The 242,863-nt window shown below is 40.1% G+C and overlaps 1 protein-coding gene and 4 long non-coding RNA genes across 7 annotated transcripts in view; 3 read left to right on the top strand and 2 right to left on the bottom strand.

The window, feature by feature from the left end:
• Positions 1–13,324: 13,324 nt before the first annotated feature.
• LOC147654904 (uncharacterized) lies at positions 13,325–17,358 on the top strand. Its single transcript, XR_015283379.1, has 2 exons — positions 13,325–13,448; positions 13,579–17,358. It is a non-coding gene; the product is annotated as an uncharacterized LOC147654904 (long non-coding RNA).
• A 2,186-nt stretch (positions 17,359–19,544) lies between these two features.
• Positions 19,545–209,792, top strand: DISC1 (DISC1 scaffold protein). 3 transcript variants are annotated; one of them, XM_086877818.1, is made up of 14 exons: positions 19,546–19,669; positions 38,435–39,420; positions 42,885–42,954; positions 75,531–75,681; positions 78,973–79,102; positions 83,404–83,639; positions 98,359–98,413; positions 102,899–103,001; positions 114,012–114,200; positions 166,076–166,136; positions 185,429–185,672; positions 190,942–190,986; positions 199,069–199,179; positions 207,098–209,792. In XM_086877818.1, exons 1-14 carry the CDS (start codon positions 19,597–19,599, stop codon positions 207,251–207,253), a joined length of 2,610 nt encoding a protein of 869 aa, XP_086733944.1. In that variant the 5' UTR covers positions 19,546–19,596; the 3' UTR covers positions 207,254–209,792. The 3 variants fall into 3 exon arrangements, with proteins under 3 accessions (XP_086733943.1, XP_086733944.1, XP_086733941.1); XM_086877815.1 differs by lacking the exons at positions 199,069–199,179; positions 207,098–209,792 and adding an exon at positions 189,038–189,113 and having other exon boundaries at positions 190,942–190,987; XM_086877817.1 differs by lacking the exons at positions 114,012–114,200; positions 207,098–209,792 and having other exon boundaries at positions 19,545–19,669; positions 199,069–199,258.
• On the bottom strand, positions 200,367–231,961 carry LOC111926880 (uncharacterized). Its single transcript, XR_002863245.2, has 4 exons — positions 231,801–231,961; positions 206,056–206,229; positions 205,803–205,927; positions 200,367–203,962 (listed from the first exon to the last, which is right to left on the bottom strand). It is a non-coding gene; the product is annotated as an uncharacterized LOC111926880 (long non-coding RNA).
• Positions 231,962–232,027: 66 nt separating this feature from the next.
• LOC147654903 (uncharacterized) lies at positions 232,028–234,086 on the top strand. Its single transcript, XR_015283378.1, has 2 exons — positions 232,028–232,108; positions 232,191–234,086. It is a non-coding gene; the product is annotated as an uncharacterized LOC147654903 (long non-coding RNA).
• Positions 234,087–242,052: 7,966 nt separating this feature from the next.
• Positions 242,053–242,863, bottom strand: part of LOC111927029 (uncharacterized) — a 4,392-nt gene continuing 3,581 nt past the window's right edge. Inside the window, exon 3 of the long non-coding RNA XR_002863350.2 lies at positions 242,053–242,863. This exon is cut by the window's right edge and continues 1,308 nt beyond it. This is a non-coding gene — a long non-coding RNA (uncharacterized LOC111927029).

Here is a 242,863-nt window from a genome sequence, read left to right as displayed (position 1 = left end):
GTGCTTCAAACCCCTCTGTGCTTCTTCCCTTTCTTTACTTATCCTTTCTCAGGCTGTACTGTTCTTTTGAGCCATTGCCCATGTCCTTCCCATGGTTCAGTCCTTTCCGTGTTTAGCTGTAATCCTGGGGTGAAATGTGTTCATGCAGGAGGAGGAATCAATCAGTTTCTTAGGTAAGGTTGTCTGCTTGCACCTCCAGATTTGGGAATAGTGCTCTGACTCTGAGGGGAGAGGTCTGGTGTTCCTGCATTCGGATAAGGCCTGGTGCGCATGTCCTGCGGCAGCCATGGTGCCACGTGTCAGGATGGGTGGGTGAGCGGGCAGATTTCATGCTGCTTTTGCAGGTGAGCAAACCTTGGTTGTTCTGAGGTTTGCAATCATCACGAGCCAAGGAAAATTGCCTACAAACATGAAAGAAGTTTCTTCTCCAGTTCTGAGGAAGGTTGTCTTAGAGGAACATGTTTTCCCACAAATTCTACCTCTTTTTACCTCACCCATCATTCCTTTGAAAGGCCTATTTGCAGAATGTAGCAGAAGAGACTTGCTGATGACTTCTTCTGGAGCCAGTCGGTGCCTCCCTGAATGCTGGCCAAAAGTGATGTGATGGTTCCTTTCTCAGCTCCTCCCACAGGCCAGGCAGGCTGGCTCTGGTGTCCCTTCAGCCACCCGGGGGGGCTGAACTCCGAGCCTCCGCTATTGGATTTTGCAAACCAGTGACATGTGGGTTCATCCTCTTTTTTCTTCCCCACTAGTGTTGTTGTTTTCATGTAATGCAGATGTTCATTCCTCCTAAAGAAAGACTCTGTTGTGTGTGCTCTACTCCTCCACTGCCACAATAGGTCAGATGACTTCTTGAGCCCACCATAAACTGTTTCTTGGCTACAGATGCAGTGCAGGTTTTGGGGTACATCTAGCTTTGGGCACTTCTCCCATAGCCCTGAGCTCTCCTGCAGGCTTGCAAGTCCCTTTTAATCCAGAAGGGTCCTAATAGTTCCATTAAATTCTTCCTTAGTGTCCTCTCCTCAGACGACCCCAACAAGAGAAGTTGAAAATACTGTTTTGTAAATTGCCCAGGTTTTTGTTAAAATGAGCCTTTTCATGCTCAGGGACAGGCCCAGGGTGGCAAAGGATGTGCTTGAATGGTCAGTTCTGGGAGTTTGGATGTCATGGGAACATTAAGTCCCAGGAGTCTCCTTTTAGGAGGGAGTGGGGGTTGTTTCTCTCCTTGCAGCAAGGGCAGTTGGTAGGTGGGCTTTGTTGCACTGTATTAGGAACAGCCAAGTGACGACACAGACTCTCTAGCTTGGTTGCAAAAGAGAGTAAGTTTTATTCTTCTAGATCTTCTTTCACAGACAGTTCTGAGCAGGTCCAAAAAGGTAAAGCTTTCACTGGTCATCAAACCAACACATCACCATCACTGGATGGTTATGAACAACACCTCCTGACCATTTCTTACAAGTAAACAACAAGGTGACCTGCAAGGGTTCTTTTCCTTCTCTAAAACATTTTTACACGGATTCCTCCTTATGATTTCTCAGGCCAGAGTGAGAAAGTTATGTGACTTGGTTTCCCACAGACTCAAACTAGTGCCTGGAGCCTAAAAATCTCTCATTTGACCACTCTCAGTCCCCACATGCTTCACTTTGCTCCTCATACCTGGAAGTAAAGGTGACAGGCAGCAGATGCCGGGGCTGCATGAGAAGGTGAGTGAGATGGAGCCTACAGTAAATCAGCCAGGAGCCTGAAATTTAACCTCCAGCCCTGCTTCCACCAATGCAAGCCTGAGCTCCTTCTGCTTCCGAGAGCCAGCCAAGGCCAGAAGCTGCACCACCAAAATGCCACTGTCACTTGCATGTGCATTGTCTGTAAATGCCACAGGCCTGCATTTACATGTGCCCAGTGAGCAGGGGATGAGCAGCAGGATGAGCAGCAAACACTGATACAGAACCTCCCACTCACCTTTGTAAAGTCCTGATGGCTGTTATTTTATATTTATTAATTTTTTTATTTATGGTTTATATGTCTTTGCTGGAGGGCATGAAGAGGAGGGCAGGGTGTGGGCAGGATGTGTGCTAACACCTGTTTCCTCTGCCTCCTTCCCAAGCCTTTTTCCCCAGCTTTTTCAGCATAGCCTCTGCATGGTTGATGGGCTGTTGGATAGAGAAATGTTGTTTTGCAGAAGCAAAAAAAAACCAACCTTAACAGGGACTGTTAAGGTGCTCGTTTGAACTGATCAGGAAAAGCAGGGCAGCTATAAACCTTCAATTTATTTGAGATACATGCTATAACTTCCCTGGGCCTGCCTTCTTACTACAAGGATGAGTATTTGTCAGTCACTGGAGAACATATAATTTTTCTGCCACCTAGTGTCCAGCCTTTGGAGTGCTGAAGCTTTTGGCTGTGACTTACAGGTTATTTATTGTTTTCTATTTAAGTGCTTATAAACGCCACTAGTAATGTGGTGTAAATTTAATTTTTAGACTGAAGTAGATCTCTGATAGTAATAATAATTTTTATTCTCCGCATACTCTGCTATTTGGAAATCTGGGGAATACCAGAGAAGAGCATATTTTTATTTTATATCTCATCATATGTGTGTATGGTGTTTTGAAGACAGATAAATAAAAGCCATGAGAAACGGATCAGGTGTGTTCTTGCAGATCTGTGAATTATAGAAATGTTATTATTTGAGCTAATACTTTGAAGGAATACCAGTGCTATAAGGATTTCTAGATCAGAGTCCTAAATTCCACACTACCTATACAAGAAAACTCAAGCCTTTTTTAGCTGTTGAACTCCTGGTATAAAATAAAATGCTTCTGCATGTTTGAAAGTGCCTGCATGCTTCCCTGCCCTCTCTGTTGTTGTCACAGAAACCCCTCAGGTAGAAACACGGGAGGCTCCAAACCCACTGTGTGTCTGCAGGAGAAAAGAAGTGGCTGTGCTGTGCTCCCTGAACAGAATGGGACTGGGCTTGGTGTTTAAGCCCTGGGACATTTCCCAGTTAATGCTAAAGGTGATTTGGTCCCTTGTGTTGTCCTGGGCCTTCATCTCTCCCTTGCTCTGTGCTGCGCAGGGGTGTCCAAGGCCAGGAGAGACCTGGCATGCACCACAGCAGAGGGATGATGAAACATTAGGCTTTTAAAAGGGATAACCCAGGCACAGTTGTCACTTGGATTGCCCCAGTGGAAAGGCATTGATAGCAATCACTTATAAAATTGCATCAATAGAAATGGTGGCACTGTCACCCTGGAGATTCTTCTTCTAAAGGTCGTTCAAGGGTAATTTTAGATCCTTTTACAGGATACCCACTCTGGGACTGAAAGACAGAGAACAGCACAGATCTCCTGTTCTTACACCCACAGTTCTTGCCTGTCCTGTACCCAGCTCCAGGGTGGAGGGCTGGCACGCTGGAAAAGATCAGGTGGGGCTGGTGTGTCTGGACCCATGGCTGTAGACATCTGTTGCTACCCAGGCATTCTGCAGTACAAAATTAGCCCTGTTTTATGTCATATTGTCACAGTCGTATCTGAGCATCTTCAGCTTTTTGTAGCTTAGCTGGGGGCCAGATACCTCATTAATGTAAACTGCTTTCTGGATTACAGCCATGGGAGGAAGGAGATGCTGGTTTGTTTTAGAGCAGTTCCTTTGCCTCTGGAAGATCACAGGTTTCAGAGGGATTTCCGTCTTTTTCTGCCACAGCTTAACAAAGACATATTTCATTTGTGAACCTCCGAATGCTCGGGACCCAACATACACATGTATAAAGGTCAGAGACAGTCTCAATCCTTATGATAAACTCCAGTGAGATTCCAGCTGGTGTCTTCAGTAAAAAGAGTTTGAAATCCCCAGCTTCAGCAAGGAAGTTAGTGGTATCCTTAAGCTGCCGAAACTCGGCAGCTACATCCTGCAGCTTCGCCTCAGGTCAAAGCTCAGCGCTCTCCCTGAGGTCATCAGGAGGTCTCAGAGCTGAGCTTGAGCTCCCTCTGGGCAGCAGCAGAACTCAGAGACAGGCAGCTATGAAGGTGTCTCTGAAACTCGGCAGCCCTCCCCTGGCCTGCCTGTGGCCCTGCTTTTCTGATTCAGTTCTCGTTTGCTTTTGGGAGGGAGTCACATTTTCCTGTAGGGTGTTACCATGGACATTCGCTGATGCAACACCTGAAAATGGGATAACTGATACATACTTGGATTTTTACCTCATCTCCTGTGTGCTTCCCTCCCGCTGCCCTGTGCACACATAGGGTGCATACACATAAAGACGTGGGAAAAAAGGTGAGCTGTGAGGTGAAAAAGTTTGCTGATGGTGAGACATCCATTGTAGTAAAGACAACAGGTGACTAAAAAATCTGCAGAGAGCAGTGTGGACCTGCAGAGCGACAGGATGGGGAAACAGACTGAGTGCAGATAGATGTGAAACAATACACAGGGAGAAATAATCCCCATGTACCCCCTTCAAAACACTGGGATTTTTTCCAAGAAAATATCAATTCAATGACTGCCAATAAGCAAAAAACCCACAACCAGTCTTATGTTAGCAATTCTGAGGAATAGGAATAAAAGCAAGGATATGCTATATAAATGTAACTCTATGAATCCCTGGCTCACGTGCTTTTGGGTTTGACTCTGACCCTTTATTTCAAAAAGGATATAGCAGAACTGGAAAAAGTCCAAAGAAAGGCAGAAAGGATGACTAAAGGTAGGGAATAGTTTCTCTGTGGAAGGAAACTCTGCAAGTCCAGGAGGCTGGATAGGGAGGGTTTAATAGAGGCCTACAGAATTACGTGCGCCATAAAGATGGACATGGAGCAACAACTCACTGGCTCTGCCAAAAGAAGAATTAGATTCCATCACCTGGATCTGGCCGCAGCCTAACTCAGAGCAAGTGCCAGGAACTGTGCTTTGAACAGTGGATGGAGACCTGGGGATCCCCTCACTTGTGGTTGCTGTGTGGGTCAAAAGCTGAAGCGGGCTCAAGGTGGGGCTGGGCAAGCCCTTGGAGAGCTTGAGAGCCACTGCAGGCTACTGGCTCAACACAGCAAACTGAGCTAAGGAACCCCCTGAGAGCCCTTAGGGCCCAGACTCCTTTTGGGTGAGTGCTGTGTTTGGCTGGAGGGTGGCCCTGCTGAGAGCTTTGCCCCCTCCCTCAGCATGGGCGAGCACTGGACAGCTCCTGCAGGGGCTGAGCACTGCAACCAGGACCTGCACAGCCCGGGGAACAGCCTGGGCCCTGGCCAGCTGCTGCTGCTGCTGCTGCTGCTGGTGTTTTCCTCCTTGTCCCCCAGCAGAAGGGTGCAGGAGGTCTCTGGACAGGAAACCTGGTCTCCTGCCCAGGCAGCTGCAAACACTGGGAAGGAGGATGTTGTCAAAGAGGGCTGTGTCCGTACTTACATTCCCATGTTTTTCAGCACTGGAGAATATAGAGTTTAAACAAGGTTTCCTGGGCCATTGTAGCTGAATGATTTCTACAGGAATAAGCAGTGTCTTAAACCTTTCCCCTCAAGCTCCCCCAGGAAACTGGTTGGGTTTGTCATGCAGGGCTGAGGGCAGGGTGAGGAAGGCCACAGCTCCTGAACACAGCAGGGCATGGCCTGGAGAAGTGGTGGGGATTCAGACCGTGCACATAACAGGAGAGACCACTTGGGCACCTCAACTCCAAGCTGCTGCTGGATGTGCTTCAGGAATTGCTCTGTGGTGCAAAGAGAACCATGGCAGCATCTCCCTGGCTTGACCTGAGCTCCTGCCTCGCCACAAAACTTGTACTGCCTGAGCTAATGCAGGTTTTGATGTCAATGTCCTTAAATTGTTTGTCTCTGCAACAGGCTTGTATTGATTTAGGTTAATTTGGTTACCCAAAAAAAGGGTTGTGCTGATTGCTCTAAATGGATTAAATAGTGATTTTAGTTAAACTGATGTCAGGCTTGTGTGTAGACAGGGCCTGGAGCTTTGTAAGCTAATGACTTGGCAGTAATGCAATGGGTTTTTTGGACAGCAGAGACCAAGCTGTTGTTTTAAATACAAGACCATAAGTGTTACTATTCTAGAAAACGGTCCCCAAACGTGATAGTTTTCTACTAACTTGGGCTCCTTCTGAATCCTGGCTGATCTCTTTGCTAACTCTCACTTTCCTGATAATAATTTGGCAAGTACCTTTATTCCAAATGGACTTTGCATTAAATCCAAGTGCAGAACATGGAAGATTTTCAATTTTTGGCAAAAGTTTCTGATTTCTGTTCACTTTCCCAGCCTACTAATTTTTCCATAGAGGAAAATAGAAATTTTGTCGATGTAAAAAAAGTTTGTCCTATTATTTTAATAAAAAAATCAGGTAGAAGAAAAATGCAAAGGAGCCTAGCTCCTACCAACAGCAGGGACCTTTCTTCACAAGACAGCCCTTAGTGGAAGACAGGTCCAGAAGCAGCCACTGTTCAATTTCTTCACTCAGAAAAATACTAGGGTGAGATCATAATAAAACCATGGAGGGGTTTGGGTTGGAAGGGACTTTAGCTCTTGGGCATTACATATTTTGTGTCCATATAACCTCAATGGGAAGAAATCACTCTGTCTGCATAAAGTCTTTCCTGCCTGCCTCTGAACACCCCAGCTGAGCTTCTGCCAAGTGAATCTGCCTTCACATGTCTTTTCTCTACCAAACTGCAAATCCCGTTTTGATTCATCTGTTTCCTTTGTTGATTTTTTTTATCTTCAGGTTGGGACTGAAATTAGTAAAGAACATGACTCCAGACAAATGAGCCACTGAGCTCTGATTTGTAAGGAAATACTGTAAAGAGTTCTGAGATACTGAATAAGTCTTACCTCAGGAAACACCAGACCAACAGAGATAGGCTGTGATCCTTTCCTGTCTTAAGCAGGTATGTGGAAGCAGAAAGTTGATGGCAAGAATGAGAGAAGACTTTGTGTCCCAAAGGACAGAGAGAGCAGCAGAAAGGAAAAGCTCAGGGTTACCAACTTGACAGCAGCTGGAGACCAAAAATCTGAATTATCTAGAGAAATGGGTACATTGAAACCCAGCATTCACTAAGACATTTTTGGCAGATGTTTCTATACCACTAGTGCACTTTGGATCCTGGACTGTCTTCTGCTTTCCTAGATTCTGAAAATTGTATCCCAATAACCTGGAGCACAACAGAGATGAAGCTGTGTGAGAGGGACATGACACAAACCAGGAAAATCAGGGGCAAGAGCATTTATGGAGGAGCTGAGTTACCTAGAAGGGGTAACAGATTTTTTTTTCCAAGACATAGGCCAAAGAGACCAAGGGAATCAGCACTGTAAAAGTGAGTGTGTCGTGTGTGTCTCGACTGCAGAATCTTGCTGGGGGTGGTGCTCAGGAAGGGGCAGGGAAGGGCCAAAGCACAGCCACGAGGCAGGCCCAAGCCATAAACTTGCAGTGTGCTTGTAACCCTGTGGTAATGAGCACTGTGGAAGCCATCCTCATCCTCAGTGACCACCTCACCAGAGCAATCTGCCAGGGGATGAATGTCCTTCGCACGTGGCTCTACAGCCCCACTGAGCAAGGCTCAGGGGATGATCATTGAGATATCTTATCCAAGTCTAGAGGCTTGGAGGTAGAGATATTTGTCAAATAAAAATTGCAGATCATCCTCCTTCCTTGAACACCTGAAATGTAGGTGAATCAAACTGACCAAAACTTCGGCACAGAGCGGATAGGGTAGCTAGGCCTGGGAACAAGTCCATTTATGCCCTCCTCCCATTTGCCATCTGGTGGTGTCTGAGAGCTCCAGAAGACAGCTCCAAAGCTGTTCCACAGCAGAAAAAGCTGCCTGTGAGGGATGGATACCCAGCCCTGGAATGAAGCCCTCCCTGGGCAATGAGTTGTAAAATAAACTCTAGATCAGAACAGCTGGCTTTGCTACAAAAGGCTACAAAGCTCACAATGAGTAAAAGAATATCCTACAAAATCCTTCTTCAGACTTCCCCGAGCCTCTTCCATGAAACAATTAGTGGATGCTCTTGTTCTGAACTCTGTGACTCACTCCTGTAATTCAGTTGTGGCCTGTGATCACTCAGTCACTTAATGCGTTGCAGGGAAACAGGCAATTGTGAGAATTTCCTCTGTGCCTCCCTCGGCCTCTCAGTGCAGCTCTGGGCACACTGTACCACAGTTTGCTTCCCAGATGTGCAGGTTCCCCCTCTGGAACGCTTCCTTACGGCACCAAGTGGTGATCAGGAGGGTTTCTCAAAGAGAAAATGCATCTCACTGTGTTTTGCAGTACTTAATCCAGTTGCAAGGGTGGTCCTACCATCAATGGTCTAAATAGCAAAGTTGTGGCTTGGCTCTACCAGAGTTTTGTTTGTAGTTTGGTGTCTTCACAGCGGGTACACATGTGTGCACAATTGTAAAAACTCCTTTATAGATAATTGGCTCTATCAAAGCAATTACACTGGCTAATGTCTCCCACATTCTTTTCTATTAACCATACTTAACTTTGCCTTTCAGCAGTATATTTACTGTTATGAACCAGCAAGTGACTTTTAATCACTGGATTTGTATAACACGCAGATTTGTGTAACTTTCCGAGTACATCATAAGTATGAAAGACATGTAACAATCAAGCCAAAAGTGTTTCCAGAGATTTCCAGTACCCACTGAATATATTTGAAGGCTTCTCTGTGCTTATGTTACCTTGGTTGTGCTGAGATAATTTGGGCAGCAGAGCAAGGAAAAAAGCACGGGATAATTTACCAACTATTTCATGTCTAAAAGAGAATTGAAAACGGAAAGCTGAAGAATTCCTCCTGCTGGTACCACACATCAGAGACCTTGCCCTGTGTCTGCTGAACAGCTCTGTGTGTTTGCCATGAGGAAAAGATAATTCTGTTCTCTGACTGCTGACTACCAAGTGCTAAATTTCTGCTGTTACCAGCAATGGCAGAAGGGGCCCTGAGAGAGCGACCCCGACAGAACAAACTGCAGTGTCCTTCATGCAGGGCTTCCTCCATGCCCTGGGGGTGGCTAAGCCAGGGACTCTGGTGGCCTTGGGCAGCTGCTGCTCCTCTGCCAAGGCACAGGGATGAGCTTCACCATGGGATGCTCAGACTTGTCAGTCATCTGCTTTTGACTTTCCTCTGCTTGATCTCTCAGACACTTTTAGCCCTGTGGTTCTTTGTTATTTCCCTTTGGCAGTTCCTTTCCATCTTACAGCTCACATTTATTCCTTACTATTTCTTCCCCTTTTTCTCTTTTGCCTTCCCTATTTCTCTTGCTTTTCCCTCTTGCTTTCTGCCAAACCATATGCATCACTTTCTCCTTTTCTGGTTTTTTTTTGCCAAGGGCTGAATCACATCAGTTCTGTTTGTGTGGCCATTTGTATAGCCCAGAGTCATCTCCCACAGTTTGGGGTGCTAAGCTGAGGAAGGTGACCTTCCTTGGTTCCCTCTGCAATCAGCTGGAAGAGATGGGAGCCTCCAGAAGGTGACTCAGGTTTTGAGGCTGTCAAAAGACCTTTTTAAGGTATTTCCTCCCATGAGCTGCCAGTAAGACAGACTAATATCCTAATTTACAGGCTTTGAATTGGGGTCCCAACTTTATTTAGTACAAATCCCACTTTTGCAGAGTTTTGGCACGTGTCAGGTGGGTGAGAAGCACAAATCAGGGGATCTTCCCTCGCACTGACATTGCACTCCCAGGTGCCAGAATCCTGCCCACAGCCTGGCAGTCAGGAGAAGTGACATCTGCAGCACAGATGCCACTGAGATAATGTCACAAGGCTGACAGAGCCTTGCAACAACCTTTCCCCACGCCAGAGTCACACTTCTGCTGTAGACAAAGCATTTGATCCAACCTCAAAAAGCCAAGCAAGCATTTTTGCTCCTGTTCCTTTTTTTGGCTCTAAAATAAGTATTGTGTAAGGAATAAGGAAATAAAAGTGAAAGGGGAAACAAAACTTTCATTCTCACGCAGCCATTTAAAAGCAGGCATCCTCACAGTTTCCATGACTTTCATTTCACCAGGAGAACATTTCCCAGGGGTAAAATGCAAGATTTTAAATGGAGCCACATTTAGCTTTTTCCACAGCAAGTCACACAGGAGTGCCATGAACTGCAAATGCAGCCTTATCTCTATCCACATATTTGTTCCCAAAGAGATTTTTCCAGTTTTCTGTGATCAGACCAAGGAAATACTAGTGAGTTTATAACAACCCTCCCAGAGCATGCTCTGTTGTATTCTGAAGCTGCTGACGAGCTGTTACATGGTAAGGATTGGTTTTCTCTGTAGAAGTCTCGTCCTATGATCTGCCTGTGAGATTTTGTCACTGGCTTCCCTAGGACTTCACCTCCAGTGCAATTGCAACTTGCAGACCCAAGAATGAAAAAGAAATTGTTGAAGTGGTTTTCTCCCTCCCCTTTCCTGTTCATCTCTGCCCTGCCTTCCCTTACGAATACTTGTGGGCACAGGAGGGATGCCTGGTTCCTTCATGAACATCCTTTCTCCCAGGGCAGGCCCAGCAGGACACTCTTTCCCACATTTTACCCTTCTCTGCAGATCACTGGGGCAGGGATAGGCCCAGATAGATGTTTGGAGCATTCTTTGTTAATTGTATTACTGACAAAATAAAATGAGGTAATGGACAATTCCTTGGCCTTGTGTCTGACCAAGATGTCTTCTACAGCTTGCTCTCTGCCCCCTGAGTGCCACTGTGTGTGCAGCTGACCTGGTGCCTTTGATAATCAAATTTTCATTAGTCTGCTAAGCCAAATGCTGGCGTTGAGCCACGGGCAAGTTGTAAAGCTGGTCAAATAATTGGAATAATAATTCACTCATATTGAATGTGGTCCACTTAAAGGTGGTGCTTATTTTCTGAATGAAAATTAATATCTTCTAAGGATTTGGTTTAGATTACTTCACTGCATGGTTTATTTCAGCCTTGTAATTTTGCCAGTGATACCTAAAGTGGGTTCATTAAATAGAGCGGCAGAGCCTTGGCAGTGCTCCGAGATAGCGCTGTGCTCTAATGTAAATTATAAATGTAGAGCTAGAAAATGTAACAAGCCCGGCTGGCAAACTTCCCTGTATTATCTCAGAATAATTGTTTCCAGCCAGTAGAGATTTTTTGTATAGCAGAAAACAGGTTATTTATATTATATATTTAGCCTAAAACTGTAATAACATCCTCTGGCAAAAGTATTATCTGATGGTGTCTGGAATGGAATCAGCTTTCCTCTTTCCAGGCATTAATAATTGAAAAATTTGTGTCACTTCATGGCATTTCCTGAATTGGAGAATAAAATGAAGATGACTTTTTAATTTGTACAGTTTACTTCTTAAAAAGAAAATCTATTTTTGACAGCCAGAATTTCCTAGAATTGTCACATGTGGTTTGTATCACCAACCAGAGAAATATTCCCTCTTACAAGTGTGATCAGGCAGAGACAACAATACCACCAGCAGGACTGGCTCCTGGCTTAGCAATCAGGAAAATACCTGTGAACAGGGAAGGCATGTGAAGGTCAGGGAAGAGAGAAGGTTTTTTCCTGTTTCCTCAGAAATTCCTGGATGCCTGCTGTATTGCTCATCTGCACATTCTCAGGCAAACCCTACAGAAGCGAGGATGTGGGCTTTCAATCCCCAGACGGCAACCCTGCTTCAGTACCCCTTGGATTTCTGGCATGCAAGGGAACACGTTTTACCTATGAGAACTTTCAATGCTGTGAATTTCTGTTGAATATATTATTTAAGCAATTCCTCACTTACAAGGTATGTTGGTAGGAAAATGGGAGAAAATGGCCTTCTCCTCAATGGGACCCACTCAGTCCACACATGAGAACAAATGTATATACAATGGCCATTCTAAGATGGCCATTAAAGAAGTAAGGTTTATTTAAATGAATGCTACATCCAAATACTGACAACTTCAAATCCAAATACACATGTGCTGTGAAAAAAACTCCTGCTGTAACAATGACAGCTCAATAGAAAGTAATTCCATATCCAGATGTAAAAAAAAAAAATTAATGCAGAAATATTTGTTTACTTAGTGGCTGTAGTGTAGTGTTTAAAGCCCAGTTTGTGACAAGCAGTAGACACTGAGCAGTGTGAGAAATAAATTTGAGGAAATTTGGGATTTGGAGTGATTAGTTCAGTAAAAAGGGCTGTTGATGAGAAAAATATGTTTATTCTGCTTTTTAAAACACCACTGTTCCTGCTTTTGTTTCTCACAGTTTTGTTCTTAGTTGATCTACTGACATATAATTACAGCTGGCTCACACTTTTATGAGTAAAATCCATTTTTAAAGCCTGCAGAACAGCAGTATGAATCCTCATCTTGTTTGCTAGTGATCAGGTATCTCTAGGGAAACTTAGTTCTTTTCTTTGACTAATTTAAATTTATGGGAAGTCATTCAGTCAAAAGAAACACTGAAAAGCTTAACTCTTTTGAATTGTATATCACTGCATTAGGACTCCAAACATTTTGAGTTATCCACAAAATGTGATTATTAATCCCATAAATATTTTGAATTGAGTAATAATGAGCTACCAGTTTTATTCTTGTTTTGAAGCCTATCCTGACACCAATTGAGTCACTGTCTTTGGAACAGGATAAGAAAATTATGCCAGTAAAGCCAAAGCACTGCTCTGTTACAGCTGTGGATGAATAATGGAACAGGTGATTCTGGAAAGTGAAATGTATTCACCTGTAACAACAATCACAATAAAGTCTCATTTTTCTTTCAGATTAACAGGAGTTTGTTTTAAAAAGCTGCTTAATTTTATTTATTTATTTAACAAAATCCTGGATTAGCCAAAATTTCTAGGAGTTCTGTAGTTTAATAACTGAGTCTGGGACTTCTACCTTTCATATTAGACACCTTGATTTATTTTATTTCTCTGTCTATTAGGAAGATTACCTTTATGCTAATCACATCACAAAGCATATTCTAGAGGTATTACAAGTACCCACAAAATTAACTAGAGCACAAATTTAGAACATCTCATTTTGGTTAGGGTGTGATGGTGTATCTAACCAAAGCACTGATTAAAGCCATGCAATAAAAGTTTAGCTTCAGTTCTGTGGGTGACTTAAAAATATATGTATTTTAAAGTTTTTTGCATATTAACCCAAAATACCCTGGCTTTCACTGGATTTTCATGAAAAAGAATCATTAGGTGATAAAATTCATCACTGAAAGTGAAATAAGTTCTTCTGGTTTTGGACTATTATGTTCTCCACCTCACTGTGCTCTGCCAGCCTGTGCTGCTGTTCCGCATTGGCCACTCCCTCCCATCCTCCCAACTCACTGCAGCTGGCCCACTCCATGCTGCAGCCATCCTTCAAAAGGTGCCATGCAAATGGTTCTTAAAGGAAAGGAGAGAGAATGAGAAGCATAGCTGGAAAAAAATCTGTATTAGAACGTGAGCATGATGTTTTTTACTCTTCTGATCTGTGATAGATGCCACAGTGCCACATGTGAGCATAGCTTAAAAAGATCAAGATGTCTTGATCCTAAAGAGATAAAAATAAATAAGTCTAACATGTCTGGGATTTCCTAATTTTTATGCCAGGCAAAACCTTTTTTTTTTTTTTTTTATTTGATTAGAATTTGCAAGTAGAGCTGGCTTCCCCTCAGCGGCATGTTTTGATGAATACGTTATTTACTACTGAAACAGAAAAGGTCTCTGGTGAAGCAATGATGGGGCAGAGAAGGAAAAACAAAGATGAATGCAAGAAGAAGAAAGGCAGAGTTTGCAGCTGAGCTGTGAGACGAACCAGAGGTCGCAAGGGACAGAGCTACAGGAAATCTGCTCTTTAAGGCAGCAGGTGCAGGGGGGAGCTCTCATACACTGATGTCAATTGGAAGCGAAGGTACCACACAAAGCAGCAGCTATGTGTGGATAATGAGAAGCTGAGAGACCAAGACAAGCAGTGGAAAACGGGTCAATTTGGAGCTTGCATGAGGGCTCAGGAAGTTGTCTGAGAAGGAAAGAGGCAGCAGCACTGCTTTCAGTACGGGGGGGAGTTGTTAAAATTTGGTGTGATTTTTGATGCAGCATTTAATGCTGTAGCTTCACAGTTGCTTTTAAGTGGAGAAAAGTTTTTAGTGGGGAAAAAAAAGTTCCTAGTTCATTGTAGAGCAAAGAAAACTCTCCTGGCAGCACAAAGCAGGCAGTAGCATGGGGAAAGGGAAGGCAGACACAACTGGAGAAGTAGTGGAGGGAGCAGGCAGGACAATTTCTTTTGGTGGCAGTGCCTGTATATGCCAGTACAATGAAAAATGGAAATTAAGAAACAGCAAAATTCTCCAGCTCCCTCCTGACTAACCTAAACTAGTAGACAGCATTATAGTATCCACTGTTAGGTATGCTTTTTGTGTCATTTCTTACACCATCCATCTTAATCTAAACACTCAGCTACTGCCCAAATTTTAACTACTTTGCATTAGGGCAAACTGGAGTGGAGTAGATTTCTCTACATCTCTGGATGTCTCCCTATGTCATTTGAACCTGACTTAGGGTTATGGTTATAATTAGGTTAGGGCACAATTAAAACAGAATTAAAACCTAAGGATACTATTCTCCCCTACTAGATTTTGCTTTGGAAGGGTATCTGCAACTTTTTCTCCAGTTCTGCTTAAAGTCTTCAGTAAAAGCTATCTGCCATCCCCCTCCAACTCCTTTCCAATGGTCTGGCAATTGATTGATCAGGCTTGTCAAAAGCTGTTCCTTTCTGGATAAAGGAACAGAATATCGTGTTCTGTGTACGCACTCCCACATATTCACACATATTCCTGATTATCGTCTGACGTAATGAATTACAGTCTGCTGAGTATTCTCTTGTGGGGGGACTTCTTTGTTAAATATACACACTGCTGTGAGTACACATAACGTAAGGCAAGCTCACCTGAAGCAGGAGCGATGAGGTTTGGGATAAACTTTAACTCTCCCAGTAGATTCAGAACAAATACAAAGAACTTACTAGCAGGGCTTTTCCTCCCAAGTACATCTCATGCCCTGCTTCCTTTAAATATTTGTTTCAAGACTATGTACCTTTTTGGTAGCTTCGTATTTGGTAGCTTGTATTGACTAGTGTCTCTTGAACCCTTCCTGCTCACCATATAAGCATCTGAAATAAGTCTGCTGCTGATGCTGAGTTATTTGAGGTAGCATGAACAAGATCTGGCTGCAGAGAACTGCAGAAAGACCTCGTGAGATTGAATAACTGGGAAATGAAACCACAGATGAAATTCACTGTGTGTAGATTGAATTGGCACCTACCAGGAAAAAAAAAAATCCTAGCCTCTCATATAAAATTAAAAGCTCTGAAATGATCACAGCCACTGAGAAGGAAAACCATGGTGTAAGTTACATATCAGAAAACATCAGTTAAATGTGTGGCTGGATTCAATCAAATGTTACAGACCATTTGCAAAGGAACACAGAACAGAACAGGAAACATGAAGATGCCACTGTAGCAATCCAGTGGAAACCTGTAGGAAACCTGAACATTTACTCAGTCCCCTCATCCCAGAAAGCAGAACAGAAAAAAATGAGAGAGGGGCTGTGTATAAGGTCAGTCTGATTAAGTTTGGCATTGCACAGTTTGGAAAAGGGACTACATTTTGTGTTAATACAGGAAATCATTAGAGGCACAGACACATTGGGAAAAATATGTTTTTTTCAAGCACAAAAATCCAGGAGCTTCCAAAGGCAGGGAGCCATAGCCAGGCTCAGAGCACGAGCTGGTGCCTTGTGAGACCTGGGCAGCCCCTCACCCCTGGATGCTGTGTGGGCCAAAAGCTGAAGTAGCCTCAATGTGGGGCTGGGAAAGCCCTTGGAGAGTTTGAGAACCACTGCAGGCTACTGGCTCAACAAACCACTGAGCTGAGCTGAGGAGCCCCTTGAGCACACACTGGTCAGAGGCTGGGTGGGACAGTCCAAAGGGGAAGTGTTGTGGGTGCTGCCTTGTTCCTGCTCCTGCTGAGACAACTGCCCTGGCTTTGAGCTGGAGGCAAGGCTGTGCTTGATGGGCCCTTTGTCTGCACCCATAGAGCTGCCCTTTTACAAGCAATTTCTTTCTGAATGATGGGACCCAGCACTGACATCACTTGAATCAGATGCATTGCAGCAAGGCTGAAGGAAGAAGGAGAAGGATGTGTGGCTATTTTTGGCATGTGAGGCACAGCTGCTTGCTGTCTTCTCTCACAAGTCAGGAAGGGCACAGACTGGAACAGGAGGTCAAAACTCTCTTAGCATGTCCTGTATTTCTTAGTAAATGGACTGAAACCAGAGAAAATCAGCAAGATGACAGTTGTTAGATAAACCTGGGCTTTTTTTAGCAACTTTTCTGAATGTTGTGAAAACTTTCTTGTGCACAGGATAGTGTATTTAACTTACAGTTGCATTTCCTGTATCTTGAGAAAGAGCATTCTTGAAGACTAGGATGGATGGAGGCCATCTGGAAAACACTGATTTCATGTACATGATTAATACAGTGGATATGATGATTTATGAGTGAAGCAGGTACCACTTCAGAGAAGTTAATAAAAGCTGTAGTCAGTGAGCACTCATAAGCTTATATAAAGCTCAAAATAATGAATAACAATAGAGGTAAAACTGTCACTAGAGAAATACGAAGGATAGCAAAAGATGATGTATGTGATAACTAGGGAGGAGAAGATACACTGGAAATGGTGTAGGACTAAAATTACCTAAAACACAGAACAGGAAAGGGGATTTTAGCAGAAATTCATGTTGTTCCAATGATATATAAGTTCAAGAGGACAGACTCAGGAAAGGTACAGTGATCTTAGGAAAAAGACTTGAAATGATTTTCTGTATATTAAGGGTTAACTATGGCAAGCAGCTAATCCCCATCCAGCCATTTGCTGGCTCACTTCCCGCACCGATAGGATGGGAGGGAGAATCAGAAGGGTAAAAGTCAGAAAACTCATGGGCTGAGGCACAGACAGTTCAAAAGGTAAAGCGAAAGCCACACACACAAGCAAAGCAAAACAAACAAACTTGTTCACCAGTTCCCATGGGCAGGCAGGCATTCAGTCATCCCCAGAAAAGCAGGGCTCCATCATGCGTAACAGTGAATCTGGAAGAAAAATGCAATAAATTTGAACGTCCTCTCTTCCTCCTGCTTCCCCCAACCGTTACTGTTTGGCATGACATCGTGTGGAGTTATGGTTTGGAATATCCCTTGGGTTGTTTAGGTCAGGCTGTCCCAGCTGTGTCCTTTCCCAGCCTCTTCTGTACCCCAGCCTGCTCACTGGCAGGGCAGTTCAAGAAGCAGTGTAAGCACTGCCAAGCTAAAACATCCCTGACTGTGGTCACAAACCCAAAACAGAGTCCAAAATAAGCTACCATGAAGAAAATTGCCTCTATACCAACAAAACCCCATACATATATATAAATGGTAGCACCTTTCAACAAAATGAAAAAGCTCTATGACACAAAGATATGTGGAGTCATACAAAAGCAAAAAAATACATACATAGAATTCACAGTATCACAGAATATTCTGAGTTGGAAGGGACCCACAAGGACTGTCAAGTCCAACTCCTGGTCCTGCACAAGACTGAGAATCACACCATGTGCCCAAGAGTGTTGTCCAAATGCTTCTTGAACTCTGTCAGGCTGTGCTGTGACCACTTCCCTGGGGAGCCTGCTCCAGTGCCCAACCACCCTCTGGGATAAGAACCTTTTCCTCGTGTATAACCTAAACCTCCCCTGACACAACTTTAGGCCATTCCCTCTGGTTCTGCCCCTGGTCACCACAGAGAAGAGATCAGTGCCTGCCCTTCCACTTCCCCTTAGGAGGAAGCTGTAACTGCACTGAGGTCTGCCCTCGGTCTCCTCCAGGCTGGACAGACCAAGTGACCTCAGCAGCTCCTCACATGGAGCTCCTCCTTCACCATCTTCATTGCCCTCCTTTGGACACTCTTGAACAGTTCAATGTCTTTCTTATATTGTGGTACCCAAAACTGTCCCCAGCACTCGAGGTGAGGCTGCCCCAGCTCAGAGCAGAACAGGACAATCCCTCCCTTGCCCAGCTGGCTGTGCTGTGCCTGATGCCCCCCAGGACAGGGTTGCTCCTCCTGGCTGCCAGGGCACTGCTGGCTCATGTTTAAGTAGCCCCAAACAGGATCCCCAGGTCCCTTTCCATGGAGCTGCTCTCCAGCCTCTCATTCCCCAGTCTGTCCATACATCCAGGGTTGCCCCATCCCAGGTGCAGAATCTGGCACTTTCTCTGGTTGAATTGGTTGAATCTCATATGGTTGGTGATTGCCCAGCCCCCTGATTTGTCAAGGTCTCTCTGCAGAGCCTGTCGGCCTTCAAGGGAGTCAACTGCTCCTCCCACCTTGGTATTGTTTGTGAACTTACTCAGTATCCCTTCCAGTCCTGCTTCCAAGATGTTTATGGCCACTTGAAACCAATGAATACCATTGTACACACAATGAATAACTGTACACACATCTTGCTAAATTCAGTGAGCATCTGACACGCAAAGCAGTGCCAGAGTAGGGCTCACAGTCACACGATGGCTCTAAGACCAAGCAATGCCCAGTACGGCTAAACCTGAAAACAAATTGTTTTCCAGGAGTATATTTGGTATCTATGTTTGGGATGTGTGAGATGGAGGCCATATATCTGTACGTGTATGGTTGTGTCCTTCACCTGGGGTGAATAACCCCAGCACTGGTATGGGTTAGGGGCTGACCTGACTTCTCTGTGGAGAAGGACCTGACGGCCCAGGTGGACAGCAAGCTGTGCGTGAGCCATGCCCACACCCATGTGGACAAGAAGACTGATGGAATCCTGGGATTGATTAGGAAGAGCAGTGCCAACAGGTCAAGGGAGGGTATCCTGCCCCTCCAATGAGCCCTGGTAAGGCACATCTGGAGTGCTGTGTTCAGTTCTGGGCTTCTCAGTACAAGAGGGACATGGAGCTCCTGGAGCAGGCCAGTGGAGGGATACAGAGATGATTAAGGGACTGGAACATCTCCCCTGTGAGGAAAGGCTGAGGAAGCTGGGCCTGTTCAGCCTCAAGAGAGACAACGGAGAAGGGGATATTATCCATGCTTTTAAATATCTGAAGGGACAGTGCCAAGAGGATGGAGCCAGGCTCTTCTCGGTGGTGCTGAGCAATAGGACCTGAGGCAACAGGCAGAAACCAATGCGCAGGAAATTCCACCTGCATATGAGGAAGAACTTCTTTACTCCGCGGCCAGGGGAACAGATTGTGCGAACACGTGGCGTCTCCCTCACTGGGGATACTCCAGAACCATCTGGACACAATCCTGTGCCATGAATGACCCTGCTTGAGCAGGGAGCTTGGACCGCTGTGGTCCCTTCCAATCCCACCGATTCCCTTCCCGCCTAACTTAGGGCTGCAGCCCTGAGGGAACCGAGCCCGCACAGCCCGACACCAGGGCGCGGGCGGAGCCCGAAGGGCCCGGCTTCCCTGGGGCCGCACCGCACCACCCACCCTCCAGAGCCGGTCCCGCCCGCCGCCCTCTCCTTCCCCAGGGCGGGGGAGCTGCCTGGGGCCCGCCCCCGGCGGGGAGTGGCCGGGCCAGGGCCGCTTTCCGCCCGCTGCGGCCGGGGCCGGGATGTGGCGGCCGCAGCCCCGGCCGGGCGGTACCGACAGGCGGCGCCGCGGCGGCGGGGACGCGGCGGGCCCGGGTGAGCGGGGGCCGGGGCAGCGAGGGAGGAGGCGGCGGGGTCCGGCCGAGAGCTCCGCAGGAGCTCCCTGAAGGCGCCGGGGGAGTGGGGCACCCCTCTCGGGGCTGGGGCTGGCAGCGCTGCTCCCCGCTGGAGGGGCCGGGCGGCTCGGCTGGATATTGCCCTCGGGCTGGGAGCGGCGGCAGCTCTAGGGAGTCGCGTTGAGTGTGGGGCGAATGTAATTCTGGTTATTTTTTTTTTTCTTTTTCTTCTTTTATTTATTTTTTTTATTTATTTTTTGTTAAAAAAACCCCAAAACCCCATGGATCTTTCATTTCAAAGTCCGAGAGTTTTAGGATTTGTTTTAGCTTTCTATTTTATTTATTTATCTATTTATTTATTTATATTTATATTTATTTATTTATAATTATTTTTTAATATTTGCTATTATATAAAATATATTTCTGTTATTATTTTTTAATATTTTTGAGCCCCTGGTGATGCTGGCATTTATTTCGCAGTCAATAATATTTCACAGCCTAAGAAAGGATCTTGCAACTTTGAGATAACTTCGCTATCATTTTGTTAACTCAGAAAATAAGATGCTTTGGTTTCGCTTCATCCCGTGTGAGTGCAATTTTAGTGATATGGGGGTATCAATGGTTTATTTGGTATCCTTTATGTGTTTCCTTAATAGCTAGCTGCAAAGAGGGAAGTAATGGTGCTCTTAGAAAAGTCACCTCCATTATGTCTCTAGTCCTGTCTTAAGGAAGAAAAAGAAAGCTGCCTTCTCAGTGGACACTCTGTGTATATGCTTTTATAAATAAATGAATTTTATAAGACTGTGACCTGTAATGTGGATGAACTGCTCTCCTTTTCTCTCAGAGCAGCAGCAATCAGCTGGTCTGAGCTAGGGCTGCCCTCCGTATCAACAGTGGTGCTGGCAAAAGGCTGGAGCTGAGATTTCTGGGGAAAAACACCTTTTCCTGGAGAACTGGGAAACATGTATTTCTCACTAGGTATGTCTGCTCTCTTTTGGATTGTTTAGGATTGGTGTTCTCCCAGCTCCATGAGTCCACCAAGGCTTTCTGCAAATGCTTCAGTCATCCTTGCCAACAGTTTAATAGAAAACAGCTCATTCCTGTTTTGGTAGTCCACATTAATTTTTTTGTAAAAAGTGCTTGAGTAACTTCTTGCTATACTTGTGAGCAGCAATTTAAGAGTTCTGCAGTGAAGTGCTTTTTATGCTAATAAAAATGAAGGCTTTCACAAAATATGCTGCAGAAGGTTTATCAACAAGTGCTGCTGCTAGTTCGAAGTAATGACTATTTTCAAAGAAATGAGTGAAGTTCCCTGGGATGAATTATCTTGTTTTGTCCTTTCTTGTTGGTTCATTTACTTGTTAATTTGCTATTGGCCTTACAGTAACTCCTGAAAATGGGAGAAATTCTACTTACTAAAACTTTCCTTGGTGTTTAAATATTGAAGTCCCTTTAATGATGCTGTAGGGTGTTCCCCTCTGTAATTGTTGAAGTTGAAACTGTTGCGGTTCATTCTGGGAAAGGCATTGACAGTAGTTTTCCAGTTGAAGCTACAGTATATTTTTCATTATTTGTAGGGCTTCTAGGCCCTTATGAAACTGCAAAGTAGGGGTGTTTAAAATAAAAACAAAAGGCTGAGTTTAGAGATTTGTGGTTACTGAAAATATTTGGATCGTGGCAAGTTGAAGGAATGTACGAGAACCACCAAATGCTTATGTGCAGTGTTTTATATACTTGAGATTAGGACCATATCTGATATGTCTTTTTTTATTCCCAGTGCTTGATCCTATCAGAGTTATCAATTTTCTTTATAGCTGTCTTTGAGACTGGGCACTGAAAATGGCACGTTCTCATACGCGTCACTAATGATTACAGCGCAGCATCACTCTAGAAAAACAGTCAGAGGCAAGTATTGTATTGCCACTGACTTCCTCCCTCTTTAAATTTAGATAAATCATTGTTTGTTCTCTTCAGTAAAGTGAAGTCAAAACTTTGGGCCTAAGCTGCTTCTGGTGGAATTGTAGTGGGTCCATGTAAGAAAAGGGGATTTATTAGCACCAGGATAAATTAATTGTGATGAACGGGAGGACAGAAAGCACTGCAAACAATGTTTTGTACTGACAAAAGCAAAAACCCTAAAGGTTAATTCTGACTTTGTTCACAAATTAGGCACACTTGGTTAGGCTTTTTTTGCTTGCCGTGGCTTGGGCCTTTGACAGCTGCTGAACCAGCTGACCTTTCAAGTGCGATTTGCTCGAGTGTGTGACGCCTCACGAGTGTTCCTTAGGAGTTATGATTTTTCCTTTTCCCATTTTAGCGTTGTGTTTCTTTGAGCGAGCCCCTCTTTCTAATTGAGCTCAGACAGGCTGTGACCTTTTATGGCTTTGGCCATATTGCATATTAATGATTTGTGTGGAAAGGAGATTTCTTACCTCCTTTGGAGTATCGGCCTCCAAGGTGAACGGGAAGGGACCTGTGGAGTTGCCATAGTGATTTCCAAGTTCATCCTTAGCATCTTGTGTCTTTTTCTAGAAAGCAGCCCTTTCATGCTGCGTCACTTAGATTAGGATTGAACCCAGGGTATGTTGTAATACTATTCAATATTCTTGAAGGAAAACTGCTGCAAAACCCTTATGTATTCGGAATGAATGCGCCCTTTGTAAACCAGCAGTCACACGAGGAAAAACTTGGCCCTCTGGCACTGAACAAAGGCTGCTGTTCCTATTTTAAACATGGTAGTATCCTTATTTGAAGGTGTCTCCTTAATTCTGTGTAGTGTTAACTAATACACCATGTAATTTTCTTTTTTCTTGTCCTTTAGCATATAGGTGTGGATTCCATTAAGAGCTCACCTGAAAAATGCTTTCAGGGAGAAATATTTCTTTATCAAGCCTGCAAGCTACTGATGCTGTGGGAGCTAAGATCCACTATGGACGTACTTTGTTTGCTAAACATGAGTCTTCTGTATGGAAATTGAATTAGCTATTGACATGGAGTTACTTCCCTATTTATTGATGCTGAGAATGTGAAGTGGCTTAATGAGTAATCTGAAGTCTGCAGGCAGAGGGGTGAGATCATGTGCTTGCTTCAAGTAGGGTTTCTTTGTTTGGTGTGATTCCTTTGGGACTCGTAGAATTTGGATTCTGCCTCCCTTTTGTATGTACTGTAAAATGCTGCTCACTGTGTTTCAGGCCCTCCTTCATCTCACAGCCAAGCTTCCTTCCAGAACACCTATTATCTCTGTGTGATATATTTCTAATTGGGACCCAGCTGTCTAATGAGTATGATCAATGGCACTTGCTGATTTTTCTCACCCCCTCCTCCCTGCCTCTCTTGCTGCCTTGCAAATAGGTGTCATAGTTGTGTCACCCTGGTGTCAGGGTAAATTGCCCTGTTACTCTGCTCTTTTTGCCCTCTGTCACTCTGTTTATTCAAAACACTGTCAAGTGTAAAAAACCCCAAATAAATTAGATTTTACCTTGAATAGTAAATATTTACATCATAAACAGCTGTGTACTCAGAATAAGGGATGGAAGATGTTTTCTTAGTACTGCTTTAGCTAGCTCCTTTAAAGTTGTGTGCCCTACCTGTGTTTATGGGTTGAATGAAAGAGCAACCAAGCCAGAACTACAACTGTATAGAAATTTGTTAAACACACTGTACATATACTTAGATTATAAAATCTCCTTGGGAAAGAGCTGTGTGGGAAAAGTGGCTCCTTGAAATTAAGAGCAGAATGGATGTGATGTGTGTGACCTTTCTCTGTTCTCTTCAATGGCTGAAGAGTTGGTTGTTTGGAGGGATGTAATGTGCTCTTGTTGAAAGTTTTCCTTTGCTGGGCTGAGAGGTCAGTGGGACAGGAAACCATTACAAAAGAAAATATCTTAGTAGGGAGACTTTGAGGCAACCTGTGGAGTGAAAAGTCAAGAGGTTGATAGTGAGTATTGTAAAACTAAATAAATTGAAAGGGTTAGTATCTGGGAGAGAGACAGGAACTGGGAGTTGATACCATTAGATTTTTCTGAATGGTTTTGAAAGTCTCCAGATCTGCGTAAGCTGAGTCATGTGGCATTGGTGTAGCTTTTCAAGACCTTGCTTGATGGTGAATAATAATAGTGATGGAATATTAGAATCAGATAATGGTGATGTTTTGAATGTGTCTGTAGATAACGAAGTTTGTCAATGGCTTCACTACTTTACTGATTAAGCTAAGGGTGAGCACTACAATCCCTAGCTCAGCTCACCTACCTGACAGCAATTTGAGTTTAAATCACCAGTCTGATGATGGTGAAAATCATTGGACTGGTCTGAAAAATATGCTTTAAGCAATAAAGGAAACCATTTTTAATGTCCTTTTGTTTTGTTTTTGGGAAGCCAACAACTCTCCAGAGAGCATGGGAAGGGGAAGAATGGGTTTTTTCCATGATAGTAAACTGCTTTCTTGCTGTTTTAGTGGGATACTTAAAGTGTTTTGTTTTTGTTACGGTGGTAAGCGTTCTTCCCACTGACAATCCAGCTTAGTCATATGGGCTATCATTACTGCAGATATGCAGGCACTTGGAATGGTGCTGGAGGAGGCTACTTGCAAGGCCAAATGCTTATAGCCACAAGCTTTTCCTTTATGTTATGGCTGTCTAATTCTTGTGGTTGTTTGTTCCCTTTCCTCCTCACGTAAATGTTCTACTTCAGGGAAACACCACAAGGTTCAGAGAAGGAACATCCCTGAGCCTGTTCAGGGTGGTAAATTGAGGTAGCCTCAGCTCCATAAAATAGCTGACTTCTTGTTGCAAGAGCTAGGCTGATCATTTAAACTTAATTTCCCCCTGTTGTTAGAGAGCATGGCTTTGGGGACAAGAGCTTTCCATTCTCTGTTAGGATTTTGGACAAAGATAGTTACTGAGGCAGGAATGAGATTGAATTTCCTTGTGCTGGTCTAGGTTTCAGGTGCTTCCTGTTGCTAATGGCCCGTGGAGATCCCGTGATGGAGGGAAATGGGCAGCACAGCTGCTTGCTGGGGCTTGGCTTTTCCCATTTAATGCGCAGTGCATTATCCCGTCGGTGTTTGCACTGATAGCTCAAGCTGAGCTGTGGCTGGGTGGCATTCCCAGCTCTGCTCCTGAAGAGCCATAGGCACACCAGTCTCAGGAGGGCGTGATACACAGCTGCTGAGTTTGGTGATATTTTACATTGCTGTAGTAAGATTTCCTTGCTGAGAACTTCTCTCTGGTTGCTGTGTCTCCAGTGGGAGCAATGTGGATAGGGTGGTGATATCTGTGCTTCAGCAGTGATGTGGGGTGTCAGGGGCATGAGGTGCTCTTGCACACCTTGGATGGTCCCAGGCTATGCTGCCACTGCAGTGGGACAGCACTGTTTTAGCAGGTCTGAAACTTTGCTCGTGTCCTGCCAGAACCCTTGCTTAGGAGAGCAGGACATTTTAATCTGTTCGGAGCAGGGAAAACCTTGAGGAGACCCTCACTGAAATTGTGTAAGAAGGATCTGATTACTGTTGCCTGGGGTGCAGGACCAGAACAGCTGATCCTCTGTGTGGTTTTGCTCCCAAAGTAGTTAATAATCAACAGGTGTTGTGTTTCCTTTTCCCCTGGGGAGCTTGCACATGGTCATGGTGAGAGAGCTGCTGTAGTGTTCCCACACTTGTGGTCTGCTGGGGACTTGTACAGACTTGGCTGTGAGAGAAGAGCTACTCCAGTTAATGGTTTCCTCTGAGCAGTCCCTCAGAACTGGATGTCTGCTTCCTATGGAATGAAGTTTAGTGGAAAATCCAGTTTTGTCAGGGGGTCTCAAGTTGCTGTAAGGTAAGAAAAGATCAGCTTCCGCTTCTTTTTTGTGTATGCACTGAGCATATGACATACTAGCAATATGTGTTCTTTTAAATGGTTGCAAATTTTCCTGCTATTGGCTTTTGCCAATGACAAAATTTTCCATGGGATCATCTGTTCCAGGATCAAGTTAGGATCCATTTCATGTTAGCCAAGGAGATGCTTTCTTCCCACCTTGAGTTATGATGTAGATTTTTCAGGAGTAGATTTGTAATTGTCTTTTCCTGTGTGAGGAAGGACTGTGGCAGGTAAAAACCAGCACTGCTGTTTTGGGAACAATAATGCATAACACTTCTGATTGCCATTTGTGAAACCGACTGGCTTGCCCTGTTGTACTTCAAGGCCTTGTGTTTATCTTTCAGAGTACAGTTAGTAAGGTTTTCCATCTTTGGGTTAAGCAGGCTAACGACTAACCATCTTGGGTTAGTAGTGTATATTCATATCATTCACTTTCTGAATTAATTTCATATTATTTTTAAATACTTTACCTTTGTTACAAGTAGAGAGCATGGTGTGTTGCAACTGGTTTGCTGTGTTTCTGGTGAGTTTGGTGTGGCACTGAATTTCTTGATTAGAGTCCAGACTTTTCTCCTTGATCTTGATGCACATGCACTTCTTGTGTTCCTGCTTCGTGTGCTGCCATGGCTTAGTGAAACTCCGTGTGCTTTGCTTAGGCATACAGTTGGAAGTGTGACCCTTGCAGGTTTAGATTGGCTGTGGTTTTAATGCTGAGAGGCCAGTGTGACTCCTCAGTGCAAGCCATGAGAAGTACATGGGGTTGCTGTCTTTCCTGCAGGTCTCTTTGGAGTAATTGTTCTAGATGTTAGTTGGCTAAAAGTGATATCTAATGGCTTGGAAATCATGATATAAAATATGAGAGGAGTTTTTTAAAAGAAGGATTACAAGGCAGGGGGCAAGTTGGGAATAATACCAGGAGTAATAATAATCAAAATCAATCTGGTGAAGACAGGGCAGAGGATATAAGGATTTCTGGGTAGCAGCCTGTGTACATATTTTGAGTGCCAGCATTGCTAAGTAGTGGAAGAAGAGAGACCAGCCTCAAAAATCCCTCAAATTTCTACCAAATCAAGAAAAAGAAGATATAGAAATAGCTGTGTTTGCTACTTAATTCAGTTAAGGTGTAGATCTCTGGCACAGTTTTGGCTGCCTGATACATCTGTGTTGCAGAGTATTCAGGTGTGACTTTTTACATGCCCAATAACAGCTATAATCAGACTTCATAGACTGGATAGCATAGAGGAAGTATTCCCTGGGCAGAAGTGGTCTCCCTCCTTCCTTTGCTGGGAAATTTGTGAGAGAGGCAGGTTTTGCTGCAGCTGTTCAGATGTGATGTTAGGTTTTTAGTGTGTAATGCCCTTAGCACCATTTAAGGGATTATGTTTTTGAAAGGGAAGTGTCTTCAGAGAGTTGTAGTCTCACAGATGGCTCCATCTTGTCTTCCAGTTGGCAAGCAGCCTAGGAACAGGTATCAAAATAATTTTTAATATAGCAAAGAGAAATGCTTGCCAATGTTTGTACATTGGCAATAAAAAGCCTCAGTAATAAAGATTTTGTGAAATAACTGCAATAGATCAAAGTGACATTTAGGTGATGCTCATGAGCATAATTTAATTGCCAGCTAACTACTAAAGGCCTGCTGCTGTGGAACAATTGGAGCTCCTGTGTTGTGCTTTGCTGTATCTGTCTTCCTTAAGGCCCTGACCATCACTGAAGCTTGTAATTTCTCTCTCTCCGTGAGAACAATGGATGCCTAAATGTTGTTTGAGAACTTACTTATTTCTAGTATTGAACTTTATTCTGGATTTTATTTATAGAAAGTGAGCTGTTTTCAGCTTCTGGAATGTGATGGAACTATTGTTTGCTGGTGTCTAGTGACTCCTTTGTGGAGTTATAAATTAGAGAAGTTGTTTTTTTGCAAGGTTGGATGCATCTCCACAGATGAAACTCTTGAACTTTTGTTGTGGGTATAGTTAACTACTGGAATAATGAAAATCTTGAAACATGTATTTAAACCTTAGAGGTATGTTAGGATAGTTTGGGTTCAAGGAAACCTTAGATGATCTCTGATCCAATTCCCTGCTCAAAGCAGACTGACTCTGGGGTTGTGTCAGGTTGCTCAGAGCTTTTATCTATTTTATATATTTTATATTGGGCCTTGAAAACCTCCAAGGATATTACAGCCTCTCTGAGTAGCCTACTTCACTTCTTGGCTGCCCTCAGGGTGAAAAAGTTTTTCTTTGTATCCAGTTGGAAGCTTTCCTGTTTTTAGTTGTGTCCATCTCTTTCTTGTTCTGCGCCTCTGCACTGCTGTGTGTGGATTGCTGTCATCCTCACTATTGTTGTGTGGCATCTTCAGAACATTGCTACTAGTGGAGGATAATTAGAGTAATTTCTGACATCTTTAGAAGTCTTGGAGTAGCATGCTTGCGTTTTTTGATTTACTTTCCTTCCTATAGCATAAAATAGCACTGCACTTAATGATATTTACTGTTGCTGCAAATATATCTTTATACCCAAAGAGGGCATTCTAACCTTAAGGATGTTCTTAGTTCTGCCTTCCTGGCTTTCTCTGGTACAGAGTCCTTGCTTATGACTCAGACTTTAGGTAATTTAAGACATTTCATATGTTTTTGCTCAGTGAATCATTGTGACACTTTTATTGTTCAGAAATGAAAATCTCAGTCTTCTCTGTATCTCTCAAGGTTTTGTTGTCGTCTCTTGGCTTTTGTAAGGCTAGTCATGGAAGGTGTTCCTGCTCACAGAGGGCTGGAGAGAGAGGATGCTTTCTAGGTTGAGCAACTATGGCAAGTACATTCAAAATACTGTGAGTTTTCCTTTCTGCCTAGTCAGGAGAAAATTTAAAAGGTTTCCAGCAGAAAGGTAGCACTGTTTCATTCAGTAGTTAAAGTGTCAATTAACTACTTAGGTGTATAAACTATCTTAGTGTATTTACTTGACACAGGTATTTTTTACATCTATTTTCCAGTCTCAGATCTCAGACTTGTTTAGATTTTGAGTACAAAAACACAGATGGGTGCAAGTCATTACAGATTGAGTCCTCTAAATATGATGTTTGTATTTGCTTCATGTTTCTGGTGAAAAATGTAAGTTAAACCTGAAGTTTCCAGTAAAAATTCGCCAGACAGAATAGCATTATTGCAGGGTCTGCCTCAAGGGGACCTGCGACTCTAAGGTTTGATAGCTTAGATAATAGAAAGATAAAATTCTATCTGAGTGCTGTTTTTAGATCTCCAACCTTTTCCATGAAGACAGGAGTTCTAAGGGTACAAAGCTTTAAGTGTACTCTGATAGTGAAAATACTTAGCTGTCTTTCAGGAGTCCTGTGTTAGTCCTTTGTTCTTCTGTCTTGGGCATGCTTTGTGACTGGGATAAGTTGTGTAGTTTCTGGTTCTGCTTCATGGTCTGCTTCAACCACAAAGCAAATGCATCAGATTACTGCTGTACCTCAGAACTCATGAGATCAAATGTCTCTGAAATTGCATTGCTTTCCTCGAAAGGAAGCTACAGCAGTTCTGCTGAGTTCTGCTGCTACTTCTTAATAACAATACTTTTCAGGAGTATTGTGTGTAAACCTGAAAGAAGCAGAAGAAATCCCTAATTAGACAGGGACCTATCCCAGATACCTGAAAGGGCTATGAGCTACCTTGCACAGGTCCCTGCTGATCTTGGATTATGAATTCAGGCTTTCTAAACCACATAATATAATAGAAAACCCCAGTATTGGAAGTAATGAGTTAACAATCTGCATTTATTCTGGAAAATTATCTGAATGGCACTCAAAGTTTTCCTCTGCCAAGCTTTTTGTTACTGAAGCAGATCTGTTCAGGTGTGTGTGTTTAACACCATATGGTACATTCTGCACCTTCTTTATCCACTTAAAATGCTAAGATGGATCTGGAATATGTTGACCTGAAAAACTGTTCACTGGCTTTTAATACAGAGAATATTTTTGAGAGGTCTGATTTCTGTGTTGACTTCTTTTTTTATTTTTAACTTGAAGTATTTTGCTGAAGACTTTGTTTCAGTGCAGTATCCTGCGGAGTCCCTGGCACTCAAGAAACAAGCTGTGTCATATAGGGGTACAATTTCTTTGAAGATTATTACTGTGCTTTCATTTGCTTTGATAATAAAAGCAGATGGGTAAGGTTCAACAAAAGGTGGCAGATACTATGGGTTTGTACTTAGGTAGTAGTACTTAGTGAATCACAAATAGTCTGTGACAGAAATATGTTAAAAAAAAAAAGCTTGGCAGAAGTCTGTGCTTTTGTTGAGCAGCACAGACATGTGTTAATAAGAGTAGCCTGTATTATTAGCTAATGTATGTTAGCCCAGGGAGAATGTCAGAGTAAATTGTGACAGGTAATTGTCTTGATTTCCTAGATATGAATAGAAGTGATTTACAATCATGGGAAAGAAGCTCTTACAAGAGTGTTTTCATTGAGATGATGTTTAAGGGGATGAATAGAGTCAGTGTGCCTTTGGAGTGAGGTTTGGTTTAGATTGTCATACAAACTCTGTGTGCTGTGAAAGATGTAAAAGAAACCCTGAGAATTGTCTGAAGTTCTCGTAGCCAAAAAGCTGAGCAACTGGAGAGAAGTGATGAGGTCAATGAACACAGCTGAAGTGGGGCTGGGCTTCTTTTAAATGCACTTGGGGAAGCCTAGAAAATTCTGAGCCCTGCTGACGGACTGTGTAAAGCAGGAAGGCTCTCCACCTAGGAAGGGATGGGGTGGGCTGAGGAGGTGGAGGGCCTGGAAGCTCATATGAGGAGGATTTCTGGGGGTAAGTTGAGACATGCTTGTTTGCTGTTGTGAGAGAAATGCTGTTAATGGGGCTGGAGGGAGGCTTGTGCATGTTGGTGACAAAAAGGAAAGATTGGAAAGGACCAGAGAAGCAGCATTGATGAAATTCGTGTTGGGAATTCATGTTGTTCCAAGCCAAAGTATCTCTCTTTGGCTTGGAACACTGCTCAGGAGCTTTGTGGGTGCTTATCATTGTAGACTGTGAAGTGTGACCTGTCCAGGGTTTTTGTCAAAGTTCCAGAGCAGCAATTGGAAAGATTCTGGATCAACTCTCTTTTTCACTTGAAGAGAAATGAGCCCTTGGTTTGGAAGAAGTAACTGGGGAGCAATGATTGAAATGCAGTGAAAGTCGGTGTGAAAGAAGGCAGGGTTTGATGGGAGCGGTGGAAAGCATGTGCAGTGTTGGTATTAGGAGTTAGGATGGGGACAAAAATGAGTGAATGACAGTCACAGTAGACTGTTGGTGTTTGGTGATGTCCTCTCAGTCTAGGGTCTGACTGGCTGCTGCTTGACTGTATTCCTTGATCCTTGTCTGCTTTTGGTGGCCATGGCTTTTGAAGGCATGTGAGCAGGCTTTGGTCCTGTTGAGTCTTCAGTCTCCAGTTCTGGTGTGAGGTGCACGGGGTTACTCTCAGCTCCTGCCTGAAGCTGAGCAAGCAGTTGCTCAGATCTCTGTGTTTCTGCCACAACCTGGTGAGGTGGGTTGGAAATAGCAGGTTTAGCCTCTAATGCCAGGGCTCCTACATGGGAAGGTATGGAGAAGTAGCTGTCTAATGATGGTGGTTGCCTCCTTTGAGTACTTTCAATAGCTTTTCCAGCTGTTTATTGAGGTTTTCTCAACCTTTGTATTGACAGCTGTTGTCCCTCTGTGCTGCCACATCTGCTAAATTCTGTTGTCCAGTGCAATTACCTTCTAGAGAGAACCCCTGTTCTTTCCTGGAATGTTAATTTTTTAAAACTTTTCTTAAAGGATATCTGGCTTTATCTAGGCAGAGTGTCTTCTGACCCACTGTATTTAGAAGGAACTGTGATTTCTGCCAGAAGTGTTCCTGCCTGTGGTTAGTACTCTGCTGCTGTTTCAGCAGTCTCTGCTATAGTATTTCTTCCATAGCGTATTCATAGATAATCTCAGAATTTCATCTGAACAACCTACTTTTCTCCTCTGTGCTAGAGGAAAAGGATATAGCTGACGTCTTCACTTTTGTGTTCTGGGGCCCAGTAAAACAAACTTCCAGCTTCTGTTTTGTCTGCCTACAGCCTTGGGTAAGGGTTGTAAAGGCTGAGCCATATTCTCAGTGAAGATCTCAAAAGGGATATCATGTGTGTCTTTCCCACTTGCCAGTGAAGGTCTCTGAGGGAGCTGTGCTCTGCTTGCTGGAACGCAGTTTCACCCCTCACAAGCTGTAACATCTGCAGACTGACGGTGCTGAGCAATCTGCTGGTGTTTGGCAAGGACTTGCATTAACTGAAGCTGCTTGTGCAGGCATTGAGGACAGAAAAGTGGTGCTGCAGGTTGTGCCTCGTGGGTTCACCGGAGAATCTTCGTCTCGCCACTCGGAACGGAAATTTGTTGTCAGCTGGCAAAAGTACAGCTCACACAATTGCTGCTGCAAACAGCAAAGAATACCCAAGGGCAGAAATTGTGTCAGAGCATAAAGAGCTGCAGGGCTTCACGTAAAGCCCAGAGACTTTGTTTTCAGGGGAGCAGGGTGAGGGAGCAGCACCACTTCTTTGCCTTTCTCCTAGCTACAGGTTGGCCTCATGTCCTGGGCATTGCTGTAACTGCAGTTTGTGCCTGTGCCTGACTTTCGCAGTGTCTTGTATTTAATCTGCATCCTGAGGTGCTGTGCTTTCTGTGGGAATTTAGTGTTCAGCTTTCCTGATGTCTGGAGCTCCATTCGATCTCTGTTCTTGCCTAGACAGCATGGACATTGCATCTGGCAGCCTGACTGGGGCTACAAGGTGAACTTCCTTTAGCAAGCGAAGGAGGAACATTTGTCCTGGGACTTTGATATTAAATTGTAAAGCTAAAAGCCTTCTCACTCCTCACCCTTGGCAATATAGGAGCTGCCACGTTGTTTTATTTTCATTATATGTGATCACTACTGAGCTGTTAAGAGAAAATTACTTTCTATTTCAGTAAACTCAATTCTGGTTTCAGACTGACTGTGCATCAGATGCTTAATTTGGAACCCACTCTCTTGGTGAAATTAAAAATTCAAATCTCCAAGCTGGAGCATTCAAACTGTGCTTGAATTAGAAATTGACTGCTGTCAATGTGCTCTCACACTTCACTTTTTTTTTTTTTTTAATTCCTCCCTCCCCTCCCCCCTGATGAGTTTTATATTAGAGTCTCGGTGTAGATGATCTGACTGAGCAGAAGTAGTGGGAATCCACACTGTCACTCTGTAGACAGAGTGATGAAAGAGAAGTGTGGTGTGTTAAATAGACCATTTTTGAAAAGGACTATTGTGTACTGATTCCATAGTTCCTTGAGTGTTTGGCAAAATCACTTTATGGGCTATGACTGCAAACTCATTAAGTGTAGTTTGCAAATTAATTTAGGACCTAAGAAAACTTCACAGTTTCTATGCAACATCCTTGCTCCCCTATTTCTGTGTCATATTTAAAACTGTTGTCAGATCTTGACTGAAAGGATCCGTTTCTCTCCACTTAAGGCATTTGCATGGGCTGCCTCTACAGATTTTTGTATTGGAACTGGGAACAAAAGAGTTTTTCCTCAGGAAGAACAACAAAACTTGCACACACCCACACCCCACCTCCTGAAATAAGCATTGGTTCTCTGTTGTGAATATTCTCTGTAGGCTTGCAACTTGTGTGTCCATCTGCCTCTTTGGAAAGCGGGTAAATTATTCTCAATAACTTCACTATAAGTTAAAAGGAAATTTACCCACAGGTTTGGAAAAAAATTGGGCTGGATATTTTTGGGGAAGTGTCTTCTGTTATTCACTGTGCTGAAGGCGGCCAGTGCTGGTACTGGTTTGTTTTTCCAGGCCTGCTTGTGTTCATCCTTGGGATGTTTTGTTGTTCATCAGACAGGATGGATCACTGAGCTGGTGATGACTGGGGAGCCTGGGAACTGTTCTCTTAGGCAGCTGATGATGTGAGTTTGGCAGTTCTAGCTGGCCAAGGCAGGTATCAGTGTGTTGGGTGGAATACATCAGTGAGTTGTGTAAGGAGGTTTGGAGAGTGATTGGGTTGAGGCTGATCAGCCAGAGATGAATTTGGAAGGTGAAGTGTAGTAACAAATATGCAATTAAGGAAAGGGTTATTTCTCTTACTCCCCTGACTAAATAGATGATTGTTACTGACATGGGAGGTGTTTGTTATTCACCAACTTACTTTTTGGTAGACTTTTTTTTTCTTTCTTAGTGTTAAGGCTAGACCAGGTTTAAACTGGTTTTTTTCCTTAATTTCCTGAGGTGTGAAAAATTTGATGGATGTGTTAATATTGGCTGATTGTATTCTAATTCTAGAGAGAGGTGCTGTAGTTTCATCAAATGGCTTAAAATGAGTTGTTGCATTAAGAAGGTAAGTGGCTTGATAGTAACAACTCAGTGATGTGCATTATGGGAGTGTGTCAATAAAAACAGAATTATTTAAACCCTGGCTAAAGAAGAGCATTCTGACTTTTACAATGCACAACTCTTTGAAGTGCCTTGTAATGAAGAATGGAAACTGACATGCATTTAATGATCTCAGAGAATATGTTATTTGTGACATTTTGGGAATTTAACAGTTGAGTAACTGTTGAACCCAGTCTGTGACATTAAACATCACAGAAAGCCTTGGTGAGGAAATAATGTGTGTCATTATACCCAATACAATGTAACTCAGCCCTGCTTCTCTCTGTAGATACACTTTATGGAACTTTAGATAAACCACAGTTATACTTAACAGTAGGTGAGATGAAAGAGCTGAGGGAGACCTTTTTCCTTTTAGGAGTTCGGAAACCTTTATTTGAAAGTGACTTTCAGGGAAAGCTTATTTGTGCAAAGAGGTGGTACTTGTTTGTTTCAATATGGGCTGTGTTGAGATCAGTGCCATCTTACTTTGGACATTTAGTGGTGCCTTTGAAATTCAGTGAATGAGTCAAACTATAACTGATTAGGAACTTTGCAACTTCCAAATATTTAGCATATTTCTGTGATGTGGGAACTGAACAGTAATGGTTACTGTCATGTCAGATTGATCTCCAAGAATGGTCCATTTTTATTTCTGATAGCTTAAACATCTATGTGTGTATGTTTGTAAATTATAAATATTTGAAGCTCCCTTACTTTGTTTGTATATGGTTTGATGCAGGTGTTTAGGGCTTCCTTAAGAGAAGCAACACTACAGAAATGGCTTGGAGCAGTGCTTTGATAGTTGGCTTTGAATATGACTGAATACCTTTTCTTCCACATCACAGTTACCACCCGCAAATGCTCTGAAGATGAATTTGTTATTCTAATAAAAACAAACTGGTATAGTGTAGGTGTATTCAGATAGTTGAGCTACCTTTAAAACTTCATCTATAATTTCTCACTTTCAGGGAGAACTTAAATGAACTCACAAGCATTCTGCATCACATGCTTAAAGCAGGAGTGAGGAGGTGATCACTTCAGAGTTTCTGTACTGATCTATAAAATTCTATTGGAATAGCAAACATACAATGTATTTGCACCTTTTCATCCACAGATGCTATTAGAACATTTGGTCAGAAAACCTGAACTGCCACTTTTGTGGCTGAAAACAAAGACTGATGATCTAAAATAAATTAGATGTCTGTTTTGCTGTCCTTTAGTGTCAGGCTGGGTACGAGAGAATGTGCTTTTTCCATCTGTGTGAAATGCTCTTAGACTTCACCTCTCCCTCTTTCATCTCACTGGTGCAACTAAGATGTGAACAGCATTGTTTTACAGCAATAGACTATTTTATTTTTCCCTCTGCTCTGGATCTGAGCTGACATTTTGCATGAAATGTTGATCATCAGGAGGGATTATGATGTTGAAAGAGCTGTTAAGAATATTTCTGAGCTTTCATAGTTAAATTTGAAGTAATTTGTACGTATTTGTCATTAAATATGTTACATCATCTTCTAAGATTGTAAAATATATATTTTAAAATTTTGATTTTTAATATTACAAGTTAAAGGCTCTTCCATTTGTGGCTTTTCAGTGTGTCATACAATGCATGACACACTGTAGTGTAGTGTCTTAAAATTGCCTTAGGTTGTTTCTATTCTGATAATTTTGTAGCTAATTGCCAGCAAGTTATTTGATGTTCTTCAAACTGAGGTAAGATGAGAAAAATTTAAGGCCTGTTTTTTTTTTTAAATTTTTTTTTATTAACAAGCGAGCTCAATCAGTTCAGTGTAATTTCTCTGACATGCAGACAAGGCAAGCTATGGTTGGAAGGCAGTGCAGAGAAGGTTTATGTAGCTGTATTTCAGATATGTAATAATAAACAACTGAAATTATTCTAATGTTGATAATGGGGATGAGGCACAAAGGTAAACAGTGCCCAAACAGTACACCCAAGGCAATAGTAACTTCCTGGCTGGGTTTTGTGATGGCTGAGGGCACTGTGAGTGCTCTCTAGCTGGACCTGCAGACCAGGCTTCCCCTCATCCTTTAGGGAAGGTGTGTCTGTGTTCATGTTGGTCCCAGCTCTGTCCACCCTGCCTTGCTCTCAGGGGCAGGCACATTGGGACAAAGGACCTGCACGTGTCTCCCCTCTGGATGGCTCGTGGCTTGTCCCAACTCTAATTCCCAGTATAACTTGGGCAGTGCTCTGTTCTGGTACCCAGGTAAGTGGTGTGTGCTGTTGGATGGGCTCACCAGGAGGTAGACCTGGAGTCTACAGAGGAACTGAATGCCAAACTTGTCTAGAGGGCTACCTGTGAACCTTGTGAGGAGTGCAGAGATGCATGGGCTCCTTCAGGACACTGGAATTGTACAGAGACACTGGAATTGTACAGAGCCCCTTTGGCTTCAATAATTTTTAGGATTGCATCCAGTTCACTTGGTATGAATATCAAATGCTTTGGCCAATTTAAACCTTATTTACACTAGCTTAGTTTAAATTTGGTGTTTAAAGAGCTGTAATTATCTGTCTACTTTAGAAATTCATAGTGATTTAGTGAGATCAATTTTAAACTGATTTTAATTAAACCAGAGAACCTTTAGTGTTTTAACAGATGAGCCCTGTGACAGGCCTTTTTAAAGGGCCATGGAGTATATGCAGCCTTAGAATGACTCTTTTATGCATGCCTGATTTCTTCTGCTGAAGTAAAATTTAGGCTATTTTTTTTTTTTTTATATAAGCAAAAAGAATTAAATTTTAAAGGGCGTTCAGTTCTTGTTTTCTTGCTCCGAGAGTGATTCCTGTTTGTTAAGACTTCTGTTAAATTACTCCCAGTACAGCATTTCACTGTCTTCTTATGGTAGACAGGCTGATGGACTCTGTGACCTTTTTTACTTCTGATTTCTGTGATGCTTTTTTTTCCTCAAACAAAAGAAAATGTAAGAGACTGCTGGGATATTCTAATTTATGGTGATAGGAAGCAGAATACAGAAACTTAACTGCAGTCCCGTGCTGAGATGTGCCACTATTCTAGTATATGGAAAATGTATAAATTGCTTTTGTTGAAGGTTATTTGGAGAGAATATAATGAATGTTGAGGAAATTCTCCTGGGAAGTTTCAGTTCTAATGCTTAAATTCTTGTATAGGATGTTGTCATAGTGAGGTGTGTATGAGGCCTGTGTAAGGAGCTGCTGAGGAGTTTAGATTATGTGCATATCAGTGTAAAAACTGACAAAAGGTTGAGAGTAGTGAGGAATATTAAATGTAAAGAAAAAACTCTGAAACTTGTGTTTTTGTAAGAGCTCTGTGTGGGTGATATGAATATTTCTAACATCCAATTGATTCTGTTTCTGTGAGTAGAGGGCAGCTAATAGAGGGCATAATTCAGCTAGGCATCAGATCCACTTGAAGGCTCATTCTGGCAAATAGGTCCAGTCAATATCTTTTTGTGTTATGAAATGGATGACAGTGCAGAGCTTGTATTCCCATTGATTCCCATTGTGCAGGACAGACAAATGGAATACCTTTTAACTAGCAGTAAATCCATGAGAGAATGAAAGTAGTCATCATGTAATCTTTTGCCAATAATGCATATATAAAAATATGCAGAAAACACATTACATACACAGAAGACACAAGACATTAAATTCTGATCTCCCACTTTTAATGTTTACTGTGGTATTTTTATCTTGTTTGTGTGGGGTTTTTTGTTTTCCTATTTTCTGCAAACAGCAAATTTATATTTTCATCCTTGTGAGGAAACCAAGTTACTGAGCAGAGGCTGCTTCTTAATGACATTAATACTTCAATAATTCTACGAATTAATAGTTTTCTAGGATTGGTGGTTCTTCATGCAGAGCTTTTCCTTTAGCTTGACATTTTGGACAATAGGTAGTATAAATCTAAGTGACAACGTGTACAATATCTCACTAGATCCACATCTGCAACCACAGGGTGTTACAGTTGCATCTGTTATGGCAGCAGAGTCTGAACCACTTGCTACTCATAGTGTTGAAACATGGATATGAACGCAAGAAACTGAACACTCAGCAACAGCAGGTTATGAACAAAATTGCTTTGTGATCACGGCTCTCACAATTTGGATGCAGATTCACTCCTATCTTAGATTTGGATCAGAGAAACTTAAACCAAGTTTCTGCTTCAGCATGCTGTTAAGCAAGTTGAGAATGGAAAAGCAGAGTGATCCTGTGAATAGGGAAGATGATGTGATACCCAGGTTTATGTCCTGATGGAGGAGCTTGTTAGTGAGTTCACTTAAAAACAGGTTCAAACTCTTTAGAAGGTGAATGAATACACGCTGTGTTCTCTGTCTGCAGTATGGTCAGTGTCTGTGTTTTGTTGAGATGGAAAAAGATATGCTGCTTGAAATTTCAGAAACAGCTATTTTCAGATGCTGCAGTATGTTAAGCCTGGAAAACTGCAGAAACACTTACCGACTTTTTCTCCCCTTCCAGATGATCACCAGCAATTAATGCCGGCGGGCTCGCTGCGAAAAAAGAAGCTGGCAAAAAGACCTGGATACATGAGGCCAGAAGCTCAGCGACAGATCGAGTTTCAGTCCCTGGGTGTCTGCACAGGGACCAGCCCAGCAGAGCTCCAGCATGGCAGGCAGCACTGTGGAGGCACTGAGAACTGTGCTCTGCACAGACAGTGCCAAAATGACTTGGAATTCCTGTGCTGTAATGCAGTGAGTAGTGCTGTAGTTCCTGCTAATGGGGTAACAACCTTGGCCGCTGCTGGAAGTATTCCAGAATGCTGTGAAAATCTTTCACGCTGCAATAGTCCACGCCCAGAGAACACAGGGATAGGGGTTTGCTCTGCTGCAACAACAAGCAAAGGAGATGCTTCTGCTGTGTGCTGTACATGGCAGAAAAGCTGCAGCACCAAAGTGAGCAAGCCCCCAAACATGTGTGCTTTGGATCAGACAGAAGTGAGTAACAACCGTGACTATCAAAACAGAGATGGTATTTCTCATTCTGCTGGTGCACATGATAGCTTTAGTTCAAGTTTCAGCTTCATACAGCTCTCCCTGAACTTGGCCTCTGGAGTAATTGATGTTGAAGGCAAATCTGTTGAAGAAGCTGAGATCATTCTGCAACCCAAAACCCCAGGCAGTCTGCAGAAGCCAGAAGAGATGGCACAAACTCATGAGCACTTGGGAGATTTGTGTTGCTTCTCCAGGTCCAGTGAAGATTTGCAGCATGAACGTGAGAGCCCAGTAAATGATAAATTACAGGACTGTGAGACTGTCTCTCTCTCAGATATAGATGCAACATTTTCATATTCTACAGATTCCTCAGATGCAGCATCTGCAGGTTCTTCTGTCACCTCAGGCTATGAAAGTAGCTTTACTGTCAGTGACCATAACTGGGATACTTTGATGAGAAAGTATGAACCAGTGCTACAGGATTGCTTGCTTAGCAACCGCAGTACGTTAAAGGTCAGTAATATCACTTTGTTTCTGATACCTTTTCCTCAAAACATTTTTATTTATAGTGCCAAAATCAAAGTTTTTGTAGGAGTTCAGATGCTCCTGGCTTTTGTGGCCTTTGTTCAGAGTTCTACAGTAGAGCCCTGCACGATAAAAATGAGGTAACAGGTTTTGTTTGGTTCTTTAAAAATAGGTGATATTGTTGTAGAACACTATTCTATATTCTACTGAAGCTTAATCCTCTCATTTCAAACATCACACATCTGTTTCTGACTTCCGTAAGTACCATTTCTTTTCACAGGTGGCTGTTTTGTCTGCAGTTTGGGTTATATGTAGTATAAAATTAGGGGGCGATAAGAACTCTTTTCTTGAAGTACCATGATTTAACAACACTAAACTTTTTAATTGGTAATGTTTAAGTTGAGCCAAAGGTTTCTAAGAATTAGACAACTTTGTGAAAGTAGTGTGCAATCTAATAGGTGCTCTCCCCACATGAAGAAAAATATGGGTCAAGTCCCTCTCTATCTCCAGCTGGGAACTGAACCTTTTTTTCTTCTCCCCTTCCACCCCAGAGAACCAGTGGGCTGGTGGGTCAGGAGTCTTTTTGCATATATGTATATTCCCACATTTATACCTACGATGTATACAGTGTCATTCACTGTGGTCTTTATAGGAGATGGGTGGGGAAACTTCAAGAAGGATCAGCTGCGTTATATTTTAATGATGGTAGGTTGGGCATTCTGAGCTTACCTGATCAAAGGAGCCAAGTATTGTCTTTATTGTGCACAGGAAACAGTAATCCAGAGAATAATATGGACACAATGGATTGCAATAACTTGTCTAAGGCCCACTGAGTGGGTAGTGAGTGTTTTATTGGGGTTTATTTTTGAGTGTTGTTTTTGTTTGTTTGGGTTTTTTGTGTGTGTGTTCGGTTTTTTTTGTTTGTTTAATTTTATTTTGATTGTCTCACTTGTGCTCAAGTTTCTTGGTTGCCTTTTGGAAACTCAGATCTTCGTAACTTCTCAGCTGAGACACATACCTGGTGAGATGTGCTGTATTGTCTTTAGGCCTAATGAAACAATCTGCTCTGGGGAGACTTTGCACAAACCTTCTGTCTGGATAAGACAGAAGGATGAGAAACATTTATTCTTTCTTTCCATGACATCTGACCTGGGCTTGCAGTGCTCCGTAGTACTTTCTCTTCATAGATAATGTGTGTAGAACTCCCAACTAGGTTCTCTTATCACACACATTGACATGGAGCAGTTTCTGTGGTTTCATGCCTGGAATTGCCATTTGCCTATAGTCTGAGATGGTTTGGGAAATTAATTTGCTGCGAATTTGGGAATATATAATGCAATCAAAATAGGAAATTATTTTTCTTTCTTTTCAGTATTGCTTATTTGATAGGCACGAAAGAAACATTGCTATCTTTAATTTCTGTATTCATTAATGCATTGAATGGAGAATTGGGGATTTGTGCCCTCAGATGTCTTTGCCCTTGGTTAGCCAGTTGTGTATGTTTAATTTGAAACACCTTCCTATTGTAATGATAATGAGCAAGTCCCAAAGTTTTCAGAAAGGAACAAAGGCAACAGTAGTCAAGAAAAGGAGACAATACCAAAGTTGTTAAAATTATGCTTTCTCTGTACATAAAAAGTGATCTTCCTCTGGTACACATCTAGGACATGCCATGCTGTAGCAGAAGCAGGTCTTTGATTAGTTGAGCTCTGAATGTCTCCCCAGCCTGTGAACAGAAAGCACTTTACAGTGGCAGCATCAGTCAGTTTGCCGTGGGCGTGCCTGGGCTGTGGTACCCAAGCAGACTTTAAATGACCTGCCACTGTAGTGCATGATGGAATAAACACTGCCAGCAGCAGCAAAGCTGTACTCTCAGTATAGATGGTTGTTGTACATCATGTATATGAAAAAAGTGTCACTGGAATCATTCCTATTGCAGGCTTCTTTAAAACACTAGAAAGTCAGGCATAAAACACAGAAAATAGTTTAAGGTGATGATTCAGAGCTCCTCCCTTCAGTACCATTCATATTCCTCACGAGCCTCAGAGAAAAAAGATTGGAGTTCCAGGAAGTGAAAACCAAAATAAAGTAAAACACAGAAGAAATGGGAATGTATGCAATGTTTTTTATTTGTTTTTCTTCTGGAGCATCCTGTAGCCTATTATTAATCAAACATTTTTGGATGCTTTCCTGGCTTTATTTTTACAGTTCTTTTCTTACTAGTCCATTTTCACATACCATATTCAGAGGGAAATCCTGAATTTAAAGGTCTGTGTGTTGATGTGTAGTCTTGATAACTGAGTGCTTCTATTAAGCTGTTGACTGGCTGTACCTATTTTTCTGCATGCAACTTAGAATTTACATGAGGATTAAATATGAAAGAGCTTCGGGGAGAAGGGAAATCTTTTTAAGTGCAGGATTTCTTAAGTGTGCATTTTAGTCCTCTCCCAAGCACTTTCAGGCTTTGGGCTTTGAGAATACACAGTGCTTCTTTCTCCAGGCTCACCTTTTTCAGGTCTGATAGTGGCTTATTTGGTACAGGTCATGCATAAATTTAATAAGAAATACATTTCAGTCTTGTATCTGCAGCCATATTAGGCTGTGGCTGTCACGGCAGTGAGGAGAGGACTAAACCTACCTTCTAACCAATTTCTTTTAACAGCAAAAACTTCTAATGGCCTTAGAAATTTGTAGTGAATTTAAAACTTTGGTCCAGACTCTTGATGTTAACAAAGAGAAGTGTTAACTTTTGAAATAAAACTTTATGATGGTAAGTTTCTTTTGAAATGTGAGAGAGTACTCCGTATGTGTTTGGGGTATTCTTGGTGTTCTGCTTTTTTTCCTCATCTAGTATTTGCATTGTGAAAATGCAAATATCAACATTATGTAGATAAGCCTAAATTGTATTTTAATGAAACTTTTTTGGTTGCATATGAGCACTTTTTTCTGACCCATAACATGAGTAAATATGTTCCAAAATAGTCATACTGCATTTTTTTTTACAGAATAAAATGTGGTTTGCATATGGAAATTTTATATTTGTTCTCTGCAAAACTCAGGTAAAAAATTGTCAGAATGAGCTTGGGAACATGCTGTTGAGTACAATGTGATCAGAAGTAGATGTCATGCTGACAGAATCCTCTAGTAATTGTACTTTCATTTATTCAAAGGGTGAAAAATACCCTGCAATCGCACGATCTCCTTTGCTTTTCAAGAAATACCGTTTGTTATTCTCTGTGTGTGTTTGGACTAAAGCCATGCTTGGCTCAGGTAGCTGCAGTTCATTTGACTTCCAAATAGGTCTGTCTACTTAACAAATACTGGGCTTAACTATCAAAATTTGACCACTGTAGTGATGTAGTAATCCATTAAATTTATATTGCCTAGAAGTTAATAGTCTATTTATTTTTAAATGCAGCTTCTTCATAACTAACTTTTTTTTCTTTACATAGTTAAAATCCTTGATCTTACGGCTTCAGAGGCTTCAGGAAAAAGCAATAGAGGAAGATGACTATGATAGAGGTGAGAATTGCTCCTCCCTACTCCCCACTGGATCATGCTGCCTTTTTTTTTTCTTTCTTTCCTTCTTCCTCTATTAGTTTTATGTCCCCTACACAGCAGTGAGTAGGTGTGGAAAACTAGTTCAATGAGCTATATTGTTTATTCTGTCATGTGGCAGGAAACAAATTAAAGTAGGTCAGCAGCAGGTAGCAACAGTTTTTGTTTTCTTGAGCCACATCACCGTGTGGGGAGGTTGAAATCCAAATACCCACCATCTGGATCAGCTGTTTTGAAGCAGCATGACTGTAAAAAAAAGGCAGAAATGAGTGGAATCCTCAAAAGGAGAAAGGACAGGCACTGGCTGCTGACAGAGAGAGATTTGCTGCTTGCCACGTTTAGTCATGACACTACAACAGGGCTCACAGAAATAAGGTCAGCAGCTATTACAGAAGTGAATGATACTGTCCTGTGGGATTGATTAAGTTGATGTCCACTGAGTTCAATCAAAATCAGCTAGAGAAGATGGTGGTGATACAGCTGCTGGCAAATATCTATCTTTCAATTATGCTTTTTCTTTCAAATGCCTTGACATTTCTGATAAACTTTGTATGTGTGCACATTAATAATTAGAGCATCTATTTATGCATGTTGGGTTTCTTATTGTTTCCTTTTGTGGTAGTCTGTGTTCAGGTACTCATATTTTGATAATCTTGAGGTTCTAAGGTAAATTCGTCCCACTAGGTCTATCTTCAGTTGGAAGGGTCTGCAAATACTTCACTGAAATCTATATGGTTACTTCAGAGAATAACTGTGGAAGAAGACAGCACCTTTCCTCTCACTCTTATACTCTTGGCTTTTACGAATTGGGCAGTGGTCAGGCTTGGGGTTTGCCCCTCCAAACTAATGCTTTGCAGTTGTACTATGACTGTTTTCCTGCCCCCAAACATGTCCCCAAGATGAAAGTATAGTGTCTAGGGGGGTAGGGTGTAGCACTTCTGCAAGAGTGATTCTGTTTGCCTCTTAAAAGCCTGCCTGTGTATAGGAGAAGAGTCTGCTGCTGTCACAAGTCATACTTTTAGTGTGTCATCTCCTGACAGGGTAAACCTTTAGGTGTGTTAAAATCTGAGGCTGTAGTAGATATTTATGGGTTTAATCTCTGTCAAATAGACATTATTAATGTGTGTGCTTTACATGTGTAACACTCATAACTCGTCTTTTTTAAGTGCCTGTGGGTTGAGCTCACAGTTGGAGACTTCCCAACAGCTGTGTACTCAGTGTGCATGGTTACCACAGATTCCCACTGGGATCCTCTAGGCAGTCAGCCAGTCTGACAGCAGTATTTCAGTGTATCAGGTGTGACATCTCCATGTGATGCCATATAGTTGTTGACCACAGGGAAAAGCCATGAGTTGTGCTGAATCTCGCACAGAAAGCTTTGTGTGGTTTTCCTGGGCACTTGTCTTGAATCCTTAAAACGGGACCGGTCGTCTCTTGACGATCACTTCCTCCTTTTACCCTTTTCAGTTCCACCCTAGTTATCAAGCAGGGGTTAGGACAGAGGGTGGTTTGCAGAATCTTGCATTAATTCCCCTCAGGTGAGTGGTCTGGCTGAAACATTATTTCTCCAGATGTTGTGGGCAGAGAGAGAAAAAGCGATAAGGAGAATTCACAGGTGGGATTGTTTTCTGTGCTAAGCCTGACATAAACAGGCAGAAAACATTGGTCCTGGTATGGGACTGGATGCCAAGGTACTTGAGAGACTGACTTGAGTTCTTCCATACCTTTTTAAAACTAGAAGTCTGCCTTGGCACTGTTGTTCTCAGAAAATTACATGCTTCATGCATGCATACAACCAGGCCTGAATTTTATAAATTCCTAGGTTTTGAGTCCTTGACCTGTTTCCTGTCATGCTGATCTTTGTTCCACTTCTGATACAACTATCAACTGTTTTTTTTTTTTTTTGTGACTGCTTTTTTATTATTTTCATGGCAGCTAAACTGGCTCCCTAAGTTTTCCTTTGGTGAAACACAGGCAGTGTATCTTCAAGATAAGACTTGCATGGAGAAGATGCAGAGCTGCAAGGAGAATCAGAACTGTGACCTTCCTTCTTCATCTTGCCGTGGCAAAGCTTTCCACCTTTGCCTTTAGAGCTATGTTGCTGCTCCTGGTGGAGAACAAAGTCTTCCCTGGCGTGAAGTTTGAGAGCTTGTTAAAGAGCTTGCAGATCGGCCCAGTAGCAATTTCTGTTAGAATGAAATCTGTAATTAGCCTTCTTTGAAGGGATCTTATTGCCAAATATTGCTAGCAGGGAATGGAATTGCTAAATGTGCCGTGATGTGGGGCGTAAATGGCCGTGTATTATCAGGGAGTGGGAGCAATGAACATGGTGCATGGGGAGGGCTGAGGGCATTTTAACTGTAATGCTACAGAGAAAATTACTGATCCTGTAATTTGGGGAATGAATCTGAGAATAGAGTGAGTCCTCTGTTAAGAGCAGAACTGTTTTGAATCAGAGATGATGGTAGAGCTGCGTGTGGTGACAACACGGGTCTTGCTCATTTGGAAGTGCTGCAGAGCAAGGATAGACCTAATGTGATGAGAATAGCTGTGAAATGCCCTGGACATGGAAGAGGTGAGTAAAGGGGAGGGAGAGAAGGTGGAGGAGGGGTATGTGTGGCTAAATTCCCAAGGGGAAAATTAACTTGCCAATAAATACATTATCATGTGTAGCTGCTGCTTTGGTGTTAGAGTCTCCTCTCCAGCTTCAACCATAGTCAGGAAAGAAAAAGAGATTTCCTGACTCCAACTCTTTAAGAATCACCTAGTCTTGAGCAAAGGCCTTTTGGTGGGAGGGAGAAGTGTTAGCACTTAAAACTCCTCTAAGTGCTCAGAACTGCTTTCTGCTGTCTGACACTGGAAACTTCACACTTTAAGGAAAGACAAGCAACACAAGTTTGACATTGTTTCTTTCCTGCTCTACAGAGCTTTTTGAAAGCTCCTGTAGTTTAAGAAAGTCACTGAAACTGAATTATAAGTAAAGTAGTGCCCCTACAGAGGGGGAAAAGGGGCGCACCGGTGGCAACAAGACTAGGAAATGATGCAGAAATAAAGGCAAGCTTGTCGCCCCTACAAAGCCATGGACAAATACCTTGCTGCAAACAGCTCAGAAACAAGGATATAATTGTTTTTCCACCTTGCAGAAACACAGGACAAATGCATGCTGCTTGAGCTGCTAGAGAACATGGTGTCTTCCAGGTTAATGTTAATGCATTAGCATTTATTGAATAAGGGAACATTTTTGTCAGGGCAACCATAACCCTCCATTGTTGTTAAAGAGACAAGGGAATGCCTGTTTAAGTCTTCAGCTTGTTTCTTCCTAGTTTTTCCTTTCTTTAGGTGAATCTGTTTGCTTTGTCTTCCTCCTCCCCTTGAGTGGTGAACAGCAGAAATGACTCTTGCTATTGCTTGGTTATTTGTGCTGTGCCTTCTGAAAGACCTGCCTTGGGGTCAACACCTTAGGGTGTTGGTGTAGAGGAGCTTCAGTCAGGCATTCAGATAACTACATTTTTTTCTACACTTTCTGGCAGTGCTGCGTGTGTGGGGTGGGGAATGTGTTCTGACAGCGTTGGGAGTTGCTCGGGGTGGAGGCCACCCCCATGTCCCTCATTGGTGCTCATTTTCTAGAGGTCGCAGTGCTGTGAAGCCTGCAGGGTGTTCTCTCTTCGTGCTGTCGCTGTCATGGGTTGTTTCAAATGCAGATGTTCCTTAGTTGTGAAATGGTTATGTGAAATGCATATTCAAATATCCCCAATCCCAGTATGATTTTAAAGAGGAACCCTTGGGATGTTATGTGTTTTATTGTTCTTGCTGTTTCTAGGTGCTAAAATATCAGGAAATAAATGTATTTTTTTTTTTTTGTGTGTGTGTATTTACTTGTGGTCTCCTCTTGATGGCCACATTACTGTATATTTTCAAAGCAGGTACTGTACCATGGGAATATAAGCATTTTGCCTTGCATAGCATATAGGAAAAATTGGTGTGTTCTCCAAGGATCACTTGGAGTGTTGTCATGGCTCATTATTCATGATGGAGCTTGACAGCTCCAAGGTTAAATACACTGCTGAATACAGGAGGAAAAAAAAAAAAAGACTGTGTATTTTGTGTCTGTGGGAGTTGTGCTTGCAGTGGGAGCAAGTGCATTTTGTTCAAATGCACTTTGAACAATCTATTGCCCAAACATTTGAAAACATTTTTCCTGTTCTTTGCTACTTGAGCTCCTCAACCTTGCCTGGTACAAGAGGCAAGTGGATTGGTAACTGTCATGACCAAGTCTTGCTGCTGAACTCCACTACTGGCTCACATGCCATCTTGTTACTGAGCAAAAAGTTGCTGCAGAACTACTGATTCTTTTAAATTATGATAATTATTTTTTAAAGAATTTTTTTTCTTTGCACATGCATTGCTTGCAACTGGTAGGGAATGCAAATTCCCCCATGCAATTCAGAGTTAGCTTTCTTCAGTGAAGATCATTGAGCAGATCAGAGCAACTCCTCATCGGTCCAACATGACAGAAAGAGCACAGAAATGTTTATGCCTGTGGTGGCAAAACCTGTCCTATCTCAGCAATAAGGATTCGTGCTGTAGGTACATTTAACGTCACATAAGCCGAAGTTATTTTAGGTGAGTTCTCAAAGGATGAGCTATGTGAATTGGTGAACTGCCATGGACTTGTGCACTGTGTGCTCTGCGGAAAAAGTGTTTGCATGTTTTCTCTTTATATTTTTCTCTTGTGTTCTTTAAGACATCTTAATACCAATTGTCCTTTTTTTATCTCAGGATTTGGAAGGCATCAAGGGCAGAACCCTATGGTGCTTGTAGGAGCTCGAGTCTCATTTTGCACATTTTCCATTAGTCAAAAGAATAGGAAGGGAAAGGAAAGACTTTGTAGCTGTTGGTCTCCTGTAGCTTTACGCTACCAGAGGTGCTGTTGGTCACTTGAACGAGCTATTTGTTTTAAGGCAACTGCAGAAGAGAGTAAATGAGGGAGAATCATGCTCAGTAATGCTTGGGTTGAAAATGTTAAGTGGCACTCAGATGAAGGCCTTTGCCACTTCTTACAGTGCTACTTGCAAATACTGAATTTTGCAAAAACTCTGAATACCTGGCCTGATGCACATGTTTGGTCTTTACAAGTTTCTTTTTGCAGTTTAAACTGGAGCAGTATTTTTCCCAATTTGAAGTACTATTTCCAGTCATAGCTCTTAAACATTTGCACTAATTTGATATTCAAGCAGGTGGGTGGTGTGTTGTTCTTTTTGTTGTCTTTTTGTTTGTTTGTTTTTTAATTTCTTTTCTCTTGGAAGAGCTGTTTGTAGATGAGGGTTGGATAGAATCCCTGCTTTACTGTGCTTCTATTATTTTGAACTAAACTGCTTGCTTGACAGATGGCTGCTATAACAGGACACAGAAACGAAGGCAACTTGGCTTCTTTCTGAGGAAGGACAGGGAATTTGAGAGAAGCTATATCTGGAAATAACTCTCGAAGAACACGTTACTTTGGGTTGGACTTGTTTCAGTGTGGCACGTATCCTTTCAAAGTTAAATCTTCAACCCAGCTGTATGTTTAGTGAATCACTCTAGCTGAGGCTGCTGACTAAATAAAAAGTGGTGAATGCTGGAGGAGCAGAGCTGCTGTGACACAGGAGACCTACTGCAAGCTTGTAATTTGCAGTCGTAGGCCACTGACTTGTCAAGGGGTTTGGGGTGGATGGAACAAATAGAGCCTTCTGTTGTGCCATGCTGTTAGGGCTTTGTTTCACCACAAGCTTGTAGAAGCTTCCTGAAATCTGTGTGGAAGTCTTCTGGTTTCATTTTTCATTTTTATAACTTTCCTCTAAGGCTATTAAGAAAATAGGGGGAAAAAGAGCTTGTATAAATTCACAAACCCTAATCGTTGTTACATGGATCTTGTTTATCTTGTCTTACTCTGATAAATTCGAATAATGTCTCCAAAAGAGTTTGGAAGGTTGAGGATAGTAAAGGCTTTTGTGAAGTAAACATTAGACTTAACTTACCTTGCAACAAAACAGAAGCAGAACAAGCCTTGTCCCTCTACCGTCTTGTGCATGTTCCTCTAAGGTAGCGGACTGAAATGAAAAACAGAAGTCTTTTTGCACATATCCATTTTTTGTTTGGTGCTAGTTGAAGCTGTGGACTGAAATGCTGTTGTTCAAATGCCTCATCTTGGCTTCTGTCCACAAGCAGCAGTAACAACATTACTGTTTATTTTTATGCAATCTGTGTTAGACTTATCCAGCTGCCTATCTAGTATTGTGTTGAGTTTGATTTTATTAAATTGCAAAACTGAGCAGGGGTCACAATTTAAAGGTATGAATTTTCTTATCTCGCTGCCAGGTAGACAACTGGAATAAACTTCTTTTAATACTAAAATAATAGTATTAATTGCTTGTGAGAGAGAGATCTAGTATGCATATCTGGGTACTTTGACTTCTTGTTTCATTACATGAGAAACACATGCATCTCCAGCAGGTTCTTGAAACGCTTTTGAAATCCTTAATTTAGACCAGTTCTGTTCCACATCAATGAACATCTTTGAGATAGAACCAGATCTTGCTGACCAACAGGTCTAGTTATGCTCCACGTTGAAAATGCACTTGTGTTTTCTGTATCTCTAGTTCCTTAGTCAATATTCTAGCAGAAACTGCCGTAGTCATGCAGTATCTTGCTTTTACTGTGCAGCCTAAATATTTTTAGGAAGTGGTAGTAATTTATGGGATTCTGCCATGCTCTTGTATTTTAATCTTGGCCAGAGTGAAGAGGTTCAGCTACATCTTGTGTTTCTGGAAGCTGCTTGACAAGAGGAAAATTGCTGAAGTTTTGGCATACAGAATGCTTGGAAGCTTTCTCTGCTCCTGGCCATCTGCTGTCTAAAACTGACACTGCCGGCCGCCCTCCTAGGGTTGCCGGGCTCTGTTTCTCAGTCCATGATGCAGCCAAGCTGTTCCCAGACAGCCTGGCTAGTCTTTTACAAACAAACAAGCAATGACAAAAATATGAACAAAATAAGCAATTATGGGTAATTTAAGATCTTACTTGCTGAATTGCTGTTTGAAGCACTGGGTTCTAATGGGTATAACTTGGGAGAAGTGTTGATGTGCTATCTGGACGGTACCCACTGAGTGAATGACATGGCTCTCCTGATACCCAGCCAGCCCATCTGCTTACTTTGCACTTGAAAACAAATTTTACATTCAGGACAGACTTATCTTTCCCTAGCTCTTTAAAATATTAGCTCCAGATAAGAAAACTGTGTTTCATTTGCAAGACGACCACTGGAGACAGCATGGCTATTAATTCAGCCAACAACCAGAAACTGATTTTGCTGCCCTTGTCTTACACTTAGGATATAAAAATTCTAAGGGAAGTGGGACATCTGCTCTTTTCAATTATTATCTGCTTAATAAATGACTGGACGTGGGCAGAAACTTCTAGATGCCATGATAATGCAATTTCTGTGTGAATTTGGATTAAAAAGATGCTGAATGAATGTGACTACCATTTGAAAGCAAACATGAAAATCTTTCAGTATAAATCTTCTGTGGGGAAACAATAATGCTCTTTGCTGCTTCTTGAATGGTGTCTGGTCAAAATCCTTAACAGGATTTTGGATATTGGAGATCTCTTCAACCCTTCCATTGCTTTCCAAACTCCCCTGCAAAGTGTGATTGCCTCAACTCAGTTAACTTCTGTTTTCTCTTCAGATTTCCCTCCTCTCCTCTGTGTCCACCTGTCCAGGCCAAACTGCCCATGCCTGGGTGTGTTCATAGTTCTGCAGATGTGTCTGTTCTCTCTGATGCTTCACTGCCCTGCATTTGGCATATGCAAACTTCTGTGTGTTGCTTTATCATTAGCCTGTGGAAGGTGAAAGCAGACAATGTGGTGTTCTGTGGAGCTCTTTAGTGCTCTTAGGACAGTGATACATTTGTGGCAGTAAGCATTAATGAAAACAGCCAAGTGGGGAGATGTCAGATTCCTAGCATTCTTATACAATAGCATGTGTTGGACAAAGAGTCAGTGAGTCCATAGGAAATGCTGACTGTGGGAGCTTCAAAACTGATGTCAGGTAATGTGAGTTTCAAACTTGCTTACCAGTTATTAAACTGTATATATACTGTATAAATACCAGTCAAGATTCCTGGTGGGTTTTGATTTGAAGTGTGGAAATGCTGGACTTGAGATTTATTTATTTTTTTTTAAATGGGAAAAAAGTAGATGAGATTAATAAGTTGAATTGGTTTGATGTTTGGCAAAGTTGGGAACAAAGCAAGGTGAGGTGCTGTGATTTGAAGGCATAATTCCAACATGATGATGGAACTACAGAAGGATGTACAGCCATTTTTGTTTAGGTCATGGCAGAATGTACTATTGATCTGATTTATTTGTGGGTGTTCATTTGTGTGTGCCTCTGGCACTGCCAAGTGCCCCTGTATGCCTCTCTGCTGATGATTCCATGGAAAAATAACATCTTGGAGAAAAGGCTTTAACCCTGGAGTTGCTAGAAGCTCTCCAGAAGTCATTCAGCTTCTTGAGAAACTCGGGGGAAGTAAAGAACAAAACCCATTTGGGTTTATATGTGCTGTGGCACCATACAGAGAATCTGTTGCCTTGCACCAGTGTCAGGGAGTGTGTTGTATATTGAAGCATTTGGGATAATGGTCTCAAGAATAAGACCTGTTTAGAAGTGAGTGGGTTTTTATCTGATTGATTTTTTTCATGACATACTGTACCTAAATGTTTCTATGCTGTCCTAATATCTAACTCTAAAATTGGAATAGGTTGTTCTAAGATCAGGAATTGCAATATATATAATAAAATTTCAGACATTTCAGTTTCTGCCTCTTGCCTGAAGAACCTTTCAAGGGGCATAGGGCAAAGAGGTACTAACTGATGTATTTTGAAAACCTGGTGTACTTGAGATATATTGAGTGAGAGCACACCAGAGACATCTCGAATTTGACAGGAGTAACAATATCACTCCAATACTTAAGAAGCATTCTTGAACAAATCTGTTTTGTAAGATTTTTGTCTAACTCTAGGATTTCAATTCTGGAAAATTTTCTTTTGTGTTGTGAGGCAAATGAGATTAGCCATTAACTATGAGTACAGGTGTTGACCTTCTGGACTTATATACACTCATCCTCAGTGTGGGATTTTTCAGGACCATGAATTCCAGACAAGGTTTGCCGCAGGGAAATATCTTGAGGAGTCTGACCACAATCAGATAAGCTTTTAGACACACAGGTGTGTAAGATTTTTCATGCCTGAAAGTTCGTATTACTGTTATAACTAAACTAGTTGCCCTGGCTGATAAGTTAGCAGGACAAGCCTTGTGCTGCCTGTGATAAAGGTATTATAGGCAATAGTGTGATGCTGTGATGTGTATGAGGGGAAAAGACAGTTCTAACTTTGCTTTACAAAATGGTAGACTCCATGCTTGCCTTTGAAACTTCACAGTGAGAATATGGTATTTGCTTCTCTAAAACTGTCAATTTGGTATTTTGTAGTAGCTGGTAATTGATAATGTCAGGCACCAGTTTTACGTGCTTCATTAAATCTGAATAACCAAGAGAACTTATAGATAACTAAAATCACTATCTAGGAAGGATTTATTTTTATGAAAAAGTAATACTGATCACTTATAAGAAAACTGAAAATTCAAAAGCAAGTAGTTAGGAATTTCTCATTATGCGTACCAATAGCAGTAAAACAAATGTTACTGGAATAGAAAGTATTTTTAGAGACTCTGGAGGATCTTTGCTAATAGAAGTTTTTCTGAAAGCACAGGTGGAAAAGCTGGTGTCACTAAATTGTGTGATTTTTTTTCTTTTTCATCTTCAGTTTTCCTTATAGAGGGGAAGAACAGCCATACAGTCACAGCAGTGATCTGTTGTTTCTAAACATGTGCATAATTTGAAATGAAAAATGGCATCAAAAAAACGGCATATGATTAGGGTTGTGAATATCAGTTGAATTCTAGAACCTAATTCTACTTTATCTGTTTTTGATTCAAATTATTTTTAGTCCTAAGAATTTTATAGTTTTAAAGTGAAATGTGTCTTTACAATTGCCCCAAGCAATACAACCTGTAAGTGAATTTTTCTTGTGTTATCAAATGAGTACGAAATGCCCTCATGTATTTTTAATTTTTTGTAAATAAAGCATGTGATGTAATGGGATAACTTTTGGCTGCACCTCTGCACTGGGCTGAAGCTGGGCTCTTTTCAATCTGAATCCTGAGTGACAGCAAGAACTTTCTCAATGGGAGTAATTTGAAATTAAATTGCTCTCATTTAATTATGAGCATGTAAGAATGCAGAGAGAAAAGGTTACTGCTGTACCCCATAACACAGTGCAAAGCCTACTAGTAGGGTTATTGCTGAAAAATCCTCATCTGTCAAATACCACTCAAGGGGAACTGATTTCTCAATCCTTAATCTGAGCAAGAGTCAAACTGGTGAACTGGAAGCAGAAAGCTCAATAGCCCATTAGTAGTTCTGCTGAGGTCTTGTGTTTTCAGGTTTGAGAAAGTAACTCTAGTGACTTAAGGAAGCTACACTGACTCTGACCTCCTTCAAATGTGTGCAAGCAATATCTGCTGCTCTGTATTCACAGGCCAAATGCCATGCTTTGTTGCCCATGTTCATAGAGAATCTGCTGTCCTGGTCTTTCTAAGTGAAAACAAAAAGCTCAGCTCTTTTAAGTGCACAGCTGTAATTAAAATCAAACTCAAATTCATATTGAAGTGCAGGGGTGTTGGTTTGAAGTATTTTAATTACTACCTTTATGTGGTGGAGAAAACACTTTTGAGTGAGAGCTGAAATAGCCCCATTCACAGGTAGGCACCTGGTTATTCTGGTGCTGTCTAATAATGAAAATGGTGAGGAGTTCTGAACAAAGAGGTGTTCAGGTCAGACTATGTCACTTCCCTTGAAGAACCTAGGGTAAGAAGACTCAACATGTATATGTAAAAACCCCAAAACATTTCATAATGTTGTGTAAAATGACAAGGTCCTCCAGGGAAAGAAATGCTGATGACACTGAGGAGGATAAGAACAAGAATTATTTGGGAGGAAAAAATAATCCAAAGTGAAATTACTTCAGAATTAAAATCTAATTCTATTTCAGAGCAATGTGCCTTCAGAAGCACTGCTACTACATTAATTTTCTGATACAATTATTCTACCATCACAAATCTGTTCATGTTTGTGTGTAGAGAAGTCTGAGTTTTGTGCAGTTTTTTATTTCCTGTCTCAGGTGCTTATTTCCCCATCTGTAACTCCCAGGACGTATTATGAGGCATACATAGGATGCTATTATTTAATTTAAATGGCCCTTCCTTCTTATTTTTTTTTTTTTTGAAACATTTTTGAAACCAATCATGAAATTCCAGGTAAGAAGGAGGAAAGAAATCTGTCAGAGAAACAAATCATCTTTACTCCCAATGTCATGCACTGTTGCCACTTTGCTTGTTGAGTGAACTTGCCCTTTGCTTTATCAAAGAGGTGTTTCTCTCTGCCCTGCTCCTGCTTTCAAAATATTTAGGCTCTTCCTACGTGTAGGTGTTGTACTGACTGACCCACTCAGGCTGAATATGTAGGAGCAGCCTTACATGCTAAAATTATTCCATTGTTATTGCCCCTCTCAGAGGGGAAAAAAAAAAGTCCTTTCCTTTTCAGTCAAGAAAGGAGAGGGCAAGGCTGCCTGCCTGCCTGTGTGTGAATGGCTAATGTCTCACCAGTGCAAACAGATGGGAGTTACTTGGGAACAGTGTGGGCAGCAAAACAGCTGAGCTGTAGTTGACTTATTTACTTGTGACACACTTGTTTGTTGAATGTAGGGAAAAAAATATTCATTATGTCAAAAGAAGTGAAATGAAGCTTTTTTGGGTTGGTAAAGTGTCCTGACAAATGTTGCTTTTGCTCAGGTCAGGAAAAACCAATGCATTTGGCTCCTGTTTAAGCCAGGGCTCAGTTCTGTGCTGACTGCAAGAGGTGTAGGTCATGTGAGGGCTGGAATCCTTCAGGGGGATAATGTAGTTGCTTCTGCTGGACAAGCATCTTCTAGGCTGTAGCTTGAAGGAAGCAAACTTGAAGTTTGACTTTAACAGGCCTGTTCTGAGAACTTTCCTGTACCTCCATGCATGCTTCTGTAGGGACTGTGACATCATTAGTGATGTTTGTCACATTTCCTGGCCTCCCTTGGCTGCAAGCAAACAGCATCGTTTCTCTTGTCTCTTTGAAGTCAGGGACCAAGTTTGCCTTGAATGCTGTGCCTGTTTTTAATTTGTCTAGAAGCCCTTTTCCCCCTGCTTTTATTTCATAATGTACAATTCCTTAGCATAAACCTCTTTGCCAATGTTTGCTGATAATTGGTCAGAGTGAATGCTGATAAGAGGCAACTAATAGTGTTCTGAGTGTTTGCTAATTTATGAAGTTAGAAGGGATGGAAAATTAGTTCTTCAGGAAAGGGTGCCCTCCTTGATTCTAAACACACTCCTGGTTCTCCCTTTCCTAAGAGGCAACCTTTCCTCTATTTCCATTAGAAAAGTGAGCTTCTCTGCTCCCACTTCTCTGCTCTGGAGTCCAGTGTGCTGCCTAGCCTTCTCTACGCTTCCCCAAACCCATTCTTTCTGTAATGGAAGTGGCCAGGTCCGTGGCTTGTGTGCCTTCCCCACTGCTGGAGCAGGATCCTAGAAGCTGTTATGCTCTTAGCCAAGATTTTTGAATTTCTTTCATGTAAGGCAGGTGCCTTCAGGGTTCACATTTCTTTGTCTGTAGGAAGATCTAAAGAGTTGTTTGGATGGTTGGTTGTTCAGGTATGTATAGTTGATGCCTATTAGACCTAAGGAGTGTCTTCTTTCTCATACTTTTTTTACAAAATCTCAATTTCTTTTGCCCTATCAATTCCAAAATTGCACTTCATATCTGCCTGGAATTACTGAAGTCCATTTTTAATATCTGAGATTTATCTGCCTTGTAATGCAACAGCACACAGTGTTCCTAATATCTCCAATGACTACCTAAAAGAAATATTGCTGAATGTTACCTGGGGTGCAGAACTTTTTAAGCACCCTTGGGAAAGCAAAGAAAGTATTTTTACAGCCCTGTTAGGCAACCAGAAAGGCTCCCTTTACAAAAGTAGACTGGATAACCTTTGGGAAAAAAAAACCCCAAAAAACAGTGTGAAATACTAGATTATTTTTTTTTTTCATAGTTTTCATCTGCAGGCCAATTGACTCTTGGCAGCTGAAGGTCTTTTTTGAAGTGATGTGTAGCACAGAAACCTACCATCTTGGCTTCCAAGCAAGTAGATGAATGATACTGGGGTCAGTTAAAAGTCACATAAAATACCAGTCATCCCCTCTATGCAAAGGGTTTAAAGTAACAACCCAAACCAACTTGCAATAGAGAGATAGAGAGACTTCCTTGATGTTAATATTCTGCTCAGCCAAGATTAACTAACCACTGCAGACTTCTTTTGAAGGTTAGGATGAAGCTGGTGCTATGCTTATTTCTAATCAAACAATGTTCTTGGGAGCTTGGGGTAAGGTCAAAAAGTGGAATGAATATTTCATCACTGCCAGCTCTTATGAAGTTCACGACTGTCTTGCTTTACAACTTTTTCCCATTTTACTCAGGACTTGTCAGGACACACCTGGAATACTGAGTTCAGTTTTGGTCCCTGCTACACAAAAAAAGATGTGGACAGGCTGGAGAGGGTCCAGAGAAGGGACATAAAGATGAAACATAAAGAAGGAACATAAAGATGGAAGCCTTCAGTGTGAGGAAAGGCTGAACTTGGTTTGTTGAACTGGGTTTGCCCAGCCTGTAGAAAAAAAGGCTTAGGGGGAGACCTTGTCAGCATGTTCCCATATTTAAAAGGTGGCTACAAAGATGGAGACTCCCTTTTTGCAAGGAATCAAGTGAAAAGACAAGGAGTAATGGGCACTAATTACTCCTAGAGAGATACCAGTTGGGCATAAGGAAAATTTTTCACAATGAGGCTAATCAGTCATTGGAATAATCTCTGTAGGGAAGTGGTGCATTTCCCAATGTTGGATACCTTTAAGCTTCAGCTGGGCAGGGCTGTCTTGTCTAGACTGTGCATCTCTAAGAGAGGTTGCATCAGGTGATCCCTGAGGTGCCTTCCAGCCTGGTATTCTATCACTGATTCTGCTTCCTTCTATCAGTGAGGAGCCTAATTTGGCCACAAATACCTGTCTGAGAAACACCCTGTATTTGGGGTATGTTTAGCAGTATTATGATGTGTTCAGTGCTGAACTGCCTGTGCACAGAGTTTGTGCAGGTGGTGCTCTTGCCATGCTTGGTTTTTGATCACTATTTAAATGGCCTCTTCTTTTATTGCTCAGCTGCTTCCAAGCATAAGCAGCTTCTTGTTACTGAAATCTGTGGGGATGACCATAGTGGACAAGCAAGTGCTAATTACCAGGGTGACACCAGTGGGAAATACGAATCTGTCAGAACTGCTGGCTGTGGGTGGATTTTGTCCTCTGGTGTTTTGTACTTGTTCATTCAGAAGTACTCTGCTTGGGGTCCCTTCCTGGCAAAAGGGCTGTCCAATAGCTATTTGCTTACTGCCTTAACCTTGGCCGTGAGGAGTTGCCAGGGATCCTACTGTGCAAATTCAGCCCCAGCAGATGCTCTTTAAGAAATAAAGCCAAACTAGGAAAGGAGAAGAAGCCACAGTGCTAGAGGATATCTAAGTATCTTAATCCTTTGTTTAGACAATAAGCAATTTAAAGAGTTACGTTAAGTGCAAGAACAAATAATGGTTTGTTTATCTTCCAAAGGATAATTTGTGAAACTGGATGGAGTGACCGGGGATGCCTGAACTGAACAAGAGATATTTTTGCTGCTTATAACAGAATTTATTTCTCGCTCTTTTTTACTTCTATGCTAATTATCTTGTTTAATAACAGTGGAGGAAGAAGGTGAATGTGATGACAGTGCAAATGATGTGGCATCAGGGAGAACTTCTGTAGAATTTTTTTTTTTTTTTAGAAACAAAGGCTTTTGATCATTGGTGAAGCTCAGTAACTGGGATATAGTGTGGGAAATAAGGCAGTTGTACAGAGGGAAGTATTCAATAGGAGATTTTTTTTTTTTGAAGCATAACATTAGAGTTTTAGTTTCTTTGAAAGTTTATGCAACTTTATGCAAATACTTTGTTGCATTTTTTATTATACTCTTTCAAGTATTTGACACATTGCCTATTGAACCTGATTTTACCTTCTGTCTAAGTGAGTTTTAAAAAGTTATTTCTGGAAAGTTTTTTTTTGAAAGTTGTCATGAAGAGATTTTGTCTGAGGTTTTATTTCTAAATGTTCATCTTAGCATAATTGCATTAAATATAAGACATAGCAGCCTGATAATTCCTGGAGCTTGCTGAAAGAGGTCTGTAGGATTTCCCAGCACCAGAGATGGTGCTGAAGCTGGCAGAGGCTGTCAGGCTTCCCTGTAGGCTTTTCTCTCAATCCTTTGAAGTGCTGAAACATCCATTTGTCGCTGCTGCAGGCAGGACCCTGCACTGGATGGACCCTAGTCTGATCTAGTCTGGCAATTTTGGTCACTTCCAGACTGTTTTGGTTTCTTCTTCTGGTGTAATATGCCCATGTTTTGTTGTATGTACTTGTGCTGGCAAAGGTATGAGGTAGCATAACAAAACTTTTCTTTTTAGCCCTTTATAAAGCGAAGTAATTTTTTTTCCCTGCAACTTAGGCTCATGTAACCACTCCAGCATCTGAGGGTGGTTCTCAGAGTGCACCTGAGAATCCCACTTCAGTGGGTATCAGATTCTTTTTATTTAGATTCTGGATCCACAAGCTTTCACCTCTTCAGATAGGAAACAGCTGGCCAAGGGCAAATTTTATTTACACAGTATGCATCTACTTGACGAATCTTCCAAGTAAACAAGTAACTTCTTTCAGAATGGGGGTGGTGGGTGATATTCTCCAGAATATTGTTTGGTGTCAGTGCAGTTACAAGTTAAGCATCTGCACATTGAGAGGCATTCATCAAACAGTGCTTCATTGGCCTAAAAAACTTAAAAATTATATTTTCTGTCTCTTACTGAGAAGCTGTTTTCTTTTGGGTTTTCTTTACTGCAGCTGCTTGCAGCCTAACATTCTGATGCTGCCATCATTCATTGTGCTTGTCACTGAAGAAACCATTGTGGCTTTCTAAGGTCTTGATAGTGTTGTTATTGAGTATATTTGAATAACTACTTGAATTTGACACAGTTAGGAAACCTGCCAGAGGGTAAAACAAACATCACTCCCATACTTGCGTGTGGCAGCTGAAGTGGCAGTGAAGAGGTCTGAAGAATGCCACTCTGTCCCTTTGCCAGCTTCCAGCCTTCTCTTCCCTGTGGAAGAGAAAACCTATGAAAGGAGATACATGTTACTCTGCTATACCAGATTTTTTCTTTTTAATGGAGAGATAATGCTTTGAACAAGGGGTATGTGGCTTCAGATACCTGTTACTGTATCCCTTGGAGCACTTACTGACGGATGGCCTGATTCTGTTCTTACTGGTGATATAATTTCCTTTAGTCTCATTCTGGAAACATTCAGGTATCTCTATTCTGTATCTTAGGGACAGAGTTGCAGCTGTCTCTGGTAAATTTTGTTTCTTTAACAGAATGTTGTTTCTTTTCATTTTTAATCCAAATCTTGTTTAGGATGCAGGCAAGTTTTAGTTCTAGTCAACTTTTCCAGTATCTGGAAAGTCTAATAAGACCTAACCTTCTTGGCAGTAAATCTGGGAACCCAGTGCTTACAATCAGGGCATTGATTGCATGATTATTTTATTTTTGCTTGTTTTAGAGTTGACTCTAAGATATTTCTACCACTCTTCCCAGTAACTCCCAAACTTCTTCCAAGCTTGCCTTGATGATACAGGATCCGAATCTTAAGCAATAGTGTTGAATTTTTAATCTTTTGTTAGTAATGGAAGCTGAGAATAAACTGAGTTGTGTATGAATTGAGTGGTGGAGGCATGTAGTGAGGAGCACCTTCCTTTCCCTTCTCTTCCATCATTGTACAACTCCAGGCCTCCCTGGGTGACAAGGGTCATGTGTCTCTGCAGGATGCGTTTTTGATCACTTAGCCTTAGGATTTCAGCTCCAGCATTAAAATGGCTTGATGCTAATTTCTGTATTTGTATATGTCAATTTTATATTTTACAGCATACTGTGGTGTTATAAATGATTAAGTGCTGCTTTTTGAAGAAGTTTTTGATACAATAGGAATAGGGAGCTAAAAGAAAGGAAAAAAAACAAACCCAAACCCACAACAGATTTCCTGTTTAGTTTTGTTTTGTTGTAGTCTACTCAGTCATATTTGCTTTTTGCTATTTTAACTTTAGGCAAGCTATTTCAGCCTGCTTCAGGTGAGCTGTCCATAAAATGGGTGTATCATCACTTGCCACACTACAGTCCTTTGAGTTCTAATTAAATACTCCAGAGCACACTGGACTTCAGTCATGAAATGACAGTAATGTTGGTTTGTCATGTCTTGGGAAAAAATGAAGTACTTGAACTCTTTATTTATTTTTTTCCCCCTATGATATAGATTGCAACAACATTGTTTTCTGTAGTAGCAATTATTGGATGGATTGACCTTTACCAATCTAGACACTGATGTAGTGGAAGGGACATTTTTCCACTTGACCTTTATGCAATGTGTCGGCTTGTCCTGTAGTGCCAAATGAGTTGCAATTGACAGATTTGATGGAACACTAATTTGACAGGAGCTTATTGTTTGGAAGCAGTTATGTGTGGAAATGTGGTGCCTCTAGTAAATGATGTGATAAGTTATTTGCATGTGTTTTATTACTAAGGAACAAGTTGCTTGGAAATGACCGCTGCCTAAATTGCAATTTGAATGCTGGTTAGCTGAGATTTCAGTAAACCTTACCACACAATGGTGTTTCAGAGTAAAATCTATTGGCTTATCTTTTTATTTCTGCATTGCTTTGTAACCAAATAAGAATGATTTTCTGTATTTTAATCTTGCTACTTGTTTTATAAAAACAAAAGAGGAATAAAAGATGAGCAATTTTCATGATGACAAGGAGGCTGTGTCTCTCAAGGATGGCCACACATGTGTCTGTGTATTGTGTATAATCGCTTTCTTGGTTGTTAATTAATATATTAGAGAAATAATAGCCAGATATTATTTGGGAAGAGAGAAGTTCTGTGTGTGGGGAGGAGCGGGGAGCTATAAGCACAATCTAGAGTGAGGTTAGGGGATAGCATAAAGAGAACCATAAAAGGAGAACCAAGCCAACCTGCCCCACTGCTCCAGCTAGGAAGTGGAGATGTCAGCTGCTCCTCACATCTGGTAAAACAGAGGGAGAGGATTGTACTTGTTGAGGAGAAACTTAAAAGCAAAGACCAAAAGTCAGTTATTTCAGGTGTCTTGGTCTAATCCAGTATCTCTTTCTGCTCTGGTGGAAGTCTCTGATACTTCCTGTAAATAAAATTTACCACCTCCACCTCCAAAATGGATGAGAAAAGGTTGTAGTGGAGCTCAGGATCTACCTGAGACTACCTTAGTAATGAATTATGTGGCTTTTTAAAACCATTGAGCAGCAGGACTGAGAAAAGAGCAGCAAATGCCATCTGTCTGATCTACATATTTTATCACAGTTCTTCTTAAGCTGTCCGTTGAGGTGAAGTAAAAAGGAACTGAATGGGTGTGGGAGGGGAAAGCAGCTCAGCTCTCTTCTCTTAGATTTGCAGGAGATATTTGGAAGGGGAAAAAAAAATTTGATGTTTATAGAGGTTGCTGTTAACAGCAGTCACATTAACATATTATTTGTTACTTCAAAGACAATCTGTTCAAACAATTTCAATAGCAGAGGATGTTGCTGGACAGAGTCAAGGTGGAAGGCTGGATAGAAATGTTTATTTTGCTGTGGCAAAGCAGGTTGTGTGGGCGTACTGGCATGGAGTGAAATTCATAGCAAGATGCACTGGTGTGGCAATGCTACTTGATTGTAACTCACAAAGAAAGTAGAGATTAGTTAATGTGAAGCTGTATGATAATGAAAGTTATTTTCTTGTGAAGTTTTTGTTTGTAGCTAATGCATGCCACAAAAGATAGCATTAAGAGGCTATACTAAGATAGGCTTTAATGCATTTACTTTATGTGCTCGCAGGAGATGTCCTGCAGGGGCTGGAAGCAGAACCTGCAGTTCTGGGGTCTACAACAGGATCACACTGGAAATATGTTCTGTCTTTTGTATGTGGGCTCCTATAAAAATGGCAGATATCTCATCTTTTCTGGAGCACCTGCTTTTCTGAACCCCTTCTGGAGAGCATGGCAATATCCAAATCCCTCTCCCCAGGCTATTTCTAGCTGTGCATCTATCAGAGTCCCACTTTGCTCCTCTTTTCTGGCTCTGTCAACAGACACTGGTCTGGCAGCTTTCATTTCCAGTCCCTGGAGGCTCTGCTGAGGAGGGGGAGATGCTGCTGGAGGCAGTGACACTTCATGGGCTCAGGCTGTATAAAGCAGTGAGCCTGTACGTAAAATTTTCAAGTCTTGTAGCTTGAAGTGTGAGGACCAGTGAAGGTGCCTTGGCACTGCTGCATTCCACTCAGGTTGGGCATTTGAGAGGCTCTTCTATGGATCTGCATGCTGAAGGAGGTTGAACTTCTTGCAGTGGCTATCATTGGGTGGTTGCTGCCTCTGAACTCAATCCAGCAAGGCCTCTGGTTGCATTTCATGGTTGATGGAGTCTTGTCTCATTCATAACTGCTTTGCTGAAGGGCACCAAAATAAAGAGCTGTGGAACTTCATAGAGAGCCTTTGTTCTTCTCCCTACTGACCTCTGCTGACTTCCTCCTGTGCAGCTCTACCTGCTGTCCAGCATGCTTGAGGAGTAGTTCTTACACCTAAAATACTTCCAGGAGCTCAGAGCCAGGATGAAAGGAATATTTTAAGTGTAAAAATTTAAAATGCATATGAGGAAGGAAGGTGGGGAATAATGATTAAAAAAAAAAAAAAAAGACTCCAGAATCCCATTTGTTAAAACAGGAAAGATGATGGGCTTCATTTGATTTTGAAATGAGAAGATTAAAAAGTGACTCCAGTGGGTGAGAGTCTTTTACATGGAGCAGTCTCCAAACTTCAAATTACGAAAGGGTTAATACGAGGTTTCGTATGCAAGGAGCAGTTCAGATTGTGTAATTACACCTATCCTTTTATCTGAAGATCTCACACAGGTATTAATTAAGCCTAACGAGGCCCCTATGGAGCAATTGTTGCTATCTGTGTTTTTACAGACGGAGGACCTAGAAGCTGAAAGAAATAAGGTTATTGACAATGAAGCACTGTAGAATTGGTGTTCATGGGGGAATACCCAGTGTGACTTAAAGCCACCTGGCACAGGCATGGCACAACCAACCCATTCCATGAAACCATGCCAATGGTATATCCCAAATGTTTTCTCTCTGCCTTAAAATGTAGGTGTGTGCATAAAAAGAAACTGTGGACTAAGAAAAATTACTATTTCTAGATGGGCCATCTTCATTATGCCTATAACTACTCCTGGGTTTTTTGGTTTTTTTTGTATGGTATGCTTGTGATTTTCAGTTTCCTGTGATATTTTGGTTAGTGTTTTCATCCAGTTTCCAGTGTTTTGTGAGGCTTATGGGAGCCAGCAATAAGGAAAATATATCTACGTTGCTGAGGTTTTGTGTGCTTATTCTTTTCATTGTGTTCATGTAAATCTTTTCAATGCAGAGCAGACACAGCTTCCCATAGGGAAATCAAACATCTCTCAATTGTTGTTTTGCTTCCTGTACTACTCCTGAGCTGTTGATAATTCCACAAAAGAATTCTGGAGAAGTGCTGGTGGATGGATGAAGATGGGTAAACAGAGAATTTTGAGGCATTCTTACCCTGCTTTGTTTGTAGAATGTTTGATTTCTTAAGCAAGTAATCTATGCCTTTCAACCTCTTCTGACCCCTACCTCACATAGTGTGGGATGGTTGCCTGCCTTGTATTGTTCTGTTGTGTAGTTGTTCTATTCTTTTTCCCTGGTGGTGGAATTTGGGCAGCTCCAAGACTAAGCTTGATGAAATTGCGACCTTTGTTATTTCTGGAAGCCTCCATAACAGGTTGAACATGGTGGTGGCATCAAGTGTCCCAATGCCGTGATGTGTTGGTAGAGATCTGTTTCAAGGAGGTCATGTCTCAGAGTCAGCTCAACAAAACACAAGTAATTTTTACAATAAGAACCTGCTTAAGCTATTAGGAAGCTGCCAACATGAAGTACAGCTTGATAGCAGAGGAAAAGCCTCCTCTGAGGTTATTGCAGTGAGATGTGGCTTTGATCCAGTTCAGCCTAAGACTGTTTCTTCAGGGCAGTTCACTTCCTGCAGTGTTCTGAGCCCCGCAAACTTTCTGGTTTTTTAGAGAGTTTGGTGACATTTTGGGAATGTCAGGAATGCAGGATGTTTTGAAATTCAGAATCAATAGGACAAAGTGTGCTTGAGATTAATTTTCAGAGGGAAAAAAATAGAAAAGGGTATGCAGCTTTTTACATTTGGTATTTTATATTTTTTTGGCCTTCCAAAGGAAGTTGTAGGATCCAACTTCAGTTCCACTGCCCAAAATTATTTTAATTGTTTTGTGCTTATGCTTTGGTACCAGAAACAGACTTGGGAAAGCAGTGGTGAAGATGGTAAATAGAAAATAGACAAGAGCTTAGTACTTGTATATGTAAGCTAAATAAACTGTAGGTTTAAGTCAGATAGCTAAAAAATTGTGCTTTTTCTCTTTTTGGAAAGAAAGAAGACTAGAGAAGCAGATGCTAGCTGAAAGATGTAGGATGGGAAAAGAGTCAAGGCGCAGAAACAATGAAGGGAGAAACTGGGGTGTAAGGGTACCCATGAATTGCTGAGATGAAATTGATTAATAAGGCCAAGTTCAAATGGAAGGGCAGGAAACCAGTCACCAAATATTAACAGCTGTTCTGTGTTCTGTGTTTGTCTTTGCCATTGAATTCTGATTCCTGGAGTAATAATTTCCTGGTGGAAAGTATTGGATCTGACTAGATACAAGGCAGAAATTTTTTACAGTGGCAGAATTACTTTACAATGAGTGTGCTTGAAACGCTGGAACAGTTTGTGCAGAGAGTGGAAGGATGGATGCATGCATACATGCCCCCTCTCTGGCAATACTGAAGGCCAGGATGGATGGGGCTCTGAGCAACCTGATCTAGTAGAAGATAACTCTGACTTGGGTTGGACTAGATGACTTTAAAGGTCCCTTCCAACTCAAACCATTGCATGATTCTGTGAAATTTTAACGTTTGTGAATCCATTTTTTGCTTTGACAGTCAGAGTACTCTGAGGACAAATGACCATTCTCTCATATTGCTTGATTTCTTAGGATATGGCCTTTACTGTAGAAAGCAGAGCAGTGATGTGTCTTCTGTGTGCTGGAGCAGTGATGGATGGTAGAAATTGGAAAAGTGGTTAGGCTGAACTAAGTTAGCATCTTTTATTTGCTATTTTTTAATTTGCCTTTTTTTAAAAATAGCTTTAAAATGTTTTTTGATTTTGCATCTACTGGTGCAGAGTGCTTGGGGAAGCCTATCAGCTTAATTTGATGGTAAAGTTTTACTTCTTGAAGAACACTGGGAATAAGGAAGAAACAATTAAATTAGATTTATGTATTTGAGATTATGTAGACTATTAAATGTGAGAGTGGGCACCTGGAATAATAGCAAACATGGAGTGGTATTGTGGGAACTCAAGAAGGAGAATGCAGGGAACAAGAGAGGCAGAAAAAAGATTGCTTTAACCTAAAGTAAAATTCTGGCATCCAGGTACTCATCCATAATGAATGAATGTACTGTTTTCAGCCCTGTTACCACAAAGGCTTACTGCATCTTCTCTCTCCCTTTTGTTTCTGGAAGCTTCAATTTTCCTTGTAGAGTTCCCCACTGCAGTTTTCAGAGCAATTGCTTTGGGGCTGCATGCACACATTTATATTCTCTTTATAGTTCTCTATGTGTAATATTCAATCAATAAGAAATAGTATTTTATACCTTTTCCTCAGCATGCCTTGCCACAGAAGGGGGATAATGTTGCCTAATTGCATTTTGTTTTGATGGTGTTGATCTGTAGCTGGTAGCTTAAGCAGACTGCAAGCTAATTTCTTCCCCTATTGTAGTCCTTGGGAAACATAGCACAATTTAATATACACCACACTTCAAAATGTCTGCTGTTTTCTTTCAAACTTCAACTTAAAGCAACTCTACATCTACTCATTGGTGTTTCTTAGCCTAGACTTTGTGCTGCTTTGTTCTGCACTTTTGCAACATGGCTTTTAAAAGTATGAAGATAAACCTTTGTGGATCACTGCTTGTATCATCTATACTACTTTGTGGCTTCTCACAAGAAAAATAAAATCTTTCAAACAGTATTCTTTACGATGGTGTTCTCAATATGTTCAGGTTAGGCAATAATAAAGGATCCTTTTCTTTGTCTGACAGCTGGAACAAAGCACTTTAGATTCACAATATGTGCTTAAACAGAGCCTGGTACAAAAAAGTCCCAACATAATCTGATTGTCTCTAATTACAAAATCCTTGATATAAAAGCCCAGATACAGACCATCCAATTTTAAAATTTCTTCCTGGAATATTCAGAACTTTATAAAAATGACAGGTACCTCACAATATAATGCAATTAGTTGTAGAGCACTGCATGGTTTGCTGTTAATCGACTCACGTGTTTTCTAATCAATCCATGGCATTTATTCAGAGGCAGTGAAAATAAATGGATGTTGGCTTAGAGATTCTTGGAGCAAGGAAAGGGACATGGTGAACTGGGATTGAATTGCCTGCAGTTGACATCAATATACAGCTGGCAGTACTTGTATATGAATTGCAGCGGTTGGAAACTTCCACCAAACCTTTTCTTCTACCATCTCCAGTAAAAGAAGGAGCTGTATTGCAAGCCAAAGAACTTTGCATTGATTTCTTTGAGCTTCCTTGTCTTGTGAGATCTGATTCAGAGTAGAATTTTATTCACAATATGTGTCTGTTGTCCTGCATAGCCTGATGTTTTCAAAGATACAGAATTGACCTGGAGTCAGCAGTATGTGTTTTTCTTTGTTTCTCCAGAATCTCATATGTAGTGACAGTACTGTCAGCACTGCTGGCAGAATAATGTTGCTATCAAATAAAGTGCACAAGCAATCAGCTTTTTTTTTTTTTTTTTTCCCTTTTAATATATCTTTACTGATGTTACTGTAAATTATTTTTATTGTAAAGTCATACTGGAAATGTAAAGATCTTGGTGGTTTCATTGGAAACTTTGTGAAAGACTGTAAAGAGCAAACAGTCAGTGGGGCACTGTTTAATTTGTGAACTGGCTAAAGGAGAAATGATGTCTCCAATGTTCAAATGCCTGTCTGTGAACTCTTGTGGTGTTTGAAGGAATTTACAAATGCAACAAATCTGAAGAGAAGGACTGTAGGGGGTAGAAACTGTATGGAATTGTATTTTTCATCCAGTTAGAAAGATGAATTGCAAAGGTTGTCACATACAGAAAACTGCCCACTATTTCACTAACTGTTATGCATGTCAGGCACATTAACAAATGTAATTACTCCTGTGTTTAGAAAATTATGGAAGCAGTTAGTTTATGCTCTAATGTGAAGTATTTATGAAGGTCCTAATATTAAAAATGTTGCTATTAAAGATACTGTAAAACCTCAATGTTCTTCAGCAATGTCAGATAGGAACAATGGAGATTAAGCTGTTTCTAATATGCTGAAATTATTGCCTCTAATTTTCACTTAGAGTGTGGGTCTGATGCACTCTTCTCTCCATTTGCCCCTTTGTCTGTCATTTATTTTGTGGATTGTAAATTTATTGGAGTAGAGTTTCTTTCCCCACTCCCTTTCCCCTTCCCCTCCGTTGGCTGAGCCTGGTATAATTGGAAACTCCATTGGAGGCTCCTCTGTGAGATGCTAATGGAAAATAATGACTTTCCTTTATGGATAGTCATGTTACAGGAAATTGTCAGTTTATCCAAATAGTCCTGATGTCCTTAAACTCAGCCCAGAAATAACAGCTGTGATGATAGTTCACCCTACATCATTGCCACGTGAGGAGAAAGTAACATGAGAAAGCCAGATTTTTCTAGCATTGGTTGAGTAACTACAGAGAGATTAATTGTCCAAGTCAGGACTCGGATATTTTCCTGCTAGGCTCTCAACCCCCATATTTCCCAGAGGTGTGCTGGACAAAGCCCTTCTGGCTTTGTGGCTTCTTGCTTATGTTCCTGCTGATGTTGAAAGTAACTGTACCTGCACCCTCACAAAACCCATGGAGTTCTATGGCTTGTGCCCATAAATCCTGTTAACTGTGATTATTGAGAGCCAGAGAACACATTACAGATCTGAGTGACAGCCTGTCAGTCACACTGCTGCTGTGAATGTTCTGTGAAGTAGGAGCACTGGTCAAAATTTATGATAAAAAGTCTGTCCCAAGCTTTGCACTAGTGAGTTTATGGGGAGAAGTTTCTTTCTGGGGAGATAGATTTTCCAGTGTTAACTGGAGATGTAAACTGTAGGTGGAAATCTTGGTGGTGTGCTTTGGAGGAAGCATCTGTTAAAACGTCTAAGAACGTAGCTTTTTGTTCAATGCTAAATGAATGCTCTTGAATTCAATATAAATTAGAGGAGGGAAATTAAATATCTGCCATTGTGTCAAGTTTCCTTTTGTAATAACAGCTAAAAGTGTCTGTTCTTGTATATTTTAAAGCTTTCAGATTTCCCAACTCTGCTGCTACACAGATGTTCAGTACACTAAATTCTGAAATGTTATATATTTTAAGGCAGCAGCAATTTCCTGGGTTGTAATTGGTATGAACTGATGGGTAGAAAATGCAAAGCTTGCAGGGATGCAGCATGCTTGAGCTGTCCTCCCTTTTAAGAAATCTTGTAAACAGTGCTCTCCATTGCTTCTCTTGAAGGAACTATTTGAGTACCAGGTTTCCTTCCCTTTCCTCCCCCCTCCCCGATTTACATGTAGTGGTATCTCATTGCTAGGAAAAGAGAAGGAATCTGAGGATAGGCAGCTGATGCTGACTGCAGGAGTGGGGAGCTTGTGGCATCAAATGCTGTATCAGGTCATTGCTGGGTATTTTGGTTACTCTGGTGCCTTGAGTGTGTCAGGGAATGCAGGAGACTTGTTCTCTTATACTCTTCTGTTTGCTAGTCTTTTAACCTTAAACAGCACCAGAATTGGAGGTACCATCAGTCGAGCATCTCAGCAGGAATTAGAACGGTTTGACGTCTGTACTAAGAGTGAGAAATAACTGAGGAATACGCACCAAGGAATTATGGGGTTGTAGCTCTTGCAGATTTTGGCCCTCCTGCTTTAGGGTGAATTTGTGACAGTAGCTTCTGACTCCAAAGGGTGTTCAGCAGCCAGGAGTTTGGTTTGTTCTTCAAGGAAGTCTTGACAGTTCAGTAGAAGAGCTGGAGTGTGCAATTGCACAAAGGTGCCTTTTTTGACTGGAATGGAAAAAGTTAAGTTCCAGGTAAGTGGGATAATTACATTTGTATTTTGCTCTGCCTTTTTACTGGCTGTGGGACCCAGGGGGTTATAGCCTTTTCTGGAAAGCTTTAGCCCCTGCTTACTGGCCTTCCCAGGAACTGCTTTTTCCACTGACTGCTGGATATATTTAATGGACCCGCTGCCAAATATAATTTTAATTTGGATTAGGTGTGTGAGCCTTCAGAAGGAATCTCCCAATTGTCCCATTTACTATGCTTTGTAGATATGTCTTTTATATTACTATGTTATTACATATTACATATTACTATGCAGTGTAGACCAGTCTTGTAGTACAATGGGTTGGTTTGCTTTCAGGTGAGACAAAGTTTGAAGAGCTGTAGAGCTACCAGAGGGGTTCAACTGTCTGTCCTTTGATTCATAGCATTGCAGTAAACCTAGTTTGAAGCAGAACCTTCTAAGATGCAGATGTTGGGGCCTCAATACTGAACTGTTTTGCTCTGCAGATGTTTTTCTTTTAATCCACACAGTCAGCAGGGTAGGCATAACTCTGCTCTCCTGTGGCTTCAGTGGTGTCTGTCCCCAGACCCATGACTTCTTGGAGGCAGCCTTGCCCAGATGTGCAGTTTGACTTTGCAGTGGCTTTATTTTGCTGTATTCCACATGCAGGGTTGAATGGAATATAGAAAAGGTTTGCTCTATACTGATGACCAGACAGCACATGCTAGGGGCTAGCTGTTCAACTATCCAAGAGTAATCTGAAGCTCTATTTTATATATATCAAGTGTCTTTCTTTTTGATTGTGTATATGTTTGGTACTGTTAGATGGTTAATTATTTTATCCTTAAGTTAAGAGTAGATAGGAATTCTAGGTGCTTGTAATGCCTTCAGTTCTTATTAAAGTATATGTCTTTGTGTCATATTTGGATATTAATTGATCTGCATTTTCTCCTGCAAGTTATTTTGCAGGAGGCCAATGCTGGTAATGGGGCTGTTATACACCTTGCTTACTTGCTCTCCAGCTGTGTTTCAGTCACACATTCAAGCTCCAGATTAGACTCCTCAGGTTACCAGACAGGGTATGTGTTTGAATAATTCATGGTTCAATTTTTGTATTCTCTGTTATAATGTATTTTGGAGACCAAAAGCATAGATAGCTTGAGAAGAGAGAAGTTTCTGGTGGATAGAGCAGAAGTCTTTTAGGTGACAGACATTAGGGATTCAGGAACAGAAAGGGGGCACTTTTCACCCTGGTTCTTAGTCTTCTCTCTAAAGTCCTGATATTGTGTGTGATTTTGGATACAGGCTGCTAGAGGGGTCTTTGGTTCTGGACCTGGGACTTCTTTGCTTCTTAGAAAATACATGACTGTCTTTGGTGCTGAGCATACCAAATTCAGTCATTTTGGGCCCCTAAAATTTTTGAGAAAATGAATGGTGGGGAGATTGTGTTTGCAGAAGCAGGCAAGAAAAATATTTTTGAGCTTCAGTGTGTAAGTTATGGTTATAAATCCTACACAAATCCTGTTTTAGGGCCTTCAGATTTTGGGGGGATGCAAGAGAAAAAGGGAAGATGTTGTTTGCTGAATTGTGGTGCAAGATCAAATGACATTCTCTAGTTGAACTAGCTGAAGAAACACTTTCTTAATACACAGCAATTTGTAGAATAGCATGATTGATTATCTTCGCATTTATTAGCACAGACATAAATAAACGTAAGTATAAGAAGTACATAGCAAATGCAGTTCTGTCCTTACTGAGATGATTTTCTTAGGTGTTTTTTAAATGATGATAAATAGTTCTGGTAAAGTGAACCTTTTCTTTGGAGGAATAAAACCGACGTAGAGTATGCAAAAAATAGAGAGATAGCCAGAAGTTCTCACATGGTCAGTTAGAAGCTATGGAAATTGCTTCCTTTACTCAAAGCTACTACAAAGCACGTTCTTTGGAGACACTACTGTTTTCTGACTGCTGCTTGTTTAATTGGGAGCAGCAGTTAGTCAGCATCTTCCAGGCCTTCTGTGGGTTTGCTTTAGAGTGGGATGTCTGAGGTACATTGGCAATGGTGGTTTGCACAGTAATGGATTGCAGTGCAGGGTAATTTAAGAGTTAACTTTTACTGTTTGGTCTGAAGTAGGAGCTTTGTCTAGGGTATCTGTAGGACTCTTCAAGGCACAAGCTGGTACACACATGTAGTGAAATAAAAGGCTGATAAAGAGAATTTAGGCCTCATTTTAAATGCTTCTGTAAAACAGTATGTATTGATTACCTGAAGGTTTGGTCATTTAAGAACTTCATCAAATGGGGGGGATTGCTTTTGGCATGTAAGCTGTGCATTAGGTAACTTATTTTGAAGTGAGGAATGGGATAGAGAAAGTATTAAGCCTTTCTTTGTGATGGAGATACCTGAGTGCATGTGGTTTCTTTTGGTGTCTCAGTCTATCAGCAAGTTCTTGGATTCTGTGAAGGTCTCTTCTCTGTTGGAATAACTTGTTAAAACACCTAAATGAAAGTAAAAGAAAGTTGTGTCTGTGAGTCTGATGACTTAGCAATAGCAAAGGCCTTCTGTGTCTGCTTCTTGGCTGAAAAATCCTAGAAAATACGGTGGAAGAGATCACTCAGAATATTCTGAGCTGGAATAAGGATCATCAAAGTCCAACTCCTGGCCCTGCCCAGGACAGCCCAAAGAATCACACAATGTGCCTGAGAGCATTGTCTGAACACTTCTTGAACTATGTCAGACTTGATGCAATGACAGCTTCCCTGGGGAGCCTGTTCCAGTGCCCAGTCACCCTCTGGATGAAGAATGTTTTCCTGATATTCAGCCTAAACCTCCCCTGACACAACTTCAGGCTGTTCCTTCAGGTCCTGCCCCTGGTCACCACAGAGCAGAGATCAGTTCCTGCCCTTCCACTTCCCCTCAGGAGGAAGCTGTAACTGCACTGAGGTCTCCCCTTGGTCTCCTCCAGGCTGGACAGACCAAGTGACCTCAGCAGCTCCTCACATGGAGCTCCTCCTTCACCATCTTCATTGCCCTCCTTTGGACACTCTCGAACCGTTCAATGTCTTTCTTATATTGTGGCACACAAAACTGCCCCCAGCACTCGAGGTGAGGCTGCCCCAGCTCAGAGCAGAGCAGGACAATCCCTCCCTTGCCCAGCTGGCTGTGCTGTGCCTGATGCCCCCCAGGACAGGGTTGGTCTTCCTGGCTGACAGGGCACTGCTGACTTCAGTTCAACTTGCCAGTGACCAGGACCCACCAGGCCCTGGCACTGCTCTCCAGCCTCTCATTCCCCAGTCTGTCCATACATCCAGGGTTGCCCTATCCTAGGTGCAGAATCCAGCACTTTCCCCTTGTTCAAACAAGAGGATGCATTTGGGTTTTTTGGCTTCAACCTTAAAACTCTGCCAGAACTATTCCTGAGAAATGTTTGTCTGACCTGAAAACCAACACTGGAGATTTCCTGACTAACCCTGGCAGTTAGATTTAGTGCTTCACTATATCTAATGTTTTTTTGGCATATCATTTACTGCAACTCAAGTTTGTTACTGAGGACTCAAATTCTAAGGGAACATTGTATTACTGCTTTCTTTGCAGCTTGCAGCTTTGTAGTAGTACTGGAAGTTACCTCAGTCTTTATCTCTGCCAGTCTGAGGAACCCTGCTTATGTCCCTCTTTGACATCCTGTTGGCTAGACTTGTGGTCATTTCCATTACTTATGCTTGATCCAGATTTCTCTTGAGCCACAGCACTAGAAGCTGGATTGAGATGAGCCTTATTTGTATGGTTCCCTGCTCTGCAGATGGCACTGAGGCTCTTGGGTCTCTCCGTGCACTGAAGATATCAGCCAGGTCAAATGGCAGGGATCTCCTTTCCAGAAGAGGATTCTAAAAGCTGGGTGCTGCAGTGTTCAGCTCACTGGTGCTGGAGTCTCTTAAGACATAATCCTTAAGTGTGATGCTGAAAAGATAAAAGGATAAAAAATCATTTAGTGCAGAGAGATAAGTAGATATGAGCAGCCATATTACTTAAAAGATGCCAGCAGAGCAAATTATTTAGAAACGTCTGCTAGTAGAAACTAATTGAATACTGTGTAGATTGGAATATATAAAGCAGGATGCAGCCAAGACTTAATGAGAGAGAGAGAAGGAGTTGGCATGTGGATCCTCTCATCTGTTTTCCTTCCCAAAATAGTGTGTTTCTAGGGCCAGGAGGGGTAGGAGTAGAACGATGGAACAACTGGACACACAAATACAGTTAAGCATAATTACGCTGAAGAACAATGACGGCGTTGTTAAATGGCTATAAAGGGTTGCCACAACTCCCAGGAAGCCCAGTGGCGAATGGTGTGAGTAAAAGGAAGTGTTTCCATGTGGTTTGGCATTCAGTGGTCATAGGACACTAGCCAACCCTTTCAGCCCTTACTATTCTGTTTGTAACTGGTATTTTCGATGGCTGAGTTTGAAATGCCAAGTGGTATATTAGCATGCAAGTGCTGATATGTTTTTCTGGTCAAAATACAGGGTTGGGAGTCTCATCTCAGCTCAAATTTCAGTTTCAGTGTGGTGATAGGGATAGGGTGAATCTACTTAGCTGTGGCCCCTGAGAAATGTGTCACAAGTGTGATTCACCTCCATTACTTTGCAGGAATAGTATGCACGTGGATACAAGTGGGATAGGGTGCTCATTTCAGCAAGGGCTTTCTGACATTTTGCATGCCAATGACAACACAAAAGTTCACCCTGGAACAGTTTGCTGGGACAGGGAAAAGATCTAGTCTTATTAGTAAGGTCTCTGTATTCTACCCTGTTGGCACAGAAACAGACTGGAGATCAATACTAATGACAGATTATTGTAAAAATGCATCATTTTGCTAAAGCAGCAAATATAAGCAGCTTCTAATGTAAAATCCCCTCAGAGGATAGAGAAAGAAAATAAGCAATAAAACGCATGCACAGATGGATGCTATTCTGATAGTAATATATTGTATTGAAAATGTTAAAAGGATTGCTAATTGCACAAAATTTTATGCAGTGAGGCCACGAGCAGAGTACTGAACTGTAAAGGTTTTCCATTTGAGGATTAGCTCAAAACTCTCTAATTTGACTAATGTATCATCAAAGGTGTTCTGTCTTGGATGGCAGGCTTGTTTTCTGTCATGCAGGTGATTTTGTGGGTATAGTGGCACAATAGAAGATACATGTACTGCATTAATAATTAGTAGTTAGAATGATAATCCTTTGTTTTCTACACAGGGACAGAAAAGTAACTTTCATAGGGAAGTGGTTACTCTAAGAAATGTATAGGGTTATGTTAGAATCAAAGCAGTGTCTTGGGGACTACTGTTATTTCTATTTAAAGTTGTAAGTAAATCTTTTTTGTTTTGAATGATAAACGGAGCATAATTCAGGAGAGCCGGGAATGTGATAATTGTTTAATTGCTATAATTGCATGTGCATTTTCTGCTGAAGTATACTGCTGTATCATGTGTGATTCTTCAGTTCTTGACCTAATAGCAGTACAAATTTTTTATAAGGTCAAAATTTAAATGAGTAACTGCTACCTAAGTTTTAAGAAAAACTGAAGCAGCGAAGAGTAGCACTTTTCCTAGAATTAATTCTCAGCTGTTACTCTAGGAAGAGCATAGATGATAACTTTGAGATAATTCTTTGGAGCTCTATGAAATTAAAAAAGTGCGGGGAAGCCTGCAGTTTTATCCTTGTAATAGAAAAAAGTAGCTTGGCATTGTGGTTATTTGATATTTTTCATTGTAGTCTTGTTAATTTCTCCTTAAGCAGAGCAGACCAATATATTTTATGAAAAGAGGAAGAAAAAGAACTATCAGAGAGGTGGATTTTACTTTTTAGTTGAGAGACTTGTGTTTTTACCCCCAGGTAAAACAGGACCCTTTTGTCACTGTTTAACTTTTTTTTGTTAATTTAATTTCTAGCTGATAAATTTAGACGGAAACTGGAAGAACTGGAGAAGGAGAAAAATTCTTTAAAATTTCAGCTTCCTTCAAGGCATCCCTCAGTTAGCAGTTTTTTGGATAGGTTCATGACCCAAGTTCAGGCAACTTTGCACTGGGCTGCTGATCACTGGTAAGTTTGTTGATTCATTATTGTGTAAAATGATGCTTCTCTTTTTCTCAAAATGCAGAATACGACTTGTGAATAATTATAATAAAGAATTTTAATGACCATCTAATGTATCCATATGAACCTTGCTTATGAAAATTCCACCCTTCACCCCTCCCCCGCCATTTTTTTTTTTTCTTTCTACAATTCTTTCAGAATTCCCCTGAAAAACATTGATCATGGTGAACTGGCAAATTAAATGGAACATTTCTCGTTGATGTTGAGTGGGAATGGGATTGAATCCTTGACACGGCAGCTTGAGCATACAACAGCAACGCAGCTTGAGCAAAGCTTCCCTGCAGAGTTAATTCTGATGCTCCCTTTCAGGCAATGAAAGGATATTTAAATATAAAGTAAAAACCAGATCTGATAGGAATAGATCTTTGGGAGCTTCCTTTTGTGTGCCACTTCTTAGACAGCAATATTGAGCTCAGCATTGTACAAAGTCACAAAAATAAATTCTAAACCTTGTCTTGAAGGGATAACTTCAAAGATGAGAGGAATGTGAGGTGTGTTGGATGGCCCAAGAGAGGGAGAGCTTAGGAAAAAAAAATAGTCTCTATTTCTTGGTCTGTCTTCATCTGTGCTCCTAGTTACTGTTGTTAGAAGAGGATACTTTATGGGTATTGAAAGCTATTCTCAGATGCAATAGCACAACTGATAGAAGAGAAGCCTTTTGTTTTCTGGCAGCTTGTTAATATAAAGGCTGCAGTGTGCTAGTCAGTACCTTTGTGTGTAATTTTTGATAGACATGAAAATTAGATAAAATCAGATAAAATTAGATAATACTTTTATTTTGTGAAGTTGGAGAATTTGTAGGTAATTTTAGCCTCTGTTTATAGCACCTAGTAAAAGGGGGGGTTTAAAAGAAGCTGAGCTCCTTTCAGAGCTGTTTCCTTCTACCTTCTGAGGCTCTAAGAGGCCTTAAAGATTAAGATACACCATCCTCTATTTTGCTGTTAAGATGTGTTTGGTCTATGCATTAATTTGTAATAATGATTTTGGCATTAGAGGTAGCGTCTTCTTTGTCATGGAAATTGAGTCACTAAAGCATTCCTCAGATACAGTTTGCTTATTTTTATCCTGTATAATGTATATATAATGCTTTTATATATAAAACAGATGTTATAACACATTTATGGAAGTGTTCCTGTTCTTTGGATGATTAGATCTGTAACTCTTCTCTTTGCACAGGTCTGAGCAGTGCCATTCTTCAGGGTCAGATGAATATTGTCTTCCCTTTTCTGTCTTGTGCATACTCCTTTCTTTGAGCTTAAGTTCAACTGCTATTGTGACACCCTTTTATTTGCTTGCTTGATTCTTGTAGCCTTTTACACTGCTTTGTCTGTGGTCTGACTCATTAATACAGCAAGTGTACCCTTTGTCTTCTGTACAGGGGTTTAAGTCCTTTCTGTTCCAGCAGTGTTTTTAGATAGTACAGTGGAATACCTAACTGCTTCCTCAAGGACATTTTTTTTTTTGTTGTTTTCATTTTGTATTGGAACAAAACCAGAATATGCAAGAAAACTCTTGTTTTTGTTTCACCTGGAAAATTAAAAAGGTGATCACACCATCATCAAAAGATGATGACTGGATTATTGCAATTTTACTGTAGTTAAGTCAATCTCATCTTTTTGCAAGAAAAGTGTGTTTCACAGCTTATTTAAGATATGAAGCTGAAATTTGTGCTCCAGTTTTGTTTTACTTGATTAAATTATGAGATACCTTTTTAAGTGAATGCATTTGATGTTGACACAGGATATTGGAGGCATGTGGGGGGAGCCAGATTTTGTGATTTTTAGCTTAGGAACAAGAAATGCTGTGGTTGTGCAATCATTCAGATTTGGTGAGATCAGAGAGATCTTGTTTGTCTTCCGGCAGTACCAAGTAAACAGATACACATGGAGTTTCCAAGAAGGTTCTGAAAATAAACTATGTTTGTAGTGGAATTATTTCTAAATTTTGATCAGCCACTTGGAAATTTATTACATATCTCTATAGGAATGATGCAGCTCTGGCTTGAAGAAGGTGGCTTCAGACCTGCTGGGAAGTATGGTTGGTCAGAGCCACAGGAACCTGTAATGATTGTAAGGCACAGTGATGGTCTAGCATCTCATAATAGGGGATGTCTCTTTGGTGCACGCTGTTAATACAGAAATGCAGTTATGCTGTCGTTACGTCTGTCATGCTTCATAGTACCTGTGTTAGTGCTGAGGCTTTATTTTGCCTTTTCAGCATATTCTGCAGCCCACAGGAGGGAGTAAAGCATGTGTCTTTTGATAGTCCTGCAGAATAGATGAAAACCTCTTGTTCTACACACTTGTTAAACACCTGTGCATGGAGATCATAATTGAGTGATTAATCATGCTTAAACCAGACTCACAATGCATGTTTTATATGTGGCATTGATGTATTTGCTTTGCGAGATGACAGTGGGAAATCATGCCTCAAAACACTTTGTTTGAGACACAGTATTTTTAAAAGAAGATACTCAAATGCATCTGCACTCTTTATGTGGAGATGCATGCACTTGTCTCCAGAGATGGACGCAGAACACAATTGCCCTTATCGAGTGCGCATGCCCTTCGCGAGGGAACATGGAAAGCAAAATGGATTTGCATTGTTTGCAGGTGCATTTTGAGAGGCTGATTATGGAATTGATATTTAACATAATGTGCTGGAGTCCAGTCATGCAAAGATTTACAACTGAGGGCTGTACAGATGACTGGGAGGAAGCCCGCTGATCGTGATTTTGAAAGAACTCGCTGTGCAAGAGAAAAGTAAAATTTGGCATTGTGGAGCAAACACACCAGATGATCTCTAATGTAGTCTCCAAAAGCTGACAGAAGCTGCAAAAATGGCTTTGGCAAGTTTCTAAACTTCTGTCTAAGACATTTTTCTCTGTATTGATAGAAACTACATGCCTTAGTTTTGTCTCTTTCAAGGCAGTGATGGATAAATTTCTGAAATATGATAAAGCTGGGGGAAGCCTGGAGCTTTACAAACTTTCCATTTTCTTTCTTCATCGTGTTGTAAAAACAGTGTAAATGTTTGAGATAATAAAGGAAGATATGCCAAGGAGAAAAAAAATCTCTTGTTCTCTAACTGTATCTGTTTGAAATGTATTCATTCTGGTGGTGGTGGAGTGTTATGACTCTAAAGGTAACATGTAGTATTCTGATCTGTTTAATCCTTGAGACACTGAAACTCATGAAAACCACTAATTTTCAGCTTTTGTCGTGTTTTTTTTCAAAGGGTTAGACATGAAGAAAATGGTCTTTGTCATGAAAAAGAGCACAGACTTTTGAGATCAACTTCCCAGGAGAGGACACAGGTTTCGGCCACAAAACGAAACCAGCTTTTTCAAGAAAAGAAGCGGTTACAGGTAACAGGACTGCAGAGTTGTGTATAAGAACCAGTGCTGTGTGGGGAAAACCTTGTAAGCTGTCACACAGAATTAAATAAATTTATTGTAATAGCGACTTTGCTTCTGTGTAGTAATTAGAGCCTTGGCTGGAGTCCAGTCGATAATCTAAGTGATGATTGGAGATGGCAGCCACAGGAGTTGTGTTAATCTCATTACAGAAACGCAGAGCTGGAAGGTTTGGTGGCTTGTGTGCATGCTTAAACTTTCCTCATTATCTTTTTAAGTGTGCTCTTTGTTATAATTTGACGTTTTAATATTACACTGATCTTCTGAAGTTTTTATTTGAAGACAAAAAGTTTTCATCCGTTTCTGGTTAGAATTTACTATAAATACATGATTTACCAGCTTTTATTCCTGAAAGATGATTGATGCTTTTCATAAGGATGAAGGAATCATCATGGAGCAGTCAGCATTTGCTAACAATAGCTTTACAATGACACATGATGTCACAACGTGATAGTTTGGCAAATGGAATGTTTCAGGATGGCATCAGTCCAATTTTAAGTCTGTAAGCCTTTTAAGCAAAATTCAGCTCTTTCTTTTCACCATCCTTCAAAAATCTCAATGTACATTGATGTTTAGTTATGTGTCTTTTAAACCTCGGTGATCACACTCAGCAATGTCGCACCTTAGAGAGCAAGTAGACCCACTTTTCCTTTTTTTCTGTGATCTTGTCTTGAATTCTTTTTTTTTTGTGATATTTTTCATTCCTTTGTTGGATCCAATAGTATAGTAATCTTTGTGTACACACATAAATTGATATATATAAAAAACCCACAGAGAAATAGAGAAAAACATCTTATGTGGTCATTGCACAATTGTACTTAGGTGAAGAAATATCTTTTTTATCCTACTCATCACCTTTGTATTTTTTAGGTTTATTTCATCATCAGTTAAGAGGAGACATAGCGTCAGCATTATCAGTATGCAGAATTTTTTTTTTAATCTAGACATCCAAGAGCCACCTCAAGATATTGAGCTGAAAACTGCTGTGCTGTACTTAAGACTCCACTACAGCTATTTTTTACACTTGCTCAAGATGAATCTTTATTTTTCTGTAGTTATACCAGAAAAAATTAACTGCACCATTATACAGGCATGCAATTTGTTAGCATTTTATCAAAATTACCAAGAATTTAGGGTTCTGAGGAAGGCTGATCTGTGGTGATTGTTTGCACCCAGGGATCCCTAAAGATTGTTCCTGCCCAAAATCTTGCATGATCAGAAGTAATTTTTTATTTTATTTTTAATTTTCTTTAAAAAAATCTCTTCAGCCCCATTTTTCTTTACTTTTTCTTCTGTCCTCTCTCCTGTTGGTTATGCCTTTGTCTTCAGGGGTTTGAAAACCTGTGGCAGTACCTGTAATTTATGTATTAACATTTCTACTGCAGTCTCTGTGTCATGGAGACATCAGTCCATGAGTGAAGCTGGAGATACACAATCAGTACTGAGTAGCTGTTGTTTTGGAAATCCCAGTTTAAACTTGAATCTGCAAAGTAAAACTCCAGCTTATGTTTAGTGAGATGAATATCATCTGCTGCTCTGTGCTGAGACATTAGGTCCTTTTTATCTGTCCCTGGAGGCTGACCAAGAGCATGCTAAAGGCTTCTTTGCATTTCTGGAAAAGAATGTGGGAGAATTCCAGTTTACTGCTTAAAATTTCCATGTTCCCAAGAATGCCTGTGAACTATTGCTGAACAGAGCAGCTTTCTTTCTGTGAATGCAGATTGTGTGCTTCTGGTATCTATTTATGTTGTACATTTCAGTACTAAAAGTGTAATTGTAAAACCAGATTCCGTTCATCCTCCTTGCTGTTCCCATGTAGGTTGCTTATTGCAGTGATTGCAATTACTACGTGTTCACAGAATATGGAGGTCTCTGTACTAAGTAGGGCCTATTAAGATTTTGGCAGTATTCCCAAGCCAGTAATACAGAGACAGAATTGTCCTTTGTGCACACTAAAAGCCTAATTTGAGACTGAAAGAAACAAAACTGTTGTTTTTGGTCTGCTGATCTTTCTGTTCTTGACAAATGCCTGTGGGTTGAAACATGGGCCACATCATTCTTTTCTTGCTGTATCTAAAACCAAAGAAAAACCAAAATAACTGATCAACCGAGTGTGCAGGACTACTATAAGTTGAAAATTTGGAGCTAGTCAACCTTTGAATATGCAAGGGCCATTTCTTCTTGCTCTAAGCGATATTTGAGAAGCTGGTTACAGTGCAGCAAACCTGAAAGTATGTTTTTTAACATAATCAGTGAACTAAACTTCATGCAAATTGCATTGAAAACATTATCATAATGTTAAGGTTATGAAGTGAAGCTCGAAAAAAGCAAAGAAATGCTGAAGTCTGTTATCTGTGCATAGTACATATGTTTTATAAGTCTGTAATACTGAAGTATGCCTTTTTTATCCCCCTAGATCCCTACCTACATAGCTGAAGTGTCTGCTTAGTTATTCAGAATACTATTTTATCTTCATTACTCAGTATTTGACCCCAGAACCCTTTTACTGTGCGCCACTCAAACCTTCTTTTAAATACAAATTGATTAATTTGTGAGTGGGCTCTTTTTACAGTATTAATCAACATGGCATCTTAGTGATTCAAACCCACTTAATTTTATCTCTGTAACACCATTTTGGGTGTTACTGCCATTTGCTCAGATGCAGAATGGAGAAGTGAATTGCCATATAAAGCCAGATGGTTGCTTCTAACGTCAGTTTTGTAGTGCCTAGTTATTTACTCATTAAAGATTTGGTTTTGGGTTTCTGGATTTTTGTTTTTAATTTTTATTTGGACTGAATGTGATCAGAGTTTGAAATTGAGCTTTGATTTCTGTTGAGAGCCTATAGATAGCATGTCAGAGATCTCTTGAAGGTTGTATAGAAAATGATGAACATACAGTCTGTGGTCATGTGTGGAGATAATAGTTTAAATGGCTTGCAGAATTTCACAGAGACAGTAAGAAATGTAGGAATAAAGTCAAATTCTCCAGTATGGCGTTCAGCTAGTTTGATGACAACTTTAACTCGGCAACCTAGATTCCTTCAAGAAGTGCTGTTTCCTTGGATGCGAGCTATCTTGGGTTTTCAAGGAAAAACCTGTGCATGGAATTTTTGGCCTCATCACTTCAGGAAGGACATAGAGGTGCTTGAGCATATCCAGAGAAGGGCAATGAAGCTGGTGAAGGGTCTGGAGCACAGGTCTGATGAGGAGCAGTTGAGGGAGCTGCAAGTGTCTAGTCTGGGGAAAAAGAGACTTAGCGGGGGGACCTCATCATGTTCTACTTGAAAGGAGGTTGTAGCCAGGTTGATCTCTTCTCCCAGGTAACAAGTGACAGGACAAGAGGAAACAGCCTCAAGCTGTACCAGGGGAGACTAAGATTGGACATGAGGAAGAATTTCTTCATTGAAAGGGTGTCCAGCTTTGGAGCAGGCTGCCCAGGGAGGTGTTAGAGTCACCATCCCTGGAAATGGTCAAGGAATGACTTGACGTAGCACTTAGTGCTGTGGCTTAGTTGACAAAGTTCTGTTCCAGTCAAAATTTGGACACAACAATCTTGGAGCACTTTTCCAGCATTAATGATTCTACAGTTCTATGATTCTAAAAATTGTATTTTTTTCTTTCAAGAAACATCAATATCTTAATGGACACAATTTGAACTTCTAGAGAAATGAGTGCAATTGAGGTTGAAGTTCTGTGCATTTTAAGTCAAGGAAAGGATTTTGTACTTTTAGTTAAAATGAAATGTTAATTATGAGAGGGGCTGGGTAGATAGTCAGTGATTCTCTGCTTGTATCCTGTGCTTCATTGTGGGATTGGAACCATTATGCCAGCCATTGCAGGGATAGTCTGCAAGATGGATGTTTGATTGGTTTAGCTGCCTGTCTGTAGAACAAGATTCTGTTGCCATGGGTGATGTGATAATTGTGCTTTTGGTGGAAGTTTTTAGCTTGTGAACTTGGGAAATACCTAGGTATTTTGAAAGTGAAAGAAGGCTGACAGTAGGTGTTGGAAGAGGAATGTGAAGCGTGGTGTTGAAATGGAGGTGAATTCAGACTGCTGGAAGCAATAGAGTTTCTGATTACAACCGACATAAGAATTTTTGTGTGTCAGCAAGAGGATGTCTCATTTAATGTTTGCTAAACTGGACAAATATAATGAATGCTATTTATGACACTTGTACTGTTTTTTCTTAGGGGAAAATGGGTTTCTTTTATAGGGCTCATGGTAAATTTTGGTTTCTGTTCTATGCAGAAAGAAATTGAAGATCTCCAAACAAGACTGAAAATATTAGAAGGAAAAGATCAACAGCTGAGAAGAGAAATTGAAGAACAAGACAGGCTTATTCAGTCGCAGGACTGTGAATTGGCTGCTTTACTTGGCTGCATTTCTTTAAGAGAGCTGCAGGAAATAAGCAAGGCTGTGGATGACACTTTAACATCCTCCTATCGAATTCCATTCAGTTTAGATCTTCCAGAAGCAATAAAGAGGTATTTAAATTTCAATTTAGATGTAGAGTCTTGTATCTTCCTGTATGTTCAGCTGAACTGGCTGTCAGTTGTTTTCTTCATCATTGTGCCAGCTAATTATCTAGATTTAGACACTTTAAAACTTTCTAAGAAGAGATGTTGGAGTTTTAATATTGATGTACTTCCTCAGAAGAGTTTGTAGCTATTTGATTGTCTTGCACCTAATGTTTTCTTATGGTGAACACCCTCCTACATAAGGCATATGTGTCCATCAACTCTTAGTTCCAATCAGCAGCTCATGCTATTTCTTGTTAACTGGTGGAATCTTTTCCCCAGTTTGGTAATGCAGTAAACATATTTCTCCTGTAAGTGCGTACTAGGCACCATACAAATAAATATTGGAGATGCATCTTGCTTCCATGAACTTGTAATGATAATAAAGTTCAATGTCATGAGGAGTGCTAGACTCAGACAGTGGACTTGAAGCAGTGGGGAAGAAGATGCAGCATGAATAATTTTGGGACACCTACAGTTAAATGAACAGTAGATGGATCCTTTAAATGGAAAAGTAGCTACTCTTGGCAGTATTTTGGAAATAACCTCATATTTATTTAAAAAAGCAATTGAAGTACTAAAACTGTACTGGACACTGGTGATGGGACTTTGAAAGTGGTACTGCTGCTGTGTTACCAAGAGAAAATAAAATTCCTATTTATCCTAATGTACTTTTCTGCCAGATAAGCAGTAACTATGTTGCTTGCAATTTTTTTTCTCCCATCATGTTTATTGGATTTAGTTTGTTTGTATTAACATTCATGAGAAATTGCTGCTCATGTGTGCTAATTTATACAGATGATTTTTTTTTTTAAAGTCAGCAGAACGTTTTATAGAGGGCATATTCTTCTCTTTTGACATGTGTTTAAAATTTTAAATTAGGTTATGGGAAATAGTTTCTTGCATTAAGTTTAGCTAGCTTTAATAATATTTTTTACCTCTTTTTCTGAGACCGAGAAATAAAAGATCTTAAACAGTCTGTCTGAGAAACTGATTTGAGTTCTCATAGTTTTGGATTTGCTTATGAAAGAATATTCAGATTATTTTTTTCTCTCATTGCTGCTGTAATATTTGGGTTGCACTTACCTCACTGGGAAATTATTTAAAAGTGAGTTAAATAGTATGGGTTCAGGAGGAATTTTCTCTGAGTTGTTTGCTTACTAGCACCATGAATAGCACAATCACTTGAGAGAAAATAGGCATTCATTATTCAAAGTGAGTTCATAACTGGAATGAAAATTTAGAAATATTTTTTTTCCTTTCTGTTCATTTTTAAGTGATGCAATGAATGAAACTTTTATGTTTGTTTTTTTTTGTTGTTGTTGTTGATTGACTTTGTTGTCACCAGTGGTCAGGTGCATCTGCTCTTATTCCCATAGCTGGAGTTTTGCTGTTGGGGCTCTGGTGGATTGACCTTGGCTACACACCATGTGCTCACCAACCACTCCATCACTTCCTCCTCTCAGCTGGCCTGAGGAGAGAAAGTAAGATGGAAAACAATCCATAGGTTGAGATAAAGCAGTTTACTAAAGCAAAAGTGAAATGTTGCATGCACGTGCACAAGGGTTTTATTCTCTACTTTCTACCATCAGGTGATGTCCAGACACTTCCCAAGAATCAGGGCTTCAGCACATTTAGTGGTTGCTCTGGAAGGCAAACACTGTGAATAATGAATCCCTCTGCTTCCTCCTCCTTTTGTTAGCTTTTATATCCGGAGACATCCCAAACATTCTGTAGTATGGAATATCCCTTTGGTCAGTGAGCATCAGATGTCCTGGCTATGTCCCTTCCAAGATTTTGCCTTCCTTCAGCCTTCTGCTGGTGTGGGAGGGCAGGATGTTGGAGAGAGGGTGCTGATGCTGTGCCAGTGCACATTGGTGGGTTATCAACAACGCCTTTCCAGCCAGCAGTGCAAAGCACAGCACTGTGGAGGCTCCTGTGGGGAAAGTTAACTCCACCTCAGCTAAACCAAATACAGGACACAAAAATGCAGTCATTTAACAGTGAGAGTTTATTCAGATTGACAGTGGACTTAACTGATGGGTGTCTTCCTTTTCAAGCTGTGCAGTCTATCATACCTCAGGTACAGATTTTATGTCTGAATCCAGGCTTGTTCTCCTGTAAGATGAAAAAGCATCATGCACATAGTAAGACATTTGGTGTGGGTACAATTCCTGTGTGCCTATGGGCATCCCCTAGATTGTCATACAGTTAAACAATAATTTAGGAGATTACCTTGTTTAAACTTCTGCTCAAAGTGAGGCTACAATTTCCAAGTGATATCAGGTTGCTCAGGGCCCCATCTGTGAGTTTTGTATATCTTCAAAGATGGAGATTTTGCAGCTTTGATAGACATCCTGCATTTTACCACCCTTGCTGTAAATTATTTTTCCTTTGTCTTGTCAGAATTTCCATGCTTGCAACTTGCATTAGCTTATTCTAAATCAGTACATCTTTTGGAAGGAGTATTGTTTATTAGGTAAAAGGCTTAAACACTTGGTTGATGCTACTTCAACATAATAGTTTTAAATTCGCAAATCTTGACATAATTAATCTGAAAGAGATTTTTCTGGAAATGTGAATTTTATTTATGAATAGTTGCAGAGGGAGAAAAAAAGTTTTCCAAATTTACACCTATGTGTGTGAGAAATAAAGCTATTACTCATGCACATGTACTAGAGATCAGTGATTATGTAGGTAGGTGAATATCGATGGGCAGTATATTACAAGCTCCTCAATGCTGGGCTGCAAGATACTCTGTATTTATTCTAGTATCATTGTGTGTGTCAGTAAAGTAGTGCTATAATGTGCTTTTGCATAATTATTTGTTGACTACATGAATTGCATTCAGCACTGGAGTAACACAGGCAGGGCTAGTGTGAATCATCTCTTAAGACAATCTGTGCTGTAATGAATTGTATTTGGTGGCTTGCAGGTCACTAAAAGATGAAACATTATTCAATATATTGAAGCAAACTTCCAGGAACTTGAGAGGACATACTAAACAAAGAATGTTTGCTCAAGTACTTGCCCTTCTCTGTGAAGGAAGAAAAGAGCAAGTCAGATAAAACGCTGGGATGAGCATTGCATCTAAGCTTATTTTTCTTGTTTAGTGTTGTTATTTTTTCAGGAGTGTTCTTTGTTTTATCTTGTTTATCTTTGGTGTGTGGTGAACTTCTTAAATATGAAGAGCCTTTGCCAATACCTAAAGCTAATACCTAATGCTTTGAGTTTGAAGAATTAAGAAACATTAGGGACTTACTTGAGGGCTGTTGGAAGACATGGTGAAAACCTGCTGGTTAATAGGCGAAGAAATATGTTTTGACAGGGAATTCTCACTGAGGTTGAGACTGCAGAATGTGGTAGTTTTGCTCATCCAGACAGGCTTAATTGCTGTTGGTAAGCTAAAGGGTTTAATCGTTATTTTAAAATGGGGAAATTGCAGGACAAAAGCCCAGTTCACTTGTATGTGGGGTTGCGTGGAGATGCATTTGAAAGGTGGAAGCAGCTGGTGTTGTGTACACTGTGACACATGCCAGTGTTTTAACTGAGGACAACACACTGAAATCAGAAGAAAATGGGTCTGGATGTTTCAGCGTGAAGTACTTTCTTCTGGAGATTGCAAAAGGTATCCAAATATATAATTTCCATATTTGCTACTGCACACCATTTCAGAAATACATGTTTTTAACTGGTGTAACTTGAGTTTTCTAATTATAAAATAAGACCATATTAATTATTTGACCTATTCACTTTGTTAGTTCCTTTATTTGTTTCTTTCCATTTCACAATAAAAACTGGGGAAATCTGTTATACATACTTCAGTTCATATTTAGTTTCATTTATCAGTTTCTTTGTTTTATCCATATCTGCAGATGCATGTGTCCTTACATCATGTCATTCTTAAAAGAAATTACACAGTTCCATCTGGAATATTGTCTGGGCACTGACTGCTGGCTGAAAGAAAGTCAGTTATATACCTTTCAAAAGTTTTGAATGCTCTGCCTCTTCCTCACATAGAACAATTTTTGATTAGTAGGAGTTTGTTCTGTGGTGGGTTTGTGGGATCATCTGAAAATAAGGAAATTCTCTGTTACATGTATTAGTTATTAGGGGGTGGCCAGTTGTGCAAGGAACTAGACTTGAATATTTATGCAGCCAGTTCACTCTGCTTTTGTGATGCCTGGAGTTCATTCGAGAAAGATCAATTTGAAATGAAATACAAATACTCAGGGGGGTGTAAATCTTATTTGCTGGAATATACTCAGAATATTCAGCAACTTCAGTTGAGGGCAAAGCCTGATAAAGGCAAAAGAGGTGGGGTTCTTTTAGAGACATTTTCAAATTAGATGTTAGCAAGTTATGTGAAATTGCTGAATAAGTCTGAATGTAGCCATGCTTATTTAAGTCAGCCTTTCAGCAAAAATATTTATTTTTAAATATTATTTTAAATATTATCTTTGAAGTGTAGCAAACCAAATTGCAATCTATCCTTTCAAAAGGATATCTGTTGCTTTTGGTTTGGTTTTTTTTGACTAGTCCTGTCACAGTGCCTTTGTCTCAAAAATTCCCTTTGGGAACAGGACAGTAGCTCAAATACAAAGAGCAGAGTGATGAAATGGCTCTGTAGCATCAAGAAATTTCTACTACAGTGCACAAGTTGCTAATGTTCCTGACTCTTTGAAGGGCCTGTGTGTGGGACAGTAGAGAACTGAATTGTTCTAATGCCAGATACTCTTGGAGTCTTTGATTCTGGATTTGCTACTTGATGTGTTTGAAGTTTTTTGTTGACTCCACTTTTTCCTGATACCACAATCTGTTACACAATCTTTATTACAAGTAGAAAGGGATGTTGGTAGGTAGGCTAGAAGCAAAAATGATTGCAACTTTTTTGGTTTCTAAAGATATTCCTGAATTTTTTCAGGAGACACTCTTATGCTGTGTTATGAGTTGGTCTGTGAAGATCCTGATGATTTGGTAGATGTCTATGAACATTGCATCATTGTCTAATTTCTTCTGGTCTCATTTGGTGCTGGGGAGGTTTGAGGTGCTCCTGGGACTGGCTATACATAGAGCCAATTTCAGCAAGTCAATATTGCTTTTACCTTCTTTTCTTTGCCTGAAATGTTATTTACTTTGGGGTCTTTAACTGTGTGGGTGATTTTCCTGTGCTACATCGTTAAGTCTCTACCCTGGGAGGATGTCAGCAATCCTGCAGTCCTCCCTTGGCAGAAAGGCCTTCTGTCCTTCTGACCAGACCTTCCTCCTTCTGCTGTCACTTGTCCCTACCCAATGGCCCCTTTGCCTTCCCAGGTGCTGTTATATTCCGTCCATGTTGGGGTGAGCATCTCTGTTTGTGTGCACATTTGTCTCATCTCTGTAAGATTCTTGCTTCTGTGCTGTATGAGAGGACAAAGCTTCTGGGCTCCTTCCTCTGCATTGTTCCCTGCTTTGCATGGTGACTTTTCTTCTTTTTTTCCCCCCTCCTTAAAAAATACCCCTCTCTGTCACACCTATACCACATTATCTGTCCTCATTCCTATAAAATACCGAAACTCCAGGGAGAGGATATTAAAAAGGAATGCAAGTCAACAGAATAGATAAATGAAAGATGAGAGCTTTTCCCTCATTTTTTTCCCTTTGATAGAGATGCATGATGAAATGAGTCTTGAGCTGCTAGATGTGCAGACAAAATGGTGACTTCTATGCAGCACTGAATACAGCCAGAGCTTCTTCACCAAGTAACAGGAATGAAGAAGAGAGAGCTCTCAGTCTGGTTTGGTCACTTGAGCTTTGGAATTGACAGTCTTTGCACAGGTTGAGGAAGTGCTGCACGGCCTCAGAAACTGCTCTTGCTGTTGTCCTCTTCTGTTTCAGTCATAAGCTCTGGGCATGAGAACCTTCTGACAGCTTTAGTTGCTCCCCAAGGCCTGTTTGGTTGACTTAATCTCAGTCAATGATAAATCATGTTCTACGATTTGAGGATGATGCACGAACCACTTTGTGTATTTGCCTTACTGCCTTGATTGAAAAAGGGCCCTTTCATGCTGCTCTGACTTTGTGGGGTTTTTTTACAGCTTAACACAGAATTTTGAAACTGTTCCATGTGGTAGGATTCATGTCTTTGACTATGCTACATGAGATGAACCAAAATATTTTTTCAGGGTTCTTAAAATACAGCTGATGTAACTGCTGCTATTATAGATAGATATCAGGAAGATGGTATGGTGCCTATTTTTTAAAATAAAATATTTCTCTTGTTTAATGATCCATTGATCCATTTTTTCCTGTGCACTACAGCTTCACAAAACCTGCAGCAGTGGGCTTGTGGCTAGGAGCAGAACCAGAGGGGATGTTCCCTGGCCTGTGAGGAGGACTCTGCCCTACAAAGAGTCCTCAGAGGGACTGTCCTCACAGCCAACTTCCTCTGCCGCAAGGGGATTTTAAAGGGAAACTCCCAATTTCTTAACAAATGTCATAATCCAACTTGAGCCTTGATAATGAGATTGTCTCATTTTCAGCTAGTCCCATAGCTGTGTTTGTCTTGGACAAGGCCATCATCTTGGCTTTCTCTAAGTATTTGCCTATAGTCTTTTGTGAGACAAGTCACAGGTGCAAGAAGAGATCTGCCTCTTCTTTTGTGAGCTGATTAGGAGGCTCATCTTTCTTGTGGATAGATAGGTGTTTTCCTCTCCATTTTGTCTAGGATTAGTTTCATTCCTTTGTTCTTTGCATAGGATAGAATGGTAGAGTTAATTGGCAAGTGGCTTTGTTTCCTTTCTTGTCGGAGCAACTCTAGGAGGAACTACGTATTGAAAGCCTGGCATGCCATAAAATGTCTGTGCTTTGGCACATGAAGTGAATTTCCCTTCTGTGAAGGTGCAAACGTGGCTCAGAAGTTCGTAATGACTCTGGTCCCACTGGCGGATGAGTGGGGACTCTCATTGGAGGGAGGAAAAAGGGCTTCAGCTTTTAAAATCTCCCACACTGTAGGCACTGACCTTCCTTGGGAACAACAGGGGGCATTAAAAAGAGCAGGGAAAGGAAGGAGCCAGTCTTACAACTTTGAGGACAGAGCCGTTGCTGGCAACCTGAATTCTTTTGGAGCAATCCTAAAGGCAATTTTTTGTCCTTCCAAGCAGTGTTGTAGAAGGAAAAAGTCGCAGCAGAAGGATAAGTAGCACTTGCTTGAGTACCCACGTGTATGGTGTAACGAGGAATCTGGTTTTCCCTTCTGAGCATCTGGTTCCCCCTGCTTGCTTGAGCAGCATCCAGTGGGACATAGCAGCCTATAAAGCCCAGGACACATATGTGCTGATTCCTCTGGGTATATGCACAATGAGATTTACTTCTCCATAGGGAAAAATGACCAGCTGTCTCAATCAGTGTGTGATACTGAATTAGTTTTTATATAATGAAGAGAAACAGCTAGCAACAATATCCAGGGACAGACCCTTTCAGTCAGAGAAATGAAATGGATGTTATTCTTAGGAGAATAATTGCAGCTGCTGTGGGCAAGCTCTAGTTTTTGTGCACTCCAGACAGATGTAGCAGAAGAATGGAGATCTATTGATATGTCAGAAAATCTGGGGAAAGTATTAGTTAGGATGTGATGGACTGCTCCTGCAGATAGCTCTTTGATTGTCCCTTTGTTCTCAGTCTGATGCTCCTGTTCCTGATAGCAGCTGAAGCAACAACTGCTTCAACCTCCCTGCAGCATCAGCTGGCAGAAGAGTGGTGGGAAATCCAGCACCATATGAATGGTTTGGTTGGTTGAAACAGCCAGCTGTCGGAATGGTGATTTATAGGACTAGAAGATTTCTCAATATGTGGCAATAAAAATGGAGCTTGTTGTGATGATTAAAGATGCCAGCAGCATCTTCAGGTGTCTGTGAACTGATTGTTTCTGTTAGAGTGATTTTATGTAAAAACCCCAAAACCATACTGAGATTCTGCCTCTGTCCAGGTATTGCTGGCATTTAAAAAAAACAATTTTTAATCATTCTTATAAAAAATCGTGAAGTGTTATCCAATGCCCTGGTTTTTCTTCAAGTCTCCTAACTGGGGCTAGTGTCTGGCAGCACTCAGCAAATGAGAGTTGACTCAGTTTAGAGTTTTTATGTATGCAAGAGCTGGGCAGGATAATGAGTTTTTAAAGTACACTTCCTACGGGTGTCAATCTTTGAGAGTTGACAAAGGCAAGTACAGTCACTGAGCAACCCGTGAGTCAGTGAGAAACCCTACTGGTAAGCTGAGGTTATACAAACGTTGGGAAAGTGTATTTCCAGTTCTGACTCTTGAAAAACCCTGAGTGGGAAAGCAGATGTATTTAAGCAATCCTTGATGTATAGCAACATCAAGAAGAAATACTGCTCTGCAAATGATAGCTTGAAGAAGAGCAAATTGCTGGAGAAAAAACAGCTCTCTGATCGCTCAGAGGTAAGTGCATAATTTCAGGTTCTCATTCATATTCCTTTGAGAACTTTGTAGATTGAAATGTGCATGAAAGTATGATACTCCTGTGCCTTAAAGTCCATCTCTTGATAGTAGTTCTCTCAGATCAGATTAATTTTTGAGGCTGGAAGTTTTCCAAGGTGAGACTTTGCATTTTACTTCTAATTCAGTTGTCTAGTCCTTGCGGCTGCCAGAGATTTCATTTTCACTATGAGTAAAACACAACTTTTCTCGTATTTAATGTCCAAGTCCTTGCCTCAAGAGCATTCTCAAGTTTAGATAAAGTGGATTTTCACCCCATCAGCTGAGCAGAAATTTTGTATTTTTATAATTTTTAACCTAGCTCTCTCATCATATAGGAGTTTTCTGTGGGCTGCATTATTGAAGAAAAAATCAGTTTATTTGGAAAATCCTGACTTAGGTTAAAAGGGTGATTTTCCTTCCCATTATAAAGGTATGCTGCTGTGAAAATATCATTGTTTTAAGTCCCATGGATCATTGCACAAAGATGAAAAAGAACTTACATCCTTGGCTGAAAAATCGCTTTCTCGGTATGGTGATACTCAGGGGTGTAGCCCAGACAGGCTCATGAAGCCATCACACAGAATGAAGTCTTGTTATCCCATAAATTTCTTGATTAGATAGAATCAAACTTTGTGGTAGAGCGTTTCAAAAGAAAATAAAAAGTGGTGGTTTACTTTAGTGCGTTTAATGCATTCTAGCCCTGAATGTCCTTAATTGAGAAGTGTAGGGCCAGCAACACCCTGTAGGTCTTGTCCTGGTAAAAATCTGCCCATGGTATCTGTAAATAATAATATGTTGGTTTTCCTCAAGAAAACTTTGGTAACAAGTATGTTTTCTCTTTTTGTTTCTTTCTTTAGTCCTAGTTGTACATGTCTAGCTTAAAGATGCCTCTTGTTAAATACAGTTTTGTTCAAAGCTTTTTTTTTTTAATTTGTTTTCAAAACTTGCTGATATATACCCAATGAGGGAACTATAAAAATACAGGGAAGTTATTGATGGATTTGATTTTGTATTGTGGATTTCTTCCCTAAAGGCACAGTGAAGTCCATACACTGAAGATTTTTGGTGGATTTTGATGTAGACTGTAGCAAATATCTACACCAAATGTTCCCCAAGCAGAACTTCTGATTTTTTTTAATTTTTTTTTTTGCAAGGGACTGGTCAAAAGCTTTTTTTTAAGGTCAGCTTCTGTTTGTTGTTAAAAGAAAGATTACAGCTGTAGGGCTTGGTTTATATATTTTCATCTTCTAAGAGAGTATAGCTTCTTGTGACTTAAGAATCAGAGGAAGAATCACGTTAGAAGATGTAAAGCTGTAAAAGCCATGCCCTCTGCAGGTTGTGATCATGAGAATGAGATTATTCTTTGCAGGCATTCCCATTACTCTGGGCCAAATTCAAACTGTAAACTGTTTAAATTTGCTGATTTTATCTAGGAAGGAGTACATATTTGTATGAATTGAGAGTTCAGCCCATCATGCTTTTTGCATATACTCTTAGTGTAGGCTTCTAGGCTGTTGTTCTTGAATTACAAATTCAAATACGCGTAATTTTAAATTGTTCTAACTTGTGCTTAGTTTTAAAGAAATTAAAGTGCTTTTTGCTTAAGCACTGTAATGTTGTGTGAAGATTGAGTGTAATGACAAGATCTGTAATAATTTTTTAGGTGACAGTAATGTAAAGAATACTTGCTATCAAAGGACATTTTACATATCTTTCAGTGTCTTCAGGCAGGGATCAACGATGACAGCTTAGTTTCTCTATGAAAAATAAGGATTTTTAGTACAGGATTTATTTGTTTTATACTGGTTCCCTGTGTGTGGTATGTTCTGTTGTGTGGATATAGAAACTAAATTCTGACTACGCTTTTTATTGCTGTATAGCAATTTTATTATTAATACAGGATATTAACACAGGAACAGTTTCCATTTAAGCAGTGTGTATATTTAAATATATTGAATGTGGGGAACAGCATGAATTGCCTTTTGCCCATTTGCATTCTTTGAACTTTTTCTTAGGAAGCAAAACATAAATACATAATAGCTTGGTATGCAAAGGGAAGTATTCTAGCATAGTGGAAGGAAAGACATTCAGAAACATGCCTTCCTTTCGGAGAAAGACATTTTTCCCAGTATTGTGCTAGTTAGCCTTTCTTTGAACAAAGTCACTTCCACAATATCTGTAATTCCTGCATGCAAATTGAAACTTCTCAGAAGATTCTTTAAAAGGCATTTTAAATTTTATCTGTTATACTGTGACACTTAATCTCCTCTGTGGTTATGTAGGAAGCTGTCATGGAGTGAGGGATGTGTGAACCAGACCACTTGATTCTTATTCTTCCCTCTGCCCCCTATTACATTGAATATGTTCCTTTATTTTGCCTGCACACCGTTCCCAATTATGAACATCATCATCTCAGCAGGTTCCAACTGTGTTATTACAATTAAATACACTTAGTAGCTATTCTTTAATATCAGTAAAATTAGGTACTTAAAGGATACTGCCTGAAGTGTTTGGCTCTTAAAATTTTTCCCATGGTCTGTTGTTCCATGCCAGATCAACCTCAGTTCCTGAACATGCAGCATTCCCACACCCTCCTGCAACTCTTCAGCCAAAGTCAGTCTTTTGCCAAGGTATTCCTTCATGTGTCATCCAGGAATTGCATCATTCCTCAGCTCCTGCTTTCCTGTTCTTGTCTAGCCTGCATACAGTGATATTCTGGGATGTAGCACATGTAAATTCCTTCTCTTCTTTCCTCCTAATGGATCCCAATGTCTGTAAGTCCATGGCAGGTCATTTAAATGAAAGGCCTGTGTGACCATCTGCATGAATGGAGATACTGCACATGATGTATAGATTGCTGTGGGTTCTGCAAGTGTTAAAACCCTTTATTTTCCTTTATATTTAGTCAGTTAAACTTGGTAAATTGAATTCCTGTCTTAATCTAGTCCTTTCACCAGCTGGGTCAAGAACTTTGCTTTCTCTGTGATGGAGTTAGCTTATATTGCATTTGACAAGTAAGATCTAAATGGTCCTCGTAATGGATTGCTAAGACTGTGAGGAGGAGCTGTCAAATTCTTGATTAGCTGTTCTGTCAGAGAAGAATAACAACGAGTCAAAACTATGGATGCCTTCCCAGGCAAGATTTTAGTGTTGTTTCAAAGACCTCTTTCTTAAGCCATTTACCCTTGTAGTAATACCTAAAGCAGCTTTTAAGCAGACAGAATACCCCTCTTAAAATGAAATATGATGCTCCAGGGTGGTTGTAAAAGAAAATGCTGTTTCTGGTTCAAGTCACACGTAACAGATCATGGCGGTTAAAGCTCTTTGTTGGTAGAATGAATCGGTATTGACTGCCTGGTTACTCTTGTGGGTCATTACCTTGTCAGTTAATTGGAAAGCTTGTGAGGGGCTTCTCTGTGACAGTGTTTTGCGGTAGAAGAAAACAACCTGGGAATAAATGTAGTTAAAAGCAGTTTGTAGTTGGTAACGATGGCTGGTTCGTACATGGTTTTGATTGCTGTGTGTGCATTGTACTCTGGGCTAATCTCTGTGAGGGGTAAGGGATTCCTGTGGTATCACTCTGAAGGCTAACAAGGATTGGAAACTGAATACTACCGTCAAATTCGTACCATAAATAAAACAAATACACTTGTAAGTGTCTATGCTGTATCTGTAACAAAAGGATCTTTAGATTTGAGTCTCTGGTTAATCCACCTATCACTTGGGTCAGATTTGACCAGCTTGGGTCAAATTAATTGCTTACTAATTATATCCTTTATTGATTTAGGTCAAATCAATATAAAATTCCGTTAAAACTATAGTTCCACAAAATTATCTTAAAACTGTAGTTCTACTGTCATTGAAGCGGCAGCATTTGTTTCCTTATTTATTTTTCAGTAACTTGTTAGAGACTCATAAAAAAGAAATCTGAGTAGAGAGAGAATGTTTTTTCTCACTTTGCACCTGGTCCTGAAAGTCTGCATGGATTTCTGCATCCTTGTTATCAATGCAGATTTGGCAACTCAGTCCTAGTTTGCAGTGCTGTTTTGGATGCATTGCTTCAAAAGAGGTTAAAAATTATCTCTCTTCCTGTTAGCTGTGTGAGTTGTGCAGAGCAATTAAATGTATGAACCTGGGGGGGAGCTTTCTGTGAGGAAAGTAAGCAGATAAGAGGAAGAGCTCATGGAAGATATTTGTTAGAATTGCCATCTATATGCTGTTGTTCTTCTGGCTATAACTGCACTTTACATTTTCTTATGGCCTGGGTTTTTAGAGTTGAATTTTATGAGGCAGTTTCAGTACAATTGGGTCAGTCACCCAGTATTCATTCAATTACACACTGCAGCCTTGCTGCTGCCCCTTGACATCTGTACACAAAGCCCATCTTTTTTTTACATAACCTGATCAGCTCAGATGCCAGTTGTGGGAGATGCTGAAAGTCATTGGGAACTCCAAAGCATAAGAAAAGAAGTGGCTAAATAGTTCATTCCCTCTGGCATGCCCAGAGGCAAGCAGGGACCTGATAATGGCATCATTACACCAGCAATACTTTGTGTTTTGCACATATATTGCTGTAGAAAGGGGAGAAATTTGAGACTCTGTGAGAAATGTCATTAAACACTTTTACATAGGTAGGCAGCTGCATTTCTGTTTGTTTCATTGCACAGGCGCTGGGGTGGTAATGAGGTGTCAGGCCTTGCTGGGCTGTAGATAGGAAAGGTGTGTGCTCCCTGAAGCAGGGTATTAGGGACAGCAATGCAAATAGATTGCCTCGTTAATGTGATTAAATGATACTCTGAATTCTGCCTCTGAGGCTATTTCACTCCCATGTGCAGCTGGGCAAGATGGTCCAACCAGCCTTTCTGTAGATCATCAGTAGCTGAGTGCAGCTCCAACTTCACTGCTTTGGGATTCATGCTCATGAAAATGCTGACTCTTGAAATAAGGCTCAGTAAGTGCTGTGCTTGGAAAATAAGGGCAGGTTCTCGAAAGAAAACTGAAATGCATGTAAAAGAGAAATGCCTAGGCAGCAGGAGCTGTGTGCATGTCAAAAGAGGCACTCAGTCATAGTGTGCTTTCTGAATAACAGTGGCTTGTGTTTCTTCCACCTGTAAGATGAATACATCAGTGCCTTGTCATGCAAGAGTATCACTGAAATAAATCCAGTGATGTCTCTGATATGTTTGGCTATTTCAATGCCAAACACTAGTGGAAAACTCAGAAATATATCATTAGTTCTTATTTGGGAAAAATAGTAATGGTAGGGCATGAAAGAAGCTGAGTTTTTATAACACAGGCACGAGGAAAAATTGAGATGCTGCTAATGAGAAGTGCTGACTGTCAGGTACACAGAACTGAGGTGTTTGACAGAAAAGAAAATAGCGTGTGATAAAATAATTGAACACTGTATAAAAAGTGTACACCTCCTAAGCTGGAGAGAGGGGAGTATTAAAGTTGCAAAAATAACCTCTCTCCTAACTCCTGATGTTTGCTTTTACTTGGATTTTTCAACTTCATTTTAAAAATGTAAAAGGTGGATTTATTTATGAGAACCAAAGGCAAAAGTTTACTTTAGATTTGGTAATATAAGAGTGGGAAACCTATATGCTTATATTATGTGGAAGAAAACCTTGAATTTTGTTCATAGAAGCGTAGATGATGCCTCAATTTCAGCCCACTGTTCCATCAGTTTGGTACAAATATTTGATAGGTTTTTATGGATCTAAAGAAACTGGGTGCTGGTAACATAAAATTACTGTGAGAAGAAGTGACTGTAGTTGGACTTTTTCTGGCAGAGTTGAAAGCTGGGTTGTCAGAGGATAGTAAACTGTCAGTTCTTTGTGAATTGAAATGCTTTTGTGTTAAGGTTTTGGATGATACTCTAGGAAAGCACCACTCCTGGACATTGCCAGGAACTTCTAAATTTGCTTTAGGTATTATGATCACACAAATAATCATAATTGTGTTTCAAATGGTAAGTAAAATCTGTATACTCATTAATAAAGAGCTGCAAAGGTGGTGTTGGTTAGTCACTAGCAACCCTGAAACTAAGCATAATTTTTGTCTTGATATTGACTCTGCTGTGTTTGCATGAGTCAGCTTAACACTTTATTTCCATATGAAAATATGTCTTGTGTAGCAGGCCATATTGAGCAGAGGTTAACCTAATTTATTTTTATTTTATTAATTTTACTTTAATTCCTTCTAGCCTTCAGGAGAAAGAACAACTGTTCAGCACATCCATTAAAGAAACTACTGCCAAAGTAAGTACATGTTTTCAGTTCTTCAGAATATTTATAGATGATATCACCCATCTTATTATATTGTCTTTGTTTTAGGAAGTTAGCTTTATGGTGTTCCTTCTAAGAAGATTTTGCACATAAATATTTTCAAGCATACACTGAAAAGCCCTCCCCAACTTTTTGTTTGAACAGGCCACAGGGATTATAATACTTAAGGAAGCAGATGGAGTCATCTCTTCTTTCTCATCTTTTTTACTAGTGATCAGTCCTCTTGTTCAGGTCTCTATTCAGGAACAGACTACTCAGTGTCATGAAATCATGGTCATAGCTGAATGTTTTAGCTCTTAATGCAGAATCTCTTACTTTCCTCTCTAACTGGTTTTGTTGGTATGAAGGGAAGAGCATAAATGAAGTACCTTTTTACTCCACCATTTCACTAATAATCTAACTAGCAATCTCATTTTCATACCCTTTAAAAATACAAAGAAAAGCGATACAGCATATTTAGCATAATTTTTGTTTCTAACTAGAAATATTAATATTTTTCCTTTATATTTCTTATTTCATAGGCTTCTTTCCAGAAGTGTAGAACTCTAGTTTTATTTCAGAATTGCCCACTTTGAGCAACTTATGGAGTGTTGCTCCATGAATACTCTAGAAAAAAGAAGATCCATTTACTCTAGCCAGTTCACATAGATCCATATGAAAGAGGAAATTAAAAAATATTTCTGGGTTTTGATTAATAATGAATTTATATTCTGAAATAAACTTACTTTTCACATTTTCTCTAATGTCAGTCATGTAAATCAGTAAAAAATTTATCCTTCGTAATCTGATCTTCCTAATCATCCTGACCAGCACTTTCACTGTGCACTGTTACAAAGATAATTTGAAGACTGCATCTCATTGCCAATTTCTTCCTTCTCTTCCACTTTATTTTGAGCTCATTTTCTCTATTCCTTGCTTATACCCACATCTTGCAAAAATTAATATAGACTATAACAGTGATTCCTCCTGTATTTTTTAAATGACTATGAATAAAGTATCAAGAAAATTATTTTAACTGACCTACACCTCATCCACTAAAATGAATGAGACATTCAATACCTCAACGTGATCTTTCAAGTGTTGTTTCAATCTATTTGCAAGCTAAAGCATAAGCTACAGAATTTGCCTTTTCCCCAGAAAATGTCTCATGAGGTGTTATTTTATCACCATGGTACCTAGAGACTTTTTCAGTAACAGCTGAAGCATTGGGTAACAGTAGAGAAGTCTGTGAGGTAGAATTTCACAGATTTATTTTTTTTTCCCCCTTTAAATTTTCATTAGACAAAATACTATTTTAATTTTATTCTATTCCTATGTGATGACTTTTATTTGTTATAGGAGATAAATAGGAAGCATGTAGTGACATTTCTCCAAATAATTTCCTATTTAGTTTATTCATATAATCTCATCCTATTATTTTCATCTCAAAATAAATAGAGCTGGTCTTTTAAACCCTTTTATTGTATGGGGAAAACATTCCTTTGTCAAAGGTCCTTCCTTTTCCCCAGTGCCACTGGCATTTCTATGGCCTTTTCTGCCTCCTCTCTCGTTTTCAGCTGTGGCTGCAAAAGCGAACTTCTGCCTGCTAATGAAGGGAGGGCTGTCCCTTATTCACCACTTTCCTTCAGAAATTAATATCTGCTTTCAGTAATGGCAAGATTGTGCTGTGTGGGAGAGCAGGTAGACTGTTCCCTCCTTTAGGCAATGTTAGCAGAATTTCTTTATCTTTTCCAAGGTGCTGTTCTAAAGAAATATGAAGGTTACTCAAAACTTCTTTTCTCTGGAGATGATTGGAGAGTCAATTTCAGTGCTTTACTTGCTGTCCTTGTCCCTGTTTTTGTCACTTTAGATTAACATCATATACTGGAAAGATGGAAGAGGATGACAATGGACAAACTTGCCTTTGATATTTTGCTGTTTTTCATCTTGATTCCACATATCTTTGCTAACCAGCTTCCCACTAGTTTCAGATAGACTGCTTTTTTGAATAACATTTCAGTCTGAATGCAGATTTATAAGGTATATTCCTAAACAAGAGCCTTTTAAAAAAAAATAAATTAAAAATCTGCTTTAAAAAAACCTCAGAAACCACTGAAGAGGATTTTATAATAAATACAGTAACACTTGGCTGCAAAAACATTTTCCTGAAACTGAGAGTTTTTTTTAGATTTTGAGCCTGTTGGTCTGTGGGTCACAGCAGAGCTGGTCTCTGAAAACAGGGAGAGGGCATTGTTGGGGCCACAGGCCCCCGCAGTCAGGCTGGTTACAGAAGGATGGTGTTCACTGGAAGCCCAGGACACTGGCTCTGTGAATGTTCACCACCTTTGTTAGCTAACAAATAACCTTTCCTTAGCAGCTGAATAAGCTACTGCAATGAATAATGGTATCTGTTATGAAGATACAATAATTACAAAAAGTGAAAAGAATTGGAGCTTGTAGAGTAGACCTGATGTGACGTAGAAGCAGTGCCATTATTTTAGGGGATATTACTTTGTCTTTCCCACTTGCTCATTTAATTTTGTTGAACTATGCCATATGATAGGTCTGAAGATTAATGTTGTTCATTTATCTGCAGAATACATGTGACATAGATACAAGCAGAGGCCCGGCAGCCTACTTATCTCATGTTCCAGAAGAATCATCTCCGAGTTGGAGGGACTGCCTTTCTGCCTCTGGTCCCTGCATTTGGTCCATTAATAAAGAGTGCCAGCGTGCTTTGTTCTGACAGTGGGGCTTACAAAGTGGACAGTGCTCACTAGAAACTGATTAAACATCCCAGCTTATTTTGCATAATTGCCAAACAGCTGTCTAGTGATAATGACTTTAACTTACTACCAGCATGGGATATATTCATGCAGTTTTCATGGAGCTGGAAGATTCCCCATCTAATTGCAATTCACTGAGCCATTCAATGCCCCTAAAGAGAGAGTACTGCTTGGAAAGAAGTCATTAAAAACTTTCAGATTTATTTTGGAGATGGGAGACAGAAATGGCCTTTGGGTTTTTTAGGCACGTTTATTCACCTCTGACAAGTTTGGGGTTTTAAAAACATTTTAACCGAATTAGCCAGTGAGTCACTTAGAAGGGGGTATTGGAACAAATTGAAATATCTGGGAATTTATAGTAGATGCAGAAGCCATATGTGTTTTTAAATTAATAAGATGACTCTGAAGTCTTTATTTCAGAGTAACAGTTACTGCTTGGAGGGTAGTTCTGTTGATTCAAAAAAAAATTTACCCATTTATAGTTAATAAATAGTCTCAGCAAAGGAAGAGGGTCTTACTAACTTAAAAGAATTTAAAGATTATTTTATATATGAATTATTATCATTTAATTGTATGAACAGATAACCATTAGAACTATAAAGTTTTGCTCTTTAAAAAATGAAGTTATACCTGTGCCTCTGTTAATATGCATAGAGCTTGTTTTTGAGGAAGGAAAAATAAAAGTGAAGGACGACAGGGAAACTTCTCTCTGGAGATTTCCTTTCACATGACATCATTTCAGAACTGGCCTGTGCCTGTCTTGGCTATTGCTTTAGTTTTGGTTCCAATGAATACAATGTTTTCTTAAGTGTCAGCTACTATTTCAAGAAAGTGTTTGGCGTCTGCCTTCAGAACAAGGGATTTGCCTTAGTTCAGTGAAGGGTCTTTGCTCATTTTGCTTTCCTTTGCAAATGATGCAATATGGAGTAACCCCAACATTTTTTAATATGTGGGACTTGTATAAATTTTGCATGCTGTATAAGCTCCTTCTGAGGTGGCAATGTACACTGAAATGTAAAGTACAGAAGCGCCTGAATTTGCTTTATTTTTTTTCTCTATTTTCTCTCTCCATGTTTTCAATACCAAACTGTATTGAAGGACCTCCAGTTAAAAAGATAAAAAAGAGAGCAAGGGGAAGTCAGAAACCTGAACCCTAGTCATCTGTCTGTCCTGACTGTGAAACAAAGTATGGTGTCAAGCTGATATAGCCTTATTTGTTGCCTGTGTGAAAAATAAGGCTGCTTTGCCTTTTTTCATTTAAAATGCAGAGCACGGTATATTTTGTATAAAAATCAGTGCACATTGTATGTCATGGAATTTTAATCTCCAAATACTGGCTTACTTATGCTCCACTTGAAGCACAATCATTAATACTGAAATTGTGCAGAATTTGCAAGATGGCCTTTCTTCTGTGTGCAGCCTGAGTGTGTAATAGTGAAACATGTCCTCTCTCATGCAGGTAGTTAATGCTAATACCATTCTCTGTTTTAACAATAGAATGTGCAGCACAGCCTGGAAATTTTGATTCAATGTTGGGTGTTTCTGTAAAGACATCACTTTTTATTAAGCTTTTTTACCTTGCTGCAGGATGTTATGTCATGTGTGTTAACCAAGAATGTTTGAAGCCCCATTTCAACTGCCTTATACTTTTACATGAATGAATTCTGTATCATGGCTGTCTGCCTCAATTTAGGTTTGCACGAGTCAGAAACTCTGCAGTACTTTGAGGAGGAAAGTGAGTGATATTGAGACTCAACTACCAGCTCTACTTGAAGCCAAAATGCTGGCTGTTTCAGGTAAGTTTTAAGTGATGAGAAGGATTAACAGTGTTAAGGAGTCTATTAGAGCAGTTACTGACCTCTTCATAACAGACTTGTTAGGGAAAGCTTTTCATGTGCTTGTGTAGATCCCTTGAAGTTGTGACCAGCCTGTCAGAACAGGGCTATGCTATGTCTTGTGTAAGGTACTTCAGGTCACTCTCCTCAGTTTGGAACTGCTGGCAAAGCTGATGCTGTGTGGTAGACAATTAATGTGCAAAACACATGGTATTTTTCCATAGGTGAAATTGATGTGTAGTCATCCATTGCTGTTCCAGGACTTCTCAAGTTACATTCTTAGAGCTCTCTAGCTAAGTTGTAAATGTACAGCTAAGGAATCATAAGTACAAGTCTGGCTTTAAATGACACTTTAAAATGGAATACAATAATTGGCAGCTTCTGCTGTTCAGATCATTAAACAACTAATGTTGGCAGCAAAAGAGCACTTTCATCCTTGGAGCACTCGTGCATGTTATTTACAAGCAGTAAAACACTGAAATGTGATTACAGAGTGTGATACATTACAGCCTTACGTGTCACTTGCTTGGGATTGCTGCACTTTTCAGCATGGAAAAAAGGCAAATCACAGTCCTTTCTTTTAAGTTGAAAGAAGTGGGTTTTCTAGTTCAGCAAATGGTTTGCAAATGTTTCAGGAGGTGTCTCTGCTAAACACCTGCCTCAGAGAGGAAGCTAAGTAGAAGGGAATATGGACTAGAGTGCAAGGAGTTACACCAAGTAAAGAAAGGCTAAAGGGTTTTTGATACATGTTGAGATGTAGCTCTCCATATGTGATTTATATATTAAGTTATATGTAAGAATCTATATTGCACACACAAATTATTTTAAAATGAAACCTTGTACAGCGTCACATGTTTTGTTTGCCAGGAGTGGATCATGTGGGCTTGAGCAAAGTCCTAAAGCAAATTAAAGCCCAGATTTTGTGTTGATGCTGAGCATGCTCAATTCCCGTATTTCTCATAAAACCTTTTTTAAAATGTAAGTCTTTTTTATTTCTCTCCACCTGTAAGAGGTAAACCAGGCAATGGTCCTTCTCTACCCTTAGACTGTTTAAATGTAGGTAATTTTATCACTTTCACAAAAGGGGTTTTATGGCTTAGGGACAAAACAGCCCATAAACTGGTCATGCAACTACATGTAGGAAGCAGTTGTCCAGAAAAGCTGTATCTCAGTCTGACACTTGGAGAGAGTGAATGACAGCTTGAGGATCATTTCCAAAACATTCATAACAGCATTTTATACTTGTTAGCTCTTAAAAGAGGCTGTTTGTTGCAGGAATGAATTCCAATTTAATGCTGCTCTTAATATAAACTGTTTTTTACAATTGTTTGACTGCCTTTCTATGTTTTTGAGAAGTATCAGTGCATTTTCTTTTCTTCTTTTACTTCAGGGAATTTTAATGACTGTGAATGGTACAATCCTAATTTTTTACTAAGGCAGAATTCTGCATGGCAGAATTAAAAATCAAGGACGAAAGGTAATTTGGTGACAGTGGATACTGTAATTTCTTTACCTCATTTTAAGATACATTTAGTCAATGTGGTGGCACTTGTTTATGTAAAATGCAGAGGTATATACAGAGAACACAGGGGAGAGACAAGAATAAAAAGAAAATTATTTCTTTGAAGGCCTGAAAGTAAAAAAGTGAAAAAAAAAGAATCTGAAAACACCAGAAATAGTCTTAGAGCACAAGGTGAATAAAATCAGAAAAGCCAAGATACAGTGAGTTGCAGCTAGCTAGCAGAGAAGCAAATCAGGAAGAAAAGATTTGATAAATGCAGAAGAGGAAAGAGGAAGTAAGATATAAAAATATGGGGGTTGTGTTGTTGGGTTTTTATAACTTAATAAGGCAAAACCAGTGAATAGTGGATAATGGAGAAGGCTAAATTACTTTAGTTTCTGTGTATTCCTGTGTTAGGATTAAATGAATGACACCTCTTGAGGAAGGCATAGTTATGAAGCAGGTTTTAACCTTCTAAATACTAGCTAAGATTAAGCAAGACACTTCATGTACATATTCCCTGGTCTCTCAGCCACCAGTGTTAATGAACAGCTTGTCCATACTCAGTTGTTAGAAGTTGGAAGAATGTTCAGTTGGGTAATATGCACTTGCTTAGGGACGGTCTTGGAACAGCCTGACGTTCAGAAGAAATTACAGCATGCATATGAAAATATGCTGTAAGAAAGTTTAGTAGTCATAGTAAGAGGTTTTCATGTAGTCTGGAAACATCAGGCAGGGTTAAATGTCTGTTACTTCTTCTTATGTAGCAGTTAGATAATTCATTCAGACAGTTTCTTCAAGAACACTATTAATGGATACTGAGAACAACTGTTTTGCTCTATGCAGATGTCACATAATTTTTGATAGAAGTAGCATTTTTCTTGAGGAAGCAGTAAGAGTTAAGAGACTGGAACAGTGTCAATGCAAAAACGGTGACTGTATCCCAAAAGTTAGATTAGATGAGCTAAAAAGTGAAAATTATGAAGTGAAAATTAGCTTTCAGAGCTTATATGTGGTGACTTAATGATGTGATGACTTGGAAAGCATGATATATACCTCAGCCTTTAATGGCTATCTTGACAGCTTCAGACAACATTCATTTGGTGCATGGACTGTACTTTCTAATACAAATACATCGATTTAAAATACTGATGTATTTGCACCAAAAAAAAAAGTAAGAATGTAGTTTGATATAATTTTTGGTGGAAAATGCTCTGATAAATGCAATGTGAGCATAAGTTCTGTTAGTCTCATCAAGGCCGTACCATGGAATTTAAGGCTGTATGATAAATGATACTGTAAAGATATGAGAGACAATACTATGTGTATAAATGTCTCTTCTTCCTATTATTTCATCCTGGGAAGAAGTACAAAATTAAATTTAGAAAAAAAGAAAGTTTGTGAATGTTTGGATTATTGAAGGCCATAAAAGAAATTGAATTAAGTTCCAGTGAGCTTTCTAATGGGAAAACGAAAAGAAGCCCATACTTACATGTTCAAGAGGCATTTTTATCAACAAGTGCAAATCAGAACCTTTCTATCAACACCTCAATTACATCTGATTGGCCTGTTGGGATGAATAACTAATAGTTAATACTCTGGAGATGCTAGTCCAGAATTTTCCTCCAGAGAGAATTAGAAGGATCCTATGTTATTCCAGTTATTATGTCAGTAGCTTTAGGTAATTAGAGCTAACAAGTTGTCCTGATGTTACTGTTGATATGTACATCTGTAAATTCTCATAGATGAGCTATTATAGTTTAGCATCTTAGTTGGTCTTTTTTTAATTATATAAAAACACTTTAATGCCAGTGCTTAGAAACCTGCATGTGATTTTTCTAACAGCTGCTTCTTACAGTGGCTCTGAACATGCTCATAAAATTTTGTAATCAGTTATAGGAAGAACATGACAGTATGTGATACTCTGTTCTTTCTTTTAGTATCATGTTACTATTTAGCATGAATTTTTTCTAGGGAATAAATTTCAGATGAAACAATTTGAAGCTTGTAAGAAAATTCAAGTAGGATGATGTTTAAGCAAGTGTGAACATAACTGTAGAAAATTATTGGAACTTATTTTCATACTTTGAGCTGTTTTACACGAGAGGAAATAATAAGAGATGGCGTGTTTCTGTTGTTTTCTTAGTGAGAAAATAATTTGGGAATAGGACTGAAGATGCAAACTAAAATGAATTTTTAGTCCTGTTTCATCTCTTTCCTATATTTGAATAAAAGAGGTTTATGAGGTACATTTTACAATGTTTTCATAGACTCTTTGAGAACTTTTTTTCCTCTTGAGAATGCATATTAGCATGGGACTAGATAGCCAGAAAGTGGCTTAATGAGAAGCTAAGCAGGCATGAATGAAATTCTGTTTATTATGTAGTTATCCATGAGAAGCATATCATTAACTTTCCTTCTGTTTTTGAAAACACAAATTAGATCCAAATATATAACTTAGAGTGAGGTGACTTGTAATTTGAAAATCTTGAAATTGTCTATACCATTTAGAGATCATGTGTCATGGTCCTATAAATATCATTATCTATATTTCATTAAGTACTGGCAAGTGGGAGCTGCTTGGAAATGATGTTGTGGGATGATTTCCAGCAATACAATAAGGTTTTTTCCCTTATTTCAATGCAAAAGCATAGTTTTATAAATAACATGACATAAATACGAGATAGCATATTTCACAAAGCCTAATGTTAGGGCTGTTGGCTCTCTGGCTGCCCTTTGATGCTCATTTAGGGCAAATTTTGCATAGATCCAACTGTAACAAATAGTGCCCCCCAGCTTTCCAGATTTGGTGCTAAGTATTCCTGTTGGGAATGAGTAGGTTAGGGGAGGGGGGACAGAGCCATCAGGCTGGAAGATGCCAGTGCAGGCAGACGGACATTTTCAGCCATCCATCTGTGGTTTATGTTAATGTGGATGCCTTGTTTTCATGCTTGTGCTGTAGTCTGTCATTTCAATCAGAAACATGAATGGACACATAGTTCTTGGTATGATGTCTAGTTCTTCCCCAGACATGCTGCTCCTAATTTGTCTTTCACTGGAAGGTAGTGATGTTCCTGGTTTCTTTTCTGTTTCTGAGAAATGTTGTTTGGTGATGGTTGCAGAACTTGCTTGATCTTAGAGACAAAACCAACAATGCTCCTTTGTGCCTTCTCACAAAGGCTCAGTTTTTTGATGAATTGGAGTCCAATAGAGGGCTGCATCTTGTCAGATGACATAGCTGGTTCCACACTTGCCTATTCCTGATTCCAGCAGTCGCCTGGGTTGATGGATCAGAGGTGTACTGAGATTAATTCTGCTTCATGACTGCAGTGTCTGGTTCCAGCATACAATTCTGTGTATGGTCATGTCTTCCACAATACTCACTTTATATATATATATATATATATATATATTATGAAATAAAATTTGCCACCATGTATTGATCAAGCAGTGTACTTTTTGTCATGCCTATTTGAAAAATAATGCTAGTGAGTCCCCCAAACCAACTCTCTAATGGTCCCTCAGACTTCAGACAGCTCTGTGTTGTGGTTTGTCCCCAGCCAGCAGTAAAGTCCTTTGTGGACATTCTCTCTGCTCACACTGGGGGAGGAAAGTAAAATTTCTGTGTTGAGATAAGAACAGTTTAATAGCTGAAGCAAAATAAAATAGAATAGTACTAATGTTAAAAGTAACAGCAATATTAATGGTAAGGAAAAGGAGAGTGAGAAGGGGCATAAAGCCCAAGACAAGCAAGTGATGCACAATACCAATAAAGTGATGCTTACCACCCACAGACCAGTGCCCAGCCCATTTCCAGGCAGCTATTGGACCTTCCCAACCAACTCCCCCCAGTTTATTTGCTGCATATGATGTTCTGTGGTATGGAATATCCCTTTGTCCAGTTTGGATCAGCTGTCCTGGCTGTGCTCCCTCCCAGCTTCTGGTGTACTTGCTTGCAGAGCATGGGAAACTGAGATGTCCTTGATTTTAGGCTAAGAACTGCTCAGCAACAGCTAAAAACATTAATGTCTTATCAACATTATTCTCTGCCTAAATTCAAAACACAGCACTGTACCAGCCACTAAGAAGAAAATTAACTCTATCTCAGCCAAAACCAAGACATTATACTGTTTGTCTTTTTCGTCTTGTTTTCAAGTCAGACTGGAAGATATTACTGGCTTTCAGTGTACTTCAAGGGTAACTCATTGTAGCTGAAGTTCCAGCATGATATGTGACCAGACAGCAGAAAATCTTTTCTTCTGTTGGAGAAGTCAGTCATGAAACAACTTACTCTCTTTCACTCCTCTTACCTAAGCAGCTATCCCTGGAGCAGGAGAGAAGGTCAATTTATCTCTTTGGCAGCTCTTTTTCTTTTTTTTTTTTTGGTTTTTTGCTCAAAGGAGACATATTAGGTAGAAGAGTTGTGAAGGGAAGGTGCTATCCCTCTGTAGAAAGGGGCTGTGTTGTGGTCTGGAGGGCATGAGAGAAAACACTTGTGGAAGGAGACAGATATCTCTTTCCATTGTTACTACTGATTTGAAATGTTATTACTTTGGGGTTTATTTATTTGTGCTCCCCACTGCCCTTTTGGGATTTTTTTGGTGTTTTGTTTTTTTTTTAATATGGGTGTATATATATTCCTGAGTTGTTCCTTGGTGCCTGATTGTGTCCAGGTATAAGAGGCTCTCTGTGTCTGAGAATTGCTCCTCCAAATGTATGTCTGTGGGGTCTCTCGCCTTCTTCTAGCTGGCAATTACCTGTCAGGATCACATCAATCACATAGTTGAGTTATGCTTCATAAACGCATTGACATGTGTTATTGCTTAAAAACAATAATTGCAATTCAAATGTGCTGGATTTCTGTAAAATGTTTCAGGAGATGGTAGACTGTCCTTCATTCACAGTTTATTTTCTCAGAGGTGCAAACACACTGGCAATCCTTCCAGAATCTTACATTTGTCATGTCTTTAGCTTTTTCCCTTTCTTTTGTGAGTAGGTGAATGGTATTTATTTTCTTCAATTTCTTTTGTGGTGTTGAAATTACTTTGTATCCTCATTAATCACAGGGTGGAAGATTTTCAACCTTGTATTCTGGTACCATTCATAAACACTATGGTGGCAAATGCCCTGAGCTAAAATGTAAATTTTCACTTATGAATTATTAAAAGTAGTGCTGTAAGTATATGAAGAATTAATTTATAGATAATGATGAAGAATGACCAGTCTATTCTTTGTTACATTTAAGCTAGTGTCCAATAGATAGGCTTTATTATTAATGAAAAATTTACTCCTTTGTACTACAATGAACATATTTTCAGTGGGGCTGAGACTTCTCTCTTTGCTTCACGTATAAATAATGGTAACTATGAATGTATGTAACTTCTGTCATGAATTTGAGAAAAAGTGTGAGTAAAAAATTCGTGGACCCGTAACTTTGTCCTATGTTTTGAAGGGGGAAATCTTTAATAAAGTTTAAATAATAACATATTTCTTGTTTTTTGGTAAAATTGAACAGATTTCAAACCGTATTTTTAAACAATTTGTTACTGCTAAATTGTATCAAAATAATGTTATTTTACTTCAAGACTACTAAATGGGCAACTATCTGCCCAATATAGTAAAATCTGACAATGAGGTATTATAGTGGGCATGAGTTTGTGGCATGTAACTATATCTATAGAAAATATATTTGATGGATACAATACTATTTAGCTGTAGCTATACAAGTAAAATTTTAGGAATAGAGAAAATAAGAGAAATATAGTAATGTTTACACTTTGTGAAAGCAATTATATGACTACTTTCTGCCTGGAGATTTTTTTTTTATTTTTACTGTTTTTCCTGTGTGGGTTGTTGTGCTTGATTTGGCTGGTATTTTTGGCATTCACATCAAGCTGCTGGAGCTTACCTGATGTCACTTTCTGTAGAGGATGAAGGATGCATGGGAGGAGAGAGCCCCAGAGGGCAAGATTATGGAGGAAGATTTAACTTTTTTTGTTGCTGTCTTTCAAGGTAGTGGTAATGTTCAGTCCTTCAAAGTGAAGAGTACATGCTCAGTTCCTTATGACAGTGCACTGCAAGCACCTCACCCTCCCAGGGCACTGGGAACTGCAAGTCTGCTGCCCCACTTTGCACTCAGTGTGTTTATGTGAATGTGGATGCAGTGGCTAAAATTGCACATCTCTAGCAAGCATCACTGTGAGGAAGGAGGAAAGATGGGAAAAATGGCATCTTGCTCTCCAGTCGCCTCCATATAATCTCTGTCCCAAGCCCTGGTTTCGACCAGAATCTCAGCCTTGGTCTTAAGACTATTAATTCCTTAGCTTTGTTTTCTCTGTACAGATTTTCTGAGCAAGCAGTTCTATTGGTTGCATGATTTTTGAGTTTCCTAGGAAGAGTATTGAATATTCTTTTATATTTTATATTTATCGATATAGATTATATATATATATATATATAATTTATATACAGTACTCTACTGACTTAACCAATATCAACCAACTAGAACTCTCTCATTGATATGGCTGTGTAAAACACAGCTCTGAGTGTTTGACAAAGTTATTGTGTTCACTTAGGCAAACTAATTATTAAATTATCAAAGGGAGAAATGTTAACATTTTGAGAGCATTAGCAGAATAAAGTTGACATATGTCTTCAGAATGTTTGTACGGCATCCAGTGTGACATCTCAACAAAAAAACAACAAAAATAAAAACACCAACAAAAAGCCCACAACAAAACAACAACAACAAAGAACAACCCAGGAGGGCAAGTTTTTCAATGCTGGCAGCTATGGATTATATATGAATTTTTTAATCAACCTTCTTCTGGCATTTAGAAAGCAGTTACTTTGGTTGCTGGGATTGAGGTCAGAGCTCACTGGTAATGGTACTTGTGATACCTGAGTTTTTGTATGCTCTTCTGAATTTTCACTGCAGACCTTCAGACTTTTTTGCTGTCATGGGAAGCTGCATCAGGTAGGGTGTCTTTTGCTTTTGAGTTTGTATCTGGTGCTATTTCCTTATAGCCTCAATTTCGATATAAACTTCTCCTCTGGGAATTCATATCCATTCAGTATATATAAAACTTTCATATGCAATATCATACCTTTTTCCTTGCTGTCCTCTGAAATGTAACAGCAGGCTTCAGATTCTAATGAAGATTTTCTCACCTTCATGTTTTATTAAGCCTCCTGTGCTTTGATGCTTGGATGAGTTCAGGTGGATAAATGTGGACTCAAGTCTTGTTACCTTAGAAGCATCTGATTATTTGCCATTTTCCCAGTGATTTTGTCTTGCTTATTTTGTTGCTTTGTTTTGCCCATTTGGAAACATGACAAATTAAGGTAATAAAATCTGTGCTGTTGTTTCCCAGTAAAACACTGGTAAGCATAAGATCCTACTATTTGTAAGAGCCTACATGTGCTATTTGTAAAGTATGTTTATATTTATTTATTTGTAATTGCAAGACAGAAGTGGCAAATAGGGTTTTAACTGGGAATTAGAAATGAAGGACTTTTGACCTGTTAAAAAGAAACAAGAAATTGTCAACTTTGAGGAATGTTGGAAAGGAGGAAGAGGTTGAATGAAACTATCATAGCCTTGAGACTAAAAAAAAAACCACCAAAAAAACAAATGTAAAACAGGACTACCACACTTAGCAATGTTCAGTCTTTAACTGATCTTTAACTTTCAATTTTGACTTATTTGATACAGTATTTTTCCAAAATTTTGATAAGCACAGCCTCCCTCTGGCACACCTGCCCTCATACAGCCACTTGAGTTTGCAACAGCATCTTTGGTCCAGGCTGTAGGTGTTTGGTGGAAGTGCTCCTGTTCACTCTGGCTTTCTGGAGGAATGGAGCCTCTCCTGGCAGCTGCTGGTGGTGGTTTGCCATCTTCTGACCACTGTAAATACTTGCATCCCATTCTTACTTCCTTGTCTTGAAGAAACTGAACAGCAGCCAAAGCTGTTCCCTTTTAAGACTTTGTGATCAACACTTTGAAGACTGCAGGTCGAAAAGACGTAATGCCATAATTTAGGATATTCTGATGTGGATTTGATTGTTTGGATTATATTTTAATATTTGAAAACAAACTTTTCAGTTGATCTGTTTTGTCTAAGCAACAGTGTAAACAAAAAATTTACTTTGTAAACAAAACCAAAAAGGAGCCCTTACATCTGAATAATGCTAGTGGTACTATAAAGTGATTTCAGAAGGCTAAAGTAATTTCAGAAGCTGATGAGACATTTTTGTGACTGAATTTGTTTTATGTTAATATTTGCTTCAAGGCTAAATCTTCTAAGTGCCTTTATTTACTAAGTACCTTTACTTATTAAATCGTACTACTAAATTTTTGCTAATTTAGGATGATATCAGAGCTTAAAACTTATGTTAAAGATCTTCTTTCTTTTGTTGAGCAATTCTGTATGGAAATTATTTTTTTCAAGAATTCTTTTGATTAAAATGTTGTGGTGGGGTTTAGGTTTGGTTTTTTTTGTGTATTTTAGTGTTTGTTTTTTTTTTTTCCCCAGCCAAGTATCTCAATCATTAAAATGATTCTGGTACAGTTACGTAAATGTAGCATTGTTACTCTACTGCTGTTTACTGTTGTTTACTGCTGTAAAGTAATTTAATGGCTGAGGATCTCCCTGTCATTTTCTATTTATTACAGAAGACTTCTTTGCAAAGTAAGAAAACATTCCTCTCCAGCTACTTATAAAAATGGTTTTCAGAGTAGTTTAGTGGATAAATATTACTAGGCTACACTCTAAACCACTTGGGAGTTGAACTTTTTACTCTGGATGCCTGTCCAAAGGAACCAGACATTTTTAAATACTCCAGAGCAGTGTGAGCTGGTGCTGCCAAGGCCTTCTGCCTGTGATGTTTCGTGCTTCAAGGAGAGGCAGAAGCGGAGGGTTGTGACTTCTGAATGCATTCTCTGAGAAAAACATCTCTCCATGGTCTTTGCTTGAGGTGCAGCCATTTAAGAAATGTAATGTGTCATTCATAAAGAACCTTCTGGTGCTTGTTACAAAAGCCAGCACAAGGCTGCTTTGTTCGGGGAGGAAATACTTCAGTGTCCAGCAGGTTGAAGGCCTCTGTTTCAAATATGCTGTTATTTGAGGGGGTCTTCTAAAAGAAGAAAATGATCTGATAGATCACACTGCAGTGATCAATGAATTGCAGTATGATGTTACTTGAACTGTGAACCCTTAGGAACAGGTTTCCTGAAAAAATGTAAATTATATAAATAATTCTGTGTGTGTAAGGTTAAATCAGCTACAATTATTATTTTTTTAATATTAATTAAATGGATGCTTGCAAAGCAGTTTTTCTCCCCCCTTTCAGTGCTGTTGGGAAGTATAATTGCCTAATTTCCCAGGATTGCTATGTAAACTACTGATGTTGCAAGTGTCTGCCTCATTGTCTTTTTCCTCTTTCTTCCCCTGCCCCCACAAAACATGCAGGAAGTAATTTTGGCACTGCAAAGGATCTTGCAGAAGAAATAAGATCATTAACATCTGAGAAAGAGGGACTGGAAGGACTTCTCAATGAACTGTTGGTTCTGAGTGCCAGAAACACGCGAAAATTAGAGAGAATTAAAGATGATTACACCAGGCTGAAACAAGAACTTGAGCAAGGAGAGACTGCCTTTGGTGAGTAGTTTACAGATTGCTACAGCTTTTTGCTCAGACCTGATCTCCTGGAGGTCTGCTGGGTTTGATGAATTGTTCTGCACTTCACAAAACATGCTGACTGTTCTGAGGGAAGTCTGGCAGTGACCTAGAGAAACAGTATGTTCAATATCCTCTCAGCTGTTTCCCCTGGAGTTGGAGGAGGCTGTGGAGAGCACAGGGTACCCCAGCAATATACCACTTTTTGAAATCTGTCTTAGCCCAGTTCTCAAAACCTTTCTTTTCTAAGCCCATTTTAATCACAGTGATGTATTCACATACAGAGGAACATGTAGTCTTTATGCAGAAGCAATAGATGTGTCTGGCTGTGACAACAGGAACACGTTTGGTATATTAAACTGAATGTTTGGTACGTACGTATCTAACACGTTTGGTGGTGGGTATGAGGTGCAAGGGATTCCCGGTTCTGAAAGCAGGAGTTCTCATAGTAAATTTGTGTTTGAGGGGGAGTTTAAATAACTTGCCAAGTGCTGCTCTCACACATCTATGGGCAGTGTGCTTGGGTTGTAGTGTCATGGTGGAATTGGGGAAGTTGTCTGTGATTACTGGGAGAGCTATTGACAAATTATCAAACAGCAAAGTCATTCCTAGACTTGACTTACTCTCTTGCCTGCTCTACTCACTCCTGAAGTTGAAGTAGATAAAATGGCCTTGCTGCTTGCTTAAACAAAAAGGCTCAGTAATTTTTATTGACTACAAATATACAGTTACTAAAATTATCTCTAAACTAAATACAATCCTGAGAGCTGCTTTAAAGCTTTAGAATTTGGAAATGTCTTTCCTTTTTCAGGATATATGAGGAGTAGGTTGGGTGAAGAGAGAAAGGTGCCTCTGTTTTAGAAGCATATGAAGTTTCTTCATAGGCAAGTGGATAAGCAGAGCTATTTTAAAACAAAAAAGACATCTGGATACATCTAAGACAATGTTTTAAAACATTTTTGTAGGCATCTGGATACATCTAATACTGTGTTTTAAAAATGCATAGAATAATGTATATACTCACACACTTCTAGGTAAGAATTTGCTTTTTTAAAATCTAGATAACATTTTAAAAAATGGTTCCTCAAATTTAGTGCACTGTGATGCAAACCCAGAAATGCACATCAGGCAATGCTGCTTCTTTCCTTACATTTTCAAAAGAGTTGAAAAGGATTCTGACCTTCTAATCAGCCCATTTTTTTTCTCTTTTATTTTAGGACAATTAAACTTCCTGTAATACACAAGTGTGTTTTCATTTGTGTTTAGTTTAGCAGGGTTTTAAATCAAGCCTGTACAAGACACTTGCAGATACCACAAATGGTATCTGTTTAGAGTCTTTTTTTCCCTTTTGGATTTATACAGCTGAGAGGAGATACCTTCTTTACCTGACCTCCACTGTCCCAAAATTTGTGACAATAAATTTCAAAATACAGGGTGTTTACTCTATAGATTTATTTTAATTTACTGTGATTCTGTAGGCATATAAGGAGAAATTTATCCTTGTGTTAAAATAAAATGCTGTCAAGCAGATACTAGTCAGAGATACATAAATTGAAACCTGGCATCTTCCCTTTTCATCATCCCTGCCCCCTTTACATATGATCTACCCTATTTTCTCCTTTACAAAATGGAAATATTTGAGAACACTGGCATGGGTTTGATACCAACACATTTAACTAAATGTAAGCCTTCAGATATACTCTGGAAAACAGTATGCAGATAGTGTCCTGAGGAAAAGAGGCCACTTTTATAGAACAGTGTAATTTTGCACAGCATTTTTATATTTATAGAATAAAGCATAAAGAATTGGAATACAATTTTGTTGCCTTTTTTTTTTCCCCTGCTGTTCAAAAGAACTGGAGATGGGTTGGCTTTGTCTGCACTGTGAAAGGTGTGATTTGAGTTGGGATAACTGGCCTGACTTACTTCACAGCCTTAGGCCAGGTGTTTCATTTATGGCAATAAAATCTGCCTTGCTGCAGAGAAAGGCAGTTCTTCCTTTTCTGTGTTCCTGCCCCATCCGGTACACTATAGGTGTACGGTCCTATACGTATCTATTTCTATGTCATCTGGCACTTGAATTGTTGCTTTGTGCCTGCGAGCTTCTTGAAAACTTTGATTTATTTTTTTTTACTGAACCTAATACTGCTTTGTATGGAAAATATTAGACAAAAAATTTAAATGCTAAAATATGTGTGTGTGTGTTTGTCTTGTGTATAAATTGGTCACCTATTTTTTACTTCATTAATAATTGTTGATTTCTCATAGTAATGCAGATATAAGGAAGCAGACGTCAAGGGAAGAGACTTAATCACACAATAATCAGAGCTGGAATTTTAAATAGGACACATCATTAGCATGTTAATGAATTTTCTCACTCTGTGCCAGCTGCCCAAGTATAAAAGATATTGCAGATGTAGTGCAAAAATCAGGCTTGGCTTACTGCACTGAGAGCTGTCAGTGCTCTCTATGAAGGAAATTTGACAAAAAATCCTTTCATATTTTTAGAGATGCTAAAAAATATGCTTTTCATGTTGGATAATAGAAGCATTGACAAGTAATGCTATGTATTAGCATTTTAGGATGAATAGTACTAACTTGCCCTTTAGACATTGACTTTCTTCTGAGGCCGTCAAAACGCTGCTATAAAAGTGATCAACTGTTATTTCCATTTTACAGATAGGAAAGCCTGGGACTTAGAGGTCATGTAATTTTACCTGAAATGGTGGTGAAGCAGTAGCCCAGCTGGTAGTCTAGCATCAATCCTGATAGAATTAATCTCTTGCAATAAACACGTGAAACCAAAGTGGTGCTGTGTTTCTGTGTGAGCTTTATATTCTTCTGGACTGCTGCCGAAGACGCAATGGTTCTGGGAAAATCGCTGAAGGTCTTGTGCTTGATCATTGAGCAGACCTGTCTTATAAAGTCAGAAGGTTCTGTTATGGCAAAGAAGAGAACTGCTTTACAGCCCAAAACAACCAAACTTGTGTTCCAGACAAGTGAAGCTTAATTACTTGCCTGTCTGCCAAACTGTTGAATTGTACTTATAAATCCTGGCTTGGGTTGATTGACATTTGTAACCCAGGGCTGGAAATGAAACCTACCCTCTTCTTGTGGTTTCCTCACCACCAGTACTGCTGGGCAAGTTTTCCTTCCTCGTATGCTGTATCTTTTTCCTGGCTGCTTTCAGCTTTTTTCTGCCCCTATTACACTTTTGGGAAAGCACCTCCCATAAGTAATGTATGTACACACACAACTAGGGGTGGGGACCGTGCTTCCCGATCTAATTGCTAGGTTGTGCTTGCCAAGTCATGTTAAGTAGAATTTCTGTACTGCATTAATTTCTAGAGGAAGTATAAAATAAGGGCTTTCATGCACATGAAAATAGCTTTTTAACCCTTTTAAAAAACACCAAAACCCAAACTACTGTTTGAAGGCAGATATTTCAGTCTCTCTGCTCAACTCTTGTTGCCATCCTTGACTTTTATTGTCTTAGAAATTGCTTGTGTAAGTCCTAAAGCTCTTACCAGCCTGCTTTTACAGTAAAGCTTCTGGAATTGAACAGATACATTTATTAAACAACAAACTAGATGTAGCAGAGGTGTTTCTTGGGAAGCTGGAAATTTCTGTCACACTCAGTTTATTTTGTTGAATACACACACTCTGCATGCTTGCATAGAATATCTCACGGTGTTTTGTCCTTTTAACAGAAGAAAAACCTATCGGAGTTGATTTTTTTAATCTATTGGGGTTTTTTTTTAAGTAAAAAAATCCCAATGTTTTGACTTTAGAATACTACTTGGGAATAAAATGTATTCAGAATGTACTTTGAAGACTAACAAAAATTCTGCTATTCTTTTTCTAGTCATTGTTCCAAAAGCTGCAAATATGACTATTGTGAAGGATGCAATTAGTCTAAGACTTAATATTGTCTGGACAGCAGAAACCACTAGTGGTGCTGCTTAATGTAATGCTCACTATTGCATACTGAAATATTTATGAAAAGAAGGTTCCATGCTTCATATACAATTGTATAAAATGTGATTTATCAAAGTGTTAATGACCATTTTATACAGAGCAATTTTATTCTATTTCAAGGACATTTTTATTCTGATGAGTACAACACATAAAGTCTTACAATAGAAACACAAGCCATGTACTTTGTACTGGGAAAGCTACCTTTTTTTGTTTGTTTAAATATTTATTTTAAATGATAGCTGTAATACAAAAGCTTCTCTCTTTTTCCTTGTAACTGGTCTTTGCAATACTGTTTGAAGATGTCTAAAGATCATTGACAATTTTACACCATTTTTAATTGTTGAAAAAAGAAGTATGACATAAACCCATGTGCCTATGACATAACCAGAATGATTCCATGTTTTGTTTACTGATTTTTCAGGTGATGGTTTTAATTTTCTTCCTCAATGATAGTTTTTCTTTACCAAATAGGCTTTCCATAATTGTTTCTGTAGTTCATTGTCTGTCTGAGCAATTATCTGATTCTAAACTGAAGAGCTGAACCTTTTGATTACCTCTGTTTAAATAAATCATTAAAGAAGAACCCTCATAGTGTGTAACAGATGGGCTTCTGTGAGGGAGAAGAAGCTGCTCTGTTGTGTCCACTTCTAATTTGGGTGAGATCATTAAGTTCTGCATGTCACACCTTTATGAAATGCTTGTTGTCATTAAAGTGAGTGGTGAAATTGAATGGCTTATTGCTTATGTCTACGTAAACTGTGATCCTGAAGGATTTAGCCAATGGTCCCTCTGTTTAGCTTTCCCAGAAGGTGTAAAACCCTCGGTGGTGATGCAGGGATGGGACTGGCAGTGCACCTGATATTATCCTTTACTCTGAGCTGACGTTCAGTTGACACTCCAAAGAAGCACTTGGCAGCCTTCTGTTGGGCAGCATGGAAAAGTCATACCCACATAAAAACCCAAAAGGATAAAACAGCAACAACAACAAAACCCTCAAGAAGCCCAGTCTTGCAGAGCTCCTTTTGTGTTGTCTTGGGCAAGTACAGCATGAGTAATTCCCTCTGCTCATTAGTATTCTCTCTGCTGTTTCATTAAAAAAATTGGTGTTCCTGCATTTGCGTGGACTTGCACACTTAGGCTTATTCTGTGTTTATTTCTGTTTCACTGATTGTGAGCATGGGTCTCATTTTCTTGACTCATTTTAAAGCACACAGGATCTTACAAGTTAAGTATAGACATAGACATCTTTTGGTCTTATAATTCTATAATGTTAGTAACTGTGTATCAAATTGTTACCAAGCTTTGAGGATCAAATTCAGACTAATGATTTTATTCCATTTGTGCTTTCACAATATCATCCACATCATCTTTGTTAAGTAATATTTAACCATAAGTAGTTAAAGGTTTTTTTTGTGTTTTAGAATTGCCTTTCTTGATAAATACTGTCAGTAGAATTTAGTAACAGAAAAAGAGTAAATTCTGCCAGGCATTTCCTATAACTAAAATCTCAAATATATTTTAATTTTAGACATCAATTTTTCCCATGATTGAAAAGATTGGAAACCAGTATGTTTAAGCATAATTAAATTTGCCATATATCTTGAGTCACTTGCAATTGTGTTTCTTACAATGGTGATTTTAAAGGTCATCTTGTCTGGTGTTGTTCGTTTAAATATGTAAAATACTTTGGTTTTCACTTGGAGCATAGAGGTTTAGTCTGTATAAATGCAATGGAGGTATTAAATTTACTCTGGCCTTTCTGTATAATTAGATGCAAATATGTGTAATGCAGAAAATATGAAATATTCAGGCAGCTTGAACTGAGAAAGCAGCTTGGTTCAAAGCCTGCCAATATCTGTAGAGATCTTTTGATCAGGGTGTTTTTGTGTTGATGCTCAAAGGTGAGCTTCTCTTCTATCTCTTCCAAGATGTGATGGCAGTAACTTTATTGAAATGTTTTGTGTACCTGTATAATACTTTTTGGACAGCAGTATGAGGTAATTACACACAGAATAGTAACTCTTGAAATGACCTGGCATGGATGCTGCAGTCATAGAGGTGGTTATCTACCTTGCTTCAAGGAACAAAGCTTGGTCTGACGTTTTATGCTGGGTCTCTTCAGGGAATATGATGTCACCTTTGACTAGGATGAGCATAAAGACATCAAGGTTTTGTAAGTTTAAGGCCACAGAAATGCGGAGTGGTTCTGTTGTAATCATGCAAGTGCAATCTAGTGGTGAATAGTGTCACTGAACAGCTTCCTATTGCGATGGGAGGTGGGCAACCTCCCCCCTGTAATGCAGTGTGGACACTTTATTGTGCTGGTGTGCAGGCGAACAAGCAAACAGAAAGTTCTGAGATTATTCCAGGCAACTTATTCCTTTACATCTGAAATGCTGTTGCCAGCTATATACATGGTGCATTAAACTTTTGGAGTGGGTGTCATATCAAATTATTCTGGTTTGCCGTCTCTGCTCCAGGTTTCTGCACTGCTCTGCTTTTTAGTTCAGCTTCTTCAGCTGACAGCGATGCAACAGAGTATGTAGGAAGAAGCAACACAGATGAGTTAAATTTGGAATAAATGTGGAAATTCATACCACCAATTTTAATCATTCTTCATTCGATTCTGTTTCTGCAGCTGCATCTTCTGAGGTACTGGGCTCAGATTGAAAATCCATGTGTTTTTTTTTTTTTTTCCTTAATGACTGTAGCTGGTTTGAAAAAGAATGAGATACTAAGATGCCAGAATGTTAGGATTAAAGAAGAGAGAAAAAATAGTATATTATGTTCATTGCCCAGATAGAGCAGGTTCCCCTATGTAATTCAAATTCTAGCCCTGGTTACAACCAACAAACATTCTTTATTTTGCCACTTCTAGAATTTGAATATATCATGGTAGGAAATTTGTAACTATTTTCCTGATAGTATATAGCTGCTGTTCCTACATGTTATATTAAGAGAATTCCAGTTTTGTCAGAAAGATGTGTCTGAGGAGCTGCTCAGAGGCAGACAGGAAGGTCTGTGGGGCTGCTGGTGGGGTGCTCAGAAGAGGACCTAGGAAAGTAGTGATATGGAGTGACACTTAGCAGATAGGATCAAATTAATTTTCAAATATTGCTTTCCTTGTCTCCCAGATGAGGTAATGGAGGCACTCAGGGAATTGATTTTGTGTTTCTGTTCATTTTGCCATTACATATGGGTACTGCCTGTACGTATTTGGCCTTTAGGATGGGATTACAGCATGTGTTTGACAACTTGATGCCAAAACATTAATAGGTTTGAAGTACAAAATCAGTGTTTGGTCTCTTAAAAACCTCAAGTTTTATTGAAAAAGTCAATGAACAGTTGGTCTACCATTTACGGGTTTCTTTAAGTTATGTTCATTTTGTTTTTTATTCTCAGTGTCATACGGCATGGTTTTTCTTTTTCTTTTTCTCTTTTTTTTTTTTTTTTTTAAATGTTGTTCAAGTTATATTAACATGGCATGAGATTTTCAGGTCCCAGAAGTGTGCAAAGGGCTCTTTAGAATACTTTGCCTCATTTAGTTTCTCTTGAAGATGAGTATAGAAATGGATAGAATATTTAAGAAATAGTGTTAATTTGCTTTCAAGTAGTACTTCAGTGAAACCAATCTTAGGCAGTTATCCTTTCAAATATTCAGACTTTCTGCAAATTGAAGATAAAAATAGTACAGCATTTTGAATTCAGTTAATGTTTTAGATTTTATTTATTTTTTTAGATGTAAGCAAGAAAATGTTGGTTTGGGTCATCTGGGATCACTGACAAAAAACTGATGTGCTAGAAGAAGACTATACTGCTACAGAAGCAGAGAGTGAAGATATTGTTTAACCTTTTAATTGCAGATATTTTTCAGATGTATGTATTTTGATTCAAAATTTTAGCACTTTAGTACATTTCCATACGAAAGTTTTCATTCAAGAGTTTTGACAGTGTTCTCGAGTTACAGTGTACAAAGCTAATTCTATGCTTGCATAAATACATGCAATTTGTAAAGAATTACATCTCCTTTCATTGGCAGTAAATTCACCTCACTGACTGAAGTCAGATATTTATTTTTCTCAGATATTGCCTTTCATCTTTGCTTTGCTATGACTGGCAATATTCAGATACAGCATCTAAAAAAAAGCAGAAGTATGTACATCTAAGCAAAAGAAACCCCTGGGATACCATCCCATTTGGAATACAAGGTGTCCCTCATGAAACACAGGGGTTTATTCTCCAGATTTTTTTCCTTTTGACTGTCAGATGTGGAGTAATTTCTGCCTCATTCTTTCTTGCTTTTTTGTTTTGTTTTGTTTAAGGTTTCCTTTGCAAATTTACATTTGCAATTGCAAATGCAGTAGTAAAGATACAAGTTAAATGAAAGTCTCTGTAAAGGATTTTGTAAAGCAGGGATGTTACCAGCCTTGACTGAGTTTTCTCAACTAAATATTTGAAGTGAATGAAATTACTGTCTGCTACAAACTACTGTATAGTTTGTTTCTTCAGTCACCACAGGGTTCCATGCATGCTGCAGGCTTTATACCCACAGGGATGCAGAAGTATAACCAAATCTGGAGTAATGGAAAATATTTATTGAAAAGTGGAGGAGGTATAATACCTGATGATAAATCCAGAATAAACCTACTGAAATTCTAATCCTTTCTAGAAGAGCTGGGTTTTGTCTCTAAAATTATTTAAATGCTACATGTATTATGGTAAAGAAGGCTTTACAATAGAAAACCTCTTCCAATTTATACCTCTTACCAAGACAGACAAGTAGAAATAGAGAATTAAAATGGAAGAAAGAGAGATTATTTGTTCTGACTTTGATTCCCCAAAGAAAATGTATTTACATCTGCTCTAAGCTTTTAGTCTTTTTCTGTACTTCCATTAAACCCTAACTGATTACTCTGAAGCAATGGAAATCTTATTATTTAGAGCAGAGTTAAGTACCTTCCATCTCCAGTTCAGGAACTGAAAGTTTTCACTCAAGAATTTTCTTTCTCCGTCCTTGGAGACATAAATTGGAACAAAAGGCAGAAAACCAAAGGATTGCTAATGCCTGGAGTTAGGAGCTGGAACTCCATGTCCTTCAGTTTGATTTCTGTTCGTACTTCAGCAGGAACAGAAGCAGTTTGCTGATGTTCCAGTTGATTTGGGCCAGTTTCCTTGTACGAGGCGTGGAGGTAACCACTGCTTCTGTTACAATCCTGTTGTCAGGTGTATGCTCCACAGACTCCATATTTAGGCATGGGAGACAATAGTAGCAGGTGATAGTATAAGGCCCAGGGATTTTGTCATCTGTAATTGCAAAGAATCTGTGGCCCATGTGCAACAGGTGCTTGTGATCATTATTCCTGGTGGCCTGCCAGATTTCATCTGATAGGCTGAGACCATGTAAGAAAAATAAAAATTCACAGAACTGGGTATTTGAAACGCTGGGTTTTTTTGTTGTTGTTGTGTTTGAACCTGGTTTCTTTCTTTATGCAAAAATATTGTAGTAGAATATAATTAAAAATTTGATGCTAACTGAAAAGAAGACTCACTCATATTTGTGGATGATATCTTTGGTTTGATGTGCATGTTGAAGGCTTGGGTAAAGATAAACAGGCATGTTTGCCAAGCTGCATAAGATTAAACAGTTCATTACCTGTTGGAATTATCAGCTGCAAGACACCTTGCATAATTTGGACTACAACCTTTATATGCTTTTGGCTGGATTATACCTCTTATCTAGTGAGGTGCATTGAAATATAATTAACAACGTGTGCTGGAAATGACAGGCTGAAACTATGTGTATTTTTGTGCAGATAAACAATCCTATATCTGGATCAGAAGTCATAGAAACATTTTATCTACTAATTTTTTTCCCAGTTCCTGTGTTCTAAAAAAAATTGTACAGAGAAAAATAATCTGTGCTCTGTGTCAGAGAAGAGCAAATAGGCACCAGCCTTGTCTCCCTGTAGGCTTGACTTTAAGAACCTTTGGAAAATGTTAAATCCTGCAGAAAACAGTAGTTATGTTAGATTTTTCATAATCTGCATTTTGAATGTTTTCTTGGAAAGAGAATTTTGAAAATACGTGGAGGCAGGAATTCTGATCCATTGATACCGGTATGAGTTTTGCCTCCAGTTACAGCGGAGTTCAGGATTTCCCCTGTGACTCCCCTCACTGAAGCTGCAGCATCTGTTTCTGAGCTGAGCTGCTTGGTTCAAGTCGTCTTACCTTGATGAAAGTGCAGTCCACATAAGAAAATGCAGGACTTGGTCAGAAATTCTTTTAACTAGGAAATCCTCAGGCTTTATGACAAAATGATAAATTTTGAAGTTGGTAGTCCTCTACCAACAGAAGAATCAGGTGTTTTATTTTGAATGTTTAAGCTGAAAGCTATTTGCTGTTGATTTTAGTTCAATGAACATAACAGCCCTTTGACTTTTACTGTGCAATTATTATTTTAGGATACTGTTCCTCTGTAGTTAGGAGAAAAATATTTTTTTACAAGTTGAGAGCATATAAAATGTTGAATTTTCAACAGAATCATCTGCATTTGTTCTTGTTACTGCAGTAAAAAAAATTATCTGAATGAAATTAATTGCTCTTGTATTTTCAGGTTTCCAGTGTGCAGTCTTCTGGGTGTATATATATGTTCTTGATCTAGTTCTTAATCTATTTAAATGTTCCTTGATCTAGTGATTAAAATAAAAATTTTCCTGTGCCAGCACAAAAATGTTAGAATTGTGACATTTATTCACTTCTATTCAGTACCTGTGAAAAAAACAGTGTGAGTACTGGTGTAACATATCATTGTTGATTAGCTCATGAAGTGGTCATCCACATCCTTAGGTGGAAGAATATAATTCCAGTGGGAGAGATGCCCTCTAAATAAGCTGTAGACAGTGGCTGAAGCATCAAAAATGGTGTTGTCCTTTTTAGTACCTTAGATTGCAATCTAAAAACATAGATCTGGGTATTTATTAGATTAGCTCTTTTTTCTCTGTATCTTTTCTGCTTATGTGGTAAGTAATGACAATCTGGGGAATACTTGAAAATAACAAAATTCTAGACAGGGACACAACAATTCCTGCAGCTTTGTAGTGCTGAACAGAGCTTTTGACAGTTTTTGGCAAGTACTTGGCTTAGTCTTTTGCCAGCCCAAAAAAACATGGATGGTATGTCAGTATTGTAGTCCAAGGATGCTTCAAGATCAAATTGGCCAATACTCAAAAAGATTTTGCCTGCAACCTGTCTCCAGTATGGATTATAGACCAGAGGAAAATGATAAATAAAGCCCATGTGTCCTAAAAGTTTTTGCCAATGAGTCTGGTTAAAACCAGTTGTAGATATGAGCCATCTTTGTTCAGTTTAAAGAACAGAAGTCTAAAATCCTTTGGTTATAGCCTGCAACTACCTGCTCAGAGACCAGAACTTGATAGTGGAAACATATTTATAGAGACAAAAGAAGAATAGATCATTTCTAATGGCTGGTAATTGAAGCTGACAACCTTAGATTTAAAAAAAAAAAAAAAAAAAGCCTTTTAACTGACAGGACAATTGTCTTTTGCCAGAGTTCAGCAGAGATTTTATTGTAAATGCTCAGTAACTGGCGTTTTTTATATGTCATTTTTGTAGTTGCAGCTGGAATCAGTTCAGAGAGATCTTACTGTGTTTTGCAGATGACCAGGATCATTAAAAGCAATAACTTCTGTTAGACTTGTGTTCTGGTACTGCTGTTTTATATAAAGAATAATAACTAGAGAAGCAATCCCTGTTTTGGTATTTTTTTAGATAAATAAAGCCCAATGCAGAATGGCAGCATTTTCTATTAGTGTTAAAATGAATTGGGTTGTGCAGTAATACCTGGTTCTCTTCCTTCCCACTCCTTTTCTATAATTTTTAATTTACTAGCTCACGATACTTTTCAGTCACTTCGTGGTTTATTTGTTTCTATCTCATGCTGTATGAAGTTTTCTTACAATCCAATAATTAATTGAAGTCCTGCTTGTCTGAGCTCCTAATCATATGGAGCACAATTTCACACCTTTTCCAGGACAATGTACAGTTCACTGAGGCCACACTCTCTACCTGATTTATTTATTCTTAAAAGAAGATGGCATACAGAAGCCTTCTCTGACTCAATTCCTCAAAGGCCTGGTATGTAGGTGTTTCCTCATTCTTATGCTGCTTGCATTTTGCCTCTCGTGGTGACCCCTGCTGAGGTTACTTATGTGGTGTAAGAGTGGATTGATTGGGGAAATGGAGACCAAGGGAAAACACAGAACTCTAAAAGCACAGAGCATTTTACAAGCTGTCTGCCTGACCTTGAAAACCAATATGCACTGGTCTAAGTGGAAGACATATTCACAATTTTGCAGGATAAAGTACGAGGGCAGCAGGATCTTTTCGTGTGTTAGAATACTTTGTCACAGTGGTGAAATGCTGAGCTGCAGCTGAGAGCCATCAGGGTATACATTTATTAATTTAGTTCTGCTTCTGTAGCATCACTCTAGTGTACCAGCATCCTCTTATGCCTTTCAAAGAAATAGGAAGAAGTAAGAAAATCTCTATTTTCTAAAATTCTCTGGGGTTTTGGGAGTTGTTTTAAAAGTTCTGAATGCTCAGAGTCCGTCATCTTCATCATTCTCTATGTTTAGGTTTATTTTATACCCTTTTTCTCCCACTAGGTATTCTGGAAAGCTTGTATTTTAATAATTCTCCATATCTGATAGGTGCCACGCATCTCTGCAGTAAAAGAAATAAATAAAAAAATATAAAAAATTAACCTCTAAATTCTGAGCATTAATTGGTTTGCAGCATTTCAGTTTCTTTCCCCTCTTTTCAGTCTTGTTATATGTTCACTTTCATTGTAAACCTTCAAGTCCCATTGACGTGTTTTCCTTTATTTCTCTTCTGTCTTTCCTCATCTCTGTTCAAACCTTTTGAATTTCTTGTATTTTTATTTGTATCTGTGTACGTGTAAAATAATTTCATCTAGTTTATTATGCTGTTCTCGTATTTCTGATAGCTTTTCTAATCCAAAAGGTTCCTGAACTAACTTGCATGGGCCCACTTCACTGTTAATTCAATTTTCTGTTCTCTAGGTTATTTTTATTACCTTTGTTGTTTCCCAGGTTTTTTTTTCCAAATTCTATGCTTAATGTTACTTCTTTTTAAAAAATATGGACACTCTTCCTTGTTTCAGCCCACACATAGCAAACCTGAGTTACGGATTTTTCTTTCCACTTCCATGATTTGTGACTTGGTAGTTAGGTGATTGCTCTGAAAATTGCCAATACTTGCTGACAAGTAGTTTTTTTTCTCAGTCTACATGTTTAGTGCAAGAGAATAACCCAAATGGGCAGCCATTTATGCTTCTTTCTTGTGTGTATATACCTTCTCACTGTCCCAAGACATTTGTTTAGGCTGTATTTGGGCAGTGTAAACAGAGGGTGTTTCACTTCACTCCCAGAGGCAATGTATCTGAAATTCTCAGGCAGGACACCCGCCTCTGTGTAGTGCTCTACAGTGCCAGGTCCTTTTCCTGTCCCAGAAGATGCAGATGCTGTGAGAAGTGCCTTCAGTCAAAATCCTGCTCCCCCTTGCTAGAAGGTGGTGTGCTCTCGTTAGTAGTAACGAGGCTGGAAAAAACACTCCTAGCACTCTCTGGTGCCCCTGCACTGTGGGACAGTCTCCTTATCACAAGCCAAATATTTTTCTTACCCTGCCTATTACGCCTGTTCAATGTGGTGTTTAAAGGGTTTGTGGTGGGGTAATCCTGGCTTTGTTGTGCCATCACACATTACAAATGTGTGTTTCCTTCAGCAGTGTGTTCCAGGTTCCCATCTGTTCTTTCAGTTCCCTGTTAGGAAAAAGGTCCATGTTGAGCTGTGTTGAATTACTAAGCTCTCAAGGCAGACCATGATGATCCCACAGAGGAATATTTTTCCTCTATAAAGCAGCAGAGAGCCCAAGATGACTTGGCATTGGAATTATTATCTCTGCCTGTCTATCATTGTTTCTTCCATGGTGTTTCGCTGCTGAGCAGTAGGAGTGGTGATAAACTTGTATATCTAAGATGTGTCTGGAAATTACATGAGCTATGAAATTTAAAAAGGCAAAAAACGATGGATTTCTGGAAATAGCCTACCTAAAATGATTGTTTAATGAAGAATTTGCCTTCAGTACAAAGGGTATACTTCAGTGAATAGTTTGAGACTGAGAATTGTGAGCCTTCAAAGTTATAAAACAGGTAAAAGGCATAGTAACAGAAGAGTTGCTGTCCAAGAATAACTCTGTAATAAGAGGTTAGGTAGGAAAAGTTACCTGACTGTCTTGCAGTCAGAGGTCATGAGCACAGGAAAAACTCATTTAGCTTTTGTTCCCCTTTCCTACTGTAGGTGATTGCTTTCTTCACACATTATTTTTGTTATTTTGGCACACTATGTGTGAGTGACAGCAGGATCTTTAACTCTTCCTAGCTTTGGCAACTGTCCCCTTGCCTCTGTGAAATTAAAGTCTTTGTAGGTTTTGATAAGACATTCTTTAAAAGAGAACTTAATCTGCCATCATTTATTTTATTAGACTGAAATATGTTCCTGCTGCCCTCTTTGTTGAGAGTTATTGCTTCAACAATCACAGGCAAATCTGATTTACTGTAAACATTTATAACAGCAGAGTAGGAGTGTGGGCTGTAAATTGGTTGGAAAATGGGAGCAATTTGCTAGGAGTGAGAAAGTAAGATTAAGTTAAACTGTTGAAACATTCACTGAAGTCTTGTACCATCAGCTCCAACAGCTTAACTAAGTACTATGAGAAGCCTTATGCCAGGTCATTCTTTGCCACTTACTTTGTGCTGGCATTATTGGAGAACACCTCCCCTGGCAGGGTGTGGCACTGGCTCTGCCCGCTTGGGACTGGTACTAAATCAGTTGCAATGAAGAAAAAAGGAAAAGGCAGTTCCTCCCTTGTCCTGAGGGGGTACCTGTGATTTGGATACTGAAAATAATTTATTTTATTTTCATCTAATTGACTGGACAATTGGGAGGGAGGGTGAAAAAACCCCAAAAAACCAAAACTTAAATGGAAGAATTTAAGTGGTGGTGGGAAGGAGGCAGAAAACCCAAGCACACATTTGAAGAAAGAGTTGAAGATTGAAAGAAGCTTTTGATTCGATAATGTATGAAATATTTCCGTCAGCCAAAAGCAGTTCTTAAGCCTCCTTCCCTTGCAAACCTCTGCAATCAGGTGAATTAAATTTCCTCTTCTCCTGCCTCTCCCCTTAAAGAACAAATGGGAGATCAGTGGCCCAGCACTGTATCAGTGTGCAATATCAGGATTCACTTTCTTCTGTGTCTAGGATTTGAAACCACCTCTCCAGCACATCTTGAAGGGGCGTGATAGGTCCCCAGTAGTCAAACGTGCTCTTGAGGAGACACTGTGCTATTGCCTCTGTGTCCTGACCACTATACTGGAGCATTCTCCTTTTAGGGGTTATAAAACTCATCCCGTTTTATCATGCATTGCCTTTCCTAGTGCAAACTGTCTCTGGAGTCATGAAGTTATAATTATGCAATTTGTATGATTTATTGCTTGCACTCAACAGCCACTCTTCGCTGCTGTTTCCATTATTTCTGAATTGGATCAATTTAAAAGTTTGATATTCTTACAAATATCACATCAATATAGTTACAGGTATTGTAACATTATCGGCCAGTCTTGTTTGGGAAAGAATTAATTTCAAGAGAAGGTATATTCTACAATGATTTAATTTGGAGAAAAGCTTCACGTTTGCTAAATTTTGTTTGGTGTGTGGGTTGTGTCTCTATTTTCATACACAAGGGAGGTGCCTTACTGCAGGGTTTGCGCTGTGAGGGGCAAGCTCTGTACGCATCAGGGCAGCAAATATCAGATGTTACTTTAAAAAAAATAAAATAAAAAAAATTGCTTTTTTTAATGTTACGTATTTTCCACATGATCCCATTTATTCTGCCTCGGAATGTTCCTTTTGACCTTGGTGAAAGGCTGTAATTAATCAGCAATTAAGGCGGCGGCGGCGGCCTTAGGGAGGCAGCGCGAGGGGGCGGCATTGCCGCGGGAGAGGCGCGCCCGGCGCTGGGATGAGGGAAGGGAAGGGATGGGAAGGGAGGGAAGGAGGGAGCCCCCCTCTTCCCGGACACCCCCGAAGTGCCTTGGGATCGCCGGCCTCGCGTCCGCCGGCAAAATGCACCCTTGGGATAAGATAAATCGGCAGGGTTGCGGTATTTCTTGGTAGCCAGGTGTCCCCTTAAAAGTTGATTTAGGGCTGTTATCGAGGGGTTTGAATGGCACTTTGTTCTGTCTGGGTTCTTCTTGAATGCGCACCTTACTGTAATGTTCCAGATGGCTGTCGTCTTAACAAGAGATAAGAATTAAGGATGGTAATAGGGGATATTTTATTTAAATCCACATCTTTATCTTTCATTACTTATTCACATTCTATTATACCCTGGTGCTGTATTCAAAACACTTGAGGATTTAACAAGGGGAAAAATAACCATTTAAATTAGGATATTATGTTGACACCTTTACTGATGGTAATTTTTTCAAGCAGTAGTGCAGTATGGAAGAGCTGGAGCTGTTTTACATGGAGGAGGAAGAGGAAGCTTCGCAAACACAAAATTTTGTTTGAGTTGCACTTACAGGCTAAGAGTTCATTCCCAAAGAAGACCAACTTATATAACGGGGTGGGGAAGTGTTGCAAACAGGCAGGCTGTTCACTGACTAGAACTGGTGAGAAGACTTTTGTAAGAGTTTTTGCTAGGTCTTTAAATTTGTTAGAGCATCACAGAGTGCTTTTCTGAGACTTCTGACTAAAACTTCCTCAAGCAGAGGCAAAACAGCTAGTGAATGCAGTGGTCTGGGAAACTGGGTATCCGTGTGAAAGTCCATGCATGGCTTGATTGAGAGTGATACTGGATATTGGTTTCTTCAGAATGAAGTGGTAGAGAATTAGAAAGGTCACATTGGGCCTCTAGTACTCCTTGCACTAGCACCAGGTTTCCTGGGATGGGTGAATCCACCTTCTCACTGGTAAACAGACACTTTGAGAGAGCTAATGTTTCTTGGGCTACTGACCAGACTGACTTAAATTCAAAATATCAGAATGCTGCTTTGACACTGAATTATTATCCTGGATCACTGCTGGTGATGCTGCAATATGTAATGAAGCCAAATCTCTAAATGCCTGCAGAGTAAAGAGTGATTTAGCTGCATAAAATAGAGAACACACTTCCTCAAATGTTGGTACTGTGGGAATAAAAGCGGGTGCATTGAGACTGCTGTAGATTTGTTTTGGTGTAGGCGCTGGGTGCATAGAATTAGTCTTCTGTCGTGATAATTTTTACTGACAGAGGTGGAAATACCATTTTCCTTTGTTGCTTGTTGGATTTGAGCTAAGAGCCTTTATTTGGTTCATGAAGACCGTGCTTGGTTTCAGAAGGACAGTCAAACGCTTCACGTAATTGCTAATGAAAGGCAGGCCCTTCTGTGTCTTGATTTCCATATTCAGGATGGATTTGCTTACGTCAGATTTCTGAGTTACTAGTAGTCCAGATAAAATGAATGTTGGTTACTCTCCTTTCCTACAGCTCAACCTGCTGAGGTATTTTATGCATTGATGGGAATTACATATGAGAATTAGCACCGCATTATAACCATGGTGCTTGAATCTTCTCTTAGACTTGTTCCATGAAATCCAGGATTTAAGTTCATTGGAATAGTGAGATGGAGCTGGGGGTATGCTGTAATGTGTATGTGCACTTACTTTACAATCATGTATAACATTTTTATAATCCTTTAATGTGATGTATGTTGTTAATGATATTAATAGCCCTCAAATGTCTGTCTCTTGACTACTTATCTTAATACAAATTTTTGATTTTAGCATCTGTATTATAAATGCAATTTCAGTTTTCATGAATGTTGTTGCTCACCTGTATCTGATACTACATTAACATACCATGCTGATATAGTGTCAGACTTCCTGTGTTAGTAAGAGTTAATGTATTGTTCACCAGTTTGAACTAGAACTCAGTGGCAGTGTGCTAGGATGAAAAAATATCTGGATCTGTATCAACAGGGAACCTAAGAATATCACTAATTGCCAAACACCTAAAATATCTTGGATAAAACCTTCCTTTTCGATGCAATTACTTTCTTGTGGAAAATACAGACAGCTGATGGTTGCTGGTAAATCCAGTGTAGTGTGATCTTAGAAAGGTAGTGCCTATATAGAAGGAAACAGCCCATAACAAAAATCCACATTCTTTTTACCTAGCGCACAGCAAAGTTGCAGGATATGCATGTGTAGATAAAAGTTTTATCAGATTGATTGAAACATTTATATATAAAGCCTCTGATCTATGGAGTGAAGACAATGTGAAATATGTTTTAGGGGGAGATATTATTATCTGTAAAAATCAATACAAGTGTTAGAGGTGAATTATTGTTTCAGAATATGATTTGTTATATTGAAGTATGCAGCCATTTTCCTTTCAGTGCTAGTGTTGAGCCATTTTTTTTTTCATAATGAACCATACTGAAATGTTCTTTTTGGTTTTATTTTATATTTTTATGTGTTCACCTTGCTAATTCTATTGTATGGAAGATGGGAAAACATGCTGTTAGACTTGCTGTTGGATTACATTGCTGTCTGGATTTCTCTCTTGTTTTTCTTTGGACAATAGCTGGTATAAAATTAAAAGTGGGAAATTTTAATAAACACAGGTTTCTGAAACCCTTTTATGCACAATAAAAGTGACAACTAAGGAAAGAATGAGAATAATTCACAAAAGTCAGGTCATCATCACCCAACTTATTGTGTAAGCTAATTGTAAAATGAAGGGCAGGATCTAGACCCTGTGTGCTCTAGATCCCAAAGCTTTGCAGTCAGCAGTTTCTCTTCCTGTGTGTTTGTGTGACATATTATGAGTTGAGTCCTTAATGAAAGGACTCATAAAGCATTTTTCCTGTTGAGTTTTGAGTACAGCTCTGTTTTGCTCAGTACAGTTTATCTAGTTTATATATGCTCAGACACATTTTTGTCCTCCATCTAGGAAAGTTCCTTAGGTGGGAAGAAATTGATTGAAGCACTTTTCCTTAAATAGCCACTCTAAGTGTGCTTGTTTGTGCATGCAGACACACAGTTAACCTAGCATGTCTAAAATTCCTACCCTGCTTTGCCTCAGTGCCTCCAGCTTACACTGAGACTGGACAAGGGTAGGAGTGTGAAGCCAAATTTGGGTTATCATGTGTGGCTACTGAAAAGGAATGTCATGGAATCTGTCATGGAATCATCAGAGATCACATCCACATGCCTGTCTGTGTAAAAGTAGTTTTGTATGTTCAGAGTGCAATTATTAATGCAGCAATACCATGCAAAACTATTTGGGGTCAGGTTTTTTAACAGAACATAATTTTATAGTTTTGACTGTTTCCACTTTGCCTTTCCCAAGGGAGACAGGCACTTCAGCAGGGGCTTCTGTAGATCTGCCTATGGATTTCTGGCATATAGCAAGGTTTCTACCAGGGTCATAGAAACCAGGATTTCTGCTTTTGTATCTCAGTTTTGAGGGTTGTGCTGTGAGCACAATTGAAACAATTTGTGAAAAATCTGTTCAGGGGGAAAAAAATCAGCCCTCAGTTGCAATATGACTCCCTAAAACACTTATCCATAGATTTGTATGGATGTTATGGGAGCTTCTAGAGTCAGGGTGAAATGAGGGGTAAGAATGGGATGGAAGTGGTAGACAGTGGTATGAAAAGAGGTTGGTAGTCTTATGTGTTACAGTCTCCGTTTTCAGCTGGGGTGATTGCCCAGCACCATGGTGGAAAGCAAAGTTCATTTGTGAAGGTGGCATCTTTCGTAGTTTGTCCAAGGGGGTAGGTTGGTGTAAAGGTTTATGAAGGTCGTTCGCATAGATTTTTAAGTAAGCTTTCGTAACAAAGATGGTGTGATATGATGCTCAGAACTTGGGAGGGCTAAATTGTGAGCAGAGGATCTCTAGTATTGTCAAAGTAGAAGTGTTAGTAGGGGTGTGGTAGGCATTTTGTGAGGCTTGGTGGGGTTTCTCTTTGTCTATGAACTGTCTTCTAGTTTTTGTGAGAACATGTACATACTGACAGCAGAAGAGATCTTTTTCCCTGTTGCTGGTCACCACATCCTTCTGCCACGAGTTCACTTGGAATGCAGCTCTGGCATGTCGGTTTTCAGACAGTTCTGGTGTGGTGGGCGCAGGGCTGTCCTTTGACCTCCAAACCAGAGAGCCCTGAGCAATGTTCAATTTCTTTGTTTAATTCTAAAGAGTTCAATTCAGGAATTGAAAGCAGCAGGATAATATTGCCCTTCTTAGGAATAGCTTTTCAATTGTATATTGACTCTGGTGTGTAAGACCTTGCACAGTTGCTGTGACTTCTCTTCCCTGTCTGCGTGTTTCTTGTCCCTTCTTTTCCTTTTCCTTGATAATGAACTTATTCAGACACTGATGCTCCTCTGTGGATATTTAACTGATTTCTAAAGAAAGAAACAAAAAAAAAATACGGAACTTTAAAAGGATAGGCCTTCCAATGTAATCTAAATTTTGGATTTGTTTGAGATTTGTGGAGCTACGCCCTTACTTGTCTGTGTAGTAGCAGTATGCTGGAAGTGGTGTGGACAACTACAAAATCACTTGAGATGATAAAAAGTCGTCTTCTTTATTTAGAGCTTATTGCTCACCACTCTTACAAGAATCTGTCATTGTGTTTGGTTTTGCCTCTAAGTTTTAGGAGTTGAAAAAACGTATTTGTTTGCAAGATTGCAACTTGACAGCTGAGGGGGTGAAGATGGAAGACACGTAACTTGGGATACAGCCGTGTGTCTTGAGAGTTTCTCTTCACTTAGCTTTTCCAGTGGAGTAAGCTATTCTAAGTGGACAAGTCCTATTGACTTTGACTGGAATTTAGGCTGTTTAATGATATAATAACTATATCTTTCTGGACCGTTTTAAAAAAATATTGGATCATGAATTGTTTAATGAAAAGTCAGTAAAATAGTATTTTTGTATCTCAGTAAAGTCTTGCAATATTTTTTTTTTAAAAGTGTACTTCTCATACTACGTGAAAATTTGCCAGGAAAAATTTCTATGAATAGAAAAAGTTATTTATCCTAAGTTATTTATCTAAACCTGTGAGTCATTTGATTTGATTATTAAAGATTGGAAAACTGAGCCAGAGGAATTAGTTTCCTGAATATGTATTTTAAATTATTCTAGCTAATTTATCCTTGGAAAGAGAAGCTACATTGCAACTGTTTCTGAAACTAACAGCTCTGTAAATGCACACACCATTTGAAGGCTGTGGCAAATGAGGTGGGAGTGTTCATCTCCCTCACTGTACTACTTAATGTAAATTGCTTTCCTGAATATCCATTTTGCGTACAGGGAGCAGTACACAACAGATGCTTCATACGCTTAACTGAGAGCATTTGTAAAACAAAGCGACTCTGTAAAACCTGTCTCATCCTTGGATATCAGTATTTCATTCAGTGCTGGCATTACTTCTTAGAAGAAAGTTCATCTAAGAGCAGTGCAGGCAGCATCCCTGCATAAAAGCAAACATTCAAGATGGTGGAGGTAAAGTTGTTTGGGGTACGTGATTCCAAGCCGGAGTTTATCACCATGAGTCTATAATATCTTAGTATGTGTGTGAAATATCAGATATTAAAAGGATGAGTTTGTCAGAGGAGTGTCCAGGTGTGCCATGCAAGCTGCCAGCAATAACTTGCTCCCACTGATCTTATAAATAATCTACGGCTTGTTATGTTTTAATTCAGAACACCTTAAAGGGCAGCACGTCATTATATAACCATGTATATAATGTCCCTGTATGCTCTTTCAGAAATTAACTTTGACAGATACTAAAATGGTGAGCAGACTTGTTGGCTCCTCACATGGGCTTCTACAAGAGTTTTGTATGAGCCAAAATAGTGTCAATAAATAGTATGAGCTGTGGATGAAACATTTGCATGGAAACAGAGAAGTAGACTGATATGGGTTCTTTTAAATATAACCCTAGTGATGAATTGTTATTTGAGAAGTGATGCCTGACTCCTTTTAAAGATGGTATCACGCATACAAATTGTGTATGCCTTTAAAATGCTCCTCATTTTAGTCTAAACTTTAGACTAAATTTTAGTCTCAGCATTTATTTTCTTCTATATCTTAATAATTTGTTTCCTCTTTGTCACTTCTTCCTGCCATTTTCTGTACTTGTTCAAATGATCTATTTTTTGAGTGTTCTGAAGCATTTTCTGTGTTTGTAAAGCTCTTTTTCCTGAGAGAAGTAGGATTTATTCTGGTGGAATGTACATGAAGACTCCTGTTACTAATGTAAGGGTTCATCCTTTGAAAATAATACTACACACTGTGTGCTAGCTCTGACTTCCTCCCTCCCTTGGAACTGGCTATTATTTGTTGAGCACTGTCAACACACTCGACACTGTGTGATAAAAAGAAAAAGGAGTATGGGATTTCTGCCCCAAAGGGTTCACAGTCTATTAGATGCACAAAACAGATTAGATAAAGCTAAATATGGCACTGGTCAGATGCACAGATTAGTCTGAAAATGCCACAGATCTCTTTAATATAACTTCCTCCTTTGATGGATGTAGTCTCTGTTTTAATGAAAGTATAGAAATACTCTTGTCTTCCCTGAAGACTTTACAAAAAGCTACATCTGAATAACTGACAGGTAGGATCTATCATGCCAAGCTTAAGCTTATTGCTAAGCCAACATATCTGATAAAGATGGTTTGCCTACTGGCAAAGAATTAATTGGATTTCATACTTTGAGTCCTTTCTTTTGCTCCATCATTATTATCATGGAGTTACAGGAGGTAGAGATATAAAAGACCTATTAAGTCATCCAAGCAATAGGCTTCTCAAAGCCTGCCTTCTGTTACCCTTCTTTTTTTCCTTGAGAGTCAGATGTTTCTTAATTTTATCTTTTTATTCATAATTGTATCTATTGTTTCAGTCCTAAGTAATGAATTTTCCTTATTCCCACACATATCCTTCCTTCAGATATTCACAGGTTGTAACTGTGTCCCCCAGAAAGCTGTTCCCTAGTCAACCTTTATGCAGTTAACTTTTAATGTCTTGACGTAATAACGCTCCTCAATCTTCACTTATCATTTTTTGTTACTTCTCTAATAACTCTGTCTAATGTGTTATCTTTCTGGTAATGAGGTGTCCGGAGCTGAATGTAATATTCCGTACGTGCTTCTGCAAGAGTTCTGCCGTGGGGGACTCACAGCTTTCTACTGCAGGATGTCACAGAACTGTTTAGGTTAGAAAAGACTTTAGGATTCAGCCACTAGCTTAGCACTGGTAAGTCCACCACTAAACCATGTGCACCTACAGATGTGGACAAAACCCCTTGGGCTTTATTGTGCTATGTCACGTAGCAAACAGGAGACCGATTCCGATGACAATGGCGTTGTATCATTCCAGGTGATAAAGCAATATTATGTGTGTCATTCCATGCAAGTGTGAATGGGAATTTCTAGATTTTTATCTCTGCAGGAGTGAACTATATTCATCAAAAAGATTTGTTTCTTTTACCCCCTCTTTATAACGTAGGCAATTAAAAGCAGAACAGACAAGTGAGGTTAAAATAACACGGAGGCAATTGGCAGTGCCCTGCTGCTGATCTCTCCTTTGAACATCTGCTGGCACCCTCAGAGGAATATGGTTGGGATAGGAGTGATTTCTGCTGACTCATTATTGTTTATTAACACCAAATTGAATTTATTGGCAGTGTAGGTGTCACTGGGGAGCAGCTAGAAGAACCAGCACTCTGTATATGTGCTTTATTTGCCTGTGATTCAAAAATAAATCCTCACACTGGGAAGGGTAGGGGGCTGGAATCAGGGTGTGAATGATAAAGGAAGAGTGCTCCTGCAGTAAACACTCATTATTTCAAGGTGCACTGAGGGAATTTCAGCTGTGATTCATATCCTCTGTGTTGCAGAAGATACAAGATACAAGACCGAAGAGTAATGGGGCCAGGGAGAAGAAGGATCAATTTAAAATACAAATTCAGATAAACTTAACTTCGTTCATATGTACACAAGTCATGAAAAAATAATTCAGTTAGTGAATTTGATATCATTTTTTAGTGTTCTTTTTGTGCCTTTTAAGAAGTTCCCACTGTTATTCAAGCTGAGCTTGGTGTAAATATATTAGCATCACAATAGAAACATAGCTTACTACTTTTTAATAAAGCAAACATGAGGGTAATACAAAGGTACAACTCTGGTAGGTTGTGCTTAAATAGCATTTCTGTGTTGTACTCTTAGAACATAGAGTATATATTCTGACATACAGCATGGTTTGGTTGTGGACGAACCTGTTTTGATCATTGCTGTGCAAAGAGAACCATGACTTATGAAGATTAGCTGAAAAGTAGAAATGTGGATTAAGACTGCTTTAAGCTCAGGCTGTGTTTAAAAGACAGTTCTGTTCCAGAGAACAAAATGGCAGTTTTGCTTGCTCCCTTACTTTTGTATCTTTGGCTCCTGCATTCCTGTGCAAGACTTGTGGTTCTTTCAGGATAAATTTTTCTTGTACCATTCACTTCAGCAAATCAGTGTTGGTGGAGAGTATCTGCATCTTCTCTGAACTGTCAAGCTGTGGTTCTTAGCACTGCTTTGGGAAATTTATTCCCAGTGTCTGGGATGGTTTTCTTCAGTGTTTATTCCTCTCCCTCAAGTACCTAGTTGGAGGCAGACCCTGGATTTATGCAGGAGGCATGGTGTGATGCTCCCATTGTTTTATTTTACCATAATTTAGAGCAAGCCTGATATCCTGATAATAGGAAAGGGAATTAAGCCTCCCAGATGTACCTAGTTCTCCTTTTTCTTGGAGGTGATCGCCAGTGAGCAGGCGTGTATTGTTCCCAGCCTTCTGGCATGCTGAGGACAGCAGAGGGGTACAAAGGGCAAACTCACTTGCCTCATTACAGTCAAGTTTTTTTAATTTATTCCTTAATTTTTCAGTCAGCCATTCACATACAGAATATGAAAGCAATGTGTTGAGGCAACCGATGCAAACACCAGGCCTTGAACTGCAAAGCACCTTGTGGACTTTGTTCAGTGTGTCTTACTGGGGGATGCACTGATACATGCTAAGGGAAAAGGAATCTGAATTAAATTAACTGAAGAAGAATGAATACTTTACAAGCGGACTAGCATTATTCTTCCAAGTTTCTGAAGGGCTTTTTAAAGCACAAATTAATTAGTCTCCTAGCCTCTCTGATACAAAGCTCTTTTTTCACAGAGTTGAGGCCAGGAGAGACTGTGATATTATTTAGTTTGACTTTGCCCTTTGTGTGTGCCAGGCAAATGCTTTCTTAATGTCTCTCACAGACAACCTAATGGGACTTTTCCTACTGGTCTTTAGTAAGTTTTTGAGGTCTTGAACTGAAAGAACTGGGTGCTGCAGTTCAGCTAAACCTTGCTGTGCATGGTACAACCCAGTGTCATGTGTACAGGGAGTCCTGTACGGTGCTTTGTGGGAATTAGGGCCTTGGGTGGGGTCTGCAGCCACTGCTTAGAGCCATCAGAAAGGCCAAGGAGAGAGGAGTCCTTAGCCTTGAGTTTCTACAGAGCTTAGGTATTTTGCTCAGACTTTCAGGGAAATGCTTCTTTCCATTTGAGTTCACGGATTGTTTCTCTCTCCTGAAGACAGGACAGAGTGTAAGCAGTGTTTAATTTATCACCTGGAGGGATAGAGACCGACAAATTTCACTTTGTTGGAGAATATCCAGGCTGCCAGGGAAAGAAAGAGAGGCTAGTTTTACTGCCAGTCCTCTTTGTCTCTAACCAAGAGGATACATAATAGTATTTCCTGGTGATCTCATCTTCCTCCCTAATGAGCAATGGAATATTTTAACTACACTGGTACCTGAGACAGATGTGTTGAGCATCGTGTTCTTGCCAAAGCAGGGATACGAAACTCATGAGGTTTTTCCTGGTGGTGGAACTTGAAGATTAGTGAACTCAGAGGCATACTGAGTGGTTGACACAACCAACAAATTACCATAATAATTACAGCATCACTTTTCTGGATAATGGGAACTGATACTTCAGAAGCTTTCCAAGTTGGAAAGTTTGTTAGCATTGTATTAGAAATCAGCATCTAATTGTTTTTTTTACCCTTCTTTATAATTGTACCATTCTAATTGTCACATAATGATTTTGTGGTGTTCCAGAACAGGCAAAGTGTTCAATTATATTATTTTTGAGGACTTAAATGAGGTTTGTGGCAAACTGGATTTTACGATTCTATTGAAATTTACAGATTCCTATGGCTTATTCCCTTGGTGAATTCCAGTCTGTGATAGTGAAGGGTGCTGTGATGGAAATATCAATAGCATTATAAGTGAAGAATGGTGACTTTAGAAAGCAAATGACCAATTGCAGTCAGTTAATTCTGTAAGAAATTAAAACCAGGACTTGCAAAATCACATCTATAAAGTTGCTGTCATGATGTGCAGGAGTTTGTTTGCAAACAGATCAAGATTCCTTTTAACATCTAACATTAGTCTTCAGTGTTAATGGTAGAGGAATTCACACTTGATTTTTTTTCCAGCCATGGTTTTACTCCTAAACTATAACTTAAAGGCTTGTGCCACTGGTTTCAGCTACTCAGTATATGGTTTAGGGAACTCTGTTCAGATCAATCACTTCTGAAGAGAATATCAGGGAAAGCTCAATGACATGTTTGTTTCACATCTGATAGGTCTTTAACTCTTATAGCAGGCAGGCAATCAAGTGGCTTCTAATATGCTGGTAACTGCTTTGCTATCACTTCAAAATGGATGTGTCAATTATCTTCTCATGCTGTACATTTAATGGTCAGATCAGCCCCTGCACTGCAATTTTAGTTTGTTTTTACTGTACCCTTTTTAGTCGTTGTTCTGGATGGTGTATTTCCAAAAAAGTTGCTTTATTCAATCTCTTAGGCAAAATTAGAGGAGGATATTAGATTGGAATTGTTAATACAAAAACATGCTTCACTGAATTGCTGAGGGAACTACTTTTGAGCTGCTTCTTGCTGCAGCATGTATGGATATGAATGTATTGATCATGTATCAAGCCATTTATTGCAGACCACCCACATTTTTTCTGCTAAAGGAAAAAGACTATTGTCTATTTGTGTGTATCTATAAATCTGCCTTCTTCTTGAATACTTTATTTTCAGCCTTAATTCTTTCACTCTTGAAGAGGTAGACGTTTTCTTTTGCATTCACCCACCCTCATTGCACAGCTTAGTGTGGATGTTTTGAGTTTTCCTCCAGTGAGCAAGTACAGGCTACTATTACAGTAGTACTACAGACTACTTCTTTCTCCCAAAAACCACTGAATGAATTATCCTTCTTTCCTCTCTCTTCCTTTTCCCCCCAGACTTAAGCATATTTGCATTACCTGAAAACCAGCCTTGCTGTGAAGTTTTGCTGAAGTTCACTATGTAAACCCCAAGCCTGGGCTGCTACCATAGTTCTGCAGTGAACATGCATTGGTTGCTTTATTCTTCCTCAATTTCTTGTGATGATGGTTTTTGGTACCTTTTGTGATATCATCTGCATTTACCTGGAACAACAAAAGGGACAGTAACAGATGAAGATGATGTTATGAAGATTTTGACTGTGTAGTAGGTGAAGTCCATCATTGTGTTTATCTGTTTGGGTAGCAGTTAAGAGAAGAATAGTAATGTGCCTTTTTTTATTTTTCTTTTTTTTTCAAAAAAATCTTTTTCATGTTTCCCTTACTTTTAAGGGGAAGATTCCTTGTTCATGTCCAGGGAATCTGGGAAATGTCTGTGTGCAGCTACAATGTGAAGACTTTATATACATTTCATTATATTGATTTGTTCAGCAGAATTAATGTCCAAAGCAATAACAGCAAGTAATTGTTCGTATTTTTTGTTCATCACTGCAAATTCGGCCTCGTTAAAGTCCCCTCCATTTTTAAAGACTCTCTCAAGTCACCAATTTTACTGTGAACATTTTGTTTGTATCACCCACTCCTTATTTACCTTTAACTATTGCTGTGTGCAATAATCTAATAGTAATAACCTAAAAAATAATGAAATCTGAAACTTCTCCAGGTGTAAACAGCATCAAAGCACCCAAATCATAACTTTTTATACCTTTCATATTTCTTTCCAGTTCACTGTTGTGCTTAAATATCTCAGAGGTACTTATTTTTTTGTTCAGACTAGTATGTATGTCTTTCCTCTTTAAATCAAGGCATGATATTCTAGTATTGCATTTCATGCTGTCAGTCCTGCATCCTGGTTACTTCCCTCCCTTCAACATCTGTGCCCCTGAGAGAAGCAACTACTGCAGCTGCTTCTCTTTCAAGTTCCCTGCCCTCTTGTCCTTATCCTCAGTTGCCTTACTCTCTTCTCAACTTTTCCTCGTCCCACTAAAAAATAGTCTGACTATAATAGTCACTCCAGTCTCTGTGAAGAATAGTTAACTTCTGCTTGTGTCTCTTAATATTTTTGGTAAAATCTATGAGGAGAGTGGGAATTAGCATCAAGACAAGGCAGGCTGTTTTTTCAAATGAGGATTTTTATTTTTTTTTTGTAATTTTAAAAACTGCCCACAACAATGACTATCATCTAAACAATGATTAATAGAAAATTAAGCATGAAAGAATCATGTGCACCAGTGCAAATGCTTTGTGTGAATGTAATCTTCATATCGGAGCATTATCCCCCAGTTCATGGTAATGATTAAATTTCAAAGTTTCTAGAGAGAAGATGGAGCAACTGTGCTCTAATGAATCTGTAATGAGTTGTAGGGCTGGGTAACCATGCAGAGTTGAGGGATTTGCATAATAATTGTTATAGCTGTACTAAAACTATAGAGTTTTTTCCAAGAAGAAATGAGAATTGTTGCACAATTTAGTGAAAAATTCAGCTTTTGTAGCTTCTCCAGCAATACCACAACTGTAACTAAGGAAAAAAAAAGCTGTAAGGAAAATGCAGTGATGGCACTTCATTTTTACATTTGTAAAAAGTGTGCCTGAAAGCAATGGATTTTTTAGCCTGTGTAATTACAAAGAATTAAATTTGAATTTTTTACTAATTGGGTCTTCTTCAGCCAATATTAGGACTCAGAAGTGAATTACTGAGAAGTGTAAAAGTGTAGGTAAAATAGGTAAAAGCTTACCCAGCATCCTTACTCACTAATACACTGAGGCAATTATTTTTTAATAAGAGGACTACTAATAAAAGAAAAATATTATTTCATTTCCGTTGCAGGAAGAAGATCTTTGCTTAGCCCAATGTTGTTGCAGGGTACTATTGGTGTGGTTACTTATTGGGCTTTTCTGTCTGGTTTTACTATCTGCTTAGGTTCTTACAGTATAAAGTAAAGGGTTCAAAACTGCATTCATTGATTTCCTGTAACACAGCAAGAAAGAGCTTGCATTTTCTGTGTTTATTAAAACTAGAGGATTCTGAGGGCTCTAAAACAGTGAACTGGAAATTCTGATTTTGATTAGTTTCTATATTGACATTGAATTTCTAATTAAAAATTCCAGTTGCACAGTTTTCCAGGCAGACAATGTTCTACAATAAAATTACTTCATCTATATGCTGCCTGTCTCAGTTTATTCAATCGTTTGTTCTGCCAGGAACCATTTTTCACTTTGTAGGAGTGTTGAATTTTCTTACCAGTATCAAAGGGCAGCGTTAAAACAAACCCCATCTCATGTCCACATGGTGTGATGTGAGGAGAGCGGTACACAATGCTGTGCTTGTGATTCGAGGCACTGTGCTGGCCACAGTCACCACCGTGACTGCAAAAATAAAGCTCTTGTTATTCCTCTCTTTGGGTTTCTTTCTGCTCCATCAGGTGGTCAGTTCGTGCTGCTTGGCCTCTTCTCAGAGCCAGGCTGGTTCTCTTTCTGTCAGGATCCTTTCTGCTTTTGCTTTCTATGGTTTCACTGATCAGATGGTATTTCTCCAGAAAGTGCTCCCTAGAGCAATTTCAGCTGTTCTCTGCCTCCTGATGTTGCACCACTTGTCTGCATTTTTATGGTCTGACCCTGTCTGATGTTGTTGGATGTGAGGTGCTCTGACAGTATGGTCAACTTCTGGAAACAGACAATGGAAGAAAAAAAATCCAGAGAGATTCAGCTCTTTGGCTGGTGGAGATGGTCCAAGAGTGCAGGGACAGAACATATTTCAAAAGCTTGTGTGAAATCAAGTGGATCCTTACCAGATATCATCACATTTCATTCCCAGTCTTTGCCTTCCAGAGGTACACAAGTCAGGCCTCTCCTTTTCTTTTTCCTGAGCCCTGGGTGTGAATGGTGGCCCCACTGATGAAGGGTTGAGCACAGCAGCTGCTGCTGATGCTCAGAGCAGTTTGTATGTCTGAGGTCAGCAAAAGCAACCAGCTCAACTCAGTCTCCAGCTGCAGGTTGATGAACCGGTTCGTCTCAATGAGACATGGACACTGTCTTGCTATCATGGGCAGTCTTACAAAGAAATTCTCATTTCCAGACCCCCATCTCCAGCCTGAAGCCTTGAGGTTGCAGGAGGTCAACGTTATATGTGGGGTCAGAAAGTATGTGGTTAGCATCATACTTAAACCAGTCTTATGGCTCTTGGACTATAACAGACGGAGCTGTCATTTCCTTAAAAACTGAAATCTTTTCATGCTTTCTTGGCATCAATGAAGTCTCTTTTCTTTAAGCTCTTTGCCATGTTCCAAGTCTGGAGTAGAACAAGCATATAAGGTGATTTGAACTCACAAAAATATTTAATTCAGATTTATTTAGCACTACTGCTAAACTAAATTGATCTGTTAATGGCATTGAGAACAGCAAATGACTTGATTAGGAAGAGAAAATCTGATTCATAAACTTCTTATTTACTTGAAGAATAATTTGGCTTCTTTGAAGTAGCCCTGCTTTTGAGTCATTACCGTGACATTATTTGTGCATGCAACTGTACTCCAAAACAATTTTTCTTCAGAATGTGGTCTCTAACAAGCTTTATCAAATATTCCTTGCTTCAGTGCAAGTTCAGGAACATTTTGAGATTTGAAATTGATACATTTTCTACAAGGAAATGGTAGTGTTTTGAAAATGCCCGTCACAGTTTTTAGTTTATCTCGGTTAAAAACAATCAAGAGATTAGCAAGCAATGATTTTTGTCCTTAATTCTCATATCAAAACTGTTTGTGTTAACAAGATAAAATACATTCTGAGGCAATATGTGCAAAGGCTTGTTTATCAGCAAGAAGAATAAAGTTATCCTCACTTGACCTGAATTTTTTTTTTTTTTTTTGCTTTGTGTATTTTCTGGATACTTCTAAAACATTTAAATGAAAAAGTAATTTATATTTGAACCACACTGGCACAATTTTATCTTCCTGTTTTGTGTTTTATTGTTTAATTTAAAACAAATCTGTAAGAAGTAAAGGGCCTATTAATAAAACAGTAATGTTTTTTCAAAAAATGTTTAATGCTACTGAGACTCATACATCTCGAAGTATCATCAGAAATGAGTTATTCAGTAAAGAAAATGATGACTTGCTATTTTCTAAAGTTATTAAAAACATAAATCCATCTGTGACTACTCGTATTCAAATAGCATCAAGGATGTTACAGAAAAAACTTCTTGCCATGCCTTTGCTATCTCATTTGAGCCAATTCTGTGTGTCCCAGCTGAGTCCCAGAACAACCACATTTAGTGTTTGACTTCCCCTTCCACACAGGCTGTCATTAGAGGAGCTCAGTCCTATGACCCCTTGCTCTGTCCTTGTTACATCTCCTTGTGCCAGTTACCTACTGTGAACTGTGAATGCTCATCAGGACTTGAAGCTGTGGGCTTCCAGACTCTGTCTGGGAGTTTTATGCAGGTGGACAAAGGAGCTGTGATTGAGGCAAAGAGATTTTCACTTCCTTTTTTCCAGTGGCAGTACTGTGAGCACTGTCTATTTGAACTCTTTGATTCAATCTGCAATGCCCCACCCCATCAATAATTTGTTCTGTCATTCTCTGTCAAATCTGATACAGTCTTCATGGAAAAGATAAAAGAATCCTTATAAATCCTGGATTTTTTTTTTTGTTTCTTTATAAATTCAGAGTTTTGCTCCTTGTTCGTGACCAGTTTAAAATGATGCTGTCTTCAGTTATCGTTATCTTTTATGCAATATGTCGATGGTTTGGGGCTGTTTTAAAGCAGAGCTTTAGTAACATCACTGAATGCTGTGGGAGGTTGAACTCAAAATCCATTATTATTAGATAAAAAGTTTAATTGCTTGGGAAGAGCAATTAGAGGAAGGTCTCAGAGTTGTAGTTTTGTTCCTCAAGAGCTGAAACTACTGAGAGGTGCTGATCTCGGGAGATGACCTGGAAGAAGGATACAAAGATGTCAATGAGAGAATTAGTAACTGAATTTACTAAAAATGAACATCAGGGTGAGTAATAGGATAAATTATTTTTTTTTTTTAAATATTTCTCCCACTGTTCACATGTTTTCTCTGTCAGGAGGACACTTTCTGTCTCTTATGAGGAATATCCCACTTAGATGACACAGAAATTCTTGAAGCTTGTATATCAAACTTGGTTTGTGAGTTTTTGAAAAGTTTTGGTAGTTTGAAGATGTCAGTTGTGAAGATGTTTCTGTTAATGTGTGTCCTTCCTGCTCCTTGTGTTTTGTGTTGTGTTGCGATGATTCTTGAGGATGTTCTGGTTTTCTTTTCATTCTTTTGTTTCACTTATAAATATTTCAATTTTGCTGAAGCTGCTCAGAGCAGAGGTGAGTTTTTCAAGGGGCTTTTTGAGGGATCTCCTAATATTTTTTGTGTTTTTACTAGAAAGTCTGAAAGTATTTGGCTCGTAGGCAGAAGAATTTTTATCAAAACTATAAAGGGAAATGTAAAAAATAGTAACAATAGGAAGCAAGCTAATCAAAAGCGTTGAATTGAAATACCATTTGACTTGTGCTTGGGTTGGGTGTTCCCTGTTATGCCCTGTGGCAAGTAACTTGCCTGTGATGGGTTGTGCTGATGCAGCACTAGAGACAGCTGTTCACACAGAGGTCAGTCTTTGTGTGTGTTGGCCATTTCAGTCTGTGATGGTAGTGCTGAGCTGGAAGCATATTAAGGAATGCAGCTAAAATGGGATTTTGCTGACATCACTTTTATCAGCCAGTCTTTCAAAGATGCAGAGACCTAAATGTCCATGAAGAACAGAGGGAAATAGTTTTGTGACATGGGGTCTTCCCATTTCTGTTTTAATGTCTTCCCCACACTCTTCCCATCCTTTGAATCTATTTGATTTAGAATGAAGTACTGTGGTACCCTCTAACCCCCCTCCCTGCAGCAGTTCCTGTGCTTAAGATAGACCTCAACATGTCCACTTTCCCAAAGGCTGCCTTCCCCACCAGCCCACCTGAGCTGCAAATGTTCTGCATGTGGTTTCGGGGTTAAGCTGCATGCTGACACTGACTCTATAGCAACAGAGACAGTTGGTGCGGATACTGAAGCTGTGCCTGCAGACAGATGAAATACCTTTGTTGATAGTCTTTTTGAAGAAGGGTAAATGGAAGTAGAAAAAATAAAAAGTGAGGAAAAAAGCAGGTCAAAAGCAGAGCCTTGCTGAGAGGATGAAAGGAGTTAAGAGTTTGTTTTTGTGGAATGTACCAGTTGATTAACTTTGTGCTTTGAGTTTTGCAAGTTACAGTCTCCCTTTAAGGAGAGTTTGAGGGCCCCCTTGATAGCCACTGTCAATCACAGTAAGTTGTAAAATTGGTCTCCTGGGGTGCCTTGCCCTCCACAAACTGTTGGCATGTCCCAGCTGTCCTTTGGTGTGAGGGGTGGGGCATCCCTGTGCTGGAGGCTGGAAAGCAATCTCCCTGAACAATGGGTATTTCTGATAGCAGGGATATCCCAGTGAACTTGTGAAGCATTCAGGTGACACAATGATCCACTCCATCACCTGGGGTGAAACGTATTGGCAGTGTGTCTTCTTTCCTGGCTGAGGATGGGACTTGCTTTCAGCTCGATAATTCTTTTAGAAATATCTTTAACTATGGTTGTGTTTAATAATAATAGGCTGTGGGTCTGTTGAAGCAGTGTGCAGTTTGGAGCAACAAACTGAGCTTGGATTCAGCTCCTGTTTCTGATCCCTGTACTGTCAGCTGATGTTGACAAACATTACCCTTGTCTTTCTGGTCTCTGTTCATGTAACTCAAATGGTGAAACAGTTCCTCCCTCTGTGAAGAGCATCACTCAGTTTTTGGGATCCAGCAGCAAATGGTACTCATTTAAAGGCAGGGTGATGAGTGGTTTATAGAACTGTAGAATGTTAAGGGTTGGGAGGGACTTCAAAGATCATACAGTCCCAACCTCCCCTGCCATGGGCAGGGACACCTCTCACTAGACCAGGCTCGTCAAGGCCTTACCCAACTTGACCTTAAACACTGCCAGAGCTGGGACATCCACAACGTCTCTGGGCAACCTGTTTCAGTGTCTCACCACCCTCAGAGTAAAGAATGTCTTACTAATATCTAATCGTAACCTACCCTCTTTCAGTTTGTACCCATACACCCTTGTTCTTGCACTGCATTCCTGACAAAGAGAAACAAAAGAGAGACAAACCTCTCCAGCTTCCCTTTGGATACTGGTAGGTTGCAGTGAGGTCTTTGTACAACTTTCTCTTCTCCAGGCTGAAGAGACACAACTCTGTCAGCCTGTGTTTGTAGGGGAGGTGCTTCAGTCCTCTTATCAATATTGTGGCCATCTCTGGACTTGCTCCAAAGTTCCGTGTTCTTCTTGTGTTGGGGACACAAGAGCTGGATGCAGCACTCCAGGTGGTGGTCTCACAAGTGCAGAGAAGAGTGGCAGGATCACCTCCCTTGACCTGCTGGCCACGTTCCTTTGGATGCAGCCCAGGATTTCCTTGGTTTTCTGGGCTGTGAGTGCACATTGCCAGCTCACGTTGAGTTGTTCATCAACCGTCACCCCAAATCTTTGCTGGAAGGGCTGCCCTCAGTCCCTTCTCTGCCCAGCCTGTAGATGTGCCTGGGACTGCCCCAACCCACACATGGGATCTTGCACTATGCTTGGCTGAACTTCATAGGTTAGCATGGGCCCACCTCTCCAGCCTGTCCAGGTCCCTCTGGATGCCATCCCTCCCCTCCAGTGCGCTGACTACACCACAAGGCTGGGTGTCTTCAGTGAACTCAGTGAGGGAGCACTCAATCCCACCATCACAAATGCTGAACAAAAATGCTGAACAGTGTCAGCCCCAGGAGTGACCCTGAGGGACCCACACTGCTTCCTCATGGGGGAGGTTGCATGCAGCTGTCATCTGCAGCCTTCTGGGTACAGAATGTCCGATCTTGGGCAGAAGCCAGAGTAGCCTGAGAACTGCTCTCTTTTTGCCAAAGGAAATTCCCAAAGGGGTCTTCTATTAACTATCCTGGCAAGTCCAGAGAACATTTAATCTGCTCATTGTTTTAGGAAAAAATGAGAATGCTCATTTCGTTTCAGCCACTGCAGTGAACGAAGTGCACTTACAAGAGGCTGAAATTTGCCCTTAAATACAGTCCAGTCATACAAGCTGTCACTTTGCTCTGAAGCTGTTTGATCTGAAACAGTTGTGGTTCCCATCAGCTAGAATTCCCATCAGGGTACCCCAAGTACATTGTTGCCTCTGTACTTTTTGTAAGAAGCTTTTTCCTGAAATAGACTTTTTTGGACAGTGAAGGATTTTATTTTCTCTGTTGTCCATCTGGCTCCTTCATCGACATCTGGAATGCTATGATTACCCAATCCACAGCAACAAAGATAATTTAAGTCTTAAAAAGACAGCAGAAGCTTGTGGAATGGATTTATAGCTTATTAGGGTGCCTGTATATTTTCTCTCTGTCTAAAGAATGTTTGCATTATTGTGTCATTTTTAAGAATGAAATTGCCCTCAGGGAAAATTAAAATCCATCACAAAAATGTACTTGGGAGTAGCATTGTTTTCCTAGAAATCGCTGTAAGTGCAAGAAGCACTGTAGGTAAATAGTGAAGCTGCAGGGTCTGTTTCTTGGGCAGTTTAGGGCAAAAGAACAAATATTCTTCAAATAATTGGCAAAGCAGGATAATTATTTTTGTTACAAGTGGGATGCAGTGTATCTGTGTGGCCTTGCCCATGCCCAATAGAAAGCAGATAATACTAACACCTTTCAGAACTGACAGTGCAAATCAAATAGAGGAAATCCAGTGTCGTTTAATGCTTTTGTTGCTAAAGCCTTAACTAAGGAGGGTGGAAGATAAAAGGTTAATCAAAGGTGACTCTTACTAGACTACATGGTGATTTTTATGGCAGGGGGACAGAAGCTGTGACACGAGGGTTTCTTTTCATTCCCTTTCATTTTGTGTGTCTCCCCAGTCCTCCTTGCGCTGTGCAAGCTGTGCCACCTGAACCTGGTAAGTCATTACACGCCTGGCTGGCTGCAGTAGAGGGCTGGCATGGCCCATGAGCTCAGGGCAGTGGGGCAGGAGGTGGCACTGTTCACTCTCTGTTGGCCTCAAGTGTGCTTCTGGTCCAGGACCTCCATGGACCAGAGATTCCTGTTTTTCAAGGAAGGCATGACAGGAAAAGTTGAGGAGAGCTCCTTTAAGCACAGGGAATGGATTTCAGTAAACTATGAAGAAACCCAGCAGGAAGAGGTGACAACCTCATGTGGCAGGAGTTGTGTGTCAGAGTTCTGTGAAATGACCATACCTGGGCCCCAGTTGTCAATTTGACCAGTTCAGATGGCCAATGCCTCCTACAGATCATCTGATTTGGTGGGATAACAAGCGCTCAAAACTCTGTTAAAAAATAATTATGAAAACATAAATATTTTAATGCTTTTCAAAGAATTGTAGCTACCCAAATTCCCACAAAAATATATATTTTGACCAAAGATGCAGTGCCAGAAATCAAAGTAGGCAGCTGTATTTTCCTATGCTAGCATGCTTCATTTTGCTTTAGTGAAGCAATACTCTCTTCCTGCTGCTGATTGCAGTCGTGTGCCCTGCTTAAATATCTTCTGGGGAAGACCAAGGAGAATGAAGTTATTAAAAATCTGAGTTTCTCTGGGTTCATTTGAAATGAATCATTATTAAGCAATTCTGCCTCACAACTTTTTAGAAAGTGAGTATTTAATTGCTGCTACTCAAATGTATTTTCTTAGGGTATGATTCCCCTTTGGACATCTTTTCTCTTTAGATAATTTAGTTTTAAAAATGTGGAAAATGGGAATAATGCACAATTAAGAATTAGAGTTGCACCACTCATTAGGGAGGTGATAGACTGACAGAATCACGTTAAACACAGAGGAAGCAGATACAAGCTTTATTTTCCCACTCTTGTTTGCCCTGACCCTGTGTGGATGCACCTAGAAGTCTGACACAAATTCAGGTACATTTCTGCATCTGTGTATGCTAAAAGGAAACTTGTAATTGATATATCAGTGTGGATACAGAAAGGCAGAATGGCAGAAAAATCTTAGGTTTTTTTTTTTTTTTTTTATTTTCTTTAGGACAAAATATTTTCTTCAGGGCAAATCTATGCCTCTTTAATGGCTCTAAAAAGCGTTGCAAGAAACATTAGAATAACCCAATGGAAAAGAACAGCAAATTGAAAAGAACAGTTGTAATTGACATAAAACAGCTCATAAGTTGATTTGAAAAAAATTAGGGAATTCAAATTTAGCTGAATAGTCCTTTAAAGAGAGAAGATTTTTTTCATAGTAGATCATACTGAATCTTGCAGTAACATCTTGCTTCACTGCCTCTGCAAATTAATTTGTGCTTCTAATCTAAGACTCCTAAGGCTGATCTAAGCTTTCCTGTGCTACTGAGTAGGTACACAATAAGCAGTCAATTGATTTGTGTTACTCTACCTAGTTTCAGAAGCACTTATTATACCAAATATATTTTACTTTTCTGGGCACTCTAGCTCATCTCTCTTTGTTGCTGAGTTGTAATGCAATAGTAAGCATCTTCTAGTGCTTACTTTCCAAAATACGACTTTTGTTTGTTTGTATTCTGACAGCACATTCTTTTTTATTTCAATTTACATATGCTTTCTGATCTTTCATGTGTTACTGTCTTCCATAAAAAGCATTTTTCGCCCAGCTGAGTATTCAGTCCTTGCCTGCTATTTATGTTTCACTAAAACCCCATTTTCTGTTTCACACATCAGTTTGCATTGCAGCTAGGGTGGAATCTGTTATGTATTTTTGTGCTGTTTTCTCACACAGGCACATCCTTTCATTCTCACCACTTCCACCAGGAGGTTACAGCTATTTAGCTGGTCATGCACATGGATCTGAAAGTATTTTGTGGAGGTACTCGACTCAAAACATCCGAATTCTTTTCCCAGTATTTCTTTTTTTATACCTTTCTACCTGGTCCTGTATATATCATAGTAATTTCTTTCAGGCCTTGTGAGGAGCTTTGCTTGGTTCAGCCCCTATAGTTCCATTAGGCAGCAGCCTAATGAATTAAAGAATTATAAATATTAATGATGAAATAACTCTCTGTGTCCCAGCTCTAGCCATCTTGTGTGAGTAATGGCCATTTTTATACAGTTGACTATAAAGCCTGTCCACTGAATGACTTCTGTTGTGCAATTTCAGAAATCCCATCATTTGTTTTCAGGTTAAATAATTTTGAAATTGCCTAACTGTTATTTCAAGTATATTTCTGCAGAGAATAGCGATGTAAATTTGTTAGCATTTTGAGAATAAACAGCCTTTTAAGGCAGCTACACTAAAATTTCAGAAGCTTAACCACCGAATGTTCCACGGAATGAATCATAAGATCATCTTTGGCCAGGCAGAGGTATAACCCATGTACTGTGCTGACTTGATGGCTTGATAAGACTGACCTGGACTGACTGTAGGATCTGGACCAATTAACAGAGTAATATCCATTGGCCCCTCCTTTCTGGGAACTCCTTGCCTTAATTTGTTGTGGGCTTCCTTTCAGCATTATTAAACTATGATTTTTTAGTCTCTGGCTGCGGGTTGGTGCCTGCTGTGTTTGTCTCTGTGGAGGAAACTGAGTATCTTTAGTGCATTAGTTGCATTTTTATGTAAGCAATACGTTCTATGTTAAATTCACATACCCTCCCCCTCTTCCTCATACTCACCTTTTCTTTTAATTTGGATGGGAAGTGTCTCTGTGGGGTTCTGAGGATTTCCACACCTCCTGGGAGTTAATTTTTCCCCCTCTTTAGGACAGGTCAATAGTGCTTATCAGGCATCAGGGTCACTGGCATCAGGCTACACTGCTGTGAGCTCAGGCATTCTGGTTTCTCCCAGAAGTGAAACCAGACATCTTTTCAGAGGCACTTAGCCAAAAAAGAGGATTTCCTAGAATTTTAATCATACCCCTTATGTTTTCACCCAAAATACTGTACTTTTGAGCTGTGCTAATTGACCCGATGTTCTGTTTGTAGATTCATGGTAGTAACCCTCAGAGCTAATTTACGCAACGTGCTTTGAACTGAACTTGGTAATGCAAATATAATGTCCTATTAGCAAATTGTGAATGGTTCCTACTGGGATTTGTACAATGATTCTGAGTTCATTATTACTGTCATTCAATACTGTGGATGAGTAGAGGAAAAATAATTAAACAAAGTAGTACTTTAAATCCCAGAAGGAATGTAAAATCAACAAAGTTGAAAACCCAGAAGTCTTAACTTGTGTTTAATATATATGCTCTGTGGAAAGGGAGGGGGAAGCGAGTGTGTGTGTTAAATACTCAGCGTAGCTGCCCAGCCTAATTGGATGGAAAAATTGATACCCAGTGAATCATGTATTTCCCCCAAATGATTCCGTATTTCTCCAAATTTTAGGCTGATAATGTTACATGGAAAATGGCTTAAGAAGTGTTTTCTTCTAATCCTCCTTTAAATATAAGTCATCTTCCAAAAGTGTTGCTTGGGGATTTAGCTGTTTGACTCCTACTGATATCCCTGGAAGTTTCACAGCTAAAATGCACAAACAGCGCTTTGAAAAAGCCTCTTGCAATCCAACACTGTGGAAGCATTTGCTGTGTGAGCATTTCTCATTTCTACAGCTTGACCTGGCAATAGCAGCAAAATCTATGGGGGATCTTAAAGTTGGGAAAATGTTGAATGTTCCTCAACTTTGCATAAACATGCAGGCTGATACAAGTTCACTCCTATTAGGCGGTGGGCAATTTGTCCCAATGTTTAAAATTGAATTGCCAGGGAAGATGACAGAAAAAACACTCTGATTGTTCAACTGACATATTAGTCAGTCAGCCATGCAAAGAGGCAGCAGCTCAATTGAAAAATTATTCTCCAGTGTGGTGAACTGTACCACTTGGCTCTACTCACACTTGAACAGAGTGCCCTAGAAAGCCAGCTGTAATCTGCTCATCTGCTGAAGACCAGTCGAATTTCCCCCAGGCTCAGTTCTTCAGCAGCACCTTTCAACCTGCTCCTCATCATGACTTTTTTTTCCTGTTTGACTCCCTCCACTTCTCTTTTCTCCCATGTTTTCTGGGCAGACTGTCTCTCTTACGCTGTTAATTGTCCAATAATTAGACTGGGTACTTGAGCAGGAAACTTGAGTCATATTCTCTATTTTCAGGCTGTGAGACTCAGAAAATTTCATTCCTTAGGTGTCACAGCCCAGGTTTGTTGTGTTCCAGCTGGTGGACAATTCCATCTCCTGTCCACCTTTTCTGTGAAGGAGTGATAAGAAATGGTTGGGTGTTGCCTGTAGAGCTGATTAGTTTGTCCTGAGAGTGTCCAGAAGAAGTTACTGCTGCTTTTGCATGTTAGAGAGAAGGTTAAGAGAGGAGGCATAATTCTAATCCTAAACACTGGACATTTTGGAGTAGCCTCATAATGCTGTTCTTGCTGCAGGTGTTGGGATGTTCTGAAAATCTGGAGCTTTATTTTTGCCAGAGTTGGATTTCTGCCCCATGTCTTCAAAACTTGAGAAATTAAACCTTTCCTTTTCAAGGTGACACTTGAAAAATAATTTGGGTTATGACGATTCCATCAACTAAGCATGTGAAATCATACCTAAAGAACATTTGGTATTAGAAAATGTTCAATTAAGCTATTGTAGAGGAGTTCGCATCAGCCGTTGGCAAGTTGTTTCAGCATCACCAGAATGACTAGCTTGTACTTGAAAGTTGTATTTTCTAGAAGTGGCTTAAACACTGCCAGTTTGGTACAGAGAGCAAAACCAGAAGTAAAATTCCCTGTGGTATTGAATGATTTACAGCTTAAGTGAAAGAGCAAAGCTGACCAAATACAAAAAAGAGGAATTTGAAAGGCAGAGGAGAACTAAAAAGAATGGAGGAGAAAATGACACAAACAGCATAGACTTAGGAGTCAGGGAGGGAGACAGCTTGGGTCATATGGCAAATAAAATGTATGAAAAAGAACATCATAGTCAAAAGTCAAGAAAGAGTGTCAGTTTCAACAGAAATTGCTAGTTTCAGGGATGTTTTTTTTTTAAAGCCCACTGTATTAAAGTATTCTGGTGCTTTGAAGAATGAGTTCACTCATCATATTTACAATATAGCAATGCAGAGACTCAATATGAGGGGCAAGGCCTTTAATTTCTTTCCTTTATGGACATTATATAAACAGAGGTCTTAGGGTTTAATTCAAAAGATTTTCTATTGATGCTGACACTGCCTGCTTCAATCTAGAAAGATTTTGAATAGTAATAAGGATGCTTTTTTCATCATCTTTCTAAGCTAAATATGTATTTTCTCTTAAAAAACAAAAACAAAAGGCTACAGGAAGCTCAAATATTTTATAGTTGATCCACATAAGGGGAAGATGTAGATTTATGCCTGGCTCTGGCTCTACCCAAAGAGGGTATCAAGGAAAAAAATACATGAAAGAGAGAGTAGCATCAGTGAAGATCTGCAATGTGCTGGAATTTGTCTTCCATTGGAATCCATTATTTATTATGCAGTGTAAAGTGGTGTGTACAACCAATTTATAAAGTGCACTTTATCACCCCATGTGAAATTTTATGCCTTTGTTGTGACCACCTTAGTTTAGAGATATTAATACTGTTGTTTTCAAGAACTCTACTGCAGTAGAGTTTTGCACTAGGAAGTTCATAAGAAAACTAACAAAGAATTTGTAGTGTAAACATTTTTAAGTCAGCCTATTAAATTAATGATCCTGTCTTGAAAGTAGTTTAAAAAACATCTGTCCACTCAAAAATCAAGTTAAAAAATCATCTGCCCTTCTGTCTGTGACTCTGCCCTTTTGGGTGCTCAGGATTAGTAGAAGCACTTAGTGCACATACATTCTTGTAGGTACATCTGTTTTGCTCAGCTGCAGTAATTCTCCCACTTACGTTGTGTAAATCTCTGCTCCAGCTTTGTGTGTAAGGAGCATACAGGCTTTTAAGGCATCACTGCATGTTCATGGTCAAAAGCATCATGTTTACATTGATATGTCAGGCATAGCCAAATATTTCTTGTGAGTTTAATGAAACTCATATGCTGTAATGTGCAGGTTGCATAGTGCCAGGAAGAAGCAGCTAGGGCAAAGATTATTAGGGATTAAGGAAAGTGATACATTAAAGCTCCCTTGTCCCTGAAATGGCTGCAGAACAGGCTCTGCTCAACCTCTGCTGAGCAGCTTCACATATTTTTCTTGTTTGGAAGCCCTGTAATTGCATTGCAGAAAGGATGACTTGTATAGCCAACAGTGGTCAAATAGTTTACAAAGGGTTTCTGAAAACTTCGGTGTATGTGGGACGCTGCTTCTCTGTATCATGGTCTCATTGTCAGCTAGTTTTCAGAACAGAAGTTGCTGCTTCTCTGAAGTTTCAAGACCTGTTCTAGATCCTTGGAGAGAACAGCAGTACAAAAATATAAGCTAGTGCTATTTGCAGGTATCCTTTGTAAGCCTTGGTGCAGGAAGTCCCTGCTTTATTTGATGTCATTTCAAGGTTGTTAAAAAATAGCTTGCAATGCTGAATATTCTTTCTCATCACTATTGCAATTTGTATTACTTCTAACCTTCAGTATATACCTTAAAGCTCCACTTTGCTTCCTTTAAAATTATCTGAAGGACTGATGTCTTAGTAGCAATTTGTTCTACTGTGAAGGTGTTTGTGTTTTTCCTTTGTCAGTGATAGCATTGGCTTTTTAAACACTTTTTTGCCTTTTTTTTTTCTTTTTTCTTTTTTCTTTTTTTTTTTTTTTTCTTTCCAAAGCTCTTATGCTTGTATGCTGCTCTCCCTTTAATCTCTTCTAGTAGCCAGATTCTACAGCAGCATTTAGGGGCAAATTCCATTTTTTGTAATTTTTTTTTTCTGTGTTGCAGTGATGTGGTTTTGTTCTATAAAGAAGTTTTGACACAATTTATTCAATAATTAATTTTATTTCTTGAAGTAAAAATATATTTTATCCTCTGACTTAGGGCTGTCTCTCTGTAGGTGTCTGGGTTCTTGCTAATTTGTATGGCCTGACTAGCAAGCATGTTGAGATAGGAAAAGAATAATCAGCAGTATTAAGACTAGCATGAAATTTTGCAGAGTCCTTTTAGAAAAAAATTTCTGGAGGGGTTGGAGCGATTTTGAAAAATCTTTTTGTGACCTTAAATTAAACAGCCAAAGTAGGTTAGTAATTTAATATAATTTTTAGTTGCAATTAGTTGCAACTAAAGCATTAGGTGTAAGACTGCATATGTGGAAGTTCAGCAGAGTTTCACCTGAAACCAGCTACTGTGTCTTTTAGGAGCCTTGATGTTGTTGAATGGCTGTGACATGTGTCCAGTGGTCTATGGATCATCCATATTAGCTGTAAAGTATCCTCTTAAGCCAGAAATTAAATTGTGATTTCACTTGTTTTATAGTTTGTCTCATCAGACAAAATGTTTGACCTCTTCCTGCTCTTCATAACATAGGCATTAGGTGCTGTCAGTAATTGTCATGGAGCTTGGCCCATGCATAAAGCCTTAATTGTTCTCTGTTTTTTGTCTTGGATAGCTATATGAAAGGCTCATTCTTGGTCTTTTTATCTTATCTAACAGCGTTAAAATAAATCTTACTTCCAGGAAAAACTTGTGGCAATTCAAGCAACGAGTTTGAACTCTTCTGGTGCCTTTGCACATGTTGAGTCTGGTTGCCTTGTTGGGGTGTGTAATGATTTCCAGATGATGTCTTGTGACTGCTGACAATCTACAGAGGGCAAGCTGGACACATGGCTCTCCTTGATGTTCAGGCTTTGCTTTGTGAGGAGAAAGGGGAAAAGGAATTTTTGTTGTTGTTGGAGCAGGGAGGCTGAACAGATGGTCAGCAGAGGATTGAAGTAATAGGTGGCAAGCAGGCAGAGAGGAGAACCAGGTAGGAGAAAATGTAAGCAGACTGCTCTCTGGTACCTCTGCCTTCCCCTTCGCTTCTTCCCAGCTGCTTAGTAAAGAATGCCAGTGAAATGAGAATAGAAAGTGAAAGGAAACTTTTCTCATGGGTTTTGGAAAAGAGATGATACTTTTAATACTAAAATAGGTTAATAAGTTGGTGTGTAACAAAGTGTAAACAATTATTCTGGTGGCTGCAGAGAAGCAAGGAAAACAGGATGATCTTACCCATGTGATGGAATGGGAGAGGAAAACTGACTTTCAAAAAACCTTCACTTTCCCATTGGAGAATTCAGGAGCCACCATCCCCCGAGGATGTTATTGGTGAAGATCTCAGCATTCTTACCAGAGTGGTACTATACAGTCACTCTGGAGCTAGAAAGTGTATATGAATCCATTTCTAATTTTAAATAAAGTCAAACCTGTCTGTAATGAAGAAAACCTTTCTGGGGCAAGTTGGCTTATTTATGTCAGCAGTGTCAAGCAGAGAGAGAGTTTGGTTTGAGCTCAGATTTCCCTGAAGTGAGAATGTTGTCATCCAGTACCAAACACACGAAGTAGGAATAGTTTTCTCCCTGGTTTTCTGCAGCCAATTTAAAATTCCATTTAGTGCACTCCTATCACTTGCAGCTTTTAAATAATTTGTGGGAAAGTAACCAAACCTGTGATAGGGAATCTGCACCTAGGCTGTGGTTACTACGGAGTTGGTATGTACAGAGGAGAAGTTGGAAGGCCAGGAGGCTGCTTCCAGACCTGAGGCTGCACAGGTGGGTGGTCTGGTGCTATTTGATTTGTCACCCTCACTACATTTTGTAAAGTCTCTTAAAGTATCAATGCAGATCTTTTTTCATGTTATTATGTACTCTGGTGACTGCTGGGCCTATTGCCCATTCAGTTTAGAATCACTATGCTTGCTTTGGTACTGTGTAATAAAACAATGCATAAAATTTCAGCTGAATTTTTTTTTAAGGTAAATTATTTACTGAAAGTAATTTGCATCCTTCTGCCTGCTGTCTCCCACATGTAGCATGGAAGGAATCCCTGTGTCAGGTTTGACAGATTTTGCAGATATTTGAAAGAAACTCAGAAGCTATGTGAAAGTATGGTAATTCTCTTGAATTTAGGCAATTTAATCATCACAGAACTTGAAGGGTCACCTGTCTCTTTGGATGAAAAGTACTGCATACAACAAAGAAGGTTCAGGAGGCAGATTCTGGGAATGTCTGTTTCTCAAATGTGCCTTTTTATTCAGGGTGGTTTTTCCCTGCTCCTTGTCACCTCTGCAAACCTTTTATGCCTTGCTCAAAGACAGAATTGTCAGTTGTTATAGGCAGAGCTGCTGGCACCTCCTGTCATTTCTCTGTAAGATCTATTTTCTGTTTTTTATTTCTTTGTCGAACTTCTGTTCATTCTGAGATTTTCCATAACTTATCTGCCCTGACATCTAACTTGAGAGCAGAATGTGGCTTCTCTGTTAAAATCAGTATCTTCTATACGCTCTCTATGTTTAGCTGTAATTTTTTACATCAAAGGCAAGGTGCCACTTGTCTTATTGCATGCTCAAAATCATTGTTGCACCAAGGTCTACAAATTAAGCCATCTGTAAATATGTTGAGAACTTTGACACAAGCAGAAGGAGCATTTTCTTTGCCTACTTCTGCTATGTGTAAAATACTGCCATCTTTCCAAATGAGATGGAAAAACTTGAAAACTTGGCCCAACTTGGCCTTTATGTGATCTCCTAAAGAGAGGAAGCTGGTTCTCCTGAGCTTGCAGTGCCCACCCATTCCCAGCATGTCTGGAGGTTACACTACGCTTCCTCCTGTTCAGGATGTACCAAGGTGTTAGGGAGAAATTGAACAGTAGACACTCTGTGTCCACAGCTCCAAAGGGAACTTCCCGAGGAAGTGGAGTTGTTCATACTGTTTCAGTCTTCCTGTTTCAGTGCAGTATTAGGGGCAAAATGCTGTGCTGTCCTGTCTTCTGCCAATTTTGCATTTCTCTATTACTCTTCATAGATTTTTATTTCTTCCCATATATTTCCAGAGTTAGAGGGTATAAAGTGGAAATATACTAAAAGATTTTAAATGTGAGAGTGGGCAAAGTATTTTAAGAGTGTGATGCTCCAGATGGAGCCTTTAGTTGTTTGCTTCCATATATCAGAAGTGTTGCCCTCAACAACAGAGCAATTGACTCTCTGGTGCTGGAGAGGAAAGTGATGCTGATGGAAATGTTCACATGGACAAGGTACTAGATACTGCATCCCTCTGCTGAAAGCAGAGACCGTCTTTTGACAATGCATCCCTGAAAGCCTGCTCTTCTCCTGTGGGATGGGATTATGATAAGATCAGCATTAGTGAAGCACCCAGCTGTTATTGCAGACTCTTTTCCATCCAGAGGGACTGAGACTATCTAGCAGCCCTGCATAGTACAGCCCTTCAGCATTCACAGATCTCAGTCCCAGCACATCTGCTACTCCTGAGCTGCCTGCCTGTGGTATGGCACTGCAAAGCACAGCTTTCCATTGCTGTGGCAGGACAGTATCCTTTTCTCCAGGCCAGCTGCTTACAGAAGGAGGGAAAAACCTTGTGACTGAGTTATGGAATCCAATCTCCAATTAGGCAGAGAATATTTTCAACTTCATCAAGTAAGATTGAGTTGTGTCTTTAAATGTCTGGCTCTGATTTCTAATTTTCTAAAACAGATGTTTGTGTTTCTGGTTTACCTTTATGTAGTGTTTCTAATTGCAGAATAGCCAGTCGATTTGGACTTCTAAATTTTGGCTACCTCATCTCTGGTCACAGTAATTTCTTAGTTTCTGTTCTGCAGTGTGTTATTTAGAGGATTAACACATTTCTTAGAACAAATCATAGTTACTGGAAAAGTGATAATAACTACATATCTCAGTATTTACTTCATTACTTGATGACAGGGAACCAGCATAGAATTTCATTTGGCTTTTTAAAGTATTTACACATTTTTAATAAGGCACTAATTCTTTGTGCCTTTAATCCTGACCTTTTCTGTTTTTTCTACTTGAGTTCCTTGGGAACAATGCATTGGAGAGTGGTCATTCTTCTTCACACAGAGCTTGTTCTTTGGGGTTTTCTCCTGTCTGCAGGATGCAAAATTCCTTACCATTCTGTAATCCAAAATCTTGTTACTGGATCTTGACATGTAGTTGGGCAGCTGAGATGTCACCTCTGAAGTTTGACTGTCTTTTCAAGTGAACCTTTAAATATATCAAAGCCATTCTTCAGTTTTTCCCACCCAAACTTCACACATTAATGTAGTACATATTTCATAACAGAAAATATCAGAATCATTTTCATATAATTAATTTCTGATTTCATTTTCTCTTACTATTAATAATAATTTTTACATTTAAAAAAATAATAGTGAAGCAACATGTCAGCTTTGTTCACACCTAATTCTGCCCTCAGAGTAAATGAATGCATGTCTTTGCAGTTATTTTTATTTTTATTCCTACATCCTTAAGTCAGAAAAAAATGCCATTGAAGCCAGTGGGAGTTTTACTCTTCCTAATAAAATATTTGAGAAGGAACATAATGCTTGTGGATCAGAAAGGCTAATTTTGTAGGTTTCAGGCTTGTCATGCAGACAAGATAATGTCTGGCAGTTCTTTTTATGCTGGGTGTTGATGTAGGAGCTATTGCAGCTTTTCCAACCTTTAATTTTGTGTAAAACTGTGTGTCATTATTCATCCACACTGTCTATCCATTAAAAAAAGTAACAAGAAAAAAAATAAATAAAAATAATACCTTCTAGGATGGAAGGCAAAAAGAATTACTTTGGACTTTGTATCTCTTTGACTCAGTTGGATGACTTACCTGGTAAAGAACTACTGACCTGTGAAAAATACTGTGATATTCACTACCGTTTTTTAAGCCCGTAATTCAATTTTAAAAATTTATTCTTCTGAGTTGCCAAGCATCTGGAACATCCATGTGAACACTGGGTTTGAGGTGTCTCCAGTCAGATACTCAGGTTTTATAAAGTTTTAGAGAATATTAATTGTAGAATCCAAAGCATATCTCATAGTCCATAGTTGTTTTTAAGTTCAATTTTTGAGGACCAAAGAATAAGAGACTAAAGAATAAACGTAATGATACACTTTCATGTGTGGGCTTAAATAATCTTTGAAAGTAATAGAAAATAGTATTAACCCAGTGAGGCTGCTTTCAGATGAGAAATTACACGTGATGATGTTTTAAAGGGGTGCTACATAGGTTAATTATTGAATGGTATTTATGCAGCTTCTGAAACAGCAGATTTACATTCAGCAGCAATTAAAAGACCACTGCTCACTGTTGCTCCTCAGTTCTGTCTGACCATAAGTGACTCCAAGACTGGATTTTGTTGCTGTAAGGAGGATGACAAATTTAAGATAAAATAAGGGAAAGAAATGCTGACTCACTTTTCTCCAATTAAGACTTCACAAGAGAAGTTTATTTTTAGTCTTAGCAAATAACCTGGTGTTCTGATCTTCTGTGAGTATTTATACTTCTTTATTTTAATAGAGAATTTATACTTCTTTATTTTAATAATTCCCCTCAAGGCCAATATAAGCTAAGCATGTAAATCTCCAGAGAACTGATGGAAAAAGGCAACCCCGTTCACTTAAATGTAAAAATAAACCATTTGGCATGCAGAGAAGAATCTCATAAATTATTATTTCTTTTCTTTCTCTGTCATCTAGTACTTTCTTGGCCAGATTGAAGGCACACACGATTTCCTGTTTGCATTTTTTTGCTTTGAAGTGATGGTGAATAAATTTATTAAATTAGAACAAAAAAAAATCTGCTAATCTGTTGCTTGTCTTCTATTTCAATGGGTGATCTAAAAGTCTGAAAGTATTTGTTGCAGTGCTGTCTACAGTTAGTTGCAAGGGAAGTAACCTTAATCAGATTTTTAAGATGTGTTTTCCTTCCAGCAAAATCTCCAGGTCACAGCTTTTCCAATTACACGGGGAAGAAGGCAAGGAGACAAAGCTAGTCTGGGGAGTTTTCTTTTTCAGCAGCAAAGTTTGCATTTCTTTTAATGTAGTTAAAACGTTTGACAGGAGAGAGTAGGGTTTAGTGATGTGAGGTGATTTCCAAATGAGTGTTAGCTTTTTGCTGACCTACTTTTGACTAGTGGTGTATTCTTGTCCATTACTTTTTGTCATTGAATAATGCTGGTATATTAAGCTGTGTGCTTCAAGGGCATTGTAAAATTGCATGTAGGGGCAGGACGGAACTGTGAAAGTGCGAATTACTCTATCAGATCAAACCCAATTAAAAAGTGACAAGCACAGCAGGAGAAATTGAAAGCAAGGTTTATCTTTCATGTAACGTAAGAAGTCACTATATCGGTTAGAAACAAAGTGAGTGTGAAACAGATTCTCCACCTCTTCTCATCCCTCTCAAAAAATTAATAATATCTGCTGACTTTATTATCCAAAAGAATAAGCCCCTGAGTTGTAACAGCTCATGTTGAAGGACACTGTGACAATGGCAAGAGAAGGGGAAGTACAGCACCCGAACACCTTGAAGCTGTTTGCTATCAAAGCATGCACTGGGCCTCAGGTCAGCACATTTGGGGGTTGATGGATAGGGAGTTTGCAAGAAGTGGTGGCCGTTTTTATAAAGCTGTGGTGTGTCATTAAAGAAAGACTTGCCGTCTTGCAGGCGCTCCGCAGTTCCACAGGAAGTGGAGGAATAAAAGCACTGTAAGGAAACTGTGAGCTTTTACTAAGCCCTGTAGTTGTTACAGAACTGCTACAAGCTAGGAAAAGTTATTTAGTCTCCAGTGCCATTACAGGAATCCTTATAAACCCTTTTGCATAACATCCATCATCACTCTTCTAATGAGTAATTGAGCCTGTGAATGTATAAACTAATGCAGTTGTCTGTGTACAATATAATACTGCAGAATCCTGCTTCCAGATACTGGGGGTGTGGTGGGTTTGGGTTCTTTGTTTGTTTCAGGCTTTTTTGTTGTTTGGTTTGTTTGTTTGTTTGCTAACCTAATAAACCCATATAACAAGCAAAACGAAACAAAACAAGCAACCAAAAAGTAAATCAACCTTGCAAAAGGTGTTCTGTGCTTGCCATTGTGTTGCAGACAGCTTCAGTGGTGTGTGACTGCTGCGTGGCCTGGTGACCAGCACCTTCTGCAGACAGTCGATGTTACACTGACCCTGATGCTTGCTGCTAATGGTGCTACCTCAGTCAACTCCTCTGTGTGTAAACTTTAATTTGGCTAATACCAAGTCTTCAGGTTAGGCTTTAGTGGGTGAACCATCTATGTTGTGAAGGGAAAAAAACCCAGCAAACACAGAAGGGGAAAGCACTTGATGTGTGTAAGCTGTGCTTGGAGCCGTCGTATTTTTCAGAAAGTGGGGGAGATGGGTGGATAAATTCACAGGGTACCTGATCTATTTAGTATGTTTTGCCTGTAAAAACAGTGATGCTCTGTAGGATGCCTCTTCATATAAAAGAAATATTTGATGTACAATGAATTAAGAATTTAAAAGAGACCAAATGATTCACAGTCCCACTAGACTTGGATTTCGCAAGCAGCTGTTAGGGAGAAGGGAAGAAAAGTTGTCACATTGTGAAAATGGTTATTACCTAAAAACCTTCATTTTCCTGAAAGAAGTTTACTTTCTACCATTGATGCAGTGCCAATGGTGATTCAAAAGAACATCTTTGTTCTTTTTTGTGTTATGATAAGTAATCTTTTGGAGTGTCTTCTGGGTGAAGAAGCTGTAGGGACAGAGAATGTCTAGGTCTGAATTTTAAAAACAAGCAAACAAACACACACAACCATTCTCCCAGACACTAAACCACAAAAAAACCACAACCTAAATTTCATAACAATCTTGAGTGGCGTTTCTTTTCATTCTGTAGTGTTTTTGTTTTATCAGAAGAAGTTTGATACAAGATTAATAACAATTTAAAGGACTGTTGTGCGTGGACTGATACATTTGTTAGTCTGGCTTACTTCTCCTAAAGGTAAAGAGGAGGACCTAGCTGTGTGGGTAATACTTCTTTTGTGGAGGTGATTTTTTTTTTGGCTGTCATTGTTGTCTTTGTTTTTTATTTTGTCAAGAGGAAACTTCTACAAACTGTGCCTTTGTTAGTCTCACCATTTTTCTGGCCCAACCAAGAGATTAATGCATTCTTTAGTGATCTATTATTATAATTTAGATACAATAGACTTTCAAGAAAAAAGGGAGAAGACACCCACACTGTAATTTGAAAGTGAAAAAGATTAATGAAATTCTTATTCCTAACTGATATGTGTAAAATATGTGGGTAAGAGATGAATTGGTTTAAAAAAGGAAAAGCCCCATAGAACTGTACAGTTATATCATTACCTAAATTTGGCTTTTATTTTGCAGTGACCAGTGTAAAAGAAAATGCTGAGAAGTACATGGAGGTTCTGGAGGATAAACTGCATAGGTAAGGAATGGTATCATGAAAACCTTTGAAATCTTAAAAACTCTTGTACATGCAGCATTGATATGCATAAAAGTGTTAAGGAACTTGCATTAGAATAATACCAAAAATAGTTAAAAGTAGGAAATACCCTTTGTTCATGGCTGCATTCAGCAGCCTGGCAATGGGTGCAAGTAAAAGAAAGAATCACTGTGTTCTTCAGTGCACAGGGCTGCTCTGGAGCAGTGGTCCAGCCAGAAACCCTGAAATATTTGGGATATGACAGCTGTGTGGAAAATCACCCTTCTGCTCCCATGCAAAACACAGCACTGAGCAGGGCCAAAGAATCCCTTACCAGAATTCTGGACATCTTTAGCAAGTAATGATAGTCTATATAACCGTTTTGAAAAAATGCCAATTTGGGGCATGGCAGAGAGCAAGTACAAACCAAGACAACAAAAGATATTTAAAGAACTAAATTCTAATGCAGAATTTACAAATTTTTATGCCTTTGCTTTTTGAAACAAATGCTAACATTTCTATTTCCTTCTCTTGGTGTGTGAAGAGGATTCTAGGTGACCTCTCTGACTTTAGGCTTCTCCTTGAAATATTGTTAGCACATATTACAGTGCTGTTGTAATGGAATCTTCTAGTGAGTGAACTTTGCCCTGAATGAGCATATTTGTATTGAAAAAGGCTTTCATGGGTTGTCATTGGAGTTTTTGTATTAATAAAATGTAGTCCACCAAATAAGCACCATTTCCATTACTGAACAGGTATAATTAATAAATTGTTACCCTTCTTAATTTTTTTGTTGTATTGATAACGAGAGGGTTCTATATATTTAGTTTTGCTCATTCATACTTTTGAATATAGAAATATTTATTTTACTCAACTCTTAAATTTAAAAAATATTCAGATCAGAATGAAAAATGATGGAAACAGACCTGAAGATCAAGCTTTGTTTCTGTGTGCTACTTAACCCTCTCTTAATAATATTTTTACTCCATATACTTCATAAGTTTAAGACAAGTCTTAAGGCCTTTGTGTGCTGTCTTTTTGAAAGCCATACTCTTTATTATAAAACAAAGTATAGCTGCATCTTTTGATGCTTCTAGAGTGTATGGATTTAATTGACATGCCAGGTTCTCAGACGGATGTAAATTTTCTCTTTAAGTGTTAAATACTTGGGGAAGTTGTATGTTTGTTTCTCCTTCCAGGGGTTTATTAGATAGAATTTGCAGGTCCCAGATGGTGAAGATTCAGTCCTAAACTTGTTTTCCAAGATGTGCAAATGGTATTAGTCTAAAAATAGTTCAAGTAATTAAGAGCTAAGAATTTGCTTGAATTTTTAAGGAAAGAGAAAATCTTTAATGTTTTTATTACAGAGACATTTCCAAGATAGAATGTCCTGAAAAATATTTTATTTTCATGCAAATAAGGTGGTTATAGATATTAGTTTATTATAGATTCTTTGGTCTTTAAGTAGTTAGCTACACCTGCTTTACAGCTTGAGCAATCAAAAAAAAAAAAGCAAGCAAGGGCCCAAGAGGCTTCCTCGAACCCTGCCCCTGCTTAGAGCAGTAACTTGAGAGAGTTTCTCTTTTTTGGTCTTCATATAGATGCTCATATTACTCATTTATATATATCATAAGCTAAAGAAAGAGTCTCTAAGGATAGTTTAAAGAGTACGTTTTAAAATTACATTTTAGATGGATGGAATTTGCATCTGGCTCATGGATGCACTTTTGGGGATGCTCTTGAAACCAAAAGAGGATCAAATCTGGGTAGCATGAATTCAAATAAGCCTCTAAAGCTTTTCTCCAGATGAAATGTATAATTTTGCCAGGTAATGTTTCAAATAAAAACAGCCTAGATTCAGAACCTTTCAATTTAAGATACAGCTTCAAAGTAAAGCAGAACTCTTAGAAATGTCATTTTTGACCACTTTGTAACAGAAGGAAAAGGAAGTTAATGAAGAAATCTCATAACAAAACAGCTTTAATGAAGATTCAAGTTTCAAAAGATCAATTTTGACAGTTAATTTCCCTCCTCCCCTTTCCTTTTCTTTTTTATTTTCATAAGAAAAGTTTGGAATATATTCCTCTTATTCCTTTTGTCCTTTTTTTTTTTTAATGGTTGGAGAGAGGGAAGGGGAATCTAGCTTATTTGCTGGAATACCTTTTGGGGACATGGGGGTTTTGGGTTTATTTATTTGTTGGTTGGTTTTAAAAACAAATGCAGTGCTTTTCACTGGGGCCTAAAAAATGTATCCATTGTCAGGTAGCTTAACAGAATACATTTCATTAGGAATGCTACTCTTTTGATAGCCTTGAACCTAAAGAAAAAATGGGAAAATACGCATTTTAAAAAATGGGAATGTGTTCAGTGTCTGACAGTTTCACCCCAAGGAAGGAGAAGAGCCCTCTAAGTATACAGATTACTTGACATTGTTTTTTCCTGATTTAAAATTTAGGTCATATTCTGACAGTGGACTGGCAGTTGTTGAGGACAGTATCCTCCAATAAAAGAATGAACCAATAGCATGTTTAATAGTGCTGCTGGCCGGCTCTCTCCTAGTCACCAGCATACATCAAGCCATTCTTCAAGTTTATACATTAAATCATTGTCTGCTCTCTTGAGAGTGTAAATACCATTGCTTGCCTTATGTTAGTAAACAGGAGATGTGCAAAAGTGGTCAGAGTTAGGATAATAAAAGTGAGTTCAGCAGAGACCTCTGTCTGTGTGAATATGTGAAGTACAAGAAGTTTTGTGTGGGTAACTTCAGCTCATCACTTGAACCAATTAGGAGGGATTGTATAGGAGAAATTTACAGTAATTTCTCTAGCTCATTGAAATTCAGATGAGCATCTTCTCAAGGGAGCCTTGTTGTTCCACAGAAAGTAGTTTCCTTTTTTTCATTTCACTTGTTTCTACAAGTGAAGGCTCTGCTTGCACTTTATATCATTACCATGAATAAAGTGGACTTCAACCATCCAACTCTTTCAAAAACCACCGAGTTCTGCCATAAGTGAGCTTTAGTCAGGTAAATGGGTGAGGGTCACAAACTGATCCTAGGAGAGAGTGCTGTAAAGCCATAAAAGATTTCATATCAAGCTGCTAGTCCCTGTGTGTCATGTTATAGAAACTGATATCTCTCTGCTGCATGGAAACTGCTGTGCTAAGGCTGCTGAGTAAGGCTTTCCAGAAGGTTTTCCCTCTTGTCTATGGAGCAGCACAGGCATGCTTGTGAGTGCCAGATGGTCTGTGGTAATTTTGTGTAACCCATGACCCTCCTCAGTTGTGCTGAGGGCTTTTCCAGCTGCTGGTAGTATCTCAGCAGTGCACAGATAGGGCTGAAATGTCATCTTTGCCTGCCTGCTCCCAGGACTGTGTTTTCTACTGTGCTTCCAAGAGACTTTACAGCTCCACCCCTTGCTGGATAATGATCTGATCTTATTTTGCTTACCAACAGTTGTGCTGCTGGAGTGTTAAAATGCAGGTTAGACAAAATACTAGATCCTTCTAGTGACTCATTTAGTCCCTTTCTTCTTCCCAGCTGGTCTAAGTCATACACAGCTGTGAGAACATGAGCTCCAAAATTCTGAGAAGCAGACACTTTGTATGTGGTGATGCATTCCTTTATATCTCTTGGCCCACATGGTGATGACTTCTAAATCCCTTATCATAGCTGCCTTAGGCTGGAAACAATTTTTTTGTAGCAGCTGATGTAAAGATGACATTTCTTGAGCTGAGGGAATTTAATGTGATTGTACTGTTCTCCAGACCTCAGAAGATTATGCTGTGACTTCCATTCATCACAAAAACAGGGTTTTTAAATAGCTTTTCCTAATTCCCAGATAGGAATCGTGAAATTATTTTGGGGGAATAATGTTGTTCAAGAATAACCAGTGACAATTACACAAAGGTGATTTTAGTGAGCTATTTTCTGTGCTATCCTGCAAGAAAGGTGAAATGCACAAATACAACAAGATGCAATACTGCAGTGACTGTACTTTGCCACTGTTGAATGATATAGCAGCAGGAAACTTTGCGAATGTGTACAAAACCTTTCTTCTTTAATTGACTCTCTTTTGCTGTTTGTCTTGGGTTCATTTTCTGTTCAGCAATGTTTGTTTTCACCTTAATGGTGCCTTTATTTTTACTCATGGATAATGGTACAGAAAATGTCCTGGAGTCTTACTCTGATGTGAGTTGTGCTCATCTGCATGGCTCCTCGTTCACTGAGGTGTTAAGATGGTTGGTGTGATAAAGGCAACTTGCATTTATTGAAGCAGCAAAAATCGAGCCCAAGGTCTGTTTTACCTGATCTCATGTGTGGGGCTTTTTTGATTATTTTTTTTTTTTTAAGAGTTTCAATCAAATATCACTGGACTAGTTCAGAACAAATGTGGCTGTAGCCTGATTGCTCAGACTGCTAGGGCATGCATGTATTCTGTGTCAGAAATAAGGGTTTCTCATGCAGGCAGTGTTTTCAATGCATTTGAGTATGTCATCTTCAGTGAGATCCTGTCCCATCAGGCAGACATACGATGTTCTCAGGGTCCCATACCATAAGCTGACAGGTCAGGATTAAATGCCACCACATCACATTCCAGTTTACATGAAAATGAACAGTCTTAGAAGATACAGTCTTTCCTTAATATTCACTGTTAGTTTACATACCACCTACCTAAAGTCTCCTTTATAAAATACTATGTTTCAGAAAATGTTCTGGGAGCAGAGCTGGGTATGAATGCTGTGAACAGCACAGCACACAGAAAGAGTAGAGTTTCATACTGCTGGTGGTCTTAAAGGTGGCCCCAGAGCACATCAAAAGGACTGTACATCCTTACAGATTTGTAGCTCTTTTTCTCTGTTGTTCATGTCTGGATGGAATATTTTGTGTTTTAACCTTGATTATATAGGGGTAGTTTTCCCAACTCTGTTGTTTGCTTATGACTTCAGCCTGTTGTTTATAAGAGGTCCTTTTCTTCCTGAAAAAATGCCCTTGGATGGCAGTGGAATCACTTGTGATGCCTTCTGTTGCACCAAAGGACTGCAGGACTAGGCTTGGTGTGATTAACTTAAGTACTGAAAAATTGGAACATGTTTAGAAATTGATTCTGCATGAAGTGAATATGGAACATAACTTGCCAGTTTCATAAATTTGGAAGAAATCTTTGCACTCTCCAGTGGCATTTGAAGGCATCTGCCTAATCATGGTTTGCTGTTCTTCAGAATAAAATAGTCTCTCTCGACCATACTGTGTAGTTTCATCATACTGGTGGATACCCAAAAGCTTTCATACACCACCAAATAAATTCTCATGTTTCAGTAATGTGAAGAACACATTGCATTGTCACCTAACCCTCATGGGAACAATTAAACACTTTACTTTGGACAATCCCTTCTTGTTCTGAACAATACAGCTGCTTTGTTTCAGTTACCTTATTTCTCTGTCTACATGAGAGAGGCTATCACAAAACCAGGTCTATTGTTTCTTAAAGGCTCATGTTTTCCTGATATTCTTTTCCAGCCTGAAAATGGCAGCTCTTGTCATACTACTTACTTTGCTGTGGAATGTTATGATACCACAAATTGAAGGATTATTACTTTCAGCCATTAAACCGGTAACAAGAACATAGGAACTTGTGAATAAAAGCAGCATTTTAAAGGTGTTTCTGTAGGGGAGGATTTGGCAAGATCCCACTGGTTTCTTGGTACTATTGTAGTGAGGGAAGTTTACTTGCCCAAAATACTCACAAATAAAAGGAGCTGTGAATAATGAAAAGCAAATTGCTAAGGGTGTTAGTTAACAATTTACAGGTGATTTTTTTTGTTGCTATATTGGCCCAGTCTTATTTGGGAGATATGTCCTTTTTGTAATAGTTCAGGAAAAATTCACAGTGGTGAATCCAATTAAAAAAGAAGAAAAATTTAAGTATTCTCTCTTGTTCTGTTTTACCCTCTGCTTTTAGTGTTGTGTGCTTTCTTTTTTGCTGTTGTTTAATTGCTCTGTCTTGATTTTAGCAATCTTAGAAAGGGACTTTTCTGATTCTTCTCCTGCTCTTTCCATTATTGTGTGTCCTCTGTCTTCCTTCCTTGGACTTGTCTCATTTCCACTTTGTGTGTGTTATTCTTACCTTTGTTTTATTTCCAACTTTGTCCCTTAGGACACCTATTTTTGCCCATCTCTTTTGTGTGACATGGAGCAGGGGGAAGTTGGAGAGTAGGAGTATAATAAGGCACTTTCTTCACAGAAGCCCTGTTCTCACCTTTAAAACACACTAGATTACTTTTCAAGCTGTTTTATTCTGTATGACTACAGTGCAGATTCTCACCAAACATCCTTATTGTCTTCACAATCATTTGCAATATATTTGAAAATGTTTGCAGTTTCCTGACAAAGTATAGTATCTTGGAAGCTCTTAGTAAATTTAAATAATGTCAGAAGAAATTTGATGCTATTGCTTCACAGAAGTGGATTAGCCTAGATTAACTGGGTCTGGAGGAAAGGGGAGAATCTTCACTATGCCTTTAATTTCTGGTTGTGGAAAGTGTAGCTGATGCCCACAGGGTGTGGAAAAGGAAATTGTTGCTATAGAAGTGCAGCAGATTAGAGTTTCTAATCGTGTTTCTGCAGCATAATGTGCGTTTTATCGTCAGTGTTATCTGGTGCCATGTGCTAGTGGAGATCCTTTGATAAACTTGTCTGTGCCAGGAATGGAACTCTCAGTTCCCAGCCTTGAACCTGACTTTCAGCCTTGGTAGAACTAAGATCTATCTACAGATGAAAATGCATGTTGCAGAAGCAGTAGAAATGGAGGGCAAAGAATGCAATCTGTTTCCTGCACCAAAGGAGAAAAGACATTTAAAAAAAACCCAAAACAAAACAAACAAACAAACAAACAAAAAAAACCCAAACAAAAAACATCCCCATCACCACCTCTGTCTGTGGCATCCACAAGATAAGAGATAATCTCATTGATGGAACCTGCCATGCCTTTTGTGGCAGTAGCAGGAATTTTTTGATTTTGCAGTGATAAAATTAATTTTTTGCTACAAGGGGAGGAGAATGTTGTTTTATATCCTAAGGAACCATCTGCTGGTTAAAGGTGTGGAGGGAGATTTTTGCAGAAAAGGAGGGATGAGATAGGTAGGCTTTTGGCCCCCATAGTACTCTGGGGAAGGGGACATAACACAAAATTTACTTTTTCACATTAAGGCCCAGTAGACAATTAGTATTGCACTGATGTATATGTGTTACATATAACAATTTTTAATGACTTGCTTCTATATGAGATGATAAGAAGTACAGAAGGGCACAAGAATTAAGAACTCAGAAATTGTTATTGTCTTTTTTTTTTTTTTTTTTTTTTTTTTGTATTTTGCCTGTTCAGGGATGCTGGGTCACAAATACAGATTTTTAATTGGGAGGTGAGGGAACTGTGGCACATGCCCATACTGTTTGATAAGAAGTAGCAGTCTGTTCTTTTTAGCTATTCTCAGCATTGAAACTAGATTTTTTTAGGGAAAAAAAAATAAAAAAAGAGAAAAGGTCAGATTTGAGGCCAGTTTCCAGTGCCTCAGATCTTTAGAAAAAGCAAAGCACATGGTTGAACAGCCTTGATGTTCTAACTTGAACTAATTCCCTGTCCATATTAATTCAGGTTTCATCCAGGGCTTTTTCCAAGTTACTGAATTAACATCAGTAGTTAGTATGTAGCATTGTCAAAGACAAGGTGACAGGGGATTTTGCTGCTTATTCATGGAAAATCTTGCCCTTCTTTCCTCTAGGCTGTTTGTCTTCCATTCACTTTATTCTTAGCATAGCAAAAATTGTCAGAGGGCAAGGCCTCTCCCCTTCTAAAAACAGAAAGTATTGCCCTTGCTTGAAAAGGAAATGTGATGAAAGTTCACAGCCTCTCCAGCTGGTTACTAATTGTGTATTTTGTTAGGATTTTGTTTTATTCTGTATGCCCTTTTCTTATGCTGCATTGTTCTGGTGCTGGTCAGTGATGCCTGCAGAGCTGTAGTTCAACACTTTGCTGAAATTCATTAGTGTCACATTCTCGTAGTGCACCCCCAGCCAGCAGCCCCACGGCCCCTCGCTCGCTGCCCCCGCAGCGGGGTCAGGGAGAGAACGGGAAACGTAAAAGTGAGAAAACTCATGGGTTGAGATAAAAACAGTTTGATGAGGAAAGTAAAAACCACACCCACAAGCAAAGCAAAACAGAATTAATTCACCACCTCCCATGGGCAGGCAGGTGTTCAGCCATTCCCAAAGAGCTGGGTCCCTCACACAGAGCAGCTACTTGGGAAGAGAAATGCCATCAATCCAAACATGCCCCACTTCTTCCTCCTTCCCCCACTTATATGCAGCATGATGTTATATGGTCAGGAATATCCCTTTTGTCAGCCTGGCTCACTTGTCCCAGCTGTGTCTTCTCCTATCTTCCCTGCACCCCTAACTTCCTCGCCAGTGTGGCAGTACCAAAAGCAAAAAAGGCCTTGGCTCTGTGCAAGCCCTGCTCAGCAATAACAAAAACATCTCAATATTATCAACCCTGTGCTCAGCACAAATCCAAAACACAGCCCCATAGCAGCCACTGTGAGGAAAATTACCTCAGCTAAAATCAGTACACACAGTAGTCCTCTCTGCTGCAAACTCTTGCCTCGTTCAGAGTAAATAATTCTATATCACTTTGCTGCTTTGGTGTGCTGAGATTTCACTGTTTTGGAGCAAAAGTAAATTTTTTCTTATCTTTTTTCCCAATCTCTTGTGCTTTTCTTGCTTGAATTGTATGAATCTTATTAAGATATTAAAATTCATATTAATAATTTTTTTTGGTTGTTAATTAGTGATACTTGTCAGTGTGGAGAGGATTCCATTTTATGAGTGGTGAATGTCAAGCATGACTGACAGCAGTCATACATCCTTCCTCTTCCCCAAGAGTAGGTTCTTGGCTTTTGATCTGGAATCCTATACAATTTCTCATGAAGATATTGGATCTAATGTATGTTTGCATTAATGAAGGGAAGATTGATACAATGAGCTTTGGTGTTTTGTTTTTAGTAGTTCTTCATTTCCTATGCAAAAATGCTCTGCCTATGACATAATATTTTTTATAACAGCTCCACTGTGCTTCATAAAGATTGTTCAGCAACTGATCTCATCCTAGAATTTTCAGAGGGAGTTTGAAAATAAAATCCAAGATCAACGATATGAGGAAGTATTTGCCGTGTGCTATGGCTGCTGAGGAGTTAAATTTGGACACTGTCAACGTAAAGGACAGTGATTTCATCATTCTCTTCAAATAACAGGGAAAACATGCAGCAGAATGTTTTGCAGTAGTGTTAGGTGAGAGGCAGTCTGAAAACTAGGGACTGAGTTTGAGAAATTGATGAAAAATATCCCTTTACACAGAGGACTGTTTCCAGTAATTTTATGGGACTTTCCTCAGTCTTGCTGAGAAAAATAACTGTAAACTCTTCAAAGTGCTTCTCTTTTCCCTTCAGCATCACCTGTGCCTTGCCCAGCTCTGCCCTGCTGTCGACTTCTCTGTGAGCTGATTTCATGCAAACCTCAAGCCATCTTAGCTGTGAAGATACGACTGTGAGGGGAGGGTGGGATAGCAAAGCTGTTTGTCACCTCTGGGTCCATGGCATTAAGCTTTTGCTCTCTTACCAGGTGATGCTCTTGGTGGCTGCATGTAAGTGAATATGAGTAGTGAAAAACAGGTGCTCCCTTCTGAACTTGACAAGAAAAGTGTTGGGATGCGGATGTGTATTTTCCTTCAGCTACTGTTTTCCAATGCATCCCTGAAGACAAGATTTGAAACCAGTTTGTGCAATTACAGAGGCTCTGTCGTCTGTCTTGAGTGGGATTGTCATCCTCAGTAGTAATGGATATAGAGCAGTCAAGGAGGATGAGGATGGATGGCTGACATCATCTGCCTGCTGTCCAGCAGTGCTGCTAAATCCTCCTGTTCTGTCTTTGGGTGATACTTTGCACAAAGCCCTCACAGGCCAGTTAGATAGAAACCATGATAATTAAACAAGTAGAAAATAAAGTATTGCCATCTGCAAAGCACAAGTATGAAGATATGGGATAACTTTATTTTGCATGCAACTGGGACAGTCTTTCCTACTAGCATTTGGAATTGGCATTTTCATTGATTAATGTACTTGCTGCTGGGAGTGTACTCTGCTAGTCTGGGGGAGACAACACATAGCCCAGCAATTTTAAGTGTTCTGTCAGCAGTAGCGCATGGTTTTTGTAGCTAGTGGGGTCCAGCCAGGAAGAATCTGTAGACCTTGCCCTTTCTCTCTTGGTGTTTTTGATCCAGAAGAGGATTTGGCTCCTGAACCTATATGACTCTGCAACTACAGCAGGTCATATGGAGCCCTTGGATGTTTCAGAGGAACTCCATAAGCACGTGGCTCTTGACATCGGTATTTGGCCAACACTCTTGTTTTTCCAGGTGTGTCTTCCTGGTTACAAAAGCTGAATTTCAAGGTACATTCCTACATTATGACAATATATCATCTCTCCCAATTCTACCTCTTCTAAAAGGTTATTTCTTTGCCCTGTTTTTTATGTATGCTTAATTCCTGTTTGGTCGGCGGTACGCAGGGTGATTCACATCCTCAAATTCTCATGACACTGAAAGTTTAAATCTCTCATGCTTTCAGAGAGAGAAGTATATTTTAAACTGTTTTATATCAGAGAACAGAGGTGAATGAAAATGATAGAATTGTGAATTCCTTCTATGTGCTTTTCTTTGCACTGTGGTCAGAGAATGTAATAAGCAATAAAAGACCAGGGTCATTATTCTAATTGCTTTGAAATAAGAACACGTTCTTCTCTTGGTATAAATACCCATTGCTGCTATTGCAGCAGTGTGGGTTTGTGGCAGCTGAGAATGTGGCCTCAATGCAAATGCTGTGCTTTCTTCCTGTGGCATACTTATAGCAACAAATGTATTCTCTTGGATTAGAACTGGTTGTGACTTTGAAAAACACTGAATGACTTGTGTTTTAGAGGAGGTCACTGGAAGCTGGATGCTTTGTGGGGTTCAAGCTCAAGAAAGTACTGAGGCCTGTGTAGCAGCTGAGCTGAACAAAGCTTAGATGGATACATAGATACTGAGATGCGTGTTGTTTTTTTCAAAATTGGGGCCTAATTCTTGCCTCTCCTTTAAATCCAATTTGGGATAAAATATTAAATAGTGCAGAAAAAAGATCTCATTCCAGCAATTCCTATCCAGCCAAAATTAATGACATTGTGGGGCTTTGCTGTTATTGCAGGAGCCAAAGGCAAGCAGGATACAGACTGAATTATCAGAGTTAGTACCAAACTCAAAGGTGTTTTATCAGATTATGAACAAGGTGAATGATAAACTAGGGTTGAGAAGCTGGCTTTATGTGAACTGCTGAATAAGAAGAATTTCCTGGTAGCTTTCTCCTCATCTATCAAAGTTAAGTTTTTTAGTCTTAGAATAGATTATTTGTAATAGATGTTTTAGTGGAGGTAAGGGCAGAGGACCATTTCTTTTTTTTAAAGAGAAATAAATAGCCCTGAAAGCAGGTAGTAAATTTTTACATTATAGATTGGGTAATATAGTAAGAATAAACTGCAAAGTAAAAATAGGGACAAAATTGAATTATAAATGCTCTCAACAAAATGCCTTCCTTCTTCCCTTGTAAATTACTGAATTTCCTGCATTCAGTGTGTGGGTCCCATTCCTGCATCCACCCTGTGTTAAGAATCAAAGTGAAAACTATCAGCTGCAGCAGCCTATCATTTTGTATTTCCAGTGGAGATAATTTAGGTATAACGCAGTGACATTGAATATTGGTAAAAAGATGACAGCCCATGATTAAAGTTCTGCACCAGGTAAAATAAATGGCTGGAGGATTGAAGACAAAATGACAAAAGTATTGTTTGATATTGTCTGGTATCTTGTTTTTTAATAACACTAATCAAATGTCTATTGTTGGTTTTAAGCACTAGATATATTGTTTTTAACAAGCCTTTCAGGAAAGAAAAACCAGACATATAATACGTACATTTGACATAAAATACAAGGTGGTAGTTCTGTCCTTCAATTGCTGTATCAAGGTGGAGTTTTTTTAGAAAATATGTCAATTCTTAGCAGACTGGTTTCAGATTTCAGTGTTAATCTTTCAATATCCTGGGTGCAGTAGTTTTACTGAGTGGAAAAAATTGTGGATAATGAATGTAGTTGATAAGCTTAATTTTTTAAAACACATTTGGCAGAAAACATTGGCAGATATTTATGTATTTTTTTTTTGTTTACTGATATTACTGTGAGGGTCATGTATTTTTACATGAATATTATTTCTTATTTGTAATTATTAGCTTCTTTCTATGGAAAACTCTGCGTGGAAAGGAGTTTTTTAAGAAATATGAAGGCAGTTCAAGTTTATAGATTTTGCAAGGCCTGAGAAAATTCCTTAGAAATCTTAGAATCCATCAGAATAGAATATTTACCCTTCTTCCTTAATAATGCAACTTACAGAATTGGTGGTATAGCCTCATTATGAATATATACAAAATGTCTTTGTCTAAAGACACTACCTGGAGCTACCCCAAGTTATAAAATGGCAGTGTTACCATTTAGGAAACAGAACAGAAGAGGGAGAAAACAGAGGCAGTGAAGAACAGGGCTAAGTTTTCAACTGAAAGGAGTATAAGGGTTGTCTCTGCTCCCAGACCTGCAGAAATGCACTGTTCCTGGAGTGAAGTTCAGATATGGGCAAGCAGAAATGTGAAAGAAGCAAGGAGCATGCAACAGGTAGCAGCTGTCTGAAGAAGACTGTGCAGTGTTTGAGTGGTTGCCTTCCAGTGTGGCATTTTTCCTTCCAACATAGTGTTACATTTCAGGTCTACTCTCTACTCCCTGTTTTTTATACTCAGCATGGGGCTTCTACAGTGTTAAATATCTCAGATGAGAAGGTGTCTGAATGTATTTCGGGTTCTCCACTAGGACTCATCTGAAATTTGTGAACAAGGAGGGAATTGAGCTGTTGCTCTTCTTTTTGCTCACCAAGCCAAGAAGTGAGAGCTCCTAATGCCAACTCACAATTTGAGATTGTGGTGGGTGTTCCATAACAGTAGAGGATAGATCACCCAACAAGGACACAGGCTATCTGGCTCCAGGTACTCTGTCTACTGCACTTCCAGATTTACTCTGTCCTGAAGAGATGTGGGTGCCATAGCCACCACATTAAGGACTGCTTTGGAGGCTCTGCTCACCTTTTTCCTCAAATCTGCCCCTTCCTGCATACTTGCCTGGCTCCTGGGATGCAGTAGAAAGCAGAGCCACTGCCAACACCCATTCTTCCAGCTGCATGTAAGTGATGTCCACACCTCTGTGCTGCACTGTCACATCCTGTCTGGCTGCACTGGATGTCTTTTGAATAGGACTGATGTGCAGAGAACTGGGCTGTGGCTACAAAGTGTAGATACTAGAATAGTCAGCTCAGAGCAAATTTTTCAGGTGTTGAATATGTAAAAGTCTAAAAGTTAGATGGGGATTGTGAGGATTGCTTTCTTGGCTTCTGTGGTTCTAGTCCAGAATATTTTCAAGGGGTGAAACATCATATTTAAAGAGGGAGAGCTAATTGCTGTTTTGTAGATATTACTGTATTTTTTATAAAGGAGAGGGCAAGGTTGGAGGAACAAGTTGCTGTTGCTTGTGCCAGGGAAAAGTACTACTAGCTTCAGACTTTGCCTGGGAGTTTTAGCTGGTGTCCAAGGTAGAGAAGGTTGTTATCTGACAAGGGAATATGTGAAGTCTCCTTCTGGGAGTGACTCTTGTTTTCACATGGAGAAATGTGACAATAGTGCTGAGTAGCAAACAAGTATTATCAGTGAGCTTTAAAATAAGGGAGTAGAAAGGATGTCTCCCACACTAGGAGACACCACACGATTGGAACCATATGAAGTCAATTAATAAGATTTTTGGCTCCTGTGGAGAATGGAGAAGAGAGACACAATGCAAGGAATTGAATTGTGAAATTGAGGTTATATTGAAGGCATTTATAGGATTAGGGAGACTTGCAAGAAGTGGTGGGGGAGAAAAAAGTGTTTTGATTTTAGCTCCAGATATTTAAGGAAGGTGACTTTCTAGTGTGCAGGCCAAAGGGAAACAAAAGTTTTGCTATTTGGGCAGACTCCACATGTTCTTTGTACTTTCTCCCTTATCAGCCTGCTGTTGCATACCAGTCAGGTGGGGAAAACCGGATTATGTGCCTCCTTCCCCCTGGAGCCTCATGTGAGTCACTGATTGGCACATTGTAGTTCTTGGTTTGTTCCACAGGTTGGCTTTCAGCATCTTAAAATATAAGGGTAAAGAACAAGAACTGATCAGGCTGGAAACTTCTTTCTTTCTTTTTTTTTTTTTTTCTAATGAAAAAGAGAAGTAAAGCATATTTCTAAAGTAGCAAATACTTGTTAAATATAAGGAGAGTTATTAATGCATGACTGTAAATTAATATGATGAATCAAATAAAAAGATGAGGCTCTGCTAAGAGTGAAGCAATCATTGCCTTTTATCCTCTAAGTATCATTAGAAGATACTTTCTTTTGCTTGCCTTCTTTGTTCACTGCACAGCTATTGCCTTCAGAAAAAGAAACAAAGTCATAGTTAAATGTTGAGTAAGAAGAGCTCATTCCTCCTGTGGTGCAAAATATAAATAGAAGCAAGTGACCAAAATATAGAAAAACTTTCCCTAGTTTGTACAATAGTTCAATAAAGAATGGGGATATTGAACAAAGTCTTTTGATTCACATTGCCATTTTATGCAAGCCTCAAAAGTTTCCAATCATTTTAATTGTCATAATGAAAATCCCTGTTGTTTCTGCCAGACTACTTTTGTTGCATTTTGTTTGCTTTTTTTTTCTTTTTATCAAAGAAAACTACTTTTAGGGTCAGTGAATGCAGAGTTAAAATATGTTCCAGTACTGGGAGAAGATAAGTACATGGTTTCCTGAATCTGTACCTTAATGTGGCTCACCTATTAAAAGGAAGTAATCTAGAATATCTCTTCTTAGTGATGGTTGATCTCCCCTACTAAGTTACCTTTTGATTATGCCATTTCTGAATAGTTTTAGCTTCAGTCTCATTCTCTTGGCTTTCAGTGTGAGGGTTCTTACAGGATTTCCCTTGAAATAAGTAACAGCATCTCATCAACACATAGTATTGATCTCAGTGTGTTATAAACCACTTGTAACAACTCACTCACTGAGGGGCATTCCTGAAAACTATAAATTATGAGATTTAGAAGCAGTGGCATCTTCCTGTCTTGATTCCACTATGCTTTTGAGGAGATTTTGCAGAACTTTGGTTTGGTTTGGTTTTGGTGATGTGGGTTTGGCTTTTTTTTTGTTTGTCTTTTCGTTGGGTTTTTTTGTTTGTTTGTTTGTGGTTTTTCTGTTTGTTTTGGGTTTTTTGTTTTTTTTATATAGAGTTTAATATTAAATCTTTTGACTATTTTTACACAGGCATGTTTTCATTTAGACTACAATGTTCAGGAACTGAATGTGCCTTTTGTATGTATGCAGAGCCCTCAATAAAGAAAAGTCATGTTCTCGTAGTTCCAGTTAGCACTATAAATAGCCTTAGAATAATGTAGTGCTGAAAGCCACAGAGAGCCCCCATAGATACCTCCCAGAATCTCGCCAAAAGGCAGAGGAGCAATGTTTTTTGGAGCTCAAAAGAGAGAGAATCCTTGCTGGTTATGTCTCTTGACATGAATTTCACCCAGCATCACAAGTAGAGGGGAAATATCCTCTAGTTTCCTTTTACCCTGGTCATGTTTCCCATACAACTGCTTGAACCTCAGTAAAGGCAACTGCAATTACAGTGTCAATTGCCACTTTATCATGAGAACTCAAGGATAAGCCTCTCTGTTCCACATCCATTTCCTCCTGTCCATAAACAGCCCTGTTTCTCTGACAGCCCTTTCATCATCATCAACTTGACCTAATGCAGGATTCTGTCTGCTGCGTCCTTTCGTGTTGCTGTGGAAGTCTCAGCCATTCTTCAAGTCAGCTTAGGCCGGCTCTTGTAGATTCTTTCTGCACAGTATCCTTGAGGTAAAACCTGTCCCAGCTATCCATGCAGCTGAAAAATGACTCATGTAGAGTCTTGCATCTCACTTCCCCATCAATTTCCCTGGCCCTTACTTGACAAAAGTAGCCTTTCACTACTCTCATTCATTCAAAATGAGCACTTCTGTCTTTTTTTCTATTTCACATTGTTTTTCTCCATTGGCTCCTTCTGTTCTGTCTAATCAAAACTAACTACTATCTTCCAGTGCCAGGGCTGCTCACAGTCTTTAACTCCCTACTCAGTACTTTTTTTTTTTAAATAAGAAAAGACTGACTCTCCTCTGTAGATGTTAAGCCACATTGGTATCAATCACTTGCCCACTGTATTGTTATATTAGCATCTCTTACCTTTCTTACATGATTCCTTTGGGAAGGGATGGAGGTCCTGGATATCTAAGGACGTGTTTCATTGTCCTCCCACAAATCCTTAAAATGCTCATTCACTGTGATGCCTCAGTGTTCTTGGCACCACTTCGATTAATCACTCGTGTAACTAATTAAACTGTTGTACTGTAACTAACATGCCATGTCCAGTCCACTGTGTTTCTTTGAACATCCCCATCTGCATCCTAGCTCTTGCTGATTGTTTGAAAGATAAAAGTTGCTTTGAGAAAAGGCCATCACTGTAATGTGTTTGGTGTTTGTACAAAGCCTGGCACTGACTCTTGGCAGTTCAGAATCAGTAGGTGATTAAGGTATGTTTTGTGTCACTGGGTCTATGTAAATGGCTGATGGATTGTGATTTGTTGTGGATTCCAGCAGATTGTTCCAGACACCTTCATTGAACTTGCCACATATGCCACTTCGATAGTAATATACAGGCAGGCATATAGCACCTAGAGGTGTTGATACATCATGAAATATTTATAAGTATGGGAATAATGTAAAACCTCATCCAGACTCGATCCATCATTTTGAAACATTTCATACCTGAAAAATCTCACTGTGTTCTATACAGCCATCTATGGAGGCTTCATGGAGACTGCAATGAACTTTTAATTGAACGTGAATAAACCAAACACTGAAATTCTATTTAATTTTAGCAAAAGACATAAAAGCTAAAGTTTTTTGCATGCTGGGGACAACATAATTTTTAATAATCATTTTGAATGTGTCTCTGTTAGCTACTTGCAGCTTCAAAGTAATTTTCATTCCATAAGCATGTTTGAAAAATGCTTCAACACACTGAATTCCAAAATACAGACTACAAGGTTGATATGTTGGACTTAAATCTGTTCAGAGTATCCCAGTGTATGTGCATTCACTGATTTTGGTTGAAAAGTTCAGCATAACATCATAGCATCTTAGTTCAAGATGTATCAGAGTTTTACAGATACCATGATAAAACAATGCTGGCCTTCAAATAAAAGCTGTCTGTTAGCAGTAGATTCAGTAAATGCTATTACTAAAATGCGTTTAAAACCTAGACACAGACAAAACCACATTGACCAATGCACTGAGTCATGGCCATATAACAGCAGCCCAGGCACCATTAAGCTGTACTGTTATACATGCTGTTCATCTTCCCCACTGAGAAATGCTGCATAGATCACCATCTCTGCCCTAATTTTGTCAATAAAGCTCTTCATTAAATTAAATAGCCAAAACAAGTTATCCTTTGGAAATTCTGATTAGCTCTCTAGAGTGATTTTTTTTTTAGCTTTTAATAATAAGCCATATATAGATGCAAACAAACATTTTCAAAAAGCAAATAAATGGGCTTATGTATGTCTGCAGGAAAATGTTTTGACTGTGTAACTATGATAATGTGATTGACAAGTAGAGAAACAGTGGGGGTTATTTTATTTTTCTGGCTTGGTAAGTGAAATGCTACCTGGATGGAACACAGACATGTAATCCAGTGAAGCATTTTTCCCTTTCTAATTAGTGATACTTTGAACTCCTTGGGGGAGACCAATTTGTGGACCCCATGCTGCATTATGCCTTTAATAAACATATATACTGACTCTTAAGCACAGATCAAACAGCTCAGCTTCTGAAGCCTGATTTTGCTCTCAGTCTCAGTATATTGCTGTGTGATTTTTACAGCTTGGCATCTTGTGGAGTTAAAAACATACTTGTGTTAGATTAATGAACTCATTGTGAGAAGTGCAGTTCCTTATTCCTTAATTTGGAATAAAAGATAAGCTGGTATTTAATTTTGTCAGAAAAGTTAAATTCAAATGGTTATTTTTCTTCTTTTAAGTCACTTATAATTTCCCACAATTATATAGTAAATGATATAATTTGAAAAAGAACAGTGAAAAAAATACTGTGGTTATTAGCATTGAAATCTGTCTGGAAGTGTGTATTGCCATGGGAAATAATTGCTTCTCAGTCCAATCCCAGGCTCTGCCACTGATCTACTATATTTTAGCAAGCAGTCTGCTCATTTGGTTCCTTAGAGACAACACATATTAAATGGAGATGTGACCACATCACTTACAAACAGTGTGATGTTAGCATTCAGTTCTCAAAATCTATCTACACTTAGAATTCCCATTTATTTCAGGTGGAATAACTTTTGGATGATCTCAGGAGCACTATTTTTAATGTACATGTTTGAGAGATGATTAGTAAATCAAAGCACATTAGTAAGAGATAATGACAACACTCAAAATATAAGACTGAAAAGAGGAAGACTATTGTGGTTTAGTCTAATCTGATTCAGCAGTGCTGAAGTAAGCACATTTTAGTCTAGTAAGAAATTTAGTGTACCTGTTTTTCAAAAACTAGACGTGATTTAATGCAGTAAGTAGTGTGATTGTTCGCACATGAACTTCTATGTAAAATTCAGGAAAGCCACACGGCTGCAGGATGCCAGGCCTGTGTATCTGCTATTGTGAAGGAATCTCTGGTTATGATGGCAAGACCCCTGAATCTGTGTCTAAACAGAGGGAAGTCTCCTGTAGCCAGTGTTTGCTGTACAGTTGGAAGCAACATCTTAACCCAAGGAGGTTTTTCTATCATCCACTTTGTAATAGGGCAATAATTTTACTGCTTTTCAGTTTGATATAGCAGTGTTATCTCTGTGGGAGTATTTGAGGTACTGGTGGGTTTTTTGGTTGTTTTTATTTTTCTGTCTATAATAAGCAGTTACTCCAAGTGTTTCTTGAAATAGCAACTATTCTCCCTGAACTGCAGTTTTATTTTCTTTTGGCTTTTATTTCAGCTGCGGGAGCCAGCTGCTCCAAAGAGTGTGGGAAGCTGACTTGGAGGCCTGTCAGCTGTTGATCCGAGGGTTTCAGCTGAAAGAAGCCAGTTGCTGTGTTTTTGAGGAAGAAGAGAACCAAATGGATGAGATGGAGATGACTGCTGATGCCCCACCTGATTCTGAAAAAAGAAAAGAAGGTCACTTTCTGAAGGGCACAGAGTGGGGTGCTGTTTCCTGCCCCAAACACAGGGAGCTGAAAGAGGTATCTGAAATAGTCTGAAGCTGCATTTCAAGTAATATTGCTGGTTTTCCTTTTGAGAGGAGGAGTTGAATCTTTATCATGGGTCAGCAGGGCAGGTTAAGTATGAACTTAACATCTAGCTTCTAATCTGGGACATGAGTAAAATAGCTTATTAGCTTCTCAGAAGTCCCTCAACCCTTTTTCCTTTTACCATCAGTGTTTTTATAATACAGAAATTATTCAGGCAATAAATGCAGAGTATACATCAGGATTTAAAGGAAAAACTATTAAGTATTTAACCAAAATTATCAGTTGTTCCTCATCTCACTGACAAGTTTCATTCTGAGTTGGTTCTGCTGACTTGGTAGCCTGGACCATTCTTAGCTGACATGAAGAGTGAGTTCGTTTTCCTCCCTTAGTGCAATGGTCAAAGGCTTCTGAGCTAAAAGATGCTAATAGGCTTACAGCATCCAACAATTATTGAAAGGAGGAAAAAATCATGTAGCTTAGAAAGCTTGGCAAATTTATTTCAAGTTTTCATGTTTTGATCTGGAATGTTATCTCTGCTTGAAAAATTAAGCAGTATCTGATAGTCTTTTAACTGTACTGTCTAGGTAAACAAGCTGTTAAAAAAGCTTCATCACCCAACAGCACCACTGTGACAAAAAGACCCTCCAACAGCAGTTGTTAGCTTTATTACCATAGAATCAAGTTGAGAAAAATTTAAATTATGCTTAATTGCATTTGATGTTAAGAGCCATTGAACTGTGCATTGCTCTGAAATCTGATGCCTAATTTTGCATTTATACTGGCTGAGTCTTAGTGGAAATCAGACCTGACTGTAAAATCTCTTGTTAGTAAAATTCTGGTTTTATGTCGGGCTTCAGTAGTCCTTGCAGTCTTTTCCCAGGGTAAAATACTGGCTTCACATAGAGAACATTTTTATTAGAAATGGTCAGCTTGGCTTTGATTCCACCCCATCACTGCCTTACCGTATTTTTTTATGAGTCTGTTGAAATAATATTGGTTGGTTATGAAATAACATAATATGTTGGTTATAGAAAGCTGTGCTCCAGTGTCAAAAGTGCTTAGAGGCTCTGGAGTGTTTGGGATTTTGTTTTGCTACTGTTTCTGTAGCACTCCTGATATTTGTGCTATAGATTACCACCTGTTTCACCCCTGCAAGCCCAGATTGTTTCACTGGAAATCAACCTCACTATCCAAGAGTGACAGATGGGCAGCTGAAGTGAGGTGACTTCTGGCTGTGGAGAGATATGTGGGACTTGAGGGATGGTTCTCCACATCTTGAATGGAAGAGGAAACTGTATTTGCAGTGACAGGCAGTATCTAATCTTTTAGAGAAGAGCCATAACAGATTATTCCCTAACATCTCTTTCTAGTTCATCACAAGGCAGAATATAAAAGCAAACTAAAAAACCTGACACAAACGAAAAAACCTGACACAAATCTTGCTAACTTCTGGTTTTGAACATGTTGAAGTGCAAGCAAAGATCCATCTTGATTTGTGCATGGACTTGAAAAACAAACCACTTCTGAAGCATTTAAATGCCCTGTTATATGGTAGCGTATTTTTTATTTGAAAATAATTCAATATAGAAAAATAGTGATGTGATGCTTAGTCTCTCAATTTAGCCATTTATAAGACTTCCATGGAAAATCTTACCCTTTGCCATTAGCAGGGAACCTTTCCATAGCCATTTATCAGCAAGTGATAAATTTCATTTAACAGGGCTGTGGTGCCCCTGTGAGAGGGGTAGCTTGCTGTGGTTGCCATGTTTCTGGAATGACTTTTCTGTTCAACTGTGTCACAACCTCTCTTCACCATCAGGGAATTTCTAGAGAGCACCACTGGCCACTGAAGCAGAAGGAGAGAGTCATGTTCTTTGTACTTAGAGATTACTGAATTAATTACTTCAAGACAATATATGAAAGGCTGATAATAGCATATGTGCATATATGCCTTGGGAATATTTCATCCCCAGGTGATTGATTTATTTTACAGTGGAATTCTAAAAATGAAGCTCTCCAGTTATTTATTGTGTCATATAGAGCTAAGCACTAGTGCCAGGTGAATATTGGTTTTCTTGATGTGTACTATGAATAGTTTTCTTGCATATAACTGTATCTTACTCTATAGGTTTCCTTAGAAAGCAAAAAAAAAAAACCAAACAAAAATAAGTAAGAAACATAGCAATAATAAGAAAAGCAAAATAGATGAAAGAGCCCTTCTCATAGATCCTCAGATACTCCTTTGCAGAGGGGCCATTTATCATTTTTAATTAAATATCCTCACTAAATCATAAAATATGATATGTTCTGGTACAAAAATATGTAAGGTATAAATTCTTTGAAAGTTTGTTATTTTACTCTCATGCGCGCACAGGTTTATTAACTGTCAACAGTTATTTTATAGTTTTCATAACTGTGTTTTCTAAGATGCTACTGATTTTTTCCCCCCAGTTTTTATTTGGCATCCCAAAATAATTCAGTAAATCAGGCTTCCTCTATAAAACTGACTTTTAACTAGGGATGAAAATCAGATGCATTGGAAGCTCAACTTGTTGAAACATCATTAATGATGTTTTGGTGAAAACTAAATAAAGTGGGGCTAGCAAAAATCATCCTGTGAATTACTCTGAGTTACTTAAATAAGATGTGCTTCTCTCAATTGAAATAGCTCATTAGGCTATAGCATTAAAAACACACGGGAGCAAAGTTGCAGACAATATTGCTACCCTCAGTCATGTGGAAGTCAGCTTCCCTAATGTATTTGATAGAGATTCTTGAATTCTCATATAAGTGTGTATTTTCCAGCTGGTAGCTGTGTTGATGAAATCAGGGTGTCTCATCATTTCAGTTGTAGTTTGACTTTTTGTGACAATTTGGGCTTGATTTTCTTCTAAGTCTCCGAAAAATTAAAGACGGGTTTTAGCTTTCATCCCACAAACGTTCCATGCTTTTAAACTGAGTGAGGTGGAAATTGCAATGATCATTACTACATGGTTGCATATATGCATATCTGGGTGATTTCTAAAATATACAGTACCATTTCATTTCTCTTTAGACATTAATGCCTGCTTCTTCCACTCCTTATAATATCTTGCTTTATTTTATTGCTTCTCGATAATGTATGTGTAAGCAAACGCTTTTATAAAAGCTTTTAAAAACAGCAGAACCACCAGTGATAACTAATAAAGTTATTAATTTAGTTAAATAACTAAATAAATAACTAAACTGGGAGATTTGTGTGTGCTGGGACCTCCCTAACAGCAAGTAACCTGATGAACATGGGTATGTGTGCCCCTGCAGGCTTGAGTTCCTGACCTATCCTTTTTTCTTCTGCTGCTCTCTGGCTTGCTGTGCAGTGCTCCCTCTTAATCACTATGAAGGAAAGAAACACCTACTAGATTTCAAGAAAATTGAGGTGATTAAAGTTACAAGGTAAAATCCAAAATTCAGTAGTTTTAACTTCTGTTAGTCAGCATTTTTGGTAGTTGTCCCATCAGAATTGTTTGTGGTTAAATTCTCACTTTTTCATCACAAAACAAGTAGAGAACAGGGATAAAGATAAGGCCTGCTGTCTTTTCCTCTTCTTTACATATTTCAATTTGGCCAGCTGGGATGATGTTCTGGGGTTGGTTGAAGATCACTCTGGTGTTTGGAAAATGTTCTATAATTGTAAAGCATTCATGTGATTAAATTGTTAGAAGTTACTGAGGTCTAAATGATACCAAATGGACCATCACAAAAATAATATTTAATGTGGTGTCTGCCATTAAGAAGAAGTTATTGCAGAACAAGATGCAACATATTTCAGAATTTAGTGATAGCAAGCACCAAGAAAGCCTTTGTGAGCAGACTGTAACTGATTACTGTGCACTGGGATAGCCTGTGGTCCAGGAGGCAAACGTGTAATATGTGAAGGACAAAGCCTTTTGAAAGCCAAACAAACTGTGCATTCATTTGAGCTTTAATTAAACACTGTATTTGTGGAGCTTAGAAAATAATCTGGAAATTTTGAATTTAATCTTAGTTTTAAATGTCAGCATTAAGCATTGGTGAAATGTTACACATTTACAAATGAACACACAGCGTTTGTGTGTTCCTTGTATTGATCCAAGCTAAAAAAAGGATGTCAGTGGCAAGAGGCAGCTGGCTTGTACACAATGGTCAGATCCTCTGACTGAACAGCCACACGTGGAGCTGTGCAGCACAGTGGCCCTCAGCTGCATCTGAGGTGGGGTGGAGTTCTGCTGGTAAAAATCCTAGCTCCTTAGGTAGGGATTGTAGCACCTCAGTAAGCTTAATGTTTACATGTAATTTGGCAGTAAAAATACCATCAGAAAATTAATATAGCAGGCAAGAGAAATTTAAACTTTTTTTCAGATTGCTGAAAATAGTATCCAGTAGCAATTGTGATTGTATGACAGATTAATGATTTTGCACATTTATTATGTGTATCTATATATGAATTCTCATATAAGTGTGTATTTTCCAGCTGATAGCTGTGTTGATGAAATTAGGGTGTCCCATCATTTCAGTTGTAGTTTGACTTTTTGTGACTATTTGGGTTTGATTTTCTTCTAAGCCTCTGAAGAATTAAAGATGGGTTTCTGTATATATATGTGTGTGTGTGTCTGTGCATACCAAAGCAGTGTCCCTATCTCAGCTTATTATCAATAACACTGTTAGGCATGACCACTATTAATGATTTCCCAATGATGCTAACATCAAATTTCTTTGCTCCTCTGCCAGTCAATGAAACTTTGGCTAATTTCATATAACTTCATAGATGAAGGAAATTTTGAAGGAAGAATTGACTATAGTCAGCATTTGTTAGCAATAGGAGCATTGATTGGGTCTCTCATTTCCCCTGCCCAAAATCATTTGCAGGGTTCTTACAAAAAAAAAAAGAAAAAAGTGTGTAGACTCTCGAATGGCATACAGGTCTGCAAGAGCTTGATAGAAAAGTTTGTTTCAATCTATAGTTAGTCCTTCAGTTTTAAAGGCAGTATTCCTTGTGGGTTTTAAGTGAGAAGCCAAGGCAGGCTTTAATAAAATATATTCAGATATAGTTTTAAGCACTGGGAGGCTGCCACTGCCCCATTTCAAATTCAATTGAAGTCTTTCATGCATGTGAAGAAAATTGATGCAGTTGTTCAGCTTACATAACTTTTTATTGTGCTATATGGTTTTTATAAGTTCCATTAAAATCATACTGTTTATATAGCATGTATCTACTATATACTTAATAATTTATCTCTAACAGGTTATGGAAGATATTTCATTTGGAACAGAGGGACATTTATCTGAGGTAAGTGTTTCCTAGGCATTATAAAGTGGTGATATTGTACAGACTTTTCTTTGTCTCAATTAGAACAAATGACACTAGTTTTTATAGTGCTACCTTTGCTTAAAAATTGCTAGACAGTGTGTGAGCACTTGGAAAAGCAACACAGTCACAACTAGAGTAGGCCCATTCAGTTTTTTTTGTTTGTTTGTTTTTTTCCATTGAAGATAATGGTGTAATTGCTGAGTATTTCAGGGAGTTTATAGTTAAAACTTGTGCTAGTATTTTTTGACACATGCCAACAACAGGATGAACACACTGGGGAAAAGAAGAACCAGTAATAATTAGCCAGCCCCACTGTAGCACTGTCATGATGCTTAGGAATGGAGGAAAATTGTGATGCTTAGCCCATTTTCTTGTGTTCCACTAAAAATAGCTTTGAATTTATTTTTGAAGTGTAAAAGCATACAAGCATACTGCAGCAGAATACATGGTAACAGGAATTTCATCTAAATTAAATCATTGGATGTTTGTAATTTTACACCATTTTCATTAAAAAAAGATCACAGAACCTAGTCTATATATTCAAGAAAGCTGGGATGATTGAGTAACATGAGATATATGGCCTATGAGAAAAACCTGCTTATATACAAAAGTCTGTCTACCTACAAGCTAAAAGTTTAGCTAATATAGGTGTAAGGAGAGCTGCCCTGGTTCTAAGAGTTGTGCTGTTTCAGTCTGGTCCATTTTTGTATCAGTATGCCTTGGGTTGCAGCTTACATTGTAAGGAAATTTAGTATCCAAGCATTGTGTCCAGACAGCAAATAAATTGCATGGACAAGTAACCCCCAGTTCCCCTTCCATAACAACATACCTGCTTCCTGTCAAGTACAACTGACAAGTGCTCCAAACCAGGCAAATATTCAATAAATAATATTAAAATTTAGGGTAACTATTCTCATGAGACATTTCTTTAGATTCCCACCAGTGAATCTAAAGACTCTGGAGCAGCTGGAATGATCCAAGAAAGATAATCTAATTGCAGCACCAAGCTCAGATTGTTGACTTTGTGTTCAAGGAGTCTGGGACATGAGGGCACACCTAGGATTGACTGTTTGGCTGTGTGTGAGTTCAGCATAAATAAAAACAGGAAGCCTTGAGAGTGAAGGTGAACTGTGCAGAAAATGCAAATGGCCTTTCTGATCAGTGAACTTTGCCATAAGTTATAGATAAACTGTGTGGCTGCTTGTGTCCATACATGACATGAAATAGGGACAGGAAAACCCATGGGATAAAGACAGCAGAAAGCCCTACTGCCATCAGGGCAAAATACTGAGGGTACCAGAGCTCATAGGATAACAGGGCTGCCACTATAGAAGAGTACACCAAGAACTTAATATCTTAGAGTCCTCAGAAGTGGAGAGACTTTTGAAGTTTTGATGGAGAGGGACAAAAGTGTGTAAAGAGAATATAAAGCAATGATAGAAATAAAAAGAAAGGAAGCATGCTAGAAAGCCAGGCTCTACCACACTGCCCCAGCTGGACTGATGAAGATTTGTGAAGTCCATAAAGCTCTGTGAAAGTGTCAGCAGCCTGTACCATGTCAAGGTTTTGCCTAAATGTATCTTTGGTGCTCTGGTCCCGTAATTTGCACTGGTCAGTCTCCCCCACTGCCTGCAGGAGAGCACCCAGTTAAGTCATTCCTGATTGTTGCATCTTACTGACTTGGGAGCAGAGATGGGAATGAACAATCTTAGGAACCACCTATAAATGAAACCCTGCTATACTGACTCCCTGCACAGCAGGGTGTGGACACAGGAAAACAGTTTGGTACTTTGTTTCTTTTTCCAAGTCCTGACCCACTGTGAATTTTTATTGGTTAGTCAGTAAATAGCCTCATCCTCCCGCAGCAGGAGCTGGAATTGTCCCAGTGTAATTAAATGAGCCAGTGCAGTAGTGTACTCTCATTTTAGAAGGTCTGCAATTAGGGAAGATCTTCAGTCTACTAGCGATGAGAATAGGAAGACTGCTGTCAGGCCACAGCAGGGTGCTGGAAGGCAGTGAAAAACTCTGTTCCTGCAGAGATGCTTTTCCAGGGACACTCTTCTGTAGCTGTAATGGAAGATACACAAAGGGAGGACTTGCCAACGTCAGACTGTAATTCTGATGAGTCATTTAACACTCCCATGTGGAGAAGGGAGGGGGGTCAGTGCAAACAAAGGGAGTGTGGGAAAAGTGTGTGATGGTGGGAAAGAGATTGGTCACAGCTGGCTGGAAGGCTTTATGCCTAAATTGTTGCATATGAGAAAGTGGGGAGTGTGTCGTAGTGCTGGAGTCTCCTAAATATATATAACCACGCTGATGGAACGAGCAAAGAGTCTGTAAGTGGAAGGTGATAAGAGCAAAAGCAATTGGGAAACAACTTTGATCCCTCTTCTGAGAAAAGTTAGATAGCTACCTCCATGAAAGAAAGGCTCAGCTAAACAAAATCAGGGAAGCAACAGGGCATTTTCTGTGGGACAAACTGTAGGAGAAGGAATCGGCAAATATTCTTTGGTAGTGTCCAGAAGACATCAGGTTTATAGTACAGCTGCATCTTCTTTTGGTGCAGAAAAGTGCAAACACAATCACAGACTACATGTCTGTGTCAGCAGTTTCCTAGTGGGTCAAAAGTTTTGACAAAGAAAGGAAAAAAGTGTTAGTAAGAATGAGCCTAGAAGGGTACTGCACTGTCTAAGTGTGAAGCAGCAAGACTCCTGAGCACACTAAGCTACATGAAACAGAAGATGTGAAATGGCAAGAGAGTTCAGGGATAAGTTGGATGCAAGGGAAAGGTAAAAGAAAACGTGTGTCATCTTACAAGAAAAGTGAATGAGAAAACAAATGAGATCAGAATTTTTTTCCTTCCTTTTTCTCTCCGCTTTTGGTCTTTTTAAAGATTATAAACTGTGTCCACTTATGTAGTGCTCCTAGGATTCACTACAAGGTAGCAAGAGGCAAATGCAGTAAAAGACCCAAAGGCAAATGAGATGTGCTCAAGTCAGGCTAGACTGATGTAATTTATCCTGAGCACATTGGAGCCAAGAAAAACAATCTCCAAACCATTTACAAGCTCCTTTGAAAACTCCTAGCGGAAGCTTGAAGTCCCAGCAATCAGTAAAGGCAGACTTTGTGTTTGCCTTTAAAAAGGAGGTAGGCCAGGAGTTTATGTGCCAGTTAACAGAATTTCAATTAGGATTAGAGTTCCAAATGGTCTTGATAGATTGAAAGAATAGTCAGAAATCAATAAGAAGGGCTATGTTGAGAGACAGGTGCAAATTACATTTGAGGGAGGGTAGGATTTATGTATGCAGATGATAAATAGCAGCTAAGTTGACAATACTGCAGAAGAAGAATCTAGGTTTCTAGTGGGCTACAAATATAGTGGGACTCATTACCTTCATTGTATTGGGAGAAAGGGCAAATGTCATTTGCAGCCTCATTACTGGGAATGTCAGTTGTAGGACAGAAATAATTATGGTGCTTAGCTGAGAATGCCAAAGCCTCCAGAGGACTGTGGCTCTAGTCTGGACACCTCCCTCTATAGAAGACAGGAACATGATGAAGCAAAGAAGGAAAGGAATGGAAATAAAAGGTTTCAAGATCCTAGTCTGGTTGAAAGTCAAAGTCTTCAACCACATAAAACATAGTGATATATAGGAGAACTATTAGTTATTGTTATGTGGCACGTAAGGGTAAAACAGAATGTAACCATCTTGGTTTGTAGCCAGAAGAAAACCTGCTCACTGCAAGGGTCCTTTAGCCCTGGAGCTGTCTGTACCCTGCAGTCAGAACCACCAGATCCCATGTCAGCTGCTAAGAGCCACGAGGACAGTCACAGATTGGTCACACTGCAAATCACAGAGCAGGCTCTGGTGGCCCCTGGATGCTTCCTGGGCAGCCTTGCCATGGTGGTGTTGGTCATGAGTAACATGCATTGTCCTCAGTGGCCTTCCTCATCTACAACAGGACAATGCCCAGGACAATGCACATGGGGCAGGACATCGGGGATGCAGAGCAGGAACAAATTCTTCTGTTTCTTCCTTCCCTGCTCTGTGGTCACCTCACGGCCATGCAGCTCATTTATCTCAGGGTATGTGCACTTAGCCTGCATGTGACTGAAGCATCTGCTCAAGCAGGACAAATATGGACAGTTGCATCTCGTTTCTGGTAATTGTCTGAGATATGTCATGGCCTAACATTCTGGAGTTTCAAGTGCCAATTGCCTTTAACTACTGCAAGGGTCGAGGCTAAACATGCAGCACCTCTGCCAAGTGTAGATCACTGTTCTAAACCTTGTGCCATAATGTGAAGTATCTGCCAGCAAGGACAAGTTTTTGTAGTTGTTATTTATGTTACTTTGAGTTCTTTTTACTATTATGAGAGATTGTTTAGTGCAGGTGAAAGAAATCTGGCTTTGCAGAAGGTGTTCTAAAGTTTCTATTTTATTTGAATTATGATACTGCTGCTTGGAAGTAAGGCAATACCCTTTTACAAAGGGTATTCCCCTGCAGGAAGAATGAATTTTAAGGATATATCTGGGAATTCTCCTTCTCAGCACAACCACCAAAGACTCTAATATAGACTCTAATCCAAAGTAGAATTAAATTAATCTAGCTACCACAATACCAATTCTTCTATATAAAATTACTATGCTAGATGGAAGAGCATAGGAGGTGTTTGCACTGGAAAAGCTGATCAAACATTTTCTTCAAGTAATGCTGTCAAGGAGCTATTGCTCATAGGTGGCTATAATTACATGTAAAAGGGTAAAACAAAATGCAGAAGATGAAAGTGAAAGCCATTCCCTCCACTCTTGATGCAGTATGTGGATGTTACAGCAGTGCATTGGCTGGAATGTTGTCTGTTTCTACCATTTCTTGCATCAGACTTTCACATCTTTGGGAAAGAATGAGAATTTCTGCTTTGGTTGAGAAGCCAGAAGAATTGTAGCTTAAATCACAGCCATATTTGTGCTGTTTTCACCTGCTTAAGGATTTAGAGGGGAAAAAAATCCAAGCCAGCTACATTCCCCGTTCACAGAAAAATCCATAAAGCAATATTGCATTTCAGCTCTCTTCTGAATCCTGCAATCTCTCCCAGCAGCTTCCTAAAAATACCGCTAGAGCAAAAATAACCAAAGTCTTCAGGCTTACAGTATCTTGTAGCATTGACATAACCTACAAGCCTGGATTAGTTGTATTTTATGAATAAGTTGAGCTTGAGGCAGAGCCCACTTTCCTCTCAGAGATATTGCTGATCAGTGTAAAGAGCCACTTCCCAACCGTGAGCTGTTCTGAATAGTTTGTGTATCACTGACAGGGGTTTTCTTGTCTACATAGACAAATGTCAAATAGAAATGCTACCAATGATGTTACCAAGCATGAAAAGCACTAAGAGAAATCTCTTCTATCTACTTCTCTGGGCTATCAAACCTTTTTTAAATGAGGGCCTAGAGGCAGAAGCTGTGGAATTGGTTGAATATTTAGAATTATTGTTGTGTATTTTTGAGAGCACTGTATGTTTCTTCCATTTCCATATTTATTTATTTGTATAAATTCTGGGAAATTACAGTTTATATGATGGTTCTCTTACATTTTTCACATGGCAAGTAAATTCCTGGGAGTTGATGCTTGTCTAAGGTGTAGGAGGAACTTCTCATCTCAACTGAAAAGGCAGCTGGGTTATGTAGGGGCAGAAATAGTTCATTCATACACTATCATGGCTGTAATAAAGAGAAATTAAGCTGCATTATTAGGATTAAAAGACTAATTAAATATAACCTCAATCTTAGAGAGCTATTTTGGTTATTCTGAAGTGCAACCATAGCCGTTTAGATTTAATTGGTTTCGAAGTGTTTAAAGACCTAAACAAGTTTGATTTGACCTTTTCACTCTCTGATTTCCCTGCCTTCCCATATTGTTGTTACAATTGGTTACATCTGTCTAATATTTATTGTTACTTTACCTTAATTTCCAAAGTAAACAGGATTTTATTATATTTTTAGGCAGTGCATTGTGTACCCAAAATATGATCATTCAGGAAGAGTACCCCACATTTTTTCATATGTGGAGCTTTCTCTATGTGGTCATAATTCTAGATGTGCTTTCAGAGTACTTGTTTGGATTCTTTCAATTTACTGATTTTTTCTAGCCTGAGCCCTAAATTCTCTTGGACAGTTGTCATCTGTTCTTGCATGCATGTCACAGAATGATTACCTAAGAGCTTTCTACTGATACAAATGGCCTGGGTTGTCCCACTCCATTACAGCACATGGAGTCCTGCTGGTATGCTGAATAATATTTTAGTAGCTGGATGGAAGACTTTTTCCTCATCTTCTGTCACTGGTCTTCAGAAAAAGACATTCCTAGTTGCTGCAAGGAGAATGTTTCTTTTCTCCTCCCATGTTCTTACTTTAAAAACAATGGGTTTTTTTCATATCCGTACATTCTGTGGAGTGCTGCTGTAGGTTCTCAGGCTTGGTAGTGCCTGGAAGTGGTATCTCTGGTCTGTGCACAGAGCCAAGGACTCAGCCATTGTGCTTCTCTGTGTCTGAGCTGTAGGAGTTTGCAACACAACCTCTTAACCAACCTCATCCAGGGGCTGAGCTGCAGCTGGTCCCAGTGGGAGCTGCTGGATAGCCAAGTCTGGGAAAGGCCCACAGAAAGCAGAAAGGTGAAGCTGTGTGCCATAATAGAGGATGTGCCAGCAAGCAGAGCTCTTCTGGTATTCTGCTCCATGTATGCAATGTACTGTGTGATGCAGAGTGAAAGGACAGCACACAACTGAGATCTGGTAAACATGTTCACCAAAACTCAAATTGTCTCACAACAGGCAGCATTCCAAAAAGCACTAGCGTGATTTCTTTGGAAGGCCTTTGACTGAAGGTTTGATTTCTCTTAAGCAACCACTGATGTCTTATAGCAACAGATAAGTACAAAAGACCCCAAGTACTTTTTTCTTTGAGGAGAAAAATTTTCTGCAGCTAGTATACGGCCACATTAGAAGCTGGCTTTATTAATGAGTGCACAGACTAGTGATTGTCTAGCGACAATCAAGTTTTCTGGATTCCAGCTGATGAATTACTTTTTTTTTTTTTTTTTTTTTCAACATGGTTCCAGCAGAAGTTCATCCTGGCACCATAATATTTTTTTACAAATAACCCCTGTCATTACTGTAGACAGCACTATGGTGCCATGGGAGGGAGAGGAAAGGCTTGTCTCAGAGCTGCACAAATTGATTGATTTTTTTTCCCCCCTCTTCTCATATTTGCTGCTTATTTGGGTCATTTCTCAAAGTACTACTCAATGCAAAATATAAAAAATAGCAGTTATCCTTGTGCAATGTATCTGGAAAAACTTATGAGAAGGACTTTGAAACTGGTTTAAAATACTCAATTTAAAATAGAAAAAGTATTTGCCTGTGTAAGTTCTAAGTAGAGAAGTATTATTTTTGAAAATTTAGTCTTGTTTAATGATAACTCAGTAAAAAAAGTACAGTTTCATCATGTAATCTCAAAGACTTTGATGCATTTTCTTTGATTGCTTGAGCAAAGTCCCTAAGTACTCTAGCCAGATTTTTCTTCAAAAATATAAGTACATTTTATATGTATAAGAGTTACCAAAATGTTGCTGCTTGAAATATTTACATGACCTAAAAGTGTAAATCATATTTACATGAACAATTTATAATTTGGGTACCTTAATGGGTGGTTAGCATGAGACTTCCCTCCCCTGCTGTGATGAGACAACAGGGGAGAAGGAGAGCAGTTCAGGGTAGTTGTCTTCACACCCCTTTAATCATCTGCTGAAAGTGAGATTGTGACTCTTTTCTGCTGGGAAGAAGACTGAGACCACAAGCTCATTCCATTTCATATTAATCACCAATTTATTTTATAGAGCTTTTTGTCTCTCTAATGGGAATTTGCTTTTAGGCAATGTCTTTGCACTGGAAAGTATCATATCCCCTTACTAATATTTTATTTTCCCTTTAATTTGATGCAAATTTGATGTAGAAAAGTGCGTTCAGCAGCAAACATGCTCTCTTTTATTTTCCAACTTTCTGTAGGAGTTCTTCATATTTTCTGCAGAGTTGGGAGAAAAATGTGAAGCAATAAGTGAGAAATTGGTGCATCTGGAAGATCAATTGCAAAGTTCCGCCTGCAGAGTTGATGAAGGAGTTATTCATATCCTTTTTGCTATAGCTATAGATACATATCAATCTGGGTAAGTATGCACATCAGATACTTGTCTTTCAGGCTCATATGGAATGCTGGTTCTTAGTGTAGGTTAGCTACATTAAGAATGGGAGAAATCATTGTCTTGCTGACATGGGCATTTTTGTGTAGTAAGTTTTCCTATAGTGCTTTTTAACTGTGGTCTGATACAGCTTTAATTGATTTAAATAGAAGTCAGTTATTTGTAAATTAAGATTGGGCACTGCAAGGCCTTTATTTTGCTGTTAAAATCCTTTTGCTTGTAATGCTCATATAATTAAATATGCAGTGCACCAAAAGCTGCATGGGTACGAGTGTCTATGCACCTGCATTTCCCAACATGATTTAGCTGAATTAGATGCTGCTTTATGTATGATTCAGACTTTGTGTATTGTCACCTGCAGTTTGGGGATTTTTGTTTTAAAAAATAATGGGCAACAGATGCATCGTGTGGCATCTTCTGCACACTTACCTCTTTCTGTGCTTTATTTGTCAGTTTTCTGAAGATTGCTTAACCTTTATGAGGAATTCCTTGGCTATTTCTCAAAATTTAGGAACACAAAATTTTAACTTTCACAGGAAAAACTTCCCCATAAGAAAGTTACAGGAATATGGTTATAATAAAAGAGATTTTGTTCTTCTAAAAAAGGGTAAAGAAAGTAAGAACCAGTGAAGCTGAGGAAGATGAGAGTACTGAGCTTGTTAAGTTTTAGTAGAGAAGAGATGGCAGTCGAGATGATCATGAAGAAAAATAAATGTATTCAGGGTGCAGAGATTAGCAGAGGAGCCCTTGGAGACATCTGAAGGTGACTAGGGGTGACAATGGTGTAGAAAGGATTCACTTCCTGCTAAGAGAAGGTGGACAGTCCTGTAGAAGATAGTTTAGAGAAAAGAGAATAAATAGTGTGTGGAAATAGCACTGTGTTTTAAGTAATTGGGCATCTATGGCAAGTCATTGCAAAATTCCTATTCTAGAAACATGATTTCTTTAAAGGTAACAGAAGGATAAAGTGTGAGGGGCAGAGGGAAGGAGGGATGGTGTTAGGGGAAGGGGATTTGCAATGGAGGAAAGAAATCCAGTCAGTCATTTGTCAGTACTTTAAATGTGTCTTGTTTAAGCATTTCTATATACAGGCAATATACAGAAAGATTATTCAACATTCTTTTTATTATATTTGCAGTGTTCATGCTTGGTTGCAGTTGTGTTTCCCCAATGCATTCTTTTCAGAGCTGTATGGATGTGTGTGTGCAGAGCATCCAATTCCTTTCTCCCTTACATATATTTACTCTCAAACAAGCTTTCTCAGTGGCCCTTATAGAACACTGAGGGTTGTAGTTACAGGCTCTTTGCAGGGGACTTAAGTTAATATTCCAACTGAACAGTCACATCTGATCATAGTTATACTTTACTAGGTAAGGTGAAATAAGCTGGAAAACTGCATTTTTGGTTCCAGAAGATAATACACTACATATGTGCAAAATAGTAGTGTTTCTTACATTCTATGGAGCGTGCCTATTTCTTCACAGCTGTTGAGACTGCAAGAGTTAGTAAAAAAATAAAATTAGTAATTGGAAATTTCAGGAGAGTTGTAGATTAGTCTCATTTTAAGCCACGGTTTTCTGATAGAGATCTGACTTCCTCTATCAGTGAAATTCAACACATGTTATCTAAATACAGAAATGCACAGTGTGTGATATCCTGGTCTTAGCAAGACCATCAGTCACAAAATAAGAAACCATGTTTAAAACATAGGGATGTACAAAGAAGCAGTTCAGCAATTCAGCTACCCCTCATTAACATTCAGTTGCTATTTCAGAGGTAGTCCAGGTCAATGTGCATAAAATGTTACCATCTGGTACATGTAATCACTGTGCTGTACTTCAAAAAGGAATTAGAAAAATAGCTACCAGAGTGCCACAGACCTGTAGATTGTTTTGGTTTTTTTATATAAAGACTGTGCAGTGCCTATAAAATTAGCTTTCACTCACTGGTAACTTGCCTGTATTGCAGGAACTAGCCCTAAGATAAGAGACAACAATTAGCCTTGGCAGAAGAATTTATTTAATAGATGAATCTGTTGTTGTAATTTATTTGATCTTAGATAAAACAATTTCCTAACACAGATACTGGGCAATCATGCAGTCTTACATTAAAAAGCTGTAGAAATCCTGAGAGCAGGAGCTTAAAGACCTGAAATAGTAATGAAAGCAGGATAAATTTTTCCAAGTCCATTCACTGGTTATTTTCATCCTTCCCATATTCCTCCCAAAAAACTGCTTTACACATAAATGTTACAAAATATATTAGGTCAAATATCAAACTGGGGGCTGCACAGATACAAATTAGTCCTGTGGTCTGATTATTAAAAGAGTTCCAAAGACTCCACTGAGAAAAATAAATTCCTGCTGCTCTTGAGCCATTTGCCAATGTTTAGTGTGTGTCATAGCTTTGATTAATAATTAAGTTCGTATTAGAAGGAAAAACCCAGATGTCATTGTTTTTCATTCTATGTTTTGATGGCATAGCACACTTAAATCAACCACACTGCTCATTGTAAGTGCCAGCACGACCTGAACAAAGGAGAAATCCAGTGATATGTCTTGGCCCTGAGTATAGGCACAGACCCACTTGCAATTCTAATTTATTGTTGAAATTTTTCACAAAAACCACTAAACTGCCCTTCTATATAAAAAGCATCAAACAATAGGGGCATGGGACTGGATGTTAGAGTTCTCTGTAGCACTATGACATATTTGCTAAATTCTATGTAATATAACCAAATAAACCTACAAAATAGTCAATTATGGTTGATCATTAATGAGTGTATGGAAACAGTCCACATCATTAATTGGGAAAACCAAAGGATGAGAGGTGACTCGTTCTGGTGTCTGCAGAGCTGATGAGAGGTGTTACTTTCCTGACAGTAAAGGCCTGGAATTACCACTAAAATTAAATGGAGTCTATATTGCAATTTCACAGTCATTTTTTGTTCTTAATTAGTAGTTACATTTTGATAGACAATTTGAATGCATGTAATAGTTCCTCTTGGTGGAAATGCTTTGTTGGAAGAAAACATGTGGTATTATTACAAAAACAATTTTCTTTTCTTGCCCTAAAATGGGAATTTTAATCAGTTATTTTGAAAGCAGAATTTTGTGCCTAAATATCCATTAAATGTTGCAGGTCACTTTGCTAACCCTTCACCTTTATCCTGCAGCAGGCTCCCATACAAGTCTTGCTTTACACCAGAGCAGGTTTTCAAGAGATTCATGTAAAATTGAGCCCTGGCTGTAGCTCAGTGAGGAGTCTCACTCTGGGTGAACCTGTAAGAGATTTTGGGATCCTCCAAGTGTTAGAGGTGGCAATGGCACCATCCTTGATTTTATTTTAGATTACAGGAGGGTGAGCCCTTCCCTCTGCGTGTCACACAGAGAACATAGTTCTACTTTTATAGTTTATACTGTGATAGAGTCAGTGTATTTCCACTCAGGTGCTGCAACTTCTTTGCCTTCTATTTTCTGCTGGAACAAGCAATTTGAAAGTAGCTGATATTCAGACCACTGAAGGGTTCCATTTTTCAATATGTAGCAGTCATTCTGTTGCAGTATTTTTTGTTTAGTAGTTTTTTTGGCAAGTATTTTGGGTTTTGCATGGCAGGGGTACTATCTTATTTTGTAGAAATAACATTAATGGATGTGAAGCAGGGCAACAGTAATCAATGGGGTGTTTGAGAAAATTTTAATTGATTGAACTACCGCAAATACCCCTGTATTTTGTGAGGAGAAGTGATGGATTTCCAAAAGTCATTTTTCTCTCTTGCTGTGACACCACACAGGTCTCACAGAAAGAGCAGGGACTTGCTTAGTGTCTTTCCCTTGCTCCCAAGAGTGCTCTTCAAAAAGGCCAAAACCCCAGTCATTCAAAAGACTTACTGAATTGTCTTGGCTCTTCACTGGTCCTTTGGCATGTGGCACACACAGTCAAAGAACTGTTTAGTTGGAAGTGACCTTTTGAAATCATCTGGTCCAACTCCCTGCTCAAGCAGGGTCACCTAGAGAAAGTTGTCCAGGATGTTTTGTCTAATCCAATTTTGAATGTGGAGGATGGGCACTCCACAACCTGATAGTGCAATATAGTCCAGTGTTTGACCACCTTTAAACAAACAGAATGTTTTAGTGAATTCTGATTCAATTTCCTATTTTGGAATTTCTCCCTGTTACTTCTTGTTCTGTCAGTGAACAAGAAAAAAAGAAGAGTCTGGCTCCCTCTTCTTCATTCCTGACTTTCAGCTATTTATACCAGTGGTAGTATCCTGCAAGCCTTCTTTTCTTCAGGTTGAGGAGTCCCAGTTCTCTCAGCATCTCCTCATGTGATGGATACCCAAGTCCATTATACCAGTCCTGTGCTGGAGTCATTCCAGTAAATCATTCTCTTTTATTGTGGAACCCACAACATCCAGATGGGACCTTAGCGGTGCTGGTTAGAGGGGAAGGATCAGCTCCCTCTGCCAGCTGGCTGTGTTTTTGTTAATCCAGCCTGGGAGGCTGTGGGGCTCCTTTGCCCCAAGACACATTGCTGGTGCATGTGCAGTTTACTGTCCACCATGACCTCAAGGTCCTTTTCTGCAGAACTTCTTTGCAGCTGGCGTAGCCCCTCCATGGGTGCTGGTGCCTGGGCTTGGGAGTGACACTTGCAGTTAGGTGGTGGGACATTGAGCTGAGCTTCTGTCTGCAGCCACTGTTTGACTTTTGGAAACAAGCAGAATAGTTAACCAGGTTAAAAACAAGAAAAGACCCAACCAAAAACCTCTTTCTGATTATTTCTGTTCTTCAAGAACTAACTTCTTCTTCATTGTGTTACTTTGATGCAAGTAATTGCATCAAACAATGCAGTTACTTTCCAAAATCCCATTGGCCCTTAGAGCAGTAGTTGTCCTTCATTGTCCTTCCAATGTCTTTTATTTTATAATATGTACTCTTAGTTTCTAACCTTTCCTATAGGAAGACAACTGATTGATAGTATCTACTTTTTGTCTCTTTTCCCTAAACATCTGGGCTGAGAGATCAGAAGCTGCATTTGAACAAAATTATCCCATTTTTTCCAAAACTCAAGTGTCTCTACAGTAATTTGATGTGCTTTTTATCTGCTTGCAAATTGTGGGCTCTGAGATGATGCTCAATTTTTCAGAGAGACAAAGTCAAATAGGTGAAAAGCTTCCAGCAAGACAATGTTCAACCTGCAGCATTTTTGTGAATATGGGTTATACTTGTTCCCAAGTACTTTAATTTACTGCTTATTTGACATTGTGGAGATTTTTTTCAGTTTTCAGAGGTAGACAGCAGAACCAGAAAATATTCCTAGTTGGAACTTGTTTTAACTCCTTCCTTGGATAATGGCTCAATATTTGCAGCACTGGATAGACAATTTAAACATGAAGGACACATTTGCATGTGGACCCATGCAAAACTGTTTATTTGTATTTTTAAAATGGGTGAAGCTGTTTTTCCAGATATAACCTGTGTGTTAGAGATGATAGAAATTCCATACTCAGCCATATACCAATATATTTGTCTTAGCCATAAAGGCTCATTTACTTGTCTACATACGATTGTGGTGTTATTTATGAGGTTATTGGAACTTGCTGTACTTTGACTATGCAGTCATCTTTTTTTTTGTTGCTCCACCTTTCTGTTGGTTAACAGTTGTTTTTTTTCCTGTCTTCCTCATTATCTTCCATCCTTTAAGATTTCTCATCCACTGTCACTGAAACTTTTCAATTTTGCTTTTTCTCTCTACCTGAAAGGAATTTTGTAGTTGCCTGGAATATTACAAGTAACAGCATGTAGTCAGAGACTACACATCAGAATTAATTAAACTTCAGAAGGTTTATGGTGTTCATGGACTACAGAATTTATGTTTACCAGTTAGGTTTTCAGCAGAGCCTCATGATTAAGTTGCAGAGGGGTGGAGAATCCAGGACTTAGAAGAGAATAATAATATTTCTTACTTCAGAGAAGATGCAAAGCATAATTAATTTGTCCTTGTACAGTGCTTTGTGATCCTGGGATAGGAGAAGCTTAGTGTGTACTGCTTCTACTTGTAATCAGAGACAGAAGCCCTTTAGATTAACAGAGCTGTCCAGAAATTAGAAATATGCATGAACATATTAAGAGCAAAACATCATAGCAAATGCATGTAAATACACAAAGATGAAATTTTGGGGAATTGGTAACAGAATCAAAAGCAGCCAACACTTTTCAAAGACATAATAATGGCTGCCTGAGAGAGCCATGCTTGGTATAGCTTTATATAAAGTCATAATTTTTCAAAAGTAGCAGCTTAGTTTTTACAGTCACATAACCTGAGGCCATCTTTTTTTCTTGACATTGCATTGACATTGGGGTCAAGTAAAACAACATTTCCTAATGTATGAGCTCTGCGAAGGACAAAGACTGTCCTTGTGCATTGTCCTTTCTGTGTGTTGTACTTTTGAAACTGAGTTGTTTCAGTGTTATCCTGTTTCACTTCCCTTGAAGTGAGGTGAACCAATTTCTGTCTTTTGGGGTCTTTGCCCTTCAGCCATACCTGTCCAGGAGGCCTCAGTGGCGATGGGATGGGCCCTAGGGTTTGTTGATAGATTTGGTCATTGATTTACCATTTCAGCAGGCTCTGGCTCACCTCTGCTTGCTTTCTTCTTCACATAGAATAAGCTGTAGAAGAAAGGATAAAATTGGTTGTCTCATTGAGCTACACCCAGTCCTTGCACTTCTTCCAGCAATGGATAGCGTTGCTGATTTATGATTATCAGCAGAAAGGCCAGTATATTGGTAGTACAAACCTATTACCAGTCATAGCACAAAAAGCTGTTCTGCCAAGGAAGCCTAGCCACTTAAAGGCTTGTGCATGTGTCAGGAGGAGTTGCTGCTGTCTCTGAATGTCCTGCCTTCATCTGCCAATCCTGCTGCACCCCTTGTTGTCACCACATGGCATCCTCCCTCTCGTCATTGTGGAGCTGGGGAAAGAGGGAAGTGGAAGGTCTCTTTCAGAGGCTGAGCCATTAAGCATCAGTTTCTCCCTGAATTCATTGCAGGAACCCTGAAATAGATAGAGGAAAATCTCTTTCTTAACCAAATGAAGCATTTTATACTATTTATTGGATACTTCTCAGGTGGCCTTCTTCCTTTTAATGCACAACAGTGCAACCTTGTTACTGCCCTCTTGCTTTTCAATTTGTTCAAAGCATTCCCTGTGGATTCTTGTATAGTTTATATTTGTGTGTTCTGCACTATAATTATAATGATAATTCAGCTAACATGAAAGCTTTCTGGAGGTAAGTGTAGCAGAAAAACTTTCTCTGCTGTAAGCTAATTTTGCTCCTTACCTAGATTCCCACCCCACCTTGCATAGCATGCATTGTTGTGCTCACTAATGTCACACAAGCTGTGGTCACTTGGCATTTGTTTCAGGCTGCCCCTGCTGCCTTCACCTGGGATCTGATCCACCCAGCTCTGTCTCTCTGGTATTAAAGTCCACCCTCCATGCATCAGGAAACTCACAACTAATGCTGGTGCCTCCATAGTACACAATATTTTTTTGTCTCTTTCCTTCCCATGAGAACAATGTCCAAGCAGTATCCCCCATCTCCTCTCTTTTTTAAACTGCTAAATAATGCTACTCGAGAACTTGAGTTTGCCTGCATTTTTCTTTTGCTAGCAAATGTGAGAAATGTATTAATATTTAATCCAAACAATTTGGAAGAATTTGAAGCTACAATTAGATAGCCATGGCCATCTGTTGTGAACAGCAGAACAAGAATGTACTTAATAACTTGGAAAGAGAAAAGCGACTGCCAATCACCTATAGATTATTCCTTAATAAAGCTTGCACAGTCTCTGCAGAGGGAGATCCAGGTGGTGAAGGAGACACTCCAGACCGTGCTGGTGCAACTGCAGTCAGCCAAGGAGGCAGGAGAAGAAAAGGCTGGAGACTTCCTCTGTGACAGCTGGTGTCCAGGAAAACAAGACTTGAAGGAATAATGAGCAGAAAGAGCTGGTAGGATGACATTAATTCACAAAGGGCTGCTTTTAGTAACTGAATACTGTTTTACTAAGCCTCAGGGATCTCTTCTCTCCCCTGCATAACTAATAACTAAATCAATTATGGAGAAACAGAGCCTGGAGGTCTATCATCAGAAGTATGCTACGCAGCCTCACATGTTTTGGCACAGATTGGGAAACAGCTTTCAGAGCAGAGCAGCTCCTGTAAATGTGTAGATTACAAATTGATACATTTCAAGTGAGTCTGCAAAGTTGCCTTTAATGTCAGTGAAGTGTTCTCCTTGAAGGCTCATAAACACTGTCTTCCTCTACTCATGGATTTTTTTTTTCCCCCCGATTTAAAAATGCAGCTTTAAAGCTGGAACATCTAGTATTTCTTGGAAAATAGCTCTAAGAATAATAACTTCTTTTTTCCTCCTTTGGCTTTAACAGCTTTCTTACACTGAATGTATTTTCACATTCCTGCCAATAATTAAATCAATAGGGTGAAATTCAAGCTAACCATGTTCTTTCAACTGAAATTTGGACCTCATTTGCTCTGTGGTATTAAGTACAGTGGATGTAACTAAAAGCAGCCCCTACAGGAGTAGTTTAACTCGATTTATTTAGCTATTAATATAAACTTTCTTTAGTATTACAGGGGTAGTAAAGAAAAAAAAAAATAAAAAAATCCTATGTTGGTGATTTGTGTTGTTTAAATTTAAATATTTTATGAACAATAAGACATTTAAGTCTTGTTGTAAAGATTACTGCCACTACTTTGATCTTCCTTGTCAGCTTCAGAAGGAATGCAGGTCTTATTGCAAGACACATATGTCAATATATACACACACATAGTTAAATATGTATTTTTATAGGAAATAAAAGCAATACTCAACTGAAGCCAATGGGATAATTGTTCAAAAGAGTTAATGTATTCAAAAATTCATGTGTACTTCTACTTTGATACCAGTATAAAAAATTCTGTTGCAGAGGAAGAATTTAAAAAAAAACAACAAACCTCTTAATTTTTAAAAATACAAAATGTCTTGCAACTCTGTACTGTACTTTTTTGATACTGTTTTTCTGACATTTTTAGAATTACTCTTCTACTTCTGTTACTCATTTAATAGCCACGTTATATTTTTGCAAATTTTGAAGGTCATTGGACTACTTTCCCACTAAGGTCCTGTTCATTTCTTGTGTGTTTTAATGCTAGTTGAAACTTCTACCTCAGTGTTAAGTATGGAAGGAGGGAGGAAAAAAGTGCCAGGCAGCTGAGACACACAACCAGATTATAATTGCCTCTGGGAGCATATGGTAGTCAAACCAGGGCAGCAGAGCTCAGGTGGTTTCTATAGTCACCAGATCCTCAGGGTTGAATTACAACCCTGTAATTCAGAACATGGTTGACTTTTCTCATTGGGTAATATATGGGCCAGCATCCATGTTGTGGTAAAGACACTTGGAGCTCCAGCATGCATGGACTCAGCTACTCGGCTCCCTAATGGAGATCTCTTGCTGTTCTGCTTGAAAAGCTTATCTCTTTGTGTCCCTGTTCAATCCCTACCTCCCCACCATAGCTCTGGCACTTTCTGGAGCTCCCCTGAACAGATGAACAAGGTGTTTGCCTCCAGCTCAAGGCAGGAGACACGTGCAGGTGGCACCCTGACATTCAGCCCACGCACAGGACCAGCTCCACAGCAAAACCTGCCTGCCAGAAAGCACTCCTGGAAACCCACATGAGTTCAGGTAAACAGGAAAGAGAGCACACTGACAAGATACATCTCTTAAAACTGTTTTTCTTTAGCACCCACAGAAGCTCCCTGGGGGTTCAATCCCACAGAGGGCCCAGGTACTGCATTTCCAGCAAGGAGCATTTATGTAGGACTATGAGGACAGTCCCAGAGATGATGGCCAGTACACTAAACTAAGGTTGCATAACACCCCACTCTCCTACCCTGTGGAGTTTTATCTTTGAATACTTAGTGCCTGCAATGTAAAGAGTTAATAGGCCCTAGAAGTGCCTTAGAGTCAGGATCAGCTACAGCTGAAGCACCAAGTCTGCCTCCTTGCAGCAGCAAGGGCTCAACATCAGGAATAGGACCTGAGCATCCTAGGGCAGTGGGCACCCCCATTCCCACTAGCAAGGTTTCTTGAAGGCATTCCCATTCAACTTAAAAAATTGTGTGACTTTTGTGTTTCAGACCACTACTGCATTTTAATAAAAACTCAGCTTAGGAAACCACTCTAATAAGACACTGAATTTCTAAGGAGAAGGGAAACTGAATCTGTCATCATTCATGTTATGTTTTTATCTGTTAACACCTATTTTATATGTAATGTGGACTACTACTACTCCTTTAATTTATTGTTCCATTAACTTCACTGTTTCTTGTGGGAAGTTAGAGCCAGTAACCATCCTTTTTCTGACATATTTGATAATGTGCATACTTTAAAAAAAAGGTATACTATGCAATGTATCCGACTGCCTGTAATCTGTGAATAGAAAACTTTCAAATAAAGAGAAGTATGTTTTTAACTAACCCAATGTCTGTTTGCATTCTGTGCAGTGCACAACATTTTAGAAATTTCATCATGGGGAGTGGAAGAGAGGAAAAGAGAAAGAAACCATGTGTGTGACTATTATTGTGCTGCTGACAGCAGTAATTCGTCTGCTTGGGGTAGTTTGTTATGCCTTTTGAAAACAGTCTAAAGATGTATTCAAGACTAAAGTCTGACAGCAACATGTAGCTCTTTTCAGTATGAATGGGAAAAATAAGTGAACTGTACAAACAGGTAAAACCTGCACTTGGGTCCCAGCTTGACTCAGTCTTGCTGTGCAGCTGAATCCCGCCTGCCTTCCCTCAGTTCCTTACCCATGGAAAAGGGCTGAAGGAGGAGCAGTGTGACTGTGCATTGGCTACAGCAATATCTGAGGTCAAAGTTATGCTCTTACACACATTCATTGCCGTGATGAGAGGTAGGAGTGTGTGTATGGTGTCCCAAGGACCAGTTTCATACATCCTTGCTTGAACTCTCACTTCTGGGCAGACTGGTCTCCCACCTCCTGCAAACAATAAACATCTCCAGAAAGAAGTTCCTTTCCTGCCCAGGTCATATGCTGTCTCTAGACCCAAGAGTTTAAAGCCCAGATCCAAAAGGTTTAAAGACTACATAGGCAAATAAGGCTTTGTGTGTTTATCTTCTGTCACAGCAATAGAATAATTAAATAATTTAGATTATGACCTTAAGACTGAGCACAACTATTCACCCAATACTGCCAAGCAAGTCCACCACTAACACATCCCTAGAGTGCCACATCTACACATCTTTTAAATACCTCCAGCACTCCTGACACCACCACCTCCCTGAGCAGCCTGATCCAATGCTTGACAGCCCTTTCAGTGAAGAATTTCTTCCTGACATCCGACATTAACCTCTCCTAGCACTCAGAGCACATCTTGAGGGCATATCCTCTTGATCCTGTCAGTTGTTACCTGGGAGAAGAGAACAACCCCCACCTGCTTTCAGGGAGTTGTAGAGTGATAAGGTCCCCTCTGAGCCTCCTTTTCTCCAGACTGAACACTCCCAGCTCCCTCAGCTGCTCCTCACAGGACTTGTGCTCCAGACCCTTCACCAGCTCCCTTGTTCTTCCAGAGCAGACACCACAGACTGCTCCAGGACAGCCACAAGACAAGGAAAAGTAGCTCACCTCCAGCAGTCCCTTGCATGTGCTTTGTAGGAGGAGTAGTTGATTGTGTTGAGTATACCCCCCCCTCAGTGTACAAACATGCTCTCAAGGCACTAAAGACTGAAGCAAGGAGAAGAGAGCACTCCAAAGGATGTTCAGCTCCAGCCTAATATTTCTTTTCACAATCAATTAGCTAATCCATTATTTCCAAAGCATGACAGCTCGGGCTTTTGCTATCATTACTTGTTAAATCAAGATAAGTGTCTGTTTTCTAGAGCACTGGAGAAGGCAGTCCAATAATGGGTCCCAGATAGGCAGTAGTGCTGCAGAGAGCTCCAGGGTGAGATTAGAATAATCCTCATGTATCCTCTTAGTTTACTATCCTATTAAAAATGAGGCTGGGACCGAGAGATATTTTTTTTTTTTTTTTTTTTTTTTTTTAGTCTCAGAGATTAACATGCTACAAAGAAGCTCTAAAATATTGGATACTTTTCTGCACTGCTAAAGATGATAATACAAGTTTCTGGAGAAGTATTAAAAAATAATAAGAAAAAAGGGCCTGTGAATAAAGGAGATTCTGCCTGAATCTGAAAAGCAGCCAAGCCAACAGCCACAGTAAAGCATTTCTCTCAAATTTCTAATGAAGATTTGGATATGAGGCTTGGGAAAAGAACATCTAGGGTTGAGTGAGTAAGGAAATGTTTGAGTTCATGCATGGTGTTCAGTCACACTTTCCCTGTTTCCTTATCTGGAAGAGCAGCGTCTTTGGGAAGGGGTTGTTGGGGCATTGTTAAAGACACATAATGTCAATACAACATTAGACTATTTGTTCTTGTAATCACCTGTAAAGCTGAATAAATAGTTTATAATAATAAACAGCCATACAGGAATACTAAGTGGCAAGAGGGAGAGGATATGAAACTAGTCAGGCAGGCACAGGTAGGAGACACATGATAGATCTCACTGGAGAAATGGAAAATTAAGAGACCTTTCCACAGTGACAATCCAATTTACAAGACAAAAATGACCTTGAATTTATTACTTCTCTGACAATGAGACTTTGAAACACCAAAGGAAAGACTTCTTTGTTTTCTTGTCAAAGTAGGCTTAAGGTTTTGTCTATCAGCTCAATCCCAAAACCTAGAGTTTTGTGCCCACTGTCATGTTTCCCTATAGTAGCAGCTCCAGGGCAAAGCTCAGGAGCAGCAGCAGGGAGCCAGGCACGGCTCTACTTCAGAGTTGCATCACAGTTTACACCTTTAATTTCAATAACATGAGCTCCTGGAGCAGCAGCTGACTGGTTGACCTGGCTATTTTCCTCACTTAATGGGCAATGCTGAAGAGCAAGAACATGGCATTGCATCTATACACAATACAGACAAGGCTTTATGAGTACTGACAACTCTGCTGTGCCTCCACAAAGCAAGAGCAAGTGAGGTTTCAGAAAAAGACATACAAGAACCTCTTTGGAGATTACGGCAAACTAATTCAAGTTGGAGGAAAGACCAGAAAAATTCAGCACATAGAGCTTGCCAACTAAAGCCCAAAATGTGACCCACTCATGCCCTGTAGTATTGACATGGAGAAAGATTTGCAGTGCCTACTGGTTGTTTCATCTATCAGGAATCACACAAAAAAAACCCAAAAAAACTTATATTTTTATTAGCAGGGAGAGTAATTATCCATTGACAGTTTTTTTCCCAGAAATTGTGAATAAAGCCCTTCTGCATCCCAGATGTAATGCACTTGACTCAGAAAACACCACAATTCAATTTTATACAGCCTGCTTGATACCTGTAGAGCTGAGGAATAGTCACAGCATTTTACCTTAAATATATGAGTTTTCTGTAATAGCTTAAAAAAAACAAAAATAGAGGCACAGAAAGAAGAAATACTTAATAAAATGTTGTTTAGCTCGGAGGAGGAGTTGGAGGACAGAACAGCTGGATGTCAGCAAGTTGGGAAAGCCTATTTACCCACTCTCTGATCTTGACCTTAGCTCAAAAGGGCAAGTGAAACCAAATGCTAGGGAAGGCCTTCTTGTAAATCTTTCCCAGGAAGCAAAGTCTGAAGCTATTACAAAGTGCTTCACAGCCTGAATAGGGAGAAGCCCAGGGTTATGAGCCAAATTCCTTCCCTCAGGTTAAATGGGCTCAGGAGCTAGGGACAGATGCTGTGGAGCAGTAGCAGGGAGGACAGGCCGCCAGACTCGGTGGCCGAGGAGCGGAGGCAGTGCCACAGCACATGGGCAGTGCTCCAGCCAGGGAGGCAGCACAGCCACTGGCAGCTCTGCTCAGCATCCTCTGCAGCAGAGGAGAGCCCAAAGAAATCCAGCCAGCACCAAGCCATCAGGCACTGCTTGTCATGGATGGTACTGCTGATCGCTGTAGTGCTGCTTGGTTTTGTTAAATGAGAGAGAAAAGGTGAAGAGAACACCCTGCCTCTCACAGCCACACGCGATTTGTCATTGCTAATTTTCTATAATGAATGTAGCAAGTGAAACCAGTCTTCTGCATTAATCCTGATGGGAAATGTTCCTTCTCTTGTCTTCTCATCAAGTGCCCCAAATTCCTTGAATGAATATATGCTACAGCTGTACCAAGCAGCCAACTGTCCTTGGAACTTCTCTCTAGTCTTGTGAACTGAAGGCAGCAACCCAGAATAGCTCTTCCAGCAACAGTAATACTCCCTGGTTATGACATTCCAACAATAAAGCATCACCAGCTTTATTTCCTTCTATGTGTGGGGTTTTTTTATTGTCCTGAATTAGAAAGATAATATTGATTTAGTTTGCTATAGTAGGGGAAAAAAGGAAAGACCAACAAACAAAACCCCAATGAGCAATGTTGTGTTCTGAAAGCAAAATAAATCGCCTGGTTAATGTCTCCTGTTCTGTAGCCTTAGTTCTTGGGCTTTAGGAAATTCTTCCCACAAGATATATTGAGGTCAGCAGAACAATCATTTAGGGATTTCTTTAATCACTTCCCCCATAAATTGGTAACAGAGCCTGCTTATCTTTTACAAGAGATATTAGTACATTTTAAGTTTTACCTCAAACAATTAATGGTCACTGGGTTATGGGAGGTGTTATTTAGCTCTAGGGGTTGAATCAGTAGAAGATAATTTTCCTATTTCCTGTGCACAGACAGTCTAAACTGACCAAACTAAGCAAAGTGTCTGATGTCTTATGGGAGCTCCCAGAGTGCTTATCCTTTTGTCCAGTCAGTCCACCCCGAGGTAAAGGCTCAGGCAAACACATGTGCTCCACATTCATCCCTCTAACACCTTTAACATATGGTTTATGCATGTCCTAAGTGGTGCACTGCTTTGAACAAAGGAGCAAACTTCATGCTGGAATTCAAGGCTTTTTCCCCACTGCTGGTAGTCATCTTTTCATTTCAGCTTTCCTCTTTGATCTCCCTGCACAGCATCCTGCCTCTGCCATGGGCTGGCACATCAGCTCTGGGGCATGGGTGGTGGTGGCAGCGCTCACCCCTGCACTCGGCACATGTGCACGGGCACACCCCCTCCTCGCACGCATCCTCCAGCCCAGAGAGTAAACACAGCCCAGATGCTTTTCCCTCGTGCCTTTGGCTCAAAGCCTGCCAAAAGCCTGGTGCTCAGGGGAGGCAGGCATGCTCATCAGGGATTGAGGATCCCCAGGGCTCAGGTCAGAGAGAGCTGTTTTCATCCAAGCCTCAGGTACATCTGCTTCTTCAGAGGTTGAGGCCAGCCAGGCAGAGAGCAGAGCCATTTGTCTCTAACTCCCACACCAAAAGTGTCTACTAATCTTCTCCCTATCACTGCAAAAAGCTCCGGCAGAACATCACCAGACAGGCAAGGAAGTTTAGTTCCACTGGTAGAAGTAGGAGGCCAAAGGTACATTTTGGGCAGGCAGGGGCTTGCCCCAGCAGCTCCCCCAGAGGAGTTAATCTCATCACAGAATCACAGGAAGAGCTACAGGACCCTGTCAGCACCCCACAAGCCTGAACTAGGAATCCCAGGATCTCACAGGGGATTATCAGCTACAGTGGTACATTCACACACCTTCCTTCCCATCTTTACATGGGCAAAGCAAACTCATCTACCTGGAGATACAACAAAAGCAAATTCAAAAGTCAAGGATAGTCTGGATCTCCATCTGACCCTACCAAAGCTGACCTGTGTGACATGGGCTTTCTGCACTGTACCAGCCTCAGCTGGAGTTGACACATCAGTCCTGGGTGATTACTGTGCAGCTCAGTAGTGATCATTAAAGGCTTTAGAGAAAGAGGAGAGATGAACCTCTCATGCCTGATAGGTGACTCCAAACTATCCCCAAATTAGCAATTAGAAGTGCAGCCCAGTGCTGAAGGTAGATGAAAGGGTAAAGGTCCTGGTCCCTCAGGGCTTTTGAGCACATCAGTAATTTTGAGAATATAAACGTGAGTCTCCAGTAAATTTTACCAATGCCCTTAAAATAAAAACATTGTGTCCTGTCAAGGCTGTCAAGGTGTGCTTTCTGGTGATTCTTGCTTCACTAGGATGAAACCCACATGCCTCTCTGGTTTTTGTGAACCCACCACTCACCAGTCAAGTGTCAGGTCCCCTGGCCAGTCTCTGGGGCCCTCTAGGCACATCACATCACACTGCACATCAGGCACAGGAAGTTCAGACTCTTTTTTTCACTTATGTCTCTGGCTTTGGACACCAGGTTGGTTTTGAAAACACCTACGGTACTTCAGTGAGGCTGGAGTAATTAAAAAGTCATCATGGTCCCCTGTAATTAGGCAGGGCTTTGCATAACCCTGGGCTGACGTAGAGGAAATAAAACTTGTGAGACATCCTCCATGAAGCATTTGGCATAGGAAAAGGCAGAATCTGTGTGATCACAAAAGTCAGTACCCACTAGAAGACAAGCCTTCCCTTGTGACTTGGTGACAGGATCTCAACCACACGCTCCTGTAAATATCAGTGGGCCACTGAGTGATGCTTAATACTCTTCCAGATTGAATAAGTTGCCCCAGCATCTCCCAGCTAGAGGCCAAGAAGTTACATCAAGAGTCACCAAGAGATGGAGCAACTTCTCCCATGTAATTTGGGGGTAAAAGTAGGAACTGACAACTTTTACTATGGCCTACACAGAAGAAAAGCATTGTTCTGCATCTGGGAGGGAATGAGTTTCAGCAGGAGCCCCTAACATGGATGTGTCCAGCAAGCATCCCCTTCCCTTGGCTTCAACTGCTCCTTTAAGGGCCTGATACTGATTTTCAGCTGCTCTTTCCTCATTCTGAAGACCTTGCCTCCTTCTTCAGTTTTCCCCTTGCAGATATAGACCTTCTCTAGCAAAGGACAAAGTATAAGAACTTACGTGAACAGTTTTCAAAAGGAGAGCTTCTCCTACACTTAAAAATAAGCATTCCCTCCATCTCCTAGGTTAAACACTGGGTCTTGAACCAAATCCCACCTGCCCTTCCAGGCATCATTTGCAACCTAACAACTTTGAAACATAAGCAACAGCTGAATCTGAGGAAGTGGGGGGAGGGAGATGACTAGAAGATCTCCAGAGGTCCCTGCCAACTGCAAACATTCTGTGATAAGAGGGGGAAAAAAAAAATCCCAGAAAGCAAACTAAACTACTTTGTTGAGTTTCAGATCTGCCAAGTGTTTTCTGCCACTTCTAATCACAAGTCAAAGTAATCCTTTAAGAGGTTTTGCTGGAGGGAGCATTAAAGTGTGCAGGATCATGTGGAGTTCTCCAAGGAGAGTCACAAAGTGATACCAGAAAAAAAATGCAGGCAAGAGGCACACCACTGACATAGTTTCAATGTTCTGCTATTAAAAAGCTAGAGAAACCTGAGATTATATAGCTACTGTCACAGGTTTCTTGTAATAGCAACTAGTAAGTGCATTTCACTTCTGAATTACATCTTTATGAGTGGCACCGACCCAAACATGAGGTTTAAGCCCAAGTAACAATTTACTTTTGGAGTAACAGCTGAGCTGCTTAAGAGAAGCTTGATCTAAGGCAAAAAGAAGATAGAGTTCCAGTGTCTGCAACCACATCCCTACAGCACCTGAACTCCACTTAGGATCCTCATGTGCCTTTATCCTTTGAAACCGGTATAAGATGGTCCTCTCTAAGTTCGTCTCTTTTGTGCTCATAAAATAACAGGAATGATGACATTTTTCACAGAAACTCTACACCAGAAGGTAGGCATTGCAGCAGTAAAGTAAAAGCCTGAATCCTTCTGCTCAGGCACTCCAGCATTTCAAGGTAGCAGCAATGTCATGATTGGATTCACTAATAAAAAATTCTACCTTCGTTTTTAATTTTTTTTATTTAATATTTAATCCAAAACAATGCTGTAAACATTTTCCCCCCGGGTGAAACCTTCTCGTAGGTTCATTGACCATGATAAAAACCTGTATCCAAGTGTGGAGAGAATCCAAAAAACAATGGCTTCCCAGCATTTGCCTGCTCTGCACAGGCACCTCCTGCTCAAAGGGTTTCCTCCACCTACTGCTCACTTCTATTCTGCACCCTGCATGTGAGGCACCTTTTCACTATCTTCTTATCCTCTTTCCTATTTGATAAAATGAGATAAAATACACTTGCCAAGAAGAGCCCAGCCCAAGGAAGCAGAGAAACCCCCTATGCCACCCACTCAGGGGCAGGAGTAAGGAGTTTGCCATTCCCACCACTGTGTCTCACCACACCGAGAGGGAGAGGGAAGAACTGTCTCACCAATGACCCACCAAAATCAAGAGAAGTGAATGAAGTGGTTCATAACCTCAGTTCATTGGAGATATACCACATTTCAGGCAGCAGTCAGGGAAGAGATTGTCTGGATAAGGGCAAGATAATGAGGACTGGTTGGCAGACTGCAATTCCCTCTTTGTGGGGCACAACATTCAATCTACAGGCCCATTTCCCCCTTCCCTACCTCACAGCCCTTTGATACTACTAATTCTGATCTGCATATAAAAAACCCTGTTTTCATCATGACATGGGCTAATTAAGTGATTCTGACACAGCAATTAGCTGGTAAAAGTAGGTCTACATTTTCTTACTTGACATAGATGCTGTAGCTCTCATGCCAGGGCAGCTGAGTGTGGCTGGGCTGCACTGCACTGCTCCATGGTGCCAAGGGCTGAGCACAGAGTGACAGGATGCTCTGCATCAGCAGATACAAAGGGACACAGTAGGACCAGGGAAAAGTCCACATCTGCCTCAGAACTCACTCCACCAGCGAATCTCTAATATCCTGTTGAGCCAAGTCCTACTTCAACACATCAGACATGTTTTGTATGGAAGCTCTGGCACATCCATATCTGTGTCAGATGATGCTTAGCCAGTTGTAAAGTAGCTCTGTGATTCTAGAAGCCTGTTTTGACCATAGCCATGTCACAGCAGGTGGTGCCAAATAGTCTGCAGAGAAGGAATAACAGCTCTATTATTGAGCCCCTCTGAATCAGGGAACAGGATGAACATCCCCAGGAGTGCTGGCAAAGCTGCATTTCACATGCCTTTTTGAACCACAGATATCACCTTACTCTGCAAATGTGACTGAGTTTTAAATCTCAAATGCTGTACACAACACTATATTCCTCCTCACCTTCCATCCTCCCCCATTCCCCACCCTCAGGGCCATATTTCCCTCCTCACTATTTCCAGCTTGGAGCCTTCTAATGAAGTTTTAGTAACTCTCTTGACTCTCTCATGAGCAGCAGGTAAATAATATTGAGAAACAGAACAGTATCTCCTGCCCAGAGCAGATGCACTGTGTGACTGAGACAAAGAGAATGCTCTATTTATTTTTGTTTATTTTATTTTTATTTCTAAACTTTGCCAGGATAAGGAATACTGACTTTCTTGGAGGAAACCAAAGACAGCAATCCCTCTCTAACACCCATCAGTCCACACACTCTGAGCTAGGTCCAGCCGTGGTTGTGATAAGTCAAGGAGGACGGGGCTGTCTGACTGCACCCCTCTGCTGGCTGTCTGACAGGTGAACCAGTCTAGGTACATCTATCTCTTCCCTCCTCCCATACCAAATGAACCAAAATTAATGGCAATTTACAGCCACTGATGTCTGGGACAAAGGCTGGCCATGTGCTGGATCAGCTCCTGGATTTTGGTCTGAAATAAGAGTCTGGGCAGGGTACTGAGAGGGGTACTGAAATCATCCATGCTTTACAGAGGAACACATGAAGTCTGCTGAGAGAAGCTCTGTTGTTATAGGCCACTGTGAAGATGCCACCATCTCATAGCAGATGGCAGCATCACATGCTGAAGCATTTTTTAAAGTGCTTTATGTGCCAGGAAGCAGTCACATCAGGTTAGCAGTTCACAAGCACACTGAAGTTCAGAAATTCATTTACTGCTGTTTTAACACTTCCCAAATGGCACTTGTGAGCCCTGCTGCCCCTCCATTACTACATTGCTATTTCCCTGCCCCCAGTAGATGGAGGATGCATTTTATGTGGTTTTTCCCCCAGTGTGAATTCCTGGAAACACATGATTGTTCACAAGCACTCTTCACTCCCTGCTGAAGACTCTTTACTCTCTGGCCCAACTCATCTGCCTTGCCTGGTTTTGTACATCTTTAGGGAAAACAGTTTGACTATCCAACAACCTATAATGGTTGCAGAGCCCACAGAAACATGATCTTCACTAGTGGGCTGCTGACATTAACAATGCAAACTCTGTAACACAAAACAGAGTCCAGTCAAATATTGAGCTGGTGTTATCAGCTGAAGTTGTCCCATTGCTGCTCTCCATTAAGCCTGAAGTGTTCAGTACCAGATGTGTTAGATGGTCACTTCACAAACCCCTTCAGCATCCTCAGTTTCAGGAAGCAGGAAGGGTGCTCAATATCTTAGTGAAAGGGTCAGTTACTTTAACCCATGCCATGCTCCCTCAATGTTGATAATTTTAAAATTTATCTTTCAGTCCATTTAATAATGTGTAAGGTGTTACCACTTAGCCACAATCTCTTGTTGAGGGTGGATTTGGAAGTAGTCACACTCCTCAATAGCCTCTTTGGAGAATATTACTCTTCCATGAGCTTATGAAGGTGCTCCCTCTGTCCCAGCAGAGACATTAGCAAGTTAAAAAAAATAAATTTCTAAGATAAATTGCTACTGTCAGAGATATCTGAGCAATTACCAAAGCCAAGAGGGAGAACTGGGATTCAAGCAGTGAAATGCCAGCGAGCAGCCTGAGCTGAGCCATCCCCTGTGGGGACTTGGACCCTGAAATCCCAGTGTTAAGACAGAATCAGGAATGTCAGAAGTCAAACAGATGAAGCTGGGGTGAGCTTAATCCCAAAGGTGGGCAATGTAAAGTGTGATGTGTGATTTTTTTTAAGATTGCTTGCATTTGCATGACCAACACCACAGCAAGAAAACAAGAACATGCAAGTAAAATCCTGGACTATATTTAAATAAATCCCTGATTATGCTCTGCCTTAAAGCAAGTTCAAGGGGTGGTGAAGTTTTCCTGCCTCCTAAATGTACAATTGAAACTATACTCCCAAATTATCAGTCAGCCAGAACCCAGGCTGTGGGAGGGCAGCAGCACCTTACTAGAAAGGTCCTCCTGGGGTTAAGAAAAAAAGCCACAAGACATGTACCAGCACATCATGAAGCACTTCCTGATAATTCTCTACTTCTCTAGCTTCAAATGGCCAGGTCCCATGGGCTACAAATTCATGGATTAGTATAATCCATACAAATGTAATTACAGATCTCTATGGCTCTTAGCAAGCTCTGCATACTGGCCGTGTGCAGAACTATGAGTACTTCTCTAATCTCATTTTCTGATTTTCTTTTCTCCCCAAAAGCACATCACCAAGTCTTCCTTTTTCCAGACTGAAGTTTGATGCTTTTGATCTCTCAGGATTGAAGACTATGTTGCCTACCACAGAAGCTTATTTTTCTTATCTCTTCCTCCACATCCCTTTTAGTCTGTATGGGCACAAGAAAACATTCAGGACAGACATCAGGCAATAAGATCTCTGACTTCAGTCAGATTTTAACTGCAGGCCTGTCCCAGACTTAGCACAGACACTGTGCTGGTCCCAGGCATGTGTGGACATACCTGGCAAAACCTGGACATTGGGTCTGCCACCGTAACACCAGTGTTTGTAGCTGGCCCATGCCAGCAGGCTGCACAGGGCAGAAGGACCAGCTCTTTGCCCTGCCCTCCCATCTCAAATGCCTTCTGCAAGGGCTGGCCCAAGGCACTGCAAACATGAGAGCACAAACACAGCGGAATGAGCTTCACCCTCCTCTTCTGCAGTCCGGGAGGAAAGGGGCTGCTTTTTGAGAAGGAAGCACCATGATCTGAGGTACATTCCAGTGGCCAGCCCAAGACCAGGACAAGCCTGTTCTACACCTGCCTCTGGCCTTCCATGCAACCAGTTTAGGCAGCTAAAACTTGGGGAGGGTTTTAGGTAGGAGTTTTGGGTGCCACAGCTAACCCAGAATCTTGCTTGTCGGACCTGTGACTTGCCCCAGGAACACTCACGGGACTCCACCATCCTTGTATTTTCTCCACCAAATTTGCTTCCAGTTCCTCCATTTGAGGTCTGGCCCTGTATTTTGATATTCCAAGTGCTGAAGAGGAAGATCACAGTGCTCTGTGATGCTACTGCAGGAGGAAGAGCACTGATTAAATTGGCAGCTCACCCCAGATCTGGTGCCTAGTTACTCTGGGAATGCAGAGGAGGAGGGCAAGCTCCAAGGCCAATTCAGCATCTCTCTTACCCAGCAGCTCTACAGGAAGCCCATGGAGGCCACACAGGTAGCAAACTATCGAGTGCCAATTCAGCCCAGAGGCTGCTCCAGGAACAGGCAATTAAAAAGCGCCGTCAGGGCAGCCTGTCACCCGTATCACTCTCCCAGACGTCATGTGGGGGTGTTGATGCCAGCAAAGGATGCCCTTTCTGACAGCCCCAGGTCTCAGCACTCCACAGCTGATGGGGATCTGGAGCAGCTCCCTCTCACACAGACATGCTCCATCCCCACACTGCTGGGACACCTTAGAGGGGCAGAGGCACAGCTCGCTTTCCCTGACCTGTGACGTTAATGGCCCCCGTGATGGAGACAGACAAGAGCTGTGCCAGTTAATAGCAGTCGTAATGAGGGAGAGAAACAATCCTTTTTCCAGTTGAGGTCAATAACAAGGCTCCCATGGGTACCTATGGGAAGCAGATTAGGCCTGTTACAGGAAATTAAGATGCACACAGAAGAGTGTAGAAGGAGCCCTGGAGAGGAGTTTCAAAATTCTTGTAGCGTGATGAGAAATGATTCACTTATTTTCCCAAGTGTATTTTAAGAGGCACACTTGCCCATGTGGAAGAAATGCCATGTCATTCACTAGTAACAGGTAAACTGCTCATCTGTAAAGCTCTTCTCATACTCCAGTAGATGTAAACACAGGTATCATTCCCACTTTCCTCTCCCGGTAATGGAGGCCTCGCTTCCAGTGCACTTCACTTGAAAAACAAGTAGGGAGCCACTAACAAATGGCTTTATTATCTACCTGGGTCTCAGATGCAGTGTGTTCCTTTAGCACAGACTCACAGCTCAGATATGGGGGAGCTGTGCTGGCACCTGAACCAGAGCAGCAGCTCTGTGACACAGATGCCAGTAGCCCTAAAACCTCAGCTCAGAAGGCATGCTGAACAAGAATAAAAGTTTTCTGAACAGATAACATTTTCTGCAGGCAGAAAGATCTTAATTTCAACAACCATGTCATGGTTGTCCTGTGCAGGGCTAAGAGTTGTATTTGTGTGTCCCTTCCAATTCAGGGCACTTCATGATTCTGTGACACGCTCCCAGCTGGTTAGAGTTTATCCCTTCCAGTCTCTACAGGCATCCCCAGTCTGGAGTCAGAGCTTCACTTCTCACATGATGAATCATATCTCCCAGCAAGCCTCAACAGCCATTAAAGCAAAATCAGCCTGATTTGTCCTCTGCTTTCAGCCCAGTCAGCAGCAGAGACAGCATTCCCTGCTCGGGGCCAGTCCTCTCCCAGCCCATGTGCTCAGGGCCTGCTCACCCTCCCCTCACATGCAGGTGGCCTCTGCCATGCCAATTAGTATCAGCTCTGATTTTCCTTCCTGATGAGAACATGTGCATTAGGGACAGAAAGCAAACAGCCTGCCTGACTTCACTGAACAGCCAGGTCCCAAACAGCTGATGCTGCATTATCAGCACGGGCCACATCTGAGTACTGGCTCATTAGTTATCTGTCCTCTGGCCATTTAGAGCAAAATGAGCAGAAAATGCTCATGGTCTCTGAAGAGCTGCTCCTTTCCAAATTCAAGGCTCTCCTCCATTTGCTGCCTTCCAACACCTGAAAAATATTGGCCGTCTCTGTAGCTAGGTTAGGACTACCACATAGCTCAGTTTAAGCCAAAAGAGTGTAGTTTCCCATGGTAATGAGAAACATTTCTGCCTGACAGCCCAGTGAAGCAGGTAGCCTTCACAGACCCAGAAGACCAGAGTGTTCACTGACACTCCAGGCTGCCATCACCTCCCACATTGTGCATGGACAACAGAAACCCACAGAATTTACTCAGATAATTGTATTTCAAGTGAGAAAGTAGGACTGTCCTTGTACTTTATGGCAGCTCTTTACTGTCTGCACCCCTGGCTACCAAATGTAACAGCATAACCAGGCAACTGGAAGAAAGACGTTGCTTTACTTTCATTTGTGTGACTCCACAGATGGAACAGAATATTAAAAAATACATGCCCCCCTCCCAAACAGCAGTAAAACCCTGTGATAAGACTTCTCTGAAGAGGTACATCTCACTAGCATTTGAGATTTTATCCCAATAGGAATACAATAGCCATGTTTCTCCTATAGTATCTCCTTCTGTTTGTCTTACAGGAGTCAAAGAGGCTCTGCTGGTTTTCCAGGGAGAGGAGTGCTCAGGCTCCTCAGGAAGCTGTAGGTGCTATTACCTGGGATGAGGCCCTTTCAGGTAAGGTGCTTACATGCATAATTTGGGTCAAGTTTGTTCCATTTAGCAACAGCTTGGATTGAGGCTCAGGTGGATTGTTCAACCTGAAGGGTTGAACAAAATGACTGCAGTGCAGAAAAAGGCCTGGCAGTCCCAGGAAGAGCCATGCCCTGGAAGGCCTGGGAACAAGCAGAGTCAAGAGGAGTGCAAGGTCCTGCTTTTTAGCATCCAGGGTTACACTGGAAACAGCTTCATTTTTAACAACTATTTCATAGAAGATACTCACTGAATTAGTGGTGGCAAAATCCTGCAAGTGCCCTCAACCTTTTAATCTGACTTTGAGCCCTTTCAGTTTGATTTCCCAGGTATTGTTGCACTTCCTTGAGGTGAAGAAGAGCAGGAGAAGAGCAGGCTTTTGTTCCATCTCAAAAGTCAGCTCAAGAGTCGTCTCCTATATTTTCTCTTTTATTGTAGTTATGGTGAAAAGGGATCTTTCAGAGTTCTTTTTGAAATGCTGACATAAAAGCCCATCTAAGATTAGTAAATGCTTGCTATACAGCTTTAAGGATTCTAGCAAGCTTCTCCCTTATTTAACTGCTATATTCAGCTCTCAAACACTACACACTCTGTCTTACTCTTACAGACATCAGGGGCAGATAGAGAAGGGAGAGCAGAAAAGATGCAGGGGATACCAAATTCTTTACCATACAGAACAACAGTAGGTTTCAAGTGAGAGCTCTCATCTGTCCCAAACATACACCAAAAATGCAGCTGGGGGTGGGGGGGAAGAAAAAGAGCATTTGTAGCATACAGGTCAGAGGCAATATGGCCCTCTTGGCCCTCCTTCATTGGCTCAGTCACAGAGCATCTGCAACAAATTAATTTCCCTCGGTGCACTGCAGCCCCCTCGCTGCACGCAGACCTTGTGCTCAGCATCTGCTGCCTTTCCTCACAAGTTGGTGGTGTGCTTTCAGCCAGTTGTCACAGCACTTATGACTGCGGGCTTTCAAAGTCTTTCACAACTGTGTACAAGATGGATCTTCAATCCCAAAGCTGACACAAGGCCTCTATGCTAAATTCCATACACTGTCCAGATGAGAAATTGAACTTGGCTCTTCCTACAAGGAAAGCTAGGTACAGAACTTCAAAGGACCCACGTCCCTTCAAAAGCCATGGCTTTGCATCTTCCAAAGGAGATCGGATGGGCAAGTCCTTACTTTGGAATGCTGTTATTTTCAGCATTTATACTTTTCCTCACCATTTCAAACCCAAAGTAGCATGTAAAAATTTTCATTGTACTACACATTTCTACTGCCACAGAGCAGCAGCTATAAGTTACGAAGGAACAATTGTTTTGAAATTGCTCACCAGAAACCCATCAAGAGCAGTATTGTGTAAAGACCTTTTTTGTTATCTTAAAAGAAATTATAGCTTAAAGCATCTCTTTCAGAAAGGGTGTCAATTTTTGAAGATCCTTTCTCATGCAAGGTGCAAAGCTCAGAAGAACGTGATGTAAACAGGAAGAGGATGAAAAATCTATAAACACAGATCTGCCAGAGACTGACGTGAGCTACAGCAAGTCAACAACTTTTCATCCATTTATTCCCACTTCTCAAAGCTTCCTGCTGTAGACAGGCCCTTCCTCCTTTGTTAGCACCTCCTGTTCAGTTTCCTTTGCCACCAGCTCAGAGGAACACCCAAGCATACTCTGCAAACAGACTTCAGCTGGGAATTAACTCATCCAGTACTGGGTGCCAGAGAGATGAGATTTCCCTTTCCAGGATGGGGGACACTGTTCTGCACATCAATGTGCTATCATCACTGGGAGGTTGCTGTGGAGCCTTGAGGGCAGGAAAGTAACTAGTGAAGGGCAAGGGAAAAGGAGCAAAAAACTAAAACGCTCACTTGCCAAAAAGTGGTGGCATTCAGCAGCCCTCTGGAGACCAGGACTATGAGACCAAACCCAGGGGCAGGAAGAGCTGCCTCCAAAACATGCCCTCTCACCAAAGCAGCTGATGCTCTGGGGAATCATACTCACCCACCTTGACAACCCACCTGCTAGGAGCCCTTTGTTGTGGTCCCATTCTCAGCTTTGTGCCCAGAGCTCAGCATGTCTCTCCCTGGCTGCAGAGGTAGGACAAGCCCTTCCCTCTGTTTTTGTCCAAAGTTCAGTTTTCACCAACAGGAATTGCTGCTCTGGAGAACCACAATTTGCTCGAGGCTGTGGTTACAGGACCCCAGTAGAGCTTATGTTTTTTTCATTTACTTAAGCCTGAAATAAATGAACAATCCTGGACAGGAAATCTCAAACATTGAGCAAGAGGTCTGGGATAGCTCTCATGGGTTTTCCTCCATTATATACATAGAATTCCTCTATTATATGTAGAGAATTGTACTACCCATTTAGCACATGAAGGGTCTCAGATCCCACAGTTAAAAACCTCTCTGCTCTCTAAATGCTTCCTCCAGACACTTGCTTTTCCTGGCTGTTTCTCCAGCACAACCTAACACAGCTTGGGGTTTCATTGTCACCCTGTACCTCACAGTAGAAAAAGGCAGAAAACTGAGGGGTAAGGAGGAGAGAGGCTCCATGCTCCTCTGACAGAACTAGCAGGGCAAGGGGTGATCCTGTGCAGATGTTTGTGCTCTTATGACTGCAGAACAGCTCACGGTGAACAAGAATAAATATACAACAATCAGAAATCAAGACTAAAAGGTACATCACCAGTAGCACTGCCATTTGCAAGGTGTGTTCATCTGACAATTTGTACAAAGAAGTAGCAGACAAAATTTTGAATTTCACTGGTAATACAGATATGAATTGGCCTAGCCTTATCTGTTATCTAATGCTTCAGCTAGGTCCAGCAAGGGCTACAACTTCTATTTTTATTGACAAATGTTCTGTACCCATCTTTGCTATGCACTAGGAATTGCTATGTAGGGGGTAGCTAGCAAGGCTAAGCTCCAAGAGAGGGGGAAAACCAATCCCACCATTTCCTTGGAGTGATACTGTAAGCAACAGGGTTTTCCGTGAAGGAGGATCCCCAGCAGCTAAGCACTGAGGCACAGGATTTGTTTGCAGGTTTATTGAATGCCAGTGCCTGCTGGAACCATCCTGTATGCACACACTTCTCCAGGGCTGTTCCCTCCCTGACTGCAGCAATTCTGCAGGAGCCAGATCACACCCAGCCTGTGCCGCCCCTGGGAAGTGCAGGAGCAGCAAGCAGCACAACAGCATGTTGAGAGGCTACAGGAGAGGTTGGGACAGTGGCAGGGACATGCTCCAAGTGCCAAGTCTGCCCTGCTGCTCCCTGTTGCTCATTGCCCTTCCATAAAGCTTTCTGCCCTGCTGGTATTTTCTGCTCTCACCCAGCAGAGAGAGCAAAATTCTTATGTTTGAGGGAGCTGATGGCTTTCCCCTTCCCCACTGCAGGAGCACCTAGGTGCAGGCTCCTACAAATTGCTTTGATGAACTTGGATGGGGGAATTGGTGCTGACAGAATAAGAGCCATCAGCCAAAACAAAGTTCAGCTTGGATTGAGGCTGAGCCGCCTTTCAAGCCTGACTAACCACAAGTATGAACGACAAAGCCTTCCCTTCCTGTGCACCTTCTGCCTTCATGCAAAAGCAGAGGGTGGATGTAAATATGGGGCCATCTTTGACTTATTCTGTGCTTGAATAGGAGCCAGAAATACTGGAAACAGATGTTTTTAGGGGGTTATTTTTTTCCTGGAAGTTTCCCATCTTCCCAGAGACACTCCTTACCTGAAATACTGTCAGAACTTACAGAATATTGTCATTAGAGCTCTACAGGAAATATTTTTCCTATCCTATTGAAAGAAACCTTCCTTCTGTACCCCAGTGAGGAAACCGTGCTTTGTTAGTCTTCTTACACAAGGAAAGGAAAGCAAAACAAAGTAACAAAAACCCCCATCAATTAAGAAACCACGTGTGTTTTTCACCATAGCTAGTGGGCAAGCAATTACACAGAATATCTGCGGAGCTGGAAGGGACCCACAAAGATCATCGAGTTCAACTCCTCGTCCTCCACAGGACCATCCCAAGTGTCACACCTTGCTGCTTGGAGATCAAGTTCTTCATCTCCCCAGATCAGAGAGGCTTTAAGCCTCGTTTTATATCCCTAATAATCTCATGGGTCTCCAGGCTGCTCAAACCACAGTAATGATATTTTCAGGATGGCAAACCTGCCTGGAGCCTGACCTCTGTTATGGAGCAGGGATAGGGAAGTTCACAGAGTACTCCTTGCAAGTAACTCAGAGCCATGGAAACTGCCAAAACAAAACCCAAAGAGCTTTTGATGGTGTTGACAGACAACTCCAGATCGTTATCCAGGACACCTTTTACGAGCAAAGTGCAAGAGATCACCAGGCATATGCAAAATACCTTGTAACTTCTGCGGAAAAAATTTAGCCGAGCCAGGTAAGAGAAGTGCCCTGGCCTGTTATTCCCACTGTATTTCAGTCAAATGCATTCATCTTGCTTATGAAACTTGAGAGGGAGTTTCACACCACACGAATTCAGGGATTCTTCCAGCTCATGCCTGGCCTTGTAAGCAGGGATAGGTGAACTCCTGAGGCAGGACAAAACCAGTTTGGCAGCTTTGCATAGGGAAATGCTTGTACTGATAGGCAGGGGCTTTTGAACCAGGAAAGGCAGACACCCAAGTTGTACAGCTATTATAGCCAAGGTGTTTTGGAAAGACTTCCAAAATTGCTGACCTAGATGATCTCTGGAAACTATTTGTCATGCTGCTTTGAAGTTGTACAGGAAGTCTGATAAAGCAGAACTTTACTTCCCTGTGTGCTCTCTCTATCCCCCCTCTATACTCACATGAGGGGAATGTCAGGAATATCCTGGTGCAAGCAATTCTGTACATGGTCCAACACAGCGCTCCAGTAATTGCCACTTTTGCCTTACATTGTCTTTTTTTTCCTTGGGAATAGCACTGAAGATAGCAGTCCCTATTTCAAAGCATGCGATTCTCCAGTACCAACAGGGTAACTTTGGGCAGAGGAAGAAATACCTTACTGTTATGGCTAGCCAGATCCCAAGAACAGACTTAATTCCTTAGTTCAAGAATGGAAAAAAAAATAACCCAAAAAACTTATTCTCAGTGTCTTTAATCAGGCTGTGAAGCACAGAGGCCTTTTACACTGAAGTTGTCATACAGGCAATTATAAATGGCAACAGATTTGTCCTAAGGATCAGAAACAATAGATTCATTTTGCTTGATCTAGATCGAAGCAGATTAGTGCCAAGATACCACAGCAAGATCTCAAACTACAGGCTATCTTTTCCATTTTTTATGGTTTTCAAAACCGAAATAAATTTGCACATTGACACAGGAAGGTTCTTTTATACAACTTTCACAGATGCAACTAAGAAACCCCAAAACTGAAACCAAGTGTCAGTTGTTTGTTAATGAACATATAAACCAAGTTGTCTCATATCTATTATCTGTACCTTAAAACAATAAAAATGTGACACTCTATGATTTTTGAGGGGGACATATCTAGCCACAGACCTTACTTTTGACTGGCAATACTAATGTGACTTTTGAGAAGATAAAGGCAGTTCTGTCAAAACTAGAATAACTCTTGATAGAATCTGCAAAGTCCTAATTAGCATATGCCCAGAAGAGAAAAAACATTTTCCGATGGGTATGTTGAGGTTTGTTTTTTCTACCATCTTTAAAGAGGTTGAAAAAACAAATTGTATTTTCGTTATTTGCTCACAGGGCCATTTACTAGAGTTCATTAAAATGTGAGTGCCCACAATATCATGACTGAGCCTTGGCTTCTTTCACTCTGCCAGTTCCCCCTACATGGAAAGTCTCTGTGCCCTTTTCAAACTGCAGAGAGAAAAAAAATAAAAAATAAAAAATTATGGGTTTAATAAAGGGAGGAGAAAAAAAAAGGTCCTGGATCCATGGCATTATGGTGAAAGTTTCCAGAGGTTCCAAAACCTGACAAACTCAATTGCCTCAATATCACAGACACTCAATCTGCCTGAAAATCTAGTGTTGTAAATAGAATAACTGGAAGATAATCTGGTATTGAAAACCAAATTCAGGTAGCCCTCTGATCTACCTTCCTGGCCACCATTTGCATTGCTGGGGTAGTTTGAAGGCAGAAATTTTGATATGCAGCTGCTTGGGGATCAGGCTTCATCACCAAATGCTCACCCTGTTGTTCATCACCACTTCTATGAGCCCAGAGAGCCAGCATCCCTCCCTGCCCACCCCAGCCTGACACACCTAGAGTACACATTTCCATCACAAATCAACCAGCAAACCTCTTGAGGGTTTTTTATTTTTAAGATTGGTCTCTTTCTCTCCTTACCCCCTCTCTGGTAAACGGGTGTAGGCCCTGGCTGTGCTAATTCTTTTGTTCAAGGCTTGTAGAGCATGGTGTGGTTAATGGCTACAGCAGGTGGTGAGGATGCTTTATGGGAAGGGCAGCAAACAGGGGGATGCACCCAAGATCAACACAGAGCAGACATCAATACTCAATGGGACACCATTTCTCATTTCAGAAGACAAGACATGGTTATCTTGAGGGGCTGTTAAAATCCCACTGTGCCCTTCCAACTATCACCCTGCAGTTTTGGCTACGGAGCGATTCCACTTCCTCTCCTCCAACATGGCTAGCTTGGCATTGAGTAGGGCAAGGGATGTTACTGCCCACATAGCTCTATTTTATACAGTGAAATGAGCAGACTCACACAGAACTAGAGAACCAAAGAAATAAGTGTTCTTAAAACTAGGAAAAAAAAAAAATCATGAAGCAAAATTGTTCAGATAAAGACTATAGGATGAAAATCAGGGGCAGAGCAGGAATGAGGAGTTAGCCTGGCCATCAAGCACTGCTAATTCCTCTGGATGGTGCTTACCCCCACTTGCAGAAGGGGTGAACAAATGCAGTTTTTCCTTTGAATGTCAATCAGGTTCTTTACCAGATACTCTTAAATCTAACTTTAAACCCTGATTGCTGCAATTCTGCCACATTAAAGCGATTCTGTGAAGTAACACTGATTTATTCACAGTGCTGCAATTTAGCAGCCAGAGCATCAGAGCAACACAGTTATGTTTTGATTTCAATTCAATTGCCAACAGAGTAGAAGCCACAGCACAAAGCTGAGATATGCACAGCACAGCTGTGATAGTGGTCACACCCCAGGCAGCTCTCTGCCTCCCCTTCCCCAGTTTGAAGTTTTTTGGAAGTGCCCCTCTGCCCTGGGCCAATACACAGGGGCTCACACGATTTACACAGTCAGACCCCAAGAATGAGGGGGCATTTTCACTGAGAAACAGATTGAGACCCCTCTTCTCCCACAGAGAAAAAGCTGGTTTCTGGAAGCAGCACAAGCTGGAGAGGTTATAGGAGCTGGGGTTTGAGGAAAAGGGAAATACCACGTCCCAGGAGGACACAGCCTCTTCACATGAAAGAGATCTAAAAGCTGAAATTAAAAAACAGTTCAAAAGGAGCAATTCCCTTTTCAGAGGGGAAATGAAATGTCACCCCAGGCCAAAGCAAGAACAGCTCTTCCAGCAGACTCATTTCAGCATAGCTAGGACCAGTCCCTCCAAGCAAAAGGGATAGGTGCCCAGACCTCACTAGTCAAGAAAAGTCTGACTCTCAAATTTAACTCTACTGCAAACTTAAATATCAGAGCACCAGAGCTTCAACATGCAAAATTACAACTGCTTCATCTGAAAATAACACTTTTCAAAGGACCTTACCAATCAGGCAGCTAAAGGAATGCTCAGATACAATTAGAAAGGACTTAAACACTTTCAGCAGCCAGCTTTTACCATGCTCTGTTGTAGCCAAGCTCCTGCACAAGGGTTTAGAAGGTAGAAATAAACACTCACCGATAATTTTTTGTAGAGATCTATGAAGCTCAATCCAGAAAACTGCATTTGCACCTCTCAGCATCTACAGCAAGCACCCACAGTCAATCAGGACACATCTCACTTCCCAGCAGGACTGACCTTATTCCTTGGCTGTGCAGAAGCACCTTATCACTAGACACAGCTGACGAGCATTCACCACAGTTGCAAGTCAGAGGATTAATTACAGCTTTGACTACCACAGTGGTAAATTAAATTACCTCCTTTAGGTGGCCTGAAGGAGTAGAAATATCCCATGCTCATACACAGCTACAGCAGTAGCAGCCCAGGTAAATAGCTCAGTCTACCACACTACTAAAAGCCTTGGAGTTTGTCCTAATCTCTTTTTTCTTTTTTTTTTTTTTTTTTCAGTGCCTCTGCATGATAAAGAATTCAGTTTTTAATATTCTAGACACTGCTTTTCACCCAGAGTCAAAGGAGCTCAAGGTTTTGGGAGGTCTATATTTGATCTGGAGGGATAAGCTGCTTTTAAGCAGAGTTTGCTAACATGACAAAGCTGTGGCATGGAGGACTTCACCAGTGCTCCTTGAGGAAGTGGCTGCATTTCTTTGGTCTCCCTGGGAGCTGTCTCAGCTTTGATGGGCTGCCTCAGATGGGCTTCTGCAGTGCTGGGGGAATGCCATGGGCACCAGGCAGCAATTCCCTCCCTCCTCCTTTTCTCCCCTGTGCCCAGGAAAGGCATTTTACTGTAATGCCAAAGACTCCATCTCCAGCTTGTGAGATACTACAGGTTTTGTCACCCTCAATTCAAAAATAGTGATTCTGTTGAAATGAAAGCATCCTTCCCTGCTCCTCCTAATTCTTGGAGACAGAAATGAGGCTGTAGCATTAGCTATTTTCTGTTCTTGGGTCCCTGGGAATCCCCAGGAGCTCAGCACCCTGCTCTTAGGGGTCATCCTCAGCCAGCTCCCTGCTGGTTCACAGCTCCTGAACAGGTGAAATCTCAAATAGTAAACACAATTGTTTTATTTTATATCAAGGTTGCTGTGTGTGTCATGCTCCATGTAAAAAAATACCGCAGGGATATTTAATGGGGTAAAGGGTATTTTCCCAGAGCAGGATTTTATAAACCAGTTGTTTGAAATAGATTCAACTACAAAGCCACAGAAATTCCCTTTACCAAATTTTTTGAGTTCTGAATCACCATCTGGAAGAGCTGCCTGGCTGTGGGGAGGCCAAGGGATCAAATTCAGATTGGAGGCCTCACTTGGGATGACTAAAGTTAGGTGAGAGGAATCCCAACCAAGATGCTGCAACAGCTGCTGAGAGTATTTCTGGAGCAGCCACCAAATGAAATATAAGACAAGCTTTTTGTCAGGGTACACTGCTGCTTTTAGAATTCAAGCTTTACAGCCCTGTTCCTGTTTTGGAATTCTTTTAACTGTGGGAAATGCATGGCATACTTTAATTCATCACCTCCAAGAAGAAATAGGTGCCTAAACCCCAGTGATTTCAGTAGGAGCTGAGATCTTCCAAATCTAGGGCTTTGGAACCCATCTAGTTCCCCTCTCCTGTGACTGGTTTGTCTGTATACATAACTAATCAGAATAAATTGGTGGACTCCATGATTTTTTTCAAGCAGGATTACCTGGAAATTGGGGGAAAAAGTCTTCTTCTATGAGGTGTGGATCTGCTAGTGGATGGAAAGAAATGCTGTTCCCTGCTTGGTCACCTCTTGTCTGAGGAGACCAGGGCAGGCAGGGGTGGACAGCAGTGGCTGGGTGCTGGGAAGCCCCTTCTGCTGCCTGACCTGACTGTGACCTGCTTTGCTGAGTCCCTTTGGTCAGACGACATGGCCAAACTTAATGTCAACTTGGCAGATTATTATTATTTTTTTTTTTTCCTTTTATACTTTTTTCTATCCATCCAGACTCACCACTACTGCTGGGTAGTAGCCATATGTAAATGAGCAGATTGTTCTATCTGTGAGCTCTGACATTACCTACTGCTAGCAGTCATTCTACACATCCTTTTACTGCGCCAGTGTCCAACTCGTTTTTCTGTGGATTTATTTTTTTCTGTTTTATTCCCCGTTTTGAATACAGCCAAAAAGGGCAATAGTAGATAAATGACCCAATAGTTTTCTGCAAACTATGTCTGCATGCAGTGAAAATGGGCTGTGCACAGCCCCCATACACTAGTTTGTCTGTTGGCACTGCTGCATTATATTTTGGGATATGCCTGGGCTTTCCTGCCTGATTTTGCTTACTCTGAACACTCTAAAGACATCCTGGGAAGCACTGTCATTTCCTAGAGGGCATTTACTGTAAGCATCAATAAAAATTTATTTCTACACTTGATACCCACTGGGATAAGGGGAAGGGGTTTTTAAAATTATTTAGGAGTTAGGAAGAAAAAAGATAATTTAAACTATCACTGAAAGATTCTTAACCTTTACTAGGCAGATTTTTTCATTGAATTTTCTTGTTTTAAGTGACAAGGGAAAAAAAAATGAACATCAAAACTTCAACAAAAATTAAACCTACATACAATCCAGAAAAAAAAAAAAAAAATTAGGTGTGTCACATGCATGACGGTGGGCTAAGAGAGATCCTGGACTGGTCATTTGCAAAATCAGATGATGTGGAGCTGTGAAGTAAAAAAAGTCTCAAAAACTGTAATTCCCAGAAATGTTAACTTGATTTATTACTGGCATTTAAGCAGTGAATGAGGGTAGGAAACAGTGGTTAGACAGTAACTAGTCATAGCAGATTGTCAAGTATTCACCAGATATTTGGGCAAAGCAGCTGTCTATCGTGCATGGCATCATACAATTTCTGGCTGTAGCTCTGCACAGATGGCTGCAGCGTTCTGCTTGTAACACAACCTAACATAACACAGCATAGCAGAGCATAACATAGCACAATGTAATGTAACATAGCACCCTGATGTATTCTTTGCATTGCGAAAAACCAAGCATGGCATGGTGGTGGCCCCCATTTCCCAGCACTTCCTACCAGGAGGGGATGTGGGCACAGAATGGGAGGAGTTCAGAGGCAGCTTCAAATGAGAATGGTGAAACAACAGCTACAGAAAGAGATGTGTTGTAGACCATGACAAGTTGCATTCAGAAAAGAGCCCAGCTGGAGTTCAAATAAGACATGACTGCAGATTTGAAAAGACCTTTTTGCTGGAAAACAGCTTGATCTTGCCTGAAAACACATACCAGACTGCAGAAATTTCTATAAGCAAAAGGAGGAATCTGGCTGTGAGTAAAGTGATTAAACAACAGCTTTAACATTCGGTGACAAATGTTTCAGCAGCATCTGAAGTCATTTGAGGGACTCGATAGTCCTTGTTTTAAAGAGTGCCACGGAGACAAGAAATGCCTTTAGAAAAGCAATGGAAAGCCACTGTTTGTAAAAACAAAATCAGGCTCATTCTGATGCTCTTGCTCATTCTCAGCCACTGCCTTTGCTTCTGAGGGAAGGTACTATTTTCAGCTCCTTGAAGCAGCTTGCTACGTGCTGGAGCACGTGGGAGTCTGTGGTGTGGAAAAATGGGCAGAGGCCCAGCTGACCCCTCTCAAGCCACAAGACCTGCTGTCTTCAGGCCCATCCTGTAAATTTTTGAGGATTCTGTGAATTCTGCGAGAATTTTATGGCCTTCAGCTGCTGGAGCAGGAAGTGGCAGTAGGAGCAGGAAGGTAGACAGTGGAATAAGAAGGAATACGATTATTTTTTTTTCCAGCTAAAGAATTGGCTGACTTTGGCTAAGCTCAAACACTTGCATGCACTCATAGTTGTCACTGGCATAAGAAATGCAGGAGAAGTTATCTCAAAAGTAGGTCAGCTTTTTGTTGTGGTTTAACTCCATCAAACCCCACACAGCCTCTTGCTCGCTCCTCCACCAGAGAGATAAGGGAGAGAACAGAAAGGGTGAAAGCTAAAATACTCATGGGTTGAGATAAAGACAGCTTAATAGGAAAAGCAAAAGCTATGCACATAAGAAAAGCAAAACATGGAATTAATTTGCTGCTTCCCATAAGCAGGCAGGTGTTCAGCCATCTCCTGGAGAGCTGGGCCTCATCATGTGTAATGGTTACTTGGGAAGACAAACGCCATCACTCCAAATGTCCCCCTCTTCCTCCTTCTTCCCCCCACCTTATATACTGAGCACGATGTCATATGGTCTGGACCATCCCTTTGGCCAGTTTCAGTCACCTGTCCTGGCTGCGTCTCCTCCCAGCCTCCCATGATCCCAAACTTCCTCACCAGCGTGACTGTACAAAAAGCAGAAAAGGCCTTGGCTCTCTGTAAGCCCTGCTCAGCAATAACAAACATATCACTGCAATATCAAGCCTCTGTTCAGCACAAACCCAAAAGAAGACCCCTACTTGCCACTGGGAAGAAAATTAACTCTATCCCAGATGAAACCAGCACACCTTTTAAAGTAGATATATAAAGTGCATTGAACCAGACTTGATTTTAAAGTGAATAATAGATAGACTTTATATTATACTATTTTTGGGTACTAAAAAACTGGTCAAACCTTCCAGGACAGGAATTTCTCTAAAAATGTCTCACCCTTCTTGGGCACAAACATTGAGAAAATGAATTCTCCCAAAGCCTCTCCCCAGTTAAGGGAAGCATTTAGTAGCTGAGAATCTCTCTGAGCTTTTCTGAGTACTGGGAGAACTTCAGCTAGCCAGCTAAGCCATCTCCCTCTTGGCATCACAACACAGGAGGGCTCAGTTGACATAAGAACTTGTAGAGTCCAAGGTTGGCAGACTGATTTAGGACACACCTTGCATTGTTCTGGGGAATGTGAATTAGAAAAAGTTGTTCCCTAACCCCCATGGTGAAAGGCCAGTGAAGGAGCTGTGAGCTGCTGCGCTATGAGGAAGCTTTGCTGACATTGGCTTCTCAGGGCGGAGGAGAGCAGTCTCCTCCATGGGGGTTGGTATCCTGGAATTGGCAGAAGGCAGAGGAGATTTCTGATTGTCCCTCACAGGCCTCAGCTGCTGGGGCAGGCAGGGCATTGCTCAGCCTTCAGGGCAGACTGCAAAGTAGTCCCTCTGTCCACTTGGGATTCAGTCACTACTGCACACTTTGAAACACTGAAAAATGCATGCTTAGAGTGATTCCTGCCTTGAAACCCCCATCCTCAAGGCTCCTCAGGCAGAGGTATCCCTTTGGTTTCCATCAGAGCAAAGCTGATGGTGGTGGTGGGATGGAGGCCTGGGCTTGTGTTGCCCACCATGTCCAAAACAAATTTAGGAGGAGGTATCTGTGAGGCTGCTTCCTCCCTGGAGCTCTGACAGAAGAGAAGTACCCAGGACTGGCCATTGCTGAAAGCCCCTTTTATAACCAGTGCTGAACACTCTTATTTGCTTTTTGTAATGATGCCACTTGTTCAGATGTGCTTACAGTGGGAGCTCCCTGGGCCATACTCTTCCTCATGGACCTCTCAAAGGCATTTGGCCCTGTGGGTATCCAGCCAGGGCTGTGGCCACAGGCACTGGAGCTATCCAGACTTGAGTACCCATATGACTTGCCAGTGTGATGAGCAGCTGCCTGTTTGCAATATATTCCTTTTATATCTGGATGGTGTTGAATCAAACCCTCAACAAGCTCAAAGAGTGACGGGGATATCCCTGCCTGTGGTTGTTCAATTGTTTTGCATGGCTTAGAATAGCCACTGCCACAAGCACAAACAAGCAAACCATGACAGGGAATGCTTCTCACCAGCTCCAGGAAGCATCTACAATCTTCCTACAGCAAAAGAAACTACTACTACTACTGTGTTTGATTTGTGGGGGGTGGGAGAAATGAATCAACTAGGTCAGGATACTCTTTTAATAGGCAGGACTATTGCAGGAAAGCCTTGTAACATGCTGCTAGTGACATGCTAGGCAGAAATGACAGCAAGCTCATGGAAATATATGGAAATTTGACATCCTGCCTCTCTGTCCCCCTCCCCACCCTCTGGTATGTATGACTTTGAATCTGCTTTTGAGAGTCCCTGCTGTGCAGGGGCTGTCCATCCATCTGGCAAGGTTACAAACGCATTTTGGTGCTGTCTACAACATGCCTGATGTAACCTCCTTTCTATCGCCTCTGCTCTCCTCGCAATCTCTGTTTGATGTGGAGGAATGAAGCCTTGCAAAGCAAACCCAATGAACCGTGAAGAATCGCAGGGCCCAAACTGCCGGCTCCCAAGAGGGGAGGGGGATGGAGGGAAAGCACAAAAGGGGAAAAAGGGGAAAGGAGGTGGAAGAAAAAGCTAAAATCCACAAAGAAGATCATACAAAGGCAGGGTGGGGGAGAGAGGATAAGGAGAACGCCAGCAGAGATGGGCTGTGCCCTCTCTACAGGGGTTTAACACTCAGTTATTACTGGCTTTGCAGCTGTATTACATCTGTCAAAATCTCAGATTCTGCCTGTCAAGGTATTTACATTATGCTCACTCATGACAGCAGCAAGCCAGCTTCCCTTCTCCTCTCCAAGGCTGTTAAGGAGAGAGAAAGCCTTTGTTTATTTGCCAGTTGTGACTTCTTTTCTGCTGTGAATCTTGCCCCAGCCAGCTCACAGATGGTCACTACAGAAGTGAGGCACGGCAGCATTGCAGGTGTTGGGGGCTGTAGTGGCCACTGGGGAAAGATGCTGAAGTTCCTGTTTTAATTAAGAGTTGCATTTACATATTTATCTAAGAGCTAAAGTGTTAATTTAGTTGCTCAGTAATTGATTTTGGTTTCTTTATGGCACTGAGGCAACCTATTCTGTGCACATTAATTAGAAGTTCTATGGCCCGTGACTTTAGGACATTTTATTAGAAGTTAGCTGAGAGAAAAAAAAAAAAAGGAAACATTCAAATCTCTCTGATACAACTGTGGAATAGCTGTTTACAAGTTCAGAGCCAGTGCACTGAATACAGATGTGAGAGTCAGAAGCACTTAAGATTGAAATAGACTCTTGTTTTTGTCTTCCTAAGAAAGAAAATTAAATTGTGCTGATGATTTATGGAGGAAGCCTCGGTCTTTCTAGCTTGATGCCTTTGAATGACAGCATAAACAGGAGAAGCTTTCCTGAAGAATGTGCAGAGGGAAAATTCACCCTCAGGACACACAGAGCTTTTCTGGCAGTTTATTGAGAGGTGGTGAGAGACTGGGACACTGATGATGGCCAGATCTCCAGAAGGCCAGCTTCTGCTCCAGGATGGACCTTGCAGGTACTGTTCATATGCCAGTCTGGGCAGTCATATGTCTTTTACGGGGGAACCAAATGTGTTAGATAAAGGAGCATCGTTCCGTTTTCCCTTCTCTTTTTTTTTCTAGAGCAGCTCACATTTTGATTCAGCCTCCCTAAAATATTCCTCTCAAAAAGAAAATAATCCCCTGCACCACAGCTTTGGAGATGGTGAAAATTCCTGACATGAGATCTCACTTGGGCCACCAACAGATTTCCACTGACTTTTGAAAAACTCAGTTAATTTCTTTGATTTCCACTATTTGTACTTTGCACATACAAAGGCAGGGGAAGAGCTGTATAGCTTCTTCTTTTGCTTTTATTTGGAGCTTCAAGGACAGTTTGAAAGGAATACATGGGCTGCAAAACTCCCAGCTAGATCTGCAACCTTTAGAAACCCAAGAGTTCAGCTGGAGCCATCTTTGGTAACAGTGCAGAATCTGGCCCCAGGCTTCTGTGTTTCAAAGGAAGTTAATAAGGAAAACATTTCCCCTAGAAAAGGAGAAAGACAACCCATTTAAAAAAGGGAGATAAGGAAGAACCAGGTACCTCTAGGCAGGTCAGTCTCACCTCTGTGCCTGGCAAGATCATGGAGCAGGTGGGATTGAGTTCTCCCTCAGCAGTTTGCTGGTGACACCAGGCTGTGTGCTGGGGTCGACGTGGTGGAGGGAAGGGATCCATCCAGAGGGACCACGACAGGCTTGAGATGTGGGTCTGTGAAAACTTCATGGGAGTTTAACAAGGCCAAGTACAAGGTTCTGTGCCTGGGCACTCCCAAGCACAAATACAGGCTGGCTTGAGAATGGATTGAGAGCAGCTCTCATGAGAACAGCTTGGGGATGCTGATAGATGAGAAGCTCAACACAACACAACAAAATCACACTTGTGGCCCAGAAGACTGAGCTGCATCAAAAGCAGCATGATCACAGCTCAAAGGAGGGATTCTCTCTCTTTACTCTGCTCTTGTGGGACCCCACTTGGAGTACTGTGTCCAGCTCTGATACCCTCAAAAAGAAGGATGTTGTCCCGTTGGAGTCACTCCAGAGAAGGGTCAGGAAGAGGATCAGAGGGCTGGAACACCTCTGTTCCAGCTGTGGGTTTGGGGCTATTCAAGCTGAAGAAGAGAAGTGTCTGGAGTGACCTTCTTGTGGCCTCACAGTGCCTCAACTGGGCTTGCAAGAAGGATGGAGAGGGACTTTTTACAAGGACATGTAGTAACAGGACAAGAGGAATGGCTTTAAGCTGAAAGACACTAGGTTTAGACTGGATATTAGGAAGAAATCCTTTACTGTGAGGCTGATGAGGCACAGGAACAGGCTGCCCAGAGAAGCTGTGGATGCTCCATCCCTGGAAGTGTTCAAGACCAGGCTGGATAGTTCTCCAGCCTAGTGGAAGGTGTCCTTTCCCATTGCAGGGGGTTTGGAACTAGATACCTTTAAGTCCTTTCCAAACCATTCTATAGTTCCTCATCAAATTTGCATTTTCCCCCTTTTTTTGCAACTGGAATCAGAGCTGAGTTTTGCTTACTCCCTGCTGAAGTGAACAGGTTACTATAAAGTCAAAATCTGCTTACATAACCACAGGAAGATCATGTATCTGCTTGCAGCCTTTTGTATCTATTAAACTTAGTTTGCCAGGAAATAAGTAAGAGATGGGGGATCACTCGTGTTGTATTAGTCCACTTAAAGGTGTTTTAACAATTTACTATTGTTTGAAAAAAATTTCTTGTCACATTCTAGTCACATTTGTCCTCCTAAGAACATAAGCTTAATTAGTGTTACTAGTTTTGTGTGCCTAATGTGTTTGCTACCACCTATTTCACTTGTGAACAGGTTATTTTCAATGACCACCTTAAAAGGAAGTACCTCATTATTATGACTGTGTTGCCTCTTCACTAAATGCCATGATATTTGTCTTTTTTCCGAAGGTGGAAGGATGAGCAGAGTGTTTTGACTGCTTTGTTTTACATGGTGGCACCCCTGGTGTTCCCTGTTATTCACAAACTATAGGTATAAATGATTATGTGGTTTGACCCCAGCTGGCAACCAAATACCAAGAGTGAGCTATCTGCTCACTCCCCTACCCCCACCCTCATGGGATGAGGGGAAGAATCAGAAAGAAAAGGATCAATAAGATAAGAACAGTTTGATAATTTAAATCAATGGAAATCAAATGAAATTGACTTAGATTAATAACAATAATTGCAATTTAAAGTTAAGTTAAAAAAAAAAAGAAAAAAGGAAAAAAAAAAAAGAGAGTTCTAAAACCCAAAACAGGAAAGTGATGTACAATACAATTGCTCACTACCCACACACAGATGCCCTGCCTGACCCAAAAGCAGTGATGGGATCCTCTTGATCAGCTCCCCTTAGTTCATTTACTGGGCATGACACTCTATGGGCTATGGAATATCCCTTAGGCCAGTTTGGGTCAGCTGTCCTGGCTGTGCTTCCACTCAGCTCCCTGTGCACCTGCTGGCTGGCTGAGCATGGGAAACTGAAAAGTCCTTAACTCGGGGCAAGCACTACCGAGCTACAACTAAATCACCTGTGTGTTATCAGCCTTATTCTCATACTGAATACAAAATACAGCACTGTACCAGCTGCTAGGAAGAAAATTATCTTAGCTGAACCTAGGACAGTGGTTCCAAAAATAAATAAATAAATAGGTGGTGGATTGTTCTCATTTTATGACTGGCTGAAACTGAAGCCTGTAGAATGGGAGGAAATTTGGTGGCAAATGCCCAGCCACAACAGCCATGTGTTCCCAAAAGGCCATCAGAAATAACCCCATGTACCTACAAATCTGGGGGGTTTTATACATCCCTTGCCAGGTTCCTCCCTGGCTCCTGGGAAGCTGCTTGATAGAGGGGTGGCACCTCTGTTGCAAGATGTACAGTTTTTCTCTCCTTGTCCACGTACCAGGGTGAGACATCTGGCTTCTTTACCTCACTGCTGGGCTTTGTTTTGTTTACTTTCTGATTGTAATATCATCACTTTAGTATGCAGCCTGAGCACACAGGACAATTTTTTCTTCAATTTGACTTTTTTTTTAATGGTGGGTTTACAGGTTTTATTGCCAATAATAAATATTGCCCTTTTTCTGCACTTAAGTAGGAACCATACATGCAGATGCTACAAAGACATGTAAGCTGGCCACCCTGTCATACAAAGATTGCAGATTCTTTGACCTAATCACTTTCTTTTTTTCTCTGAAATTATCCTGATTTACAGTGTTACCTTAGTTACATAGTTACAGCAGTTTCCCACCTACCCATCCCTTCCTTTCTACTGTGAGACAGTTGCAATTTTCTGAAGAAATTTCATCTCTAAAACCAGATACCAAAGGCCACATGAGAAAAGGATCTGGGGAGAAATGTCTGCTTTTCTGTAAGACAGTACTTCAGATTGGTTGTTACTTTGTCCCCAAGATGTCAGCTTTAGACTTCATTCTCCATCAGCATTTTCACCTTAAATCCTTCTGCAATGTCATTAATAAGAAGAATTTCTTTAGGAGATTTGATCATTTAACGTGGAATTCAGCTATAGTGGTAGTTTTAATCTCATTCCATCCCAAAGGTGATAAATGACTAATTGAGTTCAATACAGGCATTGTTTGTTTGAAGTCTTTGTATTTTCAAGTGTCCTGCAGAGTCAGGCTGAATATACTCTGCTTTTGTCTTAGTCAGGTGCTAAAAATTTCCAGATGCCAGTCATTACAGGGAAAAGCAGTGCTGAAAAGTGTTATTAAGGTTACCACATTTTATGCTTAAAATTTGAGTAACTGGGAATGCATCATGTCTAAGATCACCTTGCCCACATCTCTTATCTTAGAGCC

This window comes from Cyanistes caeruleus, chromosome 2 (genome assembly GCF_971803275.1).
Source record: "Cyanistes caeruleus chromosome 2, bCyaCae1.hap1.1, whole genome shotgun sequence".
Lineage (NCBI taxonomy): Eukaryota > Metazoa > Chordata > Aves > Passeriformes > Paridae > Cyanistes > Cyanistes caeruleus.
This window is presented reverse-complemented; position numbering and strand designations above follow the sequence as displayed.

What these genes read in the sequence shown, in the direction of transcription:
- DISC1 (XM_086877818.1), top strand. Translation starts at nt 19,597, where the DNA reads ATGTGGCGGCCGCAGCCCCGGCCGGGCGGTACCGACAGGCGGCGCCGC. An exon ending in TTAAAGAAACTACTGCCAAA is followed by an intron (nt 98,414 to 102,898) that starts GTAAGTACATGT and finishes GCCTCAATTTAG; the next exon opens with GTTTGCACGAGTCAGAAACT. An exon ending in AACACAGGGAGCTGAAAGAG is followed by an intron (nt 185,673 to 190,941) that starts GTATCTGAAATA and finishes TATCTCTAACAG; the next exon opens with GTTATGGAAGATATTTCATT.